Raw genomic sequence first — 288,358 nt, 5'->3', positions numbered from 1 at the left:
GACAGCTGGGATAGCCGCCAGCAAGCCTTTTACCATAGTGAGGATAAGCAGCTCTAGAAAATGGATGGATAGGTGGATAAAATTCCGGGCTGATTCAGTGATCTCTTTGGCTCCAATAAAACTGGCCACGACAGCAACCTCGCTTTGTGAGTTGGCTTACCCGAACAGAGCCTTTCCGAGATTTAAGACCCTCTTCCACCTTCTGTAACTTTTTTTTCACGTCCACGGTCTTGTCTTTGCGTGTTTCATTCATGATGCCGTCTCAGATTATAATGTATTTCATTCGCACCATATTTTCTCCACACAGAAAACAAGCTTGTTTTCCAGCTACCTGAACATGCAATCTGACTCCCACCTTGTTTGAAATCCCCGGTTCTGTGTCCATCTTCCATTTTGCCATTTATGATGTGTATCTGAAAGTTGACTGTAGGCTTGTCCATCCAGTTCGAATAATTCTTTCTATCTTTGAACATTCGCCATTTTATTCTTTTTATCCTTCATTTTATTCTATGTTTGACCCTTACTCATTTGTGTTATCACATTTTGCGTTTTATGTCTTTGAGCTATCGTGTCTGTTGTGACGATGTTTTTATTTTTTTTTGTACAGCACTTTGGTCAGCTGTGGTTGTTTTAAAGTGCTTAACAAATAAAGTTGGATTTGATCTCTGCTAACCGTAGGAAAGTATTTAGTAATAAGACAATTATTGAATCGTATCCATCCATGTGCTTTAGCACTTCTCTTCAATCCTGATTGATTTTAGGTGAGAGGTTGTGTCAAGCTCACCTTTAATTTGACTTGATCACAAATCACACTATTTTTCATTCTCATGACTTTTTTCATTGATTGGTTGTGATAACTCATGCGGTGCTTTGATTCTGACTTTCCCAACGATTCCCCATTGTTTAATTTAGTTTATTAAAAAAAAATCCTACGTAAAATTGAACCACAGTGTTATGCTATACAAAATCTGATCCAATTCAGTATTTTATCAAGCGGATCAAGTGCGAGGCAGACATGCTAACCTAACATGCCCCGCAAGCTCTTTGGGTTTCAAAATGGATTCCAAAAGAATGGACAGCTTCAACAAGAAGTGTTGAGAATAGGACCCAAGTATATTTTGCAAGAGGTTTGAAGCAATACAGTTTAGGGTATCTAGAGCACATATTCTGTTTAAGGTTGTGGAGGACTGTAGAATAGCTCGGGCGAAAAGCAGTCACCCTGGACCGGTTGTCAGTCAATCACAAGGCATTTAGAGAGACAGACAACCTTTTACAGTCTTACCGAGAAGGAAGTGAACCCACGCAGCTTGCACGGGTCTGTCAGACAAGTCAGGCGAGTGAAACACAAATGGAGCTTATTTCCTTTAGAATTAATTTCCCATTTTTCCCCCAAACATCACTTTTCTATTTAATACAGTGCATTATTATCCTACTAAATTCTGGACATTATATGTTTCACTGAAATGCTACATCTGCATTTCGCCATCCTAACTTAATAGCCACTAATTCATATCAATATAATATCCATCACCGTGATGCATTTCTATCAATAACGTTTGATTTGCTTATCTGTCATCTCGGGCCTGTTCTCAGGGGAGTCTTGGACATACAAATAATTCACATCATTTTTACTTGGCCCTGAAAGGACTGTTAACAGTCGGGAATAAATATAAAAGCAGACTTACGAGTTGCAACAGATTTGCCACTACAGCAAAAAAATCAGTTTTAGAGTAATTGATATAGCAATATTTCATATGCAGGAGTAATTTTCTAATTGGTTGCAGGCACTGCGGGTAAAACCGCTCGCTAGGGTGAAGTTACGTAGCCGTTGAATTGTGATGAATTGCAAACCTCTAAAAACTCAGTGCAAATTGAATTTCTGGATTTTCATGCAGACATTTTTTTCACCAATACTTCAATCAACATATACGGTGCACTTGCCCAGCCTTGAATATTTTCTGTAAGCAGTAATGTATTTTTCACTATACTCAATGTATATTGGGCGACACGGTGGAAGATTGGTCAGCATGTCTGTCTCACAGTTCAATTCCAGCTCACTCCAGCCTTCCTGTGTGGAGTTTGCATGTTCTCTCCGTGCCAGTGTGGGTTCTCAAACCCTGTTTGAGTTGTGTCTGGATGAACTTCTGTTGTGCGGATGATTGGTTGAGCGAACGTTTGGCTGAACAGAGGACAACGACTTTGATGTTTTATTTTTTGGGGGTATATGGCTGACAATAACTTTTTGTTGTCTCAGTAAATAGACAGTACGATAGAAACAGCCATACTATTGAATCTACATTATGTATAATTAAAAAAGATACCGCCTCCAATATAGACAGAGCTTTCCTCGAGTATCGGAGAATGTGTTTCAACTATCTCATATCCGTGAATATGTGAAGTTGCAAATGTCGAAGTGCAAATACTGTATGTGTCCACTTTTTGGAAAAAAAAAAAATAAAGTTGAGCAGCGCCTTAGAAAATATGATTTTGGCCCGGAGTGTTTCTGTTGTACAACCGTAATAACGATGAATCGCTTGTGAATAGTAAATCTTTTGAAAAGCATATTCAGAGAGGCAAAAAATTTCACTTGTCACTGCTCAGAGTTTTATTTAAAGCAGGCATCCTGATGGGTCACCCTTTCTAAATTCAAATATCCCAACTTTACCCGGTTTAGAGGAGCTTCTCCAAACGTAAAAAACTACAAAACAAACAGACAAAAAATACACCCACACCATTTAATATCACCACAGGCAGCTAGAATAATGATTATTTCACTATGCAACCATCATAAGAATGCCAACGTGCTGACCACGGGGCTGGAGAGTATTATGAACAAAGTCCAAACAGTCAGTCTTCATCAGTGCCTTTTGGAGAGAATCGTTAATCGAGGACCCTGCAAAGTGTATGCATATGTAGTATTATTGCATAGTTCTGCTCCATTTATCAATAAAAAAACCCAATGTGTCACTCCAGCCAGCACACAGTCTGCATTAGCATTCAAGATAACCAAACCTGTCATGTGAATTTTATACTCGGTCTCTGCTTTCTCGCTCTCTTGCCTTTCATTTTTTTCTCTCTTTTGGATATTTGGATTCACACTCCTCCCGTGGCCACAAAGGCTGTTCATGAACCGGAGTCCGATGAAATATTCAGTTCCCATCCTATATTTACAATAAATTATGCATATATTTGTGTTGGATTATACACATTCTCTATTCTGTTTCATTAGCACACAGGCTTCTTTTCCTGCACTTCAGATAGTGTTGCATGTTGCCTGTAGCTAAACAACTAAGGTGTTGCGCTTTTGGCCTTTTTCTTTTGGAACTCCTCTTTGTGTTTGGCTTTCGGACTAGTAACCTTCTTCTTCTTTCTCTTCTCTCATTGCAATTACCTTCATATCTTCTTTTATGACATCTTTAAGCCACCTCTTTGGTCTTCCTTGAAATCTCCTACCTGCCAATTCAAAATTCATCACCATTCAACTTATATATTCACTATCTCTCCTCCGGGCATGTCCGAACAATCTCAGTCTGGTCTTTCTGACTTTATCTCTAAAACTCTAACATATGCTGTCCCTCTGAAATATTAAATCCAGTCCCTATCTATCTTGGTCACTCCCAAAGAGAACCTCCAGCTCTCCCTTCTGTTTTTTCCTCAATGCCACTGACCAAACAACAACTGGTCTCACCGCGATCTTGTATGTGCATGCTTTCTTTTTAGCTTTTCTATCATACATCACACCTGGCACTATTTTCCACCTGTTCCAGCCACGCTTATTCATCTTTTTCACACTCTTTATTGTTACGGACTGTTGACCCTAAACTCTTATAATCTTCCACTGTCTTTATCTCTTCTCCCTGGATCTTCACTCTTCCACTTGGGTCCTTCTCATTCACACACACACACACACATTCCAGGGCCACTCTCCACCACTCTAGCTTCTCCACCTGTTGCCTACTCTCACTACAGATCACAGTGTCATCTTGCAAACATCATAGTCCGTGGAGGTTCCTGTCTAAACCTTGTCAGCCTGTCCATCACCACAGAAAACAAGAAGGTGCTCATCCTTGATGCTGTCCCACCTCCACCTTGAACTCTTCTGTCACACATGCAGCACATCTGTTCCAACATACTCCTCTGCGACTCCAGACTTCCTCATACAATACCACAGTTCACCACCGAGCACCCTGTAACAAGCTATCTCCACCTCTACAAAGACACAATGCAGCTCCCTCTGACGTTCTCTGTACTTTTCCATCAACAACAGCGTCCTCCAAGGCAAATTAAGAAGGAGTGAAAATGTGCTGTTTGTCAAGCTCATTCAGTGGGGGTAAATGACAGCAACAGCGATAACATGCAGCGTATGATCACAATGCGCTCAACTCGCCCGAGTTCTGTGAAGTGTGTGTGCATACTCCTCATAGGGTGGCCTTGGTGGCTATGCAATAAAGGACAGACTGCAGCTGCGTGAGAGACAGAGATCCCATTGCCAAATCCAATAAGATGAGTAGAATTTCATTACAGATGTTCAGGCTGGATATGATGGCTCCATCAATAACCACTCCACATATGAGGGGCTGTAGCGTGAGCATGGCACAGTCAAAGTTGTACTGCCTTGGCTGAATCCATATCAGATTGTTTCGTAAATCCAGGGGCCTGAGTCCTGCTCGCTCTTTATTCTCCCTCCATTCCCTCTTTCTTTCATATGTCTGCCAATCCCTCCAATGTAGTTTGCCTGCTCCTTCGCTTTTTCCTGACAATTGAAATGCCCAAGCCTGCCGCAATCGAGCAAGGAACTTCATCACAAGTGGTCTGCAGTCCACACAAGCACACAACCAAAAGCGTTGCTTAAAAATATACACTGTGTCCTCCCCCCATTTCCAATTGCAGTGCTCCTGTCTGTTACTCTCCAATTTACTCTTCATTGATCTAACAGAATGTCAGATTTGCACCGGTTTGAGTGAATAAAGGAGGGACGTGATTTGAAGCAACAGTATTGTACTTTTTTGTCCTAAGACTAATAGGTGCAAAAACACAATTGTGATGGGCACTTATGCCTAAAGAGCACTCTTTGTTTACCTTGTCAACCTTACTGGATTGTATAGCATTGGCTAAGCAGGATGTGTGTACTGAATGACTTTTCTTCAAGGGGTCTTTATTACTTTATTCCTTACTTTATTACCTTCTCAGGGTTCCTCAGTGGAATTTGTTGCTTTATCAATGGGGTAGGGACCATAACTTGTTTTCGAAAAAAGTAAGATTAATACACAATCGACATCAACATTCAGTTAAAAATCATATGGCAGGAAACACTTAGCTAACTTCACAAAAGTGAGAGGTCTTCATTAGGAAACACTCTCGCTGTCTGTCTGTCTCTCTACATATAGATACTGTATATATATATATATATATATATATATATATATATATATATATATATATATATATATATATATATATATATATATACAGTGGTACCTCGGTACTCGACCGCCTCTATACTCGACCAAATCGGTGCTCGACCAAAAAATTCAAGTAGATAATGCATCGGACCTCGAACAGATTTTCGGTTCTCGACTAGCCGAGCCGACCCGAACGCGCTCCTCGGCCCTTCTCGGCCAGCGGGTAAGCGCCAGTTCAACTCAGACCGCCAGCGGAGTAAGACGTTTGTTCGAGTATTTCTTCCCGGATTTAAACTTTTTCGTGTTGCTCTAGCCCTTAATAATGGGTCCAAAGAAAGACAGTTATAAGGGGAAGGCAAAGAGGAAAACAATGAGGACCACTATTGAACTGAAGAAGGAAATTATAGCAAAATATAAACGTGGTGTACGAGTGTCCGACCTCGCGTCGCAGTTAGCTAGCGTCATCATGGAAGGAGTAACTCCCTCCCGTCCTCTCCACATCCATTCCTGTATGCCATCAACCACTCTCCAAAACGTAAGTAAATTATACAAAATGGTTTATAATGCTTTATTTATCTTTATCTTTATCTTTATCATGTACTGCTTGTGCACATTTACTTGTGCACACATACTTTCCATTATTTCTTATGGGAAAATTGGTTTCGGTGTTCGAACAAATCGGTGCTCGACCACCACCTCAGAACGGATTATGGTCGAGTACCGAGGTACCACTGTATATATATATATGAACATTCTCTCATTTATCTGTCCAATCATTGATGCCTAAAAATATTCTAAATTTACCAGACCCAAGCGCTCATGCCCTCCTGTGTGGCGATCATGTCAGAGTACAATATTGCAGAATGTTGCAGAGTAAAAAGGCCGCTTACTGTTCGCTTTAATCGACAAAATGATCAACAACATTCTGTAGGATGATTTGTTGCTTTACTTGACACACTGACTTGTCATCCACAAGATAACGTGCAATTCGTCACGATGCGGCGATAGCAACTGAATCTCACGTTTGAAAAATTTGCTTTCATTGCTGCACATTTTTTAAGGGATCCTCAATCATACTCATTCTTTTAAAGGTTAAGGCAACTTCCACAGACTCTATGGAAAGTCAGGCCTCTCCACAGGAGGTGCAATCCACTCAGCATCTTTGTTTTGCAATTCAAACAGAAAAACTGTAAAGTGTAAGGAGAACACTTTCTTCTATAGGTGCATCAGACCTATGCAGATTTCTGAAAGATTATTGCTTTTCTCCCAAAGTAATGTGACTAAAAAAGTTTCATGTTCTGAAGGATTCAAAGTCTTCAAAAACATTAGACTAGGCAATGTCAGAGATTTTATCTGCAATCCAGGTGTCTCTCACTGCTGAAGAGGCCCCTTTTGAATATATCATGGTATTTTTCTTTTATGGCTTGAATGACCTCCAACCAGAGACCATTTATCAGATTTTGATTAAAATGTTGCTTGCGAGCGACAAGGACAACTGAATCACGAGAGCAGCTACAGAGATATTTCACCAATAAAACAGGCATGTTAAATATGTAATTGAAAAAAAAAAAACATACCATGAAGGAATCATTTGAATTAATAATTTTTCTCTTTTTTGGGATGTATTGATTTGTGTACAGACATTAGGTTCCATGAATGCAGGACGTCAGTCTCTGTATTTTTTCCTGTGACCACTAATTTTGCTGCTTTGGCCAAATTCACCAAGTTCTTTACACTCACTGCTAATTGAGATAATTATCCTGAAAAGCCAATACACCTCGTTTGCACTTTTTAAAAGGTTAACTTCCTCTCTGTCTCCCCCACTGTCATGAAGTGTTTTTGTATTTTGAGCAAGAGTGATAAAACTGGAAAGTGTGTTTTACAGAGGTTACAACCGTTGTTGTTTATGCTGAGCCCTGACAAAAAATTGTTCTTCGTTTTTGTAAGCAGAAAAGGTTTGTACAAAAACTGCATACTACTCCATTGTGACCGTTAGTGGTGTCCTGGCTGGTTCATGGTTTGTTGCAGTTTTTTTGTTGTTGTTTTTTTTTTAATGAAATTACACATAGGATTACCAAATGTAGATGATTAAATTAGTTTCCATTAATCGCCATTGATTTTATACCATGCAATTTCTGTCAATTAATAAATTGACCATTTCCATCTAATATTTTTTTTCTTGAAATCGCACGTATTGCCCTTTGTGTACTGCTAGGAGTGTGAGACTAGCAGTGAAAACCTCTTTAATGATGATTAAAAGGGAAGTCAAATCACATATTTCCTGACAAATTATATTCTTTGAAGTTCACACTATTCAAACACTACGTTCAATATTTTTGCATGTGGAATATGAATTAAAATAGCAAAATGTGGCTATTAAGTTAGGATGGCAAAACAGTTTATTTATTTTTTTTAATCCTTTTTAAGGGGTAGCCATTTTACCTGATGCTCTTGACTAAAATTAATACCATAGTGCCTAAGGACTTTCGAAAATCACACGATCCAACCCAGAAAGCACATGGTCTGTGATTGGTTGTTCCCTGAGTATAACCTAAGTACTATGATTCGTAAGTAATAAATAGACTGACTGTTCATTTTATAGTTATAGCAGAATTACTGTAGCATCAGTATCGTATTTGTAGTATTTTCTTGGTTTTGTGAAGTGATTCAATTACAAAATAGAAATGTATTTACAGTAAATTGTTGCATCCAATATTTCTGTCTCAAGTTGTTTTTGTTTTACCTGAGTGAGCTTTCACTTTATATCTGACCAATTCTTGTTTGCCTGCTTGAGGTCATGGATGTTTTTACCTGTGCGTCTCTATTAATTTTGAGCATGGCAAAAATTGGTAAACAATGGCCAAAATGTTTTATTTCATAAATGATATGCAAATATTTTTGTTGATACTCTATAAACACTATACAAATATATGTTGTAAACAAATGTTATTTAATTGAACGCATTTAAGTTCAGTGATTGGAATCGGCCCCAAAAATCCTGACTGTAAAGTCTAGAAATCAGTACTGTGATTTTTGGGAAAAAAAAAAAAAAAAACATAAAATGTGATCATTTTGATCCATCACGGTACATATTAGCACAACTTCACTCAACAATCAAACTTAAGCAATTGAGATTTGCCTACAATTTGGCTTTGAAAGACAAAATGTGTTCCTGTATGCTGGTGCTTCTGCCTGGTATTATTTCACTCAGTTTAGTCAAGCAGCAAGACTCCAATTTTGGCTTGAAAGTGAATCTGGATCTTCACCCAGCTGAGCTTATCATGCAACGGGAGGAGACTACTATGTAAATGAGCCAAATTAAGACATCACACTTTTTTCCATAGCTGCCCCTCAAAATTTAGAATAGATTGGGCGTAAAAATGTTTTCAGAAATAGGCAGATAACAAAAAGATATAGGGTTGTTTAATTTCACACTTACTTTGAGGGCAAGTACATCAGAGACCCAACTATTTGAATCAAAACATTTCAAAAAGCCAATTTTACATGATCAGTCCTTTCACTGGCTTTTATTACTGCACAGTTCATTACATTGCCGAAGAGCTGGTTGTTGGTAAGACTCCTAAACTGCTCCCTATTGCGCAATACAAGTCACACATTCCTCCAGTCTGTGCTTTATTTTTGCTGTTGTGATGGAAACACAGAAGACGTTTTGTTAATATGCATGTAAAAGTTGAAATTAATGACAATAAAGATGATGATTCTTTTGCTATCACGCCAGGCGTGTGTCACAATGGTTTAGAGAGCCAGTGAAGCAATGGCATGCATATTTATGAAAAGTTACAAATCCACACTGTACATCAAACTGGATCAATCTACTTTGGTATCAAACATTTAGCTGTCAGCTGTGAATGGGATATATTCTAAGCGTGTCCGTGTCCATCTCTAAATATTGTAGCCAGGATGCTTTCCAGCTGTCAGCATGCTGCACTTTGCACAACAAAACTTTCCACATTAATGTCTCATTACGAGTGTGTACATAATTTCCAGTGCTAATCTCAAAAACAAAAGCCGCGATGCGTGCCGTGAACGCTTTAGATCCATTAAACGTTTTTCAGGCAAAACTATTTGACAAAAGTTGAAGTTGGTCCAATTGTATCACCGTGCATCCAGTTGCTGTGGCATTTAGTGTAGAAAACTAGAAAAAGAAAAAAAAAACAACAACGCAATGATGGGATGGCGATGGAAGTCGTGTGTGATTGCAGTATATTCCTAGCCCCAGTAAACCATCTCTCGGCAACATGTGCAGAATGTTGATAAGCGACATCATCCCACTGACTCATTAATCAGTTGTGAGGCTACAGCTACCTGACGGTTATTCTCATCCCCCCAAATAATCACTCCCCTCCCCCCGCTTCTTTCTGCTACCTGCTTCCTCTGCCGATGTCTAGCCTTGAGAGAAATAAGCCGGACTCCTCGTAGAGTCCTTTAATTGTACAAAGAAAATTATCTACAGTAAAGGCTCCTCCTGCGTAGTTAGCTTCGCCGTCCTGCTATTTTGCAGATCCATATTTTTTTCTAAGGTTGATAATTCTGTTGTGGTCTAAAGGTCACCGTTATGTTGGGTGTGATTTCACTGGTGACCACTAGATGGTGGCACGAGGGCTTGCAGCTATGAAGTAACTTTGGTGTTCGGACATCGTACATGAATTTCCAATCAAATGGCAAGTTTTTAGATTCAAATCATTTTTTGTATTGTTTTTGCTTGATGAAAAAGGGTTATAGACACAGAAGACTAAATAACACACTTCTACTATTTATGAATGACCAACATTTATGAATTTTTGATGAGCAGCATTTTTTAAACTTCAATTCCAACGATGCTTAGCAACACACTACTTTCTTTCTCCACTTAATCTCATCCCCAAATTTTTGTCTATGAGACAGATTTGTTGGCTGAAACAGCACATTTCAGTCAGCATGGTTTGTTAATGTGTTGGGAGTTAGCAGCAACAGTAGTAGTAGAAAGACTAGACAAGTTGCTATGTTGCTGGGAACAACTTCAAAATAAAAGCATTCAAGTCCATATAGTATTTGGTTTAACCAAGGTTTGTTTTGAAGATGACCTTTTCATCGCATTTCTGGCGTGTTTTTGTGTTAATAAAGAGCATCAACAATTGTTGATACGATTGATTTGACATATTTTTCTGTTTGCTCATACAGCAGGCGTCCAGGACAAGAAATCCATTTTTGATCATTGTTTTAACCAAGGTAATCGAACTTCCTGTTATGTCCCGTGATTAGGAGTAACAGGAAAATTGGACACCCACATTTATTGGAGTCTCTCAGTTCCAAAAAATGGTTATTAACAAAACACGCATGCAATGCATGGGAATAAAAAACACAAACATCCAAAGTACAACAGAAACTCTCTCGTGTGAAGTAAAACAAAAGGAAACATAGGAAAAAGGATTCTATGTGAAGAAATCTCACTCGGGAGAAGTGAGCGGAGCCAAACAGGGAAATCATGCAAATTAGCAAAGATTACACAAATACACTCTGACTGAAAAAGTACCAAAGGACAAACAACAAAGGACAAGAACTCGGAATGGCAAAAGCAAAAAAGTCATGAGAAATACAGACACGGGAAAGCACAACCAGTGGTGTTGAATAATCCGGCATCATTCTCCTGTTCCGGCCGCACTTAAAAAGCCCTGATGAAAAATGGACGGTGTTTCTGCACCCTCTTCATCAAGATCTCCGCTACTGCAGACAAACACAGAACACAGTAAGGCGGAGACATGACAGTTCCAGCCCTTCTTCTTCAAATTCGAAAGCACAAAACAAGTACATTTTTTCAACACACCCTTATGAAAGATTTTGTTCATATTTGAATGCCATTTGCTGTAATCCTTGTTTTTATGTCTAAAGAAAGTGTTGGCTCTAGGTTCATCTTTGGAAATGATTAATAATGTATGTTATGATATAAATTAGTTTCAATCTATTAAACTTGCTTTCATTATTTTACATGCTTAAATTAGTTTTTTATTTTAATTGTGTTTAAAAAAAACACACTAAGTCTAATGCCTAGAGAATACTATTTAAATAGAAGTATTTCTATATTGTATACCGTATTTTTCGGACTATAAGTCGGAAAAAACATATATAAGTCGCACAGGAGTATAAGTCGCATTTTGGGAGGAAATGTAAATATAATGATAAAATATATGGCGCGTGTAGACGCAGTGGCCGCTCACTCGGCCGCTCCGCTAGCTCGGCTGCTCGCTCGGCAGCTCGCTTGGTCGCTAGCACGGCCGCTCCGCTCGCTCAGCTGATCGCACGGCCGCTCCACTCGCTCCGGGTCAGCTTGCTCTTCCGACAATGCGTTGTTTTGTTCGTCAAACAAGTGTTTGTCTGAAAGTTTTTCCAGTCAGTTTACGCCACAATACATGCACAGTCGACGGGTCTTCTTACACATCGGAAGATGCAAGATTTGCCAAGTTTTAAACACGGAACTGGAGAACTAGCTAAGGGAACTGGGGCTGCTACGCTGACCTGCTAATTCACCGGACTCACCTGCTACCCACTTTTAAACAACTCCTCCAACTCGGGAGGTAAACATTTCGCAACTTCCTCTTCGACGTCTCTTACATCAGACTCATCGGTGCCATTTTAGTTCAGCCCTTCTCAGTTGTTTTTATAAATTATCGGCATTGTTGAAATGATTAACACAGGCCTAGAGCGCCCTCTTGCGGTTTAGTGTGAAAATAACATGTGAAATAATGTGACAATGTGTTAATAATTTCACACAAAAGTCGCACCAGAGTATAAGTCGCACCCCCGGCCAAACTATGAAAAAAAAACTGCGACTTATAGTCCGAAAAATACGTTATTTATTGTATAGGTGTTTTGGTTTGAAACCCCTGCAGATGGAAGAGGATTGCTGTAAATGAATTTGCTTTTCCTGCAAATTCTCTGTTTCAAGATTCTTTTGTTTCAAGATTCTTTTTCACCTTCACATGCCCAGCTGTTTACACATGAGTTCACACGCTGGGAGACGAGCCCAAACATCGGTTTGGTCTTTCCAAGCTGCCACTGAGTACTTTTTCCTCCTATAAAAGCACTTTATTTCTTTTTTCAAGCCGTCTCACCGCTGCACTCCTGCGTAGCGTTAAAATGTCGGAAATGTGTCTAAATTGTGCTGCTTGTTGTGTAAGTCCTGCATAAGAACTCTCTTGAGCTGCGTTAAGAACTGCTGATTCGCTGTGTTTTTCACCTCGAACTTGGGCTGAGGAGAAGGCCGCCATGAATATTTGATTAATTTGTTTTCTACAGGTCAGGACCCTTAATCCAGCTGCTATCTTAATTGCCTGTTTAGGTAAGCCAAACAGTTTTTTTTTCTTCAAGAAAGACCAAAACTATGATTTATGGTAAGTGGCAGAAAACAACATGTGTTCATGACAGTTTAGTTAAAAAAGAGAAAAAGTACAAACACGGTAACTTCAGCGGTTCATTGACAGTATTCTAGTTCTCACCTAACTGTGGGAATAGCATAGATTCAGTTCTCAGTGACGGTGGGGACATACGTGTGAATAATCTGTCTCGGTACATTACATAATGACTCTGTACACTTGTCTTTGTAGTCATCGTTTTTTTCTACAATGCAAGTGTAGCTCATACTACCGGATAAAAATTCAATTTGTGTTTACATACTTAGCCACAACAGAAGATCCTTATGTGTTCTGCAATTAACCGGCCACTAGTCCGTGATATAGTTAAGTACACAATTGACCCAAATTAAGATGGGATGTGCCCCAGCTCCCCAAAACCCCTGAACAGCATCAGCATGCACAATGGATAGATGGAACTTACTGAATAAAAGATCTTCACTACATAATCATTACCCCTTTTCTCCCAAAAGGATTTCTGCCACTGTCACTCTTATAATGTACTGAATATCATCTTAGAGGATAAGTAGTTTGAATGTTTTGGCATGTCTATGTATCTAGTTTTAAAATATGCTGCTAAAGCACTATCTGCAGCCAGCTATGGCCAAGCGGGGCATTTCATCAAGAATTGACAGGATGGGTCTGGTGTTTCTAAGTCTATTTTAGAACCCCTAGGGTTCGATCGAACCCAGGGTAAGAACCACTGACCTGAACTTTTTAGGATTTTCATACTCATTACTATCCTCATTTTGGATGTCAAAAAGGTTTTCTTCTTCTTTTAGACACCCCCACCCTTTCAAGGATATTACAGGTCTCCATCCGCAGGCCTAACAAGGTCCATCTAAAAGAGTTAGGAGGTTTACCCCAAGTTTTCTACTAATTTACATTCTATTCCTGCGCTGTGTTTGCATCTGTATGTAAATCTATATTCTTTATTAACGTACCATACGACTGACATGGCGTTTAGAAAAAAATACAATATTAAGACTTCAAGTTTTCTCTTCCTGGAGAAGACTTGTAGTTTTGGAAATAATGTCTACTAAAAAGGCTGTTGTCAGGATCCAAACAGGAATATAATACCACCCTCTCTACCTGCACTAGTCTATTAAAATAGCCAAATAAGGACAACTCCACCCATGCACACAGATAGACTGCCTTTTGCACTAGTCTTTTTAAGTTAGTTTTATTTATTTATTTATCTTTAGATAAGACCTCTAATGAGTGCAGCTTTTACTGCCAGAGAAACAAAGCTGTAAACTCACCAGATTAGAAAGTCTTTCCATTTCCTACTGGAACTGACCATTGTGTATGCGTGCGTGTGTGTGTGTGTGTGTGTGTGTGTGTGTAGTACAAGGAGTTGCAGTCAATAATGGTATTCTGGTCACAGTTATTTTAAATCCATTCCACCGCAGAGAAAGCACATTTGACTAAGTCTGCCTGTATGGGACAATCCTCTTCATTTTGCAGAAACGTGATGTATTGCTTTTAGCTGCCGGTGTTCACTCTGACGGAATCCAGGCGACCAAAAAGAACATCTTCACATTTGTTACCGTTCCATTGGTGGTATTCCGCTGCAGGACAATTTATAAGGCAGTTTACATTTTGCAGAATGTTTGGTTTTGAAAGAGATTTACTTCCCGTGCTCCAGAGGAAGCCCTGTTTACTAATATTTACAAGTTAGCTTCAGCTCCATGCAACAGAGCTGCATCCGTTTTCCATGTGATACATTAGTGTGATTCCCAACCAATGCATACTTTATGAGGACTCCTCTCTGTATTATTGAGCCAACATTTTTGTGAATACTGTTGTAGACATGAAGAATTTAGACCGGGTCGGTAAAATAGTCTGGAAAACAAAGTGTCTTTTGGGTGAGACAAGGTTTAGACAAGGCTAACCAAACAGTCTAGTGGTCTGAGAAAGAGTGTGCAAAAAAATCGATTAAAGGAGTTTTTTTATGGCTAGTAAGTGGAGACTATTACAAAAAGGAGAGGCAAAGATAAAACAAAGATGTACGTCTGAGTTAAACTTACTGTCTGTCAAGGTCGTCTCACTCCAGCTTCACAGAGAATCCTCATGTATACGCGGTGAAAGGTTGTTTAAACACAGATGTGAGTGCAGGTGAGCCCTTATGTTTCTAAAATTTGACTGTTTAACATTGCCACGGTCTTTAAATCGCAATCAGACAGAAACGCTGGTGTTTGTGTGGCCCGTGTTACTTCCCTCCCTACGCAACTTGCTCTGTATGTTGACTTCAAAAGTCAAATTCTTCTTAAGCGCACATGAAAAGATTAAGTTGAAAGTGTTCTGCAAAGGATGCGCATCGCCAGCCCAGGCGAGCGAGCACTGTGAGAAAGTGCGGCTGTTGGGTGAGCGAGCAGCATCATTAGTTGGTGTTGAGATGAGAGTGGCCACAACAAGACTCATGGGGAAACGGAGCCATTACATGGCTTTAAAGAGCAGTTGTTTCCTCCGATGTGTTTTAACCCTCTTCTTGGAATGACCACGCAGTTGCCAGGAACTTCTGCAAACGTGTGCCTTTCCAGGGCTTTATTAGAAGACGTTTGTTTGAAAAAGAGCAAAAAATATTTTCATCTTTTTACGTTCGTTCATTCCTTTAATGTATACTGACCTTTGGTAGTAATGGGGGTATCCTGGCAATTAATGGAACAGATAATGAGCCCTGAACAATCACATATTCATAACATAACTATCGCAGAATGTAGAACGAACAGTCACTGATTATGGACGCAAAAATTCTGCCAGTCAATTAGGCTCTCATTGTATGTCACAGCACAAGTTTCCAGCAGTAGCGCAAGCTGCTAACTACGTGCTTTCATATGCAGTCAGACATTTCAAACCCAGGCAGAAAAAAAGTCCATCTATGCATTAAATGCGTAAATACCTGCAAATATCCAAACCGGGTGGGTTTCTATCACTAGGATAGGTGACATATGTCAAGAAGAATTATAGGCATGAAATTACTTTTATACTGTTTCTTTACCTAATTAAATGAAACAATAAATGATCCATCAAGTCACTTTGGTATACAATAACTAATCAAATAAGAAGGCCTCTGTCATCCATTCTTGTGGTTGATATGTATCAAAACAAACAGTGGAGTCGCAATAATGGTCAACACACTGTTTTTGTATCACAAAAGCTCTTTCTGTACGATTCAAAACTTAATAAATGTAAAAAAAAAAAGGCAATTGTCATTCTGTCTTTCAAAGCTGGAGTAGATCTTAAAGATTCTTTGCACATCTGTAGATTGAAGCAGAGATCATTGTCAATCAAATAATTTGCAATTGTTTCGAATCAGATATTGATTCTGAATCAGATTGTGGACCTAAACACAAGAATTGAATCAATCACATGCCATTCCTTGTAAATATTTAATAAAGCGCCAGAATTCAGCCTGTTTTCAATGGATCTCTTCAACCAACACATCTGACTCAAATCAGCGTCGTTATCAGTATTCTTCTGCAAAGCATGCTGATGAGCTAATCCTTGGAATCAGGTGTGTTAGTCGAAGGGACACAATGAAAACCGGCTGGATTGTGGCCACCCCTGATATAAAGCAATCCAACTACTGGTAGTCAGTGAACATACCTTCTTATACATTTTGATGGCCTGACTGTGGCTTCAGGTGTTCATAAGTCTGTAATATACTGCCGTCAGATGGCCAATAAGCACACTGTAGACGGAGCAGTCCATTGAATTATGTTTGTACCCAAAAATTTATTTATTTACATTATATTTAGCTGTCATTACAACATGTTTTCATCAAGTACAAAATTATAGAATGGCATCTGTAGTCGATCAACTCCAGGTTCCAAATATGTCTTACGTCTTTAAAGAGTCTCGACTTTTTTTCAAATAATGTAAGGGTTTAAAAAATGCCAGACATTTTAGTTTTCAAATAAATAATTAAATATCTAATAAGGTACTTGGTATTCAATGTCTAAAACTCTTGTAATATACCTTAAAACACATCTTTGGGATTGAATGAGTTAATGGCATCTTCGGTTATTTCAATAAGGAACGATGATTTGAGATTTTGAGTAACAAATTCAACTTTTATCTCAACGTATTCAGCCTTCCTCTGTTGTGTGGTGTGCAAATGGGCTTGTGATTTTGTGTTACCATGACAACTACTGAACTTGGTACAGACGCGCTTGTTTTAGACATCATTACAGCCATATGGTTGATAGCTTTACAAAATAGTCAGACCCAGAACAGGTGGAGCTAAATAGGCACTGATACTTGTTAGTGAATGCTTAGTCATGACACCTGTTATTTTGCACCCCCCCCCCCCCCCATTTTCTTTTATTTATTTATTTTTAGTTTTTGCACATTAATAAATGTCATACCGGTTCTTCTCACTGTGAATATTACACGAGCGACACCGTCATATATCCTTATATACATGGTTCTTGGTTGCTGTTGGTTCCGTATGAGTTTACATGTGAAAAAAGAGACAAGTCTTGTTCTCATTTCCAATCTTTATACGCAGCTAAGCTCAGTAGCAACTACACTTGGCAACTTTAGCATACAGATAAAACAGTCCATCAAACTTTGAGCAAAAAAAAAAAAGCCTCACTGCAAAATACCTCACTAGTCTTATTAATAAAACTCACAAACATCAGATTTAATTGGACAGTGAAAAATAGATAGCTTTCCTTCCGTTTTCAGTATATGTTTTCTTGTCTTGCCTTCACAAACTAGTCTCATCGAAAGGGATGACTTTCGCAGGCATTTGTAATGGGTAGAAAAAGGTCTACACACCCTTGTTCAAATGCCGGGATATTGAGATTGAAGATATGAGACCACCAAAAATAATATAATTTTTTTTAGCCCAATAACGTAACCTGTAAAATTTTAATTGTGTTTTTTAGAGGTGAAGTAAAAATAAAATAGTATGTGTGCACGCCACCTTATTACTTTTTTACTTGTTTTTCTGAGACTTTGATTCCAGTGAAACAAAATCTGAAATTTTGGGGCAAAATTTGAAAAGGTATATTTTAGACAAGGGGGTGCACAGTAGATCAATTCATGATGAACATCTTCACATTTTTATTATATTCCTGACAAATGGGCTGAAGTATGAGCAGAGGTTTGTCAGCAATGAATATTTTACTGGTTGCATAAGTAGATAGCAGTTAAAAAAGACTACGTGAAGTCAAATTTTAGCTGCAAAATTACACCATTTAAGGGGGAGTCTGTGGTCCTGCCCTTCTTATCATGAAAAGAATATCAGGGCACAATTTCTATCTGTTTTTCTTTAGGTGGAGCTGAGGCTTTAGATGAGGTGTAAGGATGTATTACAAAGTTGCATGTAACAAAATGTTTAAATCCCTGCCTAAAAAAACACTGGACATCCAATAAATATTTGGGGTTCATCAAAGACGATTGAGTGAGTGGCTCGTGGTCTCGTAAATTGCAGAAAAGTTTTGATTTGATGTATCTTGGAGTGTTTTTTGCAAAATATCACAAACCCTGGCATTGGAGCAGGGGTGTGTAGGCTTTTATATCCACTGTAAACACGGTGTTGATTGTCTTGATGAACACATGAAATCACTCACACATCGGGTTGTAGCTTTCTATGCAGACAATTCATTTAATCTCATTTCTGTGTACATTCTTTGTCATCATTCCTTATATAGACACATTTAAACGCAGATAATAAAGGCCTTACAGAGGTAACAAATCCATTTCAAAGTCAACACGGTCATCAGAGTACAACGGTACTGCGGATATCATTTTGGCTGACAGAAAGAAAGCAAGGTGTTCTTTTGCCTTTTTTTCATTAAATACATATAGAGACAGATATTCATGTGTGCAAGTGGTTGCATGGAGTACTGCCAAGGTGGTCAACAGCAACATCTCAAATGAGCAAAGAACCATAAACAATGTTTGATCGTCTCCCATCAAACTGCACTGGGTCACCCAAAATGAGCGTATTTTTTTTCTTTTTTCTTTTTTTTTTTTTTTTTAATGACCACAGATACTACACCAACACTGAGAATACTGAGTAGGTTTTACAAATTACAGTTTACAATAAACACTCTGTAATCATCAACTATCCCTGGGCCCCCTCCATTCAACAACCCAAAGACAATAAAAACAAGACCGGTAGCTGAAATGTGTTTCTCTCTAAGCCTTCTCATTGATGGTTTTCTTTTTGTCAGTCATGGCTCCCGCTTTGCTGAGAAGTCTTTGTGGGAGGGAGATGGCCCTCATGTCAGCGAGGGTCCTTTTGTAAAGCCATGTGTCCCATCCATGTGGTCCGTAGTAGGATAACACCAAATGAAAGTCAAGCATTTCAACTTCACCCCTCCATTTATTTATTCATATAATTATGTATTTTTTTCATTCTGCCATTAAAAAGTTCTTTTTTTTTCATGTCAAATGTTCAGCGACGCCGCCTCCTTAATATCAGTCTGAGAAATAACACCTTCTGCTTTTGGGATCAGCTTGTGGGAGGGTGACCTCTTTTCCCCCTTCTGGCACTTCTATAAGGCATGTTGAGCCCGGAGCAGAGCCAAAGCCAGGCCGGGAAGCAGAGCCCAGACGTTGGCACGCACACAGGCGCAGTGATCCCCTGGCAGGCCCTGAGGTTTGCCGGGCCCGCCGTCTCTCGGTTCGGGATACTGAGCACATGGAGGGACACACACACACACACACACACAAGCACGTACACAGAGGGAGAGTTAGTTCGACGTGTAAAGGTTAGACGTGACTCACACATTCAGTTTCATGTTGTGGCATTTGATTTGGGGCGGGGGTGACACCGGGTCGCCGTCCGAGCAGAAGAAGGAAAATGATGAGTCAGACGGCCCGAATCTCGCTTTGGCACGGATGTGAAATCTTCGCCGGAGCAAATGTGTTAATGCGTGTGTATTAGTAGCCCGAGCTGCTTTGTGTGTCGCCTCTTTCGGGTCTGGCCGACCCATTTTGTTTTCAAGCTATCATTACAGAGTTTATTTACAAGAAAAACATACTATCAAGTCAAGCTTGGGAAGCTAGCCGCGCCCAGGGGATTCGCTTCAATATTTCATTAAGCACAAATTTCAATGGGAAGAGGTCAGAACAACACAGTTCAAAGGCAATTCGTCGTATGTGGTTCTAGGAGAAAAAAAACACACACACACAATGCGGACAACATTCTGCATAGTGTGCAAAATGAGAGAAATGTGCCACACTGGTCTCATTATAACAAAGAGCAATGGGACCGCATCAGTCCAGATATTAAAATGTGTGGCCTCTAGAGTTGCAATATTATTGCTACACACAACAATTGCTTTATTATGTTTTCTTTCCTGGAACAATTGTTGGCATTTGGAGAAGTTTCCAATTCTCTTGACTTCTCTTAGCACAAAAGCCTAACAGTTTGCCTCCAAGTTAAAATAGTCACGCTCAATTTACAGGAAGCTTCATTTTCAGTGCATCGCAGCAATACAGAAACGCATCACAAGGAACATAGGAAACATTTTGTACTTCGGCGTCCCTCAACTCATCTACTCCAATATAACCTTTGCAGAAACTGTGCTTTATGCCATTTTCCTGTGCATCAAGGAAAAAAAAAGACGTTATCTCCCCACAACTCAAATTGAATGAGTATAAATGATGAGGAAAGTCTAGTTGAACTGTTATAACAGGGAAAGACATTTGTTCTCTTCTCGAAAAGATAGAAAACCAGCTTCACAAATAAAGGGTTAACCAAAAAGACTTCCAAAAATGAAGAAGGTAGCAAAAAAAAAAAAAAGCCCTGGGTAGCTTTGACAATGCACCAGGCACATCTGCAACTAAAAGCCAATTAATTAGCAGGGGCAGCGATGTGTGGCAGCAGCCTGTTGACATGAGTCCAGATCTGTGGCTGCAGCCAATAGCCACACATGCACCAAGGCCTTTGAGAAGGCGTCAACACACCCACACGTTTAGACACCGTGACGGAGCAGACAATGTCCAAAACACGCACTTGTTTACTCGCGTTCTCGCACCAACACGCATACAGGCACGGCTTGCCAACTTTTGCCAGGCTATAAATTGTTGACAAAAGCATGCCCTCTTATCAAACATGTTTGTGCACATGTAGATCTTATTGATCGCCGCGCTGGCACTGCAGAAATGCTCGAAGTTGCATCTGTTCAAGATTGGTTGAATTCAACTGAGCTGAAAGTCAGTGCTACAGTGAAAGTAAAACGTCAACACACCCCTTGTCAAATGCCAGGTTTTTGTGATTTATGTACTGTGCGTGTACCCCAAGATACAAAAGTTTTTCAAAAAACATATAGCCAAAGAATTTTTAAGCGATACATAACTGTACATGCGCTTTGTTTCCTTGAGCCAAATTAATTTTAAAAGTAATATCCATGACAAAACTTTCTGGTCACCACTACGCCATTTGGCAACGAGGCAAACCGTGTTTTAATCAACACATAGATATTAAATCAAACTTAACATTGTGATCATTTGACACACACAAATGTGGCAAAAAAAAAAAAAAAAAAAGCAAACTTTGACGTGTTAAATTTTCTCAGATTTGAAAGTGTTCAAATCTCAGATGATGTCCTTACCTGCAATCGGAATTTACTATACAGTGGTCATTTTACACTCCTGAGCGTTATATTGGTAAGATATTGGTTGCTATGCTTTATTTGAAGGATGAATGTGGCAAAAAAGCGTTTTTCTGCAATTTAGAGGTACTGCATATCTTATATAATATGTAATTTATTATTGAATTATATTTATTTCTAAAATTATATTTGCATAGAATTTGATATCAATGTCTCAATTTTATTTTTTGCAGATAATCGGTTTTGTGAAAATTACATTTTGTGTATATATATATATATATATATATATATATATATATATATATATATATATATATATATATATGCGTGTGTACTGACCAAACGAAGCATTTTACCAAACTGCAGTCTAATCTAGTCTAAGCATTTTAATTATTCAGCCTTAATTTTAAAATAATAAAGTGTTTTATTTTTCAATAGCAAACAGCCCCTTTAACTATGTTCCTTCATCAAAAATCCTGGGAATATGAGTGCATTACTACTCGTAATGTCTACCCCTGAGACTTTCAAAGCTCGCAGGACTGAGCTTTCCGCCCACATGTTTACTCACTGAGCATGGGATAAAGCCCATAGTCAGAAGTGGAAGTGACGTGTGGAATAATTATGCATCTAAATGAGCTGTTGAGCGCTCAGTATGACTGACCTGAGCGGGTTGAGTCACACACACTTTCTGCACTTCTCACTGACTGCACCTCATATAAGTTATTATTTGCCTTGCTCTTCATACATTTAATCATGCTTCAATCCATAAATGTATACATTCTTCCAGCAATATGTGCTGCACACACACACACACACACACGCACACACACACACACACACACACACGCACGCACGCACACACTCATGTATTGATCTACACCCTCAGCCTGGCATCTGCTTGTGCAGGACAGTGAAAAATTCTCACGCTACCACTGTTTACTGTTTTATTTTTTTTTGACGTATTAAATAGTAAGATGCAGCTTTCAGGATTACACACACACAAACACACACACACAATCCAAATTACAGATCGATGATTGATGCTTTTATATTTGACTCGGTATTTCCTTCATGGTAATTACTGGAGAAATTGCAACCACGTTATCATGATAAATCTAAAATATGATAAATACTCATTTTTGTCCATGAGTCTGATTTATTCAGACTAAATATGAGTTTACCAATTCCCCTTCACACAATGCATTGGGACATGTTGAAGTTATGTTAAAATTAAATTATGCGTATGTTGATATTTAACAATTTGTCACCAGTCAAAAATGTTGTTAGAGAGGTGCTGAGCAGATGTGGGCATACTTATTGCCCCCCAGCTCGGATCCTGTACAAGTTTACCCTCGTTAACAAGAGGATAGCCTCCCTCTGTCTTCAATCAAGGTCCTGACTGTCTTTGGTGAATACGTACCAAACATCAGTTAAAAGCACCCACCCTTTTTGGATTCCACGAAGGGTGTGCCCCATCAAGGTACTCCCTCGTTCTGCTGAGGGACTTCAATGCTCACATGGGCAATAACAGTGCGACCTGGAGGAGTGTGATTAGGTGAATGGCCCTTTCGATCGGCCCCCGAGTGGACTTCTGTGATAGTCATGGACTGTCCTTAACAAACAACATGTTGTAACAGAAGGGTGTTCATTTGTGCACTTGGGAACAGGACACCCTAGGCTGCAGTTCGTGTCATCAGATTTGCGGCCGCATGTTTTGGAGACCCAGATGGGGAGACCCGGATGAAGAAAGGGACGTAGGAAGAAAGGGACAGAGCTGTCAACTGATCACCACCTGGTGGTGTGTTGGCTCCAATGGTGTGGGAGGATACCGGTCCTACCTGGCATACTCAAACGTATTGTGAGTGTCTGCTGGGATCATCTAGCCCTGGGCCCTTGCCAGAAAGAGTTTCAATTCATTCCCTGGGCAGAGTTTTTCCCATGTCCTGAGGGAGGCAGGGGACATTGAGTCCAAGAAGACCATGTTCCGCACCTCCATTGTTGAGGTGGCTGATCATGATTGTGGCCATAAGGTGGTCGGTGCCTGTCGTGGTGGCAATCCTTGAACCTGCTGGTGGACACCAACTGGAAGGGTTGCCATCAGGCTGAAAGAGGAATGCTATCAGGCCAATTTTTGGCCTGTGGGACTCTGGAGGCAGCTGACAGATGCCGCCTGCCCAAACGGCAGTCGCCAAGGCAAAAACTCAGGTGTGGGCGGAGATCAGAGAGGCCATGGAAAACGACTTCAAGACAGCTTTGAGGAAATTCTGATCCACCATCTGGCATATCATGAGGAGGAAGTGGTGCGTCATAAACACTTTATAGTGGATATGGCGTGCTGCTGACCTTAACTCGGGACAGCGTGAGTCGTAAGGAGAATATTTCGAAAACCTCAATTCCACCTACAGGTCTTCCTGTGAGAAAGCACCATTTGGAAACTCCAAGGTGGGCTCTCCTATTTCAGTGGTTGAAGTCCCCGAGATGGCTAAAATACTCTTCTGTGCCAGGGCCCCTGTTGTGGATGAAACTGTCCAGGGTTCCTCAAGGCTATAAATGTTGTGGAGCAGTCCTAGTTGACACGTCTCTACAACATCACATGAACTTTGGGGATTGTGCCTCTGGATTGGCATACTTTTAAGAGAGAGGACCGGAAGTTTTTTTCAAATTATAGAGAGATCACACTTCTTAGCCAACCTGGTAAGGTCTTTTCAGGAGTGCTGGAGAGGAATAAGTTGAAGCACGGATACAGGATAGGCAGTGTGGTTTCTGTTCCAACCGTAGACGAAAGACATTACTTATGTGGTAGTGATAAACTATGGTCTGACTTTTGGTACAATTTGGCATTGTCTTGCGGTTGTGGGAGCAAAGCCCTGCTGTTAACCCAAGACCTCTGAATACAAACTGTTTGAGTAAAATTTCAGGAGCGGGTCACCACGCGTATACTCACAATTTCCTGAGCACCTGTCAGTTATTTTGTGAGAAGACCATGGCCGCCGGAGAAGCCGCCTCCTTCATCTGACCTGGCTCTGTGATTTTACCGCTTTCCCATGTTCAAGAGGGTCATCAAGCGGACCCGTTTTGAAGACAGCTTGTATAAAAAAAGGGTGTGAAGAACAAGCTGTTGACGATCAAGGATGGATCTTTCCTGGAGTCCACAAAGGCTGACAAAAGGGTGGGAAAGTGTGTTGTACCCCAGAGTCATTAGCTCAAAGGGGAGATCTTGCCATTTGGATTCCAAATAAAATAACAGCTGTCTTTACTTTACTGTCTTTAACTTTACTGATGCAGCTTGTACTTTTATGACTGTGAAGAAAAAGGTGGAACGGTTGATCTCACAAAATTAGACCAGGTAGTCACAGCTGATTAAAAATGGATGATCATATCAGGTAATTGTTGGTGCAGTTCCCTGTTCTAATGAACGCTATTCTAGTTGGACAATGTTGGTGAATCATCTTTGTAAAAAAAACATATCAAATGGCAGCATCGGACGTTTGCACAGTAACGCACATTCACCCAACCAAGCATCCACACATGCATACAGCTCACTAGCCGTTCATCCATGCATGCGTCTGTTCCCATGTGGTCGCCATTCTTACCATTCTCTGCCAACAGCAGTCAAACAACGTTCTCCCAATTTATCTGTCATCCGAGTCTGACAAGTTTTAATTGGCAGGCAAGGCCGCCCAAAGTGTCCCTGTAGCTCACTCACTAATTATAGACTTCCTGCTTGAGTAATCACATGTCTTATTGTTTCCTAATTACCATTTTTACAATAAATTAAATGCCGCGCCGATGTTAGACAGGCACAGATCGGTGCATCAATACTGTCATATACGCTCAGTAGAAAACAAAGCTACCCCCCATTCTCATAAACCCCACTTCCACCCATCCAATACACATTTTTCATCATCGCACCTCATTATTATTATTTATTCCTGTAGAAATGTAGCTCAGGTTAAAATGTCTTCACAACTATGTGGGGGTGTAGAGTGTGAAGCAAATACAATTCCGCGTGATTTGATGAATGTCAAAGCCCTTGGAAGAACTCAAAATAGATAATATTAATGACCATTCATTTGGGGTGCGAAATGGCATTCATAAACATTCCACTGCGCGCTGAAAGGATTTGACTCTTACAACCACACAAAAATAAAATGAACGTCACAATCAGCAGCAGCGCAATACTCTAGCACAGCTAAGTCTAATTTCACCAAGATTTGTAAGCAGGTCTACGGCAAAGGTGAGAAAATGTCATTAGTCTTTAAGTCGAGGCTGCACGGGAGGGGGAAAAAAAGGGAAAATGTCACCTAGCCGAGAGCATAGCGTGAAATATTTCTTCCCTCCACCAGAGACGGAGGGGGAGTTTTTGGCAGTACGTTTCTGTCATTGCTGTCACACTTTATTTGAACGGAAACTGATGCGACGTTCTATTAAAAGACAAACATTTGTGCGCTTTTTCCGCACCAGACGTTGAACCCAGTTCCAGTCGACTTGACTGCCGTGTTCCGAGGAGACGGTATTCAGTGGAGAAAGAGGCCCTGGGCCAGTATTTGAGAAGCTCTAATCCAGATTAAAACCCCCACCTTCCATTTCTTTTCACCGTTCCATTCTGTGCGGGAGAAATATATGATTTCAACAGATGTCATCAGCTTGGGTGTAGCACAAGCTGTCTTATCATGAAACGTGGGATCTGATGTGCCAATTGCTTTAAGAGGCATAAAGATTGAATTTGATGTGAATTTGGACGTCGTGGCGCGCGCGGCTTTACCACCGCAAAAATCCTCCTTTCATGGTTGCCGAGTTGAAGGGTGATTTTGTGGTTCTTCAAGTAATAGGCCTATTTCGACAAATGTATGCAAAGACTATTGGGATGTACCCGCCGATATGCGCCCGCCGAGACCAACCTTTCTTTCACCCGCGGATAAACTTCGCACAATACATATTGCATATAAATGTGACGCTAACTCACTTAGCGGTGCGTTCATAAGAATGCGTTACCTTCACAATGGTCACAAAGGGAGCCTCTGTTGTTCCCGCCAACCGATCTGAACCCATCTTCACCGTGGCCGAGGGGTCGGGGACAGACGCGTTCTTGCTCGCCATGTAATCCAGACCATAGCCAAAGGCCTGAATGGCATTTCCTATAAGATATACAGATGCACAGTTTACGACTGAAGAAGCCAGTTAACGCACGAGCCAACGGCTCTGTCGCCTGCCCAATCTTTGGCAAGCGCAGTGATGAGGGAGGCGTGTGTCTGGGGAGCGACGGCGACTATGGCGAGCCAAAACGTTTTAATTCGTCAGTGGGATTAAGAGTCGTATGCCAAACTAATCAAAAACAATCTGAGATTTGTGTTTTAAAATCTGTCACCGGGGAGGCCGCTCAGGATTTTCCTCTCGCAGAATAGCAGCGCTGGCCCGTGTTCAATAATCAAAGATGCGCCCTCCTTATGTAAGTGTTCATGTAGTCAGTTTAACTTTCTGCAAAGAAAATCCTCAGGGATTCAATTGACATGCTCATCAAATCTTTGGTTCGTGTCCTCCGCTCAATAAGGAAGCCTTAATGCTGCTCATTCGATGGCAAACGGACACAATTGCAGCAACGCGCCCACACTTTGAGATGATGAACCCCAATTTGTTTGACGATCAATGCGCGCAGCAAGAAATGGGATCTTTTTAAAACAAGCCAATCAGCCGGCTCTAACGGGGCAGCATTAGCCTGTGAATACATATGAGGCGCTTCTTCGCCTTCAATGCATTTTGTTGTGTCTAAGCACATGTGCGAGCCTCTGCAAAAATGTGATAAACCCCTGTTCAGTCAGCTTTTCAGACACGTGGCAAAATAGCGGCGGCGTACCTTTGCGCTTCTCAGCCGTTTAAAACGCGACGCCTGTGTCTCTTTGCTCACCCAAGAGGAGAGGAGGCACATAATTGCTTGGCAACCACCTCCATTATAAGGTCAGCATGCAAAGATGACTTTGAATAAATTTTTTACCACTGATCAAATTCAAAACAGCGGTGAAATGATGCCACGTGTCTAATCCTGCTGGACTTAAACAATTAATTTTTGGTGTTTACAACTACGCAATACTGTGAAGTTGCATACTTGCATACATGTATTCATGCAGTGAACACAACATTAAGATTGTTAAAAGATGTATAATAAGAGTTGTATCACACACACACAAAAGCATGCCCGTATGACGATTATAAGATTATAATGCTCACATTTCAAAGAAAAAGATGTAAAAGTATTCATTTATTTTATTTTTTATTGTGCTGGCAGAACAGATAGATATTATAACATATTTAGCGACATGCAGCTAAATAAGAAGACCAAAATACTTAGAGCACGTAATATGCTGCTGTTGATTTGTAAGCAGTGACCAACAAGCATATTAATAATACATATTTACAATAATTTACTACACTCTGTTTATGCAAATACTACCAACTTGAATTAGGACATCCCTGACACAACAAATGAACAAGAGCAGTATTATCTTTGTAATGGTGTATGTATATTATTATTGTGTATGTGTGGTGTGTGAGTGGGGGGGGTACAGTGTGAAGGTGCACCTAATGAATTATCCAATGATATTAACCTTGAAATGTACTGGAGGTAAACATGCGGCGCTGTGGTGATAGCCGAGTGCACATTTCAAGTTAAAATAAATATTAGTCATTGTTTGATGTTACGTGTTATATTCTATTTCTGTTCATTGTGATGTTATATTGTCCCTAACTTTATTGATCCAATAGCATTGTTACACCTAGAGGTGTTGTGAAAGGGCTACAGTATATATAAATACAGATGTATTGTATAAAGGGACTGCATGGTGGGAGACTGGTTAGCACTACACTCTACATTTGACTATAACGTGATGAGCCTCCTGAAATATTATATCATAAAACAACGTCTTAATTTATATATACTTTTTAATCAAATTGAACTGAGATATAGGTCAGGGGACTGTAGTCACACGGTTGTGGTTCCAAAGCAGTTTTGAAAGCATGCGTGTGTCACATACACAGTCATCATCCATAAAGGAATATGGGCTATGCGAACGCACACCATTGGTGTCATGCACAAACCAGCCAGTTTACTTCTAACTTGCAAACTTTCAACTCGGCTTGTGCTGCCCATGCCCTGATTCCTAATGCAATTGAGGGTTAATGCCAAGATCGACCAGGACTCGGCTGGTCCCGTCCCACCATGGCACACAGCAACGCAACCGCCACTTAACGCTCCAATGACCAAAAGAGAGAAAACTCCAACCAGGTGCACATTTAGCTGCACAGTGCACCGAACCTTCGCCCGAGCACCAAAACGGATCCCTCAATTCGTACTTGTTGCAAGATTTTTTGGGGTGGTGAGCCATGAGATTTTATTTTTTTCATGTAAGATGGTTGCCTTGGCCCAATACAGTTTGGGAAACGCTGCCGTGGAAAAGCCACTCAAGTCAGACGTCCAACCAATTGGCTACAGGTACTTAACATGCAAACTGTACGCCTCCTAAAAGTACTTCTAAATAGTTGAAGGTAGACAATTATAGTACGTTGTGATTCTGAGTAACTACCGTATTTAACATTCAACATGAATGGATGTGGTATAAACGCAGTACTTGATTTATACTCCATTCTTGAAGTGGAGTTGCTATAGCAAACACAGCATTGTATGCCCTCACTTCCCCGGTGCGCTGAAGTTTATCGCCAGTTCCCCTTGACTGCAGAGGGGGAGATGCTGCATTTTCGGAGTTATTTTTCAAGACGCCTCCTCAGCTCCGAGCCTCATCCCTCATCGTGCACATTCAGCTAAAAGGGAACCCCTGCAATCTATTGAAATGGTCTGAAAGCATTTATCCACCCGGTGAAACATGTTAAAGGTGTCGTGTAGCACTGAGCGCCGCCATATCGAGAAAGGAATTTCTGTCTGTGACTTAAAGTGAAGCAAGGATGTTTGAGCGGGCCGTCTTGTTGAGCTACAGCCGCTGTCTTCTTGCGCATGAGATGTACAGAAGATATGTATTATTTAATTCTGTGCCGGATTTTTATGACACTTTTCTCCCGTAAGCGATAAGCCTGAGATTGCTGGTGAAAATGACATGCAAATGGTTTCTTTTGTGTTAAGGTCTGGGCAGATGTGGCCCGAAGGAACGATGAGCGGAGAAAAGAAATGACTTCTTTCTGACAAACTTAATTCACTAATTCCAACTTAATCAGCTGGCAAAAAGATGTCTGTTGAAGTTGAATGAAAGTGTAGAGCTGGCAAATTTGATTACGACATGACGTTCCATTAATCCTTTTATTTTTTTTTCACTTAGCTTTTACGCATACTCTATTTTCTCAAATAGCGGTCTATGATGAATGCTATGCACCGCCGAGTCCTAAGATGCATATTCTCCTTAAATAAATAAATGCAATGTCCCAACAGATGCCTTTACAATGATTGATAAACAGAAGCATGGTGGATAAGTAGTTATCACAGCTGCCTCTCAATTCTAATCTTCTTAGTTTGAATCTTCTAGGAGGAGTTGGCATTTTCAGAAGCATTCCGATTCCCCACAATGCTTTGCTGCATTTGAATTTAACATTTGTGACTGTATTGATAAATGTGTTATTTTATGAGGGCAGGAAGTTATATTTTACAGGGGTGTTGTTCTATCTATGTATATTACTGGCACTTTAGATATTAATTTGGGAATTGATCATAAATAGGAATTTATTTGTGTGGTATAATAATACTATACATATGACAATAAAATCTTTTGAACCTTGAATATTAAACTAGACTCCTACTAACCAGTGGTGAGCCGGCAAAGCCTTCTCTGTTGGCCTAATATAACCTGACATTATGATAACTATAATAAACTATAATAATTATAATAATTATAGTAAATTTGAATTTCATTTTAAATATATTTAAATATATATTTAAATATATTTTAAATATATTTTACTAAATATATATATTTTATATTTTCTTTTCGTGTCATATTATATCCATATGGTTGCACTCCTACAAGTGCTGCCGTTTTAGTGTAGAGTTTTTAGCCAATTAGAATTCAGCTAACGTGCATCGCCAGGCAGACTTCATTGAAGGCTTCTGTGCAGTGCGCCATGAAATATTGTGTACGGGCCCATATTTTTGTTAGACAGCTGCAATAGCCAATCGAGTCATAAGATAGCCATATAGAGGGCTCACATAAAACCTGACATAACTGGACGCTCACTGCAGGAAGGCGGTGGTATATTGGTCCACCATGTTTAACGATGGAAGTGGTTAAATAACGTTATTTAAAAAAAAGAAAAACATGTTGCTCAACCAGCTAGCATTAGCATACATCGAAGCCACACTTGCGAATGCTATTTTTTCTTAAACCCACAATGACTGAAGAAGAGCAAAATGGAATTTGGATGGACGCGACTTATAGCATTGGCCTCCTTGTCAATACAAAAGGACTTATTATTGGAAATGAAACGCCAAGACAAACTCTATGAGCAAGTCATGAAAGTCTTTCTGAGGAAAAAAAAAAGAATGGATTTTGTACTGAAATAACTTGGGCGAGTTCATATGTTTTTGTCATTTCATGCCATTCATATTCAATTGTCATGTTTGTTTGGCTTTTGTTCTTGTGGGGTTTTGTTCATGTTTCTGTTCCACTCGTGTCTGCCTTTATTGTCTGCATTCTTGTTAGTTTGATTTGGTCCATCCGTCTGGTGATACTTTGTCCATCCAGTTTTGCTCCTGATCGGTCCTGCCTCATTTCCTTGTTAAAACTTCCCTTTTGAGCCACATATTTCTCAGTTTTCCTGCATTGTTTGGGTCCCATTCCTTCCTCCTCTCAACTCAACTCACCATGCACAGACGTGACACTTATATTAAATTGCCATTTGCAATTTAGCGGACAATCTTGTTAAAGCTTGCCTGCTCTTGTTGGACTTCATAAAACTTGGTGGACAAATAATTTGAAATTATTATGACTTATTCTAAGTTTTGGCACACATAATGATAAGTTTTAATTGCTGATGCCGCTTTATTGATGTTGCAATGCTCTGAAGAAAAGCCTGTGTACGTGCGTACGGGTGCACATGAGGGGTCCACTCATTGAAAGCCTAAGTGTGAAATGCACGGAATTCCACTGCTGCTAACACTGTACCAAAATACCAAAGTTGGTTCATCAAGGCTATATACTGTATATTTCAATGGCCGGCCTCATAATTTCATACATGTATGAAAACTGTACTTATCCATTTAGATATCAAGCAGGTCTTGACATAGTGGCTTTTTTCATACAGTTCTGAATACTTCACCTATACACATTGGACAGATAAAGAAACCTGTGGTGTATTTTTTCCTCTGCTTCAACAAGACTCCAGAACTGCTGCCAGGCAGAGCAGATTGGTAATGGAAATGAAAACTTATTTGACCGTATTTGTTACAAAAAGATGTGATTCTCGTAACGCACTGCAGTCTAAAGAAATATCCCAAAAAATGGTCTGCACTGCCACTCTTTTAAGCCTACCTTCTGCATGAATATTCAAAATCATTCAATACCTATGCTCATGTACAGTATACTCAAATTACCTCTGCTTTTCTTCCCTGAGAGCTGGGGGAATATCACGCCCAGTCTCCAGATGTCCATTCCACAGGACAATAAAAAAAGACCCCCTTTACTTTGCATATACTTTGTTTCACACCAAGGAAATCCACAAATGTTTGAAATTACTCCTTGGAATGTCCACTATCTATCTAACCTTTGTCTCAAAAGGAGTTAATACAGGGTTAGTTGTTCGACATTACAATATACTTCCAATGAAACTATAGTTTTTAAAAAAATAAAGAAAGTGGGAGGATCAGTTATAATTGGTCTTTTTATAAATAACTTGGATGCTGAGAACTCTGGGCAAACCTGGTCCATACTACACGTAGTCTCTGATCGATTGGCAACCAGCCCAGAATAATCTTTTACTCAACAACAGCTGGCAGAGGCTTGAGCCAAGAACGTACAGGAACATTCCCTGAACATCCCTGGCTTGAGCCTTTGTCAATTGTTCATAGGGCAGCCAAGACGTATGGTAAACACTATATGCGCCGAAACCCTTGTCTCGACTGGATAGGTTTTGACAAGTCATTCCGGAAACCCCAGAATTTCCTGATGGCTATGAGGTAATGAGGACCCAGACATGAGAAAACTGGAAGACTAGAAGAAAACCAACACAATCAGTTGGAGAACATGCAAACGCCACACACACTTTTCAAGACTAGTGTCTTCAACCTAAATTGCAAATTACGAGTGTACATTACTTTCGTTCATTCATTTTTTTCACTAACTGCTTCACATTGGTGCACACACGCGCCATTTACGGGTGCAGTGATAGGACGAACAAGGATGTGAAAAGAAGCTTCTTTGGCGGACTTCAAAAGAAATGTGACTAGAGAAGAAATAATTGTATTGCAAGGATAAACATAAAGATATCCAACCAAAGTACACAATATTGTTGCGTTAGATGATGCTTCTTTGGCACTTATGATTAAAATTGTGATTTGAGCTAGGCTGTCGTGTCACTGTGACCTTTTCTTGCTTTACATCTTCTTATTTGCACTCTTGCACACATCTAGTTGCCACCAGTTAAGACTGTAAGGGCACACAGAGTCACATGTGTTATACAGAGAGTCCTCCCTGTTGGTAAGCGGCCAAGTCTAAATAAGAATAGGACACATTTTGTGAGAGAGCAGACCTTCTTCCGCATTGAGCAAACTAAGGCCCCGCAGCTGTGTACTTGATCTTTCTGATACACAGTAAATACTTCAATCGAGGTCATGCAGTCTTCTTATAGTTACTGTTAACATAGTGATTTTTAAAGATGAAAGAAGCGAGCTAAGGTTCCCTTTGAAATACAAAATGTTCTGTTCATTTTGTTGCATTTTGTTTTTAAGGTCTCTATTTTCCTCCTCTGGGAGCCCAAAAGCTGAAATTTCGTCAGTGTATGGTAAAAGGTGATTAACAATATTATTGTAGTCAACATGGCGGCACATTTTTATATTGACTTTTATCTAGTAAAATAAATGAAGATGTGATGATAGGTTAAACGATCTTACCTGAGAACATACATGAATATCGTCATGAAATCCGGACATCGATTCTATTAATCAACAAAGTTTAAACGTGTTGAAAGGACTGTTGAGCTCTAAATGATTAGCATATTGCTTCTCGACAAAAAAAATGTTAGAAAAAGATGAGCATAACATTTTCCATAACAAAATATAATTCGGTGTAATGTAAAAACGACAGCGTAGCTACACTATGTACGCTAGTTTGATACAATGGTGCTAACAACAAAGGTCATATCATCCTGTGACGTTTAATCTGTCTTGACCAATGATTCCATGAGTACTGTGTAGAGGAGTGAAAGAAACCTTATCTCCACCACATTAGTCCAGTACGAGTTAGTAAGGATTTGAGGAACGTGTCTCACTCAGGCAAGTGTTGTCAGTGAAGCTCCGCAGGAAGTTGTTGCACTCCTCTTCCTGGTTTCCGCTCCCCTTGCAGGTGCACCAGGGTGAGATAGTCCACTGGCTGAAGCTGCTGTCCACATAGTTGGGTGTCATTTCCGTCCCTGCGGATACACTCACAAACACATCCGCACATTAGGATGAGCATTTCCAGGTCACTAATGGACAATAATGGCAGACATTTATTGCAAATAGTCTATAGAAAACACGGCAATGCGAGAATGACATTGTCCTGTTTTAGTTTTTATGGGAAGCGAACGCTGTTCGTAATACTTCATTTTTGATGTAAAGAGGCCATTATGCTTATGAATATTTTGGCAAAGCAGGTGCTTTGGGAAATGCGCGCACCGTTGGACGAGAACAGCGCCGAGGCAAAACACTTCACTTTTGAAAGGTCTGTCAGCAGGAGTCAGCCATGTCATCCACTTTGTGTGAGCAGCGTGACTTATCTCCTCGCTGTGTGCAATCTTTGCACCCGTGCAACTTGCGCGCTGAAAAAGAATTCCAATTTTGCACCGCGTGTACTCTCCCACATCATCGCCAAGGTGCCGTTATCAAAATATGTATGCATTAGCCTGTTCGCGTCGTCGGAGCAACATTTAATATGAGCAAACAGATGGTCATCAAGTCTTTTAATTAAGTAAACACTCTCTCTGTGCCTCCCTAATTACTTTTAGTAGTAAACTGATGGCCGGGCCGCTAGGGGAGATATGGTAGCCGTCGGGGAAAAGCTGACAGTCTCACTCCTCCTCGTGCTCCACAGGATAAAAAAGAAAACCACCAAAATTCGAGCACTGCAGTACTGTTTGTCTCTCTCCTCCAGACCACAAACCATCTCCTGTAATCTCATAGTGCTGCTGACATTTGTGAAAAATATTGTGAGATCTCCAGTGGGTCGCTTCTTTTTTCTCTCTCTCTCATTCAAGCGCTCTCTTACTCCATCACGGTGATACTGACCGATGAGCCTTGTGTAGGAGGCCAGGCAGGCTTGGTGATTGTCTTGGTTGGGACAGGTGCTCACTGTGGGTGGGATGCTGCGGCAGTTTACCATAAAATCAGCCAACCTGGACCTGCACAAAAGAAAACAACAAGAGAGCTATGAAGAAAGTGAACACAAAATCCGTACCAACGCATCTTCATGTCCAAAGATAGAGAAACCAAAAATATTGTGGTTTATAATTATACCAACCAAAGTTTTAACAATCATACGACCATCTCAACCAAGCTATTATACTTTGAAAATAGTAAGTATTTTCAACAGTCTACTTCCTTATTTATTATTTTGTATTTTGTTTGTTGTCCTTATGAAATTAAAATAGAAATACTTGTTGAATAAATATATGGCTCTATAATGTTTTGCAAGAAATTGCTGTGTTGATGCAGTTTCATTTATAGTCCGCAAAAAAGAGGAGCATTGAAGAGACAAAATAAGAAAATGTAAATATGAGATGTGCATGAATTGAAGTAAAACATGAGACTGCACGCATTTCTATTTTTATAGGTATTGGTTAGATGCTGTGGGTCACCAGCATCAAAAAGTGGACCTCATAAATGCACATCTGTTTTTGTGTCAAACAGGTGCATTAGAACAAGGTCTCGCTCATGACTCAGAAACAGCATCACTTTTCCTTTTCTTTTCATGTTTCGCTATCTTGACAACATGCACAACAAACCCAACGGTAATTAATTAATGTAGGATGAGAGCGTCATGCTTCCTTTGACCCATTCTTCTATGATTATCCCTCACATCTCAGCAGTTTCCCAAAATTCACTTCGGGCGCCAACCTTGGGTCCCGATAAAAGTGGTCTGTTTTTTTTTTTTTGTTTTTGTTTGTTTTTTGGTGTGTTTGCGATAAGAGCTTTAAGTCTACCGAGGCCCCCAGGGTGGCATTGCTAATCCACTTAAGTAGGTTTATTGGGAGGAGCGTGTGCAAAGTTACTCTGTCTGTGCTGTTCACATCACTGCTGCCCACTCCATGAATCACAAACCGATGCTTTTCTCTTTTCCGCCATCTTTTTCCGACCACTTCGCGGAGCCTCTTTATATGCGACACTCTGCGGCGCATTCTAAGCAGCGCTAAATAACACAAGTAGTTGGAGTTTTAACTATTGAGGTAAAATAATGAACCTAAGTGAAACTATAGCCAAACATCACAATATGAATAATACATACCGAGGCAGGCCGCAAAATGATGAGCGATTTAATGGTGATCCACACAAGAGCTGTATAAAAACTCGGTCTCCGTAAACATAATGATGCCCAGTTAAGATTGATGCTTTTGAAAGAGATATTAATTTCACAATGTGTTGACTGTTAAGGTTTGTGATGATGTTCAGCTGCAGCGTTTCATAAAGAGAGCTTATGTTTGGGCAACCTCAATTAGTCACATGAGAAAGGCCAAAGTATTAGGAACAGATATTGCAACATGCTTTATGTGTTTTTAAAATTCTTCAAAATTATGTAAACGTTTCCTAAGCTGAAAACTTCCATGTCTTATTAATTATGGTAAATTATATTTTGCAGGCAGATTTAGCATAGCTAATACACTAATTCAACAAAGCCTATTGCAACAGGACACATGCGTAATTTGGGAGAATATTGCCTTGGGTTTTATGCATGCAAATCAACTTCTTACAGGCACAGAATGGCTGTAGATTTTTTTCAGGGCTCAAAAACATTCTGTTGCGCTACAACGCAGAACAATTTGTGTGTGTTATGTTAGGTAAGCTTTAGAGATTTCTCTAAATATCATTATGTGTATGCTTGGTCTGCATTAAAAATATTAACCCCACAAAAGTTTTTTGTACATATGTCCTCAACAGAGTTGATGTTGAGAAAGTTACTTTAATACTTTGGTGGCAGTTAAAAGAAATAGAGACAAATAAAACAAGGGCTGAGTCTGATGCTGTGTTGAAAGACATAGAATGGATTTGAAGGCAGGTTTTAAGAATGGACAATGAGGCTTTTCTATTCCGCACTGGGGGATTGTGCCATACTTTATGACGAGCCAGGACTGTGCTGGATTTGTAAAGACGTGATTCTTTAAATTAACAAACAAGAACGGTGAGGGGGAAACTATGCGGGTTTAAATAAGCTGCTTACATGTAGACAATACCTAAATAAAATAAAAAGAGAGGGTTCAGAGATGGCGCTTCATAGCGCAGTAGACTTGTACTCGTGCAGTCCTTCTCCGTTCTCCTCATGCATGAGCTAGAAAAAAGGTGAACCTGTCACGGGTATTTTGCAAGGAGCATCATTTTGATGGCCACAATTTCTGTCAGTAGAGGTTATATGAAGGTGAATATTTAGATAATGTACAGTACGTTTGAATTTCTTCTTCTTATTTCTTTGCTAGCTGGATGAATTGTTTCCTGTCTTGAATTGTTTTGAATTTGACTCTAACCAACATCCTGATTGTGTTTGACTTGTATTTCCTTCCAAATTATTACAAGATCCTGCTGTTTTTTTCCATTACCAAAATACAAATGACTTTTATTGTTACAAAACCCTGCTGTCTTTACAGAGCCTTTTAACCAGTGCGGCCAACCGAGCTGAACGCTTTATGTTTCACTTATGTCTGATTGTTTTTTTTTTTTTTTTGGTCCCCCATTTATTTTGCTGTGCAGCAAGTGGAGACAAATTGAGGCTCATGTGTGTTGAGGGGACAATATCCTCTTTGTTGATGTCTTTTACATGGCCTACTATGAAGCACACCTCACAAAAGGGAAATCTTATCAAGATGATGGTCTTCTTCGGGGCACTTAATCATCTTAATGCCTCAAAACGGATGTGAAAATAATCACCTCGTGCACTGATACCGTGTGTACCCCCTGAAGTTATGCTGTCTTTTAACAAATGTGATGAGTTTATTAGTGAAAGGGAATAAAGGAGATGAACAAAATAAATGATGTGTTTCCAAATCCTGACCACAGTGCGTGATCTATTTGTGGGCTGATACTGTATTGTTCCGAGACACTGAGAAATGAAGTCGAATTTAAACAATGCACTATGAAATGCGACACCAGGCCAAATGTTCCGTCACCTTTTTAAATATGCACAGCAGCTGTATCACCTTCACTCAGAGCAACAGAGCTACTTGATCACGAATGCATTATGGTGTGGCTTTTCCATACATTTCTGAAGCAGTTGGACTTGCTTTGATGAATAATGAGTATGCTTGTGCTGATGCTGAGTCTGGTTCCATCAGTGGAGGGAATTTTATCGTTTGTGGAAGTTAGCGAAGAAGGATTCAAGCAGAAATAAGGTGAAGTATTCAAGTCCTTGTGGTGAGTTGAAGACAAGTGTGCACACTATCATGTCGCATCCTGAATCTGCGTGTTTACGGTGGACACAAATGGATTTGTTTAGGAGAGATTATGGGGGTAACCAGGTGAAAGTCTGTCCTCTGAGCTTTTCATCAGCGTGTGGTATGATATGGTTAAAGAAAAGAAAACACGAAGCAGAACACCAACTGCTTCTCCACTGAATATCCAATCAAATCACCCAGAGAACTTGCAAAATGCCACTATACAACATCTAAGAAAATAAACCTCTCCCTTAGCTAGCAAGGCTGCTAAGGCAGACATGGATGGATACAAAATTCAACTGGTTTCATCTTGCCCGCGAGAAGATTTTGTTTTTCTTATAATAATAACATGATGCATTCTATGCAAAATAGGAATTTTATGAAGAAATAGTATTAAGATAACATAAAATGTCCATTTAATTCATGCAATTTATATACATAGGAGACAACAGCAGAATAAATATATATATATATATATATATATATATATATATATATATATATATATATATATATATATATATAAGAATATATATATATATATATCTATATATATATATATATATATATATATCTATATATATATATATATATATATATATATATATATATATATATATATATATATATATATATATCTTATATATATATATATCTATATATATATATATATATATATATATATATATATATCTTATATATATATATATCTATATATATATATATATATATATATATATATATATCTTATATATATATATATCTATATATATATATATATATATATATATATATATATATATATATATATATATATATAAGAAAGAGAGAGACAGGATTGAGGGAGATCTTTACGGACAATTATGTTAAATGTCTTACAACATTATAAATATTATCAGTAGCTCTGCTGTTTTTCTTGTTTATGTATTGTTTTGTGTAACAAACGCATTGGTACTGTATTTGTTTTACCATATGCATTCTTATTGCCATAGCTGCCGGAAACTCAGCATCTTGTATGTTACATTGATGCGTGTGTGGCCAGCAAAATTGAGATTGAATGATTCCATTTGCTTCCAGGGTAGCTACCATCACCTCTAATAGTAAGTGGCAGCTGTATGGCATACTGTATCCATGACAAGAACAGCTTGTGTTTGAAGTCTTTGTATTTTAGGACGCTTGGGCATAACCAATCATGATTGGTTGAGTGGTGTGCCTGGAGACTTGGGGGAAAAAATAGCACCAAAGACCACTTTCCCCAATCAACACAAAAATTGGTTTGCATACTGACATACAGGAGACCCCAAAAGAGCCAAGAAAACTGAACAAGAACTCAGCCATTTTGGGCAAATTCCAGGGCTTGCTTGTACTTTCAAAAACTTAGACTAAGGAATTCTTCCAAATGAGCCCATCAGGGGTGCCGCAGGAAGTTATTAAGTTTCAATTAGCCAGAAAATTATATAATTCCAAATATGTTTTTATTCATTTAGCTACAGTATGCCAGAGACGGAGTAGCAGGCAGAACAAATAAATGCTGTTTTATTTAGTGGCATAAGGTAGAATAAATCTCCACCTGCTGCAATTCAGAACAAATAGATATGAGATCATCGTTTCAGTCTTCGTGTTTGTTTTTTTATGCTTTTTGAAAGACTGTCCACGACATATGAGCAACAAAGATGTGTCTGATGTGGCCCGAGACTGTTGTCAAGTGTTGCTAATAATTTAAGGATTTGTCACGGAAAACAGAGGCTGAGGGCCCATTAAGTCGTCACAATGGTCTTCATGAGGACGTGAAAAACTAGTAATACAGCTCTTGTTTCATGAAACTACTTATTTACAGCTAAATTGAAGTGCAAATATATTTACACTGTTGGAGGGCATTCAAAATATGGTTTTGTAGGTCTGTTTGAAAAGTCGTTGTTCAGAGAACCGTCTGGTCTGCTTGTGAAAGAAAAAGACAGAACATTCTCAAAACAGTTGGGTTATAAATCGCCCAATTATGGGTTGAAAAAAAAAGCAATCAACCCAATATTCGTGCCTGATTAACCCAACTTTCTGGGATTTTTTATACAACGCAAACCCGTTTTTGAGTGTCATGTGTAAAACAACCAAAAAAGTTATATATTGGGAAGAATTCTTTCTTAATTGAGCTTGATGCCTTGTTGTATTCTTTATGTAAACACACTGCTGTTTGCTACATGTTAAAATAAATGAATCAGATATTAGTGCAAGTCTGAGAAATAAGCTTGGTAGAATTTTACATTTGAGAATTCAATAAAATTATAGTTGGTTGTAACATGTATTGAACCCCAACTTAAAGATTTAACATGAAGAGAAAAAAAACCCTCAACATATTGCTTGATCTGTTGTGCCAAATAACATTGACTTCTGTAAGTTTTTCCAACTTACTGTTTTAGGCCCCCCTAAAAAATAAAACAATACATTTGTTTTTAACAATGCACAGACTGAAAAAAAAACAAGTTTTCTTTTTTCATTCTTTTTATGGGTTCTTTCCAATTTGCAATGCTGTGTTTATGTCAGGTAAGGCACATATTAGGCAAAGCGCTGTGTTTCTTTTTGGAAGCAGAATTCTCCAAGACAATGATAGCTTAAAGACAGTAATTTAACGTTTATAGAGGTGTGCTGAGCGTTGACGCTACGGTGTTCCAACACCGGCATGAGGCGCATTTCAAGGTTTCCACAGGATTTCCATTATAGCGCCACCGGACGCCACTCGCTGCTGAAATTACAGGTTGTCTAGCTCAGCAGAGTTTTTCTGGTCATTTCAGCCACTCAGCCCACCAGGGAAGTGGCAGGGGAGCCCCCAAAGAGGTAGACTTCTTACAGCCAACCTGACACTTTAAACACAGTCATTCAGACCGGCGCCGAGTGCATGTCCGTCCAGCCTTGGCAGTAAGAGAAAACTAATGGCTTTTTATATGGATTCTTATTCCGATCACTTGATGGCCATGACAAACAATGTGAGTCCAATCAGATGAGTGTCAGTCTAAGAAACTATTTTCCTCTCGGATGAGACACGGAGACAAAATAGCTCTCAAGCTCCCCAAATCCTCTAATAGCTTCTAAAGGATGATTATTTCTGTTCAAATGAGAAATTGCCGCTCTTCTCCCTTATCTCTGGTCTTCAACATATTGAGGCTGTCAGCGTTATCTCCCCATCATCGACACAAGGCAAAACAACAGCGATGACAATGGCGCCCACTTAATGGGATGGCATAATAGCACTTGGATGAGGCAAATGAAAAAACAAAGGAGGTGCTTTCTGTTGCATTCGCCTCCTCGCTAACGTTTTATCTCCTTTCTATCCTTCAGCCTCACTCCCTTATCCTCTTGCACCTGCTCTTCTCAGACTCAAGTAGGCCCATTTGCAAACTCGCCATTAAGAAATCTCAATGCGCCACAGAAAAATACGCAGCCTTGCGTGCGTGCTTCTTCGTGGCTTTGATTAACATCGGCGACAAACAATGGCGAACGTTCATCGGGGAAGCTTGCCTGCATTGTGATGCATGGCTTATTACGTCGACGACTATTTTTGAAAGGACAAACAAAGCGCTCTGCCTTTGTGTGTGGAACAGAAGTGCTATTTTGAATAAAATAATCAAAATAATAAAGCTATTCATTAGCTGCGTGGTACACTTCATTTTCACTTTTAACTTCGGTCCAGTTCGGTCCAAGATGATAAGCCACGACAATAAGTGTTTTTAATCAGATTCAATCTGAGCTGTATACAACAATTCTGCCTCCGCTAATGTGATAATTCTTTGTTATACCAATTTAACAAAATGGGCAAGGCAGCATGTTAAGCCTAGCGGTGAGCACCTCCGCCGCACTGTTCAGAGGTTCTCGATTTGAATCTCAGCTTTGGGCTTCCTGAGTGCTGGACTGACTTTGTATGCTTTTCCTGCTTCCTCCTACAAAGTAAAAAAAAGATGCATGTCAGTCCGTAGTCGCGAATGTGATTGTGAATGGTTGTCCATTAAGTACCCTGCATTGTGTACCTTGTCTCGCTCCCAAAGACGGCTGGGATAGGCTCCAGCTCACCCATGACCCTATGGAGGACAAGTGCTATAGGAAATGGATGCATGTGAGCACTAATGTCGCTCTCATCATGATCCCACTCACTTAGCAAACGAGTACAATCACAACACATATTTCACATTTTTTTATCTCTTTAGGGGCAGAATTTTCATACGGCTCTTGTTGGCTTTAATTAGCTTGTCCAGGTATGTCTCATGTTGAGGCTTGTATATTTATTTTCTATTGACCGTGCTAGCACCTGCTATTTTTGGCAACGCCGCACTCATCGGGATTCCCAGTCGATCCGAAAAGAGCCATGTGGCCAGATGGTATTCAGTGAAAACACAAGGAAGCTTAGCCATCACATTTTTCTTGCCCATTTTGTCCGGCTTTATAGTTTATTTTCAAAACATAGACCACTGTTCTTCTTACTTTGTGACCACATTGACTAGCAGTTGATTCGATATCAGCAGCTGCAAAATGACTTAGAACCCCATACTGAGTGTTGTGCCATTTGAATGAATGCTAAATCAGGCATCTCACGCACACACGCCGCGGAAAGAGGTGGGCAGATTATTCAAGGTTATCTGAACTCCCTAAATATTGTCTAAACATTGCAAACAGACCTTCCCCGGCAAACAAATGTGCCTGAAAACGTGGAAGTGAGTTAATAGTGCACCGCAGAGCTCTTATCACCAGTAATTATTTAACCATTAGTCACGCATTAAAGATACACTTTTAGTACATCGCAGCTCAACTGTTGTTTCATATTTCACACAGCAAAACTTTAAAAGTTAGAAAAAAATGTGCTCTATGATGTTGCTTGACCTCCAATTTGGTTGAATTTGTGAAAAAATAAAGACGTTCCAGTTCTGGTCTCTGTATATTTTATAAGTAAAAATTTATACTTGAGAGAGAAAAATGCTCAGGGTAGACCCAAGTGTAAATTTTATTTTGAGACCAAAATTTGTATATGTTTGTGTCAATACGTTTGATGCATAATGTTGTAAATGCCTTTAAAAAAAAAAAAGCACATCCCTACAGTACAGTATATCTAAATTTACGTTCAAGTATACAGCAAAAAAGAAGAGTTGAAAAATTTCTGACGCAAATCAACAAATCAAGGATAAGAAGGATGCATCAGGTGTTTTCCTAAACACACACACAAAAGCACGCACAGACACACACACCTACACACACATCACTGTACATACAGATGAAGAGAAGTCCTATTTGCATTAATAATACATATACCACGCGAGGAAGTGAACGTGAAAGAAAATAGGTAGCCCTCGTCAATGATGCCTGAAGTTTACATCGATACATATCTCCTTTGATAGTGCCGTTAAAATGGTCAGTGAGCATGGACACACACTTACACACACACAAACACAATAGTGTGTGTACACTATGTATTGGAATTAAATGCACTGGCTTTTTAAAAAAAAAATAAAAAAATGCCTGGCCCAATATTAAGTAGGGACCAGTGGTGAGAATAAGAACTGAACTTTTTGGAGAACAATTAATTTGAAAAGAAGAAAACGTGCAGTTAAAGATTTTCCAACAAAATATTACAGTACTCGGGAAACCAATGTTGTGGCATTGGAGACTGAGGGGAACATTTTCCTGTGGTCAACTGAATATTAAAATACTATAACAATTCCCAATTCAGGAGCTGCAGATAACTTCACTTTCCTTTTGCAACCGTCTCCTCTTTACCAAACATTTTGACGTAGAACATTTTTTTTAGCCTATGTGCCAAATGTTTGGTTGTCATATATGAGCCATGAAGTTCGGAAAGTTTCACTGAACCCACATTCTAAAAACATTCATGTTAGCTTCGAAATTGGCCTAAGTGAGTAGTTTTTATCAGTCTTACAATTGGCTGGTGACCAATTCAGAGTAACGCCACCTTCTTGTTTAAAGTCTGCCAGGATAGGCTCCAAATTACCCATGGCACTAACCTGGATTAATAGAAGATGTATGGATGGACGAATGGATTGGCGGCAATTCATTAATCTGACTAACTTCAACTATGAAGTACAGTGGCCCATAAAGTTGTGAAACTGGGACAATACCTGGGAGCCTTCAAACCAATAGGGGCAACAAGAGAAAAAAAATGTATTTGCATGAGGGACAAACAATATTTAGCGAAAAGAGATGTGTAGGGACTAGTTAAGAGGTTTCTTTTTAGGTGGGTCACTCTGCCGGCTGTTGTTTCCACCAAGGTGATAGTATGTTTGTGTGTTTATTTGTAGGTATCGGGCGATTGATTGTCACTGAGCACTTCACCCTGAAAATCAGTCAGCAAAACATTCAATGCGCAAAACGGCTGCCAGCGAGCGTGAGGAAGGTGGTGGAGTTGGGGGGTAAATCAAAGGTAGAAGTGTTGCATTGATCCTACAGCCAATCAATAGACTTCACATGTAGTGTGGGACTCTGTTCTCCTTGGACTCAGGGTGTTAAATGGCATTAAAATGGATTGGGAGCTTCTTTGGTTAGACACATGCCTGCAACACAATCGGACATCCAAATAGAGCCTGCTGTCACTGTTGGACTTGGCGGTCCACAAAGGAGTGCATTCATTTGAAGATTGAAAAAGCAACAGAGAGCAATGTGTGTTTTGTTGTTTGTTTGTGCTGGATTATGGAACAAAATAACATTGGAAAAAAGTACAGCCGAGCGGAAGAAATGAGTGCTGCTCCATTTAACGCATGCTCGTCGTCCCGTCCCCGGATCTCTACTGAATAGCAACAATTGCATCCGCGGAGACCACCTCAACCCCCGCCAATATTAGACGTTTGAAGTCCACTCAGATATTTATTGTTTGTTTGCAGGGACTTTGGGCTCCACCTGGAAACAATATGAACGTGAAATGATTTGAAGAAAAAGTACTGTCGTACCGCAAAGTTGGAACTGCTGATGTGAATCTGCATTTTTACATGACTTTTGGCCTGGGCGAGTTGTGCAGTTGTGCGAGTTGGGCAGTTCGGCTTTTGTGTTTCACTTGTTTTGGAAACCGACCAAATAAATAAAAATAAGCCTCCAATACTGCACAAAAACCTTGAGGTCAGTGTGCATGGCAAATACAAGAGGCTTCAAGTATGATTTGATTTTCCTTTTTGGGATCTTTTTGCGTCATCGCCAGCGATGGGACGCTGAAGGTGCCAAACACTAAGGGACGTCGAAACCCGGGTGGAAATTCACCTTCAAAATAATTCTATTCAAATAAATTACTTCTACAAGTATTAACTGTGAATTTCAAGTCAAAAGGAAAGAAGATTCAAAATTTTAATTTCATATTAAAACAAATAAGTGAAGAAGAGTAAGGTGACTTAATTTGAAAACCAACGTTCTGGCAGAGCAGCTGCTGATACTGATTTAACTCTAGAGTGTCAGGGTTAGTTGCTGTCCCTAAGTTGCACTTCAAATGACGTTTGGGAATGGAATAATTCCATTATTCAGTCGTCAAATACTGTTTTTATTTGTTTACAATATATGGCATATTTAAGGACAATAAGGACATAAATACAGGAAATATTCAGTAACTATTTTTTAATTAAAAACCTCTCTGGTTGTGGAGGAAGGTTCCTAAGGTTCTTCAAGAGTTAAAAAAAAGTGTTTATGTTTGTACTACATGTAACTATGCCTCAATGCAAATATCAATGTACCTAATGCAAATTATTGTCATTAAATAATGTAAGTACAAAAATTTCTTGAAGTGTCAAAACAAGAACAAGTTAAAATCACCAAAGCTAAGTGCAGGGAGAAAAGAAAAATGAGGAGGTGCCTTTTTTGCTCCTTTTGGTTTATGCAGTTAGCTGCTCTAACAAACAGCAAGTCACTCGCATGATTTGTTAGACATTAGCAAAACAGTCACGAAAAGAAGAAAACATTCCGTTTTATACTTTAAATTGTGTGACATCCTATAAAAGCAATGTTAAAATTTCAACTGCTCTTGTAAGCATATGTAAGTGATCGATGGGGGCCAAATAAAATGAGTTCCCCATATTGGCAAGGGATTCCATCCCTTACTACACTTCGGGGATTCTCGTCTTTTCAGTTTCACCTTTAGGATCCATGCAAATTTACATTGGAACTACGGTATATAGCATCCTATGATCCAAGAAATAACATTTAATGGAATCCCCCTCCGGATGGCGATTATAAATTGCCTTTCCTTTCTTTGTCCTCTTTCTGCTGCTTATCATCTCAGTTTCAGTCAAAGTTTGATCGATCTCATGAGACCTTCTTCATTCCTCTCTTTGTTTTCCTGTCACATGATCACTATTTTCCTGCTTCTCTCCAAAGCTAGCCTTGCTTTTGGATTGAAAGAGACTGAGGCGGGCGAGCTGTGTATCCTGTTTGGAGGTGGATGTCCCCAGGGGGGGACAGGCCTGTCATTGAATGATCATCGCTTGCTTTAATCAACACATCTCCCAGAGGGAAGTGCAAAAAAAAAAAAAAAAAAAGTTTTCCTCTGGCATTTTCTCGCATGTATTGTTTAGAGTTAACTTAAAAAAAAAAAGTTTTCTGAGTGTTGCCTTTAATTTTCAGAAGCTTTCTCTGTGGGGTTTCTTCACATGGAGCCACAAAATAGTCCTAATGCCTTGACGCTGTCTTCATTAGCATGACAAATGAGTTGAAATTCGATTTCCCTGTACAACATATTGAGAGTGCAGCACAGATTAGGGCCAACGCTGCAGCGTCAATAAATGATCTGATTAAAGGAAATCAGTTCCCTTGATGTTTTCCGGGACAAATACAGTAATGGTCTTCCAATAATTCCTGATGTCACATCATAGCATAAGTGAGCACCAACTTCCATTGGCTGAACGTGCGCACAAAGGTATGGGCTGGTCATTGTGTTTGCCAGCTCGTCTGTGTACCATACAATTATGTTGAGCTACGTGCTCATCGAGCTGTTGACCTTTCGTGGCCACAGATAATGAGCTTTTATGTTTTATTACATCTCTCTCAACACTCAGGTGAACCCCTGACACCTGAGTGCCATCGGGTCAAAGAAATAATCTCCGTCTGAAAACAGATTACACAATGCCCACACGCAAGCAATTATCAAGACAATCATAAATTGGGGGAGAGAGTTTAGCTGCTTTGAATGGATTTAATGGTGTGAATGTGGCGACTGAGCGTAGTTTCTCAAAAATGACAAAGACTGCTAGAAAATCGAGCATTGTACCCTAACCCTACTGAACTTTCACATGGTGCGCATAGTTCTACAAGTCGTTACAATGTGTGACCAAACGCCTGCTTTATGATTTGAAATTTGTCTATAATCTCTATCTGTGGCAGGAAAAGAGAAGTGTGGAGAGTCTGGGAAATGCACTGGGGCCAAGAACCCCTCAAAAATCCTCTAGTTCTTCTTTTCTTTAATTATTTTTTGTCATATAACTGCTTTTTTCAAATTGCGTGTGTGGTTCATTAAAGAAAAAGTAAGGTGGTATTTATGGCATCTTGTGGTTGCATTGCTTGGTATGCGGGGCTAAGATTACTTTGAGGTCCAGAAAAAAAAGGTTGTAAACAGAATATTTAAAAGAGAGCGACAAAATGTAATTACACATTGATTATGTTTGCTCATATGGCGCAAGATGTAATCCAGTTAAGTGCAGAAGGAATTAGACCGTGGGGAATTTGTAGTTGCAACTAGCACACCACAGCGCAACCATTTATTGCTAAATTGTCACACTAAAGGAGTTTGCTGTTTGGGAATTTAGTAAGCTTTTGAGCACAAAAAGTCATTAATAGAATGTTGGCATTTTAAGATTACGTGACAAAGAGAAAGCCCTTTGCGGCAGCATTTGCTAATCTGTATAGTCCTGCACTTTGGAATCCCTTGGCCAAACCTGGCCAAGAAGTTGCCTTGGATAGTTTAGTGCTTTCTGTTGACTGCTGAGGTGTCCTGGAGCAAAGCACCGAAATAGGAACCCAAGCTCGGGAGATGCATTGTACATTTGCTTGGACATTTCTTAGAAAAAAGGCCGGTGTTGCTTGATCCAACTTGCTGTATTCAACATGTAAATGCCACTGAGATGTGGCACTAATGGTTGTATCAGCTGCCTAATCATCTGTCACTGTGGGAAAATGGAAAATTAGCCATTAATGTTTTTTTTCCCCCTCTGATGCTTCCCTCACTGGCCTTTATTTTTAGCGGTGGACGTTCAAGGGTCTAGCGCTCCGTCGAACTTCATTAGGCTCTCAAATGAGCTTTTAAATACTTCAAATTATTCAAATGTCCCTCAGTTTTTGCGCTATTAGACTAATGAACTGGCTGGACACACATGCAGTTCTGGAAGGTGTGAAGATCTTCACAGTTGATTGGGTGAACAGCACATTGTGTGTTTTGCCTGTTTTAAGCTGCTCCAACACAAGCAGACATGTCACGGCTGGCTAGGTGTGAATTGAACGCAGCTGTCTGGATCCAACAGAGTCGCGATGGAGTCAAAGTGAGCCACTAATGTTTTTTGTTTTTTTCTGCTTAATTGGCCATTGTCTCTACAACTTAGCCTTACAAGTTCATCCGACACTGAAAAGCTACTGCGTCCTTAAAATTGGAATTAGTTTGCTGGCAAAGTAACAAGAGAAAGCCATAAAAACTTAAAAGATGCCACGGAAGGAAGATAATTACTGTCGAGGAGTGACTTTCTGAGCCTCCCTTTTCGCTCATTTCCATCAATATTAAATTATATTGATGAAGTCAGATGTACTGAATCTCTTTTTTTATACATAGAACTGACAGTTAAAAAAACATGAGCTCTGCGGGAGTCTCTTAGGAGCAACACAGATGCACTTGCATCTAAATAAATTGGAATACCGATAATTGTAGTTGAATAACTTCATTCAAAAACGAAAATCAAATACTGTGTTGATTTACGACAGTTTGAAAACGTTGATTACTTTTTTTTAAAAGTGATGAGCTCATAGCTCAGCCAAACCCAAATGCTGCTCCACCACAACATATTGGAAATTTACATACACAATGAAAATGCTTGTATACAGTCTGCCTCACAGTTCAGAGTTCTCGGGTATAATTCCAGCTAGCCCTGGCCGTCCTGTGTTTGCATATTCTCCCCGTGCTCACGTGGGTGTTCTCCAGGTGCTCTGGTCCCCTCCCAAATGAGAAAATCATACATGGTAAGTATATTAGACACTTCAATTACTCTTAGGCGTGATTGTGAATGGTTGTTTGTCTTTGTGTGCCCTGTGAATGGTTGAATGTGAGGTGCACTGTGAGTTGGAGATGCTAACCAGTTTTCCACTGTACCGCCCTAATATAAAAAAATAGAATAGAATGCTTCAAATCTAATCTTTCTCTTCAATTAATCTGTACGTGAGCTTTATTTCCGTGTGAACTGCTGAAATGATATGAAGTATATATTTTTAATGATATTCTAATCTATTGAGATGCATCTTTAAATAAGTAATAGCCACATACATATGCAGTCAGGGAGAGGTAGACAACCTACTAATTAGACTGGAATGTGGCACGGAACAGCACTCTTTTCCTTGCGATCAATACATCAATCCGTTTTGCCAAATTAGTCGAAGAAATGCCGCTTTGTACGTTGTTATAAATTTCCAGCTTACATACACATAATGTAAAAATTTCACCTCTCGTGGACCCGTAGTTGGTTTTGGCGATGCGAACATGCAAATGAGGTTTATTTTCATCATGTTAAAAAGAGAATGTTTAAACATAGATGCCTTCAGAGTAGATGAAAGCGGTCATGTTGCAAGTTGCAAACCTTTGCTTCCCGTCCTGCTCACTACAGTTGGCCTCAATAGGCGGCTGGGTGAAGCAGAGCCAATTGTCATTCATGACTTTCAATAGTGCATGTTTTGGAATGAGTTGAAAGTGACAAGATAGGATTTTGTATCAGCCAATCCTTACGGATGGATGATACCTGATTTCCTGCCATCGTGGGGGCTCTCGTCGGTGGCATAGCTTTGGGGGCTGGCTTTGGAGGGTGCATGGCTGGCCTGTGGCATGAAATGCGTGAATGCGTGAAGTGTTCAAAATGAGAGAAAAAAAAAGATGTTGTAGTTGAAGTAGAAGTACGTAGGATTTTTTTTCTAATTGCAATGCCCCCCCCCCATACACACCTGATGAGAACTCATTTGTTATTGGCTCCCGCCTAATGCGCACCCTAAGTATCTCCCCACCCTCCACACGCACCTGCAGAGAGAATCCTGGCGACAGACCGTCCTCAACTCCAGGCAGTTGGGTTTTTCTTTCTCTTTATAGGAACAATCGGGCACGATGGTCTGGCGGCGACGCTCGGCGCAGCCTTCCGTCTGGCAGGGGCAGAACAGCAGGCGGTGGCTGAACTCTGGGGGCACGCGGTCCAGGAAGAGCCGAAGCGCTTTGTGGCAGCGCTTCTTGCTGCATGTTTCCCCCTTGTTGGGGTCCTCCTTGCTGCAGGTGGCGATATAGGCCGAGCGGTGCCTCTTGCAGGTGCCGTTGAGGTTGCAGGCTTTGGCTGCGTCCAGGCATGGGTTGCAGGTTCTCTCGGCGTCAGCGCAATGGAAACCTTTCGGGGCCACTGTGAGCATCCCTGATTGAAGAGTGGGTGCAAAGAGGGAGAGGGACTCTTATTTGTCTAGTAACTACAATTTTAATCAACATTTGTGTAGTTCATTTTAAAGAGGAAACCAATTCAAACATTTTCTCTATGTTTTACACATCCTTAATTGTTTCAACACAACATTCTCATTAATATTTGTGGAATATGTATCAAGAAGAAATCCACCCATTTTTATTCATCTTAGAATGTGGCCGAAAAATGACTGTTTAGGGGCTCACGTAATAACGAACCGTGGCTCAGCTTGCAAACCTCACTTGCCTAAACTCAGAATACTTGTGAGTCGTGATTGGTGGTTACCTCGGCCCTGAGCAACCGTGATGTAATTTCAGTCGACAGCAAGTGGCAAAATAGCCGCCTCGTGAGATGTTTACAAACCGGTGGATTCTTCTGCTTAATTCATTTTCAGACACAATAGCGATCAGGATGCCCTGTTCAGACTTGTGAGTGCTGCACGAAACATATTATATTCTTGCAATGACATTTATTTCACTTAACGTCCCATTTAACAAAGACTTCCGATGTCATGAAGAAATATTTTACAATCATAAAATATCATGTCAGCAAAATGGTCTAAAATATAAATACTAAAATATTGATGAGCTTGTCTTGATTTACTTAAAAATGTACTTACTTATTGTAAAATACAGCCTGTTTGGATGAAAACCAAGCAAATGTTCAATTTTTTTAAATGGCATACCACCTGCCGAGCATTTAATTGTTCTGCCTGGCATTATACGACACTGGCATAGGAAAATAAAGATGCATTATTTGCAATAGATTGTGAAGATTGCCCAACCAAGTAAGTAAAACCAGATCGTTTCCTGCAGCACACCCTATGTTCTCACATTTTGTTGATGCTTGAAATTGTCAAGAGATGTCTTTTGTCACTCCATGCACTACTCCAACTACACCGTTGGTCAATCTCAGCAAGATTATGAACTGCACGTATTCAGTAATTGATCCCAAGCATGAAATGTGAACTACAAAACAGCAGATTTTGTCCTGCCTTTATCTGCATAGTCTGAATCTGAGGGACAATTTAACTCACATTTGAGTCTGCAGTGAACTGAGCATACTGTACATATGAATATATATTATTATATTTTCATATTTTCAGACTGTGGGAGGAATCTGAAGTGCCCAGTACTCCACAAAGACCGATGGAATTGATTCAAGAGGGATTGTCAATAGAGGCATGGTCACATCTGCCTCATGGTCCTTTCGTGTGTTGAGTTCACATTCATGAGTTCAAATTCTCCCGGCGTTGCCTATGGGTCCTCTAGCTTCATCACTCGTCTAACGCTGGCACGTTCGGTTCAATGAAGAGTCTGTCGAACTCATCCAAAGCTTGAGAATGAGAGTGTGACTCTTTATATGTGTGTACAGCATGTACCTTCGATTGGCAGACGACAGATAGACGGATATACTCCAGCTTACCTGTAACCCTAATGAGTCTAAGCAATACACTATAGCAAATGGATGGATGGGATTGTCAGTTTGATAAATTTTTTTCCATTCCAAAAAGCATGTACGGACAAACAAAACCCGTTGACAACAGATGCAATAATAACCAAGAGATACACATCGATACTAAGTCAACATCAACAATCCAATATAGTGTAGATCACAAGAGGCTTGGCAGCAAAGTACGGTCAACAAACAAAGTACTGATCCTTGCGGCTGTGGTCAACAGGAAGTTCATTCCTCAATAACATCAGAGATTGTCTCTGCGAGTCACTGGAGAGACAACTGCTGTGCATCTGCTGTAACTGAAATATTGATTTAATCTCTAGAAGACTCTGAGTGAAATATAAATGAATTTTGCTCCATTTCAAGTACAATTTTCATTAATAAGTGATTTATAAATAAAGGCTAGTCAGTAATGTGCAGTGCAAAGCCTAGTTATTCAAACATATTTGAGATTTGGATCAATAAATGTCACATGAATTGACTTAGGCTCTGAGCATGATGTGCAATCATTATTCATTTTAATTGCATTTAAAGGCTTAGACATACCAATCCAACGTTGTGCAAATGTGAGCGTGGCGTCACCCCGACCGTCCGCACATCTCACAGGAAAAATTAGGAAATACACTGCAAATATGCTCACGAATTAAGTACCTTCTACGTATGCATGGGAAGTAATGCCCATGCAAACCGTTGGAGGTGATAGCCACTCCTCAGTTAGAAAAAGCTAACCTCCAAGCTCTTCACAGGGGCGGCTTATAAAAACGTAAACAATGCATACCGCTATCTTTCTGCTCACAATAAACTCCCACATGTCCAGACAGACATTGTATGTTGAAATGCTGAGGGGGACTGTACAGTATATAAAGAGCTACATTGCCGAGGCGTTCTCTTGCTTACCGTTTATCTGCGTTCGCCACTTCCAGTCGTTGCTCCGACTCTAATTTGCTAGCTAACAGCCAAGCAAAGTGATTAAATATCACGACAGTCCGAAGTAGATTCAACATGTTAAATCGGCCAAAAACGGGCCGCCAATGACTCCAAAGTTAACTACAGTGTTTTCTGAACTATTCAGATGGTACACATTGCCATCCGAGCTCTTCCCGACGTTCGACGTCGCACCGGTGTATCTAGGCCTTTCAAGGACCTCAACATTCTTGAAAACTCATCAATTTTTATAAGCCTGTGTGTACCTCAATGAAATGAAAGTTTTCAATGAACCTTTAGGAAGTCATCAATGTCGTTTTAATGCAGACATTTTAGACAAACTCCAGACCTTGTTCTCGGACTCGGTTATCCTAGAACTGATGCGTGACACTTTACTGCAGAGGTTTTATAGCTGCGCACTTTTGTGGGTGGAGAATGTTGTCAAAGCTTAATTGTCACTTGGAGGGTTTCCATGAAAATGGACACTTTGTTGACCCATTCAGAGTGCTATGTTATTTAGTTGATGCTGTTTGAGATAAAAACTAAAGAGCCACCTAAACATAATTAATATCACAGTACCCAGAAAACAAGCCTCAAAACCCCATACTTTAATTGTTGTACAAGCCAGGATTTGAATAGAAAACGACTAAAGTCCTTTCTGTTTTTCTAGTGTAATGGCAGGTCCAAACATTGTAATTAACCCCGATTTCTGTGGATACCAGACGACGCCATTAGGTGTTCTGCTTCTTACCACAGGGCAGGGGAAAAATGATACACCTTTTGTACCCCATTCACTTATATTCAAGCAATATTAGAGAATTTAACCTCTCCCCCCTGTAGATAATGATATTTCAGAGGTCATGGCGCCACAGTGACACCCAGAGAGATTCATCTCTTATTCAACAGAACCAATCTCACACTGTGTCTATCAGACAGCCTGCAGCGGGAAGAAGACCATTTGTTTTTGGAGGGGTGTGCCACGGACACCACATTGTTTTCAAGTGGTGTACCGCACAATATCAATCCCGCAAATGGGGTTAGGTAGAACACAGCATTCAGAAAGTGGGAGAGGAAATAAGAAGACCCTTGAAATTAATTACTTTGTGTCTTCAGATCCCGCTCAGATAAAAACTAACCCTCCTGCTATTGAGAAACTGCACAAGGGAATTCTAAGTATTTCATCACAGACAGAAGAATGTATAGTAAATCTTTCTTTCCATTAAGTAACTTTCATTTTGATGTATCAAGGTTAAATGGAGAAGGGAGTCCGGAGGAAAAATAAGACAGGATCCCAGAGACATGTTACTGTAAGGGTTTGCCTCTGTCACCGTGCAGCAGGACCATTTCTTTTTTTCTTTATAATAATGATGAAGAGTAACAAAGCAGAAATACTACTAATATTTTCTCTAAAATCTACTTTAGTGCAGTGTTTGTCTCACTGTATTTGTGTAGATTTTTATGATCTCAACATTAAGAAACAATAAGTTCGTTAAAAAAATAAATTAAAAAAACGGCATGCTACTTTATTCTTAAGCGCCTTTCCCACTGAGGGGCACAAGTTGGCGAGTGCCGGCAAAGATAGAGGCGCTTTTGTTCTCATCGGGATTTGTTCAAGGATGCGATTGTACTTAAGACATTCCAAAAACAATTGACTCTTTTAGTGCCAAAGACATATTTATGCGTCTTTACAGAGTCCTGACATTCAATCCCAAGTACTAATTCAAAGTATTATTATTCAAAGTATTTTTTTCAAATATTACGTGTTACATATTACAAAGGGGAAGAAAGTAGTACTAAAAGTTATTGAATCCTACCCTTTGTTGTCTCTATATTACTAATGTCATATTCAGACACTGGGTTATAGACAGTAATGGAATGTATCAGAAATAAACAAAACAGGATTAATTTAATGAGTTACTTGTTCTCAAACAGTCTTAATTGTGTTTCATGTTGCAAGGACACTTTGAACATTCAAAATTTACAAAACAAAAAAAACAATTGAGAATGTTTCTGAATGTCTAAAGCCTCTATCCTGCTGAGATGTGAACAACTGTGAATTTTGACAAAGGCAGCAAGTGCACATTCATGTCAGGTATTTGAAGAAGTCTTAAGAACAACCATCTATTTTCAGTTTTGTGCAAAGTGTGAACACTTCTGACACATCTGGTTCAAAAGTCAAACCCACACGGACATTTACTTTTCCCATGGCTCAAATTTAGACCCAATTAGAAATATCAGATAGCCATCTCTGAACAAACGTAAACCCAATTTATCATTGTACATCTTCAGGGGAAGAGTCAAAATCCCCTTCCCCTCAACATCATATTTGTACCCATTCATTTGTTAGCCGTAAGAGTTGAATTTACGTGGCGCTCGTAACCACGTCACGTTTCATGTTATTCTTTTAAGAAAAGAAAGTGATAAGAGACATTTAAGCAGTGGCTAGTAAATGTAAGCCTCCAACAAAAGTCTCTTGACAAGCTCTATCTCCGAAAGGCATGGCAAATCCTCACTTTTAGGTAGTTGAACATCTCAAAACATGCCTACTTCATACTCTGAAAAGATTAGAATGATCTTTTCAATATTTTCGATTTCATGGATGTAATAGTAATAGAGGCGGGAGTAACAAGCTACGGTTTGTGCATTTACTCAGTTGCTTTTATTCACATTAAATTTTAGATCAATTTAACTTGTCAGATTAGTTTTAATGCAACACTACTGTTCCTATAAGTGACTCTTTGCATGATTATCTCTCCCCACCTGTGGGAAGAGGATATTTTTTGTGATCTCACTTGTTGATGGTGTGAATAAGTGTGGAAACATGTATTTCTCCACGCAGTATTTGTTGCGTGATGGCAGCTTAAGGTGTAGTCAGCCTTCAGACCCAAAAAGACAAGCACTATATAAAGTGGATGTTTTTTTCCATTTGAATACACTAATATTCATTTTTTGCACAGTGAAAATCTGAGGAGGAAAAGCCTATCGCTGTTTTATTTGACCAAGTGATGACAACCTGGGAAGATATACGGTACGATATGTACATATATTCTTAAACAGATGTTTTGAGCAAATGCTTGACAAAAATCTTTACATTCAACAATAAAATATATGCCAGTGACTTACAGTGAGGGCGTTTCTGGTCTTAAATTTAAACATTGCAAAATTCATTGTAAAAATTGCTACATGGCACATACTGTGCTTCCAACAAAGACGTGTGAAAAGTAAATAGAGTTTCGTCCCCAGATTTCTGGCGCCCCTCTGAGGTGTGTCCTCAGCTTCAGAGCTGATTTCACACAGACATGTTCATTTTTGTCATTGTGATTCAGGTAAGTCAAGCTTTGTGAAATTGAACACAAGAAGTCATAGCCTCAAAAGCTTTCTCAATTCTTCCCCATGCTTTGTCAGTTTTCCCGGGGAAATGGTGTGCAAAAGTGATGGTTGATGGGGCTACAGCCGCGGGCATCCACAGCACCCTACGGGCCCCATCCCCAAAATTTATCGGCGTCAATGGCCTGTCTACATAAAGAACACTAGGGGCGCACTTTTCCCATTTAAACAAGTTTGCCACAGTTGCCAAGGCTGCTAGCTTGGTGAAGGTCTGGGTTTCTGACTGGATTTCTTTTTTTTTTTGCTAAAGTACACCTCAGTCACATTTGACTGTCACTCAGTGTGCAGAAGGCCTTCAGTATTAAAAGTCACTAACATTTGATGAATGTATCTTCCCTGTCGTTGATCAATGAAGTTCTTTCAAGTTCCCGCACCAAGTCCGGTCCGTAACTGAAGAAATTCGTTTGCTGATAGGATATGAGGTTCCAAAATTTGTTTGTGAAAGGGCTGCTGAGGGAGGGCAGACGCCTGAGTGAGGCCTGCCCGCAGGGGATGGTGGTCCTGCTGGATGAAAGCTTTTCATGGCGCTTGTCCAGTTACATTGATGAATTGTAGTCCCTAAATCTCCCCTGACCATCTGCAGGCTCTAATGTTGGCCACTGGGGGTCCAAGGAGGAGACTGATGAACTACAAAGATTATTCCGGGTTGAAGCCGCTTCAACTTGTTTTTCTTCCACGACTACCACTGACTGTGGAGTTGAGATTGAATTTGGTGCTCAAAAAAAATGTCCTGGGGTGAATGTAAGACACAAAGCTGACTTCCTGGCAGTTGGGCACACTCGCAAACACACACTCAGGATGCACTCGAAACAGCAGGAGGGAAAAGGGAAGGAAGCAAAGATTGCATATGGGAGGGGGAAAGTGCAGTATTGTGTTACTAATTGATTTTCCGAGTGCATTTCAAAGAAGGTTTGTTTTGCTATAACGCAAGAGGGAGGAGGTTGATAAGCTAATGATAAAAGACATATAAAATGGAAAAAGCTTTCAGCAGGCAGATGGCTGTTGGTCATGACAGATAGAGGGATGTGATGAGAGGATTGCCACTTAGGCACACACACAAACGCACACACCAAGGAGAGAGTTCAATTAATCCAGACTAATTCAGGAAAGATGTGCGACTCCTGCTCCTAATAATTAACCCAGCCCATCAGCGCTGCAATCAACAGCTCTCATCGCTACACTCTACACATACCTATTAACTTAGCTTGCTGGCGGCTGTACCAAACATTACAGAGAAAGTGTTGTGAAGCTGCCGGAATAAATGAACAGCAGCTTGACACGCTGAATGGTGGATGCACTCATTATCCCCGCAAAAAATATATAAATATATCTGTTTCCTTCGAGGTTTACAGGCAGAGAGTTGTCACACAGAAAATAAACAGCAAATAAACACAGCAAACATTTTGAACATATCATCCGACTACATTTTAGACTGTGTCCACAAAGTCTCTTTACACGAGATTTATTTTAATAATTATTGATTTGTTTGTTTGCTTGCTCGTATGCTCATTTTAACATGAGTTATTCTGGAATTGGAGGACATTTTAGCTTCAAAATTCTTAAAAAGTAAACTTTCATTTTTCTGATGTCCAGCTACATATGCAGTACATCAATAATAGGTACCATATTTTCTGGACTACCAACTGTACCAGTATATAGCTGCAGCTGCAAAAATTGAGCCCAAAAACATTTTTTGTGATGGATAAACCGCACTAGACTATAAGCCACAGGTCATAACATCAGATATTTATGCAAAAAGATAGTATATGAACGTTTTTACATTTTCATTAATTTATTTTTTAATTGTATGCCAACAGCAACATCCTCTATTTAACAGACCGAACATGCCTGGCTCCTCTCAACGCGGAGGGGCAGTGGCACGACACTGAGTCCCTCCCGGTATAAATAAAAATGTCCTAATATTGTTACAAGAGCAGATAAAATACATGCACATTTGGGATACGTAAGACAAATTATTAGGTGTCATACTGTCATCCCATAAAGGACATTATAGTTCAATCACCGTCAAGTATGAAGATTTTATGGCTTATGAAAAACAATGTAACGCATTTTCTTAACAAAGCGATGCTGCTTCATTATTAAACATAATATTGCACACTATATCGTTCTTCACAATTTATTCTTAAGAAGAAGCCCTCGCCCCTTTTACTTCTCGGCTCATGTTATCATTCGTGTGTGTATTCCTCGCGTAACGTTTGTTAAAACTACAGTATATTTAAGTAAAAGTTCATTCCATGACCATAGTTAAAAGACAATGTGATGATCAGCAATGTTTGTTAGTGTTTGCAGCTCATTTGCTTAGACATAAATTACACTTTGCTGACAGCAAGGGGTAACACAAAGCTAATGATTATTTTCATACGGTTGATCCATTGGGGTGTTCTTTGGGGTAATCCAGCCGTTTGACTCTAAGTAGGCTTTTAAATGGCATCATGCCAGCATAATGGAAATAACCCTCATTTGCCTTTTAGTACACATGCAGCACACGCGGGGAGTGAAAGGGAGACAAGCGAAGATGCAGGGAAACATGTCGTATAGTTAAAATGTGACTGAAGACCCCTGCAGGGACAGAGAAGCAGGACGGATGAAATAAAGCAAGATTATAGTGAACCGTCCGCAAGAGGAGGTGGAAAAAAAACGTATACTGTATCTGAAATTGGGTGCTTTCTCTTCCTCCCAATTTCCCAAAAAGAACCATCTTCTTTCCCAGGTATCTGCATTCCGTCAGTCTATTTTGAATTGTGCATTTCATATATCATCCCTTACTCAAGGGACACGGAACTGCAGGGAGGATGGTGTGTGTGTGTAAGGTGTGTGTGCAGGGGGGGGGGCTTCATCCCAAGTTATAAAAGAGGCTCTTGGCTATGCGTATGTTCTCAGTAATTAGGAAAGGTGCCAAAGTTTGGATTTAATATGGCCCTGGGTGAGTGTGCAAGAGCTTGTTAGGGAAGTCTTTAGTCCAGACCCTGAGGAGCATGTCAAGCATTGCTGTGTCAAAGGGCTCATCAGTCATTAACACTGCGCTCCCCGCCACAGCGGGGTCTGCATTAGGCACAAAGAGGGTCTACATCATCATCTCTCCTCAGCCTCAGATGGCAAATCTTTCAAACAGACCTCCTCAGAGGAAGGATTTCAAGAGCGTCAACCAGCTGAACTGTGCCTCAGAGCAGGAAATGATTGCCGTGATACGGGCCGTCCACATGAGGACCTTCCGATGACTACATTTTGAAGTGTGTGTTTTGGGGTTGCGACTAAGGGAATCAGGTGGAATCCAAATTCATTGTAAGGCCACTTGAAAAGACTCCAGCTATTTATGAGCATCTGCAGTCTGCTAATATTCACATCTGCCAAAGTGCTTCTGTTTCTTCTTGACTGTCTTCAAAAGATGAGTGCCCCCCATTTAAATATAAAAATCAAAACAAGACTTGTTTTACAATACACTTTCAACAAATACTCCTCAAAACAATCCACTTAGATGCTTGTACTCTCTTTTCATTCTATTACAGTTCTGTAGTCTTCATTATACTGTACACATGTGCAATGTATTGTGTTCCACAGATGAACAATGGTGTAACCTTCAGCACATTCCAAACTACTTTGTCATCCAACCCTTATTGTTTGTGTGGTTGTGTGTGGGTTTTTTTTTTTGTGTGTGTGTTTTTGTGTCATAATGACAAGCAAGCCATGTTTGCCACTTGCCTAAAAAGACCTCGATGTTTGCCTGGGTAATGATAATTGTAAAGAGGACAATGGGAAAATATCAAACATTTCAACTGTATTTGACACTTCGCTTCCTGTTTCTTCCCACAAGCTGTGGGTATTTAATTGGATAGGAGACACACTGAGCTGAGATGAGAAGCTTAGTAGCAAGGGTTAGCGACTCACACTCAAAAATGTTCAACTTAACTCCCGAAGCGACCTCACTACTCATCATTCTAAGCTACACTTTGCCCCTAATAAGTTCATTAGCTCGACATTGGGTCAACAGCCCACAATTTGCGTCATATTAACAATTGTACTTAATGATCACTGTAATTCACCATTCATTTTGGCTTTGATGAGATTCTCCTGCAACAACAGTAAATCCAGGCTTGAATTTCAAGAGGTGATATTCTAGACAACAATTTTAATTGGACGTGTACTTAAAATATTTGCATACATGTGTGAATGCCCTCATCACTAAATGTAAAATTATATTAATTGGGGAGTTACACAACCAATCTAAAAACGGACAAGAACATTTTTGGGTTGACCTCCCCTTAAATTTTTTTGAAACCTACCATTTAGTTACTTATAAACTGTCTTTCACAGACGGCGCAAACTGGTACACTTAGCCTCGCTAGCTTCATCAATTTCAGAACTTTGCTCGTCTTAAAATATTGTTTCCAACAGGAGCAGGAAGACAGAAGGACTTAATAGCGAGGAACAAGAGCAGCAGAGTGAAGTGAAGTTGCATCAGTGTGGCCACAATGCTCTGTCCAATGAATTACAGATAACAATTGTACGCTTCCAAGAACTCTATTTATCATAGCCAACATCCAGACACTTTTGTGGCTTCACGACACTGAAAGCAACACTTGGCCTTGCTCTTTCAATACTTGTTCTGTAAGAGCAGTAAGCGCACCGATTTTTCTTTCCTTACGTGTGGCTTCTCTCACATTTAAGTAAACAGGTATGTGTCATCATACGGACAGATACCTCACATTAGCAACGCTGAGAGGGTCAAGACGCGTTTTTATTTATTTATTTTATTTCATCAAAGAATCTCTGGTACTTGAGTTACTCTGCATCGCGATGCATTTGTAGTCCACACTTGCAACACTTGTTATTCTGCTCCATCACGGCACAAACTAACCAACCAAACTCATCCAGGCAGATGTGACGTTATTTGCAGCCTTTATTGCAAAACTACAAAATGACATGAATGAATGCATCTAAGAACCAGCGGAGCTGCAGTAGAAAGCATAGATGATTCATTTTCAGAGGTAACTGAACTCAGTGGGGTGAGACGCTGTCTGCCAACACCACGTGTGAGACAGTAAATAAGACAAATGTTCCCTCTTATTGCATTCCTGTGCTTCATCTTTTTGACTTTGACATACAAGCCGCATGTAGACATTCAGGAAACGTGGAAAATACATACGGTATTGGGGATGACTCTGCTTTCTCTTACCGGGTTTCAAAATAAATTAGCAATCTCTTTATCTGTGAGAAAGACTATTGAATTGTCAGTAATTAAAAATATGAAAACATTCGCACGCAAATATTGTACGTGTAATACTAGTATATACAACACCTGTCACCTATGTGTATTAACAGTAAATGTACTGTATATACATACTGTATATTTATGTTTTTACAAGTATGTTTTTAATTTTCCTGTATGTCATTTTCAAATGTGTTCAAAAATGTGTAAATATACATGCAAAATGCATAAAACCTAGCATTTTTGCCCAGAACCCTAAGGGTTATGCCCACCAACACCTCATGGCAATATGGGTAAAAATCCCAAGTTTTCAAGTATATTTGGGCCTATTTGCAAATACGTTCAAACATATGTGCAAGTAAGCTTGAATGCATTTGTATGCACAGTACTTGTAAATACAGTATGTTTTAACATACATATCAGTTTGTTTTAATTTTAACATATTAGTGTGTCGAAAAATGTTTTAGACAACATTGGCAGCTCCACAGTTCTATCTTTCTCTGTCTAAACTAAATCAACAGACACTTTGATTCAATAATATTCAAAGGGCCTTGGTTCTGGTATTTTAAACATTCCAAGTTAACTATAACCATAGATACGTACATTATCATATTTCACCTTTGGCAAAATTGCAATTTAGTTTCATACAAAACGTAAGTTATTTGGTTGCTGTATTTCGAACCCGAAAGCAAGATACCTGGCTCCCTTAAATCCCGCCTCTCAATGTGCAGCCACCTCGCTCCTTTTATCAATAGCGTATCAGCATTTCTATTATTTATCAGCAGCGGGACAGTGCACTGCTGACAGCTAGTAAAATGTGGGCGTGTGTTTAGTCTGCATAGATGGTATGGGGGCGGTACTCGATCCGTGACGTAACTGATGAAGCTGCCGTTTTCTCTAATTGGAGGTGGTTGGTACTGAGTGTGCAGCAGTGAGCAGGGATGTTCAGAGATGGACGATTGAAGGCAACCTTCACTTTTGGACTGTTTTTGTTAAAGAAATAGCATTCTAACATGGTTATCATGGTAGGCTGCGCCGAATTACTGAACTATTGTACTTTGTGGTGACATTTCATGCTCAATTCACTTTTGAAGTTAATCCTCAAGAATCTCCCTGGCAGTATTGTGGTGGCAGAACAATGAAGTCGTAGTTGGCATAGTCTAAACTTTAGACTAAATATCACTTTTAGACTCCAAAGGTTCTGGGTTGGATTTTTTGTGTGGCGTATACATGGACATGCCCCATTGCTTGAATTGATTTTTTGTCTCTGGCTTCCTCCAACATCCGCAAAACATGTTGGTTTCATCTAAGATTCTAAATTGTCCATAATTGTGAATTAGAGTGCAAATGTTTGCTTCTCTCTCTGAGTTTAATATTGACTGGCGTCCAGTCCCTTGTGCACCACTCCTCTTGCCCAGTCAGCCAGAAGCAGTCCAGAACTGGATAAATGTTTACTTTAGATTACAATCTGCTTCATACTTACACTTTAATGACGATAGCAACAGTGTGAAGCTAGATATGGAGAATAACATTTGCTCATTGGCCAACCCAGGAAATAATAAACATAGACACTTTTGTGTATTGTGCTGCTGTCAAAGACATTTCATACACCCCCTAATTTGTTATAACATCCTTGGCATCCGTCATAAGAGTGGTCATCAATTGGGTGATACTAGCGCCTGTAAAACGATGATGGGGAGATTAAGTTGTCAAGTCTCTTTTTCTCAATCACTTGCACACACTTGCTCCACTGCTGGTCGCTGAAAAGAAACACATTAAGCTTTTAGTGCATGTTTTACTTTTCGCTGTAAAATTCTATGCCGTGTTTTTAGTGTTTTGAGGGGCAGCAGTTTTCAAGGCGCTGCACAAAGCGCTTATAAAACTGTTGATGAAAGACTTGTCAGATTGTTCGCTCTGCCTGTGTCTCACGCAAGACACTAAGGTGGCAAATTAAAATGAAGGATATGCAAGGACATAGCTAATATCATTAATGTATATCAATTTGGATTTTATACAAAACTCTACTACAGCTCACATACTGTACTATACTGCTCATATTTTCGTGTATGTGATGTCCAGAATTGTTTCTATTATTTCTATTTGAACCGTTTGTGGAAAAAGTGAAAGTAGAGGGAGAAGCGATGGCTTCCCAACCGAGACGTGGTGTGTTCGATCCCAAATCCTGACAACTATGTCAAAGTGTCCTTGAGCAAGACACTGAGCCCTAATTTGCTCCCAGTGGACCAGGCAGCTTTCTCCATTAGTGTATGAATGTGTTTAAATGGGGGAATGTGAGCATTTGTAAAGTTTTGTCAACACCACGTGGAGTAGAATGTGTTTTAAATGACCACCCAATTTATCGTGGATGTAAATTAATTTTATACTTGGTTTTCCATCCATTCATTAGCAACATATTTTATTTGTGTACAGTATATAATATCTAATACCGCTTCATCATGTTCGCTTTAAAACATGGACGCCACTAACACAGCATGAGTTTGCAGACCAGAGAGTCCGATTGAGTTAATGTTCATTTACAGTAACCTAAATGTATTTAGGACCCAAACAATTCATTGATTTGTACACCGGTAGCGGAATCTTAAAATCTTTTCTTCAGCTTAGTGGGACCCAATGGAATAACCTGGCAAGAGCCAAACTGATCATGTGAATCACTCAAAGGAGTTCTCCACATTAATATCAATCTGGAACCGTTCCAATGTGATCTGCTCGGAAACGGTAGAACGTTCAGTACGATACTTCAAACAGGCTTAGTGATGCGGTAATGTGTGCGTGCCTTCATCACGGCAACGGATTAAAATGTCAACAATGGCTCACTCCTTGCGCCGTCCTCGCTCCGAAGCTTCAACTTTTTCGCCAGTTAGACGGCCGGATAACGACGTTTCAAAATGATCAGACTGCGTTTCCTTTTTGTCTGCTTTATTTTGAACAATGGTCATCAACCATTACCCTCTTTAGGTCTCTGTAAAACTAGGAAAAACAAAACACGCAATCAGCTAACGATACAGAGCAGTTCTCAAGCTAACAAGTTACACAACAAAAAATACTCTCATTTTCAGTGTCTCCAACTCTAAACGAAACAAATGAACAGTGTCATAATTTGTGAAAACCTGTGAACTTACGGACAAATTTCCATCCAAGGCAAAACAATTAAGGTCAACAATCGACGAGCATGAACTTGTCTTGCGTGCGGACACATTGGACAATTCACATCTTTCGAGGAAAACAATGTTTTAAAGCAACCAGAAGAGGAAGCTCCAAGTCCATATACAATCCAAAACAACAAAAGGTGGTACAGTGATCCCTCCTACTTCGCGGTCTCAGTTATCGCGGTCACAGTACTTCGCGTTTTTTTCCAGGAAAAATAAAAAATATTTCAAAATAAAAAATCGTTTAAAAAATGTGCAAAAATGGAAAAACATTGAAAAAAAGCAAAAATTACATTATACGGTACTGTATTAATCAAATAACGAAGTAATATTAGTTAATAACTATGTCAAGAACTCTTCAAGGGTTAGAGTTCGTGACGTTTTTTTATCTTGTTTTGAAATGTATGCTTTTAATTGGTCGGGTCGCGTTGCATTTCCCTTTCCTGATTTAGGTTCTCTGTGAGTCATTCGGCTCGTTACGGTGACGTAGTGAAAGACAACGTAAACTCATATTTATAGTTTATTATCATTTATGTTGGTAACGCACGCTACTGCCTATGTTTAGTAAGCGATGAGTGTTTATTCTGTTTATGTGTTTGTTTGTGTAGAGGTTGCACTTTATAGTTAGTAGTTGTTAGTTGTTCCTAACCCGCTAATGTCGGCTAAAAATACAGTACATTTATAGATTAAGTGTTTATATGTTAGTTGACTGACTTTAAGATTGTTGTTGATTTATTATTCAACAGATACTACATGATACACCATACATGAGCCAAAATAAATGTGAAGTTCAACGTGATGACTTGCGTACTCTTTCAAAGGAGTCTTTGTGCAGATAACCAGTCCTGAGAACAAAGTCTCAACAAACCTAGTAATATTAGTTATCTAATGAATATACAATAATGTTAATAGGGTTAACTTAATGTTAAATAATAGGAGAAAGGAAATAAAATAGGCAAAAAATGCACACAAAAAAAAAAGGATTGTTTATGGTTACTGCGGCTGTATTGGGCCGAACATAGAAATCTAGGAACTGATACCCTACTTCGTGGATTTCAGACTTCGCGGGGGGTTGACAGCCCCCATTAACCGCGAAGTAGGGGGGATCACTGTATTTCGCTTCTGAAGGGCAGAATACTCCTTGTTTTGACCAGCTGAGTTGACTTATGTCGATGATTGTAATTTGTTGTGACTTTATTTTTTATTCAATTTAGTTATGCTCATTACATTCTTGAAAGATTCAGTTTATTTGTGGAAAAGATCACACATCATACTTATCAAAGATTTTTTTTCCCCCCAAAACCTGCAATACTCAATGATAAAAGTTGTGTGCGTGATCAGTGCGTGTAAGAGGCATACACCATATCTCCATTTTAGGCTTAGCCTTATGCACAAGCTTCAGATGGAAACAATAATTAGACAGTCGGAGCAGTTGCTGCGCTCCATGTCGTGCACATGCAAAACAGTGCACACTGGTGTCCGCCATCATCAAATCAAAGAGCGCTCAGAAAAGAACATGCATTCATTTAGGTCAAGAAAACCTATAAAAAAAAAATAGCGGCTCTGAACAGAATTTTGTGTTAATTAGTTAATATTTTGTGACGTTGTGATGCCAGTCGACAACATATCAACTTGGCATAATTAGCAATTAAATGTATTTAATGAAATATCAAATAGAGTGGAAGTAACTGGAATATAATTGCTTCAGACCCAGCTTGTGGTTCAAATGATGAGGCACTGATTAATTACAATATAATGACTTAGTTCTAACTAATTGTAATGCCTGGAACTCTGTTCTACCCAATTCCGATTGAAAATATGTTTAACTTGCCAATTAATCTGCGCGCAAACTGCCATGCAGTCTTGTAGCAGACACAGTTTGCATCAATTACACTGGAAGAATATCAAGAAAAAAAAGGCTGGGTTGTTGTTGAAATTCTAAAGTGTGAGTGGCAATGGCACGAGGAACAGATGCCCAACACCAAGGACATTTGTGTCATGTTTGTAAATTGGTGAGCAAAAATTGCTGATGATCTGTCAGATGGCTGTAATCAATGTTTCCTCGGCACAGTAAGAGAAACAAACAAAAAAGAATGCAGCCCTGGAATAAAAACAAGATCACTGAAAAAACATCACTTTGTGCCAATATGTCTTAGTCAGATTAAAAAAAAAAAAAGAGCTACAGTACTTCCAAAATTACCGAAGTCTGAATAATTAACCTACTTTATTTTTTGTTTGTTTATATAGTTATTTTCAAATGTTCCCATAACTCTTTAGGTACAATATCTTGTATTTCCCCATGTGTAATGCGCCCTTGTGTATAATGTACATCCCAGACTATCCAAGACTGATTTTAAAAAAATGCTTGTGCCCATGCATAATGCACACAAAGACATTTAAACTCAACTTTTTTACCCTTATTAAGTTTCATTAATATTTGTAGAAAGTTGAATAGATTTAAGGGGTGAAAAAGAAGTTAATAGAATGCCCATGCTTTTCAATTTATTTTAGGTTTGTGTTATTGCACAAGCATAAATCATTTTGAAAATGTACAAAATGTGATTGATTGTGATGTTTTGTTGTGCTTTATTGTTTGAATATGTTCCATTACATCTGAAATCTAGTGTTTGGTTTTAAGGTAAATCAGACTTAAGTGGTGTTTGGTCAGCATTCCCACTGTCAGACATTGCAGATGTATGATTTTTTTTTGCTCGTCAGCAAACCAAGCGGTCAGTGATGGACTGATGGACAGTCCGTCAGTGCTAAGAAAGTGGCCACCCCTATTCATTCAGGAGTTTTTGTGTGATAGAACCGTCGGTTCTCTAGACAAAGTGATAACACTCATTTGGGAGGCTTTCGCCAGGATTTTTTTTTTTTTTTGAGTGTCCACTTTGCCGATAGCCATCATATTTCCAGTGTGCTGATTGTGGATCCAGAAGACTGACGTCCTTAGATAAATTTCTGACAGTGTCATTTTCGTCAGTATTTATATTTCTGTGATATTTTTGTTTGATGGTCTGTCTTTAGATTTTTGTTATCAAATTGGGTTCCTCAGCTCAAAAGGTTGAGAAACATTGCTACATTCAACTGTTTATGGGACGATACAGAGAAGTGGAACATGAGTGATGCGGAACACAGCCAAGGTCTCAACAAGGATGTGAGACCACACATCCAGTAAAGGGTCAGCTGCAATCATTGGAGACTTGTGATGAAGTCATCCGTGGGCATGTTGCAGCTAATGCAGATGAAGTCATTGAGGGCGACTCGTGTTCTTGTTCGGGAGACAGACCCTGCAGCTTGAAGTGACTCATAGCCTCATTGTCTGAGTGCATTTGAAAATAAGTGGTGACAATAGAAGAGAAGGACAGGTCTAAGTAGAACAGATTTAAGTAATACCTGCGGCATCGCTTTCAAAACATTGCCTTGAAAATTCTTGTATCACAGTAGTTTATGGAATATTCATTTTAGTCAAGCAACATGAGAGAATCCAAAAGTCTGGCTGTATGTTTTTGATTTGGATTTATTAATAATTGAATCCTATTATGTAGCAGCTTAAGCTGACCAAAACAGTGTTGCATTTGGCTGGCGGCTCTCACCCTAAGTCAACTTTGGTAGATTTTACCTTACTCTTTATTGGACTCTAGTTAGGGGAAACATTTTCCAAATTGACGGTATAAAAAAATACAAAATCCAAAGCACCTGACAGGATATAGTTTATCATGTATTCTATGGGTTTCAAAAAATGTGATCCGATAAAACAATATTGATGAAATCATTTCATATCTGTTTTCCTGTATGTGTCTTTCAGGCCCCCATTCAATTACTATGTGAGCTGAGAAATGATAAATAATGAGCTAAGCTGGCAGCGTAACAGATTCCTGTGAGCAAATCCGATATTTCACCTTGGGGAGAATGAAGGAAAACAGCTGAATCAAAATGGCTGGGTTAATGACTCCCCTGTTACATCTTAATCAACCAAGTACACTGGAGCATATGCTTTGCTTTCAATCGGCGGCGCCAGACATTGGCATGCAATTATCACACATTTGGCTGCGATTGATAGATTGCAACCTCCACTTTGATTATCAATCATGAGGGTGGGCATCTTACATTTTTTTGCTGGTCTGACAGTCGTCAATGTCCGGCCCCCTTCTGTCATCGTCGGTCCTCTGTTTTTACAAGGCCGACCAAATTATAGTCGTCGGTCGTCAGTCCGTCAGAAACACATTTCTAATCAGACAGCGCGGAATTTTGCAGAGGAGCTCTACAGACATGCTGTGGCGTACTGGTCAGTGATCACACCAAAAAGGCTTGCAGAAAGAGTCAATTGTTGCATTGTGATGTGAATATCCAAGAAGATTATTCTTACTTTTCGCAGCTACTGAGGCAACCCTCAAGAACACCGATGGGGCTGGCCTCTATAATTATTTTAACTTCCGTCTACTCCGTGGGAGTTTGCTTGTGTGTGGAAATGTGTGGATGAACATGTAAATGAAGGGATTTTAAACATGTTTTCAGCAGCAAATAACGTGAGTTCATGGATGTAAGGCTTTGTTTGAACAAACTATTTTACTGGAATACTTTTACTGGGTATACTGTTGTTGGGCATTATTCACATATCCAGAATTTCAGTTATCTAGCAGTGTATATAACCTCATGTATAGACAATTGATTGCACAGGGAGGTGACATCACCGGCAGTTATCACCGACGGACTGTCTGTCGCCAACCGATGGACATTTTGCCAACGGACCAACCAATGATGAAAACGCTCAAAAAACATCGGAATAGGAATGACGTAAGTGTGTTTTTCATCCATCGGTGCAATCGGCGGGATAAACATTCCGTTAAATACCCGTCGATCCAATGTCCCCCTTCACTCTCCATTTACTGACAGAAATACATGCCAACTGATTACTGTGTTGCTTACCCCCATTAATTAAAAAATACAATCGCTTTATGGTCAATGAGATTCTAACGGCTTTACTCTGCCATCCAAATGTGGAGTAATCCCAGTTAAGTGAAAGAGCTGCCTTGGTTCAACACTACTTGTCATTCACAGTATGAACACAGCCACTGTTACTAGTCATTGTTTGTGCTGCCTTTCTTAGTCATTTCATGAAACAGAATGCATACTGTACACAAGTTTGCTCAGAGGGATTATTTTACAGACCTAAAGTAAAAAGTAATGTTTAGAAATAAGTGTTAAGAGATTTTTTTTTGTGTTATTTTGCTTTTAATATGATTTACATAAAGCCATTGCTTGCCAATAGTTGAGCAAAGCATTCGAGGACGCCTATCTGCAGGCAAAGAGGTGATATCATTCCATTGAGCAATGGGCATATCCCAAAGTGACAGGCTCACTCTGATTGGCTCTTAGCCAGGAAATGCAAGATAGAAGTTTTTAAATTCCTTAATGAAAGGCAATATTCAGTAAATTCAAGCTCATTAGTACCTTGCTTTTTATCAGCAGTGTTTGTGAATGTGACAAATTTTAATTGAACCTTCACAGTAATGGTTGGTTAATTGGTTATAATTCTATGGGTTCGTGAAGGGACTTGCAGAGCTGCATGTAAAAATAAAAAGTTAAGGCCACTGAAGCATTGTGCACGGTTGGACCGTTTAATTGAGTGATTCTTTCACATACCAGTAGAGGGAGTCATATTTTGAGAATCACTGCTTTGGAAAGTTCACACGAGGTGAAATCTCACAAGGTCTACATCTGGTACGGTGATCATTTGACCTCCAAGTTTTTGCGAGACTTTTAAAGCCTATTTTCCCCCAAAACTTGGTTTATATGCTTAATTTTAAAGACAAGCGACCCTGTGTATTCCATCAATCCTCCTAATTCCAAAATAATCAATGCCGACCCTCCCATAGCTGTTTCTCTCATCTTTCTTCCTTCATTTTGCCATGCAAACATTTAATGCGAGACCAAGTGATGCACCGCTGATTCCAAGCTAAGGGGATTATGCAAAAAGCATGCCTTTGTGGTACAGCCCTACAAAGCGAGAAACAAGCAAGGAAAAATATGCTGTCTTTAGTGTTTCTAGATTGCTTTGGGCAAAAAACAACAGTGGTATAAAAGTAAAAGAACATCCTCTGGTAACGTCTTGACAGTCGAGGATGAAAGAGAACTATTGGATGTGTGCATCTGTAGCTTGTAGTCCTGCAGTGGGCAGACATCGCTCAACGTATAGAACGCCAGCAGGCGGCTTTGTTTTAAAGTAAGATCTGCACTGATTAGTGGTACCATAATGGTAATAATCGGTAAATTAAATCGTTAACTCCATGGCGCTTGCTGAGCCCAAGCTGTTTAATTAGTAAAGAGGAAATCAAACAGAAAGCAGAATCAATACAATGTGGACTTGCTCCCCTGTTTACCTCACATGCCCGCAAGCCTAATATGCCACAAGAAACACCGACAAAAACCAACTAAATGACCTGACCGACTCTTTCGCGCACACGTTCATCCCGAAGGAATTTACATACACAAAAATAAGTGTGGCTGAAACCACTAGCTCGGATTCTTCATCTAGGAACAGTCTGGGACTGTGCCCAGTTGCTGCTCAAAGCAAGGCCTGCAAAGCCATGCATGTGGATGAGTTTGGTGGTGTGGAGCAACTGTATACCTCTATCAGCAGTGTTGTTGATTGTTGTTGATTGTTGTTAAATGTTTTAAATTATATACTGAACTTTGACAAGTCTTCTATAAAAAAATGTACTGCTGTTAAATTCACTCACAATGTTTAAAAACAAATGTAAGAAAAAAAAATGGATGGATAGTATTGAATTGTACTAAACAAATGTCCTGTGCTTGATTGACGTATTTTCTTCCATTTATTTATTTGTTAACTTAAATCTACACATATTTTTAATAGACACAAACAAAATTTGCCTATGCTAAACAGTTATCAATCATGATGAGCATTAGCATAGTAACAATTAAATGTAATTGTCAGCACACATATTACCATTTCATTCACACCTTCATAATGTTTTACGTACATTACACATAATATTAGTATATTTAAACAACAGTATATTAAAACTCACTTACAGATAATACTGCGACACCATTCCGTGAATAAACCTAAGAGTGGAGCTGCCTGTTAACTACAATACGCTTAATACGTTCCTGTAAGTATTCTGCATCTTGACAAGGCAGATGGGGCACATTCCGTGCTTGACTGGCCTCTACTGGTTAATTTGAATTGATGAACTCAACTTGGTTGATTTTTTTTTTCCGGCCCAATTTGATTTCAGTGGTTCTTTTTAAAATCACTAGAGGGAGCCCTTGTACAATACCATGTGTGATACTCGATAATATCCTGAGTATTTCTGGTAGGGGGCAGTTAGTGTCCAAATTCGCTTACCTGAGGAGATGGATGCCAAGCGGAATGCATCCTGGTGTCTGCCGGGTGCTACAGGTTCATATGGGGACGAGTCATCCATGTCTCCATCTAAAAAGACAGAGCAAATGTTTAAATCACTTGATTGAAGCCCTTATAATCCTGTTTAAGTCTTTATGAAGGGACATTTCTCCTTGAATCACCTCAGAAGATTTAGTGTGCCTGACTGAAAGGTTATTGCATCCGTATGTTTCCTTTTTCTTTAAAAAAAAAAGTAGATACCATTTTTGTACCATTTTTTTAACCTTGTGGTTGATGTAGGTGTACAACATAAATGGCAGCAAATTTTTCTTTGCTTGCAACCATAGATGCTCTTTAGAAAAGAACAAAGAAAAGCAAGAATTCAAAGCATCTAATTAGCACTGCGAAGAGCCTTCTGTGTACGTCTGTGTCATTTCTAATCCTGCATTTAACATTCACAACCATTCAGTGTATCTGAGAACCTGTCAAGCCCTAGTGAGCAATAGTTTTGCATTGGAATTCTGATAGAACTATTAAAGCTTTGAACAGTAACAAACGGGAATGAGCCATGATTGAGGTTATGTGCACTCACATACAGACGGAAGAACAAGTGAGGAAGAGGTAACATTATGGATGAGCGCGACACCCATCTGATGGTCAAGAGCAATCCCTGGTTAGTTTAAGCTTATCCCAGTGGTTTTTAACTTTGTCGGAGGTACTGAACCCCACCAGTTTTACATGCATATTCAATGAACCCTTCTTTAGTGAAAAATAACCTCTCTCTCTCTCTCTCTCTCTCTCTCTCTCTCTCTCTCTCTCTCTCTCTCTCTCTCTCTCTCTCTCTCTCTCACTTATCCTCACAAGGGTTGCAGGCTTGCTGGTGCCTATCCCAGCTGACTCCGGGCAGTAGGCGGGGAACACACTGAACTGGTTGCCAGCTAATTGCAGGCCGATCACACCAAAGAACTTTATAGTGTCCAAGACTCCTGCTGCCATGCATGTTTTTGGAGTGCGAGTGGAAGCCAGAGTGCCTGGAGAGAACCCACCAGGGCTCAGGGAGAACATGCATACTCCACACAGGAAGGCCAGAGTGAGGGAGATTTGAACTTGGCTCCCTGAACTGCGAGGCGGATGTGTTAACCACCCATCCACCGAGCCACCCTGGACTTCATATAAACGAAACTATAAAAAAGGGATTACACACATGCACACTCATACACACACCAATGGTGTGCTTATATATCCCTCTATTTTTCAAATTCAAGACATACAGTAGACAAGTCTGTCGCAGGTTTACTACTGAGCGCTAGATTACCTGAAGCAATGATTGGCTGGCCAATTTAACTAGCAGCCAGTGATGGCCAAGCGGGGCATGTCATCTCAAAGTGACATGATGAGTCAGATGTGTGTTGACCTTTGCAGCGGAAGCTCCGCTGAAACCCTGACACCAACTCACCAAACCCTGAGGTTTAGAGCGAACCCAGATGAAGAACCACCGGGCCCTAGCGCCATTCTTCACAATGTGGAAAACCCAGCAGGTGCTGCATAATTCATATTCTATAAAAGCAAAATTGAGAAAACCACGTTTAAACTAGGTGGGCTCAAGGGAATATATTATTTCTAACACATTTTTTCTTGAGATAAATAACTCATTTTAAAATGTTTGTTTGTTGTTTTCATCAGTTTATCTAAGATTAAAATGAAATTCATGAGGAGGCAAACATGCAAATGTGATTTTATCACTTGATTCTTATGAGCAAACCTCAAAATCTTGATGTGGCAGTTGAAACAGAGATTGTAGTTTGAGCTCATTGTAATTTTTAAAACTATACAATTTTGTTTTTTGTTTTTTTTAATCGTAAGAACCTGTGTGCACTTTTCTGAGATGAATTAAGTTTTGTCGCCGTGAGAATGGCTGCCTGAACACAAATTTCCAGCTTGTTTTGTGTGTTTGGAGACAACATGATGTGCCGTGTTCACAATCAGAGAAGCAATCAGTTGGTACGGAATATTTTGGTTTCATTTTCCGGCATTTTGCCTTTGTATGTCTCCTATGAGAATGCGCAATCAGCAAATCAGCAAGCGGATTTGAAGGCAGTGATGGCATCACCGTGTTGATGTTTCACAAAAATAAGGGTGATAAAAGTTGAATACAAACATTAAAAACTGATAAAAAGCAAATGAAAACATGTAGACTGTTGTCAAAGAGAATGTACAAACGCATGTCCAGAGGGGAAAGAAAACACAAATCTTTGGCATGTGTAGGTCTGTAAAGCCGTTGCTTTATGTGAAGCTATGTGCCCCCTTTCCATCAATATTGACAATCATAACAAGATAGAGAAGCTCTCATGGAGCCACTGGCAGCTGAGCACAGTGTGTGAACGCTAAGTGTGTGCGCGCTAAGTGTGTGCACAAACGGGTGTGTGTTTGCGTGTCTGTACAGAGAGCAAGAAATGGAAGTGAAAATGTAATCCTCTAATCCTCAAAGTTTGGAGTGTATGCACTTTTCTTGTTTTCTTCGTTTTGTTTGTACATGCTGATCAAATTATACATCTGAGCATGTTTGGAAGTGTATGTTGGCTGGCTGCTTGCTTGCTCGCTTGCTTACTGGAGACGTGGCGACATCCCACGGTGTGCTTAATTATGCTCGCATTTTAGAGCTGCGCTATATCAGAAGCTTTTTAAGACTTTCGAGACTAGTGCTCAAAGAGCAAAGAGCGTTTACCATGATTCCATGTCAGGTACCTCAGCAGTGGATGCAGCTATTGTGTATTCCATAAAAGCATAATGATTCCCTGTGTGTGTTGCAATATGCTTCTTGTATTACATTCAGAACACGCTGTTCCGCGCCTATAAATCTGGAATAAAGGCTCTATAGCAGGGACGCCAAACATGCGGCTGGCGGGCCGGAGAAGTTTGACGCCCCTGCTCTATATCCTCTACAGACACTTACTCATGCTGTAACTGCAGGTCAAAATCAGAGGTGATTAGAGTGTACAACTGTACTCAATTGTAGGGCTGGGCCATAATGTCGATATATTGCGATACAAAGTCATGCAATATGCATATTGCAATATGACATTCAGTTACCCACATAGCGTGTATTGGTTTTGAAGCACCTTATTTTTGTAATACAGTGGGCCTCCGTGTTACGAGATTTATCCGTTCCGCGGTTGGGCTCGTAAGGCGAATTCGCCACATGGTGGGCAATCCAAACCTATGTTAAATAGCAGATGTGTTTAGAACCCCAGGTAAAAACATCAAATTTGTACATTCATATTAAAAAATTGGTACCAAAATAGTATGGTAAGTGCTATGTATATATAATATACATGTATATAATCAGAAAACATCATAAATAAAAAATATAGAAAGGATTTATTTACCTTTGAGTGGCGCTTATGCCCATATTCCCCAGTAAGGGTAACCTAGGCTAGGCTAGATTTGTATTTCTTGATTATCTCCAGCTTCGTTTCCATATAAATCCTCTTCTTACTTCTCTCTTTAACATCACTAGCAATCTTGAAACCCATGGCTAACCCATTCAACTTTGAATTAAGCAGTAAAATGCACGATAAATACGGTTTTGTAACCACTCACAACCAAACAAAGCTTTACCATTCCACCATTTTGAAACGAGTGGGACAGACCAATAGCAGAGCAGCATCTTCGTGAGGAGACGCCGACCAATAGCAGACCAGCATTGTAGTCACGCTTTGCATGGAAGCAGTTTTGATGGTAGTGCAATTACCTAAAAACGCCAGCAGATGGAGACAAAACAACAGAAAAAAGCCAACCCCCTAGGGTCATGACAGTTGTTTTTGTCGCAAAGCCGGGAAAATACCGTAAAGAGGGGATGAAAAAACTCAGTATTCGACATCGCAACATGAAAGTAACGTAAGCCAAGGACGCTGTACCACAGGGGTCCACTGTATTTCTTTTTCTAAATCAATATCCTACGGAGTGGCTTTTGCATCATGATTATTGTACTCCTGTATGAGTAGTGTTACTCGAATAAGAAGAGAAAAGTAGTCATCAATATAATTGCTTGTTGTTTCATCCATTGTTTGTTGCTGTTGGATGGTTACATTAATTAGGTGAACCAAAGTTCAAAAACCAATGACGCCTATGGGCAACTTTGAGTCTCCATTTCTCAAATTGTGATGTGTGTCACCCAGGGACTGTGTGTGGGTGTGTGTGGGGGGGGGGGGGGGGCATACTACAATAAGTAATAATTGCAAAGGTTCTTCATTTGATGGCAGTGATGTTCACATTGTCAGCGCTCGTGCACGGAGTATGGTGTATGTAAAAAAAAAAAAAAAAAAGGAAAATGTATATTCGTAGTCCTGGTGGAGAGTTGGGTGTGGATATGAAAATTGTTCTTCTGTTGGGTGCAAAAGAATATAGTTGAGAAACACTTATATTTTCATGTTCTGTTTGGATTTGGGTTTTTTTTTTCCCAGGGTTTCCTGGTTTCTAATTTTATGGGGTTTTGTTCATGTTTTTGTTCCCCTTGTCAAGTTCTTGTCAGTGTCATTGTGTCCACCTGTCCTTGTCAACCTGCCCCTGTGTGTTGACCAATCACCTTCCTCGGCCAATTGTTTCCTGTCCAGCTGTCTTGTGTTTTCTTGTTATTTGTGTAGGTATTTAGTCTCCAGTTTTAGTTCAGTTCAAGTTGGGTTATTGTCACTTTGTCATGCTGTCTCTCTGTCAATCGAAATTTCGCTAGTATCTGTCAGTTTTGTTCTCGCTTTCTCTCTAGTCCATTGATTCTAGTTTATTTTTGTATTAGGCTTTTTCTTATAGTTAGTTATTAAACTATTGGTTTCTTGAAGTTCACCTTGCTTTCGGGTTCCTGCATTTGAGTCCACTACCTGTCGCTGCAGCACCACCATGCCTCACGGCCATGACTGATTTAACAAGAAACAAGGGTCAAGGGGTCAAGGGGTCAACGTGCTAGAATGCAGTTGGAAGCGTCTTGTCCCCTTACATATTCTTCCATTCACTATTTACCATTTGTTGTTGTAAAAATATTCATTTGCCAAATAGGTTGTGTCTTAATTTAATATTGCAATGGCAGCACAAATAAATAAACAAATGAATAAAAGGGGTTGTTAAAAAAAATCAATCAGTAACTTTAGAGATACATTTTAATTTTTATAAAAAAAAACAAATTTAAAATATTTTATTTATTTATTTTTATTTTTTTAAAAAGCAATGACACAGTTCGATTTACTTCCTGTAGCATTTAAACAGTAAACTGCAGCCAAATTTATAGGAGAGTCCTTAGCACAAAGATGGATGTTTTGCTCGATGGGTCATTAAAGAAAAGACAAATTCAAACACTGTATTTGTAATACATTTTTGGTATGCCATTGCATAGCAAAATACCCTGCTCAAATGGTCTTCACAGGGTCTCACAAACGCTGCGTGAGTGTGCTGCTCTTGAGGCCAGCTAAACCTCGAAGTGAGAAGCTTTGAAATTCTATGAGATTATTTAAAAAGAACAACAACAACACTGTAACGATGAGTTAGATTTCATAGTTTCATTCAACTTTAATCTTACTGGAAAAGAAACGTAATAAAGGATCAAAGAAAAGGACCTGTTATGGAAATTCAACTTTTTGCAGTTTTTAAACATGTTAAATTATCTCACAAAACACCCCTGAACTGATTTCCTTTCATTGATGCATTTCTAAGAATTCCTTACTTATTCTGCCCCACCCGAGCAGATAATAAGGGACTTTCATTTTCAGGTAACTTCAGAGTGAGAAGAAACCCCCACTTATCGCCTTTACACTGCCCCCATACCGCCCTTGTAAGAGTAAATACACGCCCACCTTATCCGGACAAGAGGTCACGTCTTTTAGCTTCATTTTCATTCTGGAGTTGGGGAGGACAGATTTTGCACTGGAGCGGCCAAGTAAACGGCAATGTTTCATGATTAGTTGCAAAGTTTTTCCGTAGAAGATATCAGTGGTAATAATGTGAGTTAGGGAGCAATCAATGCTGTATTACATAAATCACCCACAGGCGAAACTGTTGTAATGAGTAGTGGATTTCTGAGGGGACCGATTTCATGGGAGAAATACATATTACTTCTCTGCTGTCTCTTGACACGTCTTTTGCTTTGGTGGCTTTCCATGTCATTCTGATGTCAGTATAACACCTGTTTAGGGCTCCTTCATTCACTGCGCTGGGATAGGCTCCAGCACAACATGACCCTCATGATGATTAGCAATTCAGATGAAGGAAAGATAGACGTTTTGTGCCCGGCCGATTTTCGTAGGGCAACATGAAAGGGGGTGCAGCAGCCATATGGCGAAATGTGTCACTTAAGTAAACGAGACGTTTCATTTGCTGGTTAGAAATGTTGGTCCTGAAAAAACTAATATTTCATAAGGAATTAAATTGACAATGTGCTGAAGGTGAGATGTCATTATTTATATTTATACATTTAACTGTGAAACTTTTATAATAAGGGCCCTTTAATTCCAGAAAATTACTCAGTCTTTCATAAGCTTTGTAGAAAACGGTTGTTATAAAATGTGATTAATCGTGATTAATCATGGAAAGTTGTGCAATGAAGCCACAATATTTATCTCGCTGAAACATTTTTCACAAGTCAACCAAAAACATGTCAATTACCTACTAATCATGGTGTACTTGCTAACAAAATTCTTATCAAAGGGAAATTGTGGTTTGATCAAATTACGGCCAACAGATTCCTTTAGAAACATATTCAAAAGGCATGCTTAGTACAAACAGTGACTCACTCTACCAAGTTCTTAGTTAGCACGTGTGCTGAAATGAATCATTTGTGCTCAAATATCTCAGCTCTTTGACCCACAGCCAATCATACGTCATCATCATCAAGCAATAGAAAAGTCTTCGCAGCTGTTTTGTGATATGATGTTTTTAGCTGCGGGGCAACGATTTATTGCTGTAATTAAGCCACCATTTGCCTTCATTTTCTCTGCCAGCGCAGAGCATGACAGACCATCAGGCCTGCGCCGAGCCGCGACATCAGTCATCCTCGTGCATGCATTATCAATGAAGCTCAACTCCCGAGGTGATGGAGATTGTCCTTTTGATTTTCCGTGGCATTCTTGGCAACCTCCTAATGGCTGCGAGCAAAGTCAATTTTAATAACTGTCATTCACAGCTCCTTTATTTTGGTCCTGTTTGATTGATTTCACATTCCCTGTTTTTCTGCAGGCTAATGTTGGGGAAAAGTCACAACATTGCCCAATCGTAAAAATGGCACTAGTGTTCAGCTAAAGCATAATGGAAGCCGCCCAATGAGACAGAGAAAGCTCGTGGCACGCATTTGAAGAGACAACAACAAGAAAAAAGGAAGTGACAAAGTTTTTTACTGTCGGAGCTTCAAAAAGCTTGCAAAATGAGCTGTCAGAGTCAAATTGCTTTTAAGAAAGCCGCGCTGCAACACGTCAACTTCATTACATTAGCGCGAGATGCAAACACGGAGTCAACCGACGACGCACGCGTGTCTTTCTTTGAATTCCACTCCCCCAAAGCACCTGGGAGCATAAATTCGGTTTACAGTGGCGCTTTTGAAGTGATATTGACATTTTAAACTCAATTTAAAACCTGACAAATAGAATATTGGATTAGCCCGTGATAATATTTCAAATCACATATCCGAATGCGGCGGTGTGGCGTACAGGCGGGCAACCTGAATAGCAATCCCCCTGCGACCCCCACCAGTTCGCATGCAAGCACACACACACACACACACACACACACACACACACACACACACACACACACACACACACACACACACACACACACACACACACACACACATTTCCTTGGGCGATGTGTAATGGTGATACAAAGAGTTACACACTCACTTAGCTATAATCGCTATTATATATATGCCCAATACTCGGTGATTGAAAAACGGATTTCCTTCTGAAAACCTTCAGTTAAAAAAAAAAAAAAAAAAAAAAACGAAAACCAAGAAAACCTTTTATCGCGTCGCCGCAGGTCAGACGGATCATTAAAACCGGCTCAGCAGGCTCATCATATCAGCTTCCGAATTAGCATTTTATAGCAAATCAAATTTGCGTTGTTCTTAAACGAAAATGGCTTAAAAGTTACAATCAAGCCCTGCAATATTTTATGTTAAAAATGATCAGTGTTGTTTTTTTTTAATGGCTGCATCGCTTATCCTCAGCTGAAGTAGCCATATAATTAGCCATTCTAAAACAGTATTTACTATTTACAAAATAATTTAACCCCTCCGTGCTGAGAAGGGAATCCTCCGCTGACAGCAAGCGGCAATTTCAATTAACGATGCTGAGCGAGTGGCTGCAGCCCGACATCAACACACACGCACGCACGCACGCACACACAAACAGCCGTGCTGTGACGATCGCCTGCAGGTCTGGAAGTTGACTTGCGAAACGAAACGCACATTCATTTAGTGGCGCTGCGAGGACTGAGTCTTACTGCCATCATGGCTGCATTCACAATGCTGGATGGCTTGCCGCTCGTTTTGCCCCCTAGCCACACATGCTTGCCCACTTCACCTAGGTGAGGCGGAGGCGGGTGGGTATGATCCTCGCATTTAGCGACGAGGCCGGAAAAGGTGGCCCGGCGAGAAAGAATCGCCATGAAAGAATGTATTGATCGTGTCCAAAAAAGCTATTGGCAGGTTCTTTCTTATGATGATGAAGTAGCTGCCTGTGTCGGCCGCGAAGGGGGGAGGGGGGTTGCTTGAAGTGCAGGTGGGAGGACGCATTCAGCATGCAAGAGGCTGCTTCCTCTCCTGATCCGCCTGACATAGGGGGCAGCCTGGAAAAATGTTCTGCTTATGACAGTGGATGGCTAAGGTAATGGCCAGTGACTGCTACCATTGCTCATAGTAATGATGGTTTCACCCAGGAATACTATGTACCTTTGTACCCCCCCCCCCCCCCCCCCCCCCCCGCCCACCTTTCCTTCCCATCGCTTTCTTTTCGTTTTTCCTCCCTCATTATTTCCCCCCCCTTTCTCTGGTCTATCAGAGCCGTCGTCTCGTAGCATCCTTCTAAGCTGGCGGCAGCAGCGTGTGATATTAACATGATATCACACGTCATAAGCAACTTGTGATATTAAAGTGATGTAATGGCCTACTCGGTGGGTGACCTTGTGCTGTTGACATTTAAGAAAACGCAGAAAATAAACCAAGGAGTCAACATGACTTTTCTGTAGCGAGGCAGTCCAAGTGCAGACTGTTTAGAAAGTATTGCACTTGTATTTTTCTTATCAGACATGTTTTAACACAGAAATCATATACCGTCGCTCTAAAACGTCAGGATATCTGGACTATGCACAGAACTGCATAGTAACTGACTAATCACGTAAACAGACGTGCAATGTTGAATAACCTGTTGATGCCCTATTTGTACGAATGTAGAAAATATAATTCTGAGTGCAAATTCATGAAACTTTTAATGATGATGTAAATTACTGCGCTTTCTCTCTCTCTCTCTCTTCAACATTATATGGTGCCATATATTAAGTTATTTATTGTAAAAGTTCCAAATGCTGTTAATCCAAACCATTTATGACCTCACCAGAGTCATAATTATAATTGATGGTTGATTAAAGTAGAGAAAAATATTTTTGTAAATTAAAATTCCATCACTCGGTGGCGCGGTGAATAGCACCTCCCCCTCACAGTTAAAAGGACCTGAGTTGAAATCCACTTGGCTCCGGCCTTCCTGTGTGGAGTTTGCATGTTCTATCCGAGCCCGTGTGGGCTCTCTCTGGGCACTACGGCTTCCTCCCAAACTCCAAGAACATGCATGGCAGGTAAATTGGACATACTAAACTGGCCTTAAGTGTGATTGGGTGTGTGAATGGTTATTCGTTTCTGTGTGCCCTGCAATTGGCTGGCAACAAATTCAGAGTGTCTCCCGCCTACTGCTTGAAGAAAGCTGGGATAGGCATTAGCAAGCCTGCCACTAAAGTGAGGATAAGCAGCTCTAGAAAATTCTATTAGATTATTTCATTATTCAATGTAATAATCGAAAGAATAAACATCTGTAAAAATATCCAGTGGTATCAGCCCGAGTAGCTCATAAAATATATAACCATAACCATACTGATAAACTGGATATCAATTTCTTGGTAGTCTGGTTGGTTCAGTATAGGTAGTTTTTAGTTTTTGGCCCTTGGTTAAAATGGTGGAAAAATAAAAACAAGTGGATTAATTGGTCATTAATTTTCCACATGATGGAGCCAAGGCATCAAGTCAAAGGCTGATCCCTAGATTTTGGAACAGCATGTTTGTGAAGTTCTGGCACTGGTACGTTAGATGCTAATTTGCAGCTAAATTGTCATGTAGATGATTAGGGTTGGTCGATGTGGGTGGTGGTAGTGTCTGTTCTCTCACTGCAGAGGAAGCTAATTAAGGCGCTGTGAAAGGTCCTCATGAAAGCTTTTTCACGGCAAAGCCGTGGAAATAATGTACGTCGGAGGTGTGCGAGTGATCGTTTGAACGTTCTATTCTGTTGCTCTGCTGCAAGGCCACATGCATGCCATGCACAGGGTGCTAATGAAAGGCAACCATGGCAGACTCCCTGTAAGTGCTTGAGCCCAGGTATCTTTTTTTTTTTTTTTAATCATCATTTCTATTGTACATTCTGTGTAAGAACCACTAATTTACTGAGAACCATTGCATTGAAATATGTACTACAGTATATTTACTGCCATTTCCTTTAGGAAGACATTGTTAATAATTTGCCCTGAGCACCACCGTGGATAACTTAAATAACCATTATTGTTAGGTAAAAAAAAAGAAAAATTGTTGTCAATCAGGAGGTCACCACAGCATGTAAAACCCGTTATCTGTGGCCTTTTAATCCTCAAATGTCAAACCACAAACAGTGGGGCGGGTAAGTGTAATTCCAGTAGGGAAGGGAATTCACATATGTGCAAGGGTTTCACGTCATGGTATATGGAGTAGTATATATACAATATATATATATATATATATATATATATATATATATATATATATATATATATATATATATATATATTTCAATTAACATACTGTACTTCAGTGGACTGTGCAGAACTCACAAAGGAAGTGAATTCTTGCTCATTTTGGCAAGAAAATAGACATTTACAGACAGTATGGTGTTTATGTGTGTAGGATTATTAGCTCGTGTCATTATCTACTTTCTTTTTATTAGCAACTCCTCATTATAAAATGTTTAATTTGCAAGCGCCTTCTTAAATTTATTGTCTGTACGCTGTTAGTTTATTATCTTGTTTGAGAGTCTGGATCTTGTGTGCTTTTAGTAATGGACATTATGAGAGCATCTTACAACTTAAGGGCTTTTTGAGAGCCCGATTATTAGCTTTAATAAGCACAAATGATCATAGAAGGATAGCTCGGTTGTTTCCCCGTTAGCAGTGGTCAAGTATATTACACAGCTACCGTCACAGTTTAAAGGCCAACCGTGGAATATATTTCATGTGCAATATAATTCGGAGTGCTTGGAAAAAAGTGTTGTTGATAATTAGAAGCGACTTTCGGTTTTATACTGTGTGTCCCTTTATAGGCATATTTGTTAAACTTTAGTTGGAATTGGCATCCCATGCCTCACTGTGAAGCAGTGGAACCATGTGATTTTTCTCAGCTAAGTGAAGAAATACACTACAAATGTTATATTATCATATGCTAACAACTGTAATAGATGATGCACACAATATAATCTGTAACATTCATCCATTTATCTGCTTCACAGCTCTCTTTGGTGTCCCACACATAAAACGACAAAGACGTGTGTGTGAAGTTTATTGGCACTTCTTCTTTGATCTTAAGTGTGAATTTCATGATGAATATTTATATGTATATTTTTTGCACTCTGATTGTCAAGTGACCAGTGTGGCCATAAGTTATTTTCCCACAACTCTTGTTTCTCCTCGCGCATTGACCAAAGCAAACACCACCCAATTTCTTCGTACATGTGCTGGCTGATCATATGGCTTAAAATACTGTTTGCAAAGTATTTTTCTGACACAGTTCATATCCATTATATGAGGTAAAGCAACAAGCATCTGACATGAAATGTATTCTTTGAAACATCTCCAATGGAACAGTACGTTCCTCTTATGTAAGTCAATTAATGGATCTCATTGCCAGTGTCAAACCTTGACTTTATAGGCAAACCACTCAAAAGATGCGATTTCCGTTTGTCAGACTGAAATGAAAATGAAAAGGCTCCCTGATGATGGCGTTTTCTCGTGTCACGCACCAGCTGAGTCTGAAGGTTATCTTAAGGTCATTTCAAATACAGGAGCTGCAGAAAATTGTAGTGAGGACGCAGACTTTATCAAGGTCATTTAGGATGTCTGTCTGGCTGTGAACTGATCTACAAGATGCTTTTAAGTTTTCTAGTTCTTTAAATGGGTAAAGTCACTTTGTTGTTGAGAATAAAGATGTTCATGATGAGGTTACTGGCTCCTTTGAAATATAATCTTTTCTAATGTGCGAACAAATCAGCCGAGCCGTTAAAGCGATGCTGCCTTCAACATCACTTGCCAATCAGACCTTGCACTTTCAAATGTCTTTTTTGGTTTGTTTAACGAGCAGATGTCACATAGCCTAATGGTTGAACTTTGTCCACCTTTTCTTTCAAAAAAAATCATTTGGGAACCCAAAGTTACAGAATTTCCTTGTAGAATCCTCTTATTTACTTTCTCCTACTTAAATTTCAATTCGAATGTGACCCAGAGCTAAGGCTGACTTTTTAGCAAAAGGTGGGGTAGTCTAAATCCTGGAGTTCATATCCATCCCATCTATTTTCTATAAAGATTTATCAAACACTCACAGGGTCGCCGGCTTGCTGGTGCCTATCCCAGCAGACTTAGGGCAGTAGGCGGGGGACACCCTGAATTTGTCGCTAGCCAATTGCAGGGCACACAGGGACGAATAACCATTCCCACACCCAATCCCACCTGAGGACAATTTAGAGTGTCCAATTCACCTGCCATGCATGTTTTTGGAGTGTGGGAGGAAGCCGGAGTGCCCGGAGAGAACCCAGCCAGGTGGAATTGAGCTCGGGTCAATTCACTGTGAGGCAAACACGCTAACCACTCATTCACTGATGATGCCCTTTAAAATAGTCATACAATTTATCATTTGCAGAATTGATCAGCGATATTACATCTGATCACCGATTTTGCATAAAATGGCAAATATCAGCCGATCAGCTCTGCGTAAATTTTAACAAATATTATGAATAAAAGAAAGAAAAAACTGAAGATTAAACATGAAAATAGCAATAACCTCATCACCAATTTTTATGTTTTCTTGAACTGGAATCCAGGGGCAGAAAATACAGTGAGAACAACAGAAAGGGTCTCGGAATTGAACAGCTGTGAGGCAGAGCAAGACTCGGAGCAACCAAGGATAACTCAAAAAATCCTTTCTGCCATGAAGGATCTAAATCACTCCAGAGCACTACCACTAATTGTCACCTATGATACTACAAGCAACCCAGCGGAATACTGTGATCCACCGTATTGAACACTGCAGTCAGATCCAACAATACAAGATACGCATAAGCTCCAGTGTCATTAGCCAGGAGGGTGTCTAAAATCCAAGAGGACTAACTCTGTGCTACTCATCATCTTAAAACTTGACCAGAAAACGTGCGTGATGTTAAGTTTGTTTAAGATATAGTTCACCTGTGTGTGCCTAATTTTTTGCTTATATTTCATTTGTTTATTTTGGAAACAGGAAAATCTATCTTTCCAAACTTAACTATCTATTATTCCTTTTGAATTAGTCCATTTAAGTTCTGAATCAACAGAGAGGGGAAGCTTGCAACTTTCAAAAGTTTCTTTTTGTCAATTCTATTTCAACTTTTACTATACGATCTGATAGTACTATGTGGTAAAAATATGATCTGTGCCTTTAGTTTGATTTGAAAGGAACCCCCGTCTGAGAAAAGCAACCAATCAGACAGAGACAGACGTGTCTTTTGAGGTGTTACTCATTTGTTGAACACACTAATAGTGGACACCCTCCTGAAGCTTCATGCTGACCTGTTTTCTTGTTCCCTCTGAAAATCATCTCATTTGTAACAAAGTGGATGGATGTCACGATAAAAAAAAAAAGGTTTTCTTTTTTGCGGTTTTTCCTCTTCTTTTGTGCTGTTGTTTTTGCTCTACAGTCCATATTAATCACTACAAAATGTATTACTGCCAGATCACAGTGACAGTTGTAGCAAATAGGATTAATTAATTAATGTATTTATTTATTTAATATACTTCGACGTCAGTCGTCAAAAAGGCCTGACACAAGGGTTACAATGAATTTTCAGCCACCGAAGATTTTCAGCTTGAAATTGCGAAAGAGTTTTTCAGTTTTCACCTGAAAGATAACAATACAATAACATCTGAAAATGAATGTTATGATGACACAAAACAACACTAAGCGCCTGTCTGGATTTCACACGAGTACACAGAAAGATAGGGGTGGCGTTTGGTAGGCAATTACTATAAAGCATTCTTAAAAAAAATACAAAGGGAATACTAAGAATTCAACACTAAAAAAGCACTGCTGAACTTCCACTTCTTCCCTCAGGCTATGTGCGAAAAAAAAGACCTAGAAAGATAAACATCACATCACATGCCAAAAACCTGCTACGAAGGCCATCTTCAAAACTAACACGCCAAAAATACAGGTACAACAATGCAACATCTAGACTCAAAAATGTCCTGCAATCTTCCATCATCCATCTTACTTTTCTATTCTTTTTGATCACCGTAAAATCCTCTTTACCGTTGAGTGATTTTGCGGAAGCATATTTTAAGCAAGTGTCCAGATAAGGGTGTTGTAGTACATGGATTGTTAGGAAAAGCATACTTGAGTTCACAATGGATGATGATTAGATTAAAACTGCGCTTGGTTGTGCTGAAGCTTCATCTCCAAGGGCAATGGGACCCAAAACAGGCCAATGCTGAAGAGCAGATTCGGGAATAAAATGCAACCTCTGCAAAGGACGTGCGGACACAGTCGGACAACTTGTGCGATGCATTCAAATAACAAGAAAAAACAACAACAACAACAACAAAAGAACGAAAACACGGAGCAAAGAGAATATCGTCAAGCGGATGCCCGGGGAGCATCGGCGTCGTTAATGACAGGGAGCCTTTGCTGCCATCAGTGTGATGAAATGAAGCTAGCGCTATGAGCCGTCGTGCTGCGGAATCACTTCACGGATCACGACGCAAAAGTCCACAACACTCAACGACGTTGCCACCATTAGCCTGCGTGTCACAACAGCTGTGCGCATCATGTTCTTTACTTGGCAACACTGTCGCACTGACTATGTGATCCACCAGCACGGAAACAAGTCATCTTTAGGGCAAACCCCCTTCAGTCTCAACTATAGCACACGAGACTCGGGTTGTGGTTTAGTCCGTTTTACAATGAAGCACCAGGTCACTGAGACGCTGAAGGATGAATAGCAGATTGATAGCAGTTAAAGTGAAGGGACTTCTTCTCCCCCCAAAGTGTTTTGGTGTAAAATCCAGAGAGTTCAGGGTTACAACGAGAGTGCTATTTTATGTGCCGCTTAAGTGGACACATAAGGGCCATTGGGCTACACAAGCGTAACCTAATTACATGGTAATATGGAACACTTTAGGTGAAAAACAATAAGTCTACCATAACAGGTCCTCCTAATGTAATCCCATTATAGCTCCATTACCTTAGAGAGGATGGAGCCAGCAGGAAAAGCATGTATTTTTTATCCGGGGGTTCAAAGCATCTCCTTAAGAGGACACCAGGGTACAAAACATCGGTAGGGTGTGTATCTTCTGAGCTTTTAAAGTCTTCAACGTAGTACTGAACATATCCTATGATATTTGTCCGTAAAGTTCAGTTGTATTTAACTTCTATTGGTACCCTTTACAGTTAATCTTTAGGCGTTTTTTAAAATTAGTTTTATGACTTACGCTACAGTTTGTTGATTAAACCTTAACTGGACAAGTAAAATTGTAAAATCATTTTATGTAAAAGGCTTGACAGCCACTGAGTCATTCAAATCCCACTGAATGGGTTTATTAATCAACACATATTCCAATCACTGAAATTCCATTGTATGACTCTATAGAAGTTCTCACTAATAATTCATAGTCAAGTCCAAACATTGGGATGTTTTCTTACTAACGTGACACCCAACAGATTTTCATGGGAAAGTGAGCAGTACAAATCAATGTATTTTTTGCTCATCTGACCCAGGCCTTTTTCAAATGTGCACATGATTGGGCAATGTAGTATGGACACTCAAGTCATGCTCATCTGACTTATGTCATCAAAAAGCAATCGCTATCATTGTACAAAATTGACGGGGTGAAAAGCAATGGCAGACAACGATTTGGTGGGAAAGAAATATGCTTTTGAACAAATCAATATTTGGAGGACTGGTCAGGAAAAATCCTTGAAATTAGCACAAATGTGTCAGGATTGAGATCTACATGTGGGTTGAATGTTTACTTCTGCAGGCACTGTGTGTCTCAAAATTGTGTTGTGTGCCTCACTTTATGGACGCGTTCTAAATGAGACTAGCAATTGTTTTTGTAATGTGAGCAACTATTCTCGAGCGCGGCATTCACTGCAGCTCAGCGGATGGGTCGAATGCAGAGAACAAATTTCATCACACTTAGGGGTGTGTGTGTGAGACATTTTAACTTTTAACCTTTACTATACACTACACGAAACAGCTGTGTAAATGGAACCCAAGCACATTTCTTTATGACTAGCGTGTTCAGTGTAGCATGTTTTTTTTTTCTTCTTAAAGTTGGAAAGAGGAAAACGGATCCAAAGGATCCAGAAGACCAGAGGAATAAATCGGCTGGGATAAAGTCCAGCTCAGGCTACTCAGTAATGAAGATGGATGGAGAAATTGATTTACAGTACTACAGACAATGTAATCTCTGTTGATCTATCTATTCCAGTGACATATAGTGACGGGTAGTAAGATTAATTGCTCTCCCACCAGATGGCAGTTAGTACAATAAATTTCTGTATCCACTTGTTGCCATTTCACAGATTTCACGTTGGATTTCATAATAGTAAATGAGACAAGATCATCATTATTTCAGTATGTTGACTTTTTGTGACACTTTTGGCTCAGTCGGCTTTGGAAACCCAACTTTGAACTGCATTTTGAGTTGAAAGCAAGTGTTTCCTACCTTCAGTGAGTCCCATGTGGATAGTCCAGTAGTTCTGAAGACACTGCAGTTCTTTCTTCATGCCTCTCTTGCAGCGACAGTCAAAGAGCGGGCTAACCAGCAGCACCTCCAGGGCCGCTTGGCACTCTCTGTTGTTGTCCAGCATTGCTTCCTTCTCCTTGCCCACCAGGCACTGGCGCATCACGCGATACCGAGAGCTGCAGTGTGGGTTCTGGTTGCACATTTCACTGGCCTGGATGCAGTCCACCCATTCCGATGGCGTTCCTGCCACTTCAGATCCGGGGTTCCCGTCGGCCAAGAGCACAGACAAAGCGGAGGAGCCGTCCCAGGAAGTCACGGTTTCATCTACGAGGAGACATAAAATGTTTGGAGATTACATTTATTTGTGTACAAGTTCAGGACTTTTATCCTGGCTTTATGGAGGCAACAGGTTGAACATGGCAGCAATAAAAAGGTTTGATGGCCTGTGACAAGACGTCTGTTCGTGCTCAAGCGAGACTGTAAAAAACATTCATGGTCCACTGGAGTCTTTTTGCAACACATGGGCGATTTGTCACAATGTTATGCAAGAGCATGGAAATGTTACTTGTTTGTCTTGTGCTTTGTTTCATGTCATAAATCGCTCCGCCTCGCACATGTCATAAAATTACGGAAACAGCCGCTCTAAAATGTTGTATTCTATCTTGCAGGGAATAAGATGCGATCGTAGACGCTCAGGTGCGGCCGCACGACACAAAACTCAAGACTCAAGCCCGCCACCACCTGCGAGCAGTGGGGAAAGGTAGAAGGGCAAGAGCGACCCCCTGCGGTGATCTTGACATGTCAACTGTCATTGACATATCAGGTACGGCATGGACGTCAAGTTAAAGCGTGCATTATCTGATCACTCTTATTTTTAAATACGTGTGTCGAAAACACGTGATTGAATTACTATTTGCCTCAGTTAAAAAAAATGGCAGCACATGCATATCAATTTTCTCATATGTTTCAGTACAACATGATGTGAAAAAAAAATCCAAATCGCCTTTAAATACTGCGGGTAAACTCTCAAATAATCAAAAGTGCACACTTGCACTGAAGCACAACGATGGTATTATTTAGACACGGATTTGCACACTTCACCTCTCACCTAAAAGCAGAAGAATGCTGCACAAGCATATCCACGCAGCGAAGGACCTCATATTGGACGTGGTTTCCAAATAGGCTCTTTCAAAAATATTTTTGTTACTATTATTATTAATATTATCCCAAAAGGTTAATCCGTGTTTTAAGAGGAGGGGAAACAGTATCCTCTTTCAACTCCAAATTAGCGAAGCGTCAGTGCCATAATAATCCACAGCCTCAAATTTTGATCAACTATACTGACCACGATTGTTGAAAAAGAAAAAAAGAAAAAAGAATGGGGTGGGGAAAAAGTCAAATGCCAGTCATTGAGTCAATCCATGAACGCAGCTTGTCAAGGTCCGTGTGCGCTCACAGCGACCAACTATAGTGAGACTTCTTCATCTCTCAGCATTCTAAACCTCCCAACAATCTTTTCTCTCCTCGTGGAATTATGCGCCTGTCATCAATGCAATTTGGATCTCGCAGGGGGGAGGAAAGTCCACGCCAAAGTGAGCCCTGACAAGGAAGTGTGCGCTTCGCAGTGAACGCAGCACTGACTGCGCGCGTATGGAGGCTTCGCAAGCGTTTTATTTGAGCGGTAGCGCGGGGGTGACGTGGACGCTAGAGGGCGCTGTGGCTGACCTCTGGAGACCGTGAGGAATGCAAGATGTTTTTTCTTTCTACCTTTGCCTGCAGGAAGCGTGAAAGAATGCTCCCGCAGGAGATGACATCATGACATCAAGCGCCCTGGTTTAGCATGTGTTTATATTGCCTAATACACGCTAGGGACGCTTTATTAGGTACATCTGCGTAATTAATCCAAATTTCCAATAGCGTTTGTCCTTATTGTAGAATCCTTCTTGGAGTATATTTTTCGGCAGGAGCTGGGAAATTAAGAGGTATGAATCTCATTACTGTTGACTACTTGATTTGACAATATTCCCTTGTTTATTAAGGTAGGTGGTTCCCAAAAATACCCACAATCCGCGAGGTGGCTGTTAAACTTTTTGAGGTCTTTTGCTCCCTTTTTTACTTTTTTTTTTACAGAAAATTAGCGAGGTAAATCTGCAATAGAAAAAGTCATGGCCATAAAAGGCAAACTGCAACAGAGTAAACCCTAAAAACCCTGCCACAGTTTGGTCATAGCACAGGTGCTTCTACTCAACCGAGCTTTTCATTTCAGTAAAAACACCTACGCGCCAAGGCAAACTGTGGCAAGATTTTTATTTTCTGGACCAGGATTGTCCACCTCTGTGTACCACATCCAATTGAATTGTAATCCCTCAGCGTCAAGCAGAATTTAATCTTTCCACTTTCAAATCAAGCCATCTTTGAATCGTTTCACACCCCACATGTGAAAACGCTCCGACAGTGGCTATCTTGCCACATATTGTTGATGAAAACAGCTGTTTAGGGCCCAGGCATCAACCAATATCATCTCCATTTCATCAGAGTTACTGATGACCTAAGTCAAAAATTAGGAGAGCTATGAATGGTCACCGGCAGAGCCCAAGCAACTATGATGGCATTATTTTCAATGTAAGAAGCGAGCAGAGCAGACTGAACCAACATCACAGTTCATCCTTTTCCACACAGGAATATTACTAAAATGGAGAGGAATCATGTAAAAGTTTTGATGTTTTCAAATCATTCAATTAAGAGTGGCAAGGTATAGAGCTGTGTGCACCGGTTAGAAGACACGGAAAAGTATTCCATTTGACTCTTATATTAATCGTTGTCTTCTGGCATGTATAGCAATCATAAACTTGGTAAACCACAGATGGTGCATAGCTTCAGGTATTAATGACAGAAAGAACTCAAGCTGTGTCGCGAGGAAAAGGAAAGTGCTTGAAGCGCATTCAACATTAGACTGGCCCAATGTTCACAGACCGCTCACAGTGTGGGAAATCTGAAACAAACTTAACCCACAGCAAATATCTAACTTAAGAATATGAACACAAAAACTATGAAGAATTCACAAGGCTTAGATTTATTCTGTTTTCCTATAGTTTTTACATCGTGGCCAAACTGTTGGCGCGTCCTATAGACGGTAACATAGAAAATACCAGAATTTGACCCTAAAATTCCTACACACAGGTACGTCCTATATTTGGCCAGTTATGGTAAATCGTATTCCATGAATGCAATACGAATCAAAATACCACGTAGACTAGTGGTGCCACATAAAACCTATTATTGTAAAAACTTTTTTTTTTTTTTACTTCACTTTCTCTTTAAGGTGAAAGACAGGTGGAGCATGTTACTCTGATTGTCAATGCTGTGCTTTCAGTCTCGACACGCATACTCACGGTATATAATGGATTACTTCTCTCAATTGGGAGTGAATAAATATCATCAGACTGGTTTGTCACATCAGGTGCTTCATTTATTTTGGGGATTTGCGTTAAGTAGGTCTATAATGTTTCTCATTGCAATGTGGTAGAACAACTGTCAATATGATGCAGTGCAGGGCTACACCACAATAATAAAATTATTGTTGAGCAAATACCTTTCTGACAGTGTCATTGAAGCGTATCACTGTGTCCACCGAGACTATAGTTCACTTTTGACTTCCACCACATTAAATTCATTTAGGATTGACAGAAAGAAATCAAAGCGATTCGGAAGAGATTTTTTCCAGTGGATTCCAAGTTGGCCTCGCCAAAATGACATCACTCATTCCAGCAATATCCTGGCAATGGCGTCTGTGTTTCCTTTGACTGAAAGGGAGATTAAAGCTATGGCACAATGCATGGTATTATACTGTTTTTGTTCTCGGGGAATGGTCAAGCCCACGGAATGTGCCATTTTTCAAAGTGGTTTTCACATTAAACAAAATGACTTTGTTGTACATCATCGCTCAAATGGTGGTGAGAATGTCATAAATCTTTACGAACCTTGAAAACAAAAGTCTTCATTTAAAGACAGTGACAGTGACAAAGTGCCGGGCGGCTGACTCATAATGATGCTTGACTGTCAGCACAGGCTGCCTTCCAAATAGTGAATTCTTCATTCTGTCCATGTTGGGCAGAGCTTCTTGTCGTCTCCTCCTAGAATTTGGGGCTTTGTCATTACGACAACAGGCTATATCCTGCCATGTGGCCTGCACTGACACTGCATTTGCTTTGCCTTAGATCTACTGCACATTTTTTAAAGGCTCTATATCCCATCCCAAAATGGCTCTCTTCAAGCAACTTCCACCAAAAGTACATTGTCTTTATTTCAGTGTGAAGCATCGGTTCTCATTGACAAGCTGTTGACTAAGCAATGGGGACGAACATGGGTCGGATATTTGCCAGCAAAAGGAAGGCACTGTTCTACGGATAATAAGTGTATTTTTATCCATTTTGGGGGGACAAGAACTGTATCCTAAATTTTGCCTTTACAAAGACAACTATGCTCAGGTATTATGCGGTATTCTTTTAACAATATTATTCTTGTGTGACTATGCAAGGATAGTTGTTTCGGAAAATTCGCTGAAATGCACCCCATTCAAAAGAATAGTTCATTTACTTCAAACAAACACACACAACATTAATCATTACCTCGTTGGCAGATACGACAGAGGGATTCCAGAAAACTTTGAGTGAATGAATGAATAAACAAATAAATAAATGAATAATTGGCAGAGTCATTTAAAAGCACATTGCACCAGACTGATGTTTTTCACAATATTTTACTGACTTTCATCAAAATATTTGAAAAGTAACCTTTTTTTTTTAAAATCAATTTTTAAGAAAGCCTAGACTTCCCTCTATGCGGCCGCTTCGTACAGTTCCTCCCAAAGCATTCCCAGGCCAGCGGAGAGACCGTCTCTCCAGCGTGTCCTGAGTCATCCTTGGGACCTCCTTTCGTTGGGACATGCTCATAACACCTCACCAGGGACGCATCCGGCAGGCGTCCTAACCAGATGACCAAATCACCTCAACTGGCTCCTCCCAATGTGGAGCTGCTGCTTGACACTTAGCTCTGCCTGGATGACCCAGCTTCTCACCTTATCTCTAAGAGAGAACCCAGACACCATACGGTGGAAACTAATTTCGGCCGCATTTACCTCTGATCTCGTTCTTTCAGTCACAACCCACAGCGCAGGAAAGGTGATTGACCAGTAAATCCTTTATCACGACAGACAGGTACAGAGCCTGGGTCACTGCAGATGCTGCACCTATCCGCCTTTCGATCTCCCGTTCCATCCTACCCTTTCTCTTGAACCCAAGACCCCAAGATACCTGAACTCCTCCACTTGATCGCCAATCTGGAGAGGGCACTCCACGGGGTGCTGATCTTCATCCTAGCCGCTTCACACAAGGCCGTGAATCGCTCCAGTCAGAGCTGGAGGTCACGGCCTGAGGAAGCCAACGGCACCACATCGTCCGCAAATAGAGATGCAACACTGAGACTCCTAAACCGGACTCCCTCAACGCTTTGGCTGGGTCTAGAAATTCTGTCCATAAATGTCATGAACAGAATCAGTGACAAAGGGCAGCCTTGGCACAGTCCAACCCTCACCGTAAACAAGTTTGACTTACTGCTGACGATGCGGAAAAAACTCTGACAACAGTGGTACGGGGACCAAACAACTCATATCAGGCGGTTCAGTGCCCCATAATACTGAAGCACCTACACCAGCACCAAGGAGTTTTTCGACCACCTCGATGACAGATGTAAGAGAGCTCACATTGGAGTTTCCAGGCTGCAGACATTGCTTCCTCAGAGGAAGATGTGTAGAACTGAAAACGTCTTCAAAGTATTCTAATCTAAGTAGAACATCTTGGAACGTGTTTCAGGCTCCGAAATTTCTTGGTTCACATCTTATCTCTTAGTTGTGTTGTGTTTCCCATTGCAATGGCGACCTCTGAATTTTATAATGTTACATTGTTGTGTCCTGTAGGGATCAATACTTGATAGTTGGTCCTGTTGATTTTTGGCCCCCACTCATCATCACACCTGTTTAAGAACACCACTCTGAGTCTTAAATGTGTACTATAAACCAAAGTGACTCAGTAAAAACCCTTGGTGTAATATTTGGCTCAACTATCTCTTTTCTAATGCACATTAGGAACGTTATGAGAACTGCATTTTTTCACCTCTATAATCTTGCTGAGATTCGCACTCTCCTGTCTCAAAGCAATACAGAGGCATTAATTCATGCGTTTGTCAAATCCTGCCTTGACTACTGTAACAAATTGATCTCAGATCCTCCCATCTCGAGCATCAAAAGTTTTTAGCCAGTCCAAAATGATGCAGCGAGACTCCAGACGAGGACTAGAAACTTTGATCACATTACCCTGATACGAGCCGACCTGCATTGGCCTCCAGTAGACCTGAGATGCGGTTTTTAGGTTTTGGTAACACCTTCTAATATACTTTACAGCTTAGTACCGTTGCATCTCACTGATTTAGTATCAACGTATGTTTGTTTTGAAACCTTCTGTCACAAAATACCGTCAGTGACCCGAGAGCCAAAAAGAAATCCATAGAAACACAGGCATTTCCTATTTAGTTGCCACTGCTCTGGAACGCTCAATCCATGGAGGTTGGAGCAGCTACCTCAGTAGAAATGTTCCGACTAAAGACACGTTCCTGTGCATTTAGTTGACCTGTTTGACTGCCACGTTCTTCTTTTCCTTCCTGCCGTTTTGGATTTGTGATGCCTTCTGTGATTCCTCTTTTACTCGCGAAGCCTTTTGAGACCATGCGCCGATTAAGGACGATATAAATAAACTTGACTTGATTTGATATACAGTACAGGCCAAATGTTTGGACACGGCTTCTCATTCAATGTGTTTTCTTCATGACTATGAAAGAATGATTGTGGAGTTATGTGCTTAACAGAAAATAAGGTGAAATAACTGTGAACATGTTTTATAGTCGAGGTTATTTATTTATTTATTTTTCAAAATAGTCACCATTTGCTCTGTTTATTGCTTTGCACAGCCTTGGCATTCTCTCGATGAGCTTCAGGAGGCAGTCACCTGAAACACTTTTCATTTCACAAAACTGTTGGTGCTTTATAAGGGTTAATTAATGGAAGTTATTGTTTTATAAATGGGGTTGCAACCATCAGTCCTGTTGTGCCAGTTAGATAGACACAAAGCCGAAAGCCATATTGGACAATTGGTCAAATTCATTATGGACAACTCTATATCATGTATATTTGTGCATCCACATTGAGCAATTATGATATATGCCATTGAAACTGTTGATTTATAACCAAAGGTAAGTTTCAATTCTTGTGTGACAGTTAATGAAATTCCTCACAGAAAAATGCATATGATAAATTCAAGCATAAACAGGAGGTGGGTATGTAAAAAGAGGAAGATTCAATTTAGTGTGGGGGTTTCTTTGCAAAAGCAGAAATTTGAGACAGTGCTTACATCAGGAGGTAGTGTACCTATTATTGTGGCTGATAAATGTATGACTCCATTTAGAATGGATGTGCATCTCTTCACATGGAGAATGCAGAGAGGTGCTCACACATCCATCTTTATGCACGCCTCTGTGCTCATATAGCCTATTGAGGGGAAGGCGGGGAGGGTCACCCTATTGTAAGAATAGGCACTTGCGCGCACACACAGCATTGCATCTAATCAGCACGTCAGCGGATGCTGGAGACGGTGAAGATAAATATGGCGTGTGTGTGCATGTGTGCGTGTGTGAAAAAAGAGCTCATAGGCCTCATCATCGAGGGGAGCCTGCTTGTGATGGCTCTGACAAGTGTGGCTAATATGCTGAATATGGAACATATCATGATGCCTTTGCAGGGAAATAATGATGGAGACAACAGTTAAGACCTCTTGTGTGTGAGATGAGATGAGTGTCAGGCTCAAATCGGGAATGACAAGCTTGCATGCAAATACTGTAACTTCAGGCGTTTTCCTTTGTCATGGTGTGAGCATAAGGGCAAGAGTTTACATTCTTGAGACATGTTGGGTCAAACATAATCCAAATTGGGTGGACTAGCTAACCCAGTAGTGGGTCCAAAAGGGACTTAGCAAGTGCACTGGGTTGAGGATTTGACCCAACCCATTGTGTCAAAATTCAAATTCAACAGGAACGAAAATTACACATCTTAATGAATTAAAGTACCAAGGCATGGAATAGCATCTTCTATGTGCAACTGCAGTTAATAATACAAAACATATTACCTACAATGTCTAAGGAGTATGCTTGGCATTGTTTCTGAGACTGGCCACCCATTTTCCATGACATGGATTTGAACCTCAATTCTTGTGTCCAACACCAATTCCCTTCGAATTCTATATTATCGAACCGGAAATGTGTATAATCACACAGCAGCCTTTTTGGTTGAATTATAAAAGTTTAACAGCAAAAATTCAGGAACCCCTTTCGTCAAAAGCCACTGTATGTACTCTGAAAGGAAATAAGAATCTTTCTTTTATGTTACGCGACAATTGTGCATGCATTAAATTTGAAGTTAAGGTGCTACTGACAAGTTTTATATTTCAGACAGTGCCACTGTCAATTCTTTTTACATGTGCTAGACATACTGTACAAAGGAATCGAAATCACGTTGCTCTCATTCTCCAGTGTAGTCACAAAACAGCAACACAAAACATAACTGTAAGGTGAAGTGCATAGGCATAATGTGTAAATTGAGAATAAAAATAACTACATATACGACGTATATATATATAACACATATACGTATAATGCATAGTATCTCCTGAGGTAGATAGGCACAATTGGCAAGTAAGCGGTGGCAAAGGTGCCAACTAATATGTAAAAGAATGGCTAAGGGAGTAGAAGGTGACTATTCTGAATAAGCTAGAATATGAAACTTGTTTTCTGTTATTTCACCTTCACAGTCAAGAAAATAAAGAAAAAAAAAAAGAGAGAGAGAGAGAGAGAGAAAGAGAGAGAGAGAGAGAGATAAGGATAGGTAAATATGTGCTGAAAAGTGTAAAGCAATGAAATTCATCTTGCCTGGTCAGGAGCTCAGCAGCCTCTCATTCCAGAATCAGTAAGCAACTGTCAGAGAGGGCTTTCAACTTCAGCTCTTCAGCCACCTGAAATGTAATTTTCAACCTAACCTCTATCCATCCATTTTATTTCACCGATTCTCATTGGGGTCGCTGGCTTGCTGCTGCCTATCTCAGCCAGCTCCTAACACTAGGCGAGGGACACCCTAGAATGTTTGCCAGCCAATCGCAGGGCACACAGAGACAAACAACCATTCACACCAAGGGCAATTTGGAGTGTCCAATATACAGTGGGCCCCCGTTTTACGACATTAATCCATTCCGCGGTTGGGGCGAGTTTGTTGTATGACGGGCAATCCAAACCTATGTTGAATAGCGAATGCATTTAGAACCCCAGGTCTAAACATAAAAATTCTACATACATTTTAAAAATTGGTACCAAAATATGATAGTAAGTGCTACGTATATATAATATACATGTATACAATCAAAAAACATTATAAATAAAAAATAAAGACAGGATTTATTTACCTTTGAGTGCCACTTTTCATGCCCATATTCCCTACTAAGGGTTATGTCCAGCTTCGTTTCCATATAAATCATCCTCTCTTTAACATCACTAGCAATCTTGGGACCCGTGGCTGACCCTTTCAACTTTGAATTAAGCTGTAAAATACACTATTAATACGGTTTTGTAACCACTCACAATCGAACAAAGCTTTACCATTCCGCCATTTCGAAACGAGTGAGGCAGACCACCACCTCCGTGACCAGCATTGTTGTCACGCGTTGCATGGAAGTAGTTAGATGGCAATAGCAAATAAATGCAATTACCTAAAAATGCCAGCAGATGGAGGCAAAAAAACACAAATACAGCCAACACCCTCGGGTCATGACAGGTTTTGTCGCAAATCCGTGAAAATGTCGGAAAGAGGGGCTGAAAAAACTCAGTATTCCAGGTCGCAACATGAAAATAACGTAAATCAGGGGCGTTGTAACACGGGGGGGGGGCACTGTACCTACAATGTATGTTTTTTGGAATGTGGAAGGAAACCACAGTGCCCAGAAAAAAGCATAACGTCTATTCCAAAGATTACAACAACGGATGAAAATTGCACTTGACATGTCATTCTTAATTGGCTCTTTTATTTAGCATTCCCGCCATTCGTAGATGCGTCTGCAAACTGGGCATCCGTAGCCGACAAACTGACCGACTGTCTGTCAGTGCTGGCGAAGTGCCAACCTCTGAAAATAATTACCCCAACCTTGGGTAAAAGTACAGCAATGCACAGCTACACAATGTGTGGGTTCAGAAAACAACCCACCGTTTTCAACTGTGTATGCATTCTGCTGGAAAGTCTCATCCAAAACTTATCAAGCAGACTGAATTGGCCATTGATTCCCTTTGCCCACAGTTCAAATAAAATGTGTGCACAGCTCAACTTGATAAGGTTTTGCTTTGTAAAAGTAAAATTAAACATGGGGTTAACTGAGGTCAAAGGTCTCCTGGTTGGGCCTGTCACGCACATAGCAGTGTACTAATAAACTGCACGCGCGCACACATAGAGGCAGACTGTCAGAGAGAGGTTAAGCATGACTGATTAGATTAGGAATTATGAGCTAATTAATGCGTATCTCGGGAGACTCGTGCCGCATGCTTATTAGGAGGCAGCGCCTCAGCCATGGTGGCCAGCAGAGAGCATAGAACTATTGTTAATTCCCACTATATTAGATGTGGCCTTACATTAATTGGAACAATATGCTGTTGCTCAGAGCTTTTAGTGTTGTGTTGTGAATAAAAAGCATATGAAGATGAGATGTGTGTGAACAGTCATAAAGTAGAATGCTTTTCAGTTGAGAGCCAAACAAGGCCAAACAATTCAAAATTGAATCAGCACAAATGTGAGTAGCTTCATATGCCAACATGTCATCATCAAAATTAGTTTACTAAAACAAGCGGCCGTGTGGCTTTCATGCAAAGCGACAAGACCGCTTTCAATGAGGACGGAGCGGTCGAATTTCCTCCATTGTTTTTGTGCGTCCTTCCATGGCAGGCTTCATCATACATTTGATATCGATATAAATCGTAGTAAATGAAAATCCCAATTCTTATGTGAATTGATATTTTGCACACCCCTATTTTTTGTGACGCTCAAATGAAGCTTTTATGGGACATTTGGGGCCAATTGCTTAGAAAATGGTTTCATTTTTGGAAGCTTCTGTGACAGCCCAGGACTTTGAAATTAAACATTTCGGTCCACATCGGCCGGCGGACTTTGACATCATTCACGCAGGAAAGGACAATATCTGAGAGGAACATGGCTAACTGTGATTAGAAAATCGCTGGACGCTACATGGACTACAATGGGATTCAAAGATAGAAAAAGTGGTTGCCATCTTTCAAGAGAGACACAGCTCCAATGAGACAGAGGAAAACAAACACTGCAGCAAGTATGAATGAAGCTTGTGATACCGTGGAGAGATTTTGCAAACGTGATCACCTTATAGCACTACAGCTCATGGACAGCACACTTTTCAGTATCTTCAGCAAATCATTTACGTGTGCTGAATTTGAATGTACAACTAATGTACAGTCAGTCACTCAGTTGCATACTGGCAACACCCGGTCTCTGCTGCAGTTGATGATTTTGCATGATCAGAAACTTTGTCACTGCTCAAATTTATCAACACAACTCTAATGACAGCAATTGAGTCAGAAAAAAACCCCAAAAACGTTTCAACACTAAAAAGGATCAAGACATTTACAAGACACTCAATGGGCCCATTGAGTGTCTTGTAAATGTCTTGATCTAGTGCATTTGCACTAGCGACTTTATGCTGTTCATTGAAAATGAAGTCATTCACGGATCATCGGATAATAGTGTTTTTGACAAGTTTGCCCAGATGAAAAGATCGACATGCATCCTTGCTATTCAAAAAGTGAGTAACTCTGGCGAATGATACTTTCATTTGGGATCTTTTAAAGCTTTTATTCATCGGTTGAATTTGAAAAGCTATCAATAAAAAGAATTGTGTTCTTGAACTGAAATGGATTTCATTGTGTAGGTTTTGCTGTTAGTGCCCACTCTGGTGGCCCACTCAACTTTTCATGCCAGAGACGCCACTTATAGTTTGCATCAAAAGCAAGCATTTTTCTAAGGCTGAAGCCGATTAACATGCATTCTACATACTCGCGTGCTGCTGTGCTGTATTGGCAGCCTGTAATTTTTGCACACTGGAAGTGCCCTGAAAAAGTGCTTGCTAAAACAGATTTTGACAATTATGAACAACAGTTGAGACAAACTCGGCCAATATGTAAATAAAATATCTGAGTTCACTTTGTGAAAATAGGGAACATAAGGATTTTTTAAAAATTATTTTATAGTATTTTCGTTCATTATACAACTGTAAGCCTTAATATCGGACTTCTCGGGTCCCCGAAGGCAACTGTAACACGGGTCCCATTCACGTTGAAGCCGTGAATGCACAGTTCTGCGGTCTTCCTACTAAATAGCACAACACAACTGGAGCTGTGTGTAGTAGTCTTCTCTTTATTGCTTTCTCTTCACACCCCTCTCTCTCTTTCGCACACACGCTACTCAAATGTGGCAACTACGAATACATTCATTCAAAACAGAAAACAAAGATAAATAAATGAAAACACAATAGATACTAAATAATGTTCCACTACTACAATGGCGCATAGTAGTCTGCAAACCGAAATGAGCTCACTGTTGTATTTGTGTCCATTTGTCAGTAAGCAGAAGATGAGATGTTAGGAGGCAGTTATGTCTATGGAACATTTAAAAGGATTCTTTGGTGCCAGCGTGAGATGCAGAGCCTGAAGTCAGGTGCAACTAGTGTGCCGAAATCAATATGAGGGTGAAAGCAGCCAATGGAGTCATTGGTGAGGAAGGCGGAGTGACAGGCAATGCCACAGGCTACTTCATATTCAGTCCAGGCTACAACTAGCCTTGGACATTCCCTATTACGGTTGTTTTTGTTGTTATTGCAACATCAAAGTGCTCTTGTTCCCACATCAGGTCTGACATGTCGGCGTTTAAGTGAATGTCAACGTTGTTTTGCTCATTTCAACAGCCCTAAATTTGTGACGCGACCTCTGGCAGACGCTCGGGAGGCTATCGACCAGTCGGATCCATTTGTTTTCTAGCCATTTCTCCACGCTGTCCATTTCTATCACATTACTTTGACAGAAATTGAATTTGCTCTGATGCATTTTGATGTCTCCTAAGTGCGTCCGCCGCTCACGCTGGAAGTGTCGTGTTTCAAGTGGTCCGATGATGCGAAAACACTTCAGATTTAAACAGAAAAGATGGAAATAGATTTCATTTTATTGTCTTGTGCTGGCATTTGTTTACGTGTTTCTGACTTTGTCCTTCAAATCCTTCTGTTTGCTCGATAGTCAAATGCACTTTGAGATGTGTTTACTTGCAAAGATCAACATTGTTATAATTGTGGCAACATTTTTTCTAGATGTATATATGTATATAGAATGGACTTATTCCAGTCATTTCGATCCATAAACATCATTCAGACATGTTTTCCTTCTCTTGTTCATTTCAACACTTTGTTACCGCTGCAGGCAAGTCTTTCTTTGGCCTGGTCAATGGGTCACATAGCAGTGAAACTTCTAGCCCATGTGATTGAAAACACCGTGGGTCCCGTATGGGATGTTGACAGGGACCTCTGCTCTGCCCAGTTCAGTGAAAGTCTTGGCATCCAGAATGAGAAGGAATGTGCTTTTATCCTGGAAACAAAATCGAAACACAGTAATCGTAATGTAAGTAAAAGAGTGAAGTGTTCCCTTTGCTGTTGTTATGAGTGACAACACCTTGGAGTTTTTTTGCTCAGCAGATGTATTGGTATTTTTTGGACTGTAAGGCACACTTAAAATGCTTCACCTTGATCAAAAATCCATAGTGTCCCCTGTATATGGATGTCAAATTGAATAAGAATAAATTATGACGTTTGCTGTATTGGTTTGTTTTTATCTCTTGTGCATTATTACCCGGTGAGACATGGAAATTTCCTCAAAATATAGCTGTTCATTGAGAGTGCACCTCATAGTATGAAAATATTCTAAAAATATTTGTCGGGCTTTAAGTTAAGAATGCTCAATGACCAGGCTAACAAACATAATGGGTGCTGTGTTGACACAAACTGCAGGGTTGGCGATCCACCTCACTTTATTCGCTGGGGGGAGTGTGCCTGGAACAGGGCTGACTCAGGGTGCCGGCAAAAGGGAGGGGCAAATGAGGGGCATCGTTTGTTAGTCAACTACTGTATTATTAAGTCTTTCAGCAGGTCAAGAAAAGAGAGAACCGCCGTGAGGAAAAGTGAGAGTAATTCTGACTCATCGCTTGGCTGCCCAATGTGTCAATCGAAGCAATGGCATGGACATAGTCCTGTAGTACGATATCATGCAGTCAAATATGGTGGCGGCCATCTCGTGTGCACATGTGAAATAAGAGCTTGGTAATGAGCTGATCATTTAAATCAGGTTTGTAGGGAGGACATCGACTTTTAAAAACATGCAGGATAGCGACCCTATTGCTCGATTTCGGTCAATCTGACCCAACTTTGATGAGCAGTATTTCCATCCAATTTAATAGGTTCCAATTTAAGATATGACTGTTTAGTTATGAGGGTTGTCATGGAACAAATTGAACTGTTACATGAAGACATCACAGAGTCAACCTTCTGGTATCATGTATAGTTCGATATTCAAACTCAGTTTTACACAGTGAGACGAAGGGAAATAAATCCCAGAGTTTACATTATATCTGCAGATGTGAACTCACTTCCCGTGGTGTGATAATGACTGACAACACAACTCCATCATCTTCCTCCGCCGCCTCGGGCGAAGCAACAAAGACAGGCTCAGACGGGAACAATCCAGGATAACGCCACACCTAAACAGGAAATACCGCATTAAAATGTCCTCAGAACCAAAGACAAATCTCCCGTTAAAATGCTTTTTAGTTCAACTTTCATGCAACACTAAACAAAAGTAAACTAGTACCTAAGTGCTGCCACAGTCTATTTGTGATGCCCGTCCCACTCCAAACTTTTCCATTAAATTACATTTGTGTTATTGTGCTCCAAACCCACCGAATCTTATCACAGTATTCTTGAATGTTTACAAATGTGTATTATACACAGTCACACACAGTTTAGAATCTTCAATTAACCTGAATCCGAGCCCTACCACACAGCATGCCATCTCTGCCACAATGTGGCACTAGTTCTAGCACTAGTTTGGATGTCACAGTTTTTTTTTTGTTTTTTTTTGCTATTTAAAATTGATTACAAAAATAGTAAAAAAAAAAATGGACTGAGCTTTCAGTATTGGTTTCTTCCAAAATACATAAAATGGGCAGTCTGTGATCAGAGGACACCTTCAGCTCCTTGGTATGCGCGTCCATTTTGAGCAGGGAGTCACTGAATACATGTCCAAAACCACACGAGTAGAAATAGCGGTAAGGGCGTCCATTGTAGTGCTCGTAGTTGATCTGAGGGAACTCAAGGCCTCCATATTGCAACAGTTCATCATCGTGAAGCTCCTCATGGGTCATGTAAATCTACAAAGTACACCAGGTAAGAAAGTCACTCTCATTGGTGTTTTTTTTTTAAATTTCATTATTTTTTTTAATGTTTTGCCAGTCTATTTTTACTGGTCTGGCATTAAATGAGTTCATTATTCTACTATACATCAGTGCCATCTATAGCAGAATAAAATATGCATTACTTGCTGCAAATAATTAATTTGATCATGCCATTTAGTGTAAGAACATTTTGTTCATTGCCATTTTTTCCTAGGCTGACATTGAATGAGTTACTTGAACTTTTGTATTACACCGAAACTCAACAAATAAAGTAAAATAAAGTAGAGAATGAATATGTTGAACTCCATATGTCAATTCAGTCATCGATGACAACAACAAAAACAAATACAGGGAAAAAAGCAAGACAACAAGCTTGGAATAGTATGTGAAAAGTCCCCATTGTTATAATGTGCTTTTGAGCAGGGCTGTATTCTATATTTACCATTGAGCCTTAGTACACTTAAACTACTCATCAAGTAATCGAATCACGTTTTACATCACTTTTTCTTTTTTTTTTTTTTAAATAAAAATCAAAACTCATACCGATGAATAGTATTTAAATGATTTGTTTAATGTTTTTCATTCATGAAATATCTTCGTTGTTCGACCACAAAAACTATCCGGTATAAGAGCGAATACTCATCAAGGTGTGTAATTACTCACTGGGTGTTGTAATTGACTTTGTTGATTACAATCTCGACTTCACTCTTAACTGTAAAGTGAAGTGCAACTGAGTTAATGGCATAATTACTTAGTGATGGATGTTACCTCTCCAGGTTTGGTCATCTTGGCCGTGGCTTTATAGTTATGCAAGGTCACAAGGTTCTTGTCCAAGGGGGTAGATTTGTCCACATTTAATGGCAGGACGTATCTCCTTGGCAGGTTTCTGCACAGCGAGTTGTAAAACTAACAAGAGGAGGCACAAAAGTGTAGTTCACCTGTGAGATTATCACAGCAATAATTCTTTGGGACAAGAAGTGATATTTCAAAGGGTTGCTAAATATTGGCATCAAATGTAGTTGTAATGAATTTGATGTCAAAATAATTTATAATTTAATCAATCAGAAGAGACCTATTTATCACTGCTATTTACTGCTATTTCTTTAAATTAAAATGCTGACTGGCTAGTAATGTTATATGGCTGCCGTGGATGATTTAGTACCATTCGAACGTACTCCTTAAAACAACCACAGTAATTCATTGTATTGCAAGTGTACTTATGTTTTCTGTATGTTGCTGTCAGTTAATATATCACAAAAAGTAAAGAATAATAGCTATATCAGAAAACACACAAGCTGAATTGTAGTGAAAAAATACAATTGTTGGAGACATGCATGAATCAAAGAAAAAAGATGTGTCCCACAGAACCATAAATTCACCTTGTCCATCTCCTCTCCTGGGCCTCTGCGGAGGTTCTCCAAGGTAAAGTCTCCGATGACCTCGCCGTCATCCCCACAACACATGTCCATAACTAGCAGGCCGTTGTCTTCAAAGGCATTGATCTGATGCAGCGTGAACATGGGCGCTGCACGGTACTTCACGTCACTCTCCTGTTCACAGGTGTCACGTCACACACCAGTACTGTAGCTTAAAAATGTGATCATTCTTGCAAGTGATAAACTGTTACATTAGGCGGAGTGTCCGTTAACTTTAATGTGGGAAGTCAATGAGCCGAAGCAAATCTATGGACTTCGAGTAAAGTACAATTTTGTTATTGTTAATAAATAATGACTTTTGTCTGTCCGATGTGAAGACCCTAATCATGACCAAGAACCTAAACCTGAACTTAAAAATGTAAAACTAACTCCCTAACGCCAGCTTTTACCCTGTTAAAATGAATGGACAAAAACAGCCACAAGCATATCGTCACCCTGATAACTGCTTAACAAATTTTTCTCATTCTCATTTTTGCGGGAAATGACTCTCCACACTCCAATGAAGATGTTGCAAAAAGTAAATTCCCGTTGCCTTTCAATTTGTAAGACATATTTATCCAATTTCAACATTTCTAAAATCATGCAGAATATCTCACTTTTTTTTTCACTTCCTTTAGGTGCAATGGTTAAGTGTCTCAGTAGTCCTTCAATCTTCTAGTGTGCCGTGTCAAGCCAAGTGAATGTGGCCTTTGACTCACTTTGCCAGTGTGCCGGTTGACCAGGTGGAAGACCGTATCATAGTGGGGCTCCCAGGTCATGACTTTGTGAAAACTCTTTCCTTGGATGCGGTAGAGCATAAACTTAAGCAGATCCAACTTGATGGGCTGCTCCACAAACACTATGTAGTTCTCTGACATGACTTTTGAAGGCACAAACAACCAGAACAAAGAAAAGAATTTCAAAAGTTGCATTTGTTTTTTGGATTTGAAACAACAATATCCATTAAGAGTCCCTTTAGGTGAATGCTAACAAACAATAAAAAACACTGTAGACGGGTGAAAAGAATACCACTGACATATAAAACACTCAAAGGAATGTAGGCGTCATCATCTGTGAAGACCGAGTAATATTACTGCATCATACTGGGTGTCTCAATGTGAATTTGAATGTCTGAATTAGACTGCGCGTAGGTGGCCATAACACGCTCGTCAGACATAGCAGCACATTGTCCACTGAATTGAAAAATGCAGCAGAAACCATTTAATTCCTTGCAATTACAAGACCTCTGTTCAATTTTGTTTCCAGCAATGCGCCCTTTGATGAAACTTTGTTTCATGCCAAGAACCCCCCCACAATCGCAAGGTATTTTTTGATGGGGAGAAAAAATAAATAAAAAACGTAAAACAGAGAGCAATGCCAACATTGCCGGATAATTATTTGACTGGGTTTTAGGACTATGTAAATGGGTGGCCTACAGAGAACATGAATTTGTGGAGAACATGAATTTACAGAATATTTTTCTGAAAAGTTTACATAATTTCACCGTTATTTAGATAAAACTGAGACACTAAATATCCTTTTAATGGTTTAAAAAAATATACCACATACACGCCTGGAGTGCCTTTACATACAGTCAGAGGTACACATACCCCCGTTTGACAACCACTGCTATAGTGCCATTTTCTTAAAAAAAAACAAAAAAAAAAAAAAACATCTCGATGTAATCATAAAATATCAGTGAACTGAAGACATATTTGGAGTTAATTGTAATAGTAAAAGTAAATGGCAGAGAGATCACAGATGCCATTGATAGTTTCCTCAAGTGAAATTATGAAATTATGAAATTTATGAATGGTTTGAGGAACAACATTAGGCCTATTATTTGCGCTAGTTTCACTTTCTAGAGAATAGGAATGTTTGCTGTAGCATTACTTCCTTATTTGCAGTATTTACATAGCAATGGCAAAGTAATTTAATTACAATACAGTCAATTCCTTTCAGTAGGTTTTAGAAATCATTATTTCTGTCTCAAACCGTTGCTTGTAGAAGAAAGTATGTACAGCATATAATATTTCCATCACGTTAAGATCTGGAAAAAATGTAAGGGTGTATCCCGGTACATTTGTGTCTGACTATAAACGTTTCAGTGTTAAATAAATAACTTTGTCCTAGATTAACACAACTCAGGGGTTTTCCGCAGACTGCACCCATTCTTCTTTTGCAAAACAATATGTTGCAAATTTACGTGGCCCAATCAAGGGAATTTGGAGGCGAAAATATGTGCTTGCACATGAACAAGTAAATGTGGGGAATAAACAGATCCCCTGCTTCTGCTGCTAATCTACAGAGGGATGCAAGTGGGTGCCTTGAATCACTTTATAACGCTTCACTCTTGGCAAAATAGTGTCTTTTTCCATCCAGGAATAGCACGGAGGTCTGCACAAAATTGCATTATGTATGTACAGAAGCAAATGCACATGAGGCTTGAAGCATTGAAGGGGGTCTATCGAGTCACATGACATATCAAACACACGCCACCTGTTAGGGATCCTCCTGACTTTCTTATTTTTCTTGCTTTAACTGAAAGAGGTGCTGTGTGTTTTTTGGGTAATTTTTGATACTTGTAAATTTTGAAGGCCCAAATGCAGGATAAAGTGGAGGAATATAGACAATCAAACACACACAGCTGGTGAGAACCGAACATAATACAAAGGCACTGTGATTGACGAAGGGAAGCGGGGCGGGACTAGAATTTGAATGAGTAATTAATAGGAGGATGGGGGGAAAAAAATAGAGTGTAGGCTCAAGCCTGTCAAAAGCAGGCAGGCGCCAAAGCTCTTCCCATAGATTGCGTTCATTCTACTTATCCCTTTGGCGACGCGCTGCATCTCACCGAAGCTGTGATAGTAGGAGGGTTTTCTGGGTTCGCTCGCTCGGATGGAGCAGATCACTTTGGCTCCGTATAGGTCTGCGCAGTCCTCACTCGCCCCCGTCTCCTCGGGCGGGGGCACGCGGATGATGTTGTAGAAAAAACCTGAGGAGGCACACAAACACATCAACTGTATGTGTATGTGTGCCTAAGTATAATACTGTAGGTGTGATGATCACGTGTATAGAAATAGAAAAGCCTGGGAATTTAGAACATGAAATTGGAGTTAATACAAGTGAAGATAAACACATGAATAAATAATGACATGAATAATTAATGTTATTATTAAATACAGTCAATACACAAAGGAGGCGAAGGCATGCAAACATGCTCTCGCCGGGCACTTCATTTAGTGTATCTGCACAATATGATGGGATTCAGCACAAAAGAAACATTAAAAAATAATGATGCTGTTTTGGTTGAAACTGTCAGAGAGATATTCATTTAACAATGACTTTTTTTTTTTTTTAAATAATAGAGCAGCATGTAGAACTGGTGGAGAACACATTTGCCTCGCCGTTCTGAGGTTCAGGGTTCGAAACTCAGTTCTAGGCTTTCTGTCTGGACTTTGCATTTGTCCTTGTGTACTGTATATTACTGTACATATAAAGTTTAGTAATATAGAGTAATAGTAATATACCGGTACACAATTTACAGATATCTTACGTACAAAAAGTAGATATAATAAATGTTTATTGCTATATTAAATTGCCATTTTGAAATGGGCTAAGGTTATTTTATCAAAGACATATATAGTGTATTATACAGTATTTATAAAAAAAAACAAACATAATTTAAGTTTTTTTCATTAGCTATCATTCCATTGACAAAGATTTTATGTTTTCACCAGGTATTACTTCAATACCAGTACTATGGCAATTAATGCAGGGATGGTAGTCATATGAAAATGCTGGTACCTCGGTTACCAACAGTCAAATAAAATGTTCACACACTCACCTTTGTCATTGCCAGTTTCCTCAATGTATCATTCTGTTTCTTTGACATTCTTTTTTGTGGTTGGTTATAAAAAATGCTGTAAAATATATAGTATGTAGAAGCTAAGAACACAACACTTTTTACATTGCAGTTCGATGTGAAATGCTCAATCACTTCGTTTGCAGGGCAAAAAGTCGGCAACGATGAGTTTTTGCAATGATCCGCTTCAGTCACGTTAGGCTGTGTCGCTCGGTGTGCAGCGCTCCTAGATGTTGCAGCTTTGGTTTAGTGTAAGTTGTGCTGGATGTTACCTCCTTTCCCGTAAGAGTTGCCCATGTTGTATGTTGCCCCTTGGCGGTCATAATGTGGGTGGGCTGTGGCCGCGTTGATAGCAACGTATTGGCTCCAGTCAACCTGAGTTTGGCAAGCACCATTTATCTTTGTGTACATTTATTTTAGTTAACCTCCCGATGAACGTGGGGAGAATGTAGTCTTCCTACCTTTTCTTTTGTTTCCAGTGTTTGCGGATCAATTCTCCTCATGTAGTTGGTTTCTGTGCTCACAAAATAGTCTCCCTTGTACTTGACAAAATGGACACTTGCGTTGTCTGTTGCCTCTGTTGACAACGGGAAATGAACGTTACATATAGCTGTGTTCAAATAAAAGCAGAGTGTCTATTCTATTCTATTCTATTCTATTCCATTTAGACTCACACACACAAGCCAAACTCAGATTTAAACCCAACGGAGCATGTAATATACCAGCTAAATGGGAGACAGGAGAGCGTAGCCCTCTAAAACAAACAATTTAAAGAGGCCTCTGTTGTTTGGAGTGGGGTGTACATGTTGCACATTCTAATCCAGATCAAGACCATGAAAAAATGCATTAAATGTGTTAAGAAAAAATATGTTTAAAAAAAAAAAACTGTGGCTTTTTTGTTCTTGCCAGCTCAAACAGTTGCTGTTTAAACAGAAAAAAGGTGCATGTGGAGATGAAAGCTATCATTGGATTTTTAAGATTTACTCCTTTTTTTAAACACAGGGATATTCTGAGCACAGCTTTATGGCAACGCCACAAAGAGGCTTCCTCACATTTTAAAGGGACTGAAAATTCAAAAAACAATATGTAATAAAAGTAGGTTAAAAAAAGTTACAGCTCAATTCCAAAATAGAATGCATAGATGAAACATTTTTTTTTTATTATCTGTTTTGTTATTTTTTATTAAAAAGAAACCTCCTAAGACATGACAAGCAAAGGCCAAAATTTATTCCCAGCTTCTGCTAAATATTTTGTTGCTGAATTGATGGCAATAATGGCTGATGGGAGGAACATTGAAAAATGTGGAAGAAGTGACATCCTGATGCATTGTATCCCTGCCAAGGATGTTATGGATTATACAAATGATTTAGATTATTATGCAATGCTTGGCTTGGGTAATCAGGTGATTTAATTCTGTCCAGGCGAAGGTCAAGGACTGACATGTCATATGTAGCCTATGGTGCTTTGTTAAATGTACTGCACTTTATTTGTGTTCATATTTCTTAATATGAACATTATAATGAACAATTCGGCTCCATATAAATAATAAATCACTTAAAATGAATAGGAAATAAAGAAAAAAAAATCATGATTTTATGAAGCGTCCTTTTTGATTCAGAGAAAAAAAAAATCCACATTTTTTTTACAATTTCAATCCATCACAATATGGTCATTGTAATGTCTCAAATTTAATGCACATAAACCTTTTTAATTGTTTTACTTCAACTGTAGCGCCAGTTGGTAAGCGTAATAATAATAATACATTGAGTGACAACGGGGATACATTAGCATGCACTAAAGGAACCTCCGCTTAGTGGGCATATTCAGCATTTAAATTGCACATACTTGGGATCTGAAAACGTGAGAAGAATCGCGCAAAGATGTTCTTGCAGGGATCAGGCATGGCCAGCGTTCCAAACTCGGACACCACGATTCGGTTCTTTTCTGAGTTGCGCACAAATGAGTCACTTCTCAGGAAGCAGCTCGTGTACGTCACGTTGCCCTCACTGATGTGAAATCTGTGCATCAGGGCCATGCCGTCAAACCAGTGGGTGTATCTGGGGGGGAGAAATACCTTTGGTTTTAGATCATTAGTGTGAGAAAAATCCTCCATAGTTTGTGCTTAATTGACAAAAATCCCAAACTTCATCACAAAGCCCGCGCGTGTGCACGTGTATGCGTGTGTTTGTCTATCTGCCTGCGTGTGTGCGTGACATATTCATGAGCTGTGAACTGAGCTCTTCCAGCACATTTTTCATATGATTTCCCTTGAAATGTTTCAGCAGCCTGCGCGTTTGCCATTGTGCAAATATTTTCTGCCTTCACCAGATGTTATTGATTATAAAACGGCAAACATTTGCTTACTGCATTTTGGTAAACAAACATTTTGCTTTTTTACAAGCTAACTTAGATGACTCATTAACTTGCATCGCGAGCGAACACAGAAATGTGCTCTACCTGTCTTTGCCAAATTCAAACTTTCCTGGACCGTTCCTCAGGAAGCTGCCGTTGATCCATGTGGGGATGGTTCCCTTGATGGTGGTGGCAATGGGATCAGGGTTTTCCTCCACAGAGCTCACTAAAGGTGCCACACTCTCCAAACCTTTGGCTTGCGGGCATCTCTGCCTGCTGGACACTGGAAGGACATAGTAAAGAAAATCATCATAATCATATTCATAATTACAATGATAGTAAGCGCAGGAAAAATACAGAGTGAATTAAATGAGGGAGCATGCTGTCATTTGTGTAGTTATACCTCCTGCTGTTATTCACAAAACACAATGGTAATAATTCATCTAGAGTAGTAAAGAAGTAGTTTATATATGAATGAAATGTTTGCGAATATTCGATAATGCAGCATGCTAAACCGGATTTATAATTAATGTTAACATAATACTTAGCACATACTACTAATGAAAACCATTAGCTAAAAAATATCTTAATAATCATAATACAGTCATAAAAAAATAATAATCTAAGCCTACTGGAACTAATGGAGTATTAGAATTATTAACAATAACAAATAATGCATAATAACAAGAGTTGTGATTGTGAGTGTGATTGGTTGTTCGTCTCTGTGTGCCCTGCAATTGTTTGCTGAGAAAAGTTCCAGCATGCCCGCGACCCTCATGATAAAATGATAAGGGATGGATAATTCATGCCCCCCACCCACTTTTTTTTTTTTTTTTTAATCTAGATTGTTTATTGAAGCAGTATGCAGGCAGTAGCTGGAAAAACTAACAATAATGTGACAGTAATAAAATACACCAGTGACTGTTTGCTAAGGTATCAACACTCAAACTGAACGGTCCAATAAAAAAGTGCATACATGAGCAAAACATTATCTATTGTGTGCTCTGAGAGATTACGTAACGCCTTCCGCCACTGTGACATGGCTCCCTGGGGTGACACACGATGAATGACATCTGCTTTACCCGCTGCATTTTCTGCCATCCAATAAGCAATTCCTATTCATTGACTGCTATCTCCTCCACTGTTTGAGATTCACGCGATAAGCAAAAAAGAACACCATTGGTGTGGTTCAACAGTGGGATGTGTGCTGAGCTCAGATTTTAAGCTTTCTGGAGATGCTAAGCTTTGGAATAAAGGGAATAAATTAAATTTCTTCTTGAGATGCTAATAACCCAGACAATTAAAACAAAAGCATATGCAAAGAAGAGATAAGTTGCGCAGGCCAATAACCGACTCTCACAATGTCAACAACGTGGAGTTTAATTGCAATTACTGCAGCATGAATTAAGAACATAGAGGTAGCATGAGTCTTTGACTGATTCAAATTTAACTCTATGTTATTGTACCAACAATAAGTTCCACAAAGGCAAATCTTGAACGGTAAGTTAACTAGATGAATGCGCACTGCGCCATGAGAGATCATCAGGTATTCACTAATTACGTTCAAACTCATGTTTGAATGGGACTTAGCACACACCTGCCACTATGGAACGCCTCCGATGAACCGCTAAGAAAGTTCGAGGAAGCGTCTATTGACATTTATGCAGTCACATCTTAGCACAAGCGCCGGTCTCGAGAGCTTTCACATCATCAGAGGGATGCCATTGTACAAAGATGTCAGTCAGGAGAAGGTTACAAACTTTTTTTCTAAGGCTTCACATGTATCACGAAGTAAAATAGGAATGACAATCAGAGTCCAGTGAAAGCGAAAATGGAATGGCAGTGACATTAGCGAGTATTAAACGTGTTGTATTATTTGCGCGTGTTCATAAAATTCAAAGCGTACCCTATGACCAGTGCTCTTGTTATTCAAATTAATCCCAAATGTCATCCAAATACCTTGATCCTTTTTCCCTTTTTGTCAAAATGAAGATCCAAATGAATTAAATCTGCCCCAAGAAAAAATGCCTCTCATTCATAAATAGCACAATTCCATCTCGCTGGCATACAATGGCGTCTACTCACTCGGCTGTGGCTTTGCGGTCTCGGACATGCTTGACCTGTTGCTGTGCAAATCAAACGAGAGTTAACACTGTACTTTTATTATAGTCAGTCTGAAGAGGACAGCCTTTGGACTCTGGGATTGGCGCCGAGTTCACTCCCCATAAAGAGGGAAAGGTACATCAGTCATGCTTTCAAACAACTGCTCGTAAAAATGTCTCCATACTCATCCTACTGTTTCTCTTGTATGACATAATATATCATTAAATATGTTTAAAAATGTCAAGTTCCACCCAAACTCTCTATGGTGTCAAAATCTTGCAGGAAAGGTTGCATGAAGATTTGAAGCTTATATAACTGCAAAGTGAGGGATCAGTAATTATTTGAGCTTGTACGTACTTCCGTATTTTACTGTAACAACAAGCAGTTGCAAGATGATTAGTGCATAGTTGGAAGTGGTATACTGCACATTTTTTGTGTGATATACGAGCTCAACTGAAGATCATGTTGTGAGTTGTGCATCACATATTTTTGTGTGGCTCTTGCCTGCAGCTCACATTGTTAAAATCAATGCATATTTGTTTCTGCAGTGTTTGTTTACTTTTTGCTCTCTTCATATACATTGACATCCAGTAGTTTCATTTTTAACTCATACAAATAATTTTTTCATATATATTTTTATGAATTCAGAAATCCAACCCCAGGTGTTTATACAGTATATGTTTTTATGTTTGTTTGTTTTTTTTTAATTTAGAGTGGCTGATACTAAATAAATTAAATATTAAAGTAATGAATTTAGTAATTATGAAAATAATAAATTACTTCATGTGAGTATTTAAATAAAGGATTACCTTTTCAATTAGTTACGAAATTAACCGATTACTAACTTAACTGATTACTTTGACTAGAAAATTTTGAAGTAATTGATTACTGGCACTTAAGGGGCTGAAGCATTGAATTAATCAATTATTTTAAGTAAAAATTTACTAAAGAATGCAGTGCAACACTTTGCTGCCTAAAGTAATTAAATGACTTCAGTACATATTACGCATTGATTACTGAGGTACTTAGTTCATTTAGTGCTGGCCATTTTGAGACCCTCCTTTGGCCAAACTCTTGAAAGATTTTGAAGAAAATATTAGTACTTGCACGTGGGATTGATTGTCGGTATTCTTAAAAACAAAGTAAAAAAAACTCTTTGGAATTGAATGAGTTAATGTTAGTGAATTCTTTTTTGTTGGCTTATTTTTTCAAAAAGGCAGAAGGCGACCTATATCTTAATGACCTTTAAGTTGCACTTTAATTATTACTTATCGCCGCGTTTCTGTTGTTTATCTAATCTATATACTGTACCGTCTCATCTTGTACAGGTTAAGGTTTGCAGTTGTTTTTGCTACGATAGAGCAGTGTCCTTTATTTCATAAACTGCTCAGAAACACAGTGCAACCATTTTTTTAGTTCTTTTGTGATAGAATGAAATAAACAAAACAAAAAAAAACAACAAAAACACCCCTTGAGTTTCGTCATATGAAAAATGGAGCCACACATCCCAGTGCATGAGGTGAACACCAAATTCAAATAAATCTCGATTCGCTATAAAATCAGACAAGTTGCATGCAGCCATGCTTCCTGTTCTCCCCCTTGATGCGCGGGGAGTGGAAATGTGACAAGTAGGAACAAGACCTACAGGAAGACCAGTCGGGGCACGAGGCGCTTCTGAAGAATTAATTAAACGACTAACTCCTTGCTTCGTGTACTTTCAAGACATGAAATGCCAGGAAATGTTGAGCTCCAATTAAAAAGCAAAAAAAGATAAGAGGTGATCCAATGCGCAGCCAATAACAGAGCGAGCATGTAGTTGTCATTTTTTAGCGGCCTAGAACTTTTACGAATCCTCACTAAGCTTCCAGCCAAATATTAGGAATGCCTCACAATAGTTCAACTACAATAATAAAAACTGTGATATTTTTACATTAGACCAGTGCTTCTCAAATAGTGGGTTAGGGTGGTGGCGGGGTGATGCTAGGGGGGTCTCTTTCCTTCGGGGGGCTTGGCAAAATATAATTGAAAAGCAGTGAATTAGACTAACACTCAATTAAGAGCAGATGTCCACAAAGGTTGAATTATAAACAAAATAGTGCTGTGTTTGCATTTGTTTGCTTTAACTCACATCAGTAGCTTTGCACCATGACAACTTGATGAGACCGAACGAACCGTTACCTTCTTTGACACTTGCCAATTTTTTCGTTCTATTATCGTTCTTGCTTGAATCTTTCTTGGGGCACTCACTCGTTTATACTGGTGTCCTGTCCTTACCAACCATCACGCCTCACTTGTTTTCTGCCTTTGGTCAGAAGTGGGCAGTACTGACGGACTGCTGTGACGGACCAACGGAACAGTATATTTCACGTTGTAACGGTCACCACCCGTCTGTCACCATTGGTAACGGTTTAACACCTCGCCTTGTTAATTCTTCCAAATTTCTGAGAAATGTTTAAACAGACATATACGCTTGAGCAGAGAAGTGTAAACGCAGTCTACTCGCCGAGTGCATATTTTAATAAGAGAGTACGTGTCTTTCATGCCTCCGTTGATACTTTTGAATTCCGTTAAAGATAATGGTACTTGGTGAGCCAGGCGTTTTTTAGGTGTTCCTCGGTATACAACGCCATTAGGTGTCCCTAAAGAACTGGCTGACGAGTGCACATTCTGATCAAATGCACAGTGTGCTGGTCATGAGCACCGTCCTGCTCCTCCTAATATTTCCAGTTAATATAACTCCCTTTGCCCCACATGAGGAACTATCATTGAAAGGCAATGTTTACTGCCACAAAGAGATCGAGAGCAACTATAAACGCTGAGAGTCACGGAGAGTTCAGCAGTAGTTTCTGACAGGTAAAACAGGCTGAAACAAAGCCGCTACAAAAGCCCAGGGGGGGCCTTCAGTTGGCCAGGCTTGCGGAAGATCCATCACATGCTCTATACTGCAGGTAGACCTCAGTGCATCTGCGCACCAACAATGTAATGAATACAAGAGGTTTAATCATCGCGTGGCAAGGGGGGGTTCGGGTGGTACTATTGTGGACACCGAGCAGCGATAAGCACAACAATGTTTTACAGATTTGACGAAGAATTTTAATTAGCTTTCAATTAATTGCATATCTGGGCTGCAAAGGAGCTCACAGAGGGATGCTGACTATCTCGGCTTATTCTCTTGTTGTCATGCTTCATCTGTCTCCACGCAGCCAGATGAAAAAGGGTCGCCTGAGTCCAACTTACAAAACAGAACTTCACAAATGAAAGTGGAAACTGTCAGACTTTCCTCAGAAACAATTTTCAAGTAATAGTCCTATTTTCATTTTAACAAGGGGGGGGGGGGGGGGGGGCAAGTATGACTTAACTACACAGGTAAATTGTCCCATCTAGTGGTCAACTGATTGAATGCTTCATCATTCATCCATTATATATATGCAGGGGTTTACTTTTTTTTGTGCGTTTCTTATACGAGTACCAGGACATAGTATTTAGTAGCCACCCTTTCTTTCATTATAAACAGTCTTCCTCAGAGTCCTTCTCAATGTCATCCTCACAATAGCAGCGCACCGTCTGGGTTTGCACGCAGACATTCTGTGTCCTCGAAAGTTTTCAAAAGTCAACCGGCTTATGATTTGCGTGGTTCGTTCAGGACCCAGGTTCATTACTCCATGGAAGTCAGAGGAAAAATCTCGGTTGTTTTCGAGGGTCAAAGTTGTTATTGTTAAAACAAATGTTTTCCCAGTTACAAAAGACAACAATGAAAATAATAAAATACCAACTTGACATTTGAATTTCATTTGAATAGTTTTATTTGAGATTCAGCTTGGTGATTAAGGGGTGAGAGAGAATAACATTTTAGGGGATATTTAGACGTATTTTTTTTGCCTCAAGACAAGTAAGTTTATTGAGAAACATCATGTTTTAGTATTGTGTATGAAAATGATAAACAATTGATGCTTTGAACACTAAATGTGCTCCAATTCTGGAATGACCCTATACTTTATGTGAAGATGATTTAGCATGAAACAATCTGCAGCATTTCTTTCAGTGAAACATTTTTTTTCATCTACATTTGCAAACTATTAGCTCCAATACCATTTCGAGGAAATCACAATAACATACCATTCTGAGGAAATCACAATAACACATCACTGATAAGCTATTTTTAGATTTTTAGAAGGTCAAAGGCTGTTGGTGACGTCGATGTAGACAAACATACTTTTACACTCACACCAATTGGCAATGTTCAATTGACCTATTGGAAGAATATTACTGGAAGCAAGAAAGAAGCAATAACAAATAAAATGAAATTCTGAGTCGGTTGCCTTGCTCTCATATAAATGTCCAAGTCTGTCATAGTTATCACCAGCTATCGGGACTGATGCGTGATTGGACAAACGACTGTTGCTGTTGAAATGTGCATTGCTCAAAGATGGAAATTCAGAGGCTTTAAATCCTCAAAAAATCTGGTGGACCAAGGGCATAGGTTAAACCCTAACCTTATGCCATCATTGTTGTAACAATATCATCCCTTGAAAAAAAAAAAAAAAATCAAGCATCAAGAGCATTGTAAAGATTTTTCAGCATGAATGGGCTCGGAAGAATTTTGCCCATTTCTACAAAGAGTTTCTTTTATTATGCTGGCTGTCAATATTAGCTTCGCCAATGTCACCATCTGGTTATTTTTTATTCTAATGCTTCCTTGGTTGGATTTTCATTTTGTGTTTCAGAGCACACATGCCCACGCACCAGTAATCCAGATGTTGGCTTCTCAGGCTCTTATGCAAGCATTTAATTCCAGGTTACACTGAATTGGTATAGGAAGGAAATACAGATATGATGAATCCATTCAGGAATAATGGGAAGTTATTTATATAACATAGCTTATGTTTAAAAAATAAATTGCAACCATTCAGAGCTAAGCGTATTTTGCACAGGTTTTGCTCACTAAATAAACATGACGTGTAGCTCCAAATGAAGGTCATGAGAAATGTTCCAGATGAGCCACCTGTGCACGCCACTTTGCCATTGGCTCAGCCTCATCCCTGGGGGGGCAATACACACCAATAGTGTGTGTCACTGCCTTCCCAAAGGGGGATTGCCTGCGGAAGAACGTTTAAAAGCGAATGAGTGTTGAGTGGCCTCTTTAGAGACGCATCAATCAACATGATCCCCATTGTGCTGGCCTCGGTTCTCATTGCTGCTGGTGAGAACATCTGGTCTTCTTTACTCTCGATGCGCCGTTTTTACTCTGATGCTCGTGTGTGTGTGCGTGGGTGGGTAGAGGGGTGTGTGTGGGTGTGTGTGTTGGGGGGGTGCAGGTTGAGAAATGACTCTGCATTAAGGACAGGGCATGCATCACCTCCATATCCAGCAGACGGCCCCTGATGCTTTCAACTTATCACGGTCCATGTTTATATTTTTAGGTTAGCTTTGGGTACTCGTGGTTGCATGTCTCTCTCACAGTTTTAAGGTTCAGGTTTGAATGTACACTTCGGCCTTTCTGATGTTCGCACGATATCCTCCCTTCTCTGGGTTTCTCTGCTGTGGCTTTTTCCCATATTCCAAACATATTCTTTTCAACCATCCTATTGTTGCAGGTCAAATTGACCCATTTGTAAAATTTAGGGTGTGAAATGGCATGTGCTGGACTGTGTTCCATGTTTGTTTGTTTTTTTTATCTAGCAAAAGTGCATTGTGTTTTTTTTTTAATATATTGGATAATTGAATGTCACGTTGTTAACACTGTTGCTAAGAAACAAACACAACTGATGGGTTAAAGTTAAATTGAAGGTTCTAAATTGTCCTTTTGTGTGAAAGTGAGTTTGAAAGTTTTTTCTTTGTGTGTGATTGGGCAGCAAACAATTTCAAGGTTGAGCTTGCCTCTCACCCAAAGTCAGTCGGTATTGGCTCCATCCAACCTGAGAGTCTAATGAAAACAAGTCAGAAAATGGATGGATGTTTTGTTTTTACTTCAACATTTCTACATCATGGTAAATGGTGTACAACATGAAACGTGTTCATTACGGCTTAAGGCCAAGCTAAAATTTAAGTTAAATTATGTTGTTTTACATGTAAGTTGTTACAGTCAAATCTACATTTAGAAGAATAAGTTTCTACCGGCATCAGGCCCTCGTTTGCCATTCAAACAACTGAGCAGCTGGGTTACTATACGTGGTTTGCTTGTTTTTGAAGATTCTGATTCTGTTGAGCAACAAGTAGCTATTCAAATCAGCGTCATAATTAGGAGTGGGAATCAGTCACAGTAGTCTACAGTCGACAGCGCAGTATAATATTTAGTACACTTTTCATTCATTTGCTGTACATGCAAGTGAGTCAAATGTGTTTGTGTATTAATTTGGCATTTGGATACGTTGTTTTGTATTATATTTTGCTTTGTGTTTATTTGATTTTCTCTTGTGGACATGCTGACGTTTTGTGTTGTGTTGATTAGGGACCATTTGCTTTCTGTTCTGGATGACTATTTGTACTGGGAGAAAGGAAAGTGCTTCAGTGCAAAGAGAGTCTCGGTGAGGAGAGAACATAAGGAAGACATGAATGAACGCCATTCCTGTCATTGAGCTATTTAGTGGGAAGGTGGCAGAAAACTGTATTTATCAGGGCTTCAACATCTTTGGGATAAGGGGAAGGCCACGTTTAATGCTTACACAATCACCAGATCCGTGACGGTCTAACTCAATTCGTTACCAGCGGACAAATTCGTTGCATTCACATTCGTAGCCATGTGGTTTTTGTGTGTCACACGAGTTTGCAAAACGTGACAAGACTATGTTGTCCTTGATGTCCTTGCATCAAATGTTGGTGCCACCCTGCTTATTGTAGTCAAGGCACTAGCGACCTTTCTGTCAATCTCTTTGTAAAGGGGGCTGATACAACAAAACTTGGCTCCGGTGTCTTCAACGTAAAGTCATCATCCAACATAAATCATAAATGTTTGCTTTCAGTGAGGACAGGCGATTGGATTTCCTCCATTGTTTGTTTTTGTGCATCCTGCCGTGCAGGTTTGGCTTTCCAGAATGAGCTGCGTGGATACGCCATGGCACAGAGCGCCTCAAACGTAGTACGGAAGCTGACAGGAAACTGATCAATTTCTTTTTATCGATCATATCCGTTTTGGGACGCTTTAAAGAATTTAAAATTGTATGAAATGAGATTTTTTTTAATGTGAATCCAATTTTTTGGCACACCATCTGTCATAATTGTAACAAGGAAAACAAAACATTTGTATAAATACATTGAGAGTTGGATAGATTAATGATGAAGTAAGCAGTGATACACTGTCATTTTTTTGAATCCAGTATCTTTAGATGACCAAAAAAGCAGACCGTAAAAGACAATTTTAAAAGTGTCTGGTATAATAATGCAAAATTTAGAAGCGAAATGTTTCTTCCACCTGTTGCCCTTCACACGTCCTCTTCCCTCAGCCCTCGGGTGCGGCACCCCACCTATCGAACCCCAGACTTCCCGTGTGGTCAACGGCGAAGATGCCAGGCCTCACAGCTGGCCCTGGCAGGTAATGCTGATACGTCCACATCACACATCTGTCCGCCTTTTTAAATCCGCTGGCAAGCGCCACGAGTCTGGCATCTGCTTCTTTGCTGACAGACTCAAGGGCTGCTGAAAGAGCAGTAATTAGATGTTTGCCTCTGAAATGAGCTGCCAGCCATCGCCAAAACCTTCTTGTGTATGTGTGTGTGTTCCATGTGCAGATTTCTCTTCAGTATGAGAGGGACGGAGAGTGGAGGCACACTTGTGGGGGATCTCTGATTGCTGACAACTGGGTCATGACTGCCGCTCATTGCATCAAGTAGGAGTGTTAACATACAAGATCTCGCATATGCGAGCACATAGACAGCTGGCACAAACACGGTCTGTACCAAGGGCCCTCAGGTTCGATTCTCCCCGGGTGGCAGCTGTATTTGCAGCTGAGCTGCTCTTGAGAAAGCAATAGTAATTTGACAACCTTTTCACGGGTTTGGAGAAAGCTGACAATTGTTAAATACGACACTGTGATGTTAAATTCAAAATGCAGGCAAACCAATCAAAAAGTCTTTCATTTTCAATTATATTTATAATTCTACTTACAGTACTGTGTGTTGTGAATGTTCACTACTTGAGGTGAATTAAGATATTTTGCATCCAAATAAAAACCCAAACAGCATGTGTGTTTCTATGTCCGCAGCCAGAAGCTCTCCTACAGGGTGTTTGTGGGAAAACACAATCTGGTGGAGGAAGAGGAGGGCTCCAAGGCCATCTTGCCCGAGAAGATCATTGTGCACGAGAAATGGAACCCCATCTTTGTGGCTTTTGGGTAAGACATGCGCCGTAAGAATAAATAAATAAATAAAATGGAGGGTCAAGGGTGGGTTCAAAACTAGCCCGGTGATTGACTGCTAAAATGGTAATAATTGGAAATCGGTTTCAAAGTTCACAGCCGTCCCTTTGAAAAAAATATGAGACAAGTGTTGGGTGCAGTCATTCATGCATCAAAACAGAAATGACAATGGCAGGCCGCTGTGCTTTTGTTACATTTCTGTTGCACAATGCAATGTGTTTCATTTGACTTCTCTTGAGAAGTGTTCGCCTAGAGCCGTACAACAATTGGCAACATATAATTACCCTACGTAAAATGTGATTTTTAATAACATCAAGAGGTAGTGTTCCATTTCAAAAATCACATAAATGCAAATGTAGTATTGAACATGTATTCCATAGACTTTTTGAAATGTTCTCAAAACACAAAAGCTTAGATTAGTGTTCAATTTCGTGGCAGTGTGTTCACAAAAGTAAGTAAGACCTGTCCAACTCATACACTAACAAAAGCAACTGACTGAAAACTGATTGCAAAAACTAAATCACTTCTTCTATGAATAATAATAATAATAATAATAATAATAATAATAATAATAATAATAACAATAATAATAATAATAATAATAATAATAATAATAATAATAATAAACCTGGGGCCCTCCATCTGCTTTAGCTACATTATAACAATACAAAAAGAAGACACTGATGATAAGAAAGGAGAGAGCAGGCAAATACAAAGTACTTTTTATTTCCAGTGGAAACACTGCAAGCGGTTTTCCATACCGTGCTAGGGCACACGGAAATCGAATGACAGGCCAGCAAATAGCATCTGAGTGGAGGGGTTATAATGCTTTAAGTAATAGAAACTTGAACACAAGTGGCACCGCAAATGATATAGACAGAAAAACCAACAATATTCACCAGACCATTTTACTCTGTGAAAAGAGCCAATGTTGATGTGGCTTTGCGAGTCGCTTGAAGAAAAAGTGAAACATGTCTGCCTGCCTCCAGTGGCCAAATCATGCAGTTACATAATCATGATGCTAAAACGGTTTAATTCTTGACGTTCTATTTAATTATATTAATACTGTCTCCTCTTCAAGCATATTTCTGTTTTTCTTGCTTGAGTATTCCTTTTTGTTTAGTTTCTGAAAGAGAATAAATCGTCCTCTGGTTTGAGTTGGAATACAATGACCAGTGTTCCGAATGCTCACATGGAAATCAAAGCTACTTGAAACTCCAGATTGGCTCCTGTTTAAGCACACTAGTATTATTCTGAGCACAACTTTACTCTGCTGCCGCGCCTTCAGTGCGTGCCCGCAGTCCAAACCATTGTGTGTCTCACGCAGAAACGACATCGCCATGATCAAGCTGTCTGAGCCGGTGACTTTGAGCGACCAGGTTCAACTGGCGTGCATCCCCCCTGCTGACACGCTGCTGACCAACCTCTACCCCTGCTTCATCACTGGATGGGGTAGATTGTACAGTAAGTAATGTTTGGATTTGTCTGAAGCGGTTTCCCAGGGAATCCTCCGGAGTTGCACTGAAAATAACACCCATTAGATCCTGGCAAAAATCTTTTCGGCAGTTAATGCTCCGAAATTGAACGCTCGCAATTGCCCCCGGAAGCCGCTGACAGCAGGCAGTGCGTGCGGTTGCTCACGCGGTGTGATGTGTGTTCTAGCCGGGGGCCCCATTGCTGATAAGCTGCAGCAGGCTTTGATGCCAGTGGCTGACCACCCCACTTGCTCGCAGCCTGACTGGTGGGGCATCGCTGTCAGGACCACCATGGTGTGTGCCGGAGGGGATGGAATCGTGGCGGGATGCAATGTGAGTCAGTCTATGTATCGAATAGGAGGAAAAAACATATTTTTAAAATTATCGTGAAGATTCACAATGTATTGTCTACCGGGGCATTCAGTAGGAAATTTCTCAAATTTAATCCTGCCGACACTCGCAGAAGGGTACTTCCTATTATTTCAATGATGTTGCCATTTCAAATCAGTGACGGGGACATCTTAGCAGGGGATCACTATGGTACAGGGACAATTACAGGGTCGAAGGTTTTGGGCTGCTGGGATTCAGTTTCGGGGTGCTTGAGCAAACCCAAAATAAATGCCATTTAGAAAGGCCTATATTTTACGCAGCATATGAGATAGCAGATAAAATAGCAAATAATGAACCTCATTGAACCTCATTTTCCTCAAAAACTCAACAAAAAAAATTGCAACGGTAATAGATAGTCAATTACTATCAAAACACCATTCATTTTATTTATGTATTTATTTTTAATGAATTACTTTATTAATGACTACAGATTCACTGCTTCATGCAAGTCTTTTAACACGTTTAACTGTTGCACAAGTGAAAGAAATGTTTTGCATATTTAAAAACAATGAATTAAACAGTTTGTTATTTTTGGATATGAATTGTTTCATATTGATTGACAACTGAACACTAGCTTAAGTTTTGTGATATTTTTTTTACGTGGACAAACGTTTTGGGGCACCGTGGATTTGTACTTGTTTCATAGTTTTTTTCTGAACACGTACCAGCCTGAAGTGAAGTGTTACATAAGAGACGAACAAACACACCTAAAGAGTATGCTGTCTTGATGCTTCCTCGACGCCACAGGTGTCAAACTCCGGTCCTCGAGGGCAGGTATCGTACATGTTTTGCAGGTTACTCTCCCCAAAACACCTGATTTAAATGCTTAGTTAATCAGGAAGCTCTTCAGGAGTTATCATTTCAATCAGGTGTGTTTGACAAATGGAAACCATGAAAGATACCTGCCCTCGAGGACTGGAGTTTGACACCTATGCTTTATGGAGTTTTCTATGCTTTGAGGCTGGCCTGTGTCACAGCAGTATGAGTTGTAAATGTTTTAAAACCATATTTTCCATTGGAATGTGGTTCAAGCTCTGGAGTGACACATCCAATGACAACTTTTTCTGGTGTGCACTATTTTTTGGTTTGTTGACAGCAATTATTTGACTCCATGCCATTTATTTTAGACAATTGTCATTTCTAGCCATTATATACACCTTCTGTCTTGAAATTCATTTTACCTGCAAGGTCTTAGTCATCGTTGCCAGTGTTCCTGTGACCGTCAGTAGAATAAAACATGATGTTTCGCTTCTCAGGGAGACTCAGGCGGCCCTCTGAACTGTAAGAATATGGAGGGTACCTGGGAGGTGCACGGCATTGCCAGTTTCGTCTCCGGCTTGGGCTGCAACTACGAGAAGAAGCCCACCGTCTTCACTCGTGTTTCTGCCTTCAACGACTGGATTGATCAGGTACAGGCCTCATGAATTCTACTTTGCTTCATGTCACTTTTTTTTTTAATCTAGATGTCTAAATCTTTGTGTTTTAGGTTATGATGAACAACTAACGATGATGGTGTGAATAAATCCAATCAATAAAAGCTGCCAACCAGTAATCGAGTGATTGCACTAAACTTCTAAGAACAATGTCAACAATTATCCAGCAGGTGTCCTCAGGCGCCCATGTTGTAAAATTGGGTCTGACTTCTTCTCACTGTGTATGATGAGCCAAAGTCAACAGATGAGCGACAGCCGGGAAGCAGATGTGACATGCTGAAAATAGCTACCCAAAATTAGACAAGCTACAATAACGTTGGTGAATGGCGTCAGCTTTGTGAAACCGACCCTCAGTCTAAAATATGAGACTAATATCCCTCCATGGCCCGTCTTTATGAAAAACATAATGCTTAGCTGGGGAATCCACCCTCATATTCTCTTGATAACAGCGTACGAAGGGGTTGACAATGGCAAAACTGAGATTAGCACTTCTTTGGTTTATGTGCCTCATAGTAATGAGAGCGCTGTGTGTAGAGAGTCATGATCCGAAATAATAATATTGATGAGAAAATGAAATAGTCCCCTGCCCAGCACATTCAATTGGTCACATTTGCGGGACATTTTGACAGGGCAATAGACGATGAGGGCGCGAGAGGTTGAAAGAGCAAAATATGAGAATTCATCAAAATGTGTGTGTTTGTGCGCATGTGTGTGTGTGTGTGTGTGCATGTGTGCGTGAGAGAGGGAGAGGGACAAACAGATAGAGAGAGAGATGAGGGATATTTTAATAAATTTGCATCCCCTGAAGTGAGCTAAAAATGCAAGAAAACTGGCAAATGTTACAATAAGGTAAGTGGGCAGCACGGTGTAATAAGCTTTCATTCGTTCACTGCCAATGACGCCTATAGACATCAAAGGTCATTTTTATTGGGCTGGCAGAGAACATAGTAATTATTCTACTTGTCACTCTTTGTTTCTGACATGTCACAGACAAAATAGATTACCTACAGTAATTAACTGAATGCCATTGGTTGGGCATTTGCCTCTTCCATCGCCACTGATACCTATAGATGTGAAAGATCATTTTTACTGGGCTGGATGAGTTCATAAAGAGGGTGATGCCTCATTGAAAGTTTCAAAGTTGGCCACTTGTGCAAGTACTGAGTAAATGGTTGACTGGCGAACCTACAAAACTTTTTGGTAGAAAGATGATACAATTTTCCATTTGCTGTCAATATACATCTGCCATCCTTCGGCCTTTAAGCCCATTTATCCAACAGAGGACATCCTTTTGTTTTTTTGTTTTTTTTGGTTGTTGTATTATACCAGTGTGACAAAATTTGTAGCGCGTCCCCGTACAACATGAGTTGACAACATGCAATTTATAACACGTCCCACCTGCTCGAGTGCTGGTCAGAGTGTTTTGTGTAATTAATGAGTATTTCTATAGACAGGAGTGCAAATAATTTACTTACATAACCAGGGTGTAGTGCTTGGTACTCACTCTTTCTACCATTCATTTCATTAAAAATAAGCCAAAATCATTCTCAGTGTCACTCCCACATTAAGCCCACAGTATGTATGCACACAGCGACATTGTATTATTCAAACCTGCATCCTCAAAAACTTTCATAAGTCCATGAGTTTTGGTTCACGCGATTCCTTTGGGACCGGTTTCATTAGCTCAAGTCAGAGGTAAATTCTCTATCAATGTAGAGTGGCAACGAAAACTGTCTCACGAGACTGATACACAGCCAACAGCCAATGTAAGCTGCTTCAGTAAACAAATATTCTCAGAACAGGAAGACATGGGATGTGCATGCTTAGCTTTATGAAAGGAGGGGGAAAAACTATAACCGTGGATACAACGTACTGCGTTGCATCCCCCGTCACGCAGCCATGTTAATAAATGAAAGCAGTCGGTTTTCGGGGCACAAGGGAAAAAACCAGAACAGTACCATTTGAAATGGCCACACGATTTAAACAAGTGAGTTTCTTTATACAGTACTGAGTTTTCTCACTTCCTGTCTGAATTTAGTGGGGGAGAAGAGGTTGGCGGCCTCAAAAGAATGCTTTTGTCTGCCTGGACTCACGTGGTTATGGTACCCTGGGTGATCGCGAACACACACGCACCGCACGCACACACATACATACACACAGACACAAAGAAATTAGGACAGGGAACCACGCTGTCGTGCTGCATGGAAAGCAGAGAAAAAGGGGAGGGACTGTGTCTGAGAGGGGCTTAAGAAGGGGCACGTTATCTTCCATGCAAAGTAGTCACAATGGGGTGTCATTTTAGTTAATGTTTGTGTTACAGAGCTGTCAAGTCACACTAAGAACTGCTTTAAATATTTTACAATGAATCCCCTCTTGCTAAAGAAATTCCAGCCATTATCCCAGCAGTCTTCAGGCAGTAGGTGGGGGACACCCTGAAGTGGTTGCCAGCCAATTGCAGGACAAACAAATGCACCCAATCACACCTAGCACAAATTACAGTGTCCAAAACACCTGCCATGCATGTTTTTGGAATGTGGGAGACAATGCAAACTCCACTCCCTCAAACAAGCTGTGCAACTTTTTTGAATGTATGAAGGAAATCAGAAATCAAGGACGAGAGTTTTGTTGGAACCTTTTAACAGTGTCTTGAAAAATAATCCATCCATTATGCATTTTCCTAGCCACTTACCCTCTGTAGGGTCACAGGCATGCTGGTGCCTATCCCAGCTGTTTTTGGTCAGTAAGCAGGGTACACCATAAACTGGTTTCCAGCCAACAAAAGGACACACAGAGGAAAACAACAATTTATAATCAGAAACACACCTAAGGGCGAGTTTTACCTACCAAACATCTTTAGGGTGAAGCGGGGGGAAACCGGTGTACCCGGAAAAACTCATGCTGGCATGGGGAAAACATGCATACTCCACACAGAAGAGCTGGAGCTGGAGTCGAACCCGTGACCTTGAAACTTACGGATTTGCTACCCACTATTCCACCCTTGAACAACAATCAAACAATTATATTCACATTTTTGATCACACATTTTACATGTTTTGTTTAGATTTTTGCAAGGCTCAAGGATGTTGACATGTGATTTATTTATTTATTTATTTATTTTGTGGGTCACCTCTAGCCCACCGGGCCTTGAGTTTGACACATGTTAGGGATGGATGACTACATAAGCCTCTTTAGCCATGGCAAAAAAAGAAAAAAAGATTACTAAAGGAGCTTATTAACGGTTCATCATTTTGTAGTTCACCTGTGTGGACTTTCACCAAGTAGTGAGGAGTAAAGCACTTGATGAGATGTTCCAAGAGTGTCTTTCTATTAACAGCTCAGTGGGGAGGAGAATGAGCAGCAGCGAGTAGGAGGGAGGGTGTGTGCATGTGTGTGTAGTGGGGGAGGGACCGTGCGCTGATGCGCAGCCCGACTATGTAGTGACAGCACTATCTCTCAGCCAGCCGCCCTGCAGCCTGTCAACATTTACCGCAAAGCGACTGGGACACCTCCGGGCCTGACCGCCGGCGTGCTGGCTCATCAAGCGCGCACCGAGCCGGGCCCCAGCTCACTTTGGTGACCTACTTTCACCCCCCCAAGACTTTCTCACTCTCCTGTACGAGCGGACTTGTGGTGTGGACCTCTGCTAACTATGCTTCCATGCGTTATACTAGAGGAGGAGGACAACAACCTTAAAGAGAAAGACAAGTGTGGAAAGAGTTTCTGGAGGACAAAAAATAAAGGTATGTTTCCTGGGAATATTTCCTGCAATCTTAAATTTGGATTGTTTGTTTGTTTGTTTGTTTGTTTGTTTGATGGTTTGTTTGTTTGTCTGTTTGTTTTTGGAAGGGAGGGGATATTTTTGACTTAAGTTTAGAAAGCATGGTTCATCCTATTTGCAAAGGATGAACGAAAGAGAATCAGAAGGCCACTCATCTTTTTGAATCCATTTTTCAAACAAAACAAAGCAATATGTAAGACATGATTTTGGGTGACATTACCTTACTTTACTAAAAGTTGTAGTCTTTTGAAGTTCTACTCCAAATGATCTAGCATTTTTGTTTGTTTGTTTGTTTTGCGTTTAGGCCATTTTCAAACATTTACAGTGCACACAATGAAATGAAACATGTTTTTCCTGGTCTTTGTTACATATCAACATCCTAAGAACACAAAGACAATACATAGTCATCGGTAATTCAGTTAAGGGACTAATATTTGTATTATTGGCCATGGTAGGTTTGATAAAACAACCAATCCAATCATAGCCTCCACTTTTGCACAATTCTGTCTCACAAGAAGTGTTTATTCAGTTTTTTAAAAAGTACATATTGTCCTTCTGGGGTTTGGAGTATGCGCAAATTCAATTCACGCTGTGTCAGCACAACAATTGGAGCTAAAATATAGGGTCACTTAACCGCCTTGGCTGATTGTTATCTGGATTGTTTCGCCATAACTACAAAGGGACATTTGATTGGAACAAGTCTCCCTGTTGTATCTGAGTGGCATGCTTGCAGGTACTTTGTCACACGATATGAAGTAGTCTCACTTTGCAATGGAAATGCATTATGCAAAAGTTGACTTGATTACCATTCTGGGCGCGCATCGCATGCCATCCACAATTGTACAAAGGGGGCATTCTCGGTCGCTGCTAATATTTGAATTCATTTACATTCAATTAATCGCCCATGTGGACATAAACCACAAACAGGTTTATAAAATAGAAACAGAAATATACACATACAATGAGAACTCAACTGTGTTTTGACAGTTTGCAGACCTTAAGCTTGATATTACATAACAGATGAACTGTTGTTATCCATATTGACTGGAGCCTCAGGGAATATGCTAACATGTAATACGCTACTTGCTTGTGTACTACTGGCTTACGGACTTTTAAAAATTTATAAAGGCACTCAGTTAAGAAGTAGAAATAAAATATAATACTCATTTTTACCTTTCACTCAAAATTTTTTTTTACAGATTTTGCATTGGTTCCAATCACTTTTGCAGGTATATATAATATTATTGACATTGGTTATAATTCTTTTCCATCCATCCTCTATACTGTAAGTCAATTGATGAGGGGAAAAATTTGGTTTTATGGTTTTGGACGAAGGATTACCTATTCCATCTAGAAGGCCACATTCAGTGTTGCGAGTAATGCATTACAAAAGTATTGTAATTACTGTAATGGATTACTTTTGGCTGTAATGCGGTAGTGTAAAATATTACACACAAAAAAATAGTAGTATTGAACTTGTTAAAAATTAGAGCAACGCAGTGCATTACAGTACAATGCATTTTTAACCTTAAGGTGGTCTTTTGTTTGTTTGAGGGCAAACTTACGTTACGTACTGCATGAGGTTTCTTAAAGGCGTTTTTATGGGTCAAATGGCTTTTGCAGCTGTCTAAAAAAAAAACATGGGCCTGTACACAATATGTCATTGCACACAGCACAGTATCCTTCTACTCTTCAAATGAATGCCTAGGACCTCCTGACTCAGGCAGACATGAAGTCTGCAATGAAGTCTGCCTGGCAACACACATTGAATTTTAATTGGCTCAAAACTTTACACTAAAATGCAGCACTTAGGAAGAGTGTAACCATATGGATATAATATGACATGAAAAGAACAGGACATGAAGAATAATTTTAGATATAAAATATGTATATTTAGTAAAAATAAATTAAAAATGAATTTGACTTGTAATATAGTTAGTATAAATAGTAATAGTTATTATATTTACATAGTATATCACTATACATATAACATAACTATATATATTATAGTTAGGATAATTTCAGATTATATTAGGCCAGCAAAGAAGGCCTAGCTGACGGCCCACCATGAAACTGGTTTTTCCAAGGAAAAGTATTACACATTGTTCTGTCAAAGTCATGAATATATGGCGTTTGTAATATTTCAAATGTCATCTAAAACAGGAGTGTTGAAGTCTTTTCCTCCAGTGCCGCTATTCTGCATGTTTTTGATATTTCCGTCCTTCAATGTACCGATATTCAAATGATCAGAAAGGTTATCAGCCTCCCGCTGAGCTTGCTGATGAGCTGATCATTTGAATCAAGTGTGTTGGGAGGAGGGAAATGTCAAAAACGTGAGGGATTGTGGCCTTTGAGAAACAGGTTTGGACACCCTTGATATAAAATAATGTCAACAATGAAAACAATATGTGACTGCTGCTCTTGTGCATTCAGCTGACCTCCATGTAGGCTTTTTGTCTTCAATTCCCACAAGATCACAATATGATTGACTGGAAAACAGGTCAGGTGGCAAAGGTTCCATATTACCTTTGAATCTGAACAAGTCAAGCAGTGTTGCAAAAGGATAGATTGATAAATACAATTTAAAAGTCAGCACCAAACTAATAATGGAGGCTTCGAAGAATACCCTCAAAGATTTCAATCAGAGTTGGACCTAAAAAAAAACTCTAATATTCCACTTGAAATCATCTGTCACACTTTCTCCTGCAACGCCCATTATGTTGTTCCAACTGGTGTGTGCACCTTAGCCACTAAACCAACACACATTGCATTTATTCATGAAAATTACGAGGCCGTTGTCTCTCGTTCAACATAATGGACTCTATAAAAGTGCCCGTTTACCATGACTGGCGCAAGACGTTTGGGAAATTTTCAAACCACATTTATAGACAGAATATAATATTACAAATCCAGTATTTCTTTGTTCTGGCAGTCTTTGCAAATGACGGTGTTATTCTAGCTGTGAGTTTTTCTCTCTCTCTCTCTTGCTCTTTCTCTCGCTCGCTAATAAATAAATTGGAAAGGCATTTATTTTTTATTTAAAAGATGCAGCTGCGCTGAATTGATACAAAATTGAATCATTCCATTTTGAATCAAATGTATTGTAAATACACTTATTTGTATTGAATTATCTGATATTGGAGAAACATATCCCACAAGGAAATGATACATTTACAGTACTGATAAATTCATTCAAAGGTACGTAAGTCATTGCATCATACCTTCTTGAACTTTCATATCAAATCATAATCTACTTGGTTGAACCGAATCCAAACATTCCACTTTTGAATTGATCTGTCCTTATGCAACTAAAGCAAATAGGGACACTTAAAAGCATATGAATACAAGCAACAGAAACTCGCCCTATTTCCCAAGCGCTCTGGTGAAACCTTGTCCTGAGAAAGTTTCCATCCCATTGTAAATCTTTTTTATGCATGGGAGCTGTTGTTTTGTTGCTTCTAAGACGCGAACACGGATTCAAGTTGAGTGTCTGTAGGGATAAAGGCACATTGGCCGTGTGACAAACTCGGCTCTGGCAAAGTGGTCTTTACTGAGCTCATCTTTCTTGTGGACTCAGCAAATCCACGTGACAGACAAACTCTGGCCAGACATGGTTGTGTGTCCGTGTGTGTGCACGAGCCTGGAAATGAAAGGCATTGTGTTCTTCTTTCAGGCTCTCGATGATGTGGCACAGGAAGTGAATATTGTGGAAGCGTCCACCGAGCTCTCCTCTGCCCGCTCCGGCCATGGAGCACGAAGTGAGGACGGGGCTGTCGGTGTGGGCCATCGCTGCCATCGTTTGCAACTCTGCGGTGGGCGTCCTCATTCTCATCCTCTTCATCATCCTGTACAAGGCCTGCCAGGTGCCATCCAAACCAGCGCCCGTCTTCACGTCGGAACCTGCCATGACAAAGCAGAAGCCTGAGGACAAGTATCTTCTAGCGGCCTGATCGTGGCAAAGTGAACCTTGGTGACTCGTTGGATGGTCCGAAACCGAGCTCCTCCGTCGCCTTGTGTTTGCGCAAATAACTGGAGGCCATCGCATCTCCCGCAGCAGCTTTGTGTGCGAAGAGTTGACGCAAGACCAAGAGCAATGACAAGTGGGCCCAATCCTCTTATCTCCGCAGTGCGTCTCTGGGACTGTCCATCTGTCAGTCTGTTTGCTCTGCTCCGCGCAGGCAAACCATGTTATCCTGCATTCGTTTTGAGAGCTATGCTACGAAAAAACTGGAGTGGGCAAACCAAGTGTGTTGGATTGGATACGGAGCAAAAATGCACATGTAATGATGTCAACAGAGAAGTGCAAGCATTTTTTTTTTCTCAACTTATGCTCACGATTCTCCGTGATGAATTTTCAGAGCAAATACTTTGTCTTAATGTGCCTTTCTTTCATTGCTGGCATTTTTCAGTGTTCTGACAAGATGCAGAGCAAAGCAACAAGTTCTTTTATTGTGCATTAGTAAGAACAAGCTGTCATATTCGTTATAACTGACTCAAACTATAATGTTTTCATGAGATTTCAGTTGTAAACTGTATGTAAGGTTTAGCAGTTTATAACTCAGCTAATATCACTGTAATAGACTCCAAAAATTGGACGCTAAGCATTCCATAAAAATGGCGGACATTTTAAAGGATGTATTAGAAGCATTTTTTCTTTGGAGACAAATGAAGGCTTTAAAAGCAATCATTGTTGTTTTTGCATTTTCTTAAAACAACTAATGCTGTAACCTACTCTTTCATCATCAGAAGCAATGCAATAGTTCTGCTGTCATTTTCATCCAATCATAAATTGTCGATGAAAAACTGTGAAACTACAAAACCCAGGACACAACTCTCACAATACTCTTACAATAGTGCAGTGATGAATGCATTTATCTTGGAGAGACCAAGCAAACCTCCACACAAACTGATTGAACAACATCATTTTCATTTTGACAAATTTCCTCAAAGACATTAATGTCCAAATTCTGAAGAGGGGAGGCATAAAAGAACCCACGTGTATCCAACTAGAAAATCTGTCTTGAAATACAGGAATGGAGATTTACTTTTGAATGTCTGCTTCCAAAACTATCCTGACAAGCAAACGAGAAATGCCGTTTGCCACCAGGCAGGTTGGGCAATGGCAAAACCGTCAGGTGACGCACCCACCAAGAACATAAATAAAAGGACTCAAAACGTGAAAATTCGAGCTGAAGAAGCCTTTTGGTTTAATAAGTAAATGGTCTTTAATAAGAAAAGTTCAGCTGCATACTAACATCAATACATTTCACCTGAATCTCCCCAGTTAAAAAAAAAAGAAACATCTGAGTATTTCGCGGGTGCAAGTTTTAACATGCGCCAACAACTGTTTGATTTGCAAATTTGTATCCCGTGCAAGCTAATTATTAAATTGTGGACAGTATTTGCCGCCCGCACATTAAAATTTGGTGCCCATGGGTTGGTATAGGGATGCTTTAGTATCTTGGCAGTTGGCAAATATGTTGTATCTGGTGCACATGAGTTCGTGTCTGGTGAGCATACATTTCATGGTGTCAGCTGGCCACGTGCAATTTGGTACACACGTGTTGGTATCTGGTGCGCGGATGAAAGGATCTGGCTCGCATGATTGAGAAGCTGGTGCGCACAATAGCGTCAGGTGAAGACGCGTTAATATCTAGTGTGTCTGCATTAATGTCTTTTGAGCACATCTTAGTATGCTGCACACTCACTGATATTTGATTTGCAGTTTTTATCATCTGGTGTCCACGAGTTAGGATATAATGCGCACCAGTTAGTGTCAGGTGCAAACATGACAAGATCTAGTGTGCATGTGTTTGGTCGCTGGTGTGCACATAGTGTCTGGTGAGTCTATGTTAATATCTGGTGTGCACACGGTGTCATTTGCATACACATTAGCAGCTTTTGAGCGTATAAAACTCGTCTAATAAAGAGAACTTCTTTTTTATTATTATAGTTTCAATTGACTTTAGGCAGGGGGGTTTGTACTTCTCATAAATATCTATGTTATTCAGAAGCATTTTAGTTTGGTTTCATTGAAGCTGACATTATTATTGGAACCTAAATTAAATGTTTTGTTCAACAGTGTTTGTGGCGCTTAGCGTATCATAATCAGTTGGAGGATGCCCCTGGGATAACTTGGAGTCTTCTGTGAAGTTATTCTTATTAAATAAAACTTTAAACATTGCCAGGGTCTATATAGCCCCTCATAATTCAATGGTGATCATTTTCAAATAATGTTAGAGCTTTACTCTCTTGGTTGCTCAATATGGCACAAACATCTGAAGCTCTAATTATATACTTCCTGCACTGGATCAGCATACAACATGTTGAATTCAAGTGTGACACACATCCTGCTGATAGCACTGAACAGTTTACGGTCACATTATCTATGTTAAAATGTTAGACTTGTGACGACTGAGGCCAGGTTTTTATCCCATGCATTAGATTGAAGATTGAGGAAGATTTTCCATTTCCTGTCTCAGTTACATCAAGATGTTTTACCATTCTGGTTGTAGCTTTGTTATGCTCTCCAACGCACTCGATAAGACAAAGGAAAGGCACAACTATCTTGAGCATTGAGCGGGCCTCACTCCATCGTCCATGTTGGCATGGCAACGTTACATCCCATCACATCTTATTCACCGCAATTTTGAAGGTAAGATTGGTAACACAGCACCACACTAATGACTGTGACTGTCACATGGGTTTGAACCATGCTAATTGGCCACTCTCACAGTGTGCATACTCAGGAAGACAAAGGTGGATATAATTTTCGCTCATAAAGTGATTAAAATGTTTAAGTACGACTACATGCCAATAGGTAGGCATGGTGTAAGAGTGGCTAGCACGTCCACCTCTCAGCTGAGAGAACCCAGTTCAATTCCAGGTCGATCTGACCTTCCTGTGTGGGGTTTGCATGTTCTCCCCGTGCCCACGTGGGTTCTCTCCGGGTTCTCTGGCTTCCTCTCACAAACCAAAAACATGCATAGTATGTTTATAGGACACTCTAAATTGTCCTAAGATGTGATTGGGTGTGTGAATTGTTGTCCATCCCTGTGTGCCCTGCAATTGGCTGGCAACCAATTCCGGATGACCCCCTTACTGTAGTCAGCTGGGATAAGCACCAGCGGGCCAGCGACCCTAGTGAGGATAAGTGGCTACAGGAAATGGACGCATGAATGGATGGATAAATTCCAATAATGTGTTTGGATGTTTCTGTTTTGTGTTTAATTAGACACAATTTTATTATTGGTTAACGCAAATAATGTTTGTTCTGATCTTGACATTCAAACTTGTGCATTATATTATTTGCAGAGGCTAAGATTTGTGTACAGTACAGATCTATTGCATTGGATATCTTCCCATTATGTGGAGTGACGCTCACCATATTGCAGCAGATCTGAAGGCAGAATTTTTTTCTCTGTCCCCGCTGACTCTTTGCCCTCGCTTTGGCCTCCCACACTGCCTTGTAACCGGGCCTGCGCCAGACGTTTGCAAATGCGACAGCGCAGTCAGACTTCACTGATCTGCTTCAAAAGTGGTACGCATGACTGTGAAGGTCAGCATGTTCTGACTCAGTGCAGTGCATCAACCACTGCACTGATCTTGATAAATGCTTATTGATTCCTCACAGCAAGAAAAAGAAAGTTTATGATTCACTCCAGTGCTGCACCAATGGAGGAAAATTATAAATGAGTATTTGTCTCTTCCTATGCTCCAGTGCACTGTAATCCTTCCACTTTGGGAGCAAGCTATGCAGTCTGGACGATGTTTATGGCAACTCGAGATTAGGCACTTGCCATTAGTCACCACTTCCCTACGTCTCAAAGAGCCGGCTCACAGAGGACAATTTCTGAAGGGCTGTCCGATGTGAGCTGAGATGAAAGCGAGTCAGTGAACTCACCATGCTGTTATGTAAAATTGTCAGGAGAAATAGCATGTAGAGATTACCAATAAACATTGGACATAGGGCCAGTAATCTGCAGCTCCATCTGGACCCCTGGAGGGGTTGCATAACTGATATCAGCTTGTAAAACCTTCACAAAAGAAATCCAGGGTTTTTTTCTGGTCATGCATGTGCACACTCGCATCCCTCAGGCTCATTGTTGGAAAGGCAATTTGTTCAATGTTTGTATGAACACAAAGACATGCAAATTGTTGGTGAGTGGTATGTTGCATTTCCCGCTTCTGAATAATTAATGACAAAACTGTATCACTTTTAATCAGATCTTAAAACCTGGGGCCCCACAGAGTTGCCAGCACTAAGTCCACTAATATTGTCATTAAAGTGGTATTAACAAGCTGCTCACATGGAAAAGTTATTAAAATTCATTATATTATATTCATTATATCATCATTCTACATATGGCTGTAACTGTCTGTAAAGGAGACATACAATCCTTTATTTTTATTTTTCAACTATTCCTTTAAATGTATGGGCATTTCTGAATCATTCACTGTTTAGACCCAACATTATTTGTACAATAATTATTTTGAAAAAAAATGTTTTCCATACATTTGCATACATTTTAATCAAAGGAGTGTTTGAAAACATTTTTTGATTTGAGTACTCAATAACCTCAAGATGACCCAGATACAGATGTACGGTATGGGGAATACCCATACCTTGTCACTTTTTGGCTTCCTCCATACCCAGGGGAAAATGTTCATATCGGATGCTCGCCTTCAAATGAACTTAGAGCAATTATTTTATTTTATGGGCCATATGGTGAAAAAGTGGTTAGCACACCCACCTCACAGTTCGTAGCCCCGAGTTCAAATCCAGGTTACTCCAGCCTTCCTGTATTGAGCATGTTCTCCCCGTGCCTAGTGGGTTCTCTCCGGGCTCTCCAGCTTCCTCCCACATTCCAAAAACATGCATGATAGATGTATTGGGCATTCTAAATTGTTGTTGGGTGTGTTTGGTTTGGGTGTAAATTGTTTGTTCCTGTGTGCCCTGAAATGGATGGATGGATGGATGGATGGATGGATGGATGGATGGATGGATGGATGGATGGATGGATGAATGGATGGATGGATGGATGGATGGATGGATGGATGGATGGATGGATGGATGGATGGATGGATGGATGGATGGATGGATGGATGGATGGATTTTATTTCAGAAAACCCAAACTGTGCATGCCAGCCCCCACTGAGCTGTGGTGAAACCCTGGCCACTCTATAGAAAATTTTCTGACAATATGGCCCTTGAAACCCAGTACAAAAGTGCAGTACAAACACTGCTACACGTATTTAATGTACTTGAGTAGATTTTTCTAGTCACTTGAACCTATTTTCTTTATCCATGTTCCCTAAATATGCGAACAGGTGCATGTACTCGCTGAAATGTGTTTTTTATCATCTGGTGTCTACGAGTTAGGATATAATGTGCACCAGTTAGTGTCAGGCGCAAACATGACAAGATCTAGTGTGCATGTGTTTGGTCGCTGGTGTGCACATAGTATCTGGTGAGTCTACTGTTACATTTTCAACCAATGCGGTCAAAAAAAACCAAAAAAAAAAACAATAAACGTATATACTGTAGAAAGATATAACCGAAAGAACGGTTAAATTGAGATACGGGGACATGTAAAGAAAAGCATTCCCCTTCCGTGGCCTTGAGAATATTGCTTGTTTGTACAAACCTGTCCTGCGCGACCCTAAACACTGTCATCTGTTGGGAAATTGTAGAACAAGACTGCCGTTAAGTGGCGTACGTGTGAACTACGAAGTGTCAAACGTAATTAATCGCTGATAGTAGTGAATTTCCTCAATGGCCTCTTGAACCGTAGTCACAGTCAGTCAGCACGACGTTGCTGCTCTCTGCTGGTAAACACAATGTACTGTATATTCAAATTGGTCTGGTTTCCATCCATCCGTCAGTTTTCTATCTCACTGAACCTCTCCCGGGTGAGTTATGGCGGATACAACGTGACTGATTATCAATCAATCACAGAGCGATTGTGAACGTGGCATCGATTTGAGCCCGAGCCAGCAGCTTTGATTAGAATTTTTCAAATGAAGTGCTTTTGGGAAGTGATATGTCAGAAAGGCACATCGTGACTTATTTCATGCCATTTTTGCCATTTCTGCTTTGCATAAGCACTCTCAGACTTGTGAGAGCATCTTCTGTCCGTACAGCCCGCCTTTAAGATGCACATTTATGTTCAACTGTCAAAAGCTCAATGGTTTTAAGGTGCCGTTTGTCTTTATTTTATCTTTGCATTTGAAAAAAACTGTTCAACTTTTATCTTGTTTTGTTGTTGCCTTTTTTGATATAATTTTGATTTTTGATACTCTTTACTCGGCTCTCATAAAAATGGAATTTACCAGTTTGTTATGAGTGCCTTTCAGACCGCAAAAAACAATTCAAGATCTTCTTGATTTACGCTGATAGTTTAAGTACTCCTCTCTTTCAGACGCAAAAAATAAAATAAAATAAAAATGTTGAGGGTCTTGATTAATCCACCAGGGTTTTCCTAAATCCCTTCTCTGCACTATGGTCTTTGTGTGCTTACCTGGAACCACTGGGATGTGCCGCAATAACGAATGCTGATTGGTTTGGAAGAACTTCAGGATATGCTTTTTCAATGGGTTGCACAGCTCTCAAAAAGTGCATTGATATGTCTGTGCGTGCTGTTTAATGGCAGTAGGCAGATTACCAGCCAATTAAAGGGCGAACGACCATTCACACACCCTGACCCAATTACACCGAAGGGCAATTTAGTGTCCAAAAAACCCAGCATGCATGTCTTTGGAATTTGGGAGGAAGCCAGAGCGCCCAAAGAGAACTGATGTGGGCACAGGGAGAACATGCAAACTCCACACAGAAGACAGAAACGAGCTGGAATTTAACTCTGGACTCTGAACTGTGAGGTGAACGTGCTAACCACTCGTTCACTGTGCTGCCCTTTGTGAAACTTGACACATAAAAAAAAAAATCTTCATAGTAATGTCATTTTAATTCAAATGTAACTGTTTTGAATTGCTTTGACTTAGCAAAAAAATCAGGTTACTTGATGCTACTTGAGGAGAGAAATTAGTTAGTTTTTTGTCAAGAATTTAAGAAAGCACAAACTTTACATTCGCAGCAAATGAAAATAATTCAAATATTGACAAATACATGATTTATTTCAGAAGCTCATTTTAAAAAACAGAAAGTTGTATACTATATGTATTCACCACATGCACGCGTTTGCCTTCTTTTATATCTTTTCTTTGTACTCTGCGAAAATGTGCTTTTTTTCAACTCTTTCTTACATTATTTTAGAATTGATCGTCGTATTCTGTCAATAATACTGTATTATACTTCCCATTTAGCAGAAGCATCAGCAAACAACAACTTCATCTTTGATTCAATATAGCCCACCTGTGGTGAAAATCTTTAAAGGGAGCTCATTGTTAAGGTAAATAGTCTTTTACTCTTTTTCGTTCACCTATTGATAATGATGTCCTGTTCACTGATTATCACATTTCTTGAAAGTAAATGCCGAATATTAATGTATGTGTATCGGGGGCTATTGAATGGCCCCCGAGCCTGAGATTGGCCCACCCTATCCGGAAGTGGGTGGCGGCCCAGCGGTCACCCCACCATCACCGTCGACATTCGTACCAGCTGGAATGAAGCGTGATTCATTTGGAGCGCCGGCTTTCGTCTTATTTCACATCTGAAACATCAGCTTCCAATATCGATCTGGTCTTGGGCTACGTCGTCGTCTTGGTGGCCGAAAGGGAGGCGACATGATGGAAGAGATCGACAGATTCCAAGTGCCCAACGCCGTGCAGGACGTGGAGATGCAGGCTGAGATGCAGCCGCTGGTACGATGCCACGATTTTCATATGGCTTTCCTTGGTTGTTTTGTTCCCCCCGAGAAAAAGAATAATAAATAAACATTCACCATTCAATCGAAAACGCGCGTGGCCTTGCTGTCCACGCACGAGATGCGTTCACGTTCCGATAAATATTGCGTGAACGAGCGCATCTGCCAAACTAAACGTTGTTGTCACAACGCGAAAGTAAAGTGTTGTTTTATAACCGATTCGGCTGTTTGTTGTGTTCCCGCACCCGTCACGTCCACATCATCACCCTCATCCTCACCATCAGCGCTCACATCACCAGCATCCACGCAGCGAGTTGCTCCGGCCTGTGATGGCGATTGCGAGGGTGATTTGGAGATTTAAAAACACGTTAGGCAGCTCAAACATGTATGTGTAAGGAAGGGTGGTTGTGCTTCTTGTTTTGTTAGTGGGGCTGCCGGGTAGGGGGCGGGGGGTGGTATTGCAGCTTATTTTTATGTCTTGTGTGGTGTATATATGCTTTACTCTGCCTTGTAATTCTCTGTTACCTGATTGATTACGCATCAATTGAAATGTTCCCAAATAAAGCAAACTAAGTGTACACTCACTTTGTTTGAGAAGTCTGTATTGCCACAACAGTTTGTTTAGCCATTAAAACTTACTGTACCTTATAAAAAAATGTCATTGCGATGGATTACATGTCATGGTCTGCATTGTTTTCAACATAAAGGGAAGAGCAAATACAATATTTTCTTTGCAATAATACTGTATGCGCTCCGCTGGTCTAAACAGCATTCTGAATAATATAGTATCTGTGGAATATGAATTAGGCTGCAAAATCCACCCGTTTTTATCCATCCAATGAGGCGGCCATTTTTTGTTTTCTTTATTGACATATACTATCAATTCACAAGAAACATTCATTGTCAATACAAAATAGAACAAGATAACAAAACATAAAACAATAACACAAATATCTTCAAACAATCAGACATTCTAAATAATCATAACACTTAACGAGGCAGCCATTTTGCCACGTGCTTTTGACTGAACAAGACATCACAGTTGCTCAGGGCTCTGGTAACAACCTATCATGATGGCTCAGCTTGCAAACGTCACATGAGCAAACTCAGAAAAACACCCTGCTAGTAAACCCCGAACTACTTTAAAACCCTACTTTTGAAATCCCAACCTTAATTTGAGACTACCCAATCGTTCTGTGAATTCCACCTCGGAAACCTTTACTTTAAAATCCTACTTTGAAACCCGACCCCTAACCCTAGTTTGAACCTTTAGCCTTACTTTGGAATCCTACTTTTGAACGCCTAACCTGACTTTTAAGCACCATGTTTAAACAACATTTCTCATAAATCTGCAGCTTTATCACTTCAACTTTTCATGTTTCATGAAGCTATTTGAAAATTGCATTTCACTTCATTGGGATGTTGATTTGAATTGTATTAGTTCCTTGGCCTTAAACTCAATGCAAAACTGTGACATTTTCTCCTGATACCAATTTAATTGACTGATGTGTCCTTCCGTTACTAGGACCCAGCCTCTTCCACGGCCTTGGAGGCCGAATCAGACAACAGGGACGGCGAAGCCGCTACAATAAAGTACAAGCCATCACCCCTGCAGATGAAAATAGGTGAAAACGTTTCTTTAAAACATCATGTTATTGCTGTGGCGTCGTTTTCTATTTTTCTTCTACCTTAGGTATAATGTAATCCAATGATGTTTAGATGGCCTCAGTTGTGTAAGAGTCTGCACAGCAGCTTGGATGGACTCCAGCACTGAGCTGTCAATCTTACTTACTTATTTTTTTACTTAGCCTTAGCCAAATGTGTCTGAATAGCGCAGCGCCGTTAGCATGAAGTAAGTATTGTGGCCAGAGTCACACATAATTGTATTCTGCCTCATCTGAATGTCAAATCTATAACGCAGTGTTGTTTATGACCGGAGCTTGATTATTCAGTGACCTTTGGAAATAAAGCTATTTAAAAACTGCAACGCCCCCAAACATTTCGTTCACAAGTTGATTGTTGAAAAATTCTGAGTTTGACTCGGAACATCAAAAGTAGATCAACATCAATAAATGAGAATTTAAAATTGCAAAATAGGTAGTTTTACCGTTATGGCTAGTCATTTCTTTACCACTGTAAACAACCGTAATAAAGTCTCTAACAGTTCCATTACTATCATTATTCTGTTGCAAGTTTTGTCTTTTCTTGTCAACCGTGTAAGCAAAAGGTTTTCACAATCTCACTCTGTGCCTTGACTTTCTTAACAAAGTGCAGACCAGCACAAAATCTTGTGACCATTTTGGCGTCGCCCACTGCGGTGTTTTAGAGGTGGCGGAAAACATTTGAGAAAAAGAAAAAAACACTTGAAATTCTCTTTTTCGGTGGGGTAATTGGATCTTTGTATTTCCAGATTTTTTTTTGTCACATTGTCACCTTTAAAAATAAACAAAATAAAAGGCCTGATCAATTCAAAGTCGATACCAGACCGCTGAAATCAACCCCAGATTTTCCCATTTGCAGATGTGAAAATTTTGTATAAAGCAGCAATGAATGCTGAGTCCAATTACGTAGATGTGCAAGTATTGAATACACAAGGCGGTTCCGATGAATTGTGTTTTCATAGCAGAAGAAGCCAACGAAAGATGTAAAAAGTCACTATACTGCAGCCCATATTCATTTGAGTGGATATCTGCAAACGCTTGCTGGTCAAGCACATGCAGCTTAGGTTCCTGCGATGGTGAAAATGACAGTTTCCTTTTAATAATCGCAGCACTATCGGGCTGAGGGATGAACCCTAATTCCCTTTTCTCATCATCACACATCCTGATGAGCGCTTGTTTTAATTATACTAATCTCATTCATCCTGAGAATAGTGGCACAAGGGCATAGGAGAAGCATTTTAAGTCTGTAAAAAGACTAATGTTGGAAGCTGGAGAGTGTGTGCGACAAGGAAGCCAAGCACGCTGACCTTCATTACTTGTAAGTGCTCTGTTTAAGTCGATGTGGTGTGTGTGTCTGTTTGTTGTGCAGAGAAACAGCGAGAGCTCGCCAGGAAGGGCTCATTGAAGAATGGCAACGGTGTGGCCAGTCCAGTCAACAATCAGCCCAAGAAAAACAACGTCATGGCCAGAACACGGTGAACAAAACACTCATGGCGGACGTTTTGTGTCTCCGGCTTTTCATCTCTGCTTCAACACTTGATAACGTGGAAGGATCTTGTACAAAGTTGAACACCGTGTGAAGATTCAACTGCATTGGCTGGGCTAGTGTAGTTACGGTGACCCCATGACCCCTGTGAGGCTTAGAGGGTAGGGTTAAGTTTAAAGTGATAAATGGATTAAATTGTTGTATTGATAAAAAGGCTAAGAACAGTGGTTCTCAACCTTTTTCTAGTAATGTACCGCCTGTGAAATATCTTTTCAGCCAAGTACCTTAACCGGTGCAAAGCATTTTTGTTTAAAAAAAAAAAAGACTTAAAACATTCTGGTAGTGTCTGATTTATTAAACTTCACATCCTTTCAAACTTCATTTGTATTGATCCACAAAAAAGAATCAACCTAAAGTGTCGTCTTTTGAATCGTAGTTTAGAATCATATTTTTGGTCATTATATGATGAGGTGACGTTCCAAACAAAATGGGAAAACATTGGAGACATCAAATTGTATTCCAAATTTCAATTTTGTGAGTGTCTCGAGAGTCACCAACCGCATTTGCACAAATGTTACACCGGTCAAAAAGGTTTTACAAAATGTTACATCAAAATCAGAACTGCAAGTAAACTTTTTCTAGATTAATAATTTTTGCTGATTGCAAGTCTCGAAATTCAAACGGTCTCCAACACATTAAAAGGTCAAGAAATGCAATTTGTTATCTCTTGAAAGGTCACGGCTGTGAATTAAAAGTCATGGCATTATCCACGTCATAAAGCTGACCGAGAAAAATCCAAGCCATGTGCAAGGCTGTTATCTGGGCAAAACGTGCCCCCTTTGAATAATATCAAATGTAAAACATGAACATATTTTGGTTGTATTAATATTTTTCTGTTTATCAAATCTCATCAGCACTTGCTTCATAATATTGATCGAAAGTATTAGTCAGCGGACAAAAGCACTGAATTAGAGGGTGTTTCCACAGTTTTGACTGATTCTGTGTAATTAGTAAGTTTTATGAACTGATTGAATCCCAAATACATATTTTCATATTTATATTTTTCTCAAGTTTTTGCTGACCAAAGTACTGCAGTAATCAATTACCTTTGTACTCAAGTACGAAACCAACCAATTAGTTTAGTAGCTCATTACCCACTGAAGTACCTAAGAATATGTTCATTTGTAAAGTTTGATTGAAATCTTGGTGACCTCAAGAGATAACTTTAAGTACTTAATTCATTTTAGGACAATCCATTTTTAGTCACACCTTTAGCCAAGTACGGTACTTGAAAAAAAATGAAGTACTTATTAATAAGTACCTGGGATTAATCATCTGTACTCTTCAAAAAAAAAAGAACATAAAACAAATATCTTTGGGGTTGAATGATTGAATTAAGAGTTTAGCGTAAGAAGCAATTGGTGATTATTGACCATTCTGCCTCATTTTTCCATTCAGCATGTCTGCGTCAAACCAGATAACGGAGAATCGGAGTTGCTTTTTTGTGCTCATCGGTTCTCATATTCCGGTACGAGACATGTTTCCTTCAGCTTAACTAGAGATACTCTCTCACATCCATTATGTGGGCCTGTCACATGGGCTCTTAGGAGGAAGCGCTTGATTGATTGAGGGTTTCCGAGACGCCGTCCGCTCTGTTTGCCTTCTCCTTCACTGTCTTCTCCCTTTGTTGCGTCTGATATTCCGCCTCCGCCCTTGCTTTCTCATCCCCTTCGACCCTCATGCCTCGCAGACGTATCCCCATCGCTCACTCTTGTCTCGCTCACTCCTGTCTCCAACAGGTTGGTAGTGCCCAATAAAGGCTACTCCTCGTTAGACCAGAGTCCAGATGAGAAGCCCTTGGTTGCGTTAGACACAGACAGGTAAGCCCCATCCACAAACTAACCCTACCTCACATTCTATTAGTGTTGTAAATAGACACCGATGCTCTTATTCAGCGACGATGACTTCGACGTGTCGAGATACTCGTCGTCGGGATACTCCTCTGCTGAGGTGAGTTCCAGTCCCGCAACGACACTCTTATCATGATTGGATCTTAATGCCACCAGAAATGTGAAGAAAAAGACGGTAATTTCATTTAGGCTCTCAGGCTCAGCATGACATAAAAGCAGGCTCCTATCACCATGGCAACAGAATGATTATATTCTAGCTTGAGGAAGGAAGATGATTTTGAACTCCTCAACAGACATACTATACAGTAGTGGTTCTCCGAGTACTACGATAATAGCCAACATTAAAGGGAGTATGTGTAATTTTTCGTATGCGCCCCCGGGAGCTTTAGGGCATTGGTAAATACGCACACTCCTTAGCTCCATAGCTATAACAGACATGGCGACCTCCAAAGGAGTGCCACCCCCCAATGTAATATCTGTTAATGATAACTAGACCACCCATTATATTTAAAACATACTGCCGGTTCTTACATTATATTTAAAACATACTGTCGGTTGTTAAAAACACAATTATTTGCAGGTTTTTGAAATTTATACTCATTTCATGTATTCATTTTGAATGAAAAACGCTCTAAATCTTTCACAGTGTCACTTTAAAATGCAGAAGTGAAATAGGTCAAAGTACGGTATCAAATATGAGAAAGAGGTTGTTGTTCTAAAGTTGGCATTTTACAAGAAACAAACACTGGATTCCAAAATGTCTCGCGTACATGGTAAAACTTCCAATTGCGTAGCATGCATTCAGTATCAATTTAATAAAATAGATGTATCGATTAAATGAATTGCCTATTGCAAATAGGTATCGTCTCAGTCAGCTGCATGATGTGAATCAACTGGAATAACTTTCACTTCACAGTTGTGCATTAGTAAGAGTTCATCTCTTGAATTTCTTCATCTCTTTATGTGTTTGAGAGCATTTAAAGGTGTTCACAAAATTTTGACTTATCCGGTATATTTGTAAAGCGCTTGAGGTGGATTTTACTGGTGTCTCTTACAGCAAATCAACCAAGATCTCAACATCCAGCTGCTGAAAGACGGTTACCGCTTGGATGAGATACCCGATGACGAGGACCTGGATCTGATCCCGCCCAAATCGGTCAACCCCACCTGCATTTGCTGCCAGGCCACACCCTCCACCACCTGTCAGATCCAGTAACACCCCTCCTCTTAGCACAGCATAACCCCATGTTCATCTGCTGAGTTTCCGTATTTTTGCTGTCAAGAATGACAGCGGAGCGGCACTGGTAAAAAAATATAGATTACCAACTAAAATGTCCTAGAACAGGAATGACCAATCCATCAGTTCGCACAGTAAGTACAACACTTTGTCTAAAGCTTTGAGAAGTAAAAAGGGAAAAATAGTACCAAAAGCTGACATTTAAGGTTGAACTAAACATACACTATAACCTTTAGCAATTTAATTTAATTTAATTTGCTTGTCTCTAAACTTATAAATGCACTCCAAATTGTTCAGTGTTTCAATACTTTTTGCACAGCTTGCTGTTTTCTTGACAAAAAGCTGAATAGGCAAATTCACAGCAGGGGTTTTGCTCTATGAATACAATTCCTGGTTTCATCAGAAATGACATGTTAAGATTTTGATATCATTGGTCCAAGATGAATCTCAACAATTTTGGATAGAAAAAAAAGACATTTTGATACAAAAATGAGAATAAATGTATTTAAATAGCATTGTAAAAGAATGTATTGTTGAGCCTTCGTCTCCCTTCATAAATAGAAACCTTTTTTTTTTTTTTTGCCGCAAAAGATCTTCGGGCAAGAGCAGCCATTCCAAGTTGTGATTTGTGAGGGTGTTTACCTGTGATTCAAATTTCAGATTGCAGCAAAAAACTAATAACATACATTCACCTGATCATGAGTACGAATTACAGAACCTTGCCGATTGTGTGAAAGTTCAATTGCATTCACATGTGTTGCGCCGTCTGCAGTTGGCTTTGGAGAACAGTAAGTTGCGCAAAAGAAAAACTCATTGAACAGCTGGATATGCACATTTCAAATTTTAGAGCTCAAATCATCAGCGGAGGTTGTAGTGCCTCTTTAGTTTCATCCAGAAATATTTATATTATTATTATATAAAATATCAATAATACAATGTCTATAGAATATTTACAGTGTCCCCTCGCCCCTTTGTGCTTCACTAGTTGCGCTGTCAATGGGTAACTTTTTTTTTGTCAAATAACAATCACTTTACAGCAGCGCCTACACATACTGCAATAACGCTCCTACACTCAGTCCTCAAGTGGAGTCTGAAGCAAGTTAACAGCCTGTTAATACTCTGTCTTGGTCAGCTGCAAGTGAAGGCACTTTTGCTTAATACTAAACCACCAACAGAGTCATGGCATTACATAAGTTTGGCGTGCTTATGGCTGTGAGTGAGAGAACTGTGCAGAGAGAAAGATGTGGGGGAGGGGGCCGGGGGGGAGCGGATGCATGAGGGAATGAGAAAGAATGGCATTTTAAGAAAACTTGCAGTGTGGGTAGTGCAGAGTTAGCAGCTGCTCGCCATGCACTGTGTCTTGTGTGTTATAAAATAAAACAAAGTTTGTACCCGAAAAGACACACATGTTCAACCTCCGTATTAAGGTTAGGAGATCACTGGCAAGGGAAAGAAAGTTAGGCGAGGTATATTAAACACATTTCATACACTTTATTCATGCACATATATATTCCTACTTCATGTAATTCGCCTACCGCAAAATGAGTGCACTACATACATATATATATATATATATATATATATATATATATATATATATATATATATATATATATATATATATATGTACATACACACACACACACACACACATACATACATATGCTGGTGTTTTCCTCCTATGGTAGGACATACACTTCTCCTCAACATGATGATAATGATATTGCTGACTCAGCTGCTACGCTTACCTAAAGTATGGTTTACAATTTCAACTACTGTTGTACTGTTTTCTTGTCATGAGTTTAATATGACTTTTAAGTCTTGTGTGTTGAATAGACAAATGACTGCAGTCTCGGCACTCCGAGTACTGTAAACATTGTACTGTACAAAGATGCGATGTAGCACAGTCCGGGCTGCGCTCCCCACTCCCCCTCCTCATCTATCCACCTTCTCTTTCCTACCGGCTTTGAACGTCTCAGGACAGGCTTTTAGGGGCGAACGTCGAAACACGGATGAAGAGTGAAGTGCATGATGATCACCGGACTAGTTGAAAGGGGACGTTACGAAGAGACAATTGCACATTTCATTTCGCCCTTTCCCAGCATGTTGGGACTGTGTGTTGTTTTGTTTGAATTTGCACTATTTGTTTTCACCTTCTTGGGCCTTTTTCTTGCACAGCAGCGATATTATTTCCCTAGATGTTTTTTTTTTTTTTTTAATGTAAAAAAGGGAGATCGCTGAATACGATTATTAGGCATGAGATCAAAGAACAAGGTATGTCATGTCATTTCCACCTTTAAAGGTTTTTTTCTGTCCATCATCAGACACAAAAGGTATTTCACTCCTGTCTTTGCACATTTGCATGTACTGTACATAACAACCATGCCAATGTGAATAGTTGGTGGGAAATTGTGGCTCTTGCAGTTTCAGTTACTGACCTCGCTCCCTTAAATGAACTGAGTATTTGCAGTCATAGTTGCCTTAAGTACAAACAAGCTAACAATGTGTTTTATTTATTGCCAAGATATTACTTTACTGTTTCTTTATTTTAATGAACTGGACATTTTTTCACCTTAAAACATATGTGTTATTTTTTTTAATTTTAGAATAAATCATTTCATCAAGACTTCCATTATGGAATTTAACATTGATATCGTTACATGTGGTGTATAAAAACACTAAATAAACACACATCCAATAGGACATTGGACTTAACCTGCGTGACCCCCCCCCCCCCCCCCCCCCCCCCACACACACACACACACACACACACGCACAAATGGGGAAAATACCATGGTTTGTTGTGTTTTTGCATTTGTTTGTTCTCCTAAGTGATTCCTAAGTGGCATAAACAGACACACAAACCCCAATTGTCAACATTTCTGATTTTCACAATTTTGGAGCATATTTAATATACTTGGGAGTTTAAATAAAATTTAACAGGATTGTATAAAATCAAATCCTCATCTGTGGTGTGTCAAATTTACGAGGCATCACTTTACAAGGAATCAAACAATAAACCAAACAAGCGGGTTTGTTTTGCTCAAGCTAGCTAATTAGTTTGCCGTCAAGGGGAGTTCAATAGAGGTTGACAGAATCATCTGGAAAACAAAGTCATTATTTCATGTTTCTTTATATTTCTTTTCATTCTTTTGTCAAAATGCTAAATGTACATAGTCAGACGTGTGTGCATGTAGAACAGTGTTTTTCATCCACTGTGTCATGGCACAGCATTGTTCCGTGAGATATAGTCAGTCAGGTGTGCTGAGGGAGATGATCCCATTTGACTTTTTTTTCGGAAACTGTGCCGTTGTTAGCTGTGAGACTGCTGTGTTGCCGTGTAACCATGTAGTAAATGCTCTTCACCTATAGATATACAAATATAGAAGACGTAGCACAGGTTTAGAAAGAACATTCTTTTTAATGTTAAAATGCCTGAGCCTAAATTATTACAAACTTGACTAATGCATTAATACAGAGTAGGCAGTGACACGTTTTACAGTACAGCATCCTGGTGGCTTCAACATGAAAGGCACTGACTGACAATCACTGTAACGCGTCATAGTAATAGAAAAAAAACTCAAGTACTCGCATGGCTATTTATTTCATTACAAGGTTTTAAAAAATATCATTAGATTTGTATAGTAGTGATGCCCCCTCTCAACCTCAACACAAAATTAAGTCACCATAAAGAACACAGTGTACCCAATAAAAAACATGCTACAGGATGGAATTGACTAGAAATAATTCTAAATAGGCCCAGCCCGAAATAAGGTGACATGTTATGCTTCAACATTACCACCAGGAGGTGCAAAATGTTCATGGAAAACATCCCTGCCAAAATAGAAGCTGTGGACTGAAGACATGTGGACCTCAGCAGGCTGGCACTGTTGGTCTCAGGCAAGTCCCTTGATATTCACGTTACAGTGCTGATTATCAGTGTGAACAACAAAATGACAATAAATATTCATTTTGATAGTGGCGAAGAGAGGGGGAAAGCCCTCCGGAAGGCACAGTCCTCAAGTGAAGAAGACCTGCTTGCTTATGTCTAATGAACCTAGCATTTGCCATGAGGTTTTCGTTTGCTAAGTCTCGTCAAGGTATTCTTATGTCTCTTGGCAAGTTTCTTCAAATGATGATTACGAGATTTGGCTAAATTCTATATAATTGACTAATTTCTTTTTAATAACTACAGGTTAAATAATCCATCTCCCTCTATGTACATGGGAATACAGCTCTTGAGTACGTTTGTATGTATTCTTTTCGCTGTACAAAGTCATTCAATACCTAAACATATTTTTACGTTTTTTTTTTTTTTTCTTCGTCCAGCCATTCAATCCATGTACTTCCATATATACATTTTCAAGTGTGGCTAAGGAATGCCTTAAACGTGGCTGGTGAATAAAGATGTTGATAAGTAGAAAAGTATCCATTAAGTAATCTTTTGCTCAAGTCACAAAGTAATCTATCACTCTAGGTAATTAAGGACTAAAGTCATCAATTACTTTCGGTAATAGTACCAAAGTAATTAATTTAGGAGCTCAAATACTAAAGTCATCAATTACGTAAGGGACTAACTTCATTATTTCAGTCAGTACTTTAACCTTTAACCATCACTTTTTTTCAATATATTTTAGATGACTATTTGAAGGTTGTAACTTGATAATGGTTAGCGATAAAGGCATATTGAGTAAATGTTGCTTGGTGCTATTTTGCTACTTTGGCACCTAAAGGGATAAATCCCTACTAAAGTACCCTAAAGTAGCTGATTAATATATAAAATATCTGATAACTTTAGTACTTAATTACTTCAAGCAATTGATCACGGTATTATTTAATTCATTAAGGACCAGCCATTTTTTGACTCTTTCAGCCAAACTACTTAAAAAATACATATACTGTACAGTATATAAATAAGTATGTGGGACTGAATGCCTAGACTCAAACTTCAAAATATGTCTTTGGGATAAAATGAGCTAACTGTCATTCCCTTTTAGTCATGAAGTGGAGCAGACTCACATACACCTTAATGTTGCTGGCAACGATACATGAGGATGGTACATAATCCATCCATTTTTGATAGCGCCATAAGACTTTGGACGATAGATGGGGTACGCCGCAGACAGGTCGTCAACCAGTAACGTGGAGCATATGGACATCAAAGCCCATTCTCATCTTTGGACAATTTTGAGTTTTTAAATGAAATTAACATGCAAGTTTTTGGAACGTGGGATATGAGCCATGCTAACCCCACACAAGATTGGAAGGCAACTGACAGACTAATAACCACTATTCCATCATGCTTCTTACATTATAACATTCATTTAAATTCATACTGATACGTCAAATGATTAGAAATGAGTCAACCTGACGAAAATTTCGAATAAATACCTGTCACATTGGTAAACAATGGAAGCTCAACACTGAGAAAACCTCTGTTATAGTAGGTTGGCACCCAAGTGGGTGTGTCCAGGTGTGTATACCGGCTTCCATTTTACACCCCCTGAGGGCTTTGGTCTCCGGAGTCAGACGACGACACAGAGACGGAGCTGTGGCGTCTTTTGGCGACGCCGGCGCCCTGAAGCATGCTGGGATGGAAGCCGGCATGGCGGCGGGCGTGCTTGGTCAGATGGTCACTCCTCATGAAGCACTTGTCACACAAGGGACAGGAGAAGCGCTTCTCGCCAGTGTGCGTGCGGTAGTGGCGCGTCAACTCGTCCGACCGAGAGAATTTCTTGCCGCAGGCCGGCCAGGTGCACTCAAATGGGCGCTCGCCTGAGGAAGAACAAGGGAGCGTTTTGAGACGAGAGGACACACACACACATAGCGCCCACGGGCACCTGGTAGCACCCAAGAACCGCATGAGCAGCCCACGGGACTGATCTGAAAATAGCTCATATGATACACCTAACTTTTTTCTTACAGTTTTCCAAAAAAAGATACATAAATAAATATTGCACCACTAATCAGTGAGATGCATCTAACATATTTGCTCCTATTTTTTAATCGCACTTGTATCACCATAAATTGGTAAATGTAAATTACAGTTCAAAGGTCAGTTTTGTACAGTAGCATTCATGGAGATAAAACATTGGTTGCAAGGTCTATGAATTATTTACCTCCAAAAAATTGTTAGTTCAGAAATGTGCATTAGTGGGCTACCCAAGATGTTGCTCTTAGACACAGATTTAGTCAATGGATGCGCTGCTGCACAGGCAGAAAAACGGATAGGCAAATGGACGGACATATAACCAGCTGTAGGAAAGGATAGACATAGACAAGAAGCTAGCTAGCATATTAGCTATCCACTTGCCAGCTGCCTAGCTAAATTAGATCATTTCACAATTCACAATGACTATTTATTAGTTTATATTCCAAAAGAAGCTATAAATTAATCATATTAATCTAATACAGCCCCTGATTTCATGGTTTGGAGGTTTTGAAAGTGCAGTGAAAAAAATAAAGGATGAAGCAATTCACAGACAAGGCAAAGTACAAACAGCGTGCTCTGTCTCTGCGCATAAACAACAATTTGAGGAGGCGTGTGAGCGTGTTTTCTAGGAACAAAATCAGAACACGATGTGAGTCATGATAACAACCATGAGCATAAAAAGGAGAGAAAACCACGAAGTCCCCTCCCCCGCCACGTGCGCCACAGGACCACGTGTTTTGCCTTGTTTACAACCAGGCGCTCGAGGGCGAGGGCGGATGACGTAGGCAGAACTAGCTCGAACGGCGGCAAGGGAAGGGGCGGGGCCTGTTAGCGCCAACGTGTTCACAGAGACCTCAAGTGTCGCAGTGTGTTGCCGCGCTCCGCTGCCACGACCACGCTACACTCTTAAAAAAAGAGTCACGATGATTTTGGTCTCTCACTCGGGTTGATTTAGCAACACATGACTACAACACGATGTTAGTTGCCTCGCCCCCCACCCCCTACGCACATGCACCTCCTCCCAGTGACTGATCACGATGTTTGCTATTATTAGCCATCGATTGTTTTTGTTTTGCACGACCTAATGTCACGACACGCACCCACGAACCTTTATATCGTAACGTTGTGACGTCACTACGGGCTGCAATATGTCTGAGGAGTGACGTCAACAATAGAAGTACCGATGAAAGGGCGGCTCCGTATTTAAAAAAAAAAAAAAAAAACATAAAAAAAGAAAAGAGGGGGGGGGGGTCAGGCAGGGGAGCTTGATTTACCGGTGTGGACCCTCAGGTGGGCTTTGAGGTGCGACGACTTTCCGTACATCTTGCCACAGCCACTAAATGGGCAGCGGTGCCTCTTTTCGCAAGATTCCCGCGGCTCCTCTGCCCTCCTCCTTCTCCCTGCCGGCTTTTCCTTTTCGTCCTTTTCCACCGCGCCGGGCTGACATTTGTTCAAGTCCAACAGAATCATCGCCACCATCAGCAAAGTTCGGTTCTCCTGATTCTCCTTTAACGCGTCGTCCGTCCGACATGGGGATGGTCGCGCGGGGACGGTGTCCGCAGAGACCTCGGACATGACCGCTGGAAAAAGCGTATCGGTGGAAATGAGAAGTGTCGCAAGAAAAAAATAAAAGAATCCCCGCCCGTTGAAGAGGATCAGAGCGTAGCGGTGTGCTCGACCATCCACACACGTGTCGGCGTCAATGTGACTGTCCCGCAAAGAGTTAAGAAACAAATTAAGAAACAAAATCTAACACAAACACACACTCAATAGAAAGAAGAGCCCCTCGGAACGGTTTCCTTCAATTCTCCGACTATTTGCTTCCACAACATTTTGATTGCTCCTCCACACGCGTGTCGGCTTGTCCTGGTTTTCTCTTCTCTGTGTGTGTTGCTGATGCGGTGTCCTCACACTCCCAAGAAACAATTTCGCGGAATCCCACGGCGTCATCGCGGAAACGGACGCCCATTGGCCAAAGGGAAACGTGACCCGTTGTTTTAGGAATTGCCGATTCACGGAAGTCAAACGCCGGTTCATGTTAACCAATCCGAGGGCAACATTGACGGAAAAGGGGTCGGGCTTGAAAATGCCTCCTTCATGGACGACTTTTGACTGGGACAATTCGTTTCAACGACAGATTACGGCGTTGCACTAAAATGTTCCAATAAAAGTATACAAAGCATGAATAATGTTTTCTAAATTAAATACTAATAATAATAACTCACCAAACAATTTAATGATAGTTTGTCTTTCACCGATGAAACATTTAACATGGTTTACATAGAATGCAGCTTTGACAATAAAAAAAATGACTACGCAAATTTAACCATGAACATGATAAAAACATCTCTGAATTGTTATAATTAAATTGAAAACTACAAATTTTCATTCAATATATCTTGTGGCTATTCAGACAAATATTGATATTCAGCTAGATCTGCAATTGACTTGGTGTAGTCACAAATTCACAGTGAAATTACAGATCTCTGCAACTTCACCAAGCCTATGACTGATATCACATTTGCCATTGAATTATAGGATTACTGTATCTGTAAATCACAAAGGAGGTATCTTCATCTGAAATATAGATGTTATAGCTGTTTAATGCGACAAGGACTTGCGACATTTGAACTACAGTGGTACAGAAAGATTAAAATCCTTTCTTCTGTTTTTTTTTTTTTTTCATATGATCTGCGTTGCTAAGACAGCATGATGGCATGTAAGGCTTTGTTTTCTAGTGGTCTATTGAGGTATGTGTGTATGACATCAGTGAAAAGGTTTATTGTAAAAGCCTGGGCTTGCTACACTGCAGAAAGATGTATTCAACAGCAATATGGATGGCACCAACTGAAGTATAGTAGTGTTGCGTCGGCATGTTTATAAAATGTAATAACCAGCATCGAAATGTAGACTGGTTTTACTACGATGTACCATGATGTATTAACCAACCTATTAGTGATGTCTGGGTGATGTGTGTTATGTATTCCCTGGCAGTGTAGTAGTATGTGTGGTTGTAATGACTTTTCCCTCTATGGTTTATATTTGGGTTCGAGGAGGCACTTGAATGCACCATCAACCTGAGGTCTTCTCTGATAAACATGTTCATTGATTGGTTCATATGCATAGCAGTTACGATGACATCTTTGAGGTACAGCGTGTGACCTGTAAGTTTGTCACAGGAAATAGATATGTGTTTTGATTTTTCAAATGTCATCCAAGACATCTCCAGTGATGCGCTCATCCCAAATTAGCTGTCCAACATGACGTGACTTGACATTGTGGGTGAGGTCTGCATCAAGATAGGCACCGTGTTTTTTTGTTTTTTTTTTGCTTGCATGCCCTGAAGAACTTTGTCCTCAGATGCTTCTCTGGTCATAACTTAAATCCAATACCTAAAATGTAATCTTCTAATAGAGTGAGACCACAAAATCGTCACCCAGTTTTTTAGTGACATTATGTTTGCTGACTGTGGCTTTGAGTCATCATGGGAACAAATAGGATACTGGCTCAGTACATCTTTCCATTTAAAACAGCAGCACACAGCCACACATGATGGAGATTAGTGTTTAAATTTTGGAGAAGTGTGAACGTAACGGCACATGCATGCAATGTTTGAGTTGCTTCGGCATATGCACACTCGCCGCCACCGGCCGAAACCTTAGAGACACGTGTGCAATCCAATTATAAAACACCATAAAAGAACTTTATTGTTTATAGTGCCTGTAAAGTGAAAATGAATGTCTAGTAAATTTGAGACACTGCAGAGAAGCCAACAAGGCGCTCTAAGTCATTTACAGCAACGGACGATCTGGAGCGGGGTCCTTGACCAGTCCATTGCGAAGGAAGTATTGGTGGATTTCATGACTGTGCCACATGTCACCAAAAAAAAAAAAAAAAAAGTGCAAAATGAGGCTGAAAGCTAATTGCAGATGCACATATGTAACAAGTGTTTACAAACATGGTAAAGCAATAAAACTTAGTTACAGTTGTGCTATGATCATTAATTAATTGTAAACTATCTTGTATGGTTTTGGACTTATGTTATAGTTGCTGTCCATCGAAGAACTAAGCTAATATTGTGAATGCCAATCGGCGTGAATTCTCTGTGTGGTGCTGTGTGGGCAGCACATAATTTTAGCTAACAGGGCGAGTTCTGCGCTCTTGACCCAAAGTCATACGACGCAGACACCCGTCTTCTAAAAAAAAAAAGAGAGATTGCAGTAGGTTGAATGCTGGAAAAGTAGATCTTGGGGCTTAAGTTGGGGCACAAAAATGCATTTTTTTTTTTTTAGTGGGTACGCATAGCTACTGTAGCTGGCTAACCACACATCGCAATTGCACCGTATACCTGCTGATTGGAATTAAGGTGCCCAAGTTCTTAAATAGTGGGGTAGTGGGTAACTACTGGGAAAGTTGGAAAAAGGAACTGTTGAGAAGCAGTTTTGTGTAATACTTCATTTGTTGACATAAAATGAAAAATAATATATAGTTATGTATGCTCAGTTTTCATACACTGCAGTTCATATTGATGCTGTAAAAATGAGTTGGAAATATTCCCATGTGTGCCCTGCAAAATGCAAACACGTGCGCAGGTTTCGTTTGACAGGCAAAATATCCATTCAAGGCCTGCTATACCGCACAAACCACGGCAGGATGGGGGTGGTGTGTCGGACCATGTCAAGTGGGTGGTTCTTTCATGGGGGGAGCTTTCGTAGAAAACCCTATGGAAGCTGACGGGGGATGTGTAACTTTTAAGTGAGCACACATTTTGGGGTTTTGGGATGAGTTAAAGTACTCCCTCGGGGAAAACTGTAAAGGGATATTGGCTGCTTTAGTTTCATTCAGCATATTTGAAGAGGCCATCAGGTAGAATATTTGGGAAGTGCCATAATCTTTCATTAATCTACACGAAGACAGACGCAGTGTCATAATAACTTTAAATATCTGTGTGAAAAAGTCAATGTATAGAAAAGAAAAGAAAAACTACGGCAGTATGTGAGCATGCCTCTCTTAGTCTTAGAAATGAACCACCCAGCTCCCTCTTAGAAAGTGGCGAACCAAAGCCCCACCCCCTTTCCTCGTGGCCCCACACTTCTAGGAATTACGCTTTGCAACTTGCTTCATCCTGCTCCCTTTCCTCCAAGGCTGTAAATAGTTCCTTGGAAGAGGCCCATCTCCCCTCTATTTCATTTTTTTTTTCTTTTTTTTGTGGCGCAGTTACGTGAGTTGCACATGTGGGTCAAGAAGGCGAGCGTGTCGTCATCGCGTTACTTGTTGACTGTCAGCACATGCTGCAATGAAGAGGAATGTGTGTGTGTGTGTGTGTGCATGCGTGCCTTGGGACATTGTGTTCTCTTTCAAAGGGCCACTGGGTCATGCACACGCACGCGCGCACACATTTGTTGGTATCACTGCAAAATATGGTCTGTGGTTCACATAGGTCTCACTCAGTTCTTTAATCTGACCCTCTAAGACCTTGTTCAACTTGCCAATTAAACTGATACCATTTACCGATACCATTTTTATTTTTTTTTTTACAAAGGTATATACATTAGCACAACAGCAGTGCTGTCGTGGAGGCAAGGTGTGTATGTGCATGAAGTCGTGCATCTTGAAGAAGTTGGATCCACAAACTGCTCACTGAAAAATAATAAAAAGTAATGCTAGCGCAGCTCTGAAATACATCCGCCTGTCGTAATTAGATGACGTCTACGTACAGGTGCTGCACAATGCCTCCATTCTGACGTCATCTTGTCAGATGGGCCAATAATGTGGCTCCATCTGAACAAGGCCAGGTCTCATGAGCTACATATTGTGGAATTAAGCCCGAAAAAAATGGAAGGACGAATCTGACTACAATGAGATATGCTTGCATTCTTACGCAGACTAAGCATTTAGATTGTCAAGATTATGGAATATAGTGAATATTATTGTATTCAGCTTTTATTGTATTAATGTAGCCGTTGCATTTGCGAGTTAAAATTTCTTTCGTATTTTTCTTAATGAATAACACAGCTGACATGAATTACCTGATTTTGGCGCCATGTGAATTTTGAATAGTGAAAGCTCAAGAAAAATGCCTCCGGTAGCAGCACAATACAGTAGGTGATTGCAAAGTTTTTTTCAGTACAACAAACTGTTCAAAACAGCTGTAATCAGGATATAGTCTAGTTCAGTGATTCCCAACCAGTGTGCCGGGTACATTCGTGTGTTGTCCAAACTATTGAATGTGGGGGAATGACCAAACTTAATTGGCCAGAAAAAGTATTTTTTAATAACAAACAGCGTATCTTAGTCCATCAATCATTGCCAGCAACTCATAGTGATAGACAGAACTAATAATTGACTTATTAAAAGTGTATAATTGACATCAATACATTTTCTGACGTCTAAAAACAAAATTGGTGGTTTGCTTTGAGATTGCTATGAGATTTTTCAAACTTCAAATATGTGCCTTGGCTCACAATAGGTGGGGAATCACATAAATCAACAAAGGCAGGAATTTAGAAACTGCCGTCGAATCAGGTCTCAGAGCGGGGTTTATGTGACTTGGAAATGGATGTGATGCATTTGAACACCATGGTGACATTCCAGTGGTCTCGCTTTTTGCACATTACAAACACAAAACAGAGCACATGGCCATCCTTTTGGCAATCTATTTGTTTATTTATCAATGCATGCCAGACATGATCCTATTCACATTTAAGAATACAGATTTGTATTTGCATCCAAATACTCACTACTTTAGATTTCATAGAATATTCTTTTTCTCTGTCTTCACAGGTCATCTCTGTACACTTGAGTGGAAGAACTGCATGCATCTCAAGGACTTGGTTAAATAAAAGTGTGGCCGGGAAATTGCCGGGTTGAAGTTATTGCAGGGAAAGGACGCCTCTTAACTCCAGCATCACAAAGGAAGGAATTAAATGCGCTTTGTTTATTAAATGCTCGGGATTTCACATACTAATGTTTTAGGAAAATACTTTAGAAAATACTGTACAGAGAGAAGGTTTGTATGCCAAGAGATGAACACGCGCACACGGACATACACGCTCACACGCAGACACCCCTCGTTAGATTGACGCTGTCTGGCATTTCACATTTATAGCAGCATGTCGCCGTAAGGTTTCAAATCAACCTCCACCCATTTCAACCTTTCATTTCATTTCAACCTCCACCCGGACATCTGTTTTCAAATTTGAGTGGAGCTATATGAGGCAAGCCTCCAGTTGAGGTCTCAACTGTGCACGCCGCATGTAAGTAAAACACCCTTCAGCTTCTTGGCAAAAAAAAAAAAGAAGAAGAAGAAAGAAAGTGCTTGGCTTTAGCGTGTGAGGTGCCAACGGTAGCCGCGTTCCAAGAAAAATGGCCTCCAACTCCCCATTGCTGTTTTTGACGCGAGGACGGAAACTTGCGTGAGTTCATCGAGCGAAGTGACAACGTTCACTCGGATGTCATTTCCGATGACATCAAACAATGAGGTACATCGACTTTATCCCTCGGAGCTCGAAATCCTAACTATCCTACGTCACTTCAAGTGTTTTGTCCCTGAGCACTGACTTTGGGTCACGCTTCTTCCTTTCAATCACGTACAGTGGAACCTTAAGAGAAATTCGGCTGATATTTCTTTGGCCTTATTGGATATACTGTACGTGTCATCAAAGTCAAGCTACACGAGACAGAACTAGTTGAGGCAGCCAAACGTTACACTCCATTTTATGTGACAAGACACAATTAAATCAAGGATCATCTTTACGCAAGTCATATATATGATTTGATATTTGTGCCCATAACATACTCCAGTTAAGTGTGTTCAACTGCTTGTCAAATGGGCTGTCCAAAAAAAAACAAGATATGATTGTTAACAATTTGACAAAACCTCCAGTCTAAAGTGCAAAATCCCAGATTTGTTTTCAGCTTTTAAGGTTCCACTGTAGAAACTTTAGTATCCCTCTTTTACCTTACACTAGCAAAAAGTCAATTTTAAGAAAGTAAAAAGAAAAAAAAACAACTTATAAGAAGAAATGAGTATTTTCTGTCTAAAAAGGAAAACATAGTTTGTGTAGCAAAAGATTCTGAAGAAAAGAATTCTTATTTCAAGATATTACATCTAGCATTTTCTTGTTAGGATTTATTTGCTCAAAATATTTATATTTTTTCTCATAACGAGAGCAAAAGATGATTTAGAATTATCTTCAGCTTAAGCCCAAGACCATTTTGGTAATGATAGCAAAAACAAAATCTTAAAAGAACCGACTTACACATTAGCATTGGTTTAAGCATTTACAACAAGACACCTATGTTGTCCTACTCTGTAATTTAAAGGGACAATGTATACGATTTGGACCGTTTCTCATTTAAAAGGAATAAATTAAATGATCATACATTTCAAAAACTTGCAAATAAATGTGTTCTTAACGGCCAACAGGATGTTTGAAATATAATCGTAGGTCTAGTTATCATTAAATGATATTACATGGGGGGTGGCACTTCTCCGGAGGCTGCCATGTCTGTTATAGCTACGGACAATGGTAAATGCAGCACCTCCTGCTGTCTGTATGAAAAACAGTCTAAATCTTACACACTGACCCTTTAAATTGAAGGATTACGTAAAGAAAGATAATTATTTTTACTTAAATCTACTGTATCATTGCTTCAATTTATAAAGTCCTTAGATTTTTGGGGGGGTAATCTTGTTTTAAAATTATACCTTTGCATGGGTATAATTTTAAGACTTAAAAAAAAAAAAAATCACATTTTATGACATTCAAGAAAACGCTTCTAGAAAAGATTTGCTTGAATCTAACAAAACTGGCCTGAATTTTAATAAGAAAATGTTTCTTATATTTGACAGTATATTAGGATCATGTGCTTAAATTCGGTCAATGAGAAAACATTTTCATCTTAAGCTACGGTATAGTTTGAGAACTGTAGCAAGAAATCTTTTAAAGATGTTGGATGTTGGCATGGCTCGGTGATAGAGTGCTTGTCTACCAACAAAGAGGCTGTGGGTTCAACCCCCAAACCATTGTGAAATGTCCTTGGGCAAGACACCGAAGCCCCAATTCCTCCGTCCTTAAGTAGTCTGTGTGAAGGAGTTTGTAGTAAAGTGCTAAAAGTGGCAAAAATAAGTTATTTCTCAAACTTTACATTGGATTGCAAACTACTTGATTAGTTTAAATTTTCTTGGCAAGAAAAACCCTTCTTACCCAAGTGGCAGGTAAATTGGCTATTTTTTAATGTATTTGTATTTTTTTTTTGTCCGGCACATTTTGCACATTTGCTATCTTCTATAGTAAATAGACTACACGTGTTGTCATGTTAGCTACCAAGGGCTTCAACATGATCCGTGTGCTACAGGCTCAAAGTAAAGGTATTACGTGACTCCAAAATGAATCAATATTAAAAATGGTACGTATTACACTTTGAGCTCATCTCCATGCAAAAACAAAGGCGCTGCCTTCGATAGCCTTTGGCAACAAGCAGGCATCCATACAAGCAATCTCGCCGCTAGCTCATTCCAACAAGCATCCACTTTGTACATTTTAAAAGCACAGAAGCAGAAGAAGTCTGCACAGAAGCACATGCTTACATCGGTTGTAGGGGTTTCAATTTTTATGATGTGTGTGTGTGTGTGTGTGGTGAGGGGGGGGGGGGGGGGGGGGCACATAAAGTGAAGAAATATGTGACAGAACTCCAACGTACTTCATTCATGCCCCAAAGGCACCCGAAAGTTTGGTTTCCAGCCAAGTGTATGCTGCCATGCCCTTCCATTTTTCATCCATTGAGTCAAAACTATTTTAAATATTTCTAATAGACACGTTTATATTTCATAAATACATCAGCATTTTGTGCATGTACCTGTCTTTTCATTGCGAACATTATACAAATATCAAGAGGTTCTAAATATTATATTTGTAAAACAAACAGGGATTTAATTATCAATGAGTGAAATGATACTAGGATGTAAAATGAATTATAGAACAAACGGGATGAATGATACCATAAGTGTGTAATATTTATTGGTTGAGAATTAACCTGTGGGTATTTATCGTTATGTCATTTGAAGAATTAACATAATATTATAAAGAGCCCTTTGTATGTACATACAGTCCTCTTACATGGGGCCCACCATGCTGTAGTGTTCCAGAATCAACCAAAAAGTGATGTTGCACCTTTGCGGCACCATCGGGGTCGACCACAGCTATGAGCCATGCGCACGCCAACCTTGGCCAAAGTTTCTTGCTCAAGCAAAGCTTTACAGATTCTCCGCTCAATTATGTCAAGTCCTTCTGACATCATTCGGCGGGGACCTGTCAGTGATATGTTGAGGTGTTTGGAAGGCACTTTCACATGTGTGCGTGACTCGCTTATGCTCATTTTTTTACGTAGTCACTCACTGTTAGTAGTTCAGTTTTAGTCTCGTAACCACTAAATTCTGCACACTTTCATTTCCCTATTTCATCTTAACCAAAAAAACGCCACTGGGGAAGAACTTTCTATGCTAAGTTTTTTCAGCGGCTCGGAAAAGAAGAGAATGAGACCCCCCACTCCTCTTTTACTTAATTCAGTTCAAAATCTGATAGACTAATTTTGTCTTGGTGACAAGGGGGCCTTCAATTTTGGCCTGGTTCTCGAGTAGTCCGGTGCAAAACCCAGTCCATTTTTATATCTGGATGTAATATTTTCATAATGCTATATTGAACACCAACTGTATAATTAGGGTGACCAGATTTTCAATATTAAAAACCGGGACACTACAATATTGCTGAGTTGTCAAATATGTAAATATTGCCACATACCCCTTGCAATGTACTCACAGACTATTTCTACTTTAAAAAAAATACTGAGATAAGATAGCTTTTGTACCTGCACGTACAAGGCAATGACATTTTGAGCTGGAACCTCAAGATTTCCTACTGTTTGAGTGGTCAATGAATGCACCTCTGCCAACTGCGCAAGCACATTACTTGCTTTCTTTTGCCTCTAAACCGCACACAGCTATCTACCTTTGTATGCAAGCACCCATTTTTTTCCCAAAACCTTGCTCATAAAACTCTTATGAGGTGGAATAACATACTTCACAATGCCACAAGGAGTCAGGAAACGAGTCAGCAGAAATTCTGAGCTCCCAATGATCTGACTACATTTCCAATTATTCTTAGATGCAGAAGCACAAGGTACAGTTCCAGTTAAGGTATGCGGCAACTGCAAATGTCGAAGTAAACAGTTACATTTCTTTTGAATTAGTCTAACATATGAATCACTTATGACAACTTATGATTGATATACACATCTCCCAAACCATTGGCTTGCTGACTAAAAAACAAAACAAAAACAAAAAAAAACTGGAAGTCAGGAAACAACCTATGTAAAAGGGGTTCCAAACAATTGTACTGGGGAAGTTCGTCTGGACTCAGGACGCAAAGCTCAAAATCGGGATGTCTGGTCACCCTATGTATACATATTACTATACTGTATATCAGAGCTAATATATACAGTATTAGACCTCTGCCAAGACCAAATGCCAAAGGTTAAAGTGCCACATATTTGTATTAGAAATGTTGGACAGGGGTGTCCAAAGCAGGTCCTTGCGGGCCGATGTCCTGCATGTTTTCTAGGTTTCGTTCCCTGACACACCTGATTCAAATGATTAGCTCACAGGCAAGCTCAGCGAGAGCCTGATAACGATCCTGATCATCTAAATCAGATGTGTTGGGGAAAAAAAAACAGGAAAACATGCATGACGGCGACACTCCAGGACAGAGTTTGGACACCCCTCAAGTAGGATAAACAAAGTACCAGTGTCATTTTGGAGGAAGGCGCTCTCGATATTAAAAGTTGACATGAAAAACATTATCATCCAAAATCACACATAAATAACTTGAAGGTCATCCTTCAAAGGCTTCCCCCATTAAATTTAAGATCTCATCTTCAATAAATATTGTTATGTCAGATTTCACAGTAAACACAGATTGCAGGTGGCAGTTTTAATAATGCAAACTTCTACTATTAAAAAAGAAAAAATCCATCTATCCTTTTTTTGTAGTGCTTATCCTCATTATGTTTGTCTGTGAGCTGGAGTGACTCTCAGCTGTCTTTGGGCAAGAAGCGGATACACTCTGGACTGGTTGCCAGCCAGAATAGACTGCTTTGGTATAGACAAAACAACTGTTCGCACTCACATTCACCCTTTGTACATTGGTCTTAAATGCACCTAACAAGCATTTTTTTGGACTTTTAAGACCACCGAATAAACAATTGGAGGATAAGGTGTCATTTAAAGGATGACCTAGTGTTCAAATATTCAATGTTTTGAACATCTGCAGATTTGTTGAAATAGAATCTTTTGTGGTGCTAGCACCAGTTTTCCTATTTTATAACATAATGGTTACAACTGCTTAAAAAGACATTTGAAGAAAGTAGGGACATTTCCACATTACTGTATATGTAAATAGGGTCGCCAGAATGTTAAAGTCCAGTGCAAATCCTCCGTAGGCGATGAATAAAACATACAAAGCTTGAAGTAGAAATTAGAAAGACAGTGGTTGTGAAATGTGTCAATTAGTCAAATTTTTTAAAGGTACCTCCAAATGAATGGAAACAAAAGAATAAAAGTGACGGAAGATGAAATGAGGAGACCAAAGTTGTGAGAAAACAAGAATTCTTTTGGGATAGATGTACTTTTGCTTGCAGGTGAAAAGAATCTGAGTATATGACGACAAGTAAATGGACGGACGTTTGTAGAGCCATGTTGCCCTTTTATTACGCGCCGCCTTTCAAAATCAACCTACAGTTGGATTGCACGGGCATGTGTTTTTCACTCTTATCACGCGACCATTCGTCCTTGTGTTTACTGCTCGGATCAGCGCACGCGCAAATTGCTGACTGGCGTTACTGCAGTTTGTTCAAAGACTGCTCAGGATGATAGAAACAAGCTTGTTTTCAGCACCGGACAGCTGGCATGGGCCCGATTCCCACAAAATGTAACATTCATATTCTTCCGGGGACAGATTGGCCAAACCAGGATAAGCACACGGATGGATGTCAGGTTAGTGGTTGCCCTGACAACTATGTAAAGCTGCACGAGTGTGAGTTTTTCTTGACAAAACAGCTACATTATTATTGTTTTATGATCCTATGAAGACAGCTTTGACATAATGAATATTACGCAACAAGAAAGTGGCTTTTGTGTAGGTTTGAATGTATGACTTCCTTGTCTTCATCTTACCTTTGTATGAGTTTTTTTCCTTGGGTGACATGACTGAGACCCTAAGGTGATGTCAAGGTAGCGGGCGGGAGACATAAAGCACAAACACGGCTTCCACTGAGAGTTGAGTTAGCTACGAGAGGGGGTAAGTGAAATCTAATCTAAATTCTTTGTTTTCGGCAGGTGCGCGGAAGGACTCGCTCACATACTCCTGAACGCACCGCAGATCTGCTTCAGGTGGAAAGCTAAGGGCAAGGTGGTCCTGCTTTCATGCTTTCCCTTCTTCCCTGGTCCTTTCAGTGCGTGCGATGTGTGTGCGCGTGATGCGTGTCTTGTCACGTGTAGTTCTGTCTTTCGAAGCTGCGGAATGCCGACGGGGCGGCCAGCTTCCTCATAGAGAGGCTGTCAGTCTTGGCCACGTCGGGCCGCGCCCCGGATTTGCTCCTGAGGAAGGGGTTTCTGGTTCCTGCCAACCCCCGACCCCCAGGCCCAGGCCCCCTGTCTGCCCCCGGACCCGGTCCCCTCTCCATCCTCTCACTCACCGACAGGCTCTTCCTGTGCGGAGGGGCCAGCGTGAGAGAAGGATGGGAGTCGTCTGAAGAGCAGCTGTTGGCTCGCTCCAGCCTGGAGAAGGGGGAGCAGAGAGGGGTCCCGCCGGGTGCGCCCAGGGTCCCCGCGCGAGGGGTGTCGGGGCCTGGAATCAGGTCCTCGGGGTCCTCCGGGTCGGACTCCGTGTGACTGAGCTCCGCCTCTCTCTCCGGATGAGAGGAGCCAACGTTTGAGGGCTTATCAAAAGGGAAAGAGGTGGAGCCCCCAGGGGAGTGCGAGCGTTCTACGGGGGTGTACGGCGAGGAGACGCAGCGTGTGTCGATGCAGTCAGTGATGCTGGTGTACTCTGCAGCTTTTACCTGGACGCCCGCACCCAGTCCGCCGTAGCAGCTCCTCGCCGTGAACATCAGGCTGTGGGACTTGACCAAGGGCGGCTCTTCCAGGAAGGACGTGCCTACCGTGGAGAGGAGCCGGCTGCTCTTGGAGCGCTCCAGCGGCCCGGCCGAAGGGGGCGGCGACGGTTCCGCGTCCCAAGGGGGGAGGGAGGTTTCCGGCAAAAGGTGGCTCGAACACAAGGACAAATCAGCCGCCGCGCTGTCGTCGAACATGGCCGCGGCCGTGCCGCTGCTGGCCGCGCCGCTCTCCGAGTGCCTGTCGCCCAGACCGCTGGTGGTGGTGCTGCTGAAGTCCCGGCCTCCCGGCAGCACCGACTCCACGATGTCGGACTGCAGCGACGCCTCTCTCTGGAGGGGCGGGACCACGCGCAGAGACTCCAGAAAAACCTCGCCGGGTGCCGCCTCCTCAGAAGTTGAGACGTAGATATCGATGCAGGATGAGGGACGGTGCTGCTGGGAGACAGACAGCGTCGCCAGGGGCAGGGGCTTAGACTCTTTGGCGGCGGCGGACGACGAGACTGATTGCGAGCTGTTGGCCCGATGGAGGCTAAGCGAGCGCTCTTTGAAGAAGCTGTCGGCCCGTTCGGGGCCACAAACGCGTTCCCCTCCGCCACGACCGCCTCCGACGTAAAACGAATGGCTTCTGGTCCTCGGGGCCACGCTCGTCGGGGAGGGAGGGGACATGGAGCCCTCGGCCGTGCACTCCAGCGCCTCCTGCAGTCGGTACGAGTTCCCCTCGGTGCTGTTGAAGCTGCTCTGGCGAAGGATGTAGGCGGCGTCTGCACACTCCCCTTGGCGGAGGACGTACGCCGAGTCGGTGCAGTCAGACGATGTCCGGGATCGTACTTTGTTAACTTCCCCGCGTTCCACCCCCGTCACGCGTTCCAAGGCCACTGCGATTCGTCCGATCAGCTCCTCCATTTGCGCGAGGCGGATGTCAACGGTCTGCAACGAGGCTTTCATAAAGTGCTCCCTCTCGTTGACTTCCTCCAGACGCATGGCCATGTTCTCTACCCTGACAACAGGAAGAGAGAAAATACAACACCACTCAATGGTTTGGAAACAACCTTTAAGAACCTTGAAAAAATACCCAAATTATACACCAAAACGTAGTAATATTGCTAGGATATGTTTGGTTAAGAAAAAATACGCAAAAAGATTGCTGAGATACGATAGGAAAAAATGGTTATCAAAATTACATTTTACAATTCGGATTAGGATCATTTTTGCGTTAGTTTGGTGTTGGATTATTTGGATTATAGAGACCTTTTACCCTGATAGCGGCTTTGCACATTTTGGTATATTTGAAATACTTGATAAAAGCCCAACTCTAATATCTTGTAATAACATGAGACCCAGTTTGGACGGTAAACAAACCTTTCAGAAGTGACTCTGATCCTTTCATCATTCGACGAGTGGAATCGGTCATCCTTCTCTCTGAAATATTCTTCGATGCACTGCTCCTCAAAGTCATGAACCTTCTTCAGCTCGTCCTCTGTGATGAAAAGTTCTGTGGATGACAAAAGTTTAAGGCTGTTACAAAGGCGGCATGGCATGTTAGTGAACAATCCCAGTGTAATGTTGTGTGGCCTTGAACAATACGTAGAGACTGTGACTTGATTTAAAAAAAATGAAGCTGTTCATATCATAGTTGAGCTCTGAAAGATTTGCACTGTGATGTAAGAACTGGGTTACTTTCCAGCAAAGGTCAGTGACAAGGCAAGCCCTGCTTAGATTAGGACAACGGTCATACTGTGCTCAAGTTACAGGAAAAACTTTATTGGTTTATTTATTTAGGTATTTATTTATTATTTCAAAGTAAGGATCTGGTTCAGACCATTTTCCATGAAAAACCTTGGTGGAAAAGCTATATCAAAAAAACGAAAAAAGAATATATTCAATATATTTTATTTGTATAGCCCAGAATCGTCACAATCTAAAAGGACTTCACAGGTGAAAAAGAAATCACAGCTAAGATCACACAGGTCAAGGGAAAAACTAAACCAAAATAGCAGTTGATGTCTCAGGAATGAATTGTAAAGCTAAATAGAAAAGTTATTTTGGGGTTGAGGCCAAAGAAGCATTTTTGCCCAATTTCAACTGTTGAGATGTGAAACTTCCTCAGATTTCCCCAGATCTCAGATGATGTCTTTACCTGCTATTGGAATTTATTTTTGATGGGTCATTTACCAGTTCCTGAAAGTTTCAGGTTAATATGTTTTCCCTAAGATACTCTTTGCTATGGATATTTGAAAGATGAATGTGCCAAAACTTTAAGCACCTTTATCTCAAAACTAGGGATTTCAATTTAGAAACATGAGACTGCCCTATCTCCATTTTAAAGGGAATTTTGTGTGGAATTAGAATATATCAAAATCTAAATTCAGATTTTTGCTGACATAAGCCTGCATTTGTGAAAACACATCACAAATAACTAATAAAGAGCGATGCTAGTATGCTTCCTGACGACTGTCTTATTTTCGGTCATTTACATTTTTGGCCCCCCAAAAAAGTCAGCCTTTCATTGCCACTTACTCAGTCCGTAATCCCTTTCGTCGTCGTCGTGCTTGCGCCAGCGACAACACAGGTGCTTGAGCACCATGGTGATGTGACTGAAGATGATGAGCGGCGGAGGAAGTACCGGACGCTCGTGAAAGGTCATGATGAGCTGGTAGCGCTGGAACTTCCAAACTTGGTTGGAGATGGACTTCACCTCAAAGAATGTGTTGCTAGGATAACATAATCACAGTAAGACAAAGACGATTAGTTTATGTTGCGTACTAAAGTTAGCATATCAGTTGGTTTTGTTTGACGAAAAAGGAATCTACACAATGCATTGAAATGACATTTGCTGTGAAATTGTTTGTTTTTTGAATTATGCACCCTCTGTGATTTTTTTTTTTTTTAGCCAAGATTCCCTACGCCATATGTTTGATTTATTAAAATTTGAGAATACAATTCTTAAGGTATCTCTTGCTGTATTTTATTTTGCAACTACAGAAGATAAATTGTTTATTTTTGACTCTTATGCAGGAAACCTGCATCACTAATGTCAATGTGCTTCCATATAATATTTTGTAAAGGAGTTACTATAACACAATTGTAACAATAAGCTACTTCATGTACCAATTATGTAATTTGCTCTTAATTTGGGGAAAAAAAGATGCACTGTTCCAGTCACATCATTAAAAAGCAATAAATAATATTTGCTCATCTTTTTACATAGATATGAAGTGCTCTTACGTACCCTCAGAGATACTCATACCCGCATTTGAGAACCACTGTTTTCGCAAAATTGACAAATGACAGGATTTTATTTCTGTCTCTGACTTAAGTCCAACATCAGTTTGGGAAGCTTGAAATCTCTTAAGTGGCTTAAATACAAAGTTCAATACAGGCTATCCATGCCAAATTTCCCAAAACAGTACTTTTGAGACAAAAATGGCAAAGTGGCACAGATAAAAGCACTTTTCATGCAAGGTAGGGAAAGTCTAATTAGAGGGCCGCACTGGAAATAAGCATTTGACACAAACTAAATCCTGAAGATGCTTCAGCGGGTGATGAAGAGCTTTCCCAGTACAGACTTCACATTGTTAAGTTATTAATATTATTTTATTTTACTTGTAGCAAACAGCAACTGACATAGATAACTCAGAGTAAACGATGCAGTAGACAGAAGCATAGCTTATCGATGCACAGATCTTTATAAATTAATAAAATGAGACTTTTACATACTGGCTACTATAAAAATAGTACATTTTTACTAAAAAAAAATAATACTTATGATTCTCTGAATATTCAAAGACGTTAACAGAAGTAATCCATGCTTGCACGTACATCTGTGTACATACAGTAGATATCATGTATTGAACATATTGCAAATAGTAACAAAAAGTGACACTTGGAAACTAGTATCATCATAGATTGAACTGTAAGATGGACAAGTTCTGACGGTTACATACTTGAACACAGCGATGAGAAGATTGACAAGCAGTATGTTGGCCACCAACAGATAGCAGGCCATGATGGCCGGGACAATCCAGGCGCCCGTCTTACACGGAGGCAGAGCGACCACCACTCCGTCCTCGGTGGTGATGTTCTGCCCGCAGGGAGCTGCACACCAAAATAAAAATAAGACAAAAAGTGAATGTGCAGGACACCTAAATCTGAAGTATCTCATGACATCAGTACACCAAAAGTGCAAAGGACTTTGAAATAAAAAAAGGCCAACTAAGCAAGATATGATTGTAATGTTAAGAGGACAAAAGCAAGCAAACCAGAAAGAAAAAGAGGACAAAATAATTATTTTCCTTGCAAACAAACAAGAAGCATATGTTTATTTTATGCTTCTCAATGAGCAGGGAGCAGGGAACAAAAAAAAAAAACACACACACATTCATCATGGATCAACACATAATGCTGACAATATATATGAACATGTTTCAAATATATTGTCACATGTGGAATAGCTTAGCCATAGCTTCACTCGATGGCTGCTTTGGAATGTATTTAATACACATTTGGTGTTTTTTCCATCTGTGATGGTTCAGTTGCTGTGGATTACCAGCGAAACAATCAGCCTCGGTTCTTGGTTTGTTAGCCTTTTTCGTATTCATTCTGGTCATGCTCGTCAATTGTTCACACAATGCAGCCCAAAGACAGAGAACTGAAGTAATTGTCTGCTTTCACAATTTGTACGCTCAAAATCAAGACCTCTGACAACTGAACCACGTGAAAAAACAGTTTGCACATGATGACGGGTGGCTGATCATGATGCACTGAGTTGTTTTTTTTTTTTTTTTCTCGGAGGGGGGGCGTATGGCGTGTGGCTCCAGCAAGAAGCTGAGTCAGCAGTTAGGGTGGGTGACGAGTGGCTCGTGTGACAGATAGGGTCGACATGGCAACGGTATTTCTTGCAGTCAGTGATGGCTTCAAACTAGTGGCAAGAAACATCAAGGGACTACCATTAGATTGAACTTTGATAGTTACCCTTGCTGTTGAAATGGGTGGGTGGGGGGGGGGGCAGTGAGACACTTTGTTTAAAAAGTGTTACCGCCATGTAACCGGCAGCCAGTGAAAGGTAAAGTTGCAAAAAAAGGTAGCCTTCGGTCAAACTACAAGTGGACCAAATATTAAACATATATTCATCGTGTAGAATTAATCTAGCACTTTGGAGTAGAATACAGGGTGTCCAGAAAGAAAAAAAAACCTGACATAATTTTACTATCTTTAACGTCACAAATGTCGCTTTGAAAAATTTAACCAGAAGTGTAGAAAATGAGTTTCATATTCATAAAAAGGCGTGGTTAGGAAAAAAATGGTCAAAAGTTTGGAAGCACTTTGTTTTTTTTAGTGTTGCAATTGTTAAGAGTTAATAGCTTGAAATTTCTTGACCTCCTACTGTGTATGACACCGTTTGAACTGAAACATGTTTCCAAACTTTTCAACTGTAATGTTTACATATTTAAACTTAGCCTTTACGTTTTGTTTAGGAAATTTACTGCGGTACTCAGATGTTGACGTTCCAAATAATGTCACATTTCCTGGGACACCCTCACTTATGAGATAGTAGCTGACCCAAGACACCGAACAAAAGGCGACGTCACCCAAGTGTGTGGCGTTGCATGCACACTTGTGGCCTCTAGTGGTAAGAGTGGGTATGGCGTGGAGGCAAAGTGAGGATGATGAAGCAGGGGCAGTGAATTAACGTCAGTGTCATAATTCAATCTGTATTGAGTAGATTTACTGGAATTTTGAGAGCACTGGGCAATGTGGGATGTACCACTACTACGCCAGGTTCCGAGAGATCGCAAGTAATTTTCGACCAGCCAGAGTTTTTCATTCAGTCTGTGCTGTAACTTCCTACTATGAATATCTGAAACACAGAATGAAAACATTATTTCAGATCTCTTCTCTTTGGGCCACTCCTCCCGTAAAGGACAAACAAACATATTCTTATGAGGAACAGCACACAGATACACTCGCAAACAGACCCGTCACCGTCTATACAACAGTAGAGTATGTACAGTATTTGCTTTTGCGTTTGCTTTTATAGAGACATTAACAAACTACGACTTGGACAAATTACAAAAAAAGATTGTTGTAGTATGTTGAGAGAAAATGCACAGATTGTGGCAGAGAATACAGCATTTGATTATTGCTCAGAGCATACAGTCAGGAATGCTAGCGTCAAAATCTGCCTCGAGGAAAAATAAAACATCTATTTATTTTTGCATCTCTCCCCAGAGTCAATAGCTCCGGTGAACTTACGGTCGATCTGGTCCGCAAACACCTCGCCGTAGATCATCCAGTAAGGCATGAAGAAGATATTCCGTGCCAGCATCCAGGAAGGGTCTTCATTAGGGTTGAGGATGGCCTGCCGCGCCACCCCAAAGCTCATGAGCACCACCAACATGATGATCACAAAGTACATCATGTCGATCATCTGACAGAAGGGGCGAAAAGGAGAGCCATCAAAGCGTGTAGGTGGCCCCAAAAGAGATGGGAAGAACGAAAGGAAATGATTTGGACGAAAGAGCTTATAATGAACCACCGCGCATCTGCAGAAGCCGTTCGACAGAATTGCCGTTCTCACTCAACGCTTCTCATCTGATCGGCGTCTCGGTTGATCAGTCGAACGATAAATGACTGTTCTCATAAGTTGAACTTTCACTCAATATTCATTCAGACACCTCATTGTAAGCTACAATGATTAATTCAACAATTAACACCGGTACTTGAAAACCCATGCACTCCGTCATATTAAAGCCTTTAAGCCTGAAAAGTAGTGACATTTGTCTTTGCTTTGACCTTCGACTTTGCGTGTTCCCCCTGTGCTTTTTATTGGTTTTCTCTGGGAACTACAGCAAAGTACAGAGCATTTCTATAGGTCTTGCCTTTTGCTACAAGTCATCTGGAACAGGCTCACCCATGACCCTAGTAAGGATAAGCACAAAAGATAACCGACTGATGGATTCCCTTGTGTCCCATCAATTAAAGGCAGAAAAGAATGCTACAATAATCATTGTACATTTAGGCAAATGTCTTGTCACAGCACTTGTATGGAGAATCTCATTTTCTAACTTCTTCTTATTGATTTTAAGCTAATTTCCAGATTGACAAAAACTAGAACATCTGAAAATAAAACACAACATGAATCCAAATCAATCCAAAATTAATAAATCTGGAAGGAGTAGAGATTTTTCTTTTGAAATAGCAACTCAAAGAACCACAAGAGAGAAGTCCAGTTTGTATTTTCAAAGTTGAAAATCCTAGAATGTTGTTAATGGTTAATGGTGTTCCGACAACATTCGACTGAGAGGTATGACCGCCAAAGTCCGACTCCGCCACTGTCTTGCCAACTAATTCAGGGATGAATTTACAATATTTCAGATGAGATGTTTTAGTAGTCAATGAGGAATCTCAACAGCAGATTTAAAAAATGCATTAGTACAGGAGGACACCATATAAAGAATGACATTTTTAAGAAATTATAATTTCATCATTGTTTCTTAAATGGCATGTTTTGAGATTTCAATGACTATGACTATAATGTTTTTCTTCCATCACTCTTGGATTTATTGGATTGTTAAAAAGTTTCCTTTTTTGGTGCCTCCTCCCCCATGTACAATGTGTAAGCTTGCATCTCCACTCGTTTGTGTCATGAGTACATTTATTTCCTGAATACAAAAGATGTTTTCGCTCTCCTGCCAAGTGGCTTCACCGGGACACCCTGGCAACTTTTTTAAAGTTAACATTGTGTTGTTTACTCTTGTAGCTGCTTGTTGAGCTGACTACATAATTCTCAATTAACTTGTAATTATTTCTTTGTGTGTCTGCCCTATCTTCAAAAGTTTTACTGGCTCTTTTCTACAAACCATCTGGCATTTCAGGTTCATTATGGCTCCAACATATTCATCTGCCCGTGTGCATTTGTGCTTGTTTTCCCTCTGAAGTGCTTTGATTTTAATGCAGCCACAACATCATAGAGTAGAAGCCAATTACCTGACCAAGTTATTACATCTCTCCTCTGAAAGCTGATTGTGTTATCAAAGATATTTTGTATAAAGAACCGCACCACATAATCACCTCAAAAACATTATCATACACTCTGGCCTCTTGCAGATTTGTCTTGAAATGTGTGTGTTAGGGTTAGGGACCTCCTCAACATCAAACATACGACTTAAAGGAGAGGCCAAGCCACAAGATACAGTTAAATCAATATTTTATGTACTCCCACGAGTCTAAACACAGCACTCAGATTAATATTGTGTTTGTGGAATGCGGATTAAGCTCGAAAAACTCACCCGTCTTTACCCATCTCAGAGGGTGGTCATTTTAACACTGATAATGGCATCACAGTTGCTCAGGGGCGGGTGAAAACCAATCACAGCTCACTTGATGTTTGAGTTTGATCATGTGACTGTTCGCAAACTGAAATGGCATGCCACCGTAGTCATTTACCCGAACCGCAACCTCCCCGCATTGTTTCATTGTATGGAGCGAAAGTGGTCGTTTTTGGCTTTAGAGGTCAAATTCGTATCGCCTCGGCACCGCATACAAATAAAATGATATTGGCGAGCCTTATGTCACGTAACACAAAAGGAGATCACGCTCCAGCTACATCTCACCATCTTGCCAATCATCATCACATAGGGACCCAGGTACTTGTTGACACCAAAGATGTCGAGCAGCCGGATGTACCAGTAGATGATGTTGACGCAATAGATGACCCGTCCATAGCTCATGAGCGGGGGCTCCTGGAGACGCAGAACCATGCCGACAGAAAATATGAGGATGGCCATGAGGTCTGTGATGTTCCAATACTCCTGAAGCCACACCTTGACCTTTTGTAACAACTTCCCTGGCTCTGACATAAGGATCTAGAAGAGGGTAGGAAAGGAATTTAGAGCTGCGACGGGAGACCAGAAGAGAATGGTGAAATATGTAAGAAAAGAATTTCACATTAATGTTAGATCATCAGGACAATACCCAAGGCAAACATACACATTTACCTAAGATAATACTCATTTTGCCGCTACCTAAGTCGTGTTGCTTTTTCTGCAACACGTATTTAAAACTATGGACCATCACAATGGAAAATGCCTGTATAGTTAGTAATGGTTACATGAAACGGAATACGGGCATTTTTATTTACTTCTCTCATATATATTTAAGCAGCACACCTGACTTAAGGTATCTGCTACTAAAGTATTTCTAATGTTTTGTTCACGTTATTAAGCAATACAAGCCATTGAAGAAACAGTTTTCAAATGCACATGAAAAACTTGGGATTGTTGTGACCTGTCGAGGTAATGAAAATGCATTGCGCATTAAGTGCCGATAGAGGGCAGTGTGAGTTCACCTATTCAGAAGGATGGCTTATAAAAGCTAGACTATAGACACGTCGAACTTTCATTAATCTACATTGTTCAGTTTATTTGTTTATTTATTTATTTTCACCCCCATCTGCCCGGATAGGCTAATAGTAACCTGACCCCATGGTATGTTCCCTATTTATCATTTATTGTTTGATGAAAATGGGACACAGTGATTAAGGCTCAGCTTTTGGCCACACAATATAATTAATCAGGCATGATGACACAAGTATCATCAATACATTGGGTGAAGTGATTATTTGAGCACATTGTAATTGTGCATATGTTGTGTCAATGTGGACACAAGAATACCTCTCTCATCTTCTCAATGCCGTTGGTGAAGATATAAGCAATGACAATCCACTCTTGAGGGGAAGGCCATAGGTCCATCTTTACCAGGACAATGTAGTTGAACAACATTAGGTAGCCCACGTAGGCCATCTGTAATGGGAAGGAAATGTGGAGAATTGATCAAATGCAAACTTGCTAAGAGCTCTTCTGCTATCAAGACCATAAACCAAATAGCTACCTGAACAGCAAAAACGTAATAACATTTGATAACGGTTTCACATCTTGTTCTGTATATTTCGAATTACATTTGATAAAATACTAACATCCTAGCAACGAGCAGTTGCTATACTAAAATATAGCAAGCTACAGAAACAAAACCTTCAGAATGACTGAGGCAATAGAGAATTTAAGATTTTATAGATTTTTTTTCTTCACTCATTACCACTTGAAACAACTGATAAAATGCTAACACACTATTTGTTAGGATGCCAACATGTATAGCCAGATATCAATGAGAGCAATGTAACATCTCAACCTGTTTTTCTGTGCAGTTTATGTGAGTTGATAAAATGCTGACATGTAAACAGGCAGTATGCTAACATATGGCAAGACAGCTGCCTGAGTAGAACGTGCCTGCCGCATCAAGCACTAACTGGTTGGTTGCTGTGACACTTGCTCATTTTAATGACTGCCCAATGAATGTGCGACACTATCCCTCAAAATAGAGATTTGGTGTCAAGCCACCCCACCGCTATACCCGTACACTTGGCCTGAAAATGTCCATTAAGTGTCTCCCGCGGCTGCACCTATTAACATCAGTCATCCACTGAGTGATTTGATTTCCACGGGACTTGTAATACGGACTGTAGCTCATCACCATGCAGTCCAGAAGAAATCATATTCAAATCAGAAGTTAGGTGGAAGGAAAAAGATGAATACGCAATGTAGTTTGCTCTCAGACATTCTGGAGTAATTCAATCGCAATCAAATTTGTCTTCTGTTTTCATAAAAAAAAAAAAAAACAGTCAACTCAATAGGTAAAACAATCTGTGTAAGATGAGAGTTTTGGAAGGGACAAAATGGCTACCGTGGTGCTAAGGGGTATACAATACAAACAGTAAGAGAAGGAAGAGTACACATGCACATTAATAAAATTCACAACAGGGAGAAAAGTAAATACCCAGAGGCGGGAAATGGGAAATGAAAGAAGCATAAACAGTGACATCTCTTCAAGCAAAGTTAATGCAAGCTAATTTATGTGATATCAGGAAGAACAAAATCAGCACATAAGGCCATTAAGTGGACCCCAAAGCCACACAAACATTCAAAACACTTTACAACATGTTGTTTTTGTTTCGTTCTCAGGCCAGTGCTACTCTTAGGTTCATCAAAGACTCCAAATTATTCATAGGTGTGAATTTGGAGGTGAATCTTTGTGCCCTGACAAACAATCCTGAGTGTACCCCACTACTTTCCAAAAGTCAGCTGGGATATACTAGGAGATTCCATTTTACTTGTGATTCTGATGTAGAAAATTTGGCAATCGAGTAAAAAAAAAAAAAAAAAAAAAAAAAATCACAGCCGTCAATGATATGACTGATGAATGAAAAAATAAAACATACTGTACAGGTTACAAAGAAAATTTCTGGGCTGTTTAGTTATAAGGCAAGACTAAATGGGTATGTTTGAAGTTTTAGATTTGATGGTAATGAAAGGATCTGAATTTCAGAGGTCAATTGGCAGATTTTCCGAGTTGGTGAGAAGAAAAAGGATGAAAGCCCAAATCCCCATGGCGCGATGGCGAGCAAAGAGAACAATCAGGTGAATGAAGGAGGAGTAGGAGGACCTGAGGCTGAAGTCTGCTTTGACAGTGTGGAGGAGATCAGCCAAATATGGAGCGGTGATGCTGTTAATGTTTGAATTGATTTGAGCTGTACCATTTGAAGCTTTTAAAACAGGGCTTAAAAACGTGGTGCCCGCGGGCACCAGGTAGCCCCCAAAGATCACGTGAGTAGCCTGCATGCCTGATCTACAAGTAGCTCACAAGAGACAGACCATTGATGATTTTCTATGAATTTTACAATGATACATGTATTACATTTACAGTGCAAATTACACTTGATTTACAAATTTACTACAGCTGTTCCTTAATTATTGTGAAAAATCATGAACATAATTAGTGTCTTCACATTAAGTCGTAGCTCTTCGTATTCCTCAGTACCAAAGAAGTAGCTCTCACTTTCAAAAAGATTGGTGACCGTTGTTGTACTTGTGCAGGAGGCGAAAGATGAATCAATACGCGAGATGAAAGGAGTGTGCAGCAGCATAGAGGATAAATGGAATGAAAGAGACATTCGTGGGATGGAAATGCTGTCAACATCTGATAATCTAGATCTCATGCCAATTTGGAAAATTTACTTTTGTGTTTCATAAAGTTGAATGTGGACCAGGAGTTAGTATCAGATAAGCAGGAAGGGAGGGAGGAGAGTGGAAGTGAGACTGAGTTTGCAAAAGTAGACCCAGGTGTCTTCTACAATACAATGGAGAAAATCAACCATCCACCGATCCATTGTCTATAGCTCCTTATCCTCACAAGGGTTGCAGGCTTGCTGGTGCCTATCCCAGCTGACTTTGGGCACAGGGTGTGGGACACCCTGAACTGGTTGCCAGCTAATTGCAAGGCACTCAGAAACGAACAACCAACCACGCACCCAATCACACCCAAGGACAATTTAGTGTCCAATTCACATGCGATGCATGTTTTTGGAGTGTGGGAGTAAGCCAGAGTGTCCGGAGAGAACCCACGCAGGCTCGGGGAAAACATGCAAACCCCAGACAGGAAGGCGAGAGCGAGGTGGATTTGAACTCGGGTCCCTGAACTGTGAGGTGGACGTGCTAACCACTGCGCTACCGAGCCCCCAGAGAAAATCATATTTATAAACAATGACACTGGTGGGAAGGGTAGATGAAGAGTGAGGGTTTCTAGAACAGAGCCTTGGGGCACACATGAGGTGACTGGGGGGGATACAAATGACTTTCACTGAATGAACTGATTGGGGTCCAGTTTATCTGTGAATCTGATCTGATGATGATCAAAATGCTGGAGATCACAAACGATGGCGACCTTAAAGTATGTTTGACATTTCCCACATCCTATCTGTATGAAGCAGGGTTTTCTGCAATGACCGCAACAAACGCAAATCAACGGAGTCGACTAAATTTAAGAAACACACTTCAGTTGTCATAGTCCCTCATCACTCCCCAGTTGCTGAAAAACAAGCTCATTAAATTCTTCTTGCACTTTACATCTGTTTTGCGTTGTATCTGTACATTATTTCGAAGGAATGTCTAGCCACCGACACCCCCTCCCCACTTGTTCAAGTCTACTTAATATCGTGGCCCGAATCCCTCACCAGTTTCCCCCATGTCGAAACAATCATATTGGAGTAAAACGGGAAAAAAAATCAGTAACTGATAAGGCTGGGTGTACTGTGGAGGTAAATGTAACAAGTAATTGATGTTGCTCCATAATCAGACAGTCCCACGCAATAAGTTGAATACGCCGATGCTCGTTACTGGACCACAAACTGACCGTATGGAACCAGAACTTGACGATGGGAGCGTTGTAAAACTCGTAGATCTTGCGTCCCATGGGGATGAGTCGGTGGCGGTTCTGAACCTCCTCAACGTCTTTCTTCCTGGAGGTCTCTGTGGCTACCTTCCCCAGCATCGCCTGAGCAGGGGAACGCGAACCCCACAAGCAGCGAGGCGGGCGGCAAGGAGAGCGTGAAGGGAGGGATAAAATGATGGAGAGAGTGGGAGGAAAATGTGATGTGTCAAAAGGAGGAGTAAGACAAGCATGTCAAAGGAAAGCGGGCGGATGGGGATTGTTGAATATAAGAGAAAAGAGAATAAACACACAAAGAGGATATGCGGTTACTTTCGAGGCAATTGCACAACTTTATTATTTATCATCACGTCATATCCAAAAAAGCAAGCACAGGCAATGCTTTCATTCCAAAATGTGAAATGTGTGTTTGAAGTGAGTGTTGAGGTGAGCGAATGCCGGTGACATACAATGACGCACAGAAAACACACACTCATGGATTGTGTCTCAGACAACAGGACGGACCAGAGGAGACAAGAAGAAGACAGAAGAGAAGATAGAATAGGAAGACATTAAAATCAGCTTTCCATCTGGGACACAATTCCTAAATCCATGAGAGGGGGTTCAGGCCCCATTCTTACTATGGGTCATGATCTTCATGTGAAAGCAACACCAGGCCATTGAGAGACATCGCATTACACTTAATGGACTTTTAATTAGGTACAGCGACACCATCTTACGCAATCCAATACAACAGCTGTATGAAACACTTTGATTAGTTTTGAACAACGCTATCAATTTCATTTAACAAAGTAATCCCTTGTTTATCGCTGGGGTTACGTTCGGGACCAACCGCTATAAATTAATATTGACTCATGTTTTTTTTCAATCTCTATACATTTAACTCCTTCAGTGCCAAGCGTTATCTGAAAAGGCAACCCCGAGAGTGTCAAGCCATTTTGATCATTTTGAAGCATTTTTTAAGGTTGACAGAATATTGAATTGTATGACTATGCACACATTGATAGTACCATATGAAATTTTGGATTCCATTATTTACCTAGAAAAAGAAAGTAAGATTCTACCTTATTCCATTCTTTTGTAATCACTGTTGGAAAATATGTCATTTGAGTGACACTATGCTATGTGAAGATGTTTTCTGCACAATGAGTTTGACGCAAACATTTTTGTAGCATCTGAAACACCTCATCGGTCCTTGCGTTCCAAAAATCATCAACAAAAACAGTGAAAATATCTTTTGGAGGGCAAAATAACAGTTTGCGTATGTATATAACTACATTACAACAATGTTCAATTGGCATAATATTAAGAGGAGCACTGGCCACGAGCATAATCTTTCCATTCATTTAAAAAAAACATTGGGGATAAGAATTCTTGTCACTGGCACACAACCTAAGTATCTTATATGGCGAAATATCTCGCCCATGGCACTGAAAGGGTTAATGGAGATATACATTCATATGGCGTGCAAGATTATATTTTTTTTGTCCACTTGAAGGCACTATCTTCCAAGACTGTAATGTATTGGCCATTTATTTACTATGCAAACGTCTACTGTGTCCGTGTTTGTTCATATTTCGAATAACTTTATAGTTTTAAAGATTTTACAAAGTTTGTTTGTACTTAATTATTGAGTATGACAGCGCCAATGACCTTGTAGGGCAAAGTGTTAATCCTGAAAAACAACCACATAACTAAAAAAAAAAACAACAAAACAAAATCACAACCCCTGCCCCCCAACAACTTAGAACGTGTTTTCCTTACAATTCGGTCTTAGTGTAATTTAGTGTATTTTTTTTTTTTTAAATCAAATTCACTAAAACCAATATTCTACAGAACATTAAAAAAATACTTGTTTTATACAGCCATTCTATTTGGTCATACCTTTGATCTTTATATATCATTAAGTATCTGGCGGTGCATTTGTACAGTCAGAAGCCGGGACAAAATTGCAAACGTGTCTTCTAACATCAGGTGTTTTGAAAGTCTTGTACACTTTCAAAAAATACATTTTGTTTTAAATGTCTAATTTTACCTGTATTTTAGTGTTTCTGTTTTTAACCTTACACCAGACTAATCATTTATCCTCCACTGAAACATTGAATTTCTTCTGGCTTTGAACAAAGATGGCTTTGTGGTTAGGGGCTATAATGCTCCAGAAAACTATGTTTTCTAATGCACAACGATTGCAGTTTTACTGGATTGGGCAGACATCTATTTATGTTTTTCAAGTACCTGTGCGTTTCTGCCTTGTTTCTTCTGGAGTCTCATATGTTATTGTCCGTTCCTTTGTGCCGGCTTGCTGGCTGTGCTTAATGCGGATGGGAAAAAAAGTGGTGCTGAAAGGTGCTCAACTTCAATGCAATCAGTTAAATGGACAATATAAGATCCAGGTTGCGAATTACAAATCAATTTCCACTCTTGATTTTAGTGCACAAACTGGATCCTCATATATCTCCTGAACTGATTAGATTGAACTGGAAAAAATCCAAGTGCCGCCCGGCATCCAAGTCTATATAAGCCGATGGAGCAACTCTATGGCTGTGAGAGGGCGCTCGCTCAGACTCTGGATGATTTTAGATGTGCAGCGGCAGGCACGCACGCACGGTAGCATAAATGCAAATCTTGGGCCTGCCCATGCTCAGCAGCCCACATGCGGAGTGGTCTGCCGCAGCAAGCCAACGCCAGGAGGAGAGCGTGAGGGGCAGCTGTCAGCTAGCATTGTACTGTACCTCATCTTGGAGAAAGAGAGAGGGAGGGAAAGAGCGAGGAGGGCGAGGATCGGGAGAGAGCACGAGAGGGACCGAGGCGGGGAGGGGGAGATCGATGGAAGTAGAAACAATCACGAGGAAAACCCACAAAAGACGCTACAACTCCACGACCGATGTCTTGGCTTAGACAACGAGAAACAGGAAGGCTGGCCATGTTGTGTGCGTTTGGAAATTTGTACTGTGTGAGTGTGTGGGTACAACAAATTCCTATTGCGGGCAGGATTGTTTTGGCGTTACTCGCATATTATGTGTACAGAGATGCAGGGCTGAGGTGGGTTCTCTCACCACGGAGTTGTACTGTGCCTCACAGTAGGATCTTACTGTGAACTCCATGTCTTCCTCCTCCTTCTCCTTGACAGGCTTCTCGGGTTCCTCTTCTTCCTTTTCCTGCAAGTAGGCCTCCTGGTCCTGAGGCATGTATGACATCTCGTCCTTGTTCTTGAACTCCAGGCTTAGGATAGATGGTGGCAGGAGCAGACCCAAGATCACCTTTTGGAGGAGAGGTGATTTTAGTGACGGATGTGATGGAAATGACCCCTTTTATGTGCAGTCATCATGACCATAGAGATAGATGCAACGAAAAACCGACATTGATCATCGGTGAATGTGACGCGTGTCATGATTTCGATGGTCGTAAACTGGGCCGAGGCCGCCGTCGAGGCCGTCGTTGTGGTCATTTACAAAAAGTCCAAACGTGTCATCGAAGGAAGTTTCGCTGCAGTCACACAAACTTACAGCAGATACAGTGCGCTGAGAACGCTTCAAATGGTAAAATGGGAAAGAATATGGATGGCATTTGTCATAAGCAGCTCGTGCAATCGGTTGCATAGTGAATATTAGGGCTTTCTAATGCACACAGCACTCATTTTAAAGGGGTCATTTGTAATGATCGGAACAAGGATTTTAATGGCACTATGTTGCCAGCAGCAAGTAAGACCCACTCAATGCTACATTACGTAGACATCATTAGGCCTGTCGCACACCAAGTAGGAGTTGTAGGAGCAACTACTGGAGTTGATCATTGAAAAAAAACAAAACAAAACAAAACAAAAAAAAAACAGTTGCCCACACTGTGAACCTGTATGGGATTTTAATGCTCAACTATGTCATTTAAAAAATACATATTTTTATTAACCACAATTGACACATTGTCAAGAAGCAAACGCATGGCATTTATATTAATCAACATTTATTGATATTTATAAGTGATAGGCAACCATAATGAAGTTACTAAACACTCAAACCGTCAGTAAAACTCCTATTTCTTCCTCTTTGTATTTTCTGGCAGTCTGGGCACAGTCTGGAGTACCATGCTGCCTATCATAAGTCGTCCATTATAAAACTGGTTAAAACGTTAAAACCTTTGCACGTATGTTTTAATGGGTCTGTGCATACTGATGTATTCCTATCGAGATAGTCATGTTGCAATTTTAGAGACAAGCCGGAACCATCCATGGTAAATGATTCATTCAGAAACAGAACAACCCCAGGCTGTATGACGTGTATGGCTGCATCCATGTTGACTGCCACCGGCAGCAAATACACGCTCCGGTTGCCATCGGTCACAAGAATCAAAAGATGTCAAACATTTGTTAGACTTTAACATGGGGTTGAAATCGATACTGTCAACTCGGTGATAGAGCATTCGTAGCCTGCGGTGACTCGATCCTGATGAGTTACAGTGTCGGAAATGGATGCTCACCGCGGTCGGCGTGGCAATAGCATTTCAGACATGTGCGCCCGCGTTATTTTGACAATATTTGGACCGTGTTTTTGGTGAGATGTCATGACAGCCCGAGGGCACGCCATCTTGTTTGCGCAAGTTGTGTCGTGCTTGCTGTCTTTCCACTCTCATGAGCCTCAGCAGTACACTCAAAAGGTCAAGGAATACTCGGAGCACTGTGTGGAGCTCCCTACTGCAAGAGGCTAACCCGCAACAGGGTGTGACCCCCTGCTGACTGCCCGCCACCCGCTGATTACACCCTCAGAAGCCAACAACTTGTCTAAATGAATCCACCCTCTCTAATCTGCCTTCATCTTGTTACCACAGGACATCAGAAAGTCAAGTTGTTTGAAAAAACATACATGTGCATTTTTACACACCAGACAGAAATAATTATGGAAAAAGAGCACGGTGAATTTACATAATTATCGGGTAGGCAGTAAAAGTGAAAAAGTGTCTGCAGCCCCAAAGCCTTGAGCTCAATGTTACAATAATGTGGGACACGGTTTGAAGGTTTTCTGATAATTAAGGTCAGCTCTTTCGTTCCCTTTGGCTTTAGAGGAGGATCGGTGGACTTAAACTAACAAAGTTATGGTAGACGGTACATTGCTTAATCGACTTCACTTTCACCACCATTAACTCATGGGTATTGTCCATAAATCTGAAATGCCGTGTCGAGCGAGTAAAATGGACTAAGTACCATAAACTCACATGTGCCATACACTGGAGCTTTTTGGACTAAGCTCTCCGTCCTATAACCACACTGCTGTCATTTGGACCACAACTGTACCGTAGTGAAATGCAGAACGCTAATTGTTAGGCAAGGTTTTACGGCTCATGCATTCCAAACCATTTTGGGCTCGTCATTCTAAAGAATATTTCCCAAATGACTTAGGGGCCAGCGAGACATATTTTTGGCAAATGTGAGATAAACCTTCTCAAGACTGCCATTTCTGCTTTATGGTACAGTCATGAATACTGATGAGTCAAGTGAAGACTGCGGTTCTTTAAATGATGGTCTGAGTTCTTGCTCTTGGGGTGATTTTGTAGATTAACCACTGTTGACATTAAACGGTGCACAGCATGGTAGGTAATGTTCCTGTCCTTTAGAAATGTCTCTACCAAATCCTATTTGGATGTTTGTTTTGTAAATATTCTTGAATTTGCAGCATCTTTTAGCCAATTTCGCTGTTCTATTTCAGGGATTTCTCAACTTGAAAGGTCTGACAGTTTTCAGTCTGTGTGTGTGTGTGGCTTCTGAAATTGAACTCAAATCAACGTGGTTAATGGGCTGCGTTATCAAGAGGTAATTACTTTTTCCACACCTAGCCAAATAGACTTTGTTAGCTTCTTTTCGGTTAAATAACAGAAACATCATTAAAACCATGTTTTCATCCCGTTTTGCTCTACTAAAAATAAGGAAGAAGCAATTCATATGTATTGTGTTTCCCTTACTTTCAGGCCTGAGTTCTTGCGCATGCGCAAACGTCCCATCCACATGTCTGTGAGCAACATCTGACTGCAGGTGTGGGCGATGAAATCGCGATGCTTGGCAGCTACCGCCAGCTGCAGGCAGGTGGCGTTGCTCCAGTTCTTTAACTCATACGTCAGGAGCTTCATGGCCATCTGCTCGTCCTGTTTATAGGACTGGTCCAGAAGTTCCACGGCCAGCTGGCCAAACTCTCTAGGAAATAGTATGCAGGACATAAACACACGAATAAAGACACGAACAGAGGGAATGTTGTGCCTTGTCACAACATGTAAGGATTACATGAAACTGGTGCAGGCATCACTGACCATCTGGTCCACATTCTAAATTAGATTTTCATATGAACAGCTCAACCCACGTGAGAGGACTTAAAAAAGTCAGCAAAGGTGGTGCGATCCTTCCAGACACACGCAAAATCATGCTGAGACATTTTATTAAGCATGTTACTTTATTTAGTAATAAGATAATATAGAAACAGCTCCCTGTATATTGCTTTGCAATACATTTACATTGGTAAATTATGATTTCCCTGAAATGAAACAATGTATTCAACTCCACTAAATTCACCCTTTTTAGCTCCTGTATTTGTTGGCAACAGCATACATAACTATAAATAGGGATTTTCAGCTTGGCTCAATTTAAGGCATTTCAGCCTTCCACCAAAATAGTAATTCAAATACCAGGCTGCATCAAAAACATCAGTGAGACTAAATAATGCAAATTACAAACGGGAGAGTACAGATACCAGGAACTGGTATTTAGCCTTTTTTAAAGGCATCTGGATGCTGCTGATAGCGGACACGATACTGTAGGCAAAAAATGAATAAGTCAATACCACCCAAAGAAAAAGAAAAAAAAAACTGATGATTAAAATTAATTTTTGGTGTGTAGGTATGGCTGGCTAACTATCTGCAAGTTACCATTGCCCTGCTTTGAATGAAGGCTACACTTTACAATGCAATGCTGTCAAGAGATTACAAAAACTGAGAGAATAATCTATTCAAATGGATAATAATGGATCTAAATAATCTCTTCTTAATCTCACCTATATCTTTTTTTTTCTTACATCTTACATCATTAGAGGAAACGTTCCCAAACGTGGGAAATTCTCCTTTTTCACGCAGGTTCCATTGCAACAATGGACAATGCTCGAAAAATGATTGCAGTTGCACAAACACATTTAATAGTGGCCCAAAATCCACAAAATGTGAGATGACAAGCGATTGCCATTGTGTTTTGTGGCTGTTTTATATTCACATTGCCTGCCACACCATCAAATCCATTCTTGACGCAGTAGCGTGGTCCGGCTGGTCTGGCGAAGCTTCATTTTCAGGTCTTGCTCATATGAAGCGTGCCCTGATTCACGCTTCATTGATGCACCCCTCCCAATACTCCACACTGGCCTCGGAACCATGGCACATTTCGTCCTATCACTACTTGCCAGTGCCTTGTTTCCCTTTTGTCTTTTTTTGTGATTAAATAGCATTTTTGGAGTTTGAACCTGCCTTGCCACATTACTTCCCTGCATTTGGGTCCTCAACCTCCATACCCAGCCACAGCACCTGACACATCTTTTTCTTCCGCAAGCTTGCTCAAAGGCAGAATGTTCTCAAGTTTAGATTGACATGAGCATATTTGTTGTTATCGTTAGCTGTGGCTGCAGTCACAGTTGCGTGCTTTGCATTTATGTGGCAGGCTAAACTTGAGCTGCCTCTGTGGTAAGCAAGCTCCTTCTTACAAGAATGCATATCTACCATGATAAAAAGTACGGTTGAGTATGTTTCTGAAGTTAAATTTACCATTCATCAGCCCAGCAATTTAGATAAATGTGATTAAAAATTAATGTATTGTGACTGTAGCTAACTGATCACAAGTCATCTTTTTTTTAACATGGCTAATAATAATCTGATGAGCAAATTGCATTTCCGAGGTGTAGCCATAGCTACCTAGCTAACCGCATGTTACCGGTGAACTGTTCATTCGAATGAAAGCTACACTTTACACTACAGATTACCCCTGCCCTAAATGAATACTGTAGTTATTTCTGTAAGCAAAGTTCTCCCCTCTAGGTGATTACTATCGTCTCCAATGCATGTCCTTCAAAGGACGGTGTGTAAGATTTAAAAAGAAATACATTAAATGATTGTCAATTTCAAAACCTTGCAAATGAATGTGTTCTTAATGACCAACAATATGTTTGAATCATGAGCATAGGTCTGGTTATCATTAAATTATATTACATGGGGGTGGCTGGTCTCCGGAGGCGGCCATGTTTGTTTTCGCTACGGACAATGGTAAATGGAGCACCTGCAGCAACCTGCAGCACCTCCTGCTTTCCGTAATGAAAAACGGTCTAAATCTTACACCCTATCCCTTTAAATAACGGTGACGCATGTCATTAGATTTTGCTATGTATGTCACTTCTACCCCCCGGGAACTAGAGGAATCAAAATCAGGTCATTTTCTAGGGAAGAAAGCATGTAAGCGTGTTTACGGGCATGTGTCTGTGACCCACCTGGAGTTGTGGTTTAGCTCCTGCGAGATGTCATCAACCATGTCGTTCTCGGATGCCTCGTGCGCCATGGCCTTGCACAGCTTGCACGCCACCAAGGCTTTGGCCATGGCCTCTTCGCCGTGCTGCCAAAAGAACAACGCCATCTTCTGCCGCTTCATCAGCACGGCCCACACCATCAGCTCGTGGAAGGGAAAAGGAAAGTGGTTGATTTCGGGGTCGTCCAAATCGATGTCCACCTCCTCCTCACGTTTGCGTGTCGTTTTCTGACGGCCCCTCCGGATCGGCATGTCATCCTGGTGGGGATTCGTGACATGTGACAGGAAGGAAGGAAAAGATAGACAGGCTATGTAGATTCTTCCTGAAGGCAAATATTTTAGATGATGTTCATTAGCATAAATCTCAACAGCAGATGTGGCGGCCCTGAACACTTTGAAATCTGCACACAGTATGTTAACACATGAATGAAAATGACATGAAAATGTTTATCCATATAAGATTTTTTTTTTGTGTTGCTTATCTCCACATGATGAGTTCATATACAAATAAACTACAAAGCAACAATCAAGAATCCTCTTATTCAAAATATAATTTCTCCCCCTTGTGTCTGTATAAGGTTCTTGAAACTGTATTCTGCCTTTCACTTGCTTTTTCTAGAGACTGACTCTGCTACTTCGAGCTTAACACAGCAGTGGGTCATCATTAAAGTATTGAGTTCAAGTCATTGGAGTACTTACGTAAGACTAAAGTTCATTTTTCCGTAGCTTTATCGCTCTCGATATTGTACAAGTTTTGAAACAAAATGCTGGTACCACACTAAGTAATGTCGGACAAATCTGTGGCAGTAAAGCTATAATGGCTAAATGGAAGTGGTGAATGGACTTACGTAGCGCTTTTATACTGGCTACTCATTTACCTACTGGTGACACACAGCATCAGGAGGTACTGGGGGTTCAGTGTCTTGCTCAAGGACCCTTAGACATGGTCACAATGGTCTGGAGATTGAACCCATAACCACTCTGTTGGGGACAACTGAGCCTCACAAACCTACCAATTTTAAAGTTTTATCATTCATTACTAAGAAGAAGACTACACTACAGGCACAGGTGAAGAAAGAAAAAAAAATAACATGGAGACAGACACATTGGTCATGCATGTGTGTTTTTTATACAGAATTCACATACAGAAAAACTGCCTCTACCTCGCAGAAACACACATGATGTCAGTCATTACTCATTCAGTTCTGTGCAACTGTGAGCTCAAACCAACACATTCTCACAAGAATTTAGTGGGAAACTGCACACAATCGTGCGACTGGGATGCTGGAAATTCCAGGGTCAAACTATCATGAAGAGTGGATTTTTTGTTTGTTTGTTTTTGTTTTTTCACCCAAAGTGATTTACGAACATATTAGTGTAAATGTTGCATTACATTTTTTTTCAGAGGTATTCCTGGCCAATATGTGATTTAATGCTAACTACTTTTGCATTTTGTCTACCTTATCTAAACTAGTTGTGTGGCCAAGTGTAGCTCAGGGCCACATACAAACAACAAAAATTTACATGATCAATAAGACGTGTGCTTGTTGCATTATTTATTTATTTTTTGTTGAATCTGACATCTAAAATGTGTCCCTTGTGAGAGGTTTGGGGCATGCCCAACTTGTAGGAGCCACTTTGAACGACATGTTGGAGAGACTCAAATACCCGTCTAGCTGGACGCAAGCAGATAGGAAAGGGAAATCTAGTTTTCTTTGAGGTACTTATGGCCTTTTTTCATGTAGCTCATTTAGGAATACTGCACCGGGCCCATCGGACTTTTTGAGGAAAAAAAAAAAATCTAACTTGACCTTTGAGCACAAAAGTTTACCGAGCTAAAGTGTCGCAGTCTGCATGCAGAGATGTCACTATGTTATTGCTTGGCGATATATTAGTGAAAATGGTGTTTAACTCTCATGACATTATTAAAATTTTACATGGAAAATGTCAAATTATTAACAAAAAAAATGCTGAAGATGTAAAGTCCATCTGCCTATGGGAGATGAGATGCACTTTGTGGGGAACTTCACTTGTCCGAACTGTGTTTGGGAAGAAAAAAAAAAAAAGTGAGCAAAGATCTTGGTTGATATGCTAATGGTTAGTGCAATTGCACTCTAAATCAAATATTTTGTTTAATTTAAGGGGTAAATTTTGTAAAATAATTGGTATTTGTAATTGTATAGAAACATTTAAAGTAGTTTTTATTTACTAAGTACACCACATTACTTTTAGTATGAAATTCTAGTAAAAACTCTTGTGAGAAGAGGCTCTTCAGACATGTTCCATATTGCGACACATATTTAAACAGTCTCGAGCCATGAAACAGTAATGATTTTTTTTTTTTTTTTTTTAATAAGACATTGACTGACTGAGAGACAAAACACAGACCAGCACAAATTATAAAGAAGAAGAGGGGAGAGCGGGCAGTGAAGGAATGATCATGATGGGAACACTCACCTCCATCCCCAGCAGTTTCAAGGCTTTGGGCTAAAAAAGCAACGAGAACATGAACAGACTGAACAACACCTTTTATGATGTATTTCATGGAGCAATGTGTTGCTGGTGAAGACACAGTGTGCTACAGTATGTGTACAGCTCTGGTTGTATGAAAGCAGAGCGCACTGGTGGATTTTGGTACAGTGTTCTGTATATCTGTAATAGAAAACAGGCCATGTTTGCATTATGCATTCATGAGCTATCATCCCTGTTGGTAAAAATAGGCATGGTTTCCTTAGGGGATTTTGGTATCTGCATCTATTTAAGGGCTTTGTTCTTTGTTAACATGCGTTTATGTGCTCGCATGCGTGTGCGTGAGCATGTGATCGCGATCACAGGTTCTGCTCGTCTGAAGGCAAAACAAAAACGGAATCCCTCCCTACGCATATGTCTTTGCGTTATCTCCAACTTCCTCCTTCAAGACTGATATTGTTGCTGCCATTAGAGACATGCGAAAAGATAAACAGGTATGGTTCACATGGGTACGAGGAGCACCATCTACCAAAATGATGGCATTTGAGTATTTATGTTTTTCATAACAACCATGTGTAAGGTATGAAGCCAAATGCGGGGAAAACGCATTGCTCATAATGAAGGTGTGCATGAGGTGGCAAAAAATAAAAAAGGCAAATGGTACAGAGCATAGCACCGATACTTAGTAAGAAGGTTTTAAGGGCTCAGTGAAATGTGCTATACTGTATCAGTACTGGCTGAATCAACACAACAGTAATTACCAATGTGAGTTCAATTACAAATAGCACCAATCTAAAACATTATTATGTAGGCTACAATGTAATGGTTTGACCTTAATTAACCTTACATCTAAAACACAGCTTCAAAATGGTGTTGATGGGTGACTCGCTAGCATTTCTGTCCTTGGTGCAAACACATTGCAGATTTCTTGGAGCTATAATATCACTGAAGCAAACTGGGCAAGTTTTGTGTTTAGGCATTAGCATCAATGATCAAATTCAATCGCCAAAACCCCCCAAAATCAGATCATGCTCATTTTGAAACAAATTCAGACCTCATACTCAACTACACTATAAACTATATTGTAGTAACTACACTATAAACTACAGTCAGCCCCCTGCTTACGAGCATCCTGATTTGCGAACATTCCGCCTTACGAGCGTGGATCAGGGAGAATTTTGTCCTCCGCTTACGAGCAAACCTCTCGTCTTGCGAGCATTCCGTCAAACCAGCCATTGAGTATGTAGAAATGTTCTCGCCTAACTGCGTCAATATATTCAGCAGTTGCGTCATCTACAATCATTAACAGATACTTATGGCGGTAACGTGAACGCTATTGGTCTTACAATCTCACACTGACTGTCTCACTCACGGTGTCTAAATATATTACCATTTAAGTGTAGTGTTTGTACAGCTAAAGGGAAAAACAGCTGACATGAAATTAAATGTGCCGATTGCAGGACAAAGAATTGTCATTGGTTTAAATGTGTGTTTTTTTTTTAATTAATTGTCAATACATTCCAACCGTTTAAAAAAAAGTGCGAATAATTATCAGTCAGTCAAGGAGACGCCAATATGCTATTGGTCGATTAAGGTCACCCGGTCTCACTCACGGAGATGCTATTGGCCGGCGTCACACGTCAATCACAGAAATGCCGATATGCTATTGGCCGAACGCCTTTATCTAGCTTGATGGGACAGGATGGAAGGAAGTAGACAAAATGAGTGAAAAACGGAATGTTTTGAAGACTTTGCAAACTTTATCTGTTAGACATAGCTTCTAAAATTACTAGCAGCGGTAAAGGAAGAAATAAGAGGATGATGTTTTAGTATCTCCGTGATTTGCACCATGACTGAAAGAGTTACTGTAACACTGTAAGACCAATAGCCTATATGCGTTGCCGTATTAACTCAAGAGGTTAATCTCTGCACCCTATTACGGGTGATGATACAGCGCCATATAATGGTTGCTAGACAAGATTGCATGTCAGGTTAGTCGGCGATCTCCCGATGTGCATTGGGACAGCGTCATTGTTGCAATTTTGTGAGTTGTAACCAAAGGTGAACTGACGCTCGAACAAGCCATAAGTGTGCTGCCTAGTAAATGCAACACACACAACCACCTCTCCGCTTCCACCGTGCTCAATTCACGTCGGGAAAAACAGTTGACATGAAATTAAGTGTGCCGATTGCAGGACAAAAAATCGTCACAGATTTAAATGTGTTAAAATCAATAAAATGTCAATACATTCCAACCGTTTAAAAAAAAAGTGCAAATAATTATCAGTCAGTCAAGGAGACGCCAATATGCTATTGGTCGATTAAGGTCACCCGGTCTCACTCACGGAGATGCTATTGGCCGGTGTCACACGTCAATCACAGAAGTGCCGATATGCTATTGGCCGAACGCCTTTATCTAGCTTGATGGCACAGCTGGTTGGGATGGAAGGAAGTAGAGAAAACCCTGACTGAAAAAGTTACTTTGACACTGTAAGACCAATAGCATATCTGATTTACCGTATTGACTTAGAGCATTCATCTCTGCTCATCTCTGCTTATCTCAGCACAAGTCACGTCTTTCCAAAGGTAAAAGTCATTTATCCTTTGTATTTGTTATTTAATGCAACTGTACAGTAGATTATGTCACTTAATATTAATTTATGTATACAGCGTGATGATTTTACCTAAGGCTTCTGCGCGCGTTGCACGCACTCACGAATTAACATGGGTTTGGATTGCCCGCTATACGAGCAATTCGAGATACGAGCGTAGCCGCTGAACGGATTAAGTTCGTAACCCGGGGGCCCACTGTATATTGTAGTAGTATAGTTGAGTATATACTGTACCATACTATATATACTATATACTGTACTATATGAAAATGAATGGAAATTACCTTAATTTGCCCTGAAAGCAAAATACAAAAAACACTAATAGAATTTCTATGATCACCTGCATAATTATTAGCTAAGATTGCCTTGAATTTGCTGCCTTTCCAAGCATGTCACGAGTGACATTTAAATGCACACACTAATTTGCCTTGGTGTGTATACTGTCGTCCCTGCTGAACATAACGGTATTATTCAAATTAAATATACAGTATATTGACTTATCACGGTTAATTTGTCCATATGGTGTAATTTCACCAGATTGCAATGATAAATATTAATGATTCATGTAGTTAAAAAAAGAAGAAGAAAAAAAGAACGTCGAAGAAACATGAGATGGATTTGCTTACCCTTTTGGGTCCAAAAAGGTTGTGGTAGAGAGTCCTGAATCTTTTTCTGGTGTAGTTACAGCGATAAGCCCCGCCCATTAGGTATTCAATGACCAATCCGATGTCAATGAGGCTGATGCGGTAGTCTGGGGGCAGGTTTCCCTATAAAAGCACACAGCGTTAGCAGACGGCAACTTCTAGGCAAGGCAAGTAAAGTGCACACTCACTGCAACACCAACAACAAATCCACATCAAACTGAGTTTGGCTATGAACAAAAACGTGATTATTGGATTCACCTTGAAGTAGATCCAACTGAACCCTGGATATTCTCGCTTGGAAAGAACACACAGTGTCAGTGAGTAGAACGCATGATAAGCACGAGCAGGGGAAATGAGAAACACAGAACACTGCGAACAAGATCTCTCTTCCAGCGCTTTGCACAAAATTGTTTTCTCAACAAGTCCCTGCTTTACATAGGAAGACGAATGAATACTTGGGATTGCTTTTCAAAGATTCGGACATTGCCTAGACATCTACATCTCTGGCCTTAAACAATAGTGACCAAGCCACATTTATGTATCGCGCAAACTAATTTTAAAGTCCATATTTGATTTCTACAGGTGAAGGATAATGAGCTTTTGCAGACTTAATGAGAAGAAAGACAGAAAAAGCTGGAAGAGAGGCATAAGACGGAGAGACAGACTATGAGGGGCTCAGTAACTATGAGAAAGTACAATGAGTACATGTATTAACTTTGCCTTGAACACCGCGGGCAGTCATCATCATGGAACACTTGACCTCATCAGATGTCTACTTAGCTAAACGAGCTACACTACACGCATATCATAATCAAACGCAGTTTGAGGAGTCCGCAGCCGTTCCAATCAAGGTCAGCAAAGAACTGATTATTGAAGCCATTATGCCTCTAGTCGGACTTATTTTTGCTTCTTATCCCTCAGACCTACTTAGAAAATGCTGAATGTGTTGTTGTCTTGCGCTGTATAAGCTGTAAGCTTAGAGTTGAACAGCTAAAAATTTTGTACACTTATAATGTGGCTAAAGTCAAGTTGATTAATCAACGATATTGATATTTTCCAGCAAAGTACAGTGGTACCCAAACTATTTTGTGCTATAGATTTCACATGAAGACATATTGTGATGGAGCAGCACAGAAAAAGCAATTACAACTCACCGCGATGAAACGGTGTCATATAGCATTAAAAGTCATGAATGATGACGTCGTCGCATGTTGTCAACGTATTATGAATAAAGTTGTAGTTAGCGCAGTCGTTGCCCGCACATATTTGGGCACAACATTTTGACGAGAACAATGATCGCTGCCTTCATTACTCACTGCCTGTCCTATGGTCCCACTGGTATAAATTGTTCATCACTAGGGGCGATAAAAATAACCAAAACTTTTCCCATCCACAAACAGTTTATTTTCATGCTCTGTGCAGATGTATGAAGACTTTTGCTTTGCTGGCTATACATTTTGTGGCTTGCAGTCTAGTGACAGCAGCGATTGAGAAAGTCAAGTCAAAAGTCCGACGTAAATTAGAGATAGCAAGTGACTAGTGATGTCGGCTTGAAATTTTAAACATTGACGAACGATATTCAAATCAACTTGTCAATGAATCATGTTCAGCCTCCTACACGCGTTACAGGATGGTAATTCTAATAGCTGTGTCTGGCGTGTCTGCAACAACCAAGTAAATCTCTGGACATCTGCTTATTTCTGAAAATGCGTCTGTTAGCAAGCCACTCTGCACTTCAGTCCCACTGTTTGCTAACAGCAGGGCTAAATTACAGTACATAATGACTGGGAACCACACACTGAGTGTCTCCACCAAGATCCAGATTCTTTCAAGTTACACTTCCTCAGCCACCGAGTGCGCTTTTGCTAAGCGTTACATTGTTTGAGAGGTTCTTGATGTCTTGAGAACTCAATTGTGTTTGGCATTGTGATCGCTGCAAGACAATAATTTAAAGACATAAATGGATAAGATCAGGCCATGTAAATATTTGTTTACTTATTAACAGATCAACCCTTGTTGTCTTTAAGTCTAGCTAATAAAGCCAAGAAGTCAAACACACAAGTTACTTTTCCTGCTGCAATTTGGAAACACAGTGACAACCAGCATGAACCGCCTTTGTTCATTTACTCCTCGGGAAAGTCCATTTCTGCTTGAGCAGCTGCAGCCCACAAAGCCAATCTGTGAGTTTCTCACCCAGCTTTCTCACCGTGTAACGACTGGAGCTCATTACACTCAAGAGCAACCTTCAGCAACAGTTACCAAAAGAACAGCAGCTGCGGGATCAAAACCAAAAAAAGGCCATGTCTACAGAGGTGAACCACAAAAGAAGCCATGATGTCTCAATCTAGCGGTGATGTTAAAATCTAATAGAAATCAGTGACAAGCACTGTGGGCTAGGCGTTATATGACCAGTATTTTGCAACCAATCACCAACTTAAAAAAAATAAATAAACCAATGATCCAACAAGAAAATGGAAAAACATATTTATTTAAACATTTCCTTTTTTCTTTACCATCAAATTAAATGATTTGCAATATATATATATATATATATATATATATATATATATATATATATATATATATATATATATATATATATATATGCATCCAACCGAGCAGATCTGTGTAAAGTCTAATAAGCATATTGTGGCAATTGAATAACATGAGCCATGTATTCACTCACAGACTGGATCAAAGTACTTTTAAAAAGTAATCATGATTAAAGAAATTAATTTCCTCCCATAAGTAACTGAATTTGTTTTTGAATTACTCCTTCGTGAATGTAATAAGTTACCAAGAAAATGCTTTTTGGAATACTTGATGATGCCTGTTTCCAAGTCCGTGGAAAATGGATGCCAATGTAGACCTCAAAAAAGACCTTAGAAGGGAGCAATACATTGCTGCAGCAGCACATGGGTGTCAAACTCCAGTCCTCGAGTGTCGGTATCCTGCATGTTTTTCAGTTTTCTTTCCCCGACCTCCTGATTCAAATGATTTGCTTATTAGCAAGCTCTGCAGGACCTTGAAAATGATCCTAATCATTTGAATCAGGTGTGCTTTAGAGAGAGGGTTCAAAAACAGGCAGGATACTCACCCTCGAAGGTTGGAGTTCGCCACCTATACTGTAGAAGATCGACACCCCGGACTGATTGCCAGACATTCACAGGGCAAACAGAGACAAACACTAATTCACACTCATTTGCATCAAAGGGCAAGTTGGAGTGTCCAATACCCCTACGAAGCATGTATTTGGAATGTGGGAAGAGACCCGGGGTGCCCGGAGAAGACCCGTGCGAGTACAGGGAGGATATGCAAACTCCACACGGGAGGACCAGGGCAAGCTGGAATTGAAGGCGGAATCTATGAACTGTGAGGCAGACGAGCTAACCACTGTGCCGCTGCTCAAAAGACGAACATCTTCCAGGTAAAGTCAGAGCAAGGTTCGAGGAAATAAATGGGGGTAATTAATTCCCCAATTTGTGTTAAATAAATACATAACAGAATATCTGAAAAGACTTGTTTTTCATTACATTACATTTATAAAAGAAAAACAGTAGACAACTCATTTTGGGCTTTTTTTTTCACTACACGCTTAAAAAATTTGAAAGATTGAAAGATACACAGACTGTTCCACGCACACAGATTCCCAAATCTTGAATACCATTTCAAACTCATCTTACATTACCCTTAAAAATATATGGCTTACAAATAATTTGATTTAGGAAAAAAAATATATCAGAAGTATTTGCATAGAAGAGAACAGCAGAGAAGACTCTCCGCAAGGTCAATCAACCCAGGCTAAGCATAGCGCCAGTGGACACACGGATTGTGGAACATTTGAGATAATTACTTCGACATATTGATGACCCCGATTAAAACACATACTATGTATTAGCCTGAGCTCAACAATATGCAGTGATTCTACGGAGTAGAAAATTTTTCAGCAAATCGTTACAGTTTTCTGAGAAATGCAATCTTTGCCTTGAATAAGTCTATGATCTGCCAAGTTCTTGTTATCTTTGTCAAGACTGCATTAGATGACTTCAGTACGTCGCGTTAGATCTCATTAGATTGGGCTGGCTCAAGTTATAAAGTGTCTAGCGGGTATTGAACAGACAGCTCTAAAGGCGATGTCTCGCCACGTCCTTTTTTGCATGTGTGTGTGTGTGTAGGTTTGGGTTGTTCAAAGAGGCTCTCTGCAGCAACTTGACACACAGTTATGCTTGAAGATAGTTAAAGAGGGAGAGGGTGTGATTGCAGCATCCAACCTTTTCCGCAACTCCCAGCGGAGGATGCGGCACGACTGCAATCAGCGCCGCTTGGAAGAATGTACCCTTGTTGATGCTAAAACTGCTGATGATGACCCCTCCACTAACTCCCAACTGAAGGATGACTCTAGATTGGCATGGGCGGATCGTAACGCTCACGTTGTCGTATCGCTACGTCCCGATTGCGTTGCGCACATAACAAAGGGTATGCAAATGGTGTCATGTGAACTTGCAACAAGTCAATGAAAACATTTCATCATCTTGACGATGAAATAACCATGATTGCGATGCAAAGAAACCACTGACAAACGCGGCAGTATGTGCATTTTCATTTTGAAACACGCACAATCCGCAGGATATGAATTCAAAACAAAAACACATTGAAGTTATTCCTTCTCAGCCTCACAGCGGTTCCACAGCTGTTTTCTCAAATTCGGAGTCTGCGAATAAAAGACTGTTTAATGCGTGTGGTGTTTGTTTGCAATGGCGCTGTGTGCCTTCGAGAAAGAACAGAGTAAATAGTGAAGGAGTAAATGGGAGCCGACAGAGGGATGAGAGTCATGCACAGCTCTACACAGCTACAGCAGCCTGCAGCTCCAGCTGAAAAAGAACAGCCAGCCTCTATTTGCGGTTAGGAGCAACTAGGACTAGCCAAACAAACAATACAATGCAAATCAAAAGAAGCTTCATGTGATCTTTAATACACAAAACATTCCAGCCAACATTCCCATAGGCTGTGTCTGAAACGACGGTGGCGAAGCTCCTACCTTTTTGACATCCCTGACAAGGTGGTAAAGCGTATTGGACGGCCCGTGTCTCTGAAATCAAAAGGAATCAAACATATCGCATTGCTATCCGGATGTATGATGTGATACGTGGCCTACCAAAGACCCGAATGAAGTTCTTACCGTGTTGTAGAGCTCCTCAAGCCTGGACAATGTGAGGAAACGGTGCATACTGACTCCATTTTCAATCAGCAGCTTGACAAAGTCCACCCGGTCCAGAACTAAGGCATCCAACATGGCTTGCTCCAGCGAACCAACCTGAGCGACGGGGAAGCGAGAAGATGCATACTGACGTTAGCACAGCTACTACGTGTGTAGGTTAGCTGCTACGACCACTTACACTTCTCTAAGTCACTGATCGATATTAGATTCAGAAGATATAATGACAATCAGTTAGTAAAACTGATGTGTTTTTTTTTTTTTAAATATCAGTGTACTGCATGAAACATGATTATTCTATTCTATAGCTTTTTTTTTCAAGTGCAACTACTCACTACTCCTTGCTCTGCCAGTTGAGAAAATAATTAATTGGAGGCAAGTGACTTTAAAGAGGCGACTCGATTACTCAACTTTACAAGTTGTGAATCAAAATATGCCCTCTTCAAAGACTACTAACAAAATGCACAATATTTGAGACAGAAATGATTAAAACCTTTACTTTTAATGCCAACCTACTACCCTCATCGTTTTTTCACCTATTCTGTCCTGATGAAATAAGACAAGAGTGTGTCCAACAGGGCAATGGCTCCTGGCATCAACAGCTCCCACGCCCTTGAACTCTATACATAGTGGGGAGCTACATGGTAGTACTACTGTAATTTCTGGTGGGTCCCCTCAAAGATCGTAAACGCAATAAACGCTGCACTGCAGAAGATTTCACAGACACACATTCGACAATTCATCCATTTTTTTCTATTGAAAAAGGACATAAAAACGTGATTTTTTTGTCAAATTGTTTCTTGGCAGTTATTTGGTACTGTACAAAATTTATATTAGTCAATCAATTTCAGTTCCTTATTAAAATGAAAATACTGATTTTACAGGGCAGTTTATAGCACAATGGAGTTCTTTCTGGTTTCAGTATGACCAAACTTTTCAGTCAAACTATTGAATGGTTGGGAGGTACAGTTTGGGCAGCAAGGGCAAACCTTCTTCTGAATGTTTATTTTCTTACAGGCCACTGTTGTCCATAGATGAAGATCTGACTGCGGGCGATGTCAACTCTGTTCCAAGCGAGAGCCAAACTCAACTGGTCAGGAGCTGAAGCGTTGGCACCTGAGGGAAGCCATGAATCACATGCATTTTTGGATGTAACGATGACTCTGTAATAGTCTGTTCTTTCCAGAATTTATTATACGATTGAGTAAAAGTAGTTTGCTTGTTTTGTCCGAGAAACAGATGCATTTTCCTTACATACTATAGCAATGCATTTCAAAACCTCAGACAAATGCTGTTTGGCAAAATACCAAGAAACAAAATCTTAATTATGCAATGAGAGTGGATTGACCTCTCAAATGAAGGACATACAGTACCCTTCCTTTATATGTCAATAAAGGGGTTTGCGTTGCGTTGTGGAAAAGGATTTTCTACATTTCCCACGATGCATTATCGATGGACAATCGGTAGACATCGGTGAAGAGAAATCCCTGCTAAGTTAGCGAACAAGCTTCATTTCTCATTGCTTTGTACACATGTCGCTGTTGGCAGTAATAGTCGGGGTGTAATAGTAGGAAAAAGTATACTTTAGACTTCCGAAAATCAATACAGAATTGATGCTCGTCCGGAAGAACAGCAAACAACGGAGACAACTTAATTTCACCACGAAAAGTAGCTGTGGTTACCTGCGGTAAACCTTCCTAAACAATAAATGTTCAGTGGTTACCATTCCTCTTTTGCAAATTATATTGCCTGAATGACAAAAGAAAAATATCAGCATTTTTTCAGCATTGACTTACATTGAAAGCAGTGGACATTCTAATAATGAATCAAATGGGCACAAAACTACCATTTTAAAAGTACTGCACTAGCAGACAACATCACAGTAATACTATATCCTTTTGATAGATGAGCACAAAAAATGTTCCACATTTTTTACGCCATCTTTAATTTGCATTGGTTGTTACCCGAGCCCTGAGCAATTGGCCGACCCCTGGGATAGATAAAACAGGTGTATTTTGCTACCTAATTCATCTTCCGCAAAGGTAATGCTAAGCAGAATGTCATGTTTAGCCTAGTGGGACTGCAAAGAAAATATATTTTAGGAACATTTTTTTCTTGACTTTCGCTTTAAGTGCAGTCACGAAATATTAGTACTCCATTGATAACCTGATGATTTGAAACTACATACAGTAATTGAAGTCATTCTGCTGCGATTTAAACCTGAATAATCTTGCAGTATTTTAGACAAGCATATTCAATGAGCCCAACAGAATAATCACTCTACAAAGTGCTCCTACTTTAAGGCCTGTACACGCATTAGTGGAGCCTCATGCTGCGATTTCAGATGGAGTCTTGCTAATAAGAGGACAAGCTCGCTAATAAGCACTTTACTGGAGATTTGTGTGCATGGTGGTCTTGTTTTATTCAAAGCATGTGACCTTATAGTGCTTCTCCGGGGAGGCTAAATTGCAGCAAATGATCTTTATGGACCAAATCTTCAGAATATTGACTCCCTCAGACATACATACATCTATCCATTTTTTCCAGACGCTTATCCTCACTAGGGTCGCTGCCTTGATGGTGCCTATCCCAGCTTCCTTTGGGGAATAGGCGGGGAACACCCTGAAATGGTTGCCAGCTAATCGCAGAGCACATAAAGACAAACATTCACACTCACACCTACGGCTAATGTTTTTGAAATGTGGGAGGAGACCATAGTGCCGGGAGAAGAGCCATGCAAACGTGAGGAGAGCATGCAAACTCCAAACAGGAAGGCCAGGGCGAAATGGAACTGACCTTTGAACTATGAGGCAGATGGGCTACAGACAGTGGATGCCAATTATTCCAAAGTCTGTTTTGTTCAACCCCTTCCCTAAATCGCACAACCTCTTGTGTGCTCTCTTTCTGTGTATTCGTGTGTTGTCGTGCTTCAGGCGGGATCTTGTTTGCGTCACTGAGAGCTCTAATCTAATCCAGCATTTTCAAATGCTGCTAGACAGGATGTGACAGTGGCAGGATTTCACTTTACACTAAAAGCCTTCACACGTCTTTTCTTCAATGTGAAGCAGAGAGAAATGTGAATGCAAAATGACTCTGGAGTGGGTTACCATGCACATATCCTTTTGCTCTTCCTCTGCATGATTTTATTGAAATCCTTTTTTTCCACTTTTAAAATACCAGCATATAAAATGATGAAAAACCAAACTAATAGAAATCAGAAACAGAAAGAAACAGTGACAGAGATAACATAGAAATTACGTATACATCTGGACACACGGTAACTTAAAGATTTGAGTTTTTTTTCCTTTAGCACCGTCCAAGGAAGATTGATCTGTCAGCCACATAAAATGAGTTTTGACACACAGACCCATATTTTATATCGGCTTTATTTTTACTTACAATAAATATCATAAAGAGACGAGCTACAGGGTGAACGTCAATTAGATGTTAGCAGCCAGTGCCTGTTGCAGCTAATAGCGGCTCGTGTTAGCTGAGATTGTAACGGCATTATTTTCAAGAAAAGAAGCGTGCAGACAGAACCAACGTCCGAGTCCATCCTCGTTCATGCACAAGAATATTACTAAAACATGATCCTTCATGTAAAGGTTATGATCTCTCCAGCTGATTCAAGTGGCTGAGTGGCAAGGTAGGAAGATGTATGTAAAACATTTCTCAATACCCTCCAAACTGGGCAGAAAATGAACGAGTGCAAAAGAGAGAATGCTGCAAACTGCTACTTACACAGTTTAGAGTCCAATTGCACTCATGATCAATCCGAGATCCTGAGCCAACAATTGAACATATGGATCCCGTGTGTGTATGTGTGTAAGGGACGGTATGTGAAGATTGGTCTTGGGAAACAACTGAGAAGCAAGTTCAAGAAACAATTGTGGTTGAAATAACAGTCCAACACTAAACCACGGTCATATCACTTGGAAAACTATGCTTTTATGAGACTACAGTGTAGGACAAGTGTCCTAGATGCCCTTTTCTGGACTTTTACATACATACATACATACATACATATATATATATATATATATATATATATATATATATATATATATATATATATATATATATATATATATATATATATATATATATATATATATATATATATATATATATAAAACATAACATAATATTCCAAAGTCAAACCCTTGTTACTGCACATACAAGGATTCCAACTGAGCTGCATAAAAATGAACAACGTATGATAGAATTTGAGAGTGTGCTGACAGAAAATTGAGTTTGAGAGGACCAAAAGGGATTTGTTGCTTATTACACAGCCTGGTTATGGCTCAGGTGCGTGAGTATGTGCAAGTGTGGTAGAATTCTAGTGGCCCGTTCACATCTACCATGAATGTAAACCAGCCTATAGTGCAGTTTATTTGCTTAAGCAGACATCAAATCAATAAGCGGCTGGTGAACAAAGCGAAACATCTCACCAACCAGATAAATGGATGGTTTTCTCTGAGGATGGATGAACTTGTGGGTCTAATATTGAGGATTTACTTAACTATCTTTGAATGTAACATATGAACAGAATGAGGCCACCCCTTGGAATCTGTATAAAAAAGGAGCCCCGAGATATGAAATTAGCATAGCAACATGCATGCAATTGAAACCACAGCTGTGTGCCCTGAATGTGCACCAGGTGAAAGCAATGCTCATTGCAACGACCTTGATGGAAGCCGTTTACTGTAGATTTATGCTTCAGCACACAAATAAACAAGGGCTTACCTTTTAGTAGTGCAGTGAGGATGGCAAGGTCAATGTCCTGATGACCCTCAGACCCCATTCGAAAGACAGTTATCTGAGAAGGCCAAGGTGAAAGAAAATTGGGTGAGAAATTGATTTTGATTTTTTTTTTTACTAATTATAGCACCATATGCATTTTCTGCACCACAAAAAAAAAAAAAGATGTGTTGTCATGTCTTGGTGTTGGCATTTCTTGGTGTGAACATGTGGCATCATGCACGTACATGTATTTGTTCATGCGTGGAGGGCACCTTGGAGAAACCAGGAACAGGTGAAAGCGTGTTCTGAATACCCGACGAGGTGCTCCTCTAATCCTACAATCCGACCATCCATCTCCCACCTCCCCTTTTTCCCGCAGCCCATCTCCCACCCGCTAAATGGCTTCATTTCATAGAACGCTGGGAATCTGCGTGCTTCCTCTGCTGCTGCCATAATGCTAACCCCCCCATGATGTGTGTTTTCATACAAACATGACTGCTTAAAAAGTAATCCCATCCTCATTGGTGATTTATGGTATCTATTATCTTGGCCCATTAATCATTCGTGCACCATATGCTGATGACATGTGGACTCATCCTTGTGAGAAATGAGGAGTGAGGCCCTGCGTAATACCTTAGACTTGTGTCACGCAATCACTAATAAGGGAAGCAGTCCAATATGTGGGTGTGTGCGTGCATGTGTGTCGAACACGCACACAGCCGTGTAATCAAGAGGTCTTTCTCCAGGTTGAATGAGAGTGCAATGGGATGTGAAGGTATCGATTAAAGGTTTTCATGAGGGGGAACACAGATCACTTGTGCGTAATTGTGTGAATGCAGAGATGCTCTACCGCGCGTCCAAAATATTTATTTTTCGTCTTTATATTATCGCCCTCGTTTTTACAGCACTCAATTGCGGCGTCATGCCTCGCTGGATTCCAACTCAATCAAAGTACAACACGTGGAGTTTGTTCAGAATAGTTGTAAGCCCCAGAAGCTCAAAATTGAGAAATATGCTTTGAAAGTACGTTGTAGTACAAAAGGGTGCTATGCATGAGGTCACAAGAAACAGTGGGTCTTAAAAAAGAAACAGTGGGTCTTAAAAAAGAAGGATTTAAAAAGAGAAGACAAATGCATACTCCCATCAAAAGTTACATAAAGAGACTCAGATGAAAACATATTCAATGGGTTCCCCGTGGTCAACCACCTAGCTGTTGTTGGTCATATAGATGTTTTTCTGTTTCTTTCCGAACAAAAGATGATGGTGTCATTTAAGAACGCTAATTGAAGATCTTCATCAAAGCTAGACATGTCCACTTTTGCCTTTGCCATGAATCTTCCACAATCAACCCGCCCCTTCCTATCCCTCACTTTTCCTCCCACTTTCTTCCTCTCGCTTTCCCTTCTTCAATTATATCCCCAAGGTGACCCACGAGCATTTGTGCTTCCACTCATCAAAGAGAGCTTCAGCAAGACGGCAACCTGTTAGAAGATGCAAGCTTGCTAATGTAATTTCAAGAACCCTCACAGAGCGGCAATATCGGCTAAGCAAGGAGATGTCCGCTACTTGTTCTCACAGGACAGCATATGAGCCCTTTGATATGGAGTAGCTGCAAATTGAACTCAAGTCCAATATTCCTGTTAATCGGTGCAGTTAAACACAAATGTTTGTAAAAACGTGAATTGACGTTGCATGAGATGTTGGGACATCGTACGATACCTTTCTGAGTCCAGGGCTTCTGTCCGTCAACACAATAAATGGTGTGTTTTCCCTTTTGTGGAGTGTGAAGAATATAACTAAAAAAATACCCGTGCAGTTGATGGTTATACAGTGCCTACAGCTTGAACCTGTTACAGATTATATAATATTGTGTCTAATGTTATTATAATAATATTGTATAAAATAACATGAAATTGATTTTCTTTCGCTGGTGTTCTCATCGGGGTCACTCAAAGGTCAACTGTTGCATATCCGAGCTGACGTAGGGCGAGAGGCAGATTACACTGACTGAAAATATATAGCAAAAATAACCACCATTCAAATTCCTACTTCTTGTCAATTTAGAACACACAAACATGGATTCAAACTCAGAACATAAAAACTGTGAGGCAAACGCCCTTGCTCCTGTATCTACATCCTAGTCATTGCTCATTGAAAATGATAATTAATGTAAATATTCATAGAATTTTAGGCTGACAATTGTCCAAGAACGTATTGTGCTCAACCTTGGAGCTTCCGATGTGGCTGTGCTACAGTGCTTGATGATATTTGTAATAATAATAACGATAATATTAATAACACCAACTCGCTTATGTATGCCTAGTGCTTTGAGCGGACCGGAATAAAGGATAAAAGTTGAAATGCGGCGCTTATGAGGCGGGATGCAGAAGCGGCAGGGATTGGGAAGATGAATATGAGAGGAGAGAGCAGAAGAAGAAATAGGAAGTCTGGGTGAGGCAAAGGAAGCAAAGACGGATGTGAAAATGTAATGGAAATGCAATCTTCCTCTGAGTGGAGGATTCCCTCATCGTCATACTTGCTAAGCTACATGCTTTGGGGCTTAGGGAAAACTGTCATGCTGCAGTGAGAAGCAGATTAAAAAATGTGCATCATTTCACATAAAAGGCCTGTACCATGTTGGATGTGACATGCACACATATAATGTACACACACACGCAGAAATCCACATTTTGGCTCCCGTAGCCTCTTTGACAGAAACCAAAGAGACGCTGGCTGCGAACGCATTCTGGTTGTATATTTAAAACACAAAATGTTTGAACATGTTTTATGAGAAGAAAATAGCCATTTACAGAATCAAAGCCAAAACAGAGGATATTGGGAGCTAAGTTTCTCTCTTCATACATTTTTTAAAAGAAACTGCCAAACTGATAATAAACTGTCTCTCCAGCCACTTTAGCTGTTTTCCCCCTCTCTGGTTTCTCCCAAAAGCTCATTGTTCTCACTCTGTTTCCCCCTTTTTTTTACGTCACATATTTTCTTCGAATCCTCTTCTCCTAAGTGACCATTTTGCTCTCCTACTAATTTTCAGTTTCTCTTGTCAAGAAGCCGATGAAACATGGTTGTTCCTCGTGAATATTTAATTTGAATTAAACATATAAGGATTATTCGTAACTCAATTATTCATGCTAAGATGGGAAATATCAGGACTCTCATTGAGCACCACTTGCATAACTTCACATTCGAACGGAGGTGGGAGAAGGCCTGCCTCATGTATAATCAATAAGACTTTTGCTTATAAGCTCTGCAGGGGGAGAAATTTAAATCGTTTATCTGTTTCTTTAATGGCAATGTAAAACCGTTGCACTATTGTGAAACCAAATGATATAAGGCACCACTTTTTGCATATGCTGCCCAACTAAATACTCCTACACATAATGCATGTTCAGCTCATACTTAACATGTTTTACATATTTCATTAGTGGTGATTAGTCTATAAATCTAGTGTTAATACAATATGGCTCACAGCAGTTGCTCTGACTGGCTGGCAACCATTCCAGTTTACCACACCCCTCACCCATAATCGGCTGTGATAGGCAGTGGCTCACCCATGATCCTGATGAGGGCACGCATTTCCAAATGGATGGACGGTAAAAGTGTATGAGAAGGTCACAGACACGGAACAATGCAATTACAGGTGGCAACTCTGCCAAACACCCTCATCTGCCGATGCCCGACAATATATATAACCTTGGCCTAGCATCCAGTTTAGTTCTTCTACTGTACATACAATTTCATGCACTGTACTTCAAGTTTTTATTGAGCACAAAAAAAAGGGCACGGCTGACAAGAAAGAAGTGGATTGCCAAAAGGAGAGAAAATAAAGAGAAGATATTTTGAGAAGCTGCTGGCAATGAGAGCTCATCACATTGACTGACTGCATCAGTCTATTTCTGCAACAGAGACTCTCCACGCTTTGCTTATTAGTCAGCGGAACACATGAATATATGAATACAGTTGAGCATCATTGTATCACACAATGCTTGCATGCCGTTTTATAGCCTATTTGTGCCACAGCGACAATTAAAACCTGGAAACATTTTAATTTTTGGGGTGCAAATGTATATGAGCTTTTGACTGGTTGTCAAATTTATGACATTGTGACTGCACAGAGATTACAATTTTGATGATAATAGGCCAATCATGAAAACTTGGTGCTCAATGTGGCACACCAGTCAGCTTTGGCCGGCTTCGGTTTGATCATTTTCAAGTGCTATAAGTACTGTAAATATGAACAACCCAACCCAAACTTTTTGTAATCAGCAACATTTTTTAAGTTACAGTAATTAACTTGCCGGCAATATTCATACCTTATAAACACAAAGTATCACAGTGGATTAGAAGAATGCCAGTAACTTTATCAAGTCTATTTTGTCAATATAGACTATACACAGCCTTAAAAATGACACAAAATCACAAACTGTCTACCTGGATACAGTACAGTGGGTGGCAACATTTATCATGGATTCTTACTTCTATCAATCTTCAAAACACACACACACAACACTGAGGGACAGAAAAATAAATGACTGAGCAAAGGGTCGCTCACAACAACTTGTCATTGTCTTGTTGTTATACTTGGATTCACAGCCAGTGTGAAAGTGCTTTTAACATGACTTTTGTGACCAAGATCTGTTGTTTCACACAGGTTTGATGATTTGATTCACATATTTTCTCCTGAGGTTTCTCCTGTTGCTGTTTTGTTGAATTTACGCGACATGGTTCAAGTGACAATTCATGTTTTTGCACTCAAGTGACAGAATTCGGATACTGTATGTAACCTAAATAGAAAAGACAGGGCAGAAATAAGACCTCTTCAGATCAGACTTCTTCCAGATGCGTGTAAAAATGAGTTATCTGCCCCTGTTTGGACATCGCTTGATTATACCAACCCGGGAAGTGATATGTGCGTCAGCAAATGAGAGCGTTGGTTAGCGCCTGGCTGTTGACTGGCTAACCGTTAGTCAGTTTGATTGTTGAGTGAATGGATTTCACTTTTAAACTCTGAATGTGCTTTTATTACTTGTTCCCTTTGTTCGCTGAAGTGATTAAAAGTGTGTCGGCAGCTGTGTCTACCCTTGCAGGGGCACTCCATTGCACTCTTGCGGTGGTTGGCAACATTAAATTAGCTAATGCTGTTAACGTTAACTTGTGTGAGCACTCGAAGATGTGCTGCTGTGTAACTCAATTCCGCTTTCAAATTTAATTATTGCACTTTCTCTTTTTTTATTTAGATGTGAAATACAGCCAAATTTTGGAATTTCTCTGACTTGCCATTTTGTTACTCCTATTAATTCTACAGTGTGCGCATGTGTCTAGAGGTTTTTGTAACTGATTGGTCTACTCCTGGTCCATGAATGTCTTCTAAGATTTGTGTACATCATGTCCACTTGGGCACAACATCTAAATGGAGGAGGCAGAGAGGTACCGGGCAGAAAATTGCCAACTGCTCTCTGGCTCACAGACAAGCGTAATCCATTTAGGCTCTTTGAGACTCTGCATGCTACATGAGCAATAATGATTGCAGCATACGTCCCACGAGACAAGTCTGACTTTTTAACCAAGCCAAACGAAAGAGAGGATCGAGCGAATGAATACCTTACCAGAAATAGTGGTAACATTTTACATCGACAGAGAATTACTGTAATAGTTGCAAAGTTGTAAGATAACAATAACAGTAAGTCAGAAGGTTACCTTTAAATCATAATTGCAAAAAACATTTGGGTGAAAAATACTAGCTCATAAACGAAAAGCAACAAAAGAAAAATATGCAGTACCACAGAAAATTAGTCTGCCTTCTTCATTGGGTGTCATTTGTAAACCAAACCCGTCTGATGAGGATGTCCTCTACTGGAATCAGTCTACATTGTTAGGTAGGCTAGGCAAACGTGCCAAGTGAAGCATGCGACATTTCGCATCAGTGATTTCTGTCACACACGCGTACCTGCGTACCACTTACGTGCCCACCTGTGTATGAGACAAAACGTACTTTTCCATTTTTACTATACGCTTTAATCAAAGGGAGCGAGAAAAAAGTGGACGATATTGCCACCGCCACTGCAGTCTGTACATTGTGTTAGTATAACGCAATGCCATTACAACAGTGGTAATTGTTGTTTAAGTTCATAGCAGCAGCATCAAATTATCTGGGCTCTACAGCTGCTCCTGTTGAATGATTCAAACAGCATTGTCCTGCCCTGCTGTATTGTGCTGAGAAGTGCCATCAGACGGCTGCTAGAAACCCGCTGAGGATGCCGTCAATCCTCTTACATGGTGTACAAGAGAGCGCGATGCCGGGCTGCCAACCTGCTGCTTTGCTTGTGCCTTATAAATACAACAGATTCAACACATTTCAATTGAACTAGAGAACATAGTTGAAGGATTACGTGGAAGATGAGAATGACGTACTTATGTGTGCAATTATTTCCCGTTGAACTGGCAAACTACCTGTGGCAAGCACTGATTGATTTGAGCCAAACTGCAGAATCAAGTGTAAATCGTCAATGTGTTTTCTGCAGTGCTTTTATCCAGTAACACACTGTTTTTGAAAGAAAAAAAAGATAGTCATTTACATTTTAGTTATTGCAGTTATGCTAATAGAATGTGACATGTACCTGTAATGAATGTGGTGAGACAGCTAAATTTCCCTTGCTGTTGCACTTATATTTGCAGAAAAACACACAAGGTGATGCACACCCAAACACATTGACTACACACAGCCGAATTCCCATGATTACCATTAACCATCATTACCATGTTAAAACCTTGATTTCATGTGACTGACAGCGCTCCAAAGGGACTGAGGCTACTCTCCTAGAGAGATGAATGTGTTTGACAGGTGCACTCACAGGATGTGTGTCTCACCTTTTACTTTGTATGATCTCTCATCATGAAGGTCATATGATTTACTTGATTAATACCAAGGGTGAAATGATACAATGATACTCAATGATGGCAATGATTATCTAAATTAATAAAAATATCCCCAAATCAATCTAAACACAAAAAGTTCTACAAGGCTAAATGCAAATGTGTTGCATATATATATATATATATATATATATATATATATATATATATATATATATATATATATATATATATATATATGGCAGTTATATATATACTAGCTTCACCCGTTGCATCATACTCTCCAAACGTACTAAACATCCACAAACTCTCATCACAATTAAAACCATTTACCAAATAAAGAAACTGATTAGAGTGGTCTGAAATGGGCAACTGGTGACCCGCATTTGGAGTCGCCCCTCAATTGAATTTTGTATATTAGTAATATGTTTTCTCTACCATTTAAATCTATGGCTCAGGCATTAGAGTTCTAGTAACCAAATATTACTAACAGTGACATAGGGCCGATTTCATTTTGAAGTTACTCCCGGAATAATGGTCATGACAACAATTTGTTGCCGTCTACTCCATCATTATCTTATGCCGTGAAGCTCATGTCGTGAGCAGCATTTATTTAACAAAGCTGAGTTATTTTTTCTCAATTACCATTCTTTTTTCCACAAGATCGTTGAATAAAAGAGTAGCTGAATGCTAATTAATATTATGATGTAAAAAATGTTGTGTCCGAGGGACGCACGTTGATTTGAAAGTATGCGTCCACTGTCAATAATCATGTGTCTGGGACGCGGGCATAACTTTCGGTATGATGCCATATTGTGCATGACGCAATGCTGTTTTTCAAGAGGCTGAATTTAGTGTACACGCGGTTGTTGGGTTGTTGTTCAGTAGCTGATAGAATGATTTAATAAAAGTAGATATTTTCTCATATTGTAGTTTCTTTTATTATGTTGGAACGATAAAGCTTCTGAGCATATTTTTGATCAACTCTGTACATAATATATGTGTCTGTGCATGTGACACTGGTCTAGCCACTCACCAGCTCCTTCTTTTTCATGCACTCCATGAGAATGATGAAGAGATGTTGGGCCTGTGTGCGGCTGTAGGTGAACGTTTTCTGGATGGTGACCAGCAACTGGTCTCTCAGAGACTCGTTGATTATGCTGGAGAGAAGAAGCCAAGAGGAGCAGGATAAATGAAAAGACACTAAAGAAGACGAAGACGGAAACGAAGACAGAAGGGAGGGAGAGAAAGTGTATGTGCCTGTGTGTGTGTGTGCAAGTGTGGGTGTGCGTGTTTGCGCGTGTGTTGGGCGGCTGGGGGTTAAATTAGATTTGTTGTCCGTAAGTGAAACCAAGGTTGACCGCGACTCTCAACACTGCTATGCCCGTGAGTCCTTGGTAAAATGAGCTCCATTTTAACTGGACATGCAGTGAGAAACTATGAAAAAAAAAAACTATTATGGGACCCGCGCCTCATGAGAAACACATTGCATATCAAAGTAATGCATCAGCTTATTCTCTAGTTTCAATTTTAATTTGCTTTTAATTCCCCCCCAAACCTGTTTTCTCTAAATGCACTCATTTACACTGTTGTCATTACACACACTCAGAGGAACGCCAAGTGGGGTATATAATATGCAAAATGTAATGAGATTCAGTAACTTTGACAAGAAAAATCTGTGCCCGTAATGTGGGTGTTGCTCGCAGTCTACCCGCATCATACTCAAAGGCATTTCAAATACTAATATCTGCCCAACATTTATCTACAGTCAAGCATTGTAGAGCATTAATGGTATCTAAACTCAATACTTTTTCAAGATACAAACCAATGGTGTTATTTTTTTCTCTTGAGGTGTGGGCAAATATTTTGGTTACCAGCACTTCATGTTGACAAAAAAATGATTGGAAGTAATTCTTAATGCCAAAATTGCCAACTTTTTAAGCTTTTACATTTGGACTTCATTTCAACCATGAAGCATTGCATTAAAAAGGTTAGCTAGCCAGTAAGTTAACAAATCTAATGTCAATCTTGCATTAGTTCTAAGTTATAACGCCTTTGACAATACAAATTTGAACATATGAACAGACATTGTAAAAATATTCAAACACATCCTCTGTGAAAATCAACTTAAACTATTATTTTCTTCTTCATTAGTTTATTTTGTAAGGATTATACTGCACCCTGGTGGCCAAGCTGTGCAAACCAGAATCATCAGAACTATGTCAAATGACATTGCAGTGCGATATGCTGGTTTAATTCTTTACATTACAGTTAACCCGGTTAAAACTGAATGTTTTTACAATATGCTATTGAACCTATATGCAAATGAGCTTTGAGTGCATTGTATTCATACATTGTACTTGCAATAACTTTGATACATGCGTATGGTTGTTTTTTTGCGCACATACCCTCCCTCTTCTGAGTATTTGTGACCAAATGCCAAGATGTCGGAGGCTCTGCCGCTTCCGTCACACACCACTACAGGGACTGGAGGGGTGTCCCTGAGGTACTCCAGCACGATGGAGATCACATTAGGGCCTCCTTCCACAATGAGAGCCACCACTGGTACACCTTGACCAATACCTGTACACAAAAAAAAAAACCCAAGAAGGAATAAAAACAAATACGTGCTAAGGTTGTATGTTTGACACACAGGCAGTGAACATAAATGTGAACTAAGTTATTTTTTTTAGCAATAAATAATGTGTGAAAATGATAAAAATATCAATTTAAAAGTATATAAGCTGTAACATAAACTCCAAATCCACTTCAGCCATAAATGTCGATCATTTATACGTGTGCTTGAGGCTGACATTCAGCAGCTTCTGTGAGGATTATTAAATCTAAGCAATTCTTTTCAATCCAAAATCATCAGAGTAATGCCATGTTCACGTCACACTCTTGGCGCTCAAAGCAATCATATTTTAGGACAATGTGGGCAAAACTGTGACAGACATAAAACAAGGAGATGGAAATGAGACTCAAAAGGAACAGTCTGTGATTGTCTATATATGGCCTGCAGTTGTTTGGAGATCCATCCATGGTAATCACCTTTTAAAATTGTTTAGCCATAATAAAAAGTTACTAAAGATAATTGTTCTTTTTCTTATTTTTCAGCGTTCAGTCCGAATTTTCGCTATAACACAGAATGTCCCTTGAAGGAAGCTTCTGCCATGACTGCTCAATGTCTGCACTTTGCTATACTACGTTCCTGGCCTATTCATTGGTCTCGGTACAATCCATTCCCGAACCCCCGCCCCCTCGTGCTGTTTAACAGTCTATGTCTCCTTGGCGTTCTGACTTTCTAATTCAAAAGCTGTGTATTGCTGGATCATCCCTGCCCCGCACGCTCCTCCCGGGTCTGCATAATTTAAACAGCCTCTCTCGTCTAGAAAGACATGGGCGCTCAGAGGTATGCCCACCACCGTGACGTTTTGCCTCACACAGCCTTGCAAGCAGGACAGTTACATAAGAAGAATATTTTAGGGAGCTCGCCAGCTTCAAAGAGTTAAAACGTCACTGTGCCGTGACACGTCACACCAGTAGAACAAAGACAAGAGAGAAGCACGCATGTTTGCATGTTTGGGCTTGTCTTGGTGACTGTGGAGGCAATTTTGAGGCATCACAAGCAAATTAGCGTTCAAGTAAAACTCACCATGGGGCAAACGAGAAGGAGTGGGGGCAGAGCTCCGCCATGTTTAACAGTGTGACGGGGGAGGCGGGGACATTTTGCCCATGCACACGCAAAGTAATAAAATTATCCTGAGCTTGACTAACCACACACTTCATTTTGGTGATGAACTTTAAATCCACCCATCCATTTTCTCACTAGAGTCGCAGGAACTCATCCAAGCAGTCTTCGGACATTAGGTGGATTACACTGTGAAGTGGTTGCCAGTCAATTGTAGGGCACATAGAGACGAACATCCGTTTATACTCACAAGCACACCTAATGGCAATTTGGAGTGTCCAATACACTTACCATGCACTTCTATGGAATGTGGGAGGAAACAGGAATACCCAGAGAAAACCCGCGCAGGCATGGCAGACAGGCTTTTTCATCCCCCTCCCTTGTACCCCTGCTTTGCTGACTTTGTCCCGTGCTGTCTGCTTTCTCAACTATTATTGTAGTCTCCTACACTATTCTATTCCAAAATCTAACCATGAAATTGCTCAGCTGGGCTCTCGACTATCGCTGAAACCTTCTTGAGGAGAAAAGACTGTGGGTAGCCTTCCTGGACTCCTACTGATACCAATATTAGCTGTCTATAGACCTTACAAAAACAAATAATAGGGACAAATTTAACTTCATCTCCTTTTTTTATATCCTAACGAGTGCATTTGCGTACTGTACATGGCTCAAAAATTAAACGATTTTCACAATCATTTTCAAATTTAAATGTACATTATGTGTACAAAATGTGTAGATTGACTTGCAATAGAATTGGACAGTTGCCATTTTCAACCAAAGATCCCCAACGTTAGTGGGCAGGCCACATGTTTAGAAATGGGTTCGGCATTGCATTCATTGTGGTTTTAAAGAAATCTTAACTTTGGCTTGTTGAGACCTGTACCTTGTGTCATTGTTTATTGCGGTGCATTCATCCATTCAAGGTGGTGTTGTGACACACGTTAGCGTTCGCGGTTTTGGCTTCTTTTGTATCTGATCAGGTCTGCTGGCTGCCTTATTTCTTGCTTGAGGCTAGTCAGATACTGGATATGGACCTTAATGCTTTCTACTAAGGGAATTATTGATGACAACATAAATGTGCCCTTGGTGGAGACTGTCTTTACAAATCTTTACAAACATTGCTCTAGGCATGATATTATCATAAAAAACAAAGATATAAGAATTATAAGAAGTTCTATTTTTCACTGCTGACTCAACAGTGTGAACTATTAATAGAAATGTCAGTGTTTGTGAGAAATTTGTCTCCGTCAAATCTGCACTGTGTTGCTCTGATTGATTGGCTTCTACTACTTTCTCCTGTCTTGCCCCTAAATGATCAATAATGGCAACCAGAAAATGTACATGGCAAAAAAACGTGCGTGAGTGTATAATTTTCATCAAAAATAACCTAATTACTTAATTTCATGTGCACTAAGTAAATAAAGTGTGTTATGGAAAACAAAAAAACATGTTTGTAGTAAACCTACCACTTTGGCATTTGGCAAATGAGAAATAACTGAAGACTATTCTGACCTTTTCACTTCGCTTGGAAAAGGTCTAGTACTCCGTAGTCCACACTGTCGACCATGCACTCACATTCTTTCCACGCCATGTCACATTTCGCCATTCATGCATGTCCTCCAATCGCACATACTATACCGAAAGCGAGGCTTAGACACCGACATATGCACTTAAGACTTTGTTATCTCTGTGCCCTAGTGTTGGAACTGTTTGAACCCCAAAACTGGGAGCTTGAAGAAAAAAAAATAAAAGTGTTCACGTAATCTTGTAAAAATGTGGCACATATTCACATTACGCTAGAGCTATGTTTGGTGTTTTGCCACATAATATAGACAAAAGTATTTGGACATGCGGCCAATGCACCAACAGGAAGGAAAAGTAGAAGACAAACCTATATATATAGACTATACAATATATATAATCACAATAATTGGTTCCAGTAGCATGATGGACAAGTGGTTAGGATGCATGTCACAAAGCATGTTCTGGATTTCAATAAAGTCAGATTAATTGATGATTCTAAATCAGGTGTCACCAGCATGGTTCCCAAGTAGCCTCCAAGGACCACACGAGAAGCCTGCAAGTCTGCTCTGAAAATAGCTCAATAGTTATGCCTCATTGTGTTTTTAAAGGAAAGGAAAAAAATATTAACACGAGCAAGGATGAGTACAAATTGGACTAAGGACATTTAGGTTGTTCATGTGGCTGTTTTTGCGCCAAATGTTCACAATATTAAAATAGATCATGGTAATTAAAGCAAATTTCAGAAGTATTTATCAACGCGGTAGCCTTTATCAATACCTATGAAGCAGCTCTTGAACTAGTGACCCCCTGCTCTAAAATAACTTCTGAATTTGAATGTGAGTCATGTTCATCTGGCCAGTGACTTTTACTCCAAAGTTGGCTGGAATAAGGTCCAGCTCACCTGCGTCCTAATGAGGAAAAGCGCTATAAAAAGTGGATGCCGAGCTTGGTCAACATTCAAGAAGTGTCACCGGCATTTAGTAAGGCAGGTCTGTGGCATACACTTTGGGAGAATTGATTCCACACCTTTTGTGGAACAAACATACAATACTTTACTATTAATTTTTATAATTTATTTACTTTTATAAAAAATGTGTTTTGATAGAGATAATGTATTTCCACAATAATTACTTTCCCATCACAATATGACATTAATTGAGGTGACTAATTTATGAGTAAAACATTTTTTAAGAGCTAAAGATAAGCTATTACAGTAAGAGCTAAAGCTAAGCTAAGCTAAAAGAGCATTTAGTGAGTTTTTTTAGTGAACAGTGTATAATTGAATGCCTCCCTTTAAAGAGCCAACTGTGCCATCACAACTTCATTTAATCAACTCCGCCCTCAAGGAGGACTGAAAAAAATCTTTAATATAGTACTATATATCATGACATATTTATTTGCGCGTCAAAGGTAAAAGAAAGTTTGTGTCGGGATTTACAGTGCCCAGCCCGCCCCCCAAAATACAAGTCTCTCGACTTTCCCAATGCCATCCATGCTTTAATCTTCTGTGCGTGGGCTGGTCCACGAAGGAGGTCATGATGTCATGGCTAATCTGCAACGCAAGGTCTGATGTCTTTCGAGATTAAATTACCTTGCCGACTTCATCTTTTCTTTCTTTCTTTTTTTTTTACATTTCCTGTGACTAATAAAACTGCCCATGAGGCAAGGTTGGCGAAGGTTACTCCATTAAACCACGCATACATTCTGACATATACAAAGCACTTGCGTCACTCTAATAATCTTGATAATTGAAGTGAAATTGAAAGCGTGTGCACCCAAGGTGCCTCCATCATACTGGTAACTTTATTTGAACTTGATGAAATTCTCTTCTCGGGGATCCGGCAGTAAGGCCGACCAAGAATAAGACTGAATGTTGCTGTGAATGATACGCTGTTTTCATAAGTTTAAGAGAAAATGAGAAAAAAAAAATGGGTGAGGCCATCCTTTCAGAAGACGCTTTCACTGAAGAGTCCTCAAGGTAACGTGTCATCTCAGTGAATGCCTTCTGATCAGGTCCATGCTTCCTTTTCACTTGACGTGCACGTTTTCCCCCTTCAGCTCATCCTGTCAGACTCCGTCTTCTGCTCACTTTCCTTACTCACCTCAACTTACTTCTCACTTACAGTACATGACTGAAATGCAACTCATTCTTGGTTGATGCATACCAACGCTTGTATAAGAATTCACTAGCTGTAATGGATGGTGTCCATTACTTATTTATACAGTAGTTAAGGTAAATCTCAATTTGCTGTCTGCCTGTTCTTATTCGGGTAGTTTTCTCTGTGTTCTTTTCCACGGTAGTGACAAGTCACAAGTCCATTTGCATGTGTGATGAAATTCAACCAAACCAGTCCTAGTCATTAGTCAAGGCGCAGGTTTAACCTATGAAATAAATGTGGCTGTTGCCATCTTTGCTAAAGCTAGCTGGCTGTCTGAAATGCTTGTTGTTTTTTTTTTCCCCTATGGAGACCTGTTTGAGATGACCGTGAGAGGTTCCCCCCACCACTTTCATTGGAGCGGATACACAATCATAAAGGCAAAATTGTCAGATTCAGCAGATTAAACTGTGACAAGTTATGATATTTGTGATCATCGTTAATATAAACAGACCAAATCTGTGTCATAAATGGTCAAATTGCAAAGCATTACGGAGCAAAAGGAATTGATTTAAGAATAATTGATTTCTGCTTATAATGTCATTTCTACTCTACAGTCTGGAAGTCACTTGCTTGGTCGATAGCGGTCGTGGAGAATAGGCTATCTAACACAGACCCATCAGGATTAGAAGACCATACCATTATAAAAGGAGCAGGATAGCATTTACCTCTCAACCACACTTTCAACATGTTTATATGTGATACTTTAAACCGCTTGCACGAGTATTGAAGCTAAGCCTTAACTCTATCATTTCTTCATTTGTTTAATCGGACTGCAGGCTACAGCGGGATGCTGCGGGGAGCCGTGCTGTGAAGAAAATGATAACTCTAATACCTGATTTTGTGAGCAGGTAATCAAATTTATGAAAAATAACTGGGTACTTTTTGTTATATCATTTGCTATGCTGTTTCTATTTTGAACACCATTTAAAAACAGTCCTGTATTTATTGTTGTGACTGGTTTGTTCCTTGATCCATCAATTGCCATGCAGTTAATAATAAAATAAAATAAAATAATAAAATAATACTTTAGCTTGCAGCTAGTAGTATGTAACATATAATTTATGTTGAAATAATATTTAAATATCAAAGGTACTCTAGGCCGACAGTGACACATAGTCAGAGTGTCAAACTCTCAAGCAGTCATGTCAAGCACTTTCCTAGTTTCTTTCCAAGTCTAGCTTTCTGAGTCTAGTTTTCCGAGTCTGGTTTCCAGTGCTCACTGCGGTTATGTGGGTAAGAGCAGAGGCTCATTGGTAAGATTCTTGATCCCTGGGGTATTTTGACAAATAAAAATGTTCTATGCACTCGGCTGAAGAAGAGATGAATGTTACGCTGAATGCCAGATAAGCCTGCTTTAACTTTTGTAGCAGATACCATCAGGCCGTACGAATTTCCGTGGATCAGATAAAAATGAAGTTGTGTAAATATCTGAATCCCATCAGGCACTTTACATTGGCATAGCCTGGATTGTCAGGTGATTGTGTGACGATTGGGCGTCCCTTTGCCTTCCCAGCCCCTTTTTGTATGATTCCAGGCATAGGATGACAAAGGGAAGTCCACAAGTCACATGACTGGAAGGTAAGCAGAGATGAAGAATGTTTGTGCATTTAACCAAAAGGGCATTCATTTGAAGTAGATGGATTTTCTTAGGAAGAAAATCAGACAAATAGTAACTAAAAATGTTGATATCAAAGGTAAGGATCAGCATGGTGTTATTGTTTTGGTCTCCTTGTCTTTAAAAAGAATGGAGTCGTATCGGCAAAACCCTTTAGACGTTTACAAAAGGTGTTCATGCGCATGTCGAAAACAAACGGCGGGAGCTGCAAATAAATCATGGCTGCGCACACCGCTTTACCCGATTCGGGTCTGTGTCCCTGACACATTCTAAACAATACGGTCAGAGGCTTTTGTGAAATGTATTTTAAGCGGGAACGGGCGGCAGGGTTGTGCGCTGCCCCGGCTTTGTGTCTTGATTGTGCGAGAGCATGGACGAAAAATGAGAGAAATGCGTTTTGTATTTGTGAAGACCCATTTTCGGTTCCAGCCAAGGTATTAAACGGACATTGAAAAGTGATAAATGCAATGTGACAGGGGCTCAGTAGCAAATGGAGACCGTGCACACAGGCAAATATGTGCACACATCCACACAAATACAAATAATAGAGTGTACACATACAATATACGCGTGAAATACAAATAGGCTACTGCTGCCCTTTTCTGAGCATGATGCAACGCTTACAACTGGACACAACATGGAAAATACGGCATGATATTAATTATTCCTCTCAAAATGCATTCAATTTACACGAGGCACCAAGGTCTTATCATTTGATAATAATTTAAAGTATAACTGACAGCAGCTGCTTGCTAAAAAAATCCTTTTGCAGAACAGTTCTTTGAAGATTATCAGACATCCACAGCTGACATGTTGGCACGTCTAAATGAACTTACTCGGAAATAAATGTTGAGGTTAAAGTACATCTTTGCTCACAAGTTTTTGCTTTCAAGTGCTTTGATGCCTAGTATTTCACACAAATACCAATGCCAACAAATGGGCAAAATTGCATAATAGTTCTAGAACCTAGTGTCTATATTACTGTCTTTAGATATTAGTGTATTTAGTATCTATAGTCCATTTATATTTTTCTAGTAAGTGTAGAATGAAATTCATTCAAATGATGTACCTTTTTCTACTTTACAATGAAAAGTTACAATAAAGGGTTAATCTGCTCTATCCTTGAATGGCCAACATCAGTGGTTCTCAAATGGGCTACGATACTTGAAGGAACTCCAGGGAGTACTCAAGATTTTAAATATAACAAACAAACATAAACAATCTTTTAAAAAGATTTATTGAGTTAAGTAAATGTTTCAGGGACATATAATTTCATAAAACAAATTTTATGGTTATTTTATCTAATTTAAGTATTTTATCTAATTTCGTTTTAAAAACCCAGATTCTTCCTCATACAAGAATGGTTTGACCCAACTTGTCACGTGTCACCTCTCGTTACCTGTCAATCACTTGAAGACGCAAATAATTGAGTTGTTGTTGAAGCGTAAAACAAAACATGGATGTCATGTTGTTGTTTTTTTTTTTTTTTTTTTTTTGTGGACCAATACAAATGAAGTTTGAAAGTGTCTAAAGCACATGTGTCGAACTCAAGGCCCGGAGGCCAGATCCGACCTCCACATCATTTTATATGCACCGCGAAATGCTGATTTGACTTCAAATTTCTGGCTGAAATACCAAACTAGCAATTTTTCTTGCATTTCTTGCTTCAATTATTGTTGCCAATCTCTCTTTTCAACAGTTTTTACCGGCCTCTGATTTCAAAACTAGGCAAGTATGTGACAAACACACTTGAAATTGATTTGACTTCAAATTCATTCTGGCCCATTCATTCAATGTGGCCCTTGATAAGGGGGTAAGGGGGTACCCCTTGATCACAGGGGGTAAGTCACTGAAAAACGTTTGAGAACCACTTGTCTACATCACCTATATTATGTTTGCTTTGAGCACTGGCTAATCAGGGACCAGGACAAATTACAACATACTTTTAGTGAGTGAGGAAATAGTCCGAAAATAATCAGAAAAATGTCCCTGACATACTAAGCGATGGATTCATCATGGCGTGTTTTGTCTCCAATATTGGTACATACTGTGTTATACCAGAACAGGAAAATACAGAACATCATGTGGGTTCGATTAAGGAAAGAGTTCAACTAAGCTGTCAGGAAGCTGTGAAAACAAACAATAAACCTTCCCTGAAGGAGAGGACAATTTCAAAAGGCAAGTGGAGTCTGCTAAAAATATCTTGTGTATGTGTAGCGTAACTCAGGGACTAATTCGCCAGGCTGCTGTTGGACCAAAGAGTGCAATTGATGCAATGCGTTGTTAATGCAAGGGGAATTACAGCCATCATGCTGCACTACTTTGTGTGCAACTGAATTTGGCAAAGTGGGTCAATCATACACACGTATGCGCGTCACTCACGTGTGTTGATCTTCTGTAAGGAGATGTGTTTCTCTAACTGTCGCCGCAGTTTGACCTCAGCGCCGTATTTTCCCGTGGTACCGTTGTCGGCAAGGATGAAGTGAGAGTGGAGACTGTTGAGAACCGTCAGCTTGCTCATCGGGTTGGACATGGTCTGGTATGGACGCACCACCTGTACGAAACACACGTTTAAAGAACAAGGGGACACGTTGGAGGATATAAGGATATAAGCATCATGGCTATAAAGCAAGAATCATAGTATATTTGCTTAAGAAAGACAATAGAGCATATTTGAAAAATAATATTGAGCTTATGAAATTTCATACCACGGTCTATATCTTTCAGAGTCACTAAAACCGACAGGTGCATATTTTCACCACATTTGAAGCAATTATGCAACAAACTTCAAAATCTTGTCATATAACACATTTTATTGCTCTTATAAAAAACAATAAAATTGATATTTTGCATCACACGGCAAGCATTTTTCTCACAGTATCTCCTATGCTGTATCAGATGACAGTAACAATTATAATGTATAAAACGTTGCCTTTGATCACCTATTTTTTTCCATCTGGGTGTGGTTGCTTCATAACCCCTTCCAAAGAATAGAATATATTAGAATAGAATAACTTTATTGTTATTATACAGAAGTCAACCTCAAAATTTTCTTTATAGTAACATTGTAAGCTCCTCCACTACATTCAATATCATATTCTTATCAATATTGTGTTTGAGGAATATGAATTAAACAGCAAAATCCATTCATTTTTATTGGTCTCAGGGTACTGACATTTTTCCACGCTGTCAAAATGACATAGGTAACGACCAATCACAGCTCACCTGTTTTCTGAGCTTGGCAATGTGATGGTCTCAAGCTGAGCTGTGATTGGTTGTCGGCTGAGCCCTAAGCAACTGTAACATCATTTCCAGTCAACAGCGATTAACAAAATGGTCACTTCTGAGAGGGATGAAAATGGGTGGATTTTGCTGCAATTCAGATCCAACAATTTTTCATCAAAATACTGCGTTTAGACTAGAGGGGCTGCAAAGAAAACATTATTTATAAGGTCTGCACTCAACTCCAACTGCAATGTTTTCTTGCTTTATCGTACTTACATCTTTGCCAACAAGATCTTCCTGATTTTCCACGATACCCCAGGGAGCAATCCCGATAGTGCAGATCTTTCCCCTTGACTTGGAGGCGTGATCTTTCAGTGCATCGCCCACATGACGAATGACACCTATTGTTTACATGTGAGGCAGGGCCAGAAAGGAAAGAAACAACAAATCGTTACGAGATTGAGAATCAACACACATTTCCTCTGTTTACGTTCAATAATTTATTGTGTTTGGAGTCACTGACTTTTACACTAGACTTCACGAGTCGAGTTTCACCTGTATTAACCCCTCCAGTAAAGATCCAGGCACCGGTCGTCATGGCAGCCTTGATTAGCCCTTTGCCAAACACCTGCTTGAGTTTTGGTTGCAGTTCAAAGTTCTGCAGTCCCCCATGCACAGAGATGAGCAGCTTGGGTAGCTCCAGCTGCCACTCCTTGGTCATCAGATGCAGCAGCAGGTCCGGCTTGGTGTCATAAGACACTCGCACGTACTGCGCACAGTTGGGACACGTGTCAGTGATCACGCTAATATGGACCAACGGGCAAAAACTAGGAGGGGGGGGATAACTACAAACGTATCAGGCAGATGTTCGCAATAATTGGAGGGAAAATGTATCATAAAAACATCCGTGTATCTATCTAATTCCTCCATAGACACCCTAACAAACATATGCATGGCATGAATAATTCAAACCTGAAAATGAATTAGCTAAAATTCACCCGTAAACATCTACACATACTGCATGGAGGCTACATTTACTACTGAATGTCTGTAAGACTCATTGTACTTGTAATTATCTTCAAATTACAGAGACTTAATTGACAATTCTGTCTTGAGTTATCCTGATAATGAATGGTGATCCAGCATATGAAATGTGTTTAGTGTTGGACTCTTTGCTTCTCTGACTGTCATTTGGACAGGTGCCACTTTTTGTGAATGTTCCTCTGGAACGAACTACACTATTAATCCTATTAATAGCGAATGGGTCAGAGCTATATTTGGTGTTTTTTTTTTTTTTATCTCAGAAAAGGGACTAAAACTGGCAATAATTTGCATCAATCAAATGAATCAATCACTCAGGAATAGGAAGCTCTTTAAAAAAAATGTTTGTGACCCCTTACACAACATTCTGTAGCTTAACTGTTCAAGATGGGACGAGATCTCATATGAAAAGATCCGTACGCCACGAGGTCTCTCGTCTATGCCCATTGTTTGTGAGCTTTTTTTTTTTTGGGCTGTTTTTGGGACAATGGAGTACACAGGCGAAAGCACATCTTGTTAATGCTCTGTGTTGCTTGTTACTGCTCTGAATCACTATAAAACATGCAGCAAACATTGTGAGAGGCAGCCAACTTAAAAATAAATGTTACCACAGCAAATAATGTATAGACACAGACACCTTGCTGTGTTTTTTGTTTTAAGTTGTTCCCAAAAGCATGTCACACTTGACTGTTTGTACTGCACAAACTGTTGCTTCCCAGAGCGAGTCGCAAGTTGTGATTCTCGATATGAACAACACGATTGTGTTCTGAAATCATACAGTATTTAATTGCCAATTCAGGGTGCTAAGAAAAATGACTTAAAATATGATGACATATGTAATACGCTGAAATATGTACGATGTATGGCGGATTTTGCCAGCGCTCAATGCAGCGCTGGTCGAACTGATCACTTTTTAACAGATAATGCTGACTCAAATATATGCTCCGTGGTTCTGACGTGACTTGATCCGATCGACTGAAATTCAAGGGGCAGAGTTGTTTAAAAATGACCCTTTATATTTAACAAAAAACCTGTTGAACATAAAATATTTAAAGGTTGACCTTTCATAATTAAGTGGAAACCTGTCATTTGATGTTTTGTGTTTATCTATATTTTTCACCAAGCGCTAAAAAAAAGATATATTTAGCTCAATTAATAGAAAGTCCTAATCTCAGCTGTCCTACAGAAGAAACTCAGGATGTTCTGATTACTTTCAAATGCACTGCGACACTATTTTGGTTTCCCATTTGAAGAAATTCTCATCTCGCCTCGTTCTTGTGGACTCAATCTTATGAGATACCGTGTCTGTTGGGATTCATGTCTTGTCCCATCCCTAATATCTGTAGACTAAGTCTGTGTTCACCATGGCTTTGTTGGAATGTCCTCCTCCCTGGAACTCGATGGTGCCGAAGGCATCCGTGGGGCTGAGCTGAGTGTGTTTGCTGATGGACCACTTCTCAGAGAGACTGTCATTCTTGGCTGGTCGTTCCGCCTTGTCATTGTGACTGGTTGAGATGCAGGGAGGAAGGCCCACATGCTGTCCTATCAGGCGACCGCAGCAGCACCTAGATGAGATGAGAACGTGGCAACCAATGGATCTCTTTTATGCAAAATTGGACTTACCTAAGAGAAGGGCTGTAATGTAATGTAATGTAATGTAAGAAGGGTGTAGCTGTATGTCTATGAAGGACAAACAGAGATGACATAGTATGTCCGGTTGTAAAAATGGATTCATCGCCGCTCCACAGATTGGTGTCTTCTCGCCGGGAGGTGTACAAGTATTTGTAAGGTTCTGTTGGACTCTTGCACTCTGTTACCATCTCTATCTCTTTTGATTTGCTGCTCAAAAACTCTTCCTGTCCCTCTTGGCCATCTGCGGGAGCTAATAAAGTCAAGGTTATATGGATGCTGGTATTGCTTTACAAGTTCAGTTCAGTTCTTATTTGGATGTTGCTTTCATTTTTGTTTCTCAATCCCACAGGATGAAGTAAGGGAAAGTGGCTTGGAATCTGATTTTGTTGACACTTCGTATTTCCATCTTCATTGCTTATCCTTTGCCTCCTGCTACGTAAGTGTTTGTTTTTCACTTGAAAGCAATGATGTGATCTCGAGGGATATTGCCTCTACATCATTCTGTGATAATCCTTTATCCAAGCAGAAGCTAACATATTGTAGCTTGCCTTTTTGCATCAAGGCAGAGGCGGTAGAGGAATTAAAATCTTGCCTTTTCGGATTCCTCATCAAAGTGGCGACAGCTGTTGTAATGAAATGAATCGCGTCAAGGAAACTAATTCAGCATCATAATCGTAATGCAGAAAATAGATTTTCAGTCTACTCCCCTCACTTACTTAAATTGTTGAGTTAATGAATGGCCTCATGAAAAATAATGAAACGAACCTGGTGCATAACTTAGTTAAGCCAGAAGCAGAAACAAGTGTGACAGTAACCTTTACAAAATATTGTTCTGTTTGTTTGTTTGTTCAAAGGAATGGATAAGTGAATTGATGATTAAAAGCAAAACCAAGTGCTTAATTTCAACCTTTTCCATCTCATCCATATTCAGAAAGGCTCTTTGAATAATCATAATAAGTTGTGCTGCCTTGTCAGACATTCTTCTTGTGATAGAGCACCGCATTACAAATTCCAGCCAGAAACGGTCATCTATTATTGTTAGCCATGTCCTCAGGCCGGGTCCTTGCTTTCTTTTTGAAGTCAGATTTGACAGAGGCTGTTGATGTGAACAGACAAGACTGTCAGACCCTTGGCTCCACAAAGTAGGGAGGTGTCCATTGTGACCTTGCACAAGCCACCACCGCTCTCTTCACACTACTGGCCGCTCAATTTATTTTTATACTAAAGTTGTAAAGTTTGACAGGATCTACGCTTGTACGGTATCTACTGTATGACTTTTATTTTTACACAGTAATTCAAAGTAGGAGTGCACTCACAGTGACACCATTATATTGTTATGGTCATGAAGTCATGACCAACTTGTATACAACTAAAATCAATCAAATTGGTTTCTTCAAGAACAGCATGGATTTTGTTTTCCACATAATTCCAAGGGGCCGTGTGCATCCCTCCATGAAACGACAAGTTGGTACAGTACATATTTCTATATGAGGTGCGATACAATTCAAATATAGTTTGATTTTTAAATGGAAACATTGAACATGGAAACACTGCTTTTGTCACCAAAAATAATTGCATGAGAAGTTGAGTTTTTGGGGCAGGTATTACCATTTGAAACATGAGGTGGAGTCCCTGAGTAGAAGTTGAAATGGAAGAAGAGAAGAGAACACTGACAAATAATGAGTGTATACAAGGGCTGCAGAGTTAATCGAATTTTAATCGTGATTATTGGCTGCCACTTAATTAACCTGATGCTTGCCGATATTAACATCTGAAAAGCAGACTACACTACTATACGTGTCAAATCAAACACTTTCTCATCCAACCACGAGGGGGAAATGTTTCCCACATGTTTGCATGACAAAATCATCTGCTTTTTTTACCCTAATATATTATTTACCAGTGTGAAAACGTGTTGAGTTTCTCACTTGATATTTACAGAGCTAGCTGTCAATTGAGACCCATTTTGAAAAATCAAATTGTCAAAAAATTGGAACAAAATCGATTTGGAATGACCGGAAATGGCATTTTGACTGCTAATTGATTAAAATTCGCTTAAAAGTAAATAACATGTTTGGTTCTAAATATGGTTCTAAAGAGGCAATATATTTTTTTCCATTGGTTTGCACTCAGCAAGTAAGCTGTTAGCTGTGTTGCCCTGTGTACCTTTTCTTTTAATTATTATTTATTCTTGTTTATTTATTTATTTATTATTTATTTTATTTACTTTATTTATTATAGTTTATTAGTATTTGTAAGTTTCAAGCTGTGAAGTCTTGTTTATATACTGCTTGTTTAAAAAAAAAGAGCAATAAATAGACATGTTTGACCAAACATGATCAATAATCGTGATTTCAATATTAACCAAAATAATTGTGATTAATATTTTGGCCATAATCGTGCAGCTTTAGATTATACCAATGTATTGTCATTTGAAGGTGTTTTTTAAGCAGGTTTTCAATAGGCAATGTAATACAAAAGCATTCATGAAAATGCCATTTTTTTTGTAACACAAAAGGCTCAAATTGTCCAAAACGCTTCATTAAATCTTTCTGGGTCACCCTCAGGTTGAAGTAGCTTCCCCAAACACACTTCACATTTTGACAATCTTTCATTTTTAAAACTCGAGTTGCATCTCTACTACAATTTTAAATTGTAAGTCTTATTTCCCACGGAGCATTTTGCTATAGTATTTTTTCATGTTTCCATTGTAACAGACCAGCATTTAATTTCAGTAACTTTGGTATTGGTGTTATGTCGCAACAGGGCGGTTTTGGTATGCTTGTGTATGGATGGAGTTAATAATAGAGCATGCCCCCTTGTTGGCTGAGTAAGAGGTTGTCTGACTTGTTCATCATTAACAGAAATTAATTACAGTACATGACCGGTAAATAAATAAATAAATAAATAAGCACACTGCACTCTGTCCGGTTGTGTTTGTTTTATTTGCAAGAAAGCTCCACACTGGTGCACTCCTGAGGCATATTGTCAGACAACAATACGGGGCTTGAGAAGAGATTTTTCCATTTGTGTTTCAGGTATCATTTAGACAGATGTGAGGTCTCAGTATTTGACAGCTTGGGCTTTAAAGTTTATGGAAGCAAAACATTCCCTTTCTCATGGCTCACCAATTGTGTTGCAAAACTGATACCTGGTAAAAATTACTTCTTAAGTCGACTTCAGCTCATTTATGGCTGTCAGACTGTTCCGCTTGAACACGTTACACCTTTTCAAAGTTTCTCTGAACTGGATCTGTTTGTTACCTACACCTTCAAATCCTGGTAGACGACAACAAATGTGATTTAAACTGCATCTGGGAAGTGCTGCTTAATGGAAAACTTTAAGCATTTGTCATCTTCCAACGCGAGGGGAAACAGGGACTACTTTTCAACACAGATGTGTTGCTAGTACTTGGATTGCTATCATCATGAATCAGAAACTCTGCTTTCAGGATGTAGATATATCACTCTGTGTACTTGTTGCTATTTTCCAATGATGCCTGTGGTCAGTCAGTATGTATCCGCTCCAGGACCGAGCCTTACTGCTCCTGTCACATAAACACCAGTAGGCCAAAAGTCCCCAATCCAAATCTAGGACACCCCTGCTGGGTCGGTAAGTTAAGGGGCCGTGACCAAGTTCACTGATTCTAACAGTGTCTGGCCTGGTGCGAGCCAAAAGAGATTTGGAGGCCTTATCAGTACACTCCTCCTGCTTGTTGGTTGGTGACGATAACGGGGCGCAGTGAGCTACCCATCTATCCTTCTGGTTTGAGTGATCACTTCTTTCTTTATACTAAGGGTCATTCATCTGACAATTCCTCTTCTACAGATAACAGTGATGCCTTCACACTCTGCTGAAGCATGTAGATGCCTTCAGGAGCTTGTTGTTCTTCAACCGTGGTGGTCAGGCTCTCCATTTTTTGAGCAATGACCTGCTGATGACATTTGACTTTTTCTTGAACCGGCGTATCAGTATTACTTTGGGTGTTCAACTGCTTTACTGACGGGTTTGGAAGGGGCACAGTTGGCCTTTGTATTTACAGTGAATATGCACATCTTGTGGCTATATACAACTCGGTTGGCTCATGTAGGCACATTTGGTCATTCTTTCAGTTGTGAATGAATGTTCGTAAAGGAGGCAGAGCATATAACGGTACAATATAAAATAATGTATGCAGAAACCTACCAGCGCTCTGTGAGCTGGCCTTAGTCTTTGTTGATCCTCTTTGTGGGTGGTGTGTGCTTATGGAGCTGCTACAGTAGCTTTCAATTGCGCAATGACGCATAATGATACGTCTGCTAGTTGCAGAGGCTTTGCGTTAACTCATAAATACAGGTTAGAACACGGGTGACAGTTAGGTTTATTTGGTTTGGGACAATTTGTTGAGAGTAAGCTGTGGTTGTGTAAAACAACAATTGGGGGCAAACATGACGCGGGGGGGGGGGGGGGGCATTCCCCTACTTCAGTTTTTATCATCGTTACCATTTCACACTGCCTGCACGACTGCATATTAGTGGTGAGAGAGAGGAGGAGAAATTGAAGCTTGAACATCCATCAATGAAATCATCCTGGAGCAGATGGAGGCGTCTTAAATCTTATCAGGGTTAAAGTTTAGATTTCTATTTATGCTCAAACTGTAAACAAATATGTGAAAAACGTATGGCTGCAATAGTCATGTCATTAAGATTAACATCAACTATTTTAACCACTTTTCTAACGCTCTTTGTCAGATATATTCTGAGGTAGTCCATACATGATGTGCAGAAATTTGCAATTTTGTGCGTTCCTTACCTATGGGGGTCTTTGCCGCTCACAATGATGTGAACACATTCTCTCTTGCTGAACGCTCTCTCGATCCATGATTTCTGTGCCTGTGGACACAAAAACAGAACATTAAGTTTAATGGCTCAGTGGGTGTCAAAAAGACAAAAAAAAAAGAAAATGTTCACCTGAAAATGGCTTTTGGGAAATGCTTCCACATTGGTAAATGGAACTTTTTTGTGAGTAATTACCCATAATACAGCAGGACATCATTTAGAGTATTCTGCACAAGAAAAAAATGCACGTTGTCTTCTCAGACAAGCAATTTGGCGACACGCTCATTGCTCATGAGACACACCTCCAAAAATGATTTCGAAACAAGCATGTTGTAGAAAGCCAACTTTACTGTAAATGGAGTCCCTCACATATAATTTAAACACTCTGACACAAATGCTTCATGTTTTCTGAACCATGGTCCAAACTGGCAGAGGGAAGTTGCTGGGAGAGCGAGAGAAAAGCGGATGTTGAATGCACTGAGGCAGTAAATGATGTCAGTCCATGTTGCATTGCTAAGTGATGTGCAGCCAGCAAAGTGTGTGTCTGCTTACTTATATTTTATGCATGCAAGGAGCCATCATACCAGACATGAAAGTCATTTGCAGAAGTGAATTACTGTACTGCTAAATAATTAGAGCTCTTCATAATATTTTAGTTAAGTCAATTGGTTACATCACAGAGTCGAAACAATTGACAAATTATTCAAGGAATACCTCTGAAAGTGTCAACGTAAACAGTATTAGCAGAGCAATAGGTAGCGCTCTTGTATGGAACACCATTAATATGCAAATACTCTATGTGGCTGGATGTGTGCGTAGACAGGATACAAATAAAGCGCCGGCATTATGCAGTCACATTGGGATTGTGCAAGTGTTAGTTGTGTTCAGTGCAGGTCTGAGTGACAGTAACACACGCGGACCAATTATCCTGCCGCACACGTGCGCAGTGGCTCTACATAGAAGGCCTGCGGCGTGGGATTAGACTTGATATACATCTGTTTAGATAATCCCAAATACACGCATGAATCCTTGATAAATAAATACTAAGAAGTATCCATGCAAGAAAAGGAGATGCTATTATGCATGGTGCAGGGGAGCCATCCTAGCTGAAAAGCTGGGTGTGCGCAGTTTATTTTTTCCACTTACTTTTTAGATGTCATTAATAGCCTTGTGGGAATAGTGACTTAGAGATGAGCAAGCAAGTAAAAAGCACAAAACAATGCGGTTTTATAATTAGCCAAGGAGGGTTTTTAAACAGATCCTACTTGGTTGCATACTGAATACATGAACAGTATCAGAATTGGAAAAGGATACTGAACAAAAACACAACTTCATCACTTCAATTAAAAATGTGTTCATTGTTGTAGCCCAGTTAGCAGTGGTTTTGAACTGTACTGTATCATTCTGAGTTCTCATTGATGGGTAAAAATATTGGAAACTATCTCAAAGTAAGACATTGTGCTTTTTTTTAAAAGATGAATCACAATCAATCAATCAATCAAATTTTATTTATATAGCCCTAAATCACCGAAGTCTCAAAGGGCTTCACAGAATGAAAAGAGGTCGTACAGAGACATCTTTTCAGTATAGGGTACACAACAGCATCCCCCTGTCAAAGCTCCCCTGTCAATGACTTTTTTTTTTTTTTTAATATCCTGTAAACTCCAAGCATTTCAGGCATTTCAGGAGAACAGGCATTTTGCCACTTGCACAAAAAGATGCATAGTTGCTCAAGCCTTGGTTAAACACCAAACAGGGCACGCCACCTCACTCAGAAAACAGGTGTCACTAATAAATATGCATTATGGTATTGGTTTGGTAAATATTCTGGCATGTGAGTGTACAGATAAACTAGTAGACGGGAAAAAAAGTCTATATACACCAGCTGAAACAAAAATAAAAAATAAAATATAAAAAACAAAAATAATACAAAGCTAAATCATTTGAACTCTTTTTTTGACCAGTGAGCTATAATTTGTTAACAAATAATTAAATAAAAATATAATAGGTGCTTGCTCAAGTGTGCACACCCTATAATAACTCGGATGTGACAGTTCAGAATATTATATATCATATCATATAGGAGAATCAGCATATATCTTCCACTATTTGAAATGCCTCAGCTTCTTGCAGTAGCAATTCCTGACTTTTTGTCCCCTTTTTTCTAGTTTAAACTGTGTTGAAATTATGGCCAAAAAGGATCAAATTTAGTTTGACTAGACTAAAACCAAATATCTCATTTCACCACTTATAACACATATTACTGGCGGTAAAAACGATACTGGCACTTGAACAGGGATGTCTGGATCTTTTTTTGTTTTTAACTAGTGTATGAATTGTGTCCTTCCTTGTACACCTTCTGACATCCATGTGTCAATGGCTTGTTTAGGAACACTTTCAAGGGTTAAAGGAAACCAGTCAAGGCTTTTTCTTTTCATTATGCGTCAAAGTCCACAGAAACAAGACTGCCCACGCAGCACGAGAGGCAATTAGGCGGTGCATGAGGAAAAGTGCTTTTTTTTTTTTTTTTTAAACATGAAATGACCTATTTCACATTCAAATTAATGATATTCAAACACAGATATGTGGAAAAAAAAATAGTCTGTATTGAGTGATGTGGTTTATAAGTCAACCCCACTAATAAGGAGGTTGAAAATTAGGGAAAAAAAACTCGACTTGTACTCGAAGAAATACGGTACCACTGTACTTACACTTTGTCCTTTGGTGTTTGACATTGATTAATTAATGGTATTCAAACACAGATACGTGGAAAAAAATGAGTCTGTTTTGAGTTATGCAGTTATAAGTCGACCCCCTAATATGGAGCCTGAAAATTAGTGAAAAAAAAAAAAAAAACTTGACTTGTACTCTGAGAAATACGGTACCACTCACAAGTTTTCCTTTGTTTGAGATTGATGACCTCAAGGTGTTTTTCATGCCTCATTTAATGTAACTTGACCTTTCGACTACATTAGCCTATGTTCATGGCAGGGTCTAACATACATTAAAAGTCATCATTGGAACATTGCAGACCAAGTGCATGCTTTGGCAAATTACCATGAAAAGGTCTTTGGCAATAAAGGGAAAATGGCCATATATGATTACTCCTGGTTTTGAAACTTGAGTACAAAATAAGGACACACGAAACTGCGGGGGGAAAGTGGTAAGTAGAATTGAGTGTTTTTGCACAATATTGTAACCTCACTAAAAGTACATGTTTGTTGTCTGATTAGTCAAATGACCCTTGATTTTATTTGAATGAACACTTAAAACATCCCAAGACTGACAAATCCGGACACAGAATTGAACCATATACAGTAGTATATTCTGTAGTTGCCGTGAGATTGAGATTTAAGGTCGATAGCATGACTTAAAATAAGAAAAAGCAACAAAAAAGCCCCGCCTGCCGATCCTTCTGGGAAAGCGTAGCTGGCTCATCTCCCAGCCAGCAGCGCTGAGCTTTGCTTGTACAAGCCTTTGACTGCTACCGCCGCTACAACAACAGCCGCAACATCCGCCTGGCTGACCCTGTCACACCACAAGCCCGCTAAACCCACCGCAACCCCAACAAACCAGACTGGACCAAACCTGTTGGCACACGCCACAATTCGGACATGCAGTGAAGCATTAGTCTTGGAGGCTGGAAAGTGTGAGCAATTGCCACAAAAGCAAGTGCCTCAATCGTTTCTGCAATATGCTGGAACTAAGTATTCATCTGCCAAAAAAAAAAAAAAAAGTTACCACTTTGGTTTGCTGTCTGTCAACATGATCCTCTGTCTTGGTGCTTTACATTTAACAGTAAATATTACCATCACTTTCCGCGACTTATCATCTATCCCTCAGGAGCATTTATCGGCAGTGGCAGTAAGTTGAATCAAGGAACAGAGATAATCAACAGCCTAATCAACATGCTTGCTACATTTCTTTTACTTGGCTACTTTTAACAACCAAATCAGACCCGCCTTCTGCATTGATATTTAGCAAAGACGCAGCACTGCTGCCTTCCCTAAGGAGAGAAGTTGTTGTTTGTGCAAAGTATGCGATGCAATTAGCATCTTTTTCCGTACATTTAACTGAGCAACAGAAGCAAAGCCACAGAGAACGGATCGTTTCATATCCTGTCGAAAAAAATGACGACTGCCAGTGACTTATGTTCGTTTTTTTAGGAAAAAGAAGATGGCTTGCATTTTCTGTATGACATATTGTCACATTGTGACTCAAATGAGGAGTTACAAGCTACTGAAGGTCAATTAAAAATGAACTTTAGCACTAAGCTGTCATTGGTTGAGTGTCATAAGCCTCATATGAAAACAAAATAGTGCACTTGAGATTCATACTGATGAAAATTCCTCAGATGTGAAATAGAAATAACGGGCTAAATTCACAATCAAGCTCATGCTCAAAAATACAAGTCAACGTTTGCCTTAGCAAGCACATTTTCTGTGTCGTTTTACTGACCTACCTGAGTTAGGTGCTGGACTGCATTCTTGCCGGCTTCCCATCATAAACCAGACCGCAGGTTGCGATTTGACGCACAATTCTTGCTGGAAGCTATAATGAGTGTATTAGTGCGCATGTTCACGGCACTAAGGGTGCATACTAAGCCCACTTAACCGTTGCCAAATTGAGCAGTCTCCTCCCCACCCGAGCGCCAAACAGCCCAACTGGCTGAGTCTGTCATGGCTCAACCTCGCCAAAATCTGTCTTTCTAACCTGTTGAGGAAGTAGCGTGCAGGACAAAGGTTTGTACGCAGATTCTCATACAATTTCATAAATAATGATGGCCACTCTTTTTTTTTTCTTTAGTTACGTGATTTGCTCTTGCCATAATATACATTTTAACAGCTGCCTAAACAGGGGTGTTGGTGGTGTATTAACTTCTGCACAACACAACTGATAGTCGCAACACCATTAATGAATGAAGAACTTTTTTGTATTAACTCTGATTAGGCACTCGGGTAAAAAATAAATCATTTTGGGTGATGACCTCTTGAAGCTCATGGAGAGAATCTTCAATGTGAATAGACATTAAATTGAAATTGAAAGAGATGGTGTATCCAAACATTCGCCCTTACAGTAGCTGTGTGCAACACAGTAATGTCTGCTTTTACAAAAAAAGTTATACTCAACTTTAAATACAAGGCTTCAAATGGCTATTAGATGGTCGCAACATAATGGTAAGTGAACAGTGTCCTTGGACAAACAGCATTTGGAAAAAAAATATGTTAACATTGTTTTCACCATTACCACAAGCTTGACTGCGGTACATTTCAATAAAGTGGAAAATTAAATGCCTTGTATTTATGTTTGAGAATAAATCCGCTGTACATCCTCACAAAAATAGAGGTTTAAATCAGACAAATGAAGCACTGTGTGACTTTATGATGCACTTTATTTGGCATGACCCTTCTGCTTTATTGTGGTGCAACTGTCATTAACACTTCCTGCGAACTTGTTTTATGCATTGTTGTTTTCATTATTTTCTCAACGTCCCGGTCAAGCGTGATATTTGAAAATATTTGTGGCTGTTCACTGGTTGTTTGAATTCTAAACTGGACATTGTTGTTTTCATACAATTTTCTTGATTGGATCTATAAACACCTTGTGATTTGGGGTTATTTTTTTTAACAAATGACCCACTTCCTGCACTAGCGATGTAAATCCATCCTTGAATAAGAACAATGCGAAAAAATCTATCTTGAAGGACAGCAAATTCTAGTTTTGTTTTCCCTCGCTCTCAAACGTACACTTACAGATTCGAACTGACATGAACCCCTCAAAACCTCTCAACTTGTAATTCATATCCATCGAGGCCATTTCACTTGCCATATCAGCACTTGTGAGAAGCACGCAGTTTGCAGTTGTGTTGGGGAAAATAGCATTGTGTAAAAAAATAAAATAAGCTCAAACCCATAAGGGTAACGCTCATTCCCATTCATCCAAGTGCATTGGGAATGCAGCACATTCCATTACAAATCAACAGATCAAGAGAAATGTAATCACTGTGGAATACAATTCTATTTATGGGATGCATTTTAATGCAGTTAAAGAAACATGGGATCTTCTAGCAGTTGACAGAAGTCTTTGAGTCCTTGCAAAACATATGTTGACAAAATCAAACATACTGAGCCTGTACAGTAAATGTATTCAAATGTGGTACTACTTTTAACAAGCAAATATTGATTTTTCTTCTTTGTGTAAAGAGGTGACAATTGTTGTATTTCATCATTTTGACGAGTGTGCAAAGTTCTCAATGCATGTTTGTGTATAAAAATCAAAGCAAATTTCACTTTTACTATTTTTGGTAAACACACTCCAGCACTATTCCTCTGGGACAAAACTAGACACTCCTCATGCAATAATATCAGCGATGACCTTCAAACAATATCCAGTCTGAACACATTGATGTATTTGGCAAACATCATTAAATGTGAGTCATATTCTGATCCTGACCAGTGATGACCTATAACGATTCCTTGACCTGAGTTTACGGTTGACATTAAGGATGAAGTCATTGCATTTAACCAAGGCAAGAGGAGGACTCACTTGCAAACAAGCATTCGTGACCTGTATACGCTCAGAGAGAATTCAGGAAGCACGCATCGGCACTGCTACACACATGGGCACACACACACACACACACACACACACACGGGTTAATGGACTACAAGCCTGTTTGCATGTGTACTGAAACACAGTATAGAGTCCAAAGCTAATGTAGTCATCAACAATCCTCATGTGGTCTGGTCCAGAGAAAGCTAGACTTGATGCTATATTTGACAGATGACATAACCTAACCAAGCACTATAAATAGAAACCTGGAGCCTTGTCGAGTGTCCACTCCTGCTGTAAAAACTGCATTCCTCCACTGAGGGACCAACTAAGACTCATTATATTCTTATCTGTACTGGATCCTATAGACGTGTGATTCTAATATTTTTGAACTATTTAACTACTCAACAGGAAAAGTAAGCTATTAAACATAGCACACTCACTATGATGCTTATTGCGAGAGCCATTAATATCTCGCTGACAGCGTCAAAATGGAGGAAGTGCAGTCACCAAATTGTGTGCGGTATACAAGCCAAGTACTTGTCTCGTAAATCACTTTTTCAGCTACAACATCCTTTGAGGTTCAATAATTTGCTTGTTTATCGGTTATTGCATGTTAAGAACACACTTGGAAGGGCTGGAAAGGTGGCATCAATCTGATCAACATCTGAATCCTCAATTATAAAAAAAAATGTTTTAAATGTCGAATGACAGCAAGAAAGTGCACTGAGAAGACATGAGTCACAGAAAACCTTTGCCATCTCTGACTACAACATCCGTTACTGGTTATATATCAGAATCCACTAAATGCCCTTGAAAAAAACCTTCAACATAATTATCCAAAATAGCATTTCTCCCAGCAAGATTCATGAGCAGATTGGTGTCACTTTCACTGGAAGAAATTTGTGGATTTTTCTGACAAGTAGGTATGTAAGATTGTGGGTTGTGCATCTGCTTCATAAAAGTATTCCTTTAGTTTGCAAATAAATCATAGCTAGTGTTCCCCATCATACTCACACAAATTAGTGTTGTACACACACAAACTTAGTATTTTATAGGTGAATACGTTTTCTATTAAGAAAAAAAATACCTTCGGTGAACCTTGGGAAGTGTATCCCTGACAAAATTGTAAATCACTGCACAAAGCAGAGAGGATAAGAGACAGTATAAGTCACAGAAGAGTTGTCGGGAGAATTTTAAGAGACCCAAAAAAGCCTAGAAATTATTGTGAATTGTGAGGTTAAAAGCAAGGAAAACTGATTAACTGTTGTATTTCTTTGCTTTGCATCATCATGATATCGCTGTAATTGAATTAAAAATAAATGACTTTTTGCCACAAAACGTGTGTTCCTCTCACAGATGCTGTGTGTGTACGAATTGATGTGTGTGTCTTCCACACAAATAATCGCTGCACCTTAAATAGGCAACTCATTTATTTCCCTTAGGGAAATTTGTTCCACAGGACGGAAACAATTACTTTTCTTTTATTATTCGACTTTTACTCAAAAAGCACCATAAGCGTCAGCAGACATCGCTACCACATGGTGTCAGCACAGCGGACATTACATCTGTAAAGCTGAAGTATAGTTGGAGTTGGAGATTAAAGAGAAACTGACAAAAAAAATAACAACAATCTGATAGATAAGAAGAGAGTACACGTGGCTGTCAGGGAAGAATGAAAACTCGTAAGGAACAAGACAAAGATTGTAGAGTTGTTGTTTTTTTTCATGCAGAACAAATTTAAGGAGTAGTATCTAGAAAAATGATGAGAAAAATAACGGAGATGAAGGGCATAATACTTGGCATCAGCAATTCTGTGGGTGCAAGATGTAAAAAATGTAAAGGGAATCTGGTATAAAAATGTCCCATTTAAAGAGATGCTTATGACATTTATCCATAGGAGGAATGTAAAATATTGCACATAGCACATTACACCAAGACAACATATAGCCAACTTAGGGGGTGAAACTTTTCAGTCATCCTTTTTTAGGCAAGTATGAAAAGAGCACATGAATGAGCGCAACTTATTGCTAACAAACAAGCTAGTCGAGAAGCAATAACTGATGGACTCGTGAAACCTTTTGCGGACGCAGCCTTGACTAATACGATGGTTGATGTGTACACACAGACGCTGCGCTGTTAATGTGGCAGAGACACTTAGGTGGACATCGAAGAAGACTGTTTTTAATGGAAAAAAGGACCGAACATTATGCCCCGGTATTCATGTGAGTAACCCACAAAAAAAGTGATGCGCATGTACACATGCAGATGAGTGGCTATGTTGAACGGGCGCATCTACAGTAAATGAGACGCTTGCTTGTTTTAGCTGTCTACGGTGGCCAAGCCATCTCCCCGGGACAGAATAAGCAGCTCTTTTTCCCACAGGCTACGGTTAAGCCGAGCTGAGTATCTGGCCGAGCAGAGGCTAATCGACAGTGGCGTAGCCATTCTGCCTGTGATACAAGAGGTGATGGGGGGGCATACTCACAGGGTTGGAGGGGAAGGGCCAGTATATTTAAGGTGTAGCAATAGAAGAAAAGGTAATATGTAGAGAAGGGAGGATGAAGAGAGGGGAGGTTGATCATCAGCCGCTTGACAAAGCGATTTGCTGTGTATCAGCCTTCCGCTATCATTGTGTGCGTGTGTACGAGGTGATTCGGGCCAAGTGCTGTGAAATTGCCTCTTATGCACCTTCTGCACTAAAGCCCATAGGGATTTTGGAGTGTGTATGTGAATTGGGGAAGTTAAAGAAAAAAAGAAAAAAAAAGCGACGTCCAGCAGTGTGTAAAGAAAAAAAGGAAAAAAGAAAAGAAAGCTGACTCTACTAAAGAGCTTCATCACCGTACTTGTGTGACATCTCCTTGTCAATATTAGAAGGAAAAAAAAATCGTCTTGGGTCAAGAGTACGAGGCAGATGGTACATTTTGACCGTTGCTAACCAGCAGGGTGGCAGCGGTGTGATGAATCTGACGTGATGTGAACCTCTTGCCTTTTCCTTCCTTTGACATTGTTGGTTACTGATGTCTTCTAATAGATGACACATAATCGATTCAGATGTAAACAAATATGCAACTAATGATGGGAACAAATGGAGAATCGCCGGCGCAAAAGCTGACAAGTTTTCTCATCTAGAATGTATAAAAGTATTATTTTGTGCACAAAGACACAGATCTGCTACTAACACATTATCTCACCAAAATTCATGGACAAAGGATTTAACTCAAGTAGCAGGTGGTCTCAGGTTTCATGACCCAGGTGATAAAGTTCGATCGTGAGACCTTGTGACCAACTAAAACGTCCCTGAGCAAGATATTAAACCCCCAGTTGGTCCTGATGCAGTGTCAGCAGGAGATGAATGAAGAGATACAGTATTGCTGAAGCACTTTGGGTACCTTGAAGATTGAAAAGTGCTACACAAGTAAAAGCTCAATTGCTGTTTGTACTTCACCCTCTGGTCAATGGGCTTATCACTAAACAGGCTGACCTCCCCACTGAGACAAATAGCAAGTGGATCCTAACGGGTGTGACTTCAAATTGCGCAAGAGAAATATGTGAAAGACTCTAAAAAAACAATTGCAGTCATGTTCATGTTTTTTTTTTTGCATTACCTTAACCTTGTTAAATACTAAACAAGTTACATTATGTAAAATTGTCGAGTTTAAAAGTATTGCATTTTCACCAGGATACACACACGCACAAACATTTTATGGAATGAAGCTCAGAAAAAGTCAAAATAATAAAATATATAAACAGCAATTCCAAGAAGGCCTTGGAATTGCCGGCTGCTTTATTCCTAATCCCGTACATTTACATTGAAATGTGTGTATAAACATAGTAAATATGTAGATTGATGGGTGTGACTTTTTATCTGTTCTTCTGTCTGTTAAATGATTGCAAATGTCAGGTGATATTTGAAAAGAAAGGCAGCGTAGCAAGCTCTAATGATTCATCGCATTTGACTTCATTAAATGACAATGAGTCTGATAAATAAAAGGTTAAAATATTTTATCCCCACTGTTTCTCAGAAGCCGCTGATAATGATGGACGGATGGTCTTTTTGTTATGATCTGTTACTCAGTCTGAGTCGCCGTGTGTTTGCTTAGTTTCACACTAATTGTTCTTCCTTCGTAGAACTTATGCTTATTTGTAGAAGTCACGAACAAAAGAAGGAAGATGTTGGCTCTTTGTTTCTGAACTTTGTTGGTGTTCTCTCTCTGTGAACGGTATTATGCAAAAATAAAAAAAAAAAACAACTAATATTTATATTAAGCCTGGACAAAATAAGATGTTACATATTGGGACAACTTTGTATGGCAGTTTTCCTGTCAATTTTGTGGAGCTCTATGTTTGTCAAGGCCATGACTAGCTTCAGAAGTATTAATTTTTAGCAACTCCCGCCATATGAATCAGCTACCAGAGATGTACATAAAATAGATCCATTTGCAATTTCTATACATTTAGCATGTCTGTTTAAACATTTAAACTTCTTTGAAAAATCTAATGAAATGCTAAAAAGATATCGAAAATTTTTACTTTAATACTTAATGAAAAGAAAATGTGTTCATGGGTATAATTGTAAATGTAAACGTGTTAATTGGGTAAAGTGGATGGATAAAATGAAGTACACCTATGCTAAATCCTTCAAATGACAAAGTAGTCAAGGACGCCGGCTCTGCCTTGTGTAACTATATCAATATGCACGGTCTACACTGTTAGTTGCCTTTGGTTTACTACAAGGTGTCCCAAAAGTGACTACAATCATTTCTGGTTCGTTTAAGGTATCATTAAAGATGATGTGAAGCCATCCATAATTGAAAGGTTATGCTTTGCAGTTTTTGTAAGTATATTATTCCCTTGCTCATGGATTGCCAATTGACACTAGGGCAAGCACTGCATAACTGCCACCTGGCAAGATGTTTCTTCCGTTGCCAACTGCATGTCAGCCCCAGTGTTAGGAGCTTTATGGTTGTTACAATCCTCCAACGAGCAGTACCATTTAGACAGTCTGAGACAATTTTCATGAAATGTAATCTGTTCTCTACAAAACCTGCAGTGAAAGGCCAGCGGACACTGGATACTGGTACATACGATCCACAAAAACTATATTGTTATGCTTTGGTGGTGTGGATGAATTTTACACAATCAGCAAAGCTTTTTTTTACACCACGAAGTTGTAAATTAGGCAAAAAAATGCAACGTCTAGGCTATCAAATGCTAATTGTGCAACAAAATAAATAGAATAAAACAACTGTGTTTTGACTTTTCCAACACCCTGTAAATATAAAGTATGCAATTGTGTTTTCATTCATAACATCTCCAGCAAATGACTACTGATGCTTTTGTTGCTTGGCCAAAGATGCAGTGAATGGCATTAAGATGAAGTTGAGAATCAAACCGTTTTTGCATTGTACAAAGCACATAATGCATGTAAAAGAATAATAAGATGAGGTTTGCAAAAGAATACGTAGCAACTTCAGAAGGATTTGAAGCGCAATGTTTGAATCTACAGTATGTGCATTTGCAGTGTGGGCTTGGGAATTAAGCCTGGAAATGTATTATGCATAGCCTCTTATGCAAGTTTCCGAATTGCTGCAAAGCATTGCCTCATTTTGTAAGCGCTCCTACAACTGGCTATGGAGAGCAGTTAACTGGTCAACTTTACACCTGAGTCCCCTCTGCTGTCTCTAATGAGGAAGAACTTAGAGCTGAGAAGCAGCTGGGCTCAAGCTTTGATTGATGCTTCTATGACCAAGTTAATCAAAACGGGATCCGAGATAGTTATTAGCAGCTGGAGCTAGATAGTGAGCGCAAAGAAGCGTTACATTTCAATGTAGGACGAAGCATGTTATCCCCCAACTGTGGAATGTTTCAATTAATGGGCAAAATGGCAACAAACTTAAGATGGCATGCAGGTATTCTGCTTTGGTTTTGTCAAATAAATTATAAAACGTATATTATCATGTATGATTCATTGGTGTATTAAAATAGTATTTAGATAGATGTTTCAGATGTCCTATTATAATAGTGGTCAATGAATATCCACCTGTCAATTGCCATCTATGAGTAAGTGCAGTACTCAAACATCTAAGCTTGCTATCGCCTAAACAAGTTCTTCTCATCCTGTTTTCACTGATGAAAAATCACTTGTGAAATATCTTTTCAGCAAAGTACCCCTTAACCAGTGCTAAACATTTTTGGGTTAAAAAAAAAAAAAAGACTTCATTTGTATTGGTCCACAAAAAAAATAATTAACCTAAAGTGTCTAAAAAAAATCTGTTATCAAAAAGAAATTATTAATACAAAAAAATTCCACCAAAAAGTCAATTTAAAGTGTCAGACCAGTTCTTAAAAATAAATTAATAATAAATATTAAAAAAATATTAAACATAAAGCGTCCTCTTTTGGGCTTACAGTAGGTATCTGTTCACAAAAATAAATCATCATCTTAATGAGTGATAAGTATTTGTCCTTTCAACAAAAGCAACATAAAGTGCCAGACCTGTTCTCAAAATGAAATCATTATGAATAAATATACTGTATTTTTCCGCAGAAAATGTTTCAACTTTGTGTCCTCTTTTGGGATCACAGTAGAAATGTGTGCGCAAAAATAAATCATTAACTTGACAGGTACGAGAGGTGGCACATGAGAAGTTGTGTCGAACTTGTGTTTGTTTCATTGAGTACCCCCTGAAGTTCCTGAAGTACCCCCCAGGTGTGGTAGTACCCCCATTTGAGAACCACTGGCCTAAACTACATTTACCATCAATCTTAGGCAAAGTAAACTTTGCATATAGTATAAACTTTGTGATAGGACATAGGAAGAAGGAAAAAAAAAAAAAAAAAACAAGAAGTCCAGACGTGGCATGAAAATGAAACACAAGGTTCAAAATCAGGACCATCCCAGTTAAATGTGTGGTCACCCTAGGTGTAATATTAGTTTTATTCATCGCTATTCTCATTGTACAATACAGCTCCTCAACTTCACATCTTCAATGAATAAAACATAAACGTAAACTCATTCAATGCCACCTCTGACTATATACTAAATTGCAATCTGTAACAGATGGTATTAAAAAAAGGAGTAACGCAAAACTCTGTCGCTGCAGTTTTAATAACTTTATTAAAGAAATGGTGGGATCACTCAGTCCACCTCAAATGACTTGGTCACTGTATCCCACATTGAGTAAAGGCCACACTTGCACAATTATATGACTGTGAAGAATATTTTTTTAAAATGTGCACCATGAAGCCAGTTGATTTCAGCAAGCCTCCTTTCCTCACAAGGTTCCTGCTATTTCAGTTTCATGAAGCAGTTCATTGATGTGGACACTCGTATGACAGATGTTGAAAAAAAACATAGTTAAGCCTGTACAGTTCAAAAAGGTGACATGATGATGAATCTGGAACAATCGACGAGCATCTCGAACGTGTTTGTGGTTGTTACGCTTTCTTTCCAGTTTGGCGGCTCGATTCTTTAAAGTACATAATCCCACAAAACCCTGATTAGCAGGTTTACAAACTCAGTCATTCTGATTGGGTGAAGTGCAGATTCTTTTTTGTTGTTATAGTGTGAAGTGAACCTATTAGTCTGTGCTTGGCGTACACACACTCTCAGCCAAGCCTGTCATGTAAATCATCATAAAGCTCGGCCTCCTAGGCAGATGAGGAAATGGGAGGGGGACAACAAGTCTCATTAAAATGATTTGTCGTGTTTTTAGCACGAAGCTGTCGAAGGCTCCTGGGATGCAACGCGGTCAGAACCAACATGAAACAACAACAGAGATTAGAAAAAAAAAAGTGTCACACCTGTATTCTTGGTGTCATGTTGGCAAAATTAAACCCAAGCGTGTGTGTTATCCTTAAAGTTAGATGACCCCCTCAGCTACTGTATGTCAAGAATAGTTGTGTCATTAGACTGCAGCCAATGTCACATGTCAAAAGTGCCACAATCCGTCCTGAAAGCTAAGTATAACCTTCCATGTTCACAAATTGACTTTCAGTTGTGCTAGTTCCACAAATCATGCTAGCCCATCCATGTTTGACATTAATGAGCGAATTTCCTTTCTCAGTAAATAACACTGTGGGAGAATTCACAGAGTATCGTTGAACTAACAAAGATTGTTCCGTTATAAAAGAATTGCATTACATCCCTATTCATTTCCAATAAGGAATCTTTTATAAAGCATTTTATAAACGCGTTAATGCCACAAGCAGGACAATTTGCCTTCGATGGCTTGGTGTTAATTAGACTCAGAATACATAAAGGGAAAAAAATGAGCCCAATTTGACACCGAAATGAGTTGATTGAAAGACACAGTCAGACACGACTGCCTCTGTGCCAAAGATGAAATTCTAATTGCACTGAAAACAGAGTTCATTAATCCTACAATGATTCATTATACATCTAAGCCGTGTGTTAGCGTGTGTGTGCATGACAAAGTGAAAGCATGAGAGAAAATGAGCGTGCATGTTTGCACGTTGATATGAAAGGTGTTCGGCTCCTGTGGGTTACTGATTAAATGCAAACATTAAAAGCGGTCAGGTGAGACTGGAGATATTATGTAAAGTGCTGAGGGTGACACTAGTGATAATGCTCACGCATTTCCTCTTGGTAAATTCATGACTCCATCAATTTTGTGTCGGGAAATGATGCATTGAATGCAGCTTTCAAACCGTATTTTTTATTTTTTTTTACGTCCACATCCTTCACCGTCATTGCTAGAGTCATTTCTATTTTGGTGACTGTTCAACTCGACGTTTGCATGTGCACAGATAGTATGTCTAACCACGGGCATGGCCGGGTAATGAGGGCAAATCATGTAACCCGAGTATGTATTATACATGCATGCAGTGAGACACATCCATTAAAGACAGAAATGCTAAATGATGCATGTGATCATCAGACAAAGTTGCATCATACATTTCACCATCACAATGTATTATAAAGATCAGTTTTCATTCGCACTTTCTAAAGTTGTCATTACCCATATTTTTTGGTCAGACCAAGAATAAGTATTTGCCAAAACTGGGTAATCATGCCTTTAGCAAATGAATCAGGGCTGTATAGTGGCACTGCTCAACTCAAATCTCTTTGCAAAAAGGGGACATGTGGCAGGTTATGAGGAATTACTAAAAAAAAATACTAATAACAACTTCAAGCTGATTATTCCTACCCACAGATGAAGTTGAGTGGATTCAAACTAAAAAAAAAAAAAAAAATTACACATGAACAACAACGGCATTGCTTTGCCCCATAAACCCTGTTTAACTTAAAGGAAGTGTGAATGGCTCCAAAATATGCGATATACATAAAATGTGATAGAGGGGCTATGAATAGAATCAGTGCCACAGTGATGACTCTTAACATGATTGTTTGAAGACAAATTGTGTTGCAATACATGTAAATGGAAAGTACAACATTACTCACAGGAAAGTTCTTTAACCTTATAAAGATATAACTCCCTGTACTTAGTACTTAGAAGTACCAATACTAGGTATCGGTGACCATTCAGAAAGTGATTTTTTGTACTGATAGTCTGAAAAAAGTGATATTGAATATACTAATAAGAACTTAGATAAACAAATCATATTGTAAAATATGTTTTTATGTAGCGTAAAAACACATTTTTACGAACTTCTTAAATAAGTCTCCTGCTCAGTTATGAAACAAGTTGTTATTTATAGCAAAATCAGTGTTATAAAACTAAGTGCTGTTGGATGAGTTCTGTGTGTGTAACCTAAAGGGACCATGGGTGGTCTTGACGCGTCTTTCAAGCAATCCTTAAAAAACGTGAATGATCTTGATGGGCTCCTAAAAATTTTGTAGCAAACAACATCTTTTGCAGATAATGAACAGATTTACTGCTATGTCCCCATTCTTAGACTTTGCGTCTTGCCCTCTAACTGCGTAGACAAAGAGGAAGTGACATTAAACGGTTTCTATATACACATTATTACTTCAGCACGAAAAATCTCCTGCTGTGAAAAAACACAAAAGCTTGCTAATTAGTGGGCCGACGATGGAGGCGGAGCAGGTGGGTGGAGGGGGTGCATCTCTCCAATTCAGACACCTGGAATGTGTACTTTGATATGCACTCTCAAGATCTACTGTGCTGTTGTAACAATGGTGCACTACATTGTCTGCAGTCATATTCAGAAAAATAGCAATGTTACAAAATCCCACCATGCCCCAAAGTCCCCCCCCCCACACACACACAACACAAAACTTCAGCATGTCCGCAAAATAGAACATAACAAAATAAAAGACAAAACAATGTATGCAAACTCCAAATTCACACAAACACATACAGTATAACTCACATACATGTAAATGAATGAAATTATTGTCTATATTGTAATATGTTAGAATTGTGATTGATAATGCTCCAAATATGCCTACATTTAAAATAACTGGCACGTTTGATGCTTTGCAAATACAGTTTAGCTGCTCAATTGAAAACGTTTATTTTCATGTCTTGTTTGTCAAAAATGTACTGAGAAATAAGATTTTTTTTTCACAATATATTTTAGTTCTGCAATTTCCTTTTAAATGACAATGTACCTTGCTTAACCATTTTTTAAATTTTTCGTTTTTTGTTTCATGTAAAAGCTATGCAATTTATAGCTCTCTTCAAAGGGTGGTAGTTGTCCGCATGTTTTTTGTTTTTTTTCGGAAAAAAGACATCTTCCTTACACCTCAAAACGTAGTGAATGTGAAAAAATATCACTGTTTCCTTTTGTTATTCTGTCTTGAAAAGTATGATCTATAGATTGAAGTGGAAATAATTTTTGAAGTGAAAGTATTAATCATTTACTCTTTTATTCAGCACAACTTGACCACTTACAAACATTTCATAAAACTTTGTCCGACATGTTTGTTTTGATCTCGCAGGACACATTGTCTCCTTTTTACCCAAGATCCTGTTGTTGTGCGATTTTGTCTGCAGGATTTCATTAAGGAAGAAAAGTCACCTAAAAGTGTTATCTTAAGGCCTGACACAATAGCAAACGTGCATTTTGTATTTTATTTTTTTTTGTATCAGTGACAAGTCAAGCAATACACAACCAGGTAACAATGAGCCAGAAAATAACAGTGAAAATGAAACACTTCGGAAGATCGCGAAGAGGAACAAAACAGACACGTTGAAACTAACAAATGAACACAAAGTAAAAAGCAGACTTTTCTTCCAAGAGGGCTGTTGTATCAGTAGTTCTGATATGAAGCTGATGATGGCAGATGCTAAATGTAAGTTCATTCTATTTTAATACATTTATGCTGACATTTTAATATATGTTGTTGGTTTTTGGTCACGTCTTGTAAATGCAACTTGAACCTTTGACTGAATTTTTGGCACTCCAAACATTTCCGTTGGGAGCCATAGTTTTCTAGTGCTTTTTTTATTTTTTATTATTTTTTTGTTTTTGCGAGTCCGGGGACTGAACAATCTCAGGAGGTAAAATGAACTCTGCATGCACCTAAATTTGTATTTAAAGAAACACTTTTTCAAACTTTGGACTGATGCCATTAACATTTTCTTCTCACCGAATAGGGTGGAATAAATCGGAAATCAGATTTTTTTTTAAGAATTTTTATTTTACTTTATTTTATTTTAAAGTGCAAAGAAGTCAGAGTGCCCAGAAAGAACCCAGGTGGGCATGGGGAGAGCGTGCAAACTTCACACAGGAAGGTCGGCGCAAACTTTAATTGAACTCAGGCCTCTGAACTTTGAGGCGGACGTGCTACCCACACATTCACCGTGCCGATTCATTATCAATCCACCTAGTGTAATAAGCTCTCGCTCTATACTATACTATACACATAATTTCTCTCACTTCAAGCAGTATAAAATCATGTAAGTACAGGAGTACTGTGCAACCCGCACATCCACCAAGGCCCACAATTCTCCCATCATCTATTTTCCATTCCTTATCACAACCAAGACTTGAGCCTATTTGTGCTGACATAAAGGCAAAAGGCAGACTGCACCCTGAACTGGTCGATAGACGATCATAGGCCAGATGTGAAAAGAGGATTGAGTGGAAATTGATCCCACGCCAGCTGTATGAAAGGCCGTTATGATACAGTCCCCGGTCACCCTTAATTCAATCAACAAATCAGTTTCGCTGCATTCATCGTTTAATACCACTGGATCTATCCCTACCAACAATGCAAATTAAGCATGTAAATAGAATTACAGTACACTCATTTTTCAAGTGTAGATCTCTGCAAATAATGACACAAAGGTCTTCAATAAAATTAAATATACTATTTAGCGATATGATTTCTAATATATACAGTACTTTCCATCCATTTTCCCTAGCCGCTTATCCTCACTAGGCTCGCTGGCTTGCTGGTGCTAATCCCAGCCGAACAACCATTCACACCCACGATCACACCAACAATTTGTATTATCCAATACACGCACCACGCATGTTTTTTTGGACGAGACCATGCTGGAATGCATGTCGGGAACTATGACGATCCTCTGAACTATGAGGCGGACGTGCTAACCTGTCTGCCACCGTGCGGCTCTTATTGATTAGTACTGTATACTTAGTTGTAGGTTTGAGCAGCAGGCATCTACATATAAAGGGTGGATGGAAACCGATAAATTGTATTGTCTAATGATACATAACCTTTCTCCAGGCAGGTAAATATTTGAAAAAGTATATCAGAAAATATCTTTGGTGAGTGGAACACAACACATTAGTTGTTAGTATATTAAGGTTAAAATAAAAACCTGCACATTCACCGGAGTCTATTGTTTTAATTTCCACACGCCCTCCCTTCACACACACACACACGCGCGCTTTCTCGCTTTCTTTCCTGCTCATGTTCACGTACCGTGAACAATATGCAATCTCACATGAATGACTACTGATTTTTAAGTTCATGCCTGCACCAAGCTGAAAGAAAACAAAACAAAACAAAACTCTGTCATAAGTTCTTTGGTTTTGTAAATGTCTCTGTAGATTCATCAAGCAGCTTATTGATGTCCATCAATGAAAGCCACACCTTAAATGAGAGATTTATGCCTCAAGGAGAGCTGTAGATGTGACCTGCGACAAAAAAATGACACCAGACTCTGTAAATGAAAATCAAGATGGACAATTGGCCGCAAATGACTTGTTAGTGCATAACGGCTGTGGTAGGACTAAAATGCATCAGCTCGGCTCAATAAGCCAATAGGGCTCATGGTTCAGGGAAGAACCACGACTACACTCATCAGCCACATCCTTAGGTACGCCTGCACAGCTAATAAGACCAAATGATCTAGAATGGAAACGGTGATACATTTTCATTGTCTGAGGTGCTGGTAGTGGGTCGGACTGGCACTACATCATAGTGACAGCTGTTTATTTTCATATTTAGCTGCATGACAGGGTTAGAAACAGCTCTCTGTATGATGCGGTGTAATTTAGCACCATGGCACTGGTGCCCAATTGAAAAGTGAACAGATCCAAATTATTTTTTGTAATAGTGCTCAAAACAGGCCTGTACAAGCATTATTCTTATGTTAAATCATCTATTGTATACTAAAATAAACACGGGGGTACAGTGAAGAAATTATTGTAATTTCATTGACATTTTTGTGGAGGTACAAAAGTTCATTGATTTCAGAGTCATTAATTTTAACTAAATAATCCTTGAATTAATTATTATGTTTGGTTATCAACAAATTTTAGAGACCTAAAATTGCTCAAATGATCAGAATTTCATTTTCTTGACCAGAAATATTCATCAGTTTTTTCAGTCTCTTATATAAGAAGTGTTGAATCAAATTAAAACATTTGCAAATAAATTCTACTTTGAAAAACAGTACTCAACTAGTTTGCCTATTTTTACATTATGGCCCAAACCAGTAACCAAATAATACAAAAAAATGTATATGCGATGTCATTTTGAAAAAAATGCCTGTTCTATTCAAAGATTTTTGCACGTGGATGTGATATTATATACTGTAAGAGTAACAGTTCTTTGGCTCTCAACATGGTTCAAAGGTTGTGGTAAATACAGAATTCTTTGAGCGCAGATGCAATTGTAATGTGCAAACACTCTTACTTGGTGGGTCAAATAATGCGCCACTTGCTTTTTGAAAGGCATTTTGCCAAACATAATTGAGAAGGACTAAGTTATACCATTGTGTAAAAACTCAGGTAATTGAAATTTTCACACATTTTGCATCTAAGACTTTTAATTCATATGTGGATGAAATAACCAGTAAGACAACAGAGGGACTGTCATTATTTGAGAAATTACACTATTCATGAGTCATTACTGTGTTTTTGTATATACACACTTACAAAGTAGACGCTACCACTGACTGAAGCTGACTTCGAAGCTGATGGGAAAGGGGGTGCGAGGATGAGCGTAAGCAGATGGACAAGAGCTCCAATGCATTGTGGGTACATGTTTCCCACCCATGTCTGGACTCGCCTGATAAGGCAAAAAGGGCTGGCAAAAGACCAGGCATGTGAAAGCTCATGCCTGACTCTCCTACTGTCCTTTGCAGCCTCATTCATGAACTGCGTCTCACTCTTCATTTTGACGTGTCTGCCGTTCCCATGCGCCCTCATACTATACCATGGTTTGCAATCTCCCGTCGATACTTTATCCTATATCAACCCAGATTTTATATAATGGATGAGGATTCTTCCACGAATGGCCCATTTCTCGTTGATGTCGCTTATCATGGGCAAAATCTGAGCTGTCAAATATGAACAATATCTTCTCAGATCAGGTTGTAATTAGTTGTGCCTGAGTGACATGCTGTACATAAAAGTGTTCTAATGTGCATGGGCAACATTTGTGTCATCCACATATAAATATAAAAATGTTTTGACATTTCAAAGGTTACAAATGGTAAAACCTTGGCTGAGGTGTCTTGTCTTGTCCTTTTCCCCCATTGTCTGGGCTGTTCAACGTGCCTCCACACCCGTCTACCGTTCCTGACCTGTTGAATCAGTCTCCAAACAACCTTATTACCGCCTATAGTCTTTGGCCGCCCCTCTGCAAAATGGATTTTCTTCCTTTGCTGTCTTTGTAGTGCAGAATACCTCATCACCTTTCTGATTACAGCTCTTTCCTATTTCCCTGTCTCTGGCTCCCCTCCCTGCCTGTCACAACTGTCAAGTGGAGCATCTGGAAGACCTGGAAATAGTGGCAGTTGAGATGCGGGTGGAGGGTGTGAGCTCCAGTTGGAAATGTCGGGGTTGCTTGTACTGCCAATTAATTTCGATTATGCGCTGCAGTTTTAAATGGAATAATCCTCATCTTTTTCCAACTGAGGCTTGCCAACCTGTAATTGTCGGAGGAAAAAAGTGCCAAATAAAGTGTGCAAATGGAACAGAGCACAACCTGAGTAGCGATCTCTGCCAAGGCAGCACAGACAACAACAAGATAGAATGTTAAACATAAAGATAGATCTATTAGTGTTTGCACCTATGTTTTCATCTGACTTTACATTCATGGCTAATTCAAGGGTATTTTAGTGATATAAATTGTCACTGTCACTATTATTCTGTGATAAGCAGTTCAGAGATTGGAGGGTTGGACACTGCATCGGTTTAGGTTTGTGTATTGGAATGTGTACATTGTCAAGAGACCGCATTGAAGAATAATAAATAAGAATAAACCACGGAATATCGGAATATCTGCTTTACAATTACATTGTTTAATTTTAGGCATGTGTTGTTTCATTAATTTTCATTTTATACTCTCTATTTGGCATTGAAATTTGACATGTTTAAAGATGTGCTCAACCTAATGTATTAATAATATTGCAAAAGCATTATACTTATAGATGTCTATGTGTCAAAACAACCTGAGGTAATGAATGAATGAATCAAACCCGAGCACATGTTTGTCAGTGGCATCGGTGTGTCATGGCGACACATCTCACGGTGTCATGGCGAGGGTTAAGTGTAATTAAACCGGGGACTGCTTCCATCTGATGCTCGGCTGCACCGCTGCCATTTGACTGCCACTTTAATTGCTTTTCTCTCCTATTCCCACCTGGCTTGCCCATTCTATCAATTTATTCAATTCCACTGGGGACATTCCTCCACACAAACATGCAAATAAGAGAATAACATGTGCCACGCTTTGCAAGGATGGTGAATTCCGACACGCACATGACCTAGAAGATGTGTGCTATGTATGCTAACACGTGGTTTGGGCCCACTGAAGGATTCATGTGCTTTTCTGAAATGTGGAGTGTCCCCAAATAGCTCCTCTCATTCACAGCCTTGCCGCAGTCTTTCTTTGTCTGCTGGCACAAGCCAATCTTCTGCACCTGACCCTCTTATAATGGAGCAACACTTGCAGTTGAGGACCAGAAGCCTTGTTCTGAAAGATTCTTCCGTCAAAACATCTAAGGTTTCCTTCATGAATTTAGAATATATAATGCAAAGCTTCACAGAGGCAGGTAAAACCGGAGAACTCTGTAAGGGATGAAATGGACCAATATATCACTTTTTCTGGTCAACCAAGCAAAACCGCATGTCAGGGTTGAGACAACGTTGTCATAAAACGGTGTCAAAATCATTTTAAGCATGCTTTACACAACCTACAATGGTTGTTCCTACACATTCAGTGTTATCTGCAGTCATAGAATGATAAAAGCGTGTAAACATGTTTTTCCTTTTTGGAGCCATAAAAACAATTATGCTCTCTTAGGGAAATAATGAAGAGCAAAACCAAAGGAATCCCGTCTACTGATACTGCAAAAAAATATGAACAAGTAATTGATAGTTCAACTGCGGAGAAAGTCAAACACTTAATATATAATTTAGGAAAGGATCCAAATGCTACACAAATGACCTTTAAAGTACATATTTGATGGATCTTCCTTTAAACTGAACCACTTTTAAAGTACTTTGGATGTGTTTCACTTCAAGTAGTAACACAGACTGTAAATGTCAACATCCCAGAGGACGAAGGAACAGTATTCTGCGGATGTTTTTGCAGATGATGTGGCCAGATATTGAATGCTGTCAGTTCTGAAATTAAGCCGTCTACATGTTTTGCAAGACCTAAGTCCAACGAGCATCTTTAAGAACTTCAAAGGTCTGATTTCTTTTTTGGATCAAGAACAATGCAAACATTTTTGCAAATATATACCTGATAAGAGTCAAACTGGATCTTTTCAAAAAGTACTTTGATATTTTTTAAGCTACGCAAAATCCCGTCATTATTTTTTGGGTGTGTGTCCTGCAATTGGCTGGCAACCAGTGCAGGGTGTCCCTCGCCTACTGCCCAAAGTCAGCTGGATAGACATCAGCAAGCCTGTGACCCTTGTGAGGATAAGTGGTGATAGAAAATGGATGGATGGATGGATTGGTAGATGGATGGATGGATGGGTATTTAATTCCTTCACACAAAAAGAGGGTATATTAATTAGAAGTGTACATTTTTGAATTCCAAAAGATTTCCTCTGTGAGGTTTCATGAATTCCAAGCAGCACCTTTCCTTGCAACTTCCGAAAATGTATCCATCACCTGTCGTCAAAGTTAAAGGTGAGAAAATTGGTTGTACTATCAAAGGTTTTTTATTTTTAACAGTGGTTCACCTATTTTTAGACTTGAATTTAAAAGTGAAATGTATAAAGTCTTTATCCGTGTGAGGTGGGCATGTGACACATTATTCAGGGCCACATATTCACCATCGTCTGTGCTAGCCGTTTTATTTTATTTTTTTGGAGTGAGTGAGTGAATTTTTAAGACGGGGGGGGGGGGGGGGGGGGTGGTTTCTGTTGACGCAAAGACTTGCTTTTGTTTGAAAATGGTCCAGTTCGAATGTATTATAGGGCTTATGGAATGACTAAAATGGGATCTATTTTCATGCCAAAGAGCCAGAGCAAGACTCAGTCATGTTGCTCATTAAGGTCCTCCTGCTAAATGAATTTTTGTCTTCACAAAGAAGGCAGTGTGCCATTGCACCGCTCGCCATTATGATGTGACGGCCATGGCGCTTCATTACATAAGGGTGCTGGCAGGGCTGAAGACACACAACACCTGCCAACTGTCCCACAGAGCACCGGGCACACATTGATTATGGCGCAAGCTTCCCGAATCATATTTTCTATACCGCTTGAGAGGGAAGAAACACTACCTAAGTATCTGGTTTTCTCATAATAATAACAACACGTCATATATAAACCCTGACTTGACATGCTTGTTCACTCTAGGGAGGCAGGGCATTGAGGCCATCCATCTCCTCTATGTGAGGCACAATTAGCTCAGAGAAGTAGCACAGGCATATTTTATACTATCCTGCCTGATTTCAGTTGTATCAACTGATGCTTAAGACACTTGATCTATTCCCATATGGGGGACAGTGAAATAATAATAAGACAATAACATTGTTGTTATATTTTTGTTTGGTGCAGCTACCTTCCAAATATGGTTGTATTTGATCCCATTAAGCCATTTCCCAGCTACTATGTATTTGTGTATAATGCACGACACATTCAGTCGCGGGTAAATATCTACCACAGCTTTGGCTGGAGGCAGAGAGGTAGTGAAGTGGGATGGGAAGGGAATCCTGTGTGACTTATGCACAACTACGCTCCAGTGTAAGTAGTCTACTTTGGAACATAAAGACCAGAGATAATAATAGAAATGGACTAGATCGCCAAACGTTATGTAATCAATCAGGAAAAGACTGGCAATTTATAGTTACAGACATCCACTTTCAAAATGTTTTAGAACACAGCGGCTTTGATTATCTAAGACTGACTGCAAATGAAAGCAAACATGGAGATCTGTTCTGACTTAACTAATCAAACATAGACAAATTTATTATTTATAAAATTTTATAAGGGGAAAAAAGTACAACTATATTACAATTATTGAACAGAGGAACCTATAAGGTGGGGCGCAATTGATTTCTTTCCTGCATGATAACAAATGTGAAAATCTTTCAATATTTTTTCAAATATCCAAATACTGAAAACAAAATGTAAAAAAACAGCCTATACACATACATAGCAGCGAGGTACAGTCCCCAAGTACAAATACAATTGATGCTTTTACTGTATTCATGGGCACTTTGCGCTTGAGTTTTGCAGTAAAACTCATGCTAAATTCTCATTACAATTGGCTTCTTCTGACTGCTGTGATATAATCAGGGTCTAAATATATTGGCCATGTCAAGAAGGAGAGGCGGGGCACAGAAAAATCGAGAGCCTGACGAGGACTGAGAGACGGATAGGATGACGGAAATAGCGCTGGTGGCCATGCTTTTCACCTCCATTTTCCATAGCCCTATATCCAATTTCTATCAGACACACACGCACACGTGATATTCCACATGCCATATTCCACACTAATTCTATTAGGCAACGTATATTGGGTCAACCCAGTCCTATAACAGTGCTGCAAGATTTAAAGTTTGTCATTTTATTTAAAGGGGACACGCCTCTTTGATTATGTATACACATATAAATGGGACACAAATAGAGATAAAGCACAGACTGGACACTGAGAGGACCGTTTGGGTTCCATTTGGCCATGAGTCTCTCCTTATACTACTGAGGCAATTCATTTCTATGAAACAGAATTACAGCTCTTACCCAGAGTGCTCTTCTCTTTCAGTCTCTGTGAACTCTTAAAGGGTGAGCTTGTCCTTTCTCCTTTCCACCAAAAGTATCATTAACACCTCTTTTTGCTTAATGGAGTGCTGTACCATTCATCCATCTATTTTTCATGTCCTGTTCAGGGTTGCAAGACTCTGACTTTGGGTAAAAGGTGTATTTTACCCGGGGCTCAATCGAAGGATTCAAGTTAGGATAATCAATTATAAGAATGATGTTGAAATTCAATTAGGGCGTGGAAATAACCAGAATTTTAAAGTTAACCGGAATTAAACAGACAACCAATTGAAATGTCATTACTATGTTTAGTTAAACAGCTTACGCCTTAAACGTGAGCAGACACAGGAAAAAAAAAAAAACAATACCTAAATGTATTGGAGCGGAGCTGCAGGTCGTTTTTGTAATGACCCAAAATTAACAACCAAGATGAAGAACATGTTTATATGGTGAGGCATGTTGCTCCCCTGGTGTCACAGCTCAGTGCTTTGGGGTTGTAAAAATACACACACACACACACACTCACACGCACACACACATACACGTGACGTGTGTTGACACAGTCAGGCAGATGTCGGATATATTAGTTTTTTGAGTTATTGACAAAAATATGAATTTTCCTATGATGTGTCCATTTGTGGATTCTTAGTACTGTGATGTTTATAAATCTGACGTTGTAACCTTCGTAGATTTGTATCAAAAGGCCTCATGAACAAGAGCAGCTTAATCACGGTGCAGATTTCTACGTCTCAGTTTTTTTTTCTGGCAACTAATTGCTAAAAACCAACGACAGTGGGAATAATGAGGTGTCATCTGTATTTCAGGGGAAAAGTGACTGAGCCAAAATTCAAATCCGGATACTTTCAACCGTGAGACACACATGACACTACAATAGAGTGCTCTGATCAGCCACCTTCCTTACATGTTCAATACTTGAAAGAAAATACAAAGCATCTGACTGTATGTATTTTATCGAAGAAAACTGACCCAGTTCAGCCTATAAATGCAATGGATTGTATTCTCTAAAAGTAGGTCATTTTTTTCAATTTACTTAAAGAAATTGAATTGGATCACAAAACCCATAAAGGTGATGGAAAATTTGTTGACATCTGAGATTTCTAGCACTCTTTATGTACAGTAACATACTCGCTGAACCGTGCTGAATGTGAATGTCAACACTGACTACATAACTGTTCCCCTCATCTTTATTATTACACCTCAATATGACATGCTGCACTGTCGCTGTCCATAGTGCTAGATTTTTGGCCATTCAGCAGCTCTGCCAAAGTAGCGCAAGCATTTGGGCTTCTCATCAACACGAAACGCATCTTGATTGATCGCACTAGTCTAATTCGCAGCATGGCTTGGGCTCTCCCTAAAGAGCTCCTTTAAAAAATTTAACATCCTGAGGGGAAGCCATTTCAATTACTGAACCTCACACCACAGCAGGCCCTTTCATTACCTTAACAGCCTCCACAGATAAGCAAGAGCGATTTTACAGAAATACATTGATGAGTGTATTTATTCGTGCATGCGCTGAGTGATTGAGCAGACATTGATCATCCGTAAACAATGTCAAAAGGAGACGTGGATTATGTGCATGCTATGAGGAACCCAAATGGGTGTGCGTTAAAGTAAAGGCAAATGTTAAACTTTGGCCAGGTACACATGTAAGGACTTTATAAACCTTTCTTCAGACCTCAAACGAGAATATTAAAAATTAAAATCAGGCACAGTTTTGATCGTACAGTGTGCTCTGATAACGCCAACCCTGCATACCAGAGCGGATGTCATAAGTAGTAGGGATGAAGCAAATTTTCCGGCACCAAAAATGTTTGCCGAAAAAGACAAAAAAATGTGTTTTCAGTTTTCGTCCAACTAAAACTAAAACAATATGTCCGAAAACCCATGTTATGATGGCGCAAAAAACAGCAAGCATCTGTCTGAATTTCACACAAACACACGGGAACAGGAGATGGGTGTCACTTTGTAAAGCATTTTAAAAGGGGTGAGAAAAAAACTGCCAAGGATTCACGATTTTCCTGGGGCTTTGGGCAACGCAAAAATACAAGGTGGGCCCCCGGTTTACCAACCCCCTGTTTTACATATTTTTCATCTTACGACGTGGACCGCGGCGTTTTTTTGTCCCCTTGTTACGCAAAAGCCTTTCGTCTTACGAACGATCCAACATGCCGTTCAGTGTGTCCGCACCATTTTTTTCGCTTTGCTGCGTCAACAAAAACAACTTTTCTCGCATGTCACGGAAATGCCAATATGCTATTGGTCGATTAGGGCAGTCACGGAGATATGCTATTGGCCGGCGTCACGTCAATCACAGAAATGCCGATATGCTATTGGCCGAACTCCTTTTCTTGCTGGATGGCACAGCTGGTCCGTGTATTGTGAAGACTTTGTAAACTTTATCTGTTCGTCATGGCTTCTAAAATTGCAAGTGGCGGTAAAGGAAGAAGTAAGAGGACAATAGAAATGAAGCAGGAGATACTAAAAAAATACGAAGGAGGCACACGCATAGTTAACCTTGCTAGTGAGTATGGCCGTAACCGCTCGGCAATCTTTAAGGGCAAGACTTTCCTTGCCAGGGGACGGACCTCGGTCAACAACAAAATGGAGAGGCTTCTTCTATTATGGATTAAAGTGAAGGAAATCGCCGGTGATATGTTCTAGTTTGAGAAAAGTTCTTGTTTAAGAAAATAAATCAATAAATTCTGCGGGTTCGTCTCTGCTCCCCTCCTCCTCCACCCAGCTCAAGTCATGTCGCTCCAAAGGTAAATGTCATTTTTCCTTTGTATATTTATGTTATTTAATTTAACTGTACAGTAGATTATGTTACTAATTTTTAATATGTGTATAAAGTCGTGATGTTTTTACCTAAGGTTTTTGCACGCGTTGCACGCATTCACTAATTAACATTGGTTTGGATTGCCCGTCATACGGCCAATTCCATTTATGAGCCTAGCCGCGGGAATAATTTTCAACAAAAGACAGTTGCATGACAAGAAGAAAAATATCATAAAAATGCAGTGGTGTAAAAATAAAAATAGGTGTATTACTACTTAAAAGGTGTTGGCCAACACAGCACACACAGTCTAAGTGTCAGTGCTCCCATACCATTTCATAAGGATTTATGCCTTCATGCATTATTAAATAGCCCTCCATTGCTAGTAAATCGTTCCCTATAGCCGTTTAAAGGTGTAAGGTCGATGTTTAGACTTCATACATCCACTGCAGGTGTCACAGGCATGGTGATTCTCACTACATTGTGGAAACTGTGGGTGGGTGGATATAGATAGCGTGCGTGTGCGTGAGTGAATGGCTGTGTGCATATCGTGCGGGCACTATCCACAGCTGGAGGTTTTTGCCAAATTATGCATTTATTCGTCAACTTCAAGTCCTTTTGTGTTTCATTTTGATAAAAAAAATTCAGCATTTTAGTGGTGAGCAAGTTAATCCGGTACCGTCTTTGTTGCATTAATTCAGGACAGATGCATTTCTGAACAAAAGAATCACGCACAAAGATGCAGCATGATGAAGAATCCTAAACAAAAAGTGAGGCTTTTATTGAAATCATTTTAAAGAGCTATTTGCTACCTAAGCCAGACTGAAACAAGCGAGCAGTGAGGAGAATCTCGCACATGCCACCCAACGGGAAGGACTGAGAAAGCGGGGCCCAGCCAAAAGGCATGCACATGACAGGACACACTTTCCTCCACTTTGATTTGACACTCAAGTCGTATCTGCTCTCCACACTTTGGGATGTGTCAGGAAGTATGACAGGAAGAGCAAGCAAGAAGGTTGGCCTCAAATGCACTAGGAATTATGAAGAATATGACCGATGCTTACCTTAGAGCTACTCTGACATCACATCCCAACCGAGACTGAGTAGGATGGCTGTTTTATACCCCATGTAAGGGCGCATGACAGTTCCTCTATTTTATTTTTTCATCAACTTCCTGTTTTGTTGTCACAGTCAGTTGAGTTATGCAACTTCTTGGTTTGTTGTCGCAGCCAAGTGACTATGGCAAAGCTCCTTTTGTTTTTATCATAAAAATTCTGAAGCACAGTTGTTAGCGGTTTGCACATTACCTTACATTTCTGACACTCAGGGTGTGAATCTTGGCTCTGCTCTGATAGTTTGAAGTTTTTTACGAGGACTCTTCTTCTTACATGCCAAAAACATGCATGTTAGATTATTGTTATTCTTAATTATCCTCCTGCATAAATGTGTGTGTGAATGGGTGTTAGTACATGGCCTGGCAACAGAACCAGAGCGCCAAAAGTAGTGCTTTAAGTTTATAGACAAATAATCAAATTGTGATTTTTTTTTCCCTCAAAACTGCAAACTCAATTAGATATGAAATGAGGCTTTTTTTTTCAACATCCTTTTCAAATCTATTTTATTACAACAAACAAAACGAGATCAATGGTGCATTACAGGATACTAAGGTAAAGGAAAATAAAGCATTAATACATATTTAAGAGAGTTTATCTATTGTAATTAATGTTATAAACCTACTAAATAATGTGACCTTTAGTTTGGTAAGCAATTCACCAGCCTTGCTCCTACAGAATTCCCATTGTTACTGATTGATTTACCAGCAGCCAGATGATGTGAGTAAAAATTTAGCATCACATCACTATCCAGTGAAAAGCATTTGTAAGTCGTAAAGCACTGACAGCTGTGTTATAGTAATGCAGTAGTCAAGTCATATCTTTAGTAAATATTTGTAGGAAAAGCACATACAAACATAAATATACCCAGAGAGTTTAATGGAAGCCAGGATGTACGGAGGTATGTAACGTCTTCTTATTCCACAGATTCTATGTTTTGAAATGTGTGGCTTTTATTAATAAGAAAAAAAAAAATCTGATCAGAATTAAACAATTCACGCCGCAAGTTGCACATTGACAAAAAATATATCTTAAATGAGCTTGTAATGGTAAATAGGTATTCAGCCAGTATTAGTAACATTTTGTTGTTCAGTGATCACCTGTTTTGTTTGAACAGAGAACCTTTCTCTTAACATACAGTACATGATAAATCTCTGCATAGCTAGAATGAGACGACTTTGACTGACAAGTGAGTTCAACAAAGCCATATTTTATTCTTATCTTTCTACAGTTCCCCCTCGATCTTCTCTTTTACTTCACATTCTTACAGACCACCAGACTGCTCTGTTAATACTTGTCTTTGAAGCTTCAAATATACAGAAACCCCAAAAGTCCATTGTTTTCCAGACCATTTTACTCATCTCAAGTACACCCTAAAAATTCCACAACAAGCTGCAGTGTGAACATATCCCAGGGGTCATGAACTCCTGTCCTCAAGAGCCCCTATGCAACACCTACACATGATTCGAATATTTAGGGTAATTAGCAGGCTTCTGCAGAGCTTCTTGAAGAGATGATCAATATGAATCTGGCGTGTTAGAAAAGGGTTGCACCAACAACATGTGACTAGGTTTCCTTCACCCATAGAATTGGTGACCCATGACATAGGTGTTCAACTTAAAAATAAATAAATACAAAGATCTAAAAAGTGCATTTGCTGTAATGGGAATATATTTCCCAACCTCGTACTTTTGCTAAAATGTATGTATTTAAAGAACTACAATGCTCATGCTTGTGAATATGACCAACTTCTATACATTCAATACATGTCGTGCTCCAACTTGATGATGTAATATGCAGTGGAGGATCTTTTTATGTAATTCATTTATTTTTAGCAATAGACAGCTATATTTATTTTTTTTAGCAGCAGCATGCCTTCCCTCATGTATTTTGCATAAGACAGTGTTATATATGCTATATGATTGTGTGGGAGGGTGAAACAAAGAGGAAGAAGGGACAAATGTGTGACTTACTAAAAGCAGTAAATGGAGGAGGACAGGGAGACATAACAAACAACTGGTCAAGAATGACTTGCCGTACCTTAAATGTAAAAGAAAAAACTTAAAACCATTTAGAATTTTGATAATGAAGGAAAATTAAACCTCATCATTTTTGTGCATCAACCTTTCAAAATGTGACAGCAGAAAACTCCTCACTTAAGGGTGATTGCTCATTGCATGTCATTTAGTCAAATTTCTGAAACTCTTTCCATTTGACCACCACTGAATGTCTTGTAAGTAGGCATGGGACGATACCAGAATCTGACGGTACGATAACCTTGTGCAAAAGCATACACGGTACCACGATATTGAAATTACAGCTTTTTTTGGTAAATAGCCATTTTTCTAGATTATTTAAACAGGTTTATTTTTAAACAAAATATATGATATGCCATTTGTTACAATAACAAACATTAACTATACATAATTATATTAAAATGCACTATATTTTGAAAAATTATTGATTTGAAGTTAACTTCCATCATTTGATAGTAGCTTATTTCAAATCAATAATTCAACTATGTGCATTAATTAATAGAACTGTACAATATGGATTCTGTCATTTCATGTTGAGGGTTCGCTTTCTTGACCCACACTTTGGCTCGATAGTCTGCTCGAATCCGTGACTTTTTCCTCATGATTTGAGTCTTGCGGCTTATAGTCAAGTGCGGCTTATCCGCTGTTTTTTTCCCACCGGTCAAGCAATATCCGTAAAATTAGCATAAACATGTTAGCCGCGTTAGCCGAGGAAGTTAGCTGCAGTAGCTGACTAACGACTAATGACCAACAGTTTGTTTTAAATATAATCATAGGTCTAGTTATCATTACACGGGGGGTGGCACTTCTCGGGAGGCGGCCATGTTTGTTATAGCTACCGAGAATGGTAAATGCGGCACCTGCAGCACCTCCTGCTGTCTGTAATGAAAAACGGTCTAAGTCTTACACACTATCTCTTTAAGGCAGATGACGCGAGAGGGAAAAAAAGAAAACTTACCGATTTTGTCAAAGTTGGACGGTTTTAAATAACTGACTTTCAAAATCGCAATATATTTCCATTACGTTTATCGGCCCATGCGCACTTGAATGATTAGCTAGTATAAAGATACACTTGTTGATAGGAGAAATGCAAACATGTTACGCCTCTACTGTCAAAGGTTTTCTGATGAAATGTCAATGAATAAAGGGTAGTCATTTTTAAACAGCAGTATCTGGAAAAGACTTGTATCACTTTGTCAGCCTTAAGCCACAACGGTGCAAATTAGATTTTGGCTTGAACCCTTTTCCCATCTGTCCCTGATCACCAGGCTTTAAATACATCGCGGGTATTGGGTGCAGTGTACAAAGGATCAACTACTTTACTGAACTCACTTTAAAGAAGCAAGGTTGATACCTGTGTTTCATTTTTTGGAACATGACTGATGTTGGGCAAAGATTTGTTCACTTCATTTTTGAGCCTCAATTACTGAAATTAATCATCCACTTGAAATAATATTTTCCGGATCCAAGAGGTGAAAAATAATCCAGAAAAAAATAACAATGTGCAGTATCTTATCGAAATGACGAGGTGGATGCACCTGAATACAAAAGAGCTTTAAAGTGGCATTTTCCTTTATCCGTCAAATTTGATTTGCGGTCACTTGAGTCTCTCAAATTTGCACAAAAATCCCAGTCTTAAATTTGGAAAAGAGTCATCCGTCAATGTTGTCAATAGCAGAGAAGCAAGTCACAGGCTGACGGAGATGAGATTTCAAGTATCTTTGATCAAATCGTCATCCGTCACATGCAATGAAGGAAATAAACGGTGGGGAAAAGACAAAAGGAAAAAAAATTAAGGCTGCCAGAGCAAAGCAACAAGTTAAAGGAGCCGAAAAGAGACAACAACTAAACCTGGACCCCAAAGGGGGAAAACATCTTAAATGAGAATTTTAAACATGAAACAAAGCTTGAGAACAACTGTTGTCCAACAAGTAAGAATATGCCGGTTTAAAGAAAACGGTTAAACATGGAAATGAAAGCTTGTTTACAATCGTAAAACCTTCTGGGCAGTATATCATGTCACTCACTGTAAATTTGGCAGGCCTATGATTCCCATTGTAATAATTAAAAAGCAAAAAGTGATAGCCTACACTATATTGGCAAACTAAAACATTTGGCTTGCCTGATTAGCTTGGCAGCCTAAACTTGCTAGCACCATGATGTAAGAATTCAGCTGACAATGCAGACAACCTCATTGTTCTTGTTTTTTTTTTTTTTTAACTTTGTTATTAATGTTTGTTTGTTATTAATGTGTGCAAACTTTTGACAGCAACTCTTTTTGTCCGGATGTGCTTTCCTGAAAGAATTAAGCTCTTAGAGTTATTTCATATTGGAGGAAATTCCAAACTCCATTCTTTACGATGAATTGTTATATAGTGCTTATCTGACTCTTATTGATGCAACCGAATGCTTTACACTGTGGCGATGTAAGAAAAAGAATATATTCAAATTAGTCGGCAGGCTTAGTGGAAGGAAACCTAAGGATGGCCTCCTGTGGCTTCACTCGTCTCAATGGTGAGTAAGCAGCATTGTTAGTCCATTCATAAATAAGTCAGTGGGCATAGTGGGAAGGTCAATTTAAAAAGGTTTCAATGTCTTCCAAATTGGAGTCATTTTCTGGTCCTTTCAAGCATATTTTTTGTGTGCAAAGAAGACATTAAGATATAGGTCAGATTTTTAGCATGAGCAAAAAACACAGGCTATGTATCTACAGGACTGAAGTATAAGAGCAACGAGCAGACAGTACAGTGTGATCAGTCAAGTCGTCCATATTGTGTGAGCAGTTCAATCATTACCTTTGACTTTCTGTCGCAAGCAATTTACTCAAAGGGTGTGAGTTGGAATCTAAACTTTTTCCCAGGCCATCTTAAGAAGGCCATTGCTCTTGTGCAGTGACACCACCCGACCACAGGTCGATGGCGACCTAATTTAATTATTTGCCAGATGCTTTGTCAGGATAAATGTAGTTCATTGTGCTTTATAGTTAGTATCATTAAAAACATTCCACAAAATCAAAAAATAATCATTCACACCAGCAAAAATAATCAATCTTATCTCATATCACTAAGACTTTTTTTTCACTAAGACTTTTTTTTTTTTGGGTATCCTCCTCCTTGAGTGACCAAGTGTCACTCAATCACTCGTTGACAGCTTTGTGTGCAGTATGATTGTCGGTTGTATTACATAGACAACATCATTGCTCCAAACAGTAATGGTTTCATTTTAAAATGTCATGATAGGTAAATGGAAAAAATACTATAAAAGATCACAATTTAATATGCTCAAAGAAAGCACGTAAATATTGATTGCTTTGCATCAAATTGGTCACTGCATTCCAATACACCACAACCATTTTTCAGTTGTTTATTTTCAAGCACACATTTGAATTGCACAAAGAACATACAGGGACCCAAGGAATAAACTACTGTGAGTTAACAATAGTCTGCAAACGATGGCAAATGTAGCAAAGTCTTGAACGTGTTTGGAGACTAAAGATTGTAAATGATGAGGATTTGTCCCTGGGTAAATAAATGATCAATATCTTGGTCTGCCTTCAGTTGGTCTTTAAATCCCACGCATTTGCAAACACACGTACATGCACAAAGACAATACATTCCCACTTTAAATCGAGCCTCAGTCTCAATAACTTTATTTGAAGCAGGAACCTACGTTTGTAATTTACAAAGGTAAATTACAACAGTCTTTTTTCTTCATTTCAAAGAGTGTGACTTATAATATACTGTGTGTGTGTGTGTGTGTATATATATATATATATATATATATATATATATATATATATATATATATATATATATATATATATATATATATATATATATATATATATATATATATATATATATATATATATATATACACACACACACACCTTGTCAAGCAGGTCAAGGTAATTTATTAGTTACACTTTGTCACTCAAAGCAGCTTGGAGTGTTCAATTGCTCAACAGACAGACAGGGATTGCATTTGCTGCAACATTAACTGTATCAGCAGGACCGCAATAAAAATGCACATTTATACTGGTTAAAGAGGACAGAGAACACATCTGACAGCCTATTTGCTGGCTTCACACTCACATGCACATAAACTAGAGGGCAGCGGAGGGCAGGTAATAACTCATCATGTGAGGAAAGTGCTTGCCATGCAAGAATCTCTATGACAGGTCTGTTAAATTCATTTCACACTGAGAGCTTGGCATCTGCCTCCGAGCATTCAAATACAATATCGCAGTCACACCCCTGACAGACTATGCTATCTACTTTTATACATGTAAATACCTCATTGAGTTTAGGGCTTGGGAAAAAATAAAGTCAACCAAGCCGGGTAAATCGAAGTCAAAGTAGACGATGGATAACAGGAAGTTAATGACCTCATAGCAGCTCACAGGCAGCTCCACTCGCAAGTTTACTTATGAAATTTTGTCAACGCTCCTGAAATTGACTTTAAAAACACTATTACATTACTGTAACATATAAGCGTATGTATGTGTGAGTGTACTACTATTGATTGAGAGGTGATCTTAAAAGTAATCGCTAGCCGGCTAATGCTAATCAAAATTGCTAGCAAAAGCAAATTTTATTGGTGTCTAAAAATTCATATGCAAAGGACATAAAAAATAATGCGTTTCCATATACTGTACTGATAATAACTAACAAAGAATGAGTCGCTATAGCCACCCACTTCAACTCACATTCAACCTTAGCTGATTATTTTATTATTTATTATTACTGTATTTTAAAAATTTATGAGGGGGGCAGGGCGGGGGGAATATTTGGAATAATCAAGAGGAAAATCAATTTTAAAAAGATTCGATAATGACAGCCCTGATTGACTTGACAGTATGGTTGCATCAACAGTAGTGTTTTCTAAGTATGAGTGCAAAGATGCACATTTACATGCGCCTCAATAAACACGATATTTGATAATGTTTCGCTGTTTCCCCACCTGCCGACATCCATGCTGGCTTCAAGCACACGTCCATGGGCTGAAGGAGACAAGTTAATCCATATTTTTCTTTTCATAATGCGCCAAAGTCCGTTGACAAAAATGAGCCATATGTTATTATGGCGATGCTTGACAAAAGTGCATTTTTTGCGATGTTCTGTGCAAACACTCTAAAATGGATGCATACTTTATCAAATTACTTATATATAATCATATTAAGCTTGTAAATGACATCACTTATCTCACATTCAAATTTATGTTATTCAACCACAGATACAAATACAGTATGTGGAAAAAAATGGGTCTGTTTTGAGTTATGCAGGTTGAAAACGAGGAAAAGAAACTCAACTTGTACTCGGAGAAATACGGCACATGCCAGGATGGTAAAATGGTGTTGATGTCATAGTATTGGAACAATATTATACAGTAAGTCTGAGTATGGGTACAGGTGAATGTTCAGTTTTGGCACCATGTATATGGAGTGATGGACCATCTCTCTCGTTTGACCTTCCTTGCTGTTTGTCAAGTGGACTATCTGGAGCGTTACCATAACATAAAGTACCAGTATCTATTACAGTAGCCTGTCAGGCATTTATTTATTTTTTTTAACATATTTTTATCCATGGAAAAGTTGGCCAAGCATATTTTACAGTATATTGCTGTGACAGTAAAACTTTTATTCCCTCATAGTTACATGTGTGACAGTCTCTAGAAACTGCAACAATGACAGCAGAAACTTTGCAAGATTCTACGCCGCTCAGCTTGTGCACCACAGGAAAAAAAAGTGATGCAAGGAAGGGAAGCCTCCTGCTCACAATAAACAAATCCTGCTATCGTCTGCATTTTCACAGTCGCACAATTCCGTGATTGCCGTAGCGTTCCTCACAGTGCCTCACACAAAGTGCCTGCAAACTCCCATTTACCTTCATCTCATGTTATTATACAGTACAGCATATTTCACATTAATTTCAGCAAGCACTCTGATCAACCGTGCACTCAAGTTAGCACTGTGTTAAATCCATCAGATGTACAGTACATAGGTTATAAAAGCTACTGGACACTGGCTTGGATGGGAGGGCTTTCTAACAATTCTGAACTTTGAAATTGACATTATTGTGTGCTAAAGTCACTGCAGCAAATCAGAAAATATTATTACGAAAGAACGAATGCTATTCATTTTCATTGTACGAACGAGATAGGAGAGCTTCCTCCTGTTCAGTGCATGCATCAAGAGTCAAGTCAAGTCTAAATTAAAATAAATATCCATAAACAACTTTTACTCTACTACTACTACTATGTGAAGATTAAGAAAATATGCACGTGTCTCTCCAGAATTCCCCTGGAAATGTTGCTTTCCATACACTCCAATACAGACAGAATTAGCACAGGAGACAAAAGCTAAAGCTCGCCCCAAGTGTTTTGTCATTTTAAACATGATAAATAGGGTTTACACAATCACGATTCTGGATCGTATTAGAAAGTAAAAAAAAAAAAAAAATCTAAACAGAAAATGGGCCAGTCTATTTAAACTACTTATTTACGTTGCTTTGAACGTTGCTATTCATGTGGGACTGGGACTGGCCCAAAATATCTGCTGATCTTATCAGATCTGTGTCAAATATTGAGTGTAGTTGTACTGTATGTTGTCAAACTTAATATGTTCACTCTTTCATTGTGAAATATCAACTGACATGAAAACCTTTCAGAAATTTCTATTACATTTGTATATTCAGCTTCCAAAGTGAATTGGTAAGTGAAGTTTCACCATGTGCTTATTAATTGCTAATAGTAGCCAAAACAGTCCACCCTGTCATTGTCCACCCTGTCAGCAAGCATGCATATTTTGCTGTTTGTGTGCCCCCCCCCCCCCCCCCCGCCCCCATAGCATAACATCTACTCAATGCAATGAATATTAAGTGCTATTGAAAATTGCAGATTTTATGGGTGAAAGGGAAATGTTTCAAAGGCACCTTACAGACATTGACTTAGATGTTCCTTTAATGCTTTGGTATGAGTGCCATGAAAAAAAAAAACATAAAAAAGCAGACCATAGAGTTAAACCTATGATGCATAGAACTCAGTAGTAGTGAGATATGCTCACATGAACTAATGCAGCTATAGTGACACTTTTTACCCGAGAATTCTTTTTTTTAACTACACAACCTGTGTGTGTTCAACTTCAGAGGTTTGTCTGACTGAACTGGGCACAAAAACAAACCCTTCATGTGAGATTGAAGAATCAAACCATTTTGCACACATCCAGGCATGCTCACTCACGCACACGCACACGCACGCACGCGCACACACACACGCAGACGAACGAATGCACATTCAATCAAGTGTCACAATGAAATCCTTTTAAGCAGGCTATACATATGCAAATGCTTGACATGCGACACCAGCTGTGTGCTTCGCCATCGGAGCAAAGAACTTCTTCCAAGAGCCTCTCATATCAGGAGGGGATGAAGTGGCTCACAAATACACACATGAATAATAATGGCTCTGCACGTGTCTGTAAACAAGTATTACAGACTATTACACAACTCACATTTAGAGCTGACACGCATGTCCTGAGTTGATGGCAAGATGTGCTAGGATGACACCTATTGTCTATTTTTCACAAAACAAAAAAGCTGTCCATCAAAGTGTGCCCTTGAACCAGTTCAAAAGCACGCCAAATTTAGCTTGACACTACCAAATTGCCATAGACAATATCCAGAACCTCCTGAGTGCAAGCGTCATTCTTTAACATTTTGGCTCATCAGTTTGTACAAATCTCTGAACGAAACTCCAAATTCACACTACTCCGCTTTTACTCTTTAAATTATTGTATTGTTCATTTCTCGAATCCTCACAAAATGTCCTTTCATTGTTTCACTCTCATTCATCACGCCACTCTCCATCTTTGTTCTTCCCACCATAGCAGTTTTTACGCTAGCAGTTCTGCCGCACGTGTGCATTCCTGGAAACATCAATTCCTGAGTACATTTAAAGACATGCAAAGATCTGAGACATGGCCGTGAGGGCATCCCCCATTTACAAGCCCTTTCATTTAAGTACCGCAGTAGCCCAGCTTTATGTTCTTTTTACCTTGAGTAGGCGTACAGATGGCAGGAACGCTGCGTGGCACAGTTTCCTGATAGTCCAGTTGATTGGCCGCGGAGCATCTAGTTGGTTCATGGTGCCCACTCTTCTCGGTGCCTGGAAGCTTCCCCCGGCACCAAGATCAAGAAGGGGCAGATATGGGAGAAGATCTCCAGCTCCAAGCAGCGCAGAGCGCACAAGTCCCAGGGCATGACCTTCCAGGCGCAACCATCAACCACTCCCGCCAGCGGCACCACTTTGAAGCCTTTACTTCCCAGAGGAGAGGAAGCGTCCTGTTCTCAGGTCCCTCTACCCGCTCACCTCCCTCCCTGCCGCCCCCCCTTCCTCAGGCCCACAAAGATCCAGAGTCTGTAGCAAAGCTGGAGAACCGGGAACGCTACTTTCTACTTCCACCCGTTGCCATCCGAGCCTCAAACAAGAGTGTGCGGTATTTCCCCAAGTGGAGATAAGAGCGTGCAGAGTGAGGGGGATGCAGGTAGAGAAAGAAAGAGAGGAAGGAGAGTGGGGGGTGAGAAAAAAAGAGAGGGAAGCAGTGCAGTGCAGAACAGCGCAGAAGGGAAGGGGGAGCGAGATGGAACGCATAAACGGAGCAGCGTGACGGGCGACGAGTTACGTTTGAGGCTGCCTTCCAACCACTGTCTCCCAAGATGGGAGAGAAAGACACAGAGAGGAGGAGGAGACAGAATGGGAACATTTGATAACCAACCTGAAATTAACAGAAAATTGGGTAAAAATCATGCAAATAAAGACGATGATAAAGAAGTGATGAGACAGAAGAGAAAAGCAGGAGAAATTGGAATGAAGGCAATGCAGCACTGAATGATGGTCAAGGGGAAACTGAAGAAACCAGTGGCGGCTTACAGAGGGAATTGTGATAGAGCCTTAAAATGGAAGCGCGCGCTCGCACGCACGGACACGCACACATGCGTGCGCACACACGCGTGCATTCACACACTCACACACACAAACAGAAAAATGAAATTTAACCGCCACGTCTACAAAGGAGTGCGACCTACTTATAGATGTGCAGATGCGCCTTAAATTCGTTACGCAAGATATTAAAAACTGTGGATGTCAGTTTTCCGTCTTAGGATTCTCACCAGCTTCCCTTGTGTGCTTCTGTGCATTTAATCTAATCAGGCTTAAAGCAACATAAGGTAATTTTTAAAACTAGGTTTACTCGTGTATTTTCTTCTAATGCGATTGGTGACAGCGTCTGTACCTTAGATACAATCTTCACCGATGTACTCCAGAGGACTTGTTCGTAGAATGCAGGCTGTTTCTTTCAGGCACAGAAAGTTCGAGTGGCAAGGGTACAAGAGCAGCACACTGGGCAGTGTAAGTTTCAGTGTCAGTGTAAGTTAGGTTTAAGTATTTTTACACATAATGAGAGCAAGCAATCAAGCGAGTAGATCTTTAGTTATTTGCCTGTTTCCGAAAATGTGTCCCATATTTTCATCCATTATGTAAACAAATAGTGGATCTAATTTACATAAGGCATATTGATATTTCCATCCATATATTCAACTAGGCTGGTCTACGAGCGAAAGAAACTTCCAAGCAACGGCCAGAATCGGGCAACACCATCAGAAAAAACATCAAGCATAAACACACACATCCTCCATGGCTGTGACACCCATTCAAAGACAAAATTGCAGAGCCAAGCAATCTTATGTTTCTTAACATGAATCTATATGATTATCGTATGAGGTGTGTGAAGTGACCCTTCATGAGCTTCACCTTACCATGGTGGAAGGGTTTGCGTTTTCCAATGCTCCAAGGCGCTAAGTTGTCTGGTGAGGTTCCAGACTAAGTATGGCTCAGAGACCCATTATGATGAGTACAAACATTGGAGTCAAGATTCCTTTGCCCAGTCGCGGGTCAGCGGAGCCCCCCTTTGGAGCCAGGTGTGGAAGTGCCCGGTGGCCAGGGCTACACCTGGGCTGAGCTTAAAGGAACAATGTGGGTTCCCTTTCCCATGGGCTCACCACCTGTGGGAAGGGCCAAAGGGGTCCGATGCTTTGTGAGCTGAGCGGCTACATAGGGTAGGTCTAAGGAGATAGAATGTTACCTCTCTAGCCGGCAAGGTGGCTGAGTTGGTGCATGAGTCAGAAAAGTTCGGACTAGATATATAGTAGTCTGGCTCACCTCCACACACAGCTTGGGCTCTGGTACCAGTCATCTCGAGAGAGGTTGGACACTCTTCCACTCTAGAGTCGACCGATGTGAGAGGCGCCAAGCAGGTGTGGGCCAACATCCAATGTGGAGCATGTTACACAAGTGGACTAGAGTGTAGCCTCCCTCCACCCTCTGGTGGGGGGACGGGTTCTGAGTCTTGTTTGTGCCTACTACAACCGGGTGATGATATCGATATATTTTAATTCAAAGTGACGTGCGTATTACAATACGACATTAAGTTTCCCTGATATCAAGTATCAATTTTGATACACCTTGTAATATTTTCTAATATTTTATTTGGACAAAGTATTTGATGAATAAATTATAACTATCAATTCCTTATTTTTTTTGTTTTTCTGTTTTTTTTTTTTTGTTTCACCAACGCAAGTGACATCACAGATCTGATCAAAACCATAACAATCACGATGTTCTAGCATAAAGGTATTGGCACCAGGACACCATAGACCGCTGTTCAATGATCGCCCTTGTGGTTATTTCATCAGATTTGGGGACACATACTTTGGACACGGGGGTGAAGAGAGGGGCGGAGCTGTCAACTGGCGACCTGGCAGACACCAACGTATCATAAGGGTCTGCTGGGAATGTCTAGCCGAGTTCCCTGTAAGAATGTGTTTCGACACCCATTTCCGGCAGAATTTCTCCCACATCCTAGGGTAGGTAATGGACATTAAGTCTGAGTGGACCATATTCCGCAACTCTATTGTCGACATGGTTGATTGGAGTTGTGGCCGCAAGGTGGTCGGTGCCTGCTGCGGCGCCAATTCCAGAGACTTCTGATGGACTCCAGCCGTAAGGGAAGGCGTTGGGCTCAAGAAACAGCCCTATCGGGCATTTTTGGCCTGTGGGATTCCAGCGGCAGCGGACATGTACTGACTGTCCAAAAGGATTGGTTGAGCTTTGCTTTTTACAGATGATGTGGTCCTACTGGCTCCTCCAGGTCGCCAACTCCAACTTTCACTGGAGGGGTTCGCAGCAGAGTGAGAAGCAATTTGGATGAAGATCAGCAATTCCAAATCTGAGACCATAGACCATCCATCCGGTTTATCTGGGGTGGGGTCGCCGGGGCAGCAGCTTGAGCAGGGAAGTCCAGACTTCCCTCTCCACAGCTACTTCGTCCGGCTCCTTCAAGATGATCCCCAGGTGTTTGCAGGCTAGCCGAGAGACATAGACTCTCCAGCATGTCCTGGGTCGTCCCCGAGGCCTTCTCCCGGTGGCACATGACCGAAACACCTCACCAGGGAGGGATTCAGGAGGCATCCTAATCAGACGTCAAAGCCAACTCAACTGGCTCTTCTCAACATGGAGAAGCAGCAGCTCGATTGTGACCTCCTCCCAGATGACCAAGCTTCTCACTCTCTCTTTTAGGGACACCCTGTGGAGGAAACTCATTTCAGCTGCTTCTATCCGGGATCTCATTCTTTCATTCGCAAATACGGCAAATCCGAAATGTAGTTTTTCCATTTTGTCCTAATGCCGAGAGAGAGACAAAATCAGTTAAAAAAAAAGAAAGAAACAAGTCTCTGAAACAAAAAATCTACTGTGGCACTTCAAAATGGAGGGCATGCTTATGGAGCTGTGGGAAGCCCCAAAGTGCTTATTTTATGTCACCACCAAGTTCTCCACAGGCTTTTTTTTTTTTCTAATTCAAAATGTATCAATAAAAATAGTCCCAGTACCACCATCATTTCCTCCTCCATTAAGTCCTCTTCTATTATGTTCTTGTCTTGCCCGGTCATTGCTTCAACTCCGCTTTATTTTTGGTAGATCACAGTAAATGCTGTGAAGTTTCTGTCTTGAAGGGCATGATTCGAGATGGGTGGTGGTACATAATCTTTTTTATGTGTGGTGTGCTCTCTTGAGATTATCAGCACACACCGCACACAGTAAGATGGAAACTGTTAAATGTCTGATACACAATTCCTTCTTCAATAGAATCTGTAGAACAAGCCATCAAAAAACATGTTCATCAAACTAATTAAGTCATTTTCAAAGTGAGGAGGGGGCTTGCACCCACACCTGTTGTCTTCTTATAATATTGTAATGCTCCTACATCTCTCCCCCAAAGATCATTTCACAAGAAAAGCCACTAAGATATTAGATCGATAAAGTCTAGTAAAACAAACAAAAAAATGCTTGTCATTTCTAACATACTATAGTTTTTATAGTCTTTTCCGTTTTTTTAGCTTAGCTGTTCTACATGAAAAAAACAAAAACACTGACTGGTGGGTCAAAATTGCAATTTTCCACTTTTAGAGGTGTAGCAGAGGTTGTATCAGAACCGTAAAATAGAGACAAGACAACAATGTCTGCATGTAAGGCATTGTCTACAACACAAAGTTCACTTTTCTGACCTGTAGAACCATGGCTTGTGATAAATATAGTCACAAAATTATAATTAATAAAGTATTCCAATCCTTAAAGCTAGAGCTGTGTGTCGTGTCTCGTAAAGCTGAAAGGCTTCAAATGAGATGACCTAACTGGAAAAGAACATTCAAAGTTTAATTTTATTTTTTTCTCATGGAATAGTTTGTGCTTCTCTGTTTCAGTTACTGATTACTCGGTGTATAAAATACTAATTAAAACAAAGCATGACCGGACAATACAAATTAACATCCCAAGATGTGAAAGATTTTGCATGCCTGGATTTGTTGGGAAGTGAATGTGGTCTTTGGGTGTTAGAATGAACTTACAAAGGGAGTCATGATGACACATTGCTCATTAGGGAGAATATCAGCAAATATATAAGTAAAATTGCACATCAGCTGCAGACATGGGATAATACAAGAATTAGTTTAGCTAAGTGCATGTGCAAATAAAAGGCAGGCTTACAATATAAATACAGCAGCTTGTCTTAAAATTACAAACATTAAGGGGAAAAAAGAAGCTGAGGGGTACTAAAAGCAACTGATTTTCCAAGGCTGTTATGCCACAAGCAACATAAGGTAATTGAAGCACATGAAATTTACTCATAAAATGAAGATAGGAATAACCACAAAACCTTACTATAGTATAATATTAGATTACCTATTGTATTATTATTGTAACCCTTTCTATAATTACTGCCTTTGTATATGCCACATTGCACGAACTGTGAATTTAAAATATCCCAATTCATCTTTAGGCCAGTTCATAATCACAGTGGGTGTGTTACGATGTTGACAGTCTGCAACTGACATTAAGAATCTCCTCACCACCCATCACCTCCCCAGGGGACCTCCAAGACCTCGGAGGAGCTGTCCATCATGTGCATTGCTATTCAGTGGGGAGACCGTGTGGACATACATGTGTGTTCTGTGCTCATTCTTTACAGCAGCCCTTGACTTCCCTCCTTTTGTGTGTTGATATTTCATTGTGTGTGTAGTCACTTTTGAACCACACAAATTGAACGCCCCCTTCTCCTTATTAGGCCATGCGTGAGTATGTGTATTTTCCTTCATATTTCAACCCTGAAATAGGAATGTGGAAGATAACTCAAGCAGCCTTTCCCGTCTTCTGACTCTAGATGGCAGCCTATTAATGCAAAATAATCATCTGAGCCTGGGCTGATGCAAAAGCATACAAACTGTAATTCGGAACGTGAATTGATCGCATAGTCACGAGTGTCTAAAGAAGAAAACAATATTTCCTAGACCACGAGGGGGCATTACACACACATGCACTTGGCTCATCAAATCAGTTTTACTGTTTTAGGTGGTGCTGAAGGGTTGCATCAATGTTCACAGTATTAATAGATATTCAAACACTTGCAGACAAGATAGGACAAGATGAAATTTAGATTTCCCTCAAAGGGAGATTAACTTGGCAGATGCACACTTTTTGCTGTGAATTATTAAGTGTTTCATTTCTGTGGGCATAATAAATGTGCGTCATCCATATGTGGGATTTAAAGAACAACAAAAAGAGATTTAAATTATTGCCATTTTGATCAAGAATTCAACACTGTTAACAAAGTATGCATAACCTTATTATGGAGTGAGTACATTTTCTCTAGTGGGGATCATGTGAGATATGCATTTAATACATTCCATAATGGTGTGGAGCAAGACTGACTAGGTGTTCTGTGACAGCCGAGCTCCTCGTTGAGGCAAAGCACCGCAGTACATGCTGACCCTGTGACATCATCTATCTGCCCAATGACAGGAGTGACGGCAAGGTCCTTTCCCACTTGTCAATCAAACAAAATCAAGCCGTGTGCTCACGAGAAGATGGCAGACGGAAAGTGATTGAAGTCAGAAACTTGGGAGACGCATTAATATAAAACGCAGGAATATAAACTCTGCGGATGACCTGCCCCATCAAAAAATACATTTTCCACAGGGCACCGATATGATCACATTTCTGAAAGAAAAAAAAAACATAACTGTAGGCATGTGCTTACAAAGTTGTCCCTTATGGATGGATGGTGGAAAAAAACTGTTATCTAATTTGGCTGCCTCTGTGTGATGCTTATTCCCAGGAGGATGCTTGGGATGTGACAGTTCAATACCTCTCTGAATACACACTCACACATGCAAGCACAGCAGCCCTCTACTTCCCTTGCCCTAAGGAAGCAGGAAGACCTCTGCTGAGTCGAGTATCATTCTCCATCTGGAGAGGCACAATGATTATGAGCCAGCGTATGCTTCAGCACCATACGCATACACACGTGCCCATTTTCTCTCTTAAATATCTTGATGATTCATGTGCATTTTGTAGTTCTTAACAGCACTTCCTCCAAAAGTCTTGAATCAAATTACAGTAAAGTGCTGTGTTACTACTGTAGTAATCTCAAGTGTTTGGCATTTGGTAACAACAAAAACATCTACAAATATTGTGTGTTCCGCTCTCTCATCGTCACTGCCATTTATCACCACCAGAAGCGTTACCAGCAGGCTAAAAGGAGTTGCTGACCAGACATCCTTGTTATCGACTGAGCATACAATTAAAGAGGATGGAAAATATTTCAAACAGTGACACGATTCAGTCCACTCATCATAGGCTCTTTCTATTTTAATTTAACTCGACAGAACACAACCCAAAACAATGCTCAAGCAAAAGGTGAGGCCTTTATTTCTATTGTTGCACTTTTTTTTTGAAATCTTTGACAGAAATTGCCAGTCCAGTATTTTACAACTTATGTGAGTAGAATTTCAAATAAATAAAACCAACTGAGAATGACATGGTGAAGTCAACTGGAACGACAATCACGTTAAAGACAGCATTTCCCATTTACTTGAGCTCATCATAGAGCAGGAACCTCATTTACAACATGTGGTAAGTCTCAACGCTACTCAGATGGCTGTTTACACGCCTCAGTTGCTGCATTTCTTTTAGTCGGCAACGGCATTCCAATGAGCAGAGCCATTAACAATTTTATGTTTGTGCGAGAATGACACCATCAATTAACTGACAAAAATGTTTCACCATCATTTACGGATGATAAGTTTCTCGGGAGCATAAGTGGCACCAGTCAAAAATGGCAAGATGAAGAAAAAAGTACAGGACTCTCAGAAGTTGCAGTTTTGGACTCAAAATAGTGAAACGTGGATACTACCTTTGGACACAATATGACACAGGCTCCTAGTAAAGGTAGGTCATTATAAATTAAAAAGAAAAAAAAGGACGAAGCTCGAAGCAGAAGTTTCAAGTCCAATGGGAGCTCATTTGTGAAACTACTTGTAACACCATAAGAGCACTCAATTACTGCAACTTCAAATGTTCTGCATCTGCCCATTACCATAAAAGACCATGTACAGTGCTGGAGAAATCATCCCTGCTCATAAAGAGAAATTAAGGGTTGAAGGTCTTGCTCAAGCATGCTTTACTAGTTCCGCTGGAGGAGTCACTAAAATCCCAATTATATGACAACCACTCTAACTCCTGATCCTGGGGAGAGTGAAAAAAAAAATCACGGAAAGCAAGAAGCAACACGCATGGGGATAAATCGCGGGGTACAGGCTGCTGGAAGATTTAGTTTTCGACATTACGTGTTTACTTTAACGGTTTTTTAACTAATTAACTTTGTGAAAATTAAGCATAGCATCCTAAATTATTATGTCTGGGTTATGGAATGGTCAATTCTCCTTGGGTCCTTTGACAGGGGCTTCATGAATCTAAGCTATTCCACAGTATTACCATTTTAATATGTGCAAATATAAAGACATATTCTGAACCACATATCCAAAAGGTTGTCGTTAGACAAGAAAACATATGTGAGAAAGCATGATTTTTAAATCAAATCATTCAGGTGGAGAGAGGGAAACTGCAATATTTTTCCTTCTAGTTAAATTCAATCCCTCGGTCAATACTAAAGCAAGCTGTGAGCAGGTTTGACAAAGAAACAACAAGAGTTGTTCTTCTCTGCAACAGAACTGACGCATGTGGCAATCGACCACCATTTGAGACACTAGTATCAGTGAATTCAAACAAAATTGTTTTTCGGATGTGTCTTTACCACTGTGAAGACCTGAACACCAGCTAAAGGTTGAAAACATCAGAAAAGATTATTCTTATCTCTTGAATTCAAGCTGTGCTGTTCAAGTTGCAGAGGCATGTGAAGCAAGCGAATGTCCTAGAAAGACAGTCAAGGCGACAAGAGGATAGGATTTGGGGGGAAACAAGTGAAAAGGCAAGTTAAATACATTTCTGTTCACATCCCCATGTTGTTTTGATAGAAGTGTTCTTTTGCATAATGTTGCTGAGTTAAAACAACTGAAGCGGCTAAAGCTTCATGGAAATGCGTTTGAGAAAGAGAACACACGTGCTTATTTGTACTTATAACAATGTTAGCAATTCACCAGGGGCATTACTGAAACAATGAATATGCTGGGACCAAATCAGCCCAAATTGTGTATTTTTAAATTCATTAGTCGCTTAACTGGAGGGCAAGACTGCACACAAAGTACACGTTTATTCATTTTGGTATTAACATGGTGTGAAACACTTAAGTTACGCTCAGAGTAAATGCAAATTATGACTGGATCCAAACAAATCTCTCAAATCATTTGACAGGATACTTTTGGATCATTGGCTGTGTTTACATGCAGTCAATAACCTTTAAAAAAAAAAAAAAAAAAAAATTATATATATATATATATATATATATATATATATATATATATATATATATATATATATATATATATATATATATATATATATATATATATATATATATATATATATATATATATATATTGGCAATACTCAGATGTTTGAATGCCATGTAAAGACACACTAACTCCAATATGCTCATATTTGGGTTTTTAATATCCCAAATGACACAGATTACCCTTTTTTCCAACCTAAATAAGTGGTCATGTCTTTCGGGTTACGTCTTTGAACAGGTCACTAGTTTGTGTTCTGCACGTGCTCTAACGGCAAGCAAGCTGAGCATTTTCGGTACTAAAGTACTGTATTCCTCCTTGTACAAGCTGATCTCGTGCATAAATCAACTCCCCTTTTTTTACTTTAATTTGGGTGAATTTTACAAAAAATGTGTGTATAAGTCTATCCCTGACTTTAACACATATAGCTGTCCAATTGAAATGCATGGTCTGTGACATTAAAATGACGAAATGACGTTACTTTTAGAGGCATTTCTTCATTGTATATTGAATAACATACTGTTGTGGTTTTGGAGGGAAAGGGGGAGGCGCGGAAAGTAGACAAGTGTGAGGCAATGTACGCGTGCACGTAGACGCAAAATCTGAAACTAATGTTGCAACAATAAAACGATTGAACAAAGAGTCAATGCTTTTTTTTTTTTTTTTTTTTTACACAGCTGAATATTAATTTGTTGAAAAGCCCTAAAGGGCATCATCACTATCTGACACGCCAAATAGCTCCTCCCATTTAAGTCCCGGACATCTTTCTTCTTCCTGCTCGACATTTGCGCAAAATCACATTACTCTTCCAAGGATAGTCATCTTCAGAACCCTCCAATTGGTTTGAAATGGAGGTCTCCAGAAAACTTTGCTGAAGCCTTCTTTACCCAAGTGACGACGATACTTAAATTATGCTACGAGATGCCATTAATCGCCGAAGCAAGAGAGAGAAGAAAAAAGCTGTAATTATTTATATTGGGCGATGGCATTTAATCGCCGAAGAGAGAAAGGGAAGAATAAAAAGCCTTAGAGTTATGTTGGTTCAGTACTTACTGAGGAGCCTAATTTGAATACATTGAGTTGTGTCCAACACAACTAGGGGCCTCACATTGGGAGTGAGGAGAAAAACGATTGCTTTATTACTTTGGTGAGGGACAAAAATATGTGTTTTATTGATAGTAGAAAGTCCATCCATCCATTATCTACAGTTTGCCTGGTCGTGGGGCAACAGCTCAAGCAGGGGAGCCCAGACTTCCCTTTCCCCAGCCGCTTTGTCCAGCTTTTCGAAGGGGGATCCACAGGCATTTCCAGGCAGCTGAGAAACATAGTTTCTCCGGCATTTCCTGTGTCACTCCCGGCGTCCTAGCCAGATGTCCGAGCCACCTCACCTGGCTCATCTCAACATGGATGAGCAGTGACTTGACTGGGAGCCCCACCCAGATGATCAGGCTTTTCACCCCATATCGTTTTTTTGGTCAGACCCACATCTTTTGACAATAGGTAAGGGCAGGAACGTATATTAAATGGTAAATAGAGAGATTGGCCTTAAATTCAGCTCATTCACATTGCACAAATTCGCCTGTGGTTGTACCACTCCTTCCTGCCCTACCTAGCCCATGAACAAAACCTCTATATGCTTGAACTCCTTCACTTGGAGCAGGATGTCATCCCTGAGGAACACAATAGAAAGTGAGAAGTGAAAATGATGTCTTTTGGCATCATGACGTTATCCGTATAATGAAGATATTCTGGATGTTTCAGACACCCATATTTCCAAATAACCCAACCTTCATCCAATATTTGTTGCAGGGAAGCATAGCCAATTTTGGAGATGTTTATTAATATTGAAACCATTTAGCAAAATGAAGTTCTTTTAACATCGTCTAAAGGAATGCACAATCTAGAATCCATTACTAACACATTGGTGAGCAAAGTCACAGTCATTAAGAGGAGAAACATTTCCTCATTTAACACTGACCTTTACTGTCACTTCAAAAAAAAACAAAGACTGAGAAGCTGGAAAATAAAGCCAGGCCTTAATCATAAAATCAAGATTGTATCCTGATTATGACTGATAGGAAAAGCAACAAAATCCCTGATGGAAGGATTAGAGAATAGCAAATTCTGATTGATAAAGCAGGGCCACACAACAATCTTTTTTTTTTTTTTGTTCGGGGGGATTAGTACTATGTATTACAATGATAATTAAAAAAAACACAAAGCATGTTTGCAAAAACCCAGGTGTCTGTTTGACAGCATGATGATTCATTGGAGCAAACCATGGCAGTGCCAACCCAATTTAAGAGTAGCACTATATTTCACTCCCCGGAGAGATGAGATCACTTCAGTGCCCATCTGTTAATACCTTTAGCTCTCAAGTCCCTGCTGTCAATTCAGGGATCTGTGGGGAGACAACACACACTACCCACCACACAATACACACACATGCGCATAATACACACAAATCTATACCTGCTAGATTAGCTTTCGTGCTTGCCAAGCTAATCTTCTGAGTCAACAGAGCAATACAGGCATGGCTCAGTGTCACAAGGCATGAGAATGAACACTCACTCCTTTCGCTCCAATTCTGTCCAGCCAATTGCTATCTTAAAACTTCCTTTTTTGGATGCCATGAGGCTTTGCTAAGCATAGAAAGGCATATAAAGAACAACCTCACGAAAGGTAGAAAGGGAGATGGACTCTACCTGACCACAGGACTAATTGGAATATACCTTAAACTGGGACTGGGAGGCGATTTTTGGGTCATTGAACTTCAAAGTTCAGATAAAAAGTCTTTGAAGAGTGGGGAAGGAGTTTGGGGCCAGTCAAGTAACACGCTGTAATCCACAGATACCGCGATGAGAAAGTTCAGACTTCATCGTCGTTGTAGCAAAATACCAAATAGCCACAGGGACAAGCAAACATGCTAAGGCAGAACCCGTGCTCAGGGGCAGAAAACTCAGAGGGGTTACAAGAAAATGGTAATTGGCACTGCCAGAACAATTAAAAAAAAAGGTACTCTTTCATTTTTAAGTGAGTATTAGCTGCCATTTTGATGAGGTTTAGTAGTGACGAAATTAAATACATTTTCGACACGTAAGAAGACAAGTTGATTCTAACAATACCATTTTTCAAAGTCTGAGGCTTATTTAACTTCCTAAAAAATGAAGGATAGCATGCCAGAATCATGGGATCAAGGTTCCTGCTGCACATATCTTTCTTCTAATTTTTTGGCACCAATACTTTTTGAAAACTGCCATACCATGTCCAGAGACTGCTAATCTTCCCTCTCTGCAGAAATCAGTAAATTTCTTTTCTAGCACATACTGTACTTCAGTTGACCAGTGCTGACACTACCAAAGAGGGCAAGAAGTAATGACTCCCTGTTATCTGTAAAGTGCAAGAACTTCAATCATTATCATTGACGTGTGCAGTGTGATTTGAAATGAAAGCATGCGGTACATCTAAAAGCATACAGAGTATGCCCAGCACTAAAATAAAATGTACATTGGTTATGGATGAAACCAGTCAAGTGAAACAGTGAAATAGTACAGACTGATGGTCACTGTAGCAACGCGGGTATACCGTAATCACCATATTGCAGTTTGCTGTAATAAAACTATAACCAAAGCTCAGTGGGGTCCAGGCATTTGTTAATGGCTTTTATGGCAATGATGATTATTGCCACACCAAGCGTGCAGGCCACAAAGCATCAAGCTCACAGCATCAGACGCCTCAACTTCAAAGCTGCGGCTCAAAGGGGAACATCCACGGCTTTCCTTTCATAACCGTATCTACATTTAAAAACAACAAAATAGGGCTCAAAAAAGAACACATCAGGTCTGCTTCGTCAACGAGAGCCTGATTCAATTGAACCAGTGGTATTTTTGGGGGATGACAACTCAAAATACTTGGTGCGAGTTTAAGATTATTTTATATATATATATATATATATATATATATAGATAGAGAGAGAGAGAGAGAGAGAGAGAGAGAGATATAAAGATATAGATAGATAGATAGATAGATAGATAGATAGATAGATAGATAGATAGATAGATAGATAGAGAGGGGGGGTCACTGTTTAACATTTCGCGCAACATCTACCCAATGCTTGTGAGAAGAGAACAATAATGCAATACCTTTGATGGATTTTGGCATTTTCCAAGCACTGCCCACACACAGCCACAAAAATCAATGAAGGTTAGTTTTCAGAAGACAGCAGAAAGTAGGAGGGGAGAGATCATAATTCTGCATTGAAAAATTGAATGGGAGCTGTTTAAATGGCAGCTGTCTGAGGTTGAAGCATGAGTGAGCATCATTGAGACATTTCCCTCTCTCTCTCTTCTACTCTGTCTCCACTGCTGTTCCTCTCCTCCTGTGCCTGAATCAGAATACATTTGAAGAAGAAATTCCAATTACAAAGCTTTGATCAGAGCCCAGGCTGGAAATCTGACAAATCCATTTGAAAAGCCACTCATATAGTGATTGAGTGTGAGTACTGTACACTTTTATTACAGCACTCAGGTCGAGTGCCTTTCCCACCGCAAAGAACATGTGGTAAATTTAAAACGTGAGAAACTTAAAATCCCCATAGCACCATTGACATCTGGTGGACAAATTATTTTATTACAATTATTACCAAGGTATTCAGTACAACTGAGTAATGAACAATGACTTTTGGGTAAGTCATTTGTTACATTTTGATGTTATAACAACTACACAGTATGCAACCAGGCGTAAATGTGAAAATGAATAATTGCTTGTCTATTTGTAGCGTGTGATAAGCTAAAATAAGCCTCTGCACGTCCGCGACCCTACAGTAGTGAGGATAAGAGAGAAGATCTCTTCAGAGAGAATGTATGTAACCACGGCAAATAAACAAGATATAAAAGAGAACGTAATGTTCTGCTGCTGGTCACTTGTGAGCTAAGTTCAATAAACAGTCTGTGCAGTGTGTATGCATTCCAAGCGAGTATGAGTCTTTGTGTGACAAAACGTAACTATAGATGTGATTCTAACAATGTATGAAAAATAAATTATGGTTAATATAACTGGGACAGCTCGGTGGCACAGTGAATAGCACGTCCGCCTCACAGTTAAGGGGACACGAGTTCAAATCCACCTCGCTCTGGCCTTCCTGTGTGGGAGTTTGCTTGTTCTCCCCGAACCCGTGTGGGTTCACTCCGGGCACTAGGCATAGCCTTGCGCCATTTGCTACCCACACACGTAACACCGTTGGTGCCTAGGCGTCGAAATTATTGAACCGGTTTGATATTAAGTACCATCTGAGCTCCAAAATTGCCGAAGCACACAAGGCGTTGATGGCGAAATAGAGCGCCAACGGTGCATCGTGTGCGGCAGGTTTTACTCGACCACACTCAGCAAACTGGTCAGCCATGACTCATTATCTGATCCCTGAGCTAATGCGATCTTATTTTCAGTCGACTGGGTAGTGACAAAATGGCCTCCCCCATAGAAGGAGTTACCGGCATTATTTTTCCTGTGTAATTCATATTCCACAAATGCAGTGTTAAGAAGAAACCCTGTGTTTAGACCAGAGGGTGAGCATAGAACAGTATTGTTGCAAATAACATTTGGGGGTGGATCTCTCCTTTCAGGGAAAATATTAGAGCAAACTGAGATATGTACAGTATTATCATCAGCTATAACATTACTACACTGTCTGATTCTTTTTCAGTCTTGGCGTCCTACAATCCAAAACACTTGCCTTCCGACCGCAACCCAGCCTGACTCCCCAAAACAATAAGACCGACAATTGAACAGAAATAGGCAAAAAATGCATGCAATATAATGACGTCGAGGCATTTTCTCCTTATTGTTGTTTTGAAAAGTTTTATGTCAAGGTGATATGTTCAAAAAGATCCCTGTTCACACATACCCACAGAAAACACAAAAACCATTGTAATCTGTGTCACGCAAGTTAAGTGGTGACTTTTCTTTCACACCGCAAATGCGTATTTTCCCACTAATAAAACACCTCCCACCACATTTGCTGCTGATACAAGCTCTTCATGAGACGTCGAGCTGTTTCCAAGTTACTGTTGCTACGGATGTCAGTCAATAAAACCGACACACAACATCAGTGCCATGAAATAACCATCGTATTTGTCCAATCTATTGAAAAGTGCTAAG

At 39.9% G+C, this 288,358-nt stretch overlaps 6 protein-coding genes across 12 annotated transcripts; 2 read left to right on the top strand and 4 right to left on the bottom strand.

Annotated features, from left to right (window-relative positions):
• Positions 1 to 10,451: 10,451 nt before the first annotated feature.
• On the bottom strand, positions 10,452 to 91,274 carry LOC148429418 (GDNF family receptor alpha-2-like). Of its 2 annotated transcripts, none has more exons than XM_088430668.1 (8): positions 90,752 to 91,274; positions 89,623 to 89,967; positions 72,394 to 72,480; positions 50,435 to 50,813; positions 34,856 to 34,968; positions 33,862 to 34,002; positions 26,380 to 26,522; positions 10,452 to 11,126 (listed from the first exon to the last, which is right to left on the bottom strand). In XM_088430668.1, the coding sequence occupies exons 1-8, from the start codon at positions 90,801 to 90,803 to the stop codon at positions 11,124 to 11,126; spliced, it is 1,263 nt and encodes a 420-aa protein (XP_088286794.1). In that variant the 5' UTR covers positions 90,804 to 91,274; the 3' UTR covers positions 10,452 to 11,123. The 2 variants fall into 2 exon arrangements, with proteins under 2 accessions (XP_088286794.1, XP_088286784.1); XM_088430658.1 differs by lacking the exon at positions 10,452 to 11,126 and adding an exon at positions 18,399 to 19,458.
• Positions 91,275 to 103,001: 11,727 nt separating this feature from the next.
• On the bottom strand, positions 103,002 to 115,135 carry bco2l (beta-carotene 15, 15-dioxygenase 2, like). The gene is made up of 12 exons (XM_088409209.1): positions 115,013 to 115,135; positions 113,033 to 113,210; positions 112,421 to 112,632; positions 111,037 to 111,152; positions 110,848 to 110,950; positions 109,565 to 109,705; positions 107,430 to 107,590; positions 106,675 to 106,845; positions 106,064 to 106,201; positions 105,089 to 105,271; positions 104,492 to 104,602; positions 103,002 to 103,437 (listed from the first exon to the last, which is right to left on the bottom strand). The coding sequence occupies exons 1-12, from the start codon at positions 115,038 to 115,040 to the stop codon at positions 103,321 to 103,323; spliced, it is 1,659 nt and encodes a 552-aa protein (XP_088265335.1). The 5' UTR covers positions 115,041 to 115,135; the 3' UTR covers positions 103,002 to 103,320.
• Positions 115,136 to 120,090: 4,955 nt separating this feature from the next.
• ela3l (elastase 3 like) lies at positions 120,091 to 126,797 on the top strand. Its single transcript, XM_088409223.1, has 8 exons — positions 120,091 to 120,230; positions 122,470 to 122,558; positions 122,755 to 122,852; positions 123,228 to 123,356; positions 124,708 to 124,844; positions 125,043 to 125,188; positions 126,502 to 126,654; positions 126,732 to 126,797. The coding sequence occupies exons 1-8, from the start codon at positions 120,191 to 120,193 to the stop codon at positions 126,747 to 126,749; spliced, it is 810 nt and encodes a 269-aa protein (XP_088265349.1). The 5' UTR covers positions 120,091 to 120,190; the 3' UTR covers positions 126,750 to 126,797.
• Positions 126,798 to 134,417: 7,620 nt separating this feature from the next.
• Positions 134,418 to 151,275, top strand: fam219ab (family with sequence similarity 219 member Ab). 2 transcript variants are annotated; one of them, XM_088414019.1, is made up of 7 exons: positions 134,418 to 137,111; positions 141,782 to 142,276; positions 143,804 to 143,903; positions 145,309 to 145,414; positions 147,225 to 147,305; positions 147,381 to 147,435; positions 148,393 to 151,275. In XM_088414019.1, the coding sequence occupies exons 2-7, from the start codon at positions 142,199 to 142,201 to the stop codon at positions 148,549 to 148,551; spliced, it is 579 nt and encodes a 192-aa protein (XP_088270145.1). In that variant the 5' UTR covers positions 134,418 to 137,111; positions 141,782 to 142,198; the 3' UTR covers positions 148,552 to 151,275. The 2 variants fall into 2 exon arrangements, with proteins under 2 accessions (XP_088270145.1, XP_088270137.1); XM_088414011.1 differs by having other exon boundaries at positions 141,779 to 142,276.
• Positions 151,276 to 151,958: 683 nt separating this feature from the next.
• Positions 151,959 to 156,374, bottom strand: klf9 (Kruppel like factor 9). The gene is made up of 2 exons (XM_088414002.1): positions 155,779 to 156,374; positions 151,959 to 154,347 (listed from the first exon to the last, which is right to left on the bottom strand). The coding sequence occupies exons 1-2, from the start codon at positions 156,077 to 156,079 to the stop codon at positions 154,067 to 154,069; spliced, it is 582 nt and encodes a 193-aa protein (XP_088270128.1). The 5' UTR covers positions 156,080 to 156,374; the 3' UTR covers positions 151,959 to 154,066.
• Positions 156,375 to 161,146: 4,772 nt separating this feature from the next.
• trpm3 (transient receptor potential cation channel, subfamily M, member 3) lies at positions 161,147 to 273,401 on the bottom strand. 5 transcript variants are annotated; one of them, XM_088408804.1, is made up of 26 exons: positions 272,904 to 273,401; positions 232,737 to 232,816; positions 227,677 to 227,878; positions 225,828 to 226,041; positions 225,549 to 225,673; positions 224,430 to 224,601; positions 215,467 to 215,641; positions 214,095 to 214,218; positions 206,174 to 206,246; positions 202,443 to 202,543; positions 201,392 to 201,526; positions 201,251 to 201,301; positions 196,195 to 196,335; positions 192,945 to 192,974; positions 190,453 to 190,745; positions 187,904 to 188,132; positions 185,011 to 185,214; positions 181,919 to 182,059; positions 178,348 to 178,476; positions 177,289 to 177,540; positions 174,929 to 175,103; positions 174,405 to 174,533; positions 172,621 to 172,771; positions 171,194 to 171,387; positions 170,036 to 170,168; positions 161,147 to 169,673 (listed from the first exon to the last, which is right to left on the bottom strand). In XM_088408804.1, exons 1-26 carry the CDS (start codon positions 272,991 to 272,993, stop codon positions 168,050 to 168,052), a joined length of 5,367 nt encoding a protein of 1,788 aa, XP_088264930.1. In that variant the 5' UTR covers positions 272,994 to 273,401; the 3' UTR covers positions 161,147 to 168,049. The 5 variants fall into 5 exon arrangements, with proteins under 5 accessions (XP_088264930.1, XP_088264937.1, XP_088264946.1 ...); XM_088408811.1 differs by having other exon boundaries at positions 185,047 to 185,214; XM_088408820.1 differs by lacking the exon at positions 174,405 to 174,533.
• Between the last annotated feature and the right edge of the window lie 14,957 nt (positions 273,402 to 288,358).

This window comes from Hippichthys cyanospilos, chromosome 1 (assembly GCF_059441005.1).
Source record: "Hippichthys cyanospilos isolate Australia breed blue-spotted pipefish chromosome 1, RoL_Hcya_1.0, whole genome shotgun sequence".
Taxonomy (NCBI): Eukaryota; Metazoa; Chordata; class Actinopteri; order Syngnathiformes; family Syngnathidae; genus Hippichthys; species Hippichthys cyanospilos.
The sequence above is the reverse complement of the archived record's forward strand: the minus strand, read 5'-3'. Positions and strand labels throughout refer to the sequence as shown.

What these genes read in the sequence shown, in the direction of transcription:
- LOC148429418 (XM_088430658.1), bottom strand. Translation starts at nt 90,803, where the DNA reads ATGAGGTCCTTCGCTGCGTGGATATGCTTGTGCAGCATTCTTCTGCTT. An exon ending in CTTGGCATCCATCTCCTCAG is followed by an intron (nt 50,814 to 72,393) that starts GTAAGCGAATTT and finishes CTCTTCAATCAG; the next exon opens with GGATGCTCACAGTGGCCCCG. An exon ending in CTCCTACACAAGGCTCATCG is followed by an intron (nt 34,003 to 34,855) that starts GTCAGTATCACC and finishes GTGTATCCGCAG; the next exon opens with GGACGGAAATGACACCCAAC.
- bco2l (XM_088409209.1), bottom strand. Translation starts at nt 115,040, where the DNA reads ATGTCCGAGACCGCAAAGCCACAGCCGA. An exon ending in AGATGACCAAACCTGGAGAG is followed by an intron (nt 105,272 to 106,063) that starts GTAACATCCATC and finishes TGTACTTTGTAG; the next exon opens with ATTTACATGACCCATGAGGA. An exon ending in CGCATACCAAGGAGCTGAAG is followed by an intron (nt 104,603 to 105,088) that starts GTGTCCTCTGAT and finishes TTTCCTGTTTAG; the next exon opens with GTGTGGCGTTATCCTGGATT.
- ela3l (XM_088409223.1), top strand. Translation starts at nt 120,191, where the DNA reads ATGATCCCCATTGTGCTGGCCTCGGTTCTCATTGCTGCTG. An exon ending in CTCACAGCTGGCCCTGGCAG is followed by an intron (nt 122,559 to 122,754) that starts GTAATGCTGATA and finishes TTCCATGTGCAG; the next exon opens with ATTTCTCTTCAGTATGAGAG. An exon ending in GAATCGTGGCGGGATGCAAT is followed by an intron (nt 125,189 to 126,501) that starts GTGAGTCAGTCT and finishes TTCGCTTCTCAG; the next exon opens with GGAGACTCAGGCGGCCCTCT.
- fam219ab (XM_088414019.1), top strand. Translation starts at nt 142,199, where the DNA reads ATGATGGAAGAGATCGACAGATTCCAAGTGCCCAACGCCGTGCAGGAC. An exon ending in AGGCTGAGATGCAGCCGCTG is followed by an intron (nt 142,277 to 143,803) that starts GTACGATGCCAC and finishes TTCCGTTACTAG; the next exon opens with GACCCAGCCTCTTCCACGGC. An exon ending in AACGTCATGGCCAGAACACG is followed by an intron (nt 145,415 to 147,224) that starts GTGAACAAAACA and finishes TGTCTCCAACAG; the next exon opens with GTTGGTAGTGCCCAATAAAG.
- klf9 (XM_088414002.1), bottom strand. Translation starts at nt 156,079, where the DNA reads ATGTCCGAGGTCTCTGCGGACACCGTCCCCGCGCGACCATCCCCATGT. An exon ending in CCACCTGAGGGTCCACACCG is followed by an intron (nt 154,348 to 155,778) that starts GTAAATCAAGCT and finishes GTTCTTCCTCAG; the next exon opens with GCGAGCGCCCATTTGAGTGC.
- trpm3 (XM_088408804.1), bottom strand. Translation starts at nt 272,993, where the DNA reads ATGAACCAACTAGATGCTCCGCGGCCAATCAACTGGACTATCAGGAAA. An exon ending in CGAAAGGGATTACGGACTGA is followed by an intron (nt 170,169 to 171,193) that starts GTAAGTGGCAAT and finishes TGTCATCCACAG; the next exon opens with AACTTTTCATCACAGAGGAC. An exon ending in ATCAGAGTCACTTCTGAAAG is followed by an intron (nt 169,674 to 170,035) that starts GTTTGTTTACCG and finishes TCCTGTTGTCAG; the next exon opens with GGTAGAGAACATGGCCATGC.